Source organism: Thamnophis elegans, chromosome 4 (genome assembly GCF_009769535.1).
Source record: "Thamnophis elegans isolate rThaEle1 chromosome 4, rThaEle1.pri, whole genome shotgun sequence".
Classification (NCBI taxonomy): domain Eukaryota; kingdom Metazoa; phylum Chordata; class Lepidosauria; order Squamata; family Colubridae; genus Thamnophis; species Thamnophis elegans.
Window position 1 is genome coordinate 121197781 of NC_045544.1, and position 222381 is coordinate 121420161.

General features: G+C 41.7%; 6 protein-coding genes across 8 annotated transcripts; 4 read left to right on the forward strand and 2 right to left on the reverse strand.

Moving 5' to 3' along the window:
- The first annotated feature begins 6398 nt into the window (after positions 1-6398).
- On the forward strand, positions 6399-6815 carry LOC116507783 (ribonuclease pancreatic-like). Its single transcript, XM_032216112.1, has one exon. It carries the CDS (start codon positions 6399-6401, stop codon positions 6813-6815), a length of 417 nt encoding a protein of 138 aa, XP_032072003.1.
- Positions 6816-11415: 4600 nt separating this feature from the next.
- Positions 11416-19224, forward strand: RHBDD2 (rhomboid domain containing 2). Of its 2 annotated transcripts, XM_032216898.1 has the most exons (5): positions 11490-11652; positions 11842-11965; positions 14421-14822; positions 15840-15990; positions 17999-19224. In XM_032216898.1, exons 1-5 carry the CDS (start codon positions 11587-11589, stop codon positions 18339-18341), a joined length of 1086 nt encoding a protein of 361 aa, XP_032072789.1. In that variant the 5' UTR covers positions 11490-11586; the 3' UTR covers positions 18342-19224. The 2 variants fall into 2 exon arrangements, with proteins under 2 accessions (XP_032072791.1, XP_032072789.1); XM_032216900.1 differs by lacking the exon at positions 11842-11965 and having other exon boundaries at positions 11416-11652.
- A 54662-nt stretch (positions 19225-73886) lies between these two features.
- On the forward strand, positions 73887-139813 carry LOC116508529 (NADPH--cytochrome P450 reductase). The gene is made up of 16 exons (XM_032217180.1): positions 73887-73989; positions 95166-95367; positions 109260-109308; positions 114787-114915; positions 116617-116766; positions 120644-120768; positions 122613-122702; positions 123675-123773; positions 125980-126096; positions 126975-127093; positions 129640-129821; positions 130845-130994; positions 133309-133576; positions 136198-136343; positions 137627-137712; positions 138603-139813. The coding sequence occupies exons 2-16, from the start codon at positions 95177-95179 to the stop codon at positions 138658-138660; spliced, it is 1959 nt and encodes a 652-aa protein (XP_032073071.1). The 5' UTR covers positions 73887-73989; positions 95166-95176; the 3' UTR covers positions 138661-139813.
- Positions 139814-143383: 3570 nt separating this feature from the next.
- Positions 143384-169948, reverse strand: TMEM120A (transmembrane protein 120A). The gene is made up of 12 exons (XM_032216402.1): positions 169874-169948; positions 162306-162424; positions 159115-159234; positions 157323-157382; positions 155094-155189; positions 152446-152535; positions 151737-151802; positions 151467-151528; positions 150282-150374; positions 148393-148457; positions 146648-146716; positions 143384-143874 (listed from the first exon to the last, which is right to left on the reverse strand). Exons 1-12 carry the CDS (start codon positions 169946-169948, stop codon positions 143770-143772), a joined length of 1020 nt encoding a protein of 339 aa, XP_032072293.1. The 3' UTR covers positions 143384-143769.
- A 4048-nt stretch (positions 169949-173996) lies between these two features.
- STYXL1 (serine/threonine/tyrosine interacting like 1) lies at positions 173997-187906 on the reverse strand. Of its 2 annotated transcripts, none has more exons than XM_032215624.1 (10): positions 187661-187906; positions 185473-185724; positions 184589-184650; positions 182048-182192; positions 181628-181684; positions 180893-181038; positions 179160-179305; positions 177965-178062; positions 175587-175696; positions 173997-174370 (listed from the first exon to the last, which is right to left on the reverse strand). In XM_032215624.1, the coding sequence occupies exons 2-10, from the start codon at positions 185573-185575 to the stop codon at positions 174239-174241; spliced, it is 999 nt and encodes a 332-aa protein (XP_032071515.1). In that variant the 5' UTR covers positions 185576-185724; positions 187661-187906; the 3' UTR covers positions 173997-174238. The 2 variants fall into 2 exon arrangements, with proteins under 2 accessions (XP_032071515.1, XP_032071514.1); XM_032215623.1 differs by having other exon boundaries at positions 187590-187906.
- A 1034-nt stretch (positions 187907-188940) lies between these two features.
- MDH2 (malate dehydrogenase 2) lies at positions 188941-202237 on the forward strand. Its single transcript, XM_032215622.1, has 9 exons — positions 188941-189138; positions 192244-192412; positions 193442-193525; positions 194808-194917; positions 195585-195710; positions 198539-198616; positions 199715-199814; positions 200869-201020; positions 201924-202237. The coding sequence occupies exons 1-9, from the start codon at positions 189073-189075 to the stop codon at positions 202053-202055; spliced, it is 1017 nt and encodes a 338-aa protein (XP_032071513.1). The 5' UTR covers positions 188941-189072; the 3' UTR covers positions 202056-202237.
- Positions 202238-222381: the final 20144 nt, after the last annotated feature.

The following is a 222381-nucleotide window of genomic DNA, read 5'->3' on the forward strand; positions in this document are numbered from 1 at the left end:
TGTCAGGTGCTTAGAAGTGGGGATGATAACCTTTTCCAGATTTTGCAGGGAAATTCGTGGGATTTCTTTCCAGAAACTTCAGTTACAAAATCCAAGATTTTATTATGAAAGGAACTTAAGGTTCAAGGTGAAAGCTGTTTTTAAAGCTATTGATTGATATAATTTATGACTTCCCCTGGGAACTCTGGGCATCTAATCACAGCAATACAACCATAAAAATAGAAGACATTTAGATATGATTGTATATTTTTTTTCTTTTTATCCAATTTTAGGCAAATGTATTGAGTTCTGAATCAGTGTCTGGACCCATAAATAAGAAAGATTAAGATTAAGAAATAAAGATGGTGAATTATGATAAGAATATCTCCCCAGGGCAGAGTTCAATAACAAGTTGCCTGAAGTTCCTAGTGTGATTACAGCTCTTTGATTCTTGCCGAACTTTCCAACATTTCTTTATTTAATATAAAGTTTATTAACTGTAAGTATGAAATGAAAACACAGGAACAAGTGGAGAAGTAAGAAAAAAAGAAAAGTACAAAGAAAATGGAAAAAAATAATGACTTTCAACTTTTTTCAGTAAAGTACAAAAGAATTACAACCTCAATCTTCTCCTTTACATTTTGCAACATTTCAAGCTATTTCTATAATAACAAAACCAGGCTAATCATCAAAATCTAAAACCAAAATTTCATTTTTATGAGTTTTGAGGGAAAAGTCCAGAAGCAGTTTCCAAATAGAAACAAAGATAATTCTCTTTGGTTAAAGCCGTTTCGCCATCTCTGTTGGACCATCCACGGTTCCAAAATTAGTGTTTCTTTCCATATTTGTACATATACCAGTGGTGGAATACAACCTGTACGCCCCGGTACAGGCGTACCGGTGCCTGCTGGGAGCACCAGGTACCATTCCGGTATGGTGCTCCAGAGGGCCCACCCACCCACCCGCTCTCCTTACCACTATTTGACCCGATCAGGGCATTTGCGCACCCGCAGGGAGCGTATGGCACCTGCACAACGCTCGGCCAAGCAGCTGGAGCGTCGCAGGCAGTGGGTATGCATGCACATGCTGTGCGCGTGCACGTGGTGGGCACCCTGCCCCCTTGCACTGTACCGGTTGCAATGGGATCCGGAACCCACCACTGATATATACCGTAATATTCTCACTTCTGTCAACGCATGTGATAACAAAGCCCTAAATTTTCTGTCAAATTTTTGGCCTCACAAATCTAAAAGAAAAACTTTTGGTTTCAATTTTATATTTATTTAAAAAAATCTACTGATTAAAGTAAATATCTGATCCCAGTATTTCTTTACTTTATCATAAGTCCACCAGAGATAATATATATTTTAAAAAATACCCTTGGAATTGCAGCTGCATTTCCAACACACATCTAAAACTCCTTTATATATTTTTGACAATGCCTGTGAGACATATTATAATTTTTTTCTTTCAAATTATTTCAATGCAAATTTTAATCAATTAATCCACATATTAAAACTTTTCAACATTCCAAAACGCTCTGGTTTTGCACACCAATCAATTATATCTGCTTATTTTGATTGTTTTGCATTTTTTACTCTTGCCGTAATCAGGATATTAGACCTATTGATTACATCCATAGTGGGCAAAAGGTTTTCAAAGATGAGAGATTTTAACATTACTGTGTTTCCCCAAAGACAGGGTCTTATTTTCTTTTGACTCCTGAAATAAACACTTGGCTTTATTTTCAGGGAGGTCTTATTTTTGAGGTGCAGGAGGCCCCTTAACCTCTGTCCATGGCCTGCAGATCAGCTGATCCAGAGAGGGCCGGAAGTTCTGTCTCTATTTCTGGCACACTCTTGCCAGCCCTAGCATGGTTGGGCCTGTCGCTTTTTTTGTGGCTACCACTAAGAGAAGGGGCAGGGTAGCCAGGGTTTGTGGGAGCAGCCTCCGCAAGGCCATTCCTCGCGGATCACAGGTGTATGTAGAGTGCATTTCTCCTCCCAGGAAATGGCAGGAACCAACTACACATGCATTTAAATATTTTAGGGGAGGGCTTATTTTCAGGGGAGGATTATTTTAGCACATGCACTCAAAAGCCTGATTGGGCTTATTATCCGGGGAGGTCTTATTTTGGGGGAAACAAGGTAGTAAAGGTGGCCCTCAATTTAAGATCATAACTGAGAATTATAATTGTAAGTTATTGTGGTCGTAAGTTTAAGGATCATCTGACTAGACCTGATTTTTCATCATTTTTTGTGGTGGTCGTTAATTGAGCTGTGCGATCAATAAGAAAAATCAATTTTCTCCAATGAGCATTTTATGCTGGAAACGGAAAGTAAATGCCAGAAACAGGCAAAAAACCACAGTCATGTGACTGCAAGATGCTACAAACAGCTATAAAGGCCAGCCAGTTGCCAAACACCCAACATGCAATTGTGGGGGATGCGGGGCAGTCATTGTAACTTCAAAATCAAGTTGTAAGTGGAATTAAGGGGGGGGGGATCATTGTAACTTTGGTCATTGGTCATTAAATCATAGATTGAGGACTACCTGATATATGGGGGAGAGAAAAAGAGAGAGGGGGGGGGAATATATCATATTAAAAACCTGTTATAATTGAAATCTCCATCCTCTACCACCTTTATAAAAATGCCTTTGAGCATCACAAAGGATCCATAGACAATCTTAGAATATAAAATGATGGATGATTCATCTGACCTGGAAAAAATAATAGTAATCAATGGAATTGTGGAAGGGAATTTAAATCATTATTTTGTTACTGAACGTAGATGACCAAGTGGAGCCTGAGGGCGGGGTCAAACCAGTGATGGGATTCAAAAATTTTTACTACCTGTTCTACGGCTTTGTGGTCATGGCAGGGGAAGGATACTGCAAAATCCCCATTCCCTCCCAACTCCTGGGGGAAGGTTACTGCAAAATCCCTCCCCATCCCACTAACCTGCTTTCCAGTTCAATTCTCCTTTTCAGGGCAACAAAAGAAGCTGGGAGGCAGTGTGGGAAGGGTCAGCCTATTTGTTAGTTCTCCGAACTACTCAAAATTTCCGCTACCGGTTCTCCAGAACCTGTCAGAACTGGCTGAATACCAGCTTTGGGTCAAACACATCAATTTGGAGTATTTACATCCTTGTAAGAGACCCAAGTCCAACCCCGCCTCTTGAAGTCCATTGATTCTTATCTGGTGCCAATTTGCCTTGACCATTAGTAGTTCAGATTTTTGTCTATAGGTAGAATGAAATAAACTTGTAGTACAGGTAATCCTCGACTTATAGACCAAATTGAGCCTAACATTTCTGTCGCTAAGCAAAACAATTGATAAGTGAGTTTTTACCCATTTTACGACCCTTCTTGCTACAGAAGTTAAGTGAATCACTGTAGTTGTTAAGGTAGTAACACGGTTGTTAAGTGAATCTGGTTTATCTATTGACTTTGCTTTGTCAGAAGGTCACAAGATGTGATCACATGACTCTGGGACACTGCAGTTGTCATAAATGTGAGACAGTTGCCAACAGTCTGAATTTTGATCACATGACCAGGGCGATGCTGCAATGGTTCTATGTATGAAAAATGGTCATAGTCACTTTTTATGATTTATTAACAGGCACTAAATGAACTGGTGTAAGTTGAGGACTACCTGTACTTTTGAATTCTATACTGGCTCCTGACTGACTATATCCATGTGGCAGCCATTTTCTAGTGAAGAAAATTAGCACCCACTCTCCTAGAAGAATGAAATGTTTTGTGAAATATTAAGAAGGCAGAATATTGTATTACACTGGATGAGAAAAGATGAAACATGCTTTTAAAGATAAAGCAGCTTTCTGCAGCTCCCTGCTCCCTTCAACTCCAGGGTGACGGGATTAAGACATAGCCCTCAGGTGAATTGAAAATATGAATGCTTTATTATAAACCAATGGGAATTCTTTGTCCCAATCTCCGCTTTTTCTCTTTAGAGATGGGTGATACTATAAAAGTTCAAAGATTGTTATTTGATAGATAATTATGAATTTAAGGAAATAAGGATTGTTACAAATGAAATAATATTAATGTAATCTGAATGTATAATGCTCAATGACAGCGAAACATTTAGCTATGTTTAATGTAAACCAGTGATGTTAATCCTAAATTTAAGAATTGATGCACAAAAACTTGTAACCAAATGACATGCTTGATGAAATGGAGGAAAGTTGTTCTTTTTTTCCCCCTCTCTTGCTTTGTTTTGTATGTGTTGTTTTGTTTAAAAAGAATAAAAATATATTTAAAAAGAAACATAGCCCTCAGGTCATGATAGGATTAGCCCTCTACCCACCTAACAGTAGGGCTCACTGCATTGCAAAATCACCTGGGGACATTACATCAGCCCACAATTCAACCAGACCTATCTTGGACAAATTGCTAGGATTTGCACATGACTCCTACAGCAGCCAATGTGATACCTGCCCTTGCACAGGAACAGGAAGCTCTAAGGCAGGACCGAAGAGAGGGTATATATATATATATCATGTGCTTGGTGGTTCTTCTTCACCATTAAACCATCCTTCCAAGCAGTCTCCATGTTTCCAGTGTCTTTCTCCCCACTTGGAACTGTATGCAGATGGACATTTTTTCCAACACTAGACTGGCATTGTTAGCTGTAAACATTAGCACTGAAACCATTAATTAAAGAGATCCCTCCTCTGCTGCTGCCATCAGCACTCTTCTTATTCCCTCTTAGGAGAGGCCATAATTGACTTCCAGGATTCCCAACATGCCTCTTACTGGGGAGATCAGAGTTTAAGAAATGCTTTTATTTTTCAAGTCCAAACAAATCCCTTGACTCAGAGATCAATTTTAAGCTTACATATTTTGTACAGTCCCAGATTCGATGGATTCTAGAAACAAAACAAATCCCATCAACCTGAAATCTACCCATCCCTGCCAAAAAGAATCTAATGATCTTGCTACACCTCCTTCCCAGAAATAAACTTTTTTTTTAATCCATGAGATTTATCTCCTCAAAAGCAAAGGGGTTGGCTGCTGCCTCTATAAAAAGGTGCAATCAGGTGTCCTTCAGAAATTACAGAACAGCCTAAATGTTCAAGTTTGAAAAGAAGGCATGTTTCAACAAAGAAAAAAAATGCCAGTTGGGAGAAAAACAAATCTAATCTTGGGCGTAGCTATCCTCTCTTTTGTCAGCAGCCTATTCTGGATCAGCAGTCCAAGAGACAGTGAAAGTTGGTGCTAAGACAGGCTCATCCACCGGAGAAGGTAAAATTGTAAGTACAATTTTATTCGGAATTAAATGGTAAACAGCTGATAGAGTCAAAATAGGATGAATTAATCTTGTCTAACAGGCAGAGCAACCAATCAGCAAAGTAAAAAAAACAGTAAAATGTTTCCTCAAAATGCAGTGGGACCAGTTTTTCTTTTTCTGTGAGTGGCGTTTTCTTCTTCCATTTCCTGAAACAAAGTCCTCAAAGCTGACAACTCTCATTCTATTAGAACAAGAAGATTCTGCAATACAAATGCTGATGTGTATCCCAACCTCCTAGAGTCATTCCGGATCTTCTAGCCAATATGTTTTTTTTATTTTCTGATGCGCAACATGCCATGACTACTGAACCCTTTCAAATACCAGAAGCATTTCATTTATTGGTGGGGGCACAATTACAATACTACATTGCTCTAGTCTTTTGATTATACTATTATACTATAAAGTTAAGGTTGCCCTAATTAGCTATTTGAGGGCATAATTATGAGGAAATTTTGAGTAGTTCGGAGAACTGACAAATGCCTCCACTGGCTGGCCCCAGAGAGGGGTGGGAATGAAGATTTTGCAGTATCCTTCCCCTGCCACCAAGCCATGCCACAACCACCAAGCCACACCACAGAAACCGGTAGTAAAAAAATAATAATTTCACCACTGGAGTAATTCTACCATTTTTTCATATTACGTAAATGGGACAATTGATTATGATCAATTTGGAGGACTCTCTTCATTGACTGTAAATTACTGATTTGAGAATGCCTGACAATAAATCTGATCTGCTTGAACCTTTGCGTAAAGTTTATCTGTCTGAGAAGAGCGATCTTATGCTTGGACCAGAATAGTAAATTTAATTCAAATGCTGAATAAGTTCTAAATTTGAACAAGAGTTTATGCAGAACCAAAGAGCCACTTCTGAAGTTAAAGAATTGTATGTGATATGTGTGTTCATATTCAAGTAATTTAACGTATTGTGTGAACTTCAGTAAAGCTTAGTATGAAATGTAATTCCTTCCTGTGACTTTTCCTGCAAATTTACGGAACTCTAAATGATAACTCTCTGGAAAATTGGAATAAGTACATAATCAGTGTTTTTTTTTAATACTTTAGGTCCTAACAACCAAAGAAAATGGCTTCAAACGGAATATCGATAATGATTCTGTTCTTTATCTCCATCTCTGTTATTAATATTGCTTGGTCTCAAAACCCACAAGCCTTTCAAAGGAAACATATGACATTTCTGGATAACATAGATCATAACAGATGCAACAGTGAGATGAAAAACAGAAGGATTGCTTTGACTAGGAGTGGATGCAAACGGCTCAACACATTCATCCATGCCCCTGAGAAGCTTATTGACCAAACCTGTGTGGCAGGGAAACCATACGTGATCCAAAATTTGGAATATAAGAAGAGTAGCATGAAATTTCGTGTGACAAGTTGCAGACTTTCTCAGGAATATGGAAAAGATTGCAAGTACAAGGCAGAAGAGAGCAGATGGAAATACATTGTGGTTTCGTGCAACCAAAATAACCGTCCAGTTCATCTGGCAGGGATACTCACCTGGTAAAGCAAGATGATGATGAGCGCATTTGTTTCTCAAGTATTCGCTTTATTTTATGAGTACAGTAATGTGTTTTTTTTCTGTGGATTCTAGGGAGAAAAGCTTATTCTGTTGTGCCAATATATATTTTTTAAACCCTCTGATTTAGTTTTGGTGTCTTGAAAGAAAACTAAATTGAGTTTTTTCCCCCTGAAATTCTACATATCAAACAGGTGCTGAAAAATATGGGGCCAGGGCCTATTTTTGCTGTCCTTTAGAAGTGCATCTCCATCCCTTATAAACAGCTGGGGTATAAAATTGTCCTTCAACACTCTGAAGGAGAACCTAAGAAATACAAATCAACTGCATGGATGATTTTCTTTTCTAGTAAATTACAAGACATTTGAGGAAATGAAATAACTTCCCAGATAATCTCTGAGTTTGTGCTGTTTTTTCCCCCTTGTCTGAAACGAATTCTTGTGCAAGGGCAGAATCCAATTAGATATTTCTAATTACCTATCAAGTCATCCACAATTTCTACATTCAGTCCCAAGTGCTGCGCAATGGAGTGAGCTCCCATCTTTGCCCAGCTGGCCACCTAACATTTTGACAGCATGCAAATGAAGTAAATAAGTAGGTACCACTTTGGTAGGAAGGTAACAGTGTTTTGTGCACCTCGGCGTATAATCATGCTGACCACATGACCATGGAAATATCTTTGGACAATGCTGGCTCCCTCGCTAAGAAACGGAATAAGCACGGCCTAAAGTCTTCTGTTGTGAATGCTTTTCCTACTGTTGGAAGAAATGTCCTTCTGGGTTCGGCTCCAAGTAGGGAAAAAGACACTGGAGATATGGAGGCTGCTTGGAAAGATGGTTTAGTGGTGGACAGGACCACATGGCTTGAGCTCCTGAACAGAAAAGGTGATCACATGCTTCAAGGTTGGGTGCAGAAGAAGAGAAGGGCTGAGGAGGGGCTTGCTGGGCTTTTTATAATCTGTTCGCCCCACCTCTCTGTTTCCTGTTCCTGTGTAAGAAATGTATTCTGATTGATTGTCAGACTCCCATGGGGCCATGCAGGGGCAACTCTCTAGGCTGTGTTTTGAATCCAGGTTTGGTTGAGTTATCAGATGCCATGTGGTGATTTGGGTAAATGCCTTAATCCCATCACCCTGGAGCTGAAGGGGAGAACTCTTTATTACGTAAAGGGACAGACTTGGGCATCTTAAAGGCCCATTGACAAAGGGGGTGGGCAAGAAGTTGCAGGGAGCTACTCTGTCTTTAAAACATGTTTCTTCCTTTTCCCATTCAGGAAAATGTAATATTCTGCCTTTTCAATATTTCCTAGAATATTTCATTTTTCTGGGAGAGGGCTGGATGATAACTTTCTACACTACTTTGCAATATTTAGTCTATCAAAGCTATCGTTGCTGTTTTCATATCATGTAGACAATTGTTAAAACATAGTTTGTAACAGGGGTGGGTTCCTGCCAGTTCTAACCTCTTCTATAGAAGAGGTTCCACAAATCGACAGTGCCGTTTAGAACCGGTTCCAGCTCCTTCCCCCCACCCATCCACACATCATGATGAAGAGCGAGAGGAGGAATTCTGGGAGTTGAAGTCCAGAAGTCTTAAAGCTGTCAAGTTTGAACACACCTGGGGTTTTTTTTCTAAAGGGTTAGAGGTGCAAGGGTCTTGTAACTTGACAGCTTTAAGACTTGCATGCTTCAAATGCCAGAGTTTCTGAGCCAACTTTTTGGTTGCTAAGCAAGAGCATTGTTAAGTGAGTTTCGCCACATTTTACAAATTGGCCACGTCCACCAAGTCACATGGCTGGCAAGCCACTCCCACAAAGCAGGCCACACCTACAGAAGAGGGTCTAAAAAGTTTGGAAACCCACCACTGGTTTGTAAGTATAAATGTTGTATAGCTTAGCAATTTAAATGTTTACAGGTCATTCTCTAAATAGTTTTTAAATCTATTTCTGTTCTTGAGCATTTTTAAAAAATTAACATTTCCAACATATTAGACACAATTCAAGAGATTGAATAGCCATAGTTGATGCCACTTCTGGAGAAATAGAACATATCTTTATATCCAATGGCTCTTAGAAAAGCTGAAAATCACTGGGAAGCTTTGGCTCTGCTTAGATGTATATGCAGCTACAACCTGCCAGCCCTATACACAATCAATAAATTATTTTAAGCAACAGCCCAAGTTTTGAGATATATTTTGTTCATGTATAACATTAAATCATGACATTTAATTACCATATTTTTCAGAAAATAAGATGCACCTTTTTTCCTCAAAAAAGAGGGTGAAAATCTGGGTGTGTCTTATACACTGAATGCAGCATTTTTAGCCTCCTGAAACTCTGCCGCCTTCACCAAAACGGCCCTGCATAGCCTTTAGGAGGCTTATAGAGTGCTCCTGGGGGCTGGGGGGGGGGGAAATATGAGAAAAACAGGTTGATTTTTGCCCTCCCAGCCCCCAGGAGCACTCTATAAGCCTCCTAAAAGCTATGCATGCCCTTTTTTTTGACAAAAAGGGCTGTTTTTGGGAGGTCTGTGCAGATCTGTTTTTTTTGCAGAGTGCAAAAACTTTTTTAAAAAAATTTGTCTCTTCAAAATCTTGGTGCCTCTTATACTCCTGTGCGTGTTATACTCTGAAAAATAGGGTAGTTGTATAGATTTATTCACCAATACACTAAGTCAGAGTCAATCAAATCTCAACATGGCTCGACCAGTTTGTGAATCTATACGGTTCCAGTGTTCAGCTCTGGTAAGTCAGTTCTGAAAAGCCCAGCCAACTCACATATGAATCACAGCGTCAGACCTGGAAGCCATCTTTTACATTGGGCCTTCAGGCCCGCCACATTTTCTAGTGTGGGAAAATGGCAGAGAGGATTATATGGAGTATGGGAGATACATAGTCTAAATAACATCCCTTTCTCAGAGAATCAATGTCATCTTGCCCTGCACCTGGAATGGTGTGACTGGGAGGCATCTCTAGTTGGGAGTGTGATGGATATGTGGTGCTGGGCAGGGACTTGAACTTTCACTTGGGTGGGGAAAACCTGGAAACAGCCAACAATTGCAGAACTTCTCTGCTGTAGGTTCTGGAATTGTCGGCTGTTTGCCAGTATCTTGAACTGTTGGGAGAAATATCCTTCTGGGTTCGGCTCCAAGTGGGGGAAAAGAAACAAGACATTGTGGCTGCTTGGAAAGATGGCTTAATGGTGAACAGGACCACATGGCTTGAGTCCTGAACAGAAAAGGTGATCACATGCTTCAATGTTGGATGGAGAAGGGAAGAGAAAGGAAGAAGGGGCTAGCTGGGTTTTTTATAATCTGTTCAGCCCCACCTCTCTGTTTCCTGTTCCTGTGTAAGAAATGTATTCTGATTGGTTATTAGACTTCCATAGGGCCAAGTCTGAGTTTCCAGATGCCATGTGGTGAGTTTCTCTGGAAGGCTAATCCTTCTTTTATTATGTAAAGTACATTAGCTCAGGCTTTAATGGCTCATTGACAGAGTGGGGTGGGCAGAAGCTGCAGGGAGCTACTTTGTCTTTAAAACATGTTTCTCCCTTTTCACATTCAGGGAAATATAATATTCTGCCTTTTCAATATTTCCAGGAATATTTCATTTTTCTAGGATGGGAGTAGAGTGCTAATTTCCTACAGAACTATAATACAGGTACTCCTTGACTTGTGACTTCAATAGAGCCCAACATTCCTGTTCTTAAGTGAGACATTCGTTATGTGAGTTTTGCCCCATTTTACGATGTTTCTTGCCACAGTTAAGTGAATCTGGCTTCTCCATTGGCTTTGTTGTCAAAAGGTTGCAAAAGATGATCACATGACCTTGGAACACAGCAATGGTCATAAGTATGAATCGGTGGCCAAGCATCTGAATTTTGATCACGGTTGGAACTGTGAAAAATGGTCCTGTCACTTTTTTCAGTGCCGTTGCAACTTTGAACAGTCACTAATAGACAATACAATAGCAGAGTTGGAAGGGACCTTGGAGATCTTCTAGTCCAACCCCCTGCTTAGGCAGGAAACCCTACACCACTTCAGACAAATGATTGTCCAGTCTCTTCTTAAAAACGTCCAGTGCTGGGGCATTCACAACTTCTGGAGGCAAGCTGTTCCACTGATTAATTGTTCTAACTGTCAGGAAATTTCTCCTTAGTTCTAAGTTGCTTCTCTCCTTGATTAGTTTCTACCCATTGCTTCCTGTTCTACCCTCAGGTGCTTTGGAGAATAGCTTGGCTCCCTCTTTTTTGTGGCAAAATGGACTGTTGTAAGTCGAGGTCTCCTTACGGAACCCCGTTCACAGGTTGAAGGCAGCACAAATAGGCAGGACCGCTGCAGCCGCCCTATCAGTGCTTCGGAGCCTTAGTCGGCTCCGCCTCTTTTCTGCAGCTGTTGTTATTTGAAGGCACATTTCAGGGCTGGGGTAATCCATGGTGTTCGGTTACCACGGCAACGGAGAACTGCTTTGCTTTTCCGGACAGGAGGTTGGGGGGGGGGAATACACCCACATCCGCCCAAGCCCCGCAAGAGTTCATTCAGCGGAAAGGCGGGACTTCCCGTCTATTAGAGTTCTTAGCGCTATTAATCGTGACCTAACCCGGAAATAGAATGTGGGGAAGCATGGTAACCCGGACGCTCTGAAAGTCGGTTGTGGAGAGTGAAGGCGGGAAAACATGGAAAAGTTTCCCGTGGCAACTGGCCTCACGATTTTGCTTTCGTTGCTGGTCTCCGGGCCGGGCTTGCTGCAGCGGAGCAGGAGTAATGGCCTGCCCGACGACTCTCTGTCGGCGTTTTTGCTGCGGCCGGCAGCAGTGCGGGATGGACAGGGTGAGCTCGAGGGATGATCCCTCTTTTTTTTTTCCTTCCTTCCTTCCTTCCTTCCTTCCTTCCTTCCTTCCTTCCTTCCCTCCCTCCCTCCCTCCCTCCCTCCCTCCCTCCCACCCACCCACCCACCCACCCACCCACCCATCTACCCATCTACCTATCTACCTACCCATGGAGTATTTTCCTTTTCAGAAACGGGAGGATGATGAAAGCCAAGAGAGATGGAAATGGATCTTCCATTGGAAGGAGCATAACAGTTACGATAAAGACGACTTGAAGGCTCTGTTCTTCATGCTTCATGAAGGACATCTGACAGGTCTTTGTTGGAAAGGACTTTAAGAGGTCCTGGGGCAGTTACATGAGTCGTTCTATTATTTTTCAGCATTTATTTAATTTAAGCATTTAAACTGCCCAGTTACCTCGAGGGAACATGGGCAGCCTATTAAATTATTTATTTATAAATTATTATTATTATTATACAATTGTATCACAGCGGCCAGTTGTTTCGCCGGATTTGGCATTGGTTACTAGTCGGGCCCCACCCATGGGCCTAGGACGTCGTAACGTTGTTGTTGTTGTTGTTGTTATTAAATAAAATATTTCCTAACTTTTGGCAAATCTAAGCAAATATTCCTAGCAAAGACTGATTTCTTCAAGGCTGCCATAGAAGATAATTCTATTAACCTCTGCTAGACCATCCTCGTAGTTAATTTCCACAGTCTTTTGTGGCTTCTTCCTGGGAGCGAATACAATTCATCTAGGCAGCTAGCCCCCTTCCTGAGGAATCTTACATAGCAGACTTCTTCCTTTTGTTACATTTTGAGTTTAGGCTTCTTGATGATTGACAAACAGGAGTGAATGAAAGGTAGGTCTGGATTATTTGCAGGCAATCTGTAAAAGGTTAGGCTCCCAATATTTTAAAGAATGTGACAGAAAGCTTCTCCTGCTCCCCAAAAAACATGCTGTTGATATTTGCTTAGATTTGCCAAAAGCAGTATTGAAACCTCATTTTTAGATCCTTCAATATTTTCATAATGCCTGACTAAGGTTGCCTAACTCAGGATCTCTTCTGTTCAGAAACATTCTACTTATAACAGCCTGCATTCAGCCATGCACACTATTCAAGTTTGGTTTTTTTAGCTGCTCTCTCCCCTACTTATGCATTGATTTTGAATCTAAGGAACTTACCAGATAAAGCTGCATGTTATTGATGGATGGAAACATACTTCAGGTTATTTTTCCCAGTGATTTGTCATACATGCTGAAATGCAGGAGACAATATTAAAGCACATTTACTGATTTTTGTTGCTTTTGTCTATTATATTTATAGATTACAACTGCATACATCTTTATGTGATGCCCTAAATTGTTAAAAGAATAGGCAGTATATAAATTTGCTGAATAAATTGGAATGCTGTTGTAAGCAATAGGCAAACTACTGAATATATAATTTTAGGAAGAACTAGAGATATCACAGAGTAAATACTGCCCCCCCCCAAATTTATTCTATCTAGGCAATTCAAAAGACTATCATGGGTAATTTTGTCTAATATTAAAAATTCCAGAAGAACAAAAAAAGTATGTGTTTCTTTAGACTGACCAAACGAATATGCCTGCATCTCCTCCTTCCAAACTTGCAAAACCAGGCATGTTCAGTCTGTTATAAAATGGCCAGATCACAAGCCTTGTAAGGTATACTTTAGAGCAGGGGTAGTCAATCTTTTTATACCTACCACCCACTTTTATATCTCTGTTAGTAATAAAATTTTCCAACCGCTCACCGGTTCCACAGTAATGGTGATTTATAAAGTAGGGAAGTAACTTTGGGGTTGCGGGGGGGGATGCCGGCTACCAGCTCTGCTTGTCTGTTACAGCTGGGTGATGGTGGGGGAGATGTGCGAGCTATTCTGGGATGAGGCTCTTTTATTTGAGGTCGCACTATAGCGCCATTTAGTTTCACTTATGTAACGTGAACTAAACTTATGTGCGGACGATACAAATAGTATATTTTCAGAAATTTAAATTGTCATGGGGAATTTTATGAAAACCTAATGAAAATGTTTTTAAATAATGCTATGAATTTTTTTTTTAAGTCAAATTAAAAAAAAGGAAAGTGCTTCAGTATCGCACGAAAGCCCATGAAAGCTGGAATGCCCACTAGTGGGCAGTAGGGACCAGGTTGACTACCACTGCTTTAGAGGTACTGCCAGCTAAGAAGACCCTATGTAATGGGCCTTTTCTGTGGCACCTACATTGTGGAATCTTCTCCCACCTGAGGTGAGTTTGGTCTCACTTACAAGCTGTTGAGAATCCCTTAAGATCTGGTAATGTCAGAAAGCCTAAGGGCCCCAGGAGCTGAGTGAACTCTATTATTATTAGAGTTCTATTATTAACATCCCTCGATCTGTTATTTCTTTTTTGATTTATTTTTAGAGTTTTAAAAATGTTTTTATAATTAACTGGTAAGTAGTTTTTAGTATTTATAAACTGTTTTAGCTTGTTGTTCGTTGCCCAAAGTAGTTTTTGGTGAAATAGGTGGCTATGTAAATTAGATTAAAAAATACTTCACTTGTGTCTTACTAAGCCCGACACTTCTGGACTTTTGATTTAATGTAGCTCTCCATCCTGCTTTAACCCTATTCCAGCCTTTCAATTCAGCTTGTCTTTGGAGTTGGCACCATTCCCCCAAAATTATGAATAGATTTGGAATGATTTCACTGTGTCAGATTCTTGTCTGTCATTTATTTGCCAACTTGGCTCTTTTTGCACAGTTTATAGGTTGGTGACCTACATCTTTGTTTATGAGGATGTGATCTCCTTGGTATGCAGTGCTGTTATCATCTGGTACTTTGCTGGCAGCTTTGAGAAGATGGTGGGGACTGTGAAGCACTCCTTCCTCACTCTGGCATTTGCAGTTTCCTTAGCTTTACTCTACCTTGTACTCAGGACTATGGCATCCAGCCTGTTGAAGATGATGGATGCTGAAGGATTCACTCCTGTGGCTTTTGCCATGCTGGCTGCATCAATTGCTCGCTCTCAGATGAGGAAAACAGTGCTCCTTGGAGTGAACTTCCACATGTCATTTGTGCCCTGGTTGCTGCTCTGCATGGCCTGGATGATCCCAAGTTCTTCTTTCGTAGCAAACCTCTGCGGCCTCTTAATTGGGAACATATGTATCTTTTTATAATGAACTTCATAACCTACCTCTTTATCTTATCAAGTTGCATCTTCCCTATCTAAAAAATACTTGTAACACATTTTAGGCTAGATTAGCATCTGCATTACAAATGGCACAGATACATTTGAAGCTTATTTTCTTTAATGATTTATTATATTAGCCCATCAACAATATTTTCCATTTGGGGGTTTTCCATATATAACAGTGATGGCTAACCTTTTTGTTGTTGGGTGTCAAAAATACAAGGGCGTGCGCATGGTAGCATGCCCGCGTGCTGGCACCCATAATGCAAAGTGCCCCCCATGTGCATGTGCGCACAACCAACACCCCCCCCCCCACATGCACTGCACTACTCGTCTCCAAGCTGAGTTTGGTATTGCCTCCAGGGGACCGGGGGAAGCCATTTTCGCCCTCCCCAGGCTCCAGGAAAGCTCCAGAGCCTGAGGAGGGCAAACAACAGGCCAACCAGAAGTTCCGTTGGCCTGTGGGGGGTGTTTTTCATCCTCCCCAGGCTCCGGAGGCTTTCCTGAAGCTGGGGAGGGCGAAAACGGCCTCTCCCGGCCCTCCGGAAGGCGGAAAAACAGCTAGCTGGTGTGCACATGCGTGCTGGAGCTGACAGCTCATGTGCAGCAGATATGGCTCCACGTGCCACCTGTGGCACCCATGCCATAGGTTCGACATCATGGATATATAACAAGTCTGTTTTAATGATTGCTTGAATGGACTAAGTAGATTGCCCCCTACCCAAAATTGCAAAGGTAGCAAATTACATTAAGAGCAAGTGGAAAGTCATCCACTTTGCATTCTTGAGTCCTTCCTTTCTTGTTAGTGCGGTTCAAAATATGCAGGGAAGTAAAGAAAATATAATATTGGTGTTTTGTGGTTATTAGAACTCTCAGAGTTTCAATTGAGTTTTCTGAACACATCTGGGAAAAATATATTCAGAAGACCAGGCTTAAAAATGTTTTCTTTCACATCCTTTTTCTGGCTCTCCTTATCTGCTGAATTTTAGATGGTTATGGTTACTGTTTTGCTTTGGATTTCTCCGAATCAACAGCCTCTTGTTTAGATCGGAAGTTTCCTTTCCGGCTATTGAAAAGGATTCCTGGGATGAAATATGTCCCCGGATCCCTGGCAGAAAGAAGGGCTTCCCAGAACAGAAAGTAAGTCTGCTAGCCACATCATAATGTTTGTTATTTAATTTTCTGCTGATAACAGCATTTCTCAAAGTTTCCATATCTTCGCAGAATTTAAAATTTAATGACTTGGTTAATTGATGCATCTCAAAAATAATTCTGTTTTTAATCCTATATTTAAATATCAGTATTATCTTTCATGCCAGCTTGTAAATAAGAGTTGTAACATCACAATTTAAAAGATGTATATTTGAGATGAAGATGCATTCTGTTGAATGTATTAATGTTAAGTATTGGCAGTTTTAATCTTAACACATAGTTTTGACATATGCTTTCCCCTTAGATACAAAGCTTTGTTGTAAATTTGTGTTATGTGTCTAAGAATTACAAAAACGTAAGTTCTACTAAAAGTGTATAGGTCCAGATACATTACATAAAATTTCAGAAAGGTGGAAAAATGGTGTAGATCTATTGAACATTAATCATCTTTAAGTAAGAATATCACGGCTAATAGTAGCTCTGATTTTAGTTGTTCTGTAGCTAAGCTAGATACAGGCAGTTCTCAACTCAACCACAATTGAGCCCAAAATTTAAGTTGCTAAGTGAGACATTTATTGAGTTTTGCCCCTTTTTTCAACCTTTGTTGCCACAATTGTTAAGTGACTCCCTGCAGTTGTTAAATTAGTAACAGGGTTGTTAAGTGAATCTGGTTTCTCCATTGACTTTGCTTGTCTGAAGGTTGCAAAAGGTGATCACATAACCCCGGGGACACTACAACCGTCATAAATGTGAGTCAGTTGTCAAGCATCCATATGTAAATCATATGATCATGGGGATGCTGCAGTGGTCATCAGTGTGAAAACTGGTCAGAAGTCTTCTTTTTTTCAGTGCTGTTACAGCTTTGAATAGTCACTAAGCGAACTGTTGTAAGTCGAGGACTCCCTGTAGTGGAAATGTTACCTATACAAATTCAGGCTAGGAATGTTATTGACAGAATATGATTGGTGATCATCTTTAGTCAATAACATATGAGACTAGAAAAAAAATATTATTTATTTATTAATTAATTAGACATATATACCGCTTCATAGAGCTTTCAGCCCTCTCTAAGTGGTTTACAGATTTTTAGCAAATTGAGTCAGCAAATTGCCCCCACAGTCTGGGTCCTCATTTCACCCACCTCGGAAGGATGGAAGGCTGAGTCAACCTTGAGCCGGTGAGATTTGAACCGCTGAACTGCAGATAACAGTCAGCTGAAGTGGCCTGCAGTACTGCACCCTAACCACTGCGCCACCTCTGCTCCTATAAATAATAATAAAATAAAAAATAAAGGTAAACTATAAGTCTTTTAGTTTAGGATGATTGCTTTATATAGCATAAGTGAAAATACACAAGAGGAATGTAGAATTACAAAGATTACAAGGATGTATTATTTTGAATAGCAAGCTTGATTTATGCCTGTGCCTTTATCATGAAGGCTTATTCCCTGCTGCTTCTTTCATGTCGTTAATTTATTAATATCTGTTAATAAATATGATTAGGGGCAAAGAAGGAGGGTAAATCTTCAACTACAGGAATCACGTAAGCCATAAATTGGCACTTAAGTGGTTAGGTTGATTTTGATAGCTTTCTTCTGTAAAGAGCAGTTGATGATTTCCCTTCTCCCTGGAGGATAAAGAAAGTAGACATGCTTTCCTCAGGTCTCCAGGTCCAGATGAGTATTCACTTCTCAATTTGTTCCCAGAATAGGAACAAAGAGTAGCCTGGCTAATGCATCATTTGTTCTTTACATATTAGAAAGGCTGAAATTTCTTAAATTAATCTCGGAGGATTGTTGGTGGGAAAATAGGAAGTAGGATTATTAGATATGTTTGCCATCTTTAATTATTTATTAAAAGATGGGATAACAACAAATAAAAAGATATAATTCCCCTGGGACCTGTGTAACGTCTGCCTTCCTTGGTTGAGTGTGTCATTTTGCATGTGTTCCTCATGCATTTAATCTGTTAACACATCTCTCTTTGGTCTTTTTCAGGTTAAATCCAGTGCCAGGTTCTTATCCCACTCAGAACTATCACAGCCCCCCTCCTCCGTTGCTTGCCGTGCACATGCAGCATCCTAACGCACAAATTCCAGCACCTGGATCACCATGCTTTCAGATTCCCACACCACATCACACTGCTGGTGCTATGGGAGAGCTGTGCATCCAGAACCATTCCCACTCACCAGCAGGACTGCCATCAGCTTCTCGTCTTGTTGGTGCTAATTCATGGGTGCCTGAAAAGGCAGGTGATTTGGGTGCCCACCAAGCGCCAGGGCTTCTGACTGTGGGAGCTGCCTCAAAATCAGAAGATGATTGTCAAGTTCATATAGGTTGAGTCTAGCAGGTAACTGCAAATGTTGGACTCTGCTATAGTAACAGTGGTTTCCCTGAGAAGGAAGTCTCTTCCAAATGATAAAAAGTTTTGGAGATCCTGAGAAGGTTGAATCTAATTGAAGAAAGGGACCATTCTCTGTCTTGTGGCAGCCTGGTGGGATCAAGTGACAACAATATCTCGGCTGTTTAATTCTGAAATTTAATTTATGCATTAACTTTGGGTGATGATAGTGTGGCCTTCACAGCTTTGGGTTGTATCTCCAATTTTGTAATAGGTGGTGGAAATTTTCCATTTATTGAGGTACTGGACAGTTTAGGATTGGTTTTTCGGTGCTTCTGATAAAACTGTTCTTTCCTTAACATTTGACTGGCGGGAAAACTGTTTAGGATCTTTTTTTAAAAAAAAGTATTGGCCATGGATGATATGTGCCTGTTGAATTGAGACACTTATTGTCATCTGAGCACCTTAGCTTAAACCTCTGATTATTTTATAAAATGGCTTGTTATTGATTTTCAAAATCTACATTAGATAAATTTGGTATAGATCACATATGAGGAAGTGTAGCCAGCTGGTTCTGGTAAGGACGATATTCATGAAAGTCATGCTCTACATACAGAAGATCCCAGTTTCAATCTATGATGTTTCTACTTTTTAAAAAAAAAAGCTAAACAGCATGAAGCTCTGAAAGGTTTCTTGTGAAACCATGAGAATTTTCTCCCAGTCACGGTCATGGGTATTATTTTGTTTAACAGATCTGGCATCTTTCTACCATGTTCTCTTGGCTAGCATAACCTTGGCAAATGTATGATATTACTGGAAAGTGGGATGAGCTGCAACTGTGGTAATAGAAAAATCTACTTTGAATAAAAGAATAATTTTGTGAGGAGTGTATCATTGTATTTGTATGGAAATGAGAGATATGCTGCAGAGAGGAACAAAGAAAATATTTATACTGGTTAAGGTTGATCCTTGGAAGAGCTTATATTTTTCGCTGTACAGTGGTACCTCGGTATTTGTTAATTGGTTCTGGGAAGCATGATGAGGTGCGTACCAAAAATGATGAATTTTTCCCATAACAAATGTGAGTCAGAAGGCAGCTGACATCGACAGGTTCTAGCTTGTGCATTAAGTACCAAACAAACGATGAGTACCAGCACAAAATTTTCATGTAAAAATGCATTGAGTACCTAATTTGATAAGTTTCAAAGCAGTTGAGTACCAAGGTACCACTGTACAAAGAAGCAATGTTGAATATGAAAGTTATAGGTGGATTCCATAAGGAAGTGGTCAGATTCATTAATTGCTAAAAGCTCAGGTACAGAAATCTTCTCAACCAACTGTTGATACCTTCTTAGATAAGGGTCAACATCGCTCAAGGAGGGTTGGACATAGTTCCCTTGTGTCGACGTAGAGATTCTATGCTGATTCCTCTTTAAACCCCATCCCTAAGTTCTGTCATCACTTCTCTTACAGAAGGTGATTTAATAATTGTGTGCAGTGGAAGAACTGGCTATTATTACCCAAAAACGTCTGTCACTTTTGGTTTATTGAGGAATAGTTTCAATGATGGTTTGGATTTTGCATTTTCTCCAGTTCGCCTTTTGGGAAGCAATAGCTAATTTTTGTTACTTTCAATTGCTAACATCACCTTTCAGAGATGAAGTCCCTCAGTACAATCTTTAAAAGTTAATTCTCAGATGGGAAGTCCCTCTGGCCCAAAGTGTAATTTTCTGGGATTTTAGTTCAAAGGAACTGTCCTCCTCTTCATAATGGTGTGAGACATCTAACAAATATTTGTAATTTAATTCTGAAATATGTTTTTACCATTTCAAAATTGCACATCAGGTTTGCTCATTTAAAAAAAAATATTGTAGCAGTGCAGGCACCTGGCATCTTTAATGTCAGTGCCCCATTTATGATGTATTGTCCCTTTTATCAGCTGTTCTGCCCCTAGGAAGAACAAAGGTCCCTGTTTCTCAAAATACAAAGCCTAGTTTCTTTCTTCAAAGGCCAAAGTCTTCCTCTTAGAACATTGCTTCTTCTGCTCTAATACTATTTGTGGATGGCTCCAGGAAGTCTCATAAAATATGAACAGCGTTGTAAACATGTATTTAGAAATGAATTTCCCTAAATACCTGAAATTGCTACTGTTTCACCTATATTTATTTCCTCTTTGTAGTGAGATGGATATATCCCCTTCCCCCTCTCCTCTCCATGCTTTGAATCGTGCATACGTCTTCCTTGGCATGTAAGTGCTGGCAGGTCAGATGGTGCACTGCACAGTCAGAAAGTCATCCACTCTACAACTAGGGCAATACACTGCAAATTAATAGAATTCTATTTTTTCGTGAGACTGAAATATCTTTGTTTTGTTAACCTGAGATTTAAAAAGGATATCCAGGCATGACTATAGAAGCCCATGGCAAAGAATAGCAAAAATAATTAATGGTTGAAGATAATTTTCTCTATTTTCATTGAGTTAAAAACAACTTGATGGCAGTCAATTATTTAATTGATCAATCAATCAGTTCTTGGAGGTCAGATGTCTAACCCAGGGTTATGTAGAAGAAGAGAGAAGGCATGATCTCTTTGAAGGATATTGAGGTTACATGCTAAGAAGAAATACCTTGCCAACAATTTTGTAGCAAAGTTTGCCAAAAAATTGTTTGCACAGCTGCCAGAAAATTTGTCCTTACCATGATTCTAATTTATTGCTACAGTTTTTATGCTCCTTCAATCAAGCAGATCTAAATGTTTTACAAAATATATATTATGTACCTTTTTATCTCTACTTCTATCTTACAGAAGTAGATGTTGAATACAGATTCAACATCATTGATAGCAATAAGTATGTAGACTGTAAAATACTATAATTTTGATTGTGGTGAGCTACAAATATAAATTCAATCTATCAGTTATCAATAACACTCATTACACATCCTTAGATAACACAATTCATTAATTATTCAGAACCTGAAAGCCTACTTAAACAACCAGGTCTTTAACTTTCTGAATATTAAAAAGTATGATGTTCTTATCTCTTAGATCAGAGGTGTCAAACTTGTGTCATCACGGCGTTATCACATGACGTATCATGACTCCCCCCCTTTGCTAAACTGAGTGTGGGTGTGGCCAGCACATGACGCATCTGCCCCATGGGCCGCGAGTTTGACAGCCCTAAGATGATACAAGTCACAGGAGTGTTGCTCCAGTAGAAATCTTTGCTTCTGGATTTTCTACCACTCTAGCTGGTAATTACCCTGTTTCCCTGAAAATAAGACCTCCCTGGATAATAAGCCTAATCGGGCTTTTGAGTGCATGCGCTAAAGTAAGCCCTCCCCTGAAAATAAGCCCTTCCCTAAAACATTTAAGCACATGCGCAGCCGGTCCCTGCCATTTCCTGGGGAGGGGGAGAACATGCCCCACGCACCCCCTGCCATCCATGTAGAATGGCCTTGTGGAGGCCACTCTCGCAAATCCTGGCTACCGTGCCCCTTCTCTTAGCGGTAGCTGCAAAAAGAACGGCAGGCCTAGTACCAAAAACAGACAGAACTTCCACCCCTTTGTAGATAAGCTGATCTGCAGATCCACCTCCTGCACCTCAAAAATAATAAGGCCCCTGAAAATAAGGCCAAGCGCTTAAAAAATGAAAAATGAAATGAAACCCTGTCACCCCCAGCTAAATTTTCACTGAAGTTTCTGGATGGTCTTTAAGGGAGCAAGATGCAAGCAAGTCGTTCAACCAAAGGGACAAATGACCTGGCGATTAGGCATGCTGTACATTGAATTAAATAAATACTATGCACTATGTTTCCTGTTCCTAGAAGGTCACTGCTTCTACCTACTGATCCAGCAGGAAGTGTGAGTCCAAGAAAACCTGAGATTATAAATCAGCTCCTTTCTGGTCTTTTTTTACCTGGAGATTTTCCCTTGGAAGGTCTCCACCCACCCACCCACCCACCCTGTCAAAATATTGTTTCCCTTTTCTCCCCTGCTTTTATGATCTACATTTTGCCTTTTTTCAAGAGATCTAATACGGAGATCTTTTTATAAATGAACAGCTACTGTCCTGTGAAATAATTGAGAATAATATCTGAGAGAGAGCAAGTGTCCCAAAATTACTCAGTATCTGTGGCTGTCAGTGGACTTAAATCTGCGTTTCCTGTCCTAGTCCAACACATTAACAGAATTTCACACAGGTGGCTTATGTTTGGAATCGCCTTCTCAAAGCCATAATGACTTTGTTTAACCCCAATTTTTTCCCCTGGCTGCTCCTTGACCTATAATTTCCTTTCATGCCCCACATAATTCTTTTCATGCTATCCCCAAGTGTATTCTGAAACAAAAAGGCACAGTGCATTAACAATCCACTTGTAGGAGCCAGAGAGTTAGAAATGCCCATTTCTTTCTTCAGACAGTGGCCAGTGTGTCCTGAATATTGTTTTAAATATAATTCTTTTCCAAAAGGCAACTGGACTTTCTTGTTTTTTCCTTGAAAACACTTCACTTTTCATCCAAGAAGCTTCTTCTATTTTTGGATGAGAAGCTAAATGTTTTCGCAGTAACGTTTTTATTGAGTTATAAAATATTGTAAAATACAAAAGTAAATAGAAAAGCAGTTGCGAGGAAAAGGGGGAAGAGAAGTGAGGAAGGATACGAAAAAGAAAAAAAAAAGCATTTCCTCCCAATTCTCTCTGTTGCACTAAAATAAGGCATTAGCATCAAATCACAACTTTTTGCCTTTTCATAATAAAAAGAACAAGCCATTTCTGTAAAGTTCTATCAATCTACTGGGTAAAACCCAAAATTAAAATTTTATTCTTTTCCACTTCAAGCATGAAGTTCAGAAGCGGTCTCCAGGTGAAAACAAAAGTACTTATGTTCTTTTCTTTAATCAAAATAGTCAATTTTGCCATTTTGGCCAACTCCCATCAACTTCTGCAACCTTACATCCATAGTAGCAGGGGTTAAATGCTACCAGTTCGGACCAGTTCACCCGAACCAGTAGTAAAAAAATGCTACCAGTTCGGGCAAACCAGTATTTCCTATGATCAGCTGGGCGACGATCAGCTGTGACGCACAATTTATATTAGCTAGAATCGTCAGATTTCCTGCTTTCTAACTAATCTAAATCATGTGGCTAAGCAGATCCACCCCCCGCTCTTCCACTTACCTTTGCAGACACAAAAGGCTTCAAAATGTTCCTTTTTCAACGCTATGCAGAAAGTTCAAAAATTTTCTCCAGTTCTTTTTCCATTAGGCCCAAAGGGAAAAGTTCTGGTTTCATTTTTATCTCCATTTTCAAAAGAGAAGCGAAACATTTTCAAGGTAAAAACCAAGAAAATCCCGTTCCCTTTTGGAAAAGCATTTTTGGGACATCGATAAGCTGGATGATTGAGAATGTCTTCACAGACATCTGGCCAATACTGTGGAGGCCAATAATATTTTGTGATCCCAAACAAGAGCAATATGATCTGAAGGCTGACCACATAAGGCCTCCTCCAATCCTTAAGTACAGATACATAGTCCTTGACTTCCAACAGTTCGTTTAGTGACTTTTTGAAGTTACAACAGCATTGAAAAAAGTGACTTATGACTGTTTATCCCACTTTACGACCATTGCAGCATTCCTGTGGTCATGGGATCAAAATTCAGATGCTTAGCGACTGACTCATGATGGTTGCAGTGTCCTGGGGTCATGTGGTCACCTTTCGCGAATTGCTGACAAGCAAAGTCAATTGGGAAGTCAGATTCATGTAACAACTGTATTACTAACTTAGCAACTGCAGTGATTCACCTAACAATTGTGGCAAGAAAGATGGTAAATGAGGCAAAATTCACCTAGCAACTGTCTTACTTAGCAACATAAATTTTGGACACAATTGTGGTCGTAAGTTGACGACTATGTATTATATTCAGAATCTTTCTCTCCTTGGGAAATTTTTATGTGATAAATGGGAAGCAGTCCTATTATGTTTAATTATGTCAACTCTTAATATAAATGATAAATCATAATATAAATTGAATTAAATCCAGTTCAACCTTAGCCTTAGCTCATGCATTTCTTTAGTCTTAGCCTCATGCATTTCTTTAACCTATTATTTAGACTGTGATGCATGGCACAGCTATGGGAAACCCATAAAATCTGCATACTTCAATTTTACAGGTCCTCAACTGGCTTATCAAGTTCCTGAGATGAGAATATTAAATATTTTCCAATATTTTCCAATCTGCTAATCTATAAATGGGTGGAATGGGAAAGTTGGTCATCCCTGATACAGCCTGGTCACTTCAGCAGCTGAAGGCAGGACAAGAAGCAATGGATGCAAACTGATGAAGGAGAGAAGCAATCTAAAACTAAGGAGAAATTTCCTGACAGAACAGTTAATCAGTAGAATGAGTTTCCTCCTGAGGTGTGGGTGCCCCAACACCTTTGTTGTTGGAGGCTTTAAAGAAGAGATTGAACAGTCATTTGTCTAAAATGGATAGGGCCATGATGGCGAACAGATGGCACACAGAGCCCTCTCTGCAGGCACGCCAGCTGTCACCCCAGTCCAGCTCCACCACGCATGTGCACATTCCTCCCGCCGGCCAGCTGGTCTTCGGATTAATGCCACGCATGTGGGGGGGAATGCATGCAGGGGATACACATGCACATGCACGGGTGGCACATGTATGTGTGTGGGGCATTCACATTGCATTTCAGGGCCTCATGCAGCACCCCATGCCTCGTTTTGGTTTCTAGGTTGGTGCAGGAGGCCTTCCAAGCTCAAAATGGGGTGCGGGGGAACACGCTTCTCCCTTGCACCCCATTTTGGGCCTGGAAGGCCTCCTGCATCAACCTGGAAGCCAAAACAGGGTGGGGGGGTGCATGCTCAGGGGGACTGGGGTGCGCATGCTTTTGGCACATGAAAACAAAAAGGTTAGCCATCACTAGTATAGGGTTTCCTGCCTGAACAGGGTTGGACTAGAAGACCTCCAAGATCCCTTCCAAGTCTGTTATTCTATTATGTAGTAATAAAATAAAATAATAAAATAAATTTGTTTGACTTCCCCAAAATGGATAGTCAACGTGTTTGTCTTGTATCCTTCTGGCCAGGATATTCCCAACCAAACGCACTGGGAATGAAAACAGAACGCAAAGCATATTCTTTCAGACCAACATGATTTTGGTTGGAGCTCCCTATCAACTGAACCATATCAGTTCTCCAAGGGTTTAAATGGTTTCTCATCTCTTGTGAATAGTTCTTCAGGTTCAGGATCAAAATCAGAAGTTTCGGCACACCCATTAGCCTTAATACGCTCCGCATTATGGCATGACCTACATAATCAAAGGCCTGGGTTTAAGGAAAACAGCCGATGTACCTGACTTACAGTCTCTAGTTCGCTGATCTATCCATTTCTTAGCACTTCATTGACTCTTAAACAGTTCAGTAGCCGTGTCATCTGGGGGTGACGCTTTCCTGTTTGACAATTGCTCTCTTGCCTGTTGTATCTCACTGCACGGCTGTCAAACTCGCCACGTCATGTTGCCGTCACGTTTTTTCCCTTCACAGAGCTGTTTTGGGTGTGACCTACATGTGACGCATCTGGGCCCGCGGGCCACCAGTTTGACACCCCTGGAGACTAATAGAACCAGTTCCCTAGAAAACAAAAATATTTGTTTGTAGATGGGCCTGTTATTCTCTTATTACATATTGTCAAGGGTTTGCTAGGAAGCTGAGAGGAAGTAGAGAATGCAGAACAGGGAGACTGATGAAATGCCACCCTGAAATATCAGCTGTGGATGCACAGAGAGGAAAAGAAGGGAAGTGTTAGGCCTGCAGCCATCTTTTCTTTTGAACCTTTGGCCTGCTACACTTTCTATTATTCCGCTATGCATTTTCTATTGTGGGAAAATGGGAGGGGGGATTGTAAGGAGTTGCATACTATGTAGCCATAACAAAATTCTTTCTAGAAAGCCAAGGTCATCCTTTGTCTCTGCACCTGACCAGAACTGGAGGGGTGGAACCCTGACAGGAAGGAGGTTAGCAGGGCTTGTTAAGGTGGTGGGATATTTTATTTGTTTATCAAATTGATTTAGCTGCCCATCTCATCAGAAGTGAAACTGGATGGCACACAACACACCTCATTTTCCTGTTTGCAATATCTCCTGGGACTTGGCATCCCAGGAGTTGTTGTAGAGAAGAGGTTATGCAAACCAGACTATAAAATCAATTGCACCTTTAAATCAACCACACCTTTATTCATTAGAAATCTGGAGGAACCAAAATGTTTCTGGCTTTGTTTCTGTTGGGCCATAGCCAATTCAAATCTATTCAGCAGCAGATGTTCCAGAACATGATGGTTTGTTTTGGATTTGAAAGAAACCAGAATGTCTTGACATCTAGTGATTATAAGTAACCTTGGCTAGTATCCCTGTCTCAGCTAAAAAGGTTTGTGATCATGCTGTTCTTAAAAACATTTGTTTTCTCAATTTGTTGGGCTGGGATCTTTTTCCTCATTCTCTTTGATAGTGACAGTCTTGGTTCAATCATCACATGTCCCTTTTGTTGCCATGGCTTTCAACTTTTGTATCTGATAATATTTTAAATTTCAAATGTATTTATTGTTTATTTATTATCCTGCCTTTATTATTTATACAAATAACTCAAGACAGTGAACATATCCAACACATCTTCCTATTTTCAAAATGTTATCTATTATAAACATATATGTTACTTTTATATCAATATTAAATGTATCCTTTCCCCTTCATTTTTATTTTTGAGTTTCTTTTCATCCTTGTGTAAAATCACTGTAATGTAAGCTTCTATTGTACTATTGTTGGATGTATTATTCTGTTTTGATTTTTTTGTAATAAAAAATGATAGCAGTGTTCCTATATCTCAGGGGTTGCCACAAAGAAGAGGGAGTCAAGCTATTCTCCAAAGCACCTGAGGCAATGGTGGGATTCAAATAATTTAACAACCGGTTCTCTCTCCTAATGATTTCTTCCAACAACCAGTTCACCAAACTGCTCAGAAAGTTAACAACCGGTTCTCCTGAAGTGGTGCGAACTGGCTGAACCCCACCACTGAGGGTAGGACAAGAAGCAACGGGTGGAAACTAATCCAAGAGAGAAGCAACCTAGAACTAAGAAGAAATTTCCTGGCAGAACAATTAACCAGTGGAACAAGTTGCCTCCAGAAGTTGTGGGTGCTTCAACATTGGAAATTGGACAACCATTTATCTGCAGTGGTATAGGGTTTCCTGCTTGAGCAGACGTTTGATACAAACCTATAGGCCATATCAACGTACAGGTTCCAACACATATTACCAACAAAATTCTAAACAAACAATTTAAAATGAGAATAGGGTAAAATACAGTAGTTATAAACTTTTAATAATATTTAACTTTTAATACAGATACATATATTTTTATTTCATAGTTGTATTTATGTGTTTTATCTGATTGCTATACACCATTCAGAATCATTTTTCAGGAGATGGGTGGGCATATAAATTTGATGAGTAAATAAAATACTTGCCATTACCAAAAAGACAGTTCATGCAATACAGGCAGTCATTATGGCCACAACTGAGCCCAAAATTTCGGTTGTTAAGTGAGACAGTTGTGTGAATTTTGCATCATTTTACAACTTTTCTTGCCACAGTTGTTAAGTGAATCACTGCACTTGGTAAGTTGTAACCTGGTTAAGTGAACCTGGCTTTCCCATTGACTTTCCTTGTCAGAAGGCTGCAAAAAGTGATCACGCGCTCCCAGGACACTGTATCCGTCATAAATATGACCCAGTTGTCAAGCGTCTGAATATAAATCATATGAACATGGAGATGCTGCAGCAGTCATAAGTGTGAATAATGGTGAATAATGCTCGTAAGCCACTTTTTTCACTGCCGTTGTAACTTTGAACGGTCACTAAATGAACTAAATGAAAGTTGTAAGTCGAGGACTATCTGTAGTTCTTACTGGTTCTTAATCACTTCTTTATGTTTCCAACTCCCTGCCAGAACTTACTGCAACTGTGTTAGGGCTGTGTTCTGACCCCGCTCGTTCCACACCAAAACACTCTAACCAAAAGATATTTTACGGAATTTATTAATAGACAGGTCCTTGGCAGCAAACCGGCACAGATAAACCTTGGCAGCAATCCAGCCTGCCAAGATCACAATACTGTTCTCCAACATTAGTTAATGCGTTGACTTCTGCAAAAGGGGCGTATGCACAAGCATTCCTTTTATAGTCTGGAGAGGAGCCTAATTACCACCAGCTGAGCGCAGTTACCTCCTGTAACTGCGTAATTGTTCCTTACACCTATTAGCTCTCTGATGCTGGGGATCTAGGTACAACTCCCTTGTCTCCTCCCCACTGGTCCAAGGCTCAGGCGCCTCCTGGTGGCCAACCAGCCTCTCTGCACCCTGCTCGGAGTCGGAACCCTCTCCAGGGTTCTTCACATCCTCCAAAGCCGACTCATAGGGCCCCTGGCTGTCGGAGTCTGGTGGCAGCTCCAACAGCTCCTGCTGGGCCACAACAGGGCTGTATGAGGAACTTTGTGATGCCAAATATACAGTAGTCTGACAAGCTTCTGGACAACCTCAAAGTGTTATACCAGTGATGGCTAACCTTTTTGTCCTCATGTGCTGAAATTGTGTGCACGTGCCCACACACATGATACAATGAGCCTCACCCCTGCGTATGTGTGCATGACCCCCCCACCTCCCACACATACAGGTGACACACACCTGTGCTTTCCCCGCACATGCGTGTATCCCTGTGCCCTGCTTTGGGCCTAGCAGGCCTCCCTGAAACCTCCTGAAACCAAAAATGGGGTGCGGGGGTAGTGCTGCCCCCCGCTCCATGTGCATGAACAGATTAACCCCTCCCACACATGCATGTGCGTCTCCTGCATGTGTGGCAGAGACCTGAAAATCAGTTGGCTGGGGGGAGGCATGCGCGCATGTGTGGTGGAGCTGAGCTGGGCGACAGTTCATATGCCCGCAGAAAGGGCTCCGTGTGGCACGCGTCATAGGTTCGCCATCCCGGTGTTATACCCTACCTTTAATGTTTGGCAGGCCCTCATCCCTGGTGTTTCATGGGTCACCTATGCCTCCACCAAGCATAGGCACAAAGTTAGAGTACCTTGAACTTTTCACAGTTAATATTTGATTTCCATGAACCAAGAAAATTGAAAATATAGTACAATTAACCAAGGCTGAATGCATTGCGTGACCATGTCTGTTGTGACTCTCTTAGTCACCCAATGAACTTTCCTCTGGTTTTGTCTTCCCTTCAATGCAGTTTGTTGTGGGTTTCTCTCTGTTTGTGTCTATCTTGGTGATTTTACAGCAGGCGCCAAGATCTGTCTGTCTGTCTGTCTGTCTGTCTGTCTGGCCATCAAGTCTAACTGCATAAGAGAGCTTCAAGAAATACCAAGGCTTAGATCAGATTAGGAAGCATATACATATATGCATATATACATATATGCATATATACATATATGCATATATACATATATGCATATGCATATATGCATATATACATATATACATATATACACAGAGAGACAGAGACAGAGAGACAGAGATCTATCACATCTGATTTTGTGGCCAAAAACTACATGGATGAGTCCATGAAGTGACCAGTAATTCAGCTAGTCTGGAAGGAAACCTTATAGCATCTCCTCTATTGCAAATGCTGTTTCTTTATAATGATTTTTTAAAATAAGTGTAATTCAGTTGTGTTTTAATGGACCGGAGTGGAAAAATTCTAAGCAATGTATATAAGAAAGGAAGGAAAAATATAGTTTCTTTTTCCTTCTTTAATGATGATTACCTATTCAAGTGCCAATATACTGTTGCTGTTCTAAGGCACTTTTTACAATGGCACTGTGCCATAAGGAGAGAAGTTCAGTGGTAATTTATTTATTTTATTTATTTATTTATTTATTTATAAAATTTATATGCCACCCAATCCCGAAGGACTTGTTAATTTGGTTAACAAATGTTTTATTGGTTAATGTTGCAATATTATAAACACTACCAGGAAATCAGTCCCATTGAATTGAAGGAAATGTATATGTTTAACCATAATACTCTGCCAAATGCCAAGTTAATATAATATTCATTACCGCAAGGAAGAGCCATGAAGAATGACAGAGTTAGAATAATATTTGTCCTAACAAAATTAAGGAAAAGCATCCTCATTACAGCAGTTAAAATCAGTGGTGGGATTCAGCCAGTTCGCACCTATTCCCGAGAACCAATGCTTAAATTTGAAAGCATTTCAGAGAACCGGTTGGTGGAAGAAATCTCATTTTGTTTTTTCCCCCCACTTTACAGGGCTAATCCTGTAAGGAAGGCAGGAAGGAAACATTCCTGTAAGGAAGGAAACTGCCTCTCCAGTTAACCCTTATTACATTGTAACAGCTAACCATCGACCGGAGTGAGGTTGAGTTGGCCATGCCCACCCAGTCACATGCCCACCGAGCCTTGCCTGCCTACCCAGCTGGTCATTAGGGCAGAGAACCGTTGTTAAATTATTTGAATACCACCACTGGTTAAAATGTATTTTCTTGTCTAAGAGTCCCGTAAGGCAATATTGTCTTAAATAATATTGAATTGATTTGTTTGCAGTATAATATATAGTTCATAAATGTATGTATGTATCGTCATCATCAATAAATAAATATAATATATTAATATTATATATATTATATTAATATATCTGCTGTCGCTGAGGCAGGAAGTGGGGCCGATTTTATTATATTAATTTATTGGAGTCTTTTTATTAGTTTTCCTGTTTTTGTACTTTGTAAGCTGCCTTGAGTCACCACAGGTGAATAGGTGGCAATATAAATTCAATTATAAATAAATAAATAAATAAATAAATAAATAAATAAATAAATAAATAAATGAATGAATGAATGAATGAATGAATGAATGAATGAATGAATGAATAAATAAATAAATATAAAGATAAATATAGGATTTTGCTTTTATCAACATACAGATGCAACTTTCTCTCCAAAATGAGATTGTTGGAGTAATTTACTCTGTACAGTATTTGTTAGAAAGAGTTACTAACAAACTCTTTACTGATTCAAACAATAATCCAATCAAGGAAAGGTTTAATACATTTCACAAAATTACAACATGCCAAAATTAAAAATGAATGAAAAAAATGAGAAAGCTGCTATTATAACTTGGAAGGTGTTCTCTTATTTATGAAATAGTGGACCATATTTTAGATAGGACCTCTTCTGCATGCAATTGCTCTCTTGGCCCTCTTATATATAGATTGACAAATGGGAATTTAAAAGCCCTATACAGATTTCTAAAACTTGGTACCTATTGAATGTATTGGGGCTAAAAATCCCAGAATCCATGCAAAGTGGACATGGTAAATAATATATGAGTTTTTGGTGTTCTCTGACCTTGCTTTTCTTCAAGTTTCATATTATTAAGCTAGATAATGTAATCAGTTCCCTAAAACCAAGGTCCATCATGGAAATTGCTGTCTTTTAGCAGGACATCTGAACAATCCTTGGTAGCTGATGAATTAGAACTTGGGGGTGGGGTCGTCCTTGCAGCTCCTTTTCCTCAAGGAGCAGGTAGCAGCCATAGCTAGGAAAGCTTTTGCACACATTCATCTTCTTCACTAAAGAAGCCCATCCGTGGACCAGAAAGTGCTGATAATGGTCACTTACGTTCTAGCCACTTTCTGTTTGGACTACTGCAAGGTGCTCTACATGGAACTGCCCTAGCTGACTACCTAGAAACTACAAGTGTGTACAGCTTTGGTAAGATGAGATGGGATAAGATGAGATAAGAGAAGATGCAAGTTGACTGGTGAGTTGGCCATGGCGAGTTGGCCATGTAAGGCACAGGGACAAGTTATTTGAAAGGCTGCTGTTCCATGAGAACATCTAACCATCCCTCTCTGTTGGGTAAGGTATGCTCACATCAGTGGTAGGTTTCAAATTTTTTTAGAACCTCTTCTGTAGGAGTGGCCTGCTTTGTGGGAGTGGCTTGCCAGCCATGTGACCAGGTGGAGTAGCTTGGCAGCCATGTGACCAAGTGGGAGCAGCTTGGCAGTCATGTGACTGGGGGCGTGGCCAACTTGTAAAATGTGGTGAAACTCACTTAACAACGCTCTTGTTTAGCAACCAAAATGTTGGCTCAGAAACTCTGGCATTTGAAACACGCAAGTTTAAGTTACTAGACCCTAGCGCCCTGGGAGTTGAAGTCCGGACATCTTCAAGTTGCCAAGGTTGAGAAACACTGGTTTAAAGGGTGTCCTCAGTTCCTACTCAGTTGTCCCCACGTCACCGCCATTGTAGAGTCACTTATCCACTAACTAAAGTCACACAATAAACTTTCAGTGGGAGGTTAAACCTGCTCCAAGCCAGCCTTTTAAGAACTGCATTTGGTGTGTTAAGCCTCTTGCAAGCGGAAAATGTCTACAGCGGGGGTGTCAAACTCAAGGCTCAGAGGCCCGCAGGGTACTTAGATCCAGCCCACAGGGCCACCCTGGAAAGAGCAAAGGATTGGCCTGTGCAGAGCCTCTGCTGGAGAAAACGGGCTCCCGAGCTCTGTTTTCAGCTGGGACAGCCCTCTGCAACCCTCTGCCAATGAAACCTGAGCTCTGATTTCACTGGCAGAGGGTTGCAGGAAGCCGTCTCAGCCGAAAACAGTGCTCAGGAGCCCATTTTCTCTGGCAGAGGCACCACCGGCTGCCACAGGTGCCCCTGACACAAGTGACGTCAAGCAGGCCATGCCCACCCTGGCCACACTTACCTTGGCCCCCTGAGGTCAAACACAACTCTGCTGTAGCCCTCAATGAAATTGACTTTGACACCCCTGGCCTAGAGCAAAAAAAAAGCCGAGGTGGCGCAGTGGTTAGGGTGCAGTACTGCAGGCCACTTCAGCTGACTGTTATCTGCAGTTCAGCGGTTCATATCTCACCAGCTCAAGGTTGACTCAGCCTTCCATCCTTCCAAGGTGGGTGAAATGAGGACCCAGACTGTGGGGGCGATATGCTGACTCTGTAAACCGCTTAGAGAGGGCTGAAAGCCCTATAAAGCGGTATATAAGTCTAACTGCTATTGCTATTGCTACTGCTATAAAACAAAAAGAGAGAGGAAAGAATATTTACCTTCTGGGGTAAAATCATATTTTGTTTCTTTAAATACAGATCTCTCTTCCGAACAGGAAAGGATTGGGGAAAGAGCAGTTGAAACACTACAGGTAGTCCTCAACTTACAACAGTTCATTTAGTGACTGTTCAAAGTTGCAATGCCACTGAAAAAAGTGACTTATGACCATTTTTCACACTTAGGACCATTGCAGCAGCCCCATGATCCCTGAGATTTACATTTGGAAGCTTGACAACTGGTTCATATTTATGACTCCTGCAGTGTCCCTGGATCACATGATGGCCTTTTGCGACCTTCTGACAAGCAAAGTCAAAGGGAAAGTCAGATTCAGGTTACTAATTTAAGAACTGCAGTGATTCACTTAACAAATCCGGCAAGAAAAGCCCTGAAATGGGGCAAAACTCACTTAACAAATGTCTCACTTAGCAACATAAATGTTGGGCTCAATTGAGATCGTAAGTTGAGGACTACCATACCCAATGGTGGGTTTCAAATTTTTTTAGAACCTCTTCTGTAGGTGTGGCCTGCTTTGTGGGAGTGGCTTGCCAGCCATGTGATTGGGTGGGAGTGGCTTGCCAGCCATGTGACTGGGTGAGAGTGGCTTGCCAGCCATGTGACTGGGTGGGCGTGGCCAACTTGTAAAATGTGGTGAAACTCACTTAACAATGCTCTTGCTTAGCAACCAAAATGTTGGCTCAGAAACTCTGGCATTTGAAACACGCAAGTTTAAGTTACTAGACCCTAGCGCCCTAACCCTTTAGGAAAAAAAAACCCAGGGTGTTCAAACTTGAAAGCTTTAAGACTTGTGGACTTCAACTCCCAGAATTCCTCCTCTCACTCTTCATCTTGATGATGTGCAGGTGGGTGGGGGGAAGGGAGCTGGAACCGGTTCTAAATGGCACTGTAGATTTGTGGAACCTCTTAGCAGTTAGACTTATATACCGCTTCATAGGGCTTTCAGCCCTCTCTAAGCGGTTTACAGAGTCAGCATATCGCCCCCCCCACAGTCTGGGTCCTCATTTCACCCACCTCGGAAGGATGGAAGGCTGAGTCAACCTTGAGCCGGTGAGATTAGAACCGCTGAACTGGAGATAACAGTCAGCTGAAGTGGCCTGCAGTACTGCACTCTAACCACTGTGCCACCTCGGCTCTTCTATAGAAGAGGATAGAACTGGCAGGAACCCACCCCTGGCTCAGGTCCTCTCTATGAAAAATTGTTCATCTACAGTAGTGGTGTCTAGAAAACAAGGTTTTTCCTTAGCTGTGCCTGCCCAATAGAACAACCTCCCTTTTTAGATATGGAGAATCCACTTTGCCTTCTGGAAAGTCATTAAGACCTGACTTTTCCCTTAGACGTTGGACTGGGATGGGAAGTGCTTTTTCAATACTCATACGGCACTAGTAATGTGTTGAGTTTTCATTTGTTCTTATTATATGGCTTAAGGGACGCAGTGGCTCAAGTGGCTCAACATGCTGAGCTTGGCGATCAGAAAAGTTGGCGGTGCGGCAGTTTGAATCCCTAGCGTCGCATAACGGAATGAGCTCTCGTTACTTGTCCCAGCTTCTGCCAACCTAGCAGTTTGAAAGCATGTAAAAATGCAAGTAGAAAAATAGGAACCACTTTTGGTGGAAAGGTAATGGCGTTCTGTGCACCTTCGGCATTTAGTCATGCCGGCCATATGATGACGGAGATGTTCTCGGACAGCGCTAGCTCTTCGGCTTTGAAACAGAGATGAGCACCGCCCCCTAGAGTCAAGAACAACTAGCACATATGTGCGAGGGGAACCGTTACCTTTTTATTATATGGCTATTCGTTGTAAGCATTTTATTGTTTGTTTTCCATAATGAAGGCTACTATATAGATTTTTCAAACAAACAAATACATAAACAAATAGATTGGTTTCCAGGAAGTTTCCAGGAAGTTGCAGGAACTCAAATGAACCTTTGGCACAAACACCTTTGTGCAGTTGCTGAGATAATATCTTTTTCTAGATAATACAAGGAGTCCTCAAATTACAATAGTTCAGTACTTAACAACCATGTTACTAAATTAACCACTGCAGTGATTCGCTTAACAACTGTGTCAAGAAAGGGGCAAAATTCATTTAAAATGGGGCAAAGTTCACTTAACAACTGTGTCACTTAGCAACAGAAATTTGGGGCTCAACTGTGGTCGTAAACGAAGGCCTACCTTTTCAGTGGTGGGATTCAAATTTTTTTACTACTGGGTCTGTGGGCGTGGCTTGTGGGCGTGGCAAGGGAAGGATACTGTAAAATCCTCATTCCCTCCCCACCCCACTAACCTGCTTTCCAGCTCTGTTCTCCTGTGCAGGGCAACAGAAGACGATTCAGCCGCTCAGCTGGGATGCTGATCAGCTGGGACTCGGGAATCAGCAAAAAGATGGGGGCGAAACCAGCCAGAGGTAGTATTTGCGAACTACACAAAATCTATGCTACTGGTTCTCCAGAACTGGTCAGAACTGGCTGAACACTACCTCTGCCTTTAGTCTTATGGCACTGGTGGTGTGGCCAAGTTTTTATTTTGTGTTTCTATTATTTGTCTATTTGCTATAAGCATTTTGTGGCTTGTTTTATATAATATAGGCAGCTACATACATTTTTCAAACAAACAAACAAATAAATTTGTTTCAAAAAAATTTGCTCCTGGGCCCTACAAACTCCAATGAACCTTTGGCACAAAGACGTGCACTTGTCTAACTTGTTCTGTACAGAGAACTTTATCCCCAACTGATGTAATTCTGCTGCAAATGTCAAATGAGTTTAATACACTAGGGAGAAAAATACAGGAGTCTTTACTTTAGCCTCAAGGTTGAGGTTTCAAAGTAGGAGAGAAAGCAGAAGAATATGTAGGCTGGAATCCAAGAATTTAAAAAGGCTTATTTAACTTGGGCAGGCACACAATCAGCAGGACAAAATGATTAGAGGGCGGAATGAAGGAATCCCAACAGTGGGAGCTTTTTAAAATCCTTCTAACAAGATGCATTTTGGAAACACTTTTTCTATACAGCCATCACTTTCAGAAGGTCTTCTCTGTCTCCTATCATTCGATTTTAGGAGCAGAACAAAGTTGGGATTCAAATCTCAATTAAGAATTGGTGGGACTGGTTCTAATATGTGTTCCAATATCTCTGGGGTTTCCACAAAGAAGAGGGAGTCAAGCTATTCTCCAAAGCACCGGAGAGCAGGACAAGAAGCAATAGGTGGAAACTAATCAAGGAGAGAAGCAACTTAGAACTGAGGAGAAATTTCCTGAAGTTAGAACAATTACGGTAGTCAGTGGAACAGCTTGCCTCCAGAAGTTGTGAATGCCCCAACACTGGAAGTCTTTAAGAAGATGTTGGATAGCCATTTGTCTGAAACGATATAGGGTTTCCTGCCTAGGCAGGGGGTTGGACTAGAAGACCTCCAAGGTCCCTTCCAACTCTGCTATTCTCTTATTCTGTTAATATAAAGTTCTGAAAGAACAGCATTCTATACATGCTGAGATATATTAACTACATTTTTCCTAACGACAAACTGTATGATTCTCTTGCATTACAATCTCCCTTAGGAATATGGCCAGGATCTTTTTATTCTGGTGACCTTTTGCTCATGGCAAAATGGTTAGTCTGGTTTATTTCATTTCATTTTACTTATGAGTTTGCTTGTAAACATTTGTTTACGCATCTTCTTATCAACTCCCAATCAAACTTTGGCTGTAAGTGATGCATGAAACCAGCCGCTGTGATTAGTAAAGCATGATTTATGACTCACTGTGTTTGGCAAATTCAATCCATTATGGTTTTTGAAAAATCCTCCGAAGTTTTCAAAATCAGCCAACATTGGTTAGGTGCAGCTGTCTTCTAAGGAAGACCTGATCTGGAAGTGGGAACCAGCTGACCCTTTCATAAACATTACAGCTATTTTGAAATAAATACTCTTTAATTTTTGAAATTAGATTATAGTTGATTAACTGAAGAATAATAAACAGAGAGGCCATAAAGCCAAATCATTAGCAAAGTTGGGAGGAAAATAAAGTCCATTCTCCTTCACTTATGCAAACTGTGTAGTGTACATGTTTCTACCCCATTAGGTTTCTGGGATCCAACTTTGGCATTTCTTTCTTTTTAATTTATCTAATAAATGCTCATTGGGCAGATTATATTGCAGCTGCTGAATCCACACAAACTTAACTGATTTATATTTTCTGGACGTACGCAATACTTTTGATCTATATGTTAGGTAAATCTGTTGTTTCATCCAATGTGTTAGTATCTAAAGCAGCTAACCAAGCTTCCTGTGAAAATGGAACTGCTAGATATTTAACTAGACTAAGTTAAGTTTGGGTTGGGTAAACACAACCCAAATAGATAGAAATCTATTAAAACTGGAAGATGCAGCCATTAAATCCAGTCATCAACAAACTGGAAATCAAATTAAAACTTAAGCGTCTGTCTGTCTGTCTGTTCACCCACTCCCAAAACCTTGTCAAGGGAATTGTAAGGACTAATTTAGGTGGTTGGCAGGAGTCTGCATTGTCTCATATATATAAACATATACATACACATACAGATATACACATGCACACATAGACACACACATACAGAGTATATATGCATGGAAACATCTGTTCAAATATACCCTTGTGAGAGAACTGAGTCATTTTCATGTCAATTATTGAATGTACAAGTTGCTACTTGAAAATTCAATGAAGTAGATGGTTTCCTCAACTTTGAGCGATGGAGTAATTTAAAGAATGTTGGATCACCTAAGGTCTACACGTGTCTTGCTCACAGGTATGCCTTGCTAACTAATTAAGGGATTTCATAGTTATTCTCATATCCAATTATTATGTCCTGTAGTTTTAACGTGTCAGCTGAAAGATGATTCATGTGACTTTGAAATTCAGATATCAACTTGAGGCAGAGATATAAAGATAATGCAGTGTGTCCACTACAACGTGACATGTGAATAAAACCAAGGAATTAAACAATGTGCTAATGACTAGAATGGTTTTAATAGGTGACAAGTTAAGGGAGAATAAAATTGCTAATGGCTAGTAATGTAGATAGCTACACTGGCCTTCTATGTTCCATACAAAATTCAAAATACTAATCTGGATTAGTATGACATTGATTAGCATGCACTATGTCAAACTCAGAGACTGTGTGCCGGATTCGGTCCTGTGAAATGCTTAGATCTGCAGGGCTGACCTGGAAACAATAAAGGACAGGCACTTGATGCCTCTGTCAGCAAGAAAGGGGCGTGGGGGGCTGCATGTGCCCCCCCATCTCCATTTTCGCTGGCAGAGGCCTATCAAAACAAACTAAAAACAAAACAAAAGGAATAATGAACCTCCTTTTGCATTTGAGCATGCAAGAAGGGACAGGAAAGGAGAAAGGGAAAGAGGAAAGACAAAGAAAAAGAAGGGAAGATTGGAAGAGAGCAAGGAAGGAAAAATAAGGAAAGAGGGGAAGGGAGAAGGAAGGAGAAGGAAGAGGAAAGGAAAAAGAAGAAGAGGAAATAAGGAAGGAAGGAAGATAGGAAGGAAGGGATTATGAGAGTGAGGGAGAGTATCAGGGTAGTCTTGCCTTAGCGCTTGATCACTATTTTTTTTTTTCATTTTATTAAGATTTATAGGCCGCCCTTCTCCCTGAGGGGACTCAGGGCGGCTTACAATCACAGGGAAGGGGGTGCAATAATAAAAGACAAACAGTGGGTGAACAAAATAAAATAATAAAACACAACTTGCATTCAACAGTCAACACTCGGGCGGGTAATTTAAGAACTTATCCCCAGGCCTGCTGGGAGAGCCAGGTCTTAAGGGCCGTGCGGAAGGTCTGGATGGTGGTGAGGGTACGAATCTCAACGGGGAGATCGTTCCACAGGGTCGGAGCTGCAACAGAAAAGGCTCTCCTCCGTGTAGTCGCCAGTCGACATTGACTGGCAGATGGAATCCGGAGGAGGCCCAATCTGTGCGATCTAATCGGTCGAAGGGAGGTAATCGGCAGAAGGCGGTCTCTCAAGTACCCAGATCCACTACCATGGAGTGCTTTAAAGGTGGTCATCAATACCCTGAAGCGCACCCGGAGATCGACAGGTAGCCAGTGCAGCTCGCGGAGGATGGGTGTAATGTGGGCGAACCGCGGTGCGCCCACTATCACTCGCGCGGCTGCATTCTGGACTAACTGCAGTCGCCGGATGCACTTCAAGGGCAACCCCATGTAGAGCCCATTGCAGTATTCCAGCCTAGAGATCACAAGGGCTCGAGTGACTGTTGCGAGAGCCTCCCGGTTCAGGTAGGGCCGTAACTGACGGACCAGGCGAACCTGGGCAAATGCCCCCCTGGTCACAGCCGACAAGTGATGGTCAAAAGTCAGCTGTGGATCCAGGAGGACTCCTAGATTACGGACCCTATCTGAGGGGTATAAAATTTGACCCCCCAGCCTGAGTGTTGGAATATCGGCCAAATTGTTGGGAGGGAAACACAACAGCCACTCGGTCTTGTCCGGGTTGAGTACCAGTTTGTTAGCGCTCATCCAGGGTGCCCCCCCCGACCTGAGTCCTGTGTCACCATCCCCCCCAAACCTCCAAGGAAGGTCAAACACAACCTGATGTGGACCTCAATGGAATCGAGTTTGATGCTCCTGTGCTATGTAATAACAACAAAAAGATGGCCTTTAATTTCCTTTATGTCTTGTTTGAAGGGTTCACATAGGCCCCTGGCTATTGGGGGAAAGGATATGCCAAGGCAGGCCTAACTGAATTTAAAAACTCTCTAATTTCATTCCCAGTCCTGGATCAGATTACGGGCCGATATTATTTTCCTCAGTGGCCCAAGAAACATATCTCAGAAGTCCACTAACAGACATAGCAGAATTCACCTATGGCTGAAAAATGTAGCAATTGAAAGGTATGATTTATTTAAGGGCAATAGAAGCAATAAAAAACGGAGAAGCTACACTGTGAGTTAAAGTTACTTAAAGGAAATCCAAGTGAATGGACATGGTGTTTCTGTAGAGAAAAGATTGTTAAAATACGTGGAAGAGGGACAAATAAAAGCAGTGCTGTTGTTGGTGTCTATTATCACCCATCAGGTAGAAGATGTGGATGTATTTCCAAGCAAGAGGCATAAAATATCAGTTGTAGGAGACTTTAATTAGCTTTGGTCCTTCCAAGAAATGCCTAACTCATATTACTCTTAGTGTCACTTTTAGGGAAAGGAGGGGATATGGAAGGATCTTGAAACTCCAAACAGGTAAGACTTCACTGAGGTTTAGGTAGACATAAAAGCAAAGTATTTAGGTAATATAACATTGGAGTTTTTGATTTTAATTAAAGCGTCCTATACTGAGAAATAATAGTTAACTTTCCTTGGAGAAGAAACTAATGGGAAAAGTTGCTCCTAGGAATGGAGATATCAAAAACATAATTTCAAACACCTTGTGCCAAATGGAAGAAAATCTTGGGAGAGCTTAGGAAAGATCTGAAAGGATAAATGTAGGAGTTAAAAAGAGGGCCAAATCATCCAGGAATAGTTTAGGCAATTATCCAACAGTTTTAGGGAGTTTGTTTGGAAAATTAAGACTAAGCTGGAGAAGGATGCTAAGAACAATAACAAAAGAGTTCTTCTCTGTCCTTGCAATATGCAGTGCTGTGATTGGTGAATCTTTTTCCTACCAGCCAATGACATGCTGAAGAGGGCAGGCAGCAAAGCCAGAGGACTCAATCAATGACTTTGCTTATTGCAAACCTCACACACGTAGTCAAGAGAGCACTGCTCAATAGTGAATCAACAGAAGCAGGATGTGACTCTGCAATGGCAAACTTCCCAGCGCTATTATTTTCATACTTTAATTTGGCATTGACAAAAGGCTCATAAGACTTAGAAGGGGCTGATCTTTGCTCAGTATAAGAATCCATATGAAAGTATCCCTAGTGTGCCTATCCACCAACCTCCCACTGAAGGAAATCTACCTTCTCTCTAGGAAATTGATTTATTCCACTATCAGATCTCAACACGTGCCCTTCGGTTATTATTAAAGCATGTAATGTTTGTAAACATTTCCCCACAGTTTTTGAAAGAGAAGGAAGGAAAGGCAGGCAGGCAGGCAGGCAGGCAGGCAGGCAGGCAAAATTCATTGAAAGATAGGATCCAAAGCAGGTCTCTTTTGCTAGAGTGAGTGGGATGGGCCAATCAAATTGAAGTGAGATAGTTCCTCAGATACCCTTGACCCATGCAATTAAGGACTTTAAAGGTAATAACTATTTGAATTGGATCTAGAAGAAAACTGGCAGCAGTTTTACATATGCCACCCTAAGAGCCTCTAGAACCATCCATGCCATTGCATTCACATATCAATTGTAACTTATTCTTCAAGGGCAGCCTCATGTAAAGCACACTGCAGTAATCCAGCTGAGAGATGACGAAGGCATGAGTGATATATATTAAGCGATGGGGGACTTGCAGGAATCACATATCTTTACCTACTCCCTCTTCAGCATTGAACCATGCACTCAGCATTCCATGTAGTCTCATGCATCCTTTGCTTCTATCATATGCATCTCTTAAATGTCTCGTTTGTCTCTTTCCCCCTTTCCCTTGTCTTTTGTGAGCCACCCGGAGTCCTCCAGGAGTGGGCGGCATACAAGACAAATAAAATAAATAAATAAATAAAATAATAATAATAAAATCCTATGGTGGCACAGTGGTTAGAATGCAGTATTGCAGGCTAACTCTGCCCATAGCCAGGAGTTTGATCCTAATCAGCTCAAGGTTGATTCAGTCTTCCATCCTTCCAAGGTTGATAAAATGAGAATCCAGATTGTTGGGGGCAATATGCTATAAAGCACTATGGAGTGGTATATCAGTCTAAGTGCTATTGCTATTGTTGCATTCAGCAAACAATCGTCAATTCCATATTCATGTTAATTCTATAATTTCAGCCTATTCACTTTATTACTCATTTTCTCTGAATCTACAGATAATGAACTTTGTTTCAATATACTGTATAGTGGTACCCCACCATTACCGTAATTGATTCCGGGAGGTGGAACAAGTATTGAAAACAAGTGCAAAACAAACCATGTGACTTACCATGTGCCTTTCTGTTTCAGCCAGGAATGACTTTCTATCTGTCCCTTTCTTATGTCAGTGACCTTCCCAGCATGGCCAACTTTCTGTCCATCTGTCTCTGCAGCTATCCCCCTTTTCTTTTTGCAGCAAACTTCCTGGCATGATTCATTCCTGTCCATTCTCCCGGACCATCCTCCATTTCCTATCACAGTGCATCAATAACTAAACAAACAAGTACTGAGACATCATGTTTGTGTCAAAATGTGTCAAGTACCAAATTCGACAGGTTGTGAAGCAATTGAGTATCAGGCTACCAGCTTATGTTTTAACTGGTCCTTAGATATTTTCCGATGTAGAACTCTCTTAAGCCCTGAGTCCAACTGCCTATTTAGCACTCTTGATGTAAGTTCTAGAACACCTGTACTCATCCACTGCTTGCTCAATCATGTCTGCTGAATGCTTGTAACAGGCACATGTTTGTTCATGGACATATTTTAAATAGCAGCATCTGATTGCAGATGTTCTGCTGAGATAATAGTAACAAAGACACTTCACAGGTTAAAGTATTATTAACTAAATGTTGTCATCAATATAGGCCAAGGAGATACTATGGAAATTATATTCATTTGATTATAGCCTTGTTTTAGAGCTATTACACTGTATGTAACTTCATTTCAAAGAAACAAATTACATACATTATGGATGAAATAAGAAGTGGTCTTTTTATTTTAAAGATAAGGGTTTTATGAAAGTTTGGGTCACCACGATGTAGAAAAGATGTGGAGATCTCTAGAAAGAGTGCAGAGAAGAGCAACACAGAGTAAGTAAGTAAGTAAATCTTTATTACGGTCAAAGACCAGCAATACACATTAGTTTTTACAATATGTTAAAAAGTACTGACATTAAGATATAATTAAAAAGTATTGATGTTAAAAGTGGAAAATAACATACATGTTCTCGGATTGTTCAGGTCACTCCCTGGTTTACCTGGGTGCAACGCTGTTAAGTATAGGAGTAAATACAGTGGTCCAAAGATTGTTAGAGATATGTCCAGATAATTGCTACCAGATGACAACTATACTTCTGTAGCCAAGAGCAACAAAGATGATTAGGGGACTGGAGACTAAAACATATGAAGAATGGTTGCAGGAACTGGGTATGTCTAGTTTAATGAAAAGAAGGACTAGGGGAGACATGATAGCAGTCTTCCAATATCTCAGGGGCTGCCACAAAGAAGAGGGAGTCAAACTATTCTCCAAAGCACCTGAGGGTAGAACAAGAAGCAATGGGTGGAAACTAATCAAGGAGAGAAGCAACTTAGAACTGAGGAGAAATTTCCTACAGTTAGAACAATTAATCAGTGGAACAGCTTGCCTCCAGAAGTTGTGAATGCCCCAACACTGGAAGTCTTTAAGAAGATGTTGGATAGCCATTTGTCTGAAACGGTATAGGGTTTCCTGCCTAGGCAGGAGTTGGACTAGAAGACCTCCAAGGTCCCTTCCAACTCTGCTATTGTATTGTATTGTAAAGTGTAACACAGAGTGTCATGGGCATTAACTTCCTTTTTCTAATTTAGGGATATTTGCATAGGCCTTCTGGCTTCATCCTCTGAAACCAGACTTATATTGCTGCACATCTGTACTCCTGTTCTTATACTTAATAGCAAAGAATCTTTTTGAGCTGATCAGCACCAGGGATGGGTGGCTGCCGGCGTTACTGCTGGTTCAGTGCACAGTTGCCTGTAAATAGGTCTGTGCATGCACAGAACATTAAAAATGACAAAAAAACATGCTACGTGACTGGGGGAGTGGTTCTGGGGTGTGGAGAGCCTGCCGTCCCTACCGGTTTGGCGACCCAGTTGTATTTTCCACTACCAGTTTGCAACCCACCTCTGATCAGCACTCTTCCAGTCAAGGAAGGAAAAGGGAAAAATAATGAAATTTGGCTAAGGTCAACTGTGAAAAAGATGGCAGCACGAAAGAAACAGGCAATGACATGTATGACAAAGAAAAAATTTCACGGGAATAGACACACGTTTTTCAAAAGCTCCTTGTACTATTAGGTAAAAGATAGTCTTTTAGTAATGGTCATAATAGAGCCTACCCATTACCCTGTTTCCCTGAAAATAAGACCTCCTCGGATAATAATCCCAATTAGGCTTTTGAGTGCATGCGCCAAAATAAGACCTCCCCCGAAAGTAAGACCTCCCCCAAAAATATTGCAACACAGCAGAAGTCATAAGGTGACCACACTCGCTGCACCTCAAAAATAAGATCTCTCCAAAAATAAGGCCAAGCTCTTATTTTCGGGGAAACATAGTATAGCCATAAGTTGTAATAGTTGTAAAAAAAGATCATATGACTAGCCTGGTTTGACAACTTTTTTGTGGCCGTTAAACAAACAATTGGTGGCAAGTACAAATGCCATTATCATTAAGCAAATGTCCTGCTCACTAAGCAAACCCATTGTTTGCTATAGCACTGTTTTGCTGAAAATGAGAAGTAAGTGCTAATTTTCTCAAAATCATTGTAGAACACAATCACCTGACTCTGGGATGCTGCAAATGGCTCTAAATGTGGCTGTGTTATGGAGCACCCAAATTGTGGTCACATGACTGCAGGCTGGATGGCATAGTTGCAACTTCAGATGTGGATCATAAGTTCCCTTTTCCACATAGGTCATAAGTTGAGAACTACACCTATCTCTATCATGGAAAAATTGAATAGCCTAGATCAGTGTTTCTCGACCTTAGTGACTTTAAGTCCTATGGACTTCAACTCCCAGAATTCCCCAGCCAGCTCTGCTGATGTTGCTGATGTTATTGTGAATGCAAAGACTGCTTCTCTGAAAATATGAAGACGGCTTGATAAAGCATCAAGCCATGGCTGTTTATTTCAACTCCTGCAGTAGCTACCTCTACTCTCTGAGTATTCTCTGAGTTTTTGATGACACAGATCCTTAACAGGATATGCTAAGGGACTTCCTTAAGAGAAACCATGCCCTGAACTTCAAATCTCAATGGGGATCTGATTCTCCCTTTGCATATGAAGTGGCTCTCTATATGGGCATTTCACTAATCAGAATTTGCAACAATAGCCATGCTTGTGGGAGAGTGGTGGGAGTTGAAATCCACATACATTTGAAAGTTGTCAAGTTTCAAATGAGATTTGGTACATTCGTATGACAATAACTCTCTTATGCTACCAAATCGCTCTAGTAAATGGCTAGGGTAGATCAGGGATCGTCTGTTGAAAAAACAGGTGTTTACCCACTGAATTACCCCTCCGCTCCCAAATTAGGAACAAGAGCCTAGGAATAAAATGGCATATTCTTTTCTTAATGTTCTTAGGTCTCTTTCCATTCATAATGGAATGAAAGCATCTTTTGTTAGCTTTTATGTAATATACCACACACGTATGGCATTTCATAGCAAGGCACAAAATAATCCACTTTAATTACATGGGCTGCCCACATTCAGAGAAAGGTGGTGCTTCGTGAATTATGGATTAAGCAGCAGGAGCTGCTCTGAATGCAGTTGCTGCTGTGAAGATTAAATGCAGGTTCCTTCCTCATTCCTAGGTAGAATCATTCTGGATGATAGATTCCATCCCTATGTTTTTTGTTCAGAAACTGTGGCTTGCCTTTTTGATTCCCTTGTGCAGTATTATTAATGAGAATGCCAATCTGGTGAAAAATCCTCCAACTCAACATCCAATTTCAAACAAGAGCAACCTGATGATTCTTTGGAGTCAACGGTACAACGGCAATAGGATGCACATTTCCAGTATTGTTTCTGAACTTAAAGGCTTTCATTGAGCCATTTTGGTCAATATGTTACCAACATTAATTCTTTATATATAAATTAATTATGTCTTCCTACATTCTGGGCTCAATCTTGATGGTTTTTATGTTTAGTTTAATGAAAAGAAGGACTAGGGGAGACATGATAGCAGTGTTCCAATATCTCAGGGGCTGCCACAAAGAACAGGGAGTCAAGCTATTCTCCAAAGCACCTGAGGGTAGGACAAGAAGCAATGGGTGGAAACTAATCAAGGAGAGAAGCAACCTAGAGCTAAGGAGAAACTTCCTGAGGGTCCGTAGAACAACTTGCCTCCAGAAGTTGTGAATTCTCCAATACTGGAGGTTTTAAAGAAGAGATTAGACAACCATTTGTCTGAAATGGTTTACGGTTTCCTATCCTATCCTATCCTATCCTATCCTATCCTATCCTATCCTATCCTATCCTATCCTATCCTATCCTATCCTATCCTATCCTTCTTATGATTGCAAAGATTCTAACTGAATGGCTGTAAAGTATAAATAGTCCTCAACTTATAACCATTTGTTTAGTACTGTTTGAAGTTACAACAGCACTGAAAAAAGTGATATATGACTGTATTTTATACTTACGACTTTGCAGTATTCCCACGATCACATGACCAAAATTTGGACGTTTGGCAACTGACATGTATTTATTATGACGATTGCAGTATCTTGGGGCCATGGGATCACCTTTTGTTACCTTCAAGCAAAGTCAGCGAGGAACCCACACTCACTTAACAACTGTGGGAAGAAAGGTCATAAAATGGGGCAAAACTCACTTAGTAACAGTCTTGCATAGTAATAGAAAATGTGGGCTGAATTATAAGTCGAGAGCTACCTGTTACCACATCTCCATGGCTTGTGGGCCAGGCCCATTTTGTAAAATTTGACTTCTTTTGAATGACCAGATCTAAGGAAACTAGAAGCAAATTTTAGGATTTGTATCCCTTCAGGGCTTGTGTCATATTAGGCTCTGACGTTAACAGTAACATTTTCAATAGAAAGTCAGGCCTGAAGCCAGAAGAGCTGAAAAGCAGATAGAGCAATAGTAATGATTGGAAATCAATGTCATTTCAGTCAGTAAAATAAAACCTGGCTATACTGGTTACCCTGCTTATACCTCCAGTTTGTTCTGACATTTATGACATTGTATTTGATGTAAATATAGTTTAAATTGTATTTAACATAACATTAATCATAGATCTTAAATTCCTACTAGCTAAGAAACTCGGCTGTAGCAAAACTAAGTACCTGAGAGTTTAGAAATCAAATAATTTTTGGATTATACAAGTAGTTCTCGATTTACAATAGTTCATTTAGTGACCATTTGAAGTTACTATGGCACTGAAAAAAGTGACTTACGACTGTTTTTCAAACATAAGACCATTGAAGCATCTCCATGGTCATGTGATTAATTCATATGCTTGGCAACTGACTCATAAGTGATTCACTTAACAACTGTGGCAAGAAGATCGTAAAACGGGGCAAAACTCACTTAACAACTATCTCACTTAATAACAAAAATTTTGGGCTTAAATGTGGTCACAAATTGAGGATTACCTGTATCGACTTTGGGTTGTGCTCCCTCAGAAAGTCTTGTCTTGTCTTTGGCTTCTGGAGGAAGATGACCAACTGGAGGCAGCTCCACGGAAAAGAGGAGGCAATTTAAAGATTAAAATTTGGAAAGGAAATAAAAATGACAGATGACAATTGAAATTATTTACTTTTGTAGGCTTCACAAAGGAGACTGTTTAAAGACTTTTGGAACAAAAACCAACAATCATCTGAGTGGATTAGAGAGATTACTCTTTACTCTGTAGAGAATATTCTGTACTCTGAAGAAAAAAAAGGAATACAAAGTCGGCTTATTTGATTAGAGATAAAAGGGGAACATGCTCTTTTTGGAAAAATGTGGTATACTGGACATGCTTATATCCAAGAAGTTGTTAAAGTACTTTCCCATATATCTACCCTTATAGTATTTAAACTGGGTTTATATTTAAGTTTGTGAAATTCTTACTCTCTGAGGTTGGTTGGTTGGTTGCTTATAGATTATCATTTTGTTATCTGACTTAGTAATATCATCAATGATTGTGAGGTTTACTCCCTGTTATATACAATAGCTTGCTCTACCAATGTTATTGTGGGTATGTTTTTTTCCTTGACAGCTCCTTGATTAAGGTACTGTTTTTTGCTTGATTGTCTGATGTTAACCCTGGCTGCAGGAGAGGATATGTGCTGATCTTTCCTTCTTAGCTTTCTTATTGAATCTTTTAAATAGTGTATAAATGTAGTTTATCTTGGTAGATAATGAAAGCTATATTGTAAACTTAGTGTAGGAGTAAAGTAAATTTATCCCCATATCTTCTGTAAAGGAAATTTGGAAGTCAATTCTTTGTATTTCTTTTTCTTTCTGCATTTCAAAAATAAATCAGAATGATTTTCAATTTCTTTTACTTTGGTTTGCAAATCTATGTTAATTTAATGATCAGAAAAAATATATAAAAAATAATTACTGGTAACAACATTGTGCTCTTGCCTGAAGCTTCCAAACTGGCCAGTAACAAAAAAAATCAGTTCAAACTCTCATCCAAAATGAAACAGAATGAAATCACCTGCTAGGCTGCACCCATTAGCAGTCTAATGTTTGCCATTTATTTTATGGATAATAAAGCTGCAAAATGAGGGAAATTTCCTATTTGCAAAGACCTTCATCAACATGAGGATTTAGTGACAATTTCCAAGAAAGAAAAGTACATGGTTCAGTTATGTTATAGTAAGCACTTTAAAACCCTTTTTTGAAAGGCTTGGATTGTATGTTGCTAAACCAGTGATGTAGGAAATAAAGTCAGTCCCAAACTGTTCACACACAGGACATTGGAAATGCTCACAGCTGCTACAGAGGCCCTAATTCATCCTTAAGTAATTTAAAGCAAGGCTTTTCTCCAGTGGAAAACAAGATACCTTCATTAGGAGTAAAGCTATAGCTGTTGACTTGGATTGTTGCAATGCTAAGCAATGGAGCCAAAAGCAAAGTTAAGAATACAATTTATTCCTTTGTGGAAATGATAGAATGGAAGTGCATACCTATTACTTCACTTTTGGGATGGCTGTTGGCATTGTGAGAATAAATAGTTGGTATGCTCAGCTGGTAGACTTATGCAACTGTATGAAAGTGCCAGAGGTTTACATAACCATGACGCCTGACAGCATTCCAGGAGTCAACTACATTCTCTTGATTAAGACTCTTTTGGGGCAATGATACAGTTTACCACACAGAGTGCTGTACAGCCCTCTCTAAGTGGTTTTACAGAGTCAGCATATTGCCTCCAACAATCTGGGTCCTCATTTTACTGACCTCAGAAGGATGGAAGGATGAGTCAACCTTGAGCTGGTGAGAATCGAACTGCCAAATTGTAGGCAGTTGGCAGACAGCAGAAGTAGCCTGCAGTACTCCATTCTAAGCACTGCGTCACCACGGTAATCGGTTTGATGAAGTGATTTGAATGCCTGGAAGGATGAGTCAACCTTGAGCTGGTGAGAATCGAACTGCCAAATTGTAGGCAGTTGGCAGACAGCAGTGTTGTAGATGGGTGTGAAGGGATCACAGGAGCCATGGATAGCCAGTAAGATGGACTTTATTATACATAAGTAAGGTGACAGCGATTCAAATAGGAACAGATCGCGCCCCAGTATTTATAAGAAATGTAACAACCCAAATAACCAATCAGGGGCCAGGTACTGCACAGCAACTGCTGCTGCAGTACCTTGGCCAATCAGAGGAGATTAGATGTCTCTTGGAGGCTAGCAACAGCCTCTAATGCCTCTAAGCCAATTAGGGCTCAGCAGGAAGGTTGCTGGCCCTTTTCACGTAACTGAATACACAACAAGCAGAAGTAGCCTGCAGTACTCCATTCTAAGCACTGCATCACCACGGTAATCAGTTTGATGAAGTGATTTGAATGCCTATACCAGGGCTGCCCCAGTGGCCAGATCTGTCCTGTGGAGTGCTTAGATCTGGCCCACAGGGCCACCCTGGAAACAGCAAAGGACCGGCCCGCAGTGCCTCTGCCAGTGAAAATGGAGCTCGGCCCTCCCGAGCTCCATTTTCGCTGAGAGGGTTGCAGGAGGCCGTTGCAGCCAAAAACGGAGCTTGGGAGCCCATTTATGCTGGCAATGTGCTCAGGCTTCTACTGGCACCCCCCAAAACGAGTGATATCAAGCTGGCTATACCCACTCTGCCATGCCTATGCCAGCCTCCTGAGGTCAAACACAACCCTGATGTGCGGTGAATGAAATCGAGTTTGACACCCCTGGCCTAGACTCAGACCTACAAATTCGGAAATAACATTTCATGCTAAATTCTTATCATTGCTGCATGTTTTGTATTACATCATAGTCCATGTCTCAAGAGAAAGTGGGTAGCTGGGCCTCTTGAATACCTAGACCTACTTCCCCCAATCTGAGGCTGTCTCAGTACTTTAAGACTTCCACTCCTATAATTCGGAAGCAATATTGCTTTTCTCTTTAAAGATAATCCTCAACTCATAACTGTTCATTTAGTGACTGTTGGAAGTAACAACAGCACTGAAAAACCCCTTTTCACATTTACAGCTATTTCAGCATCCCCACAGTCATGTGACCAAAATTCAGACACTTGGCAACTGGCATATATTTATGATAGTTGCAGTCAGGTGATCAACTTTTGCGGCCTAGTAGAATCAATGGGGAATTCACTTAACAACCTTGTTACTAACTTAATAACTGCAGTGAATCGCTTAACAACTGGGGCAAGCAAGGTTGTAAAATGGGGCAAAATTCACTTAACTGCCTTGCTTGGCAACAGAAATATTGAGTTCAGTTGTGGTAAGTTGGTAATTTTTTTTTTTTTATTTTTAGTTCAAAAGTTTTATTTCTTTTAAAACAAACATTTCATCATTCCTCAATCAGTAAGACATCGAAGTACAATTTTTTGTGTGTCAAAATAGTTCTAGTTTCTAGCCTAATATTCCGTCCCTCCACCCTCCCCCCAACCCCCCTCCTCCTCCCCCCCCCGACTTCCCAGAACCCGTACACGGTATGGATTTTTAACAAACACAGTCTAAAATCTATTGAGAAAAAAGAAATAAAGAAATTAAGGACATTCTACATTGACTTTAGCTTCTTCTTGCTAAGCTAACTTTAAACAATTTAAGTCATTTCCGATCTTAAGCATAGGCTAACTGGAATTTCTTGGTCCTGTATTTATTTTGTATATAGTCAAGTAAGTTGGTAATTTTTCATGCACTAATTAATACCGTAGCAATTCTGAACCTTCGCTTTCTTCCTTTCTTTACCTCATACAAGGGACAAGCATTGAAGGTATCTGTCGCTCTGTGCATCTCAGTATATTAGAATTCAAAAAATGTAAAGAAAGATGGTCGCATTCATTCATGCAAAATTATGCATGAATGTCATAGCACATAAAAATTCTTTCTATGTAAAATTTGGGCTTTAAAATGCCCCACCCCAGTACTCCTTTACCTCAAATACTTGTTATCTATTGTCATTTAACAAAAATATGGTGACAAGCTTCATTATGGTTGAAATAGGTAGGATTTTCTTAGCCCAGCAGAGTTACCTATCTGGCAACATCACAGATGTTGATTGAGAATTGGGGTAAGTACTTCTTATGATGGAGAAAATACTTTCAGCTGCATTTCATGGTTGGAAGGCAGACAATAAAGGACTGCTTTTTCATGTGCCAAAATGAATAGGGAGAGGTTGTTTGTTTATTTATTCTGTGCAGGCATAATTGCAAGCATGAAATAACTTCAATTGCTCACTCCTTTGATTTCAAATGGATGAAAATGCTATGAAAAGACTAGTTATTCAAGCAGGAAAGCACATGTGCGTGAAATACATAATTATACCAATTTGGATCATCCTGCTGCAAAACCCAAAAAGGTGGGTCTGGGGAAAACAAGAGATATCTATTAGGAGGACTTGTTTTCAACAATGAAGATAACTCAGTGCTGTCATCAAATTCACCTTAATGGTAGGGGATCCTAACGATCGATTTCCTAATCACAGTCTTTTGATCTCTGTCTTTGCTGTGCTAAGGCTGGATATTATGTAATTTGAAGCTTTTAAAAAGGGATAATTGGGCAGTCCCATACATTCTGATATTTTACAGGTGGAAAAAGGTAAAGATAAAGGATGTGCTTGTGACCATGCATGACTACATGCTGAGGCGCATGGAATGCTTTTACCTTCCCATTGAAGTGGTACCTATTTATCTACTCACATTTGCATGCTTTTGAATTGTTACATGACCTACAAGGTCCCTTCCAACTCTGTTAATCTAATCTATATGTATTTCCTTAAGATTCTTGAAGTGAGAGAGTCTCAAAAGAAGAAATTTCAGACGTAGTCTGATTTAATTCAGATTCTCTCAGTCATATATTCCTAGAGTGCTTGAGTTTGGAAAAATTAAATTAGCTCCTCAAAGAAATTGTATGAGCTGAGTATATGTATTTTTATTCAACTCACCAACTCAGCATGTTATCAGTTAAAAAAAGCCATAGCTTTTCTTTAAAATTGGAACATGGATTGTCAACTAGAAAAAGCTTTTGCAACAAGGCTATTATATGCATGAAGATGGAAAAGTACAGAAATACTATTGGTTTTATAAGAGGAAATTTGATATAAATTGCAAATGGTGACTACGAAAAGAGGTTTAGAAACTCTGTTATTAAATATAACCAATTTTTATTTAGAACATGTTATAAAGATGTAATGTTACTGGATGATATTGGGAAGAGCTAATGGAATGCCATTATGTGGTTTTGCTTTAAATCTGGAATATTTTATATAAAAGGACGTAAAAACAATTATAGTCAAATGAAGGTTGAGATATGATAGTAATATATATAAAAATATATTTGATTTAAAATATATGATTCAATATGAATTGTAGGTGATGACTGTGGAAGGGATGCACAGAAGTTTTTGTAACCAATCGACACACCTTCTACAACTTGCAATGGAAGATGGTTTTGTGTTTTTGTGTCTGTGTGTGTTTTGTCTGTTTGTGTTTATTCAAAAATAAAAAAAATCTTTATAAAAAAAATAAAAGTACAGAAATACCCACAATGGAAGAGTTGATTGTGAAGATGACAGCGGTTGCTGAAATGGCTAAATTGATCTGGTTGGGAAGAAGCAATAAGTATTGGACTATAAAAGACTGGAAACCTTAATGGAATTTTTGCCGAAAATTGACAAAAATAAGTTGATGATCTTGGGATTTACTGATTAAAAAGGTTCTTTATAGGAAGAAGTGAAGCATGGGAGGAAAGAAAGGGTAATAATTTTGCCTGTAACTACTACAAAGGAGTCACTTCTTTAGATATTTTTCCGTTTTTCCGTTTTTCTTTTTTTCCGTTTACTATTTTTCACTTTTTCATATCTTTTTCTTTCTTCTAATTTTTTCTTTATAGTTTGGTACTTTTTAATCTAGTATAAGTCTCTTTTTCAATACATATATAGAAGCAAATTATAAAAAATATTTAAAATGATATTTAATCATTTCAAAAACATAAGTCTTCAATCATCTCTATCTATCTTCTATACTAAGCTAATATATAATATATAATAAATATATTATAATGTATAATGTATAATGTATAATGTATAATGTATAATGTATAATGTATAGTGTATAGTGTATAGTGTATAGTGTATAGTGTATAGTGTATAAAGTATAATGTATAATATATAATATATAATATAATATAGAAATGTCAACCCCCCCAAGATGGTTAAATGTCATTTTTATACTTTGCTCTAGAATTATCCCAAGTTTGTGAGATTTGATTGGTGTCTAATTTGCTTTATTTTCGCCCCCACCATCCACCCCCCATCCTGAAAATAGTAGTAAAATGCCAGATATTAGAAAACCTTTTTATCTCTGCAAGCAGACTCCGGTTATCTCCTCCTATTTGCTCACTCAGGGATTAAATAAATTTGGGATTACAGATAGTCCTTGATTTACAACCATTTGTTTAACGACTGTTCAAAATTACAATAGCATGGGGGGAAAGTGACTTGCGACCAGTCCTCACACTTACGACTGTCTCTGCATTCCCCCCCAATCACATGATTAAAATTTGGTTGCTAGTAACCAGTCTGTATTTCTGATGGCTGCAGGCAGCATTCCGTAGTCATGTGATCACCATTTGCGACCTTCCCAGCTGGCTTCTGACGAGCAAAGGCAATAGGGCAAGTTAGGTTTGCTTAACAACCATGTGATTCACTTAACGACTGCAGTGATCTGCTTAACAACTGTGGCAAAAGAAGTTGTAGAATCGGGGGCAACTCATTTAACAATCTTCCTCACTTAGGAATGGAAATTCTGGTCACAATTGCGGTCATAAGTTGAGGACTAACTATATATGCAAAGCAACTATTTATAGTTGGAGCTACCCTGTTTCCCTGAAAATAAGACCTCCATGGACAATCAACCCAATTGGACTTTTGAGCGCATGTGCTAAAATAAGTCCTCTCCCGAAAATATTGCAACACAGCAGCAACCATGAGGTGACCATGCTTGCTGCCTCCTGCAGCTCAAAACTAATTAAGACCTCCATGAAAATAAGGCCAAGTGCTTATTTCAGGGGTCAAAAGAAAATAAGACCCTGTTTTATTTTGGGGGAAACACGGTTTATCCTGATCCTAGTTCTTTTTTAGGAGGAAAAGAACAGACTTCCTCTCCATTCTGTAATACCTAACAGTGAAACTAAGGTAAATCATATCATGCAATTTCCCCATTACCTGACGATTGTGGCAGGTATGGAAACAGGCTAATGAAGAACACTATGTCATCACTGCCATATTATTAAATTTGAGATGTGAAGAAAAGTAAAAGAAATAATGTGCTTCTTGGTGATAATAACAGCTGGGCTCAGACTAGAAAATATGTCATTTTGACGATTCTATCTTTATAAAAACACTTGCAAGACAGAACTTGAAAATGGAAAATGGAAAAAGTTCTATTGTTATAAAAGATGTTAGAAATTCAACTCATCAAAGAATCTGTAAAGATGGTCTTTGAACTGTCCAATTAAAAAAAGTTTCCTGAAGGCCAAATGGAAATGTTTTAACAGCTTGTCTACTTATTACACTCCTCGCTTGAGAATGCTCTCCACTCCATGAAAACTTTGCCCAAGAAGAACTAAAATACTCGCTTACAAACCATCATCAGACAACGAAAACTGGGGGAGGAAGAGCTGTTAAGTTCTTTTTGCTGCATCAATCTATTCGTTATCAGAGGGTTACAATTTCTGTCAGTTCAAGGACCTTACAAGGTTTTTACTTAGCATGTTGTGGGTGGAACTTTTAAAGTAAGCCTGATATTGTTGGTGGATTGCGGGGTGGGGAGAGCTTTAAGGGGTGAAATGAGTACCTTAAAGCCTCCCACTCCCCCCAAAATACTGTTTTTTGTTTGGTACTCCAAATTCTGGACAGATTGTAATGATCATAGAAAGTGTGTGTCAAGCTTCAAAGTTTATTCAGGCTGCTTTCACTTTCACTGCTTCTCAGCTTGCCAATGAAGGGGGGCGGGGAGGGGGAGGGAGAGATTGGAAAGTTCGTTCCAGACAATGACAAGAAACTGTCCCATGTGAACCAAGGACATTTCAGCAGGTGTTTACCAGAGTCATGGATATTTTCCCATAACAACACTTGGACACCTAATTGGACAACTTGCCCGGCACTGATTTGGGGGAGGGAGGATTCTATACTTTAGCTCATGGGTGTCAAACTCACAGCATCACGTTACCATCATGGGATGTACTGTGACGGTTTTTTGCTTCGCGGAGCTGGAGTGGGTGTGGTGTCCATGTGACACATTCGGTCCATGGGCCACCAGTTTGACACCACTGCTTTAACTATGTTGAATCGCCCAGGAACTCGCCAGAGCTGGTTTTGCTTTCTTTCTGTGCTGAAATTATGTACTCAATAAAGTTTTGCATTAAGAGATTGGATCGTCTCAACAATGCTTGCTTGGTTGGGTTTGTCAGTGGGAACCTTGAGAGTGCAATGACATATGATTAAAATAATGCAAAACCACAAGAGAAGTCCAGCACAGTCTTTCCAACATAGCTTAAAGGACCCAATGCAGAGAGCATTTCAAACAGAATCCCCATTCTTTTAGAATTGTCCCTCATTAGAAATTTAGTATCTGCCATCTCTCTCTTTAGTCTGATGGAGAATTTACTCTCTTTATAACATAACCAAACAATCCTAATATTCATTTATTTATTTCAAAATTGTTTATGAATGTCATTCCTAGCTGGCTTGTTTTCTTTTGTAATGCAAGTATGGTCAGGGGTGGGTTCCTGCCAGTTCTAACATCTTCTATAGAAGAGGTTCCACAAATCTATAGTGCCATTTAGAACCGGTTCCAGTTCCATCCCCCCGCCTGTCCGCACATCATCAAGATGAAGAGTGAGAGGAGGAATTCTGGGAGTTGAAGTCCACAAGTCTTAAAGCTGTCAAGTTTGAACACCCCTGGGTTTTTTTTCTAAAGGGTTAGGGGTGCAAGGGTCTTGTAACTTGACAGCTTTAAGACGTGTGTGCTTCAAATGCCAGAGTTTCTGAGCCAACATTTTGGTTGCTAAGCAAGAGCGTTGTTAAGTGAGTTTCACCACATTTTACAAGTTGGCCACGCCCACCCAGTCACATGGCTGGCAAGCCACTCTCACCCAGTCACATGGCTGGCAAGCCACTCCCACCCAATCACATGGCTGGCAAGCCACTCCCACAAAGCAGGCCACACCTACAGAAGAGGTTCTAAAAAAATTTGAAACCCACCATTGGGTATGGTAGTCCTCAACTTACAATCTCAATTGAGCCCAACATTTATGTTGCTAAGTGAGACATTTGTTAAGTGAGTTTTGCCCCATTTCAGGGCTTTTCTTGCCGGATTTGTTAAGTGAATCACTGCAGTTCTTAAATTAGTAACCTGAATCTGACTTTCCCTTTGACTTTGCTTGTCAGAAGGTCGCAAAAGGCCATCATGTGATCCAGGGACACTGCAGGAGTCATAAATATGAACCAGTTGTCAAGCTTCCAAATGTAAATCTCAGGGATCATGGGGCTGCTGCAATGGTCCTAAGTGTGAAAAATGGTCATAAGTCACTTTTTTCAGTGGCATTGCAACTTTGAACAGTCACTAAATGAACTGTTGTAAGTTGAGGACTACCTGTAGTGTTTCAACTGCTCTTTCCCCAATCCTTTCCTGTTCGGAAGAGAGATCTGTATTTAAAGAAACAAAATATGATTTTACCCCAGAAGGTAAATATTCTTTCCTCTCTCTTTTTGTTTTTATAGCAGTAGCAATAGCAATAGCAGTTAGACTTATATACCGCTTTATAGGGCTTTCAGCCCTCTCTAAGCGGTTTACAGAGTCAGCATATCGCCCCCACAGTCTGGGTCCTCATTTCACCCACCTCGGAAGGATGGAAGGCTGAGTCAACCTTGAGCTGGTGAGATATGAACCGCTGAACTGCAGATAACAGTCAGCTGAAGTGGCCTGCAGTACTGCACCCTAACCACTGCGCCACCTCGGCTTTTTTTTTGCTCTAGGCCAGGGGTGTCAAAGTCAATTTCATTGAGGGCTACAGCAGAGTTGTGTTTGACCTCAGGGGGCCAAGGTAAGTGTGGCCAGGGTGGGCATGGCCTGCTTGACGTCACTTGTGTCAGGGGCACCTGTGGCAGCCGGTGGTGCCTCTGCCAGAGAAAATGGGCTCCTGAGCACTGTTTTCGGCTGAGACGGCTTCCTGCAACCCTCTGCCAGTGAAATCAGAGCTCAGGTTTCATTGGCAGAGGGTTGCAGAGGGCTGTCCCAGCTGAAAACAGAGCTCGGGAGCCCGTTTTCTCCAGCAGAGGCTCTGCACAGGCCAATCCTTTGCTCTTTCCAGGGTGGCCCCGTGGGCTGGATCTAAGTACCCTGCGGGCCTCTGAGCCTTGAGTTTGACACCCCCGCTGTAGACATTTTCCGCTTGCAAGAGGCTTAACACACCAAATGCAGTTCTTAAAAGGCTGGCTTGGAGCAGGTTTAACCTCCCACTGAAAGTTTATTGTGTGACTTTAGTTAGTGGATAAGTGACTCTACAATGGCGGTGACGTGGGGACAACTGAGTAGGAACTGAGGACACCCTTTAAACCAGTGTTTCTCAACCTTGGCAACTTGAAGATGTCCGGACTTCAACTCCCAGAATTCCCCAGCCAGCATTGGGGAATTCAGGGAGTTGAAGTCCGGACATCTTCAAGTTGCCAAGGTCGAGAAACACTGCTTTAAACTTTCAGGGTAAAGGCCATCTATAAAATGCCTTCTTGACCTCTAAAATGTGATTATTCTAGTAAAAATGGCCCCAGGCTTCTTTGCTCTGAATGGCATTGCCTGTCTTTTGTGAGCACTTAAAATGATAAGCCTTTAAAAAAAGGGGGAGGGGAATCAGAATTCATCCTCGTTTCTACCCAGGCTGGTATATCAGCCTCTTGTAATTGATCTGCTGTCTGACTGGTTGGAGAGGTTTCTGCTGCCTTGAATGGTTATTGCAGTGAAGGATAATGTCCTGCCATTGGGAAATGTTACCGTGAATGGCACCCACCATTTTATCACAGGTGCTTCCGGTGTATGTCTTTGGAATAACAACAAAAGTTTAGTAGATGGAAAAAAGGCAAATAATGAAACTAGAACATACAATGTATATTTTTCATCACTTATCTCTTGCTTGCTCACTCCTCCCCCAGATGCCTCAGAAAATCTGCTAGATCAAATAAACGCACTTGGGAATGTCAGATAGAACTGTCAATCCATCTAAATCCCATAAACAGTCTGTGTGGTTAATTAATCTGTTGGACTAACTTCAAAATTTAATGCTAACCATTGTTCAGTCCAGCAACTGTGTTTAAGTGCTTTAAGTGCAATAGACCAGAGCAGGAAGTTGGTCCTTTTTTCTTTCTTTCCCCTGCTCCCTCATTTGAAAAAAATTGTTTTTAAAATTTCTGCTATCTAACATGAGGACGATAGAATTCACTCTCCCAAATCTAGATTGGTATAATTAGGAAGTTCACTACTGGGGAGCAGGGCCGGATTTAGAGGAAAAGAGGCCCTAGGCTATTCCACTTATGAGGCCCTTTCACCTCTCATTTTTAAGTTTGTAAATTACATTAGAGGCAATAAAATACATCATTACTGTGATATATATCAATATATATCAATATATATAGCTGGCCTCCCGACGGAGGGCGGCTCTGCTCTGCGGCAAAGGCAGCGAGGCCAGCCGCCTCCCCTGCTGCGCTCAGCTGCCCGGCTCGGCCCTCTCGCCCTCACCTGCCTGGCCGCTGGTGGGCTCCGCGTCGACAGGGTGGCTACTGGGAGTGGCCACGCCTCTCTCCCAACCGCCGGTGCCGGGAAAGTGGGTGGGCTCCCAAACTGCCGCGGCGCTGGAACGATCTTAACCAATACATTTTTATGTTTGTTTATTGGTCATAGGCGTAGAATTTCTCCTTATTTTTGGTTCAGTGTTTTAGTGTTCACTGTTTTTAGAATAGTGTAATTTTAATTTTGCTAACAATTTGAAAGTAGGCCCCTCTTGATCTTGAGGCCCTAGGCTGAAGCCTAGTTAGCCTATAGGAAAATGCGACCCTGCTGGGGAGTTTTATGTATAGTTATATATATGGTTTCTTTTTGTTCCTGGACAGATCTAAATTTTCTCTTTATAGGCCTGGGTTTTGAAAAGCCATTTGGCATTTAAAGATATCTGGCCTTCTGGCAGACCTTAATCCAATGGCAAAATAACACCAAAGAGCCATTGAATAGTGCTGGGTGCTAGTAAGTGTCTAAAACAAATCACAAAGATAAAAGGATGATAGAACATGAGATGTCATGATGCAACCTACGACCTTTTGTATTTGCATCCAGATGTCAGATGCAAGGACATTGTTGATGTGAACAATGCTGTAGGAAGTGAGCACCCCCTCTCCTAGAGAAATTAAATATTTTAAAGATATAAAGTTACCCTCACACATATGTGCTAATCATTCCCGACTTTGAATCTCCGTTTCAAAGCCAAAGAGCCAGTGCTGTCCAAAGACGTCTCCGTGGTCATATGGCCAGCATGACTAAACGCCAAAGGCGCACAAACGCTGTTACCTTCCCACCAAAGGTGGTCTCTGTCTTTCTACTTGCATTTTTACATGCTTTCGAACTGCTAGGTTGGCAGAAGCTGGGACAAGTAACGGGAGCTCACTCCATTACGCGGCGCTAGGGATTCGAACAGCTGAACTGCGGACCATTCTGATCGACAAGCTCAGCGTCTTAGCCATTGAGCCAACCCGTCCCCTATGTGTATATATTTATATATTATATATTTCGTATATAAAATATATGAAATATTTTAGGAAATATTAAAAAGGCAGAATATTATGTTACCCTGGATGAGAAAAGGAGAAATATGTTTTAAAGACAAAGCAGCTCCCTGCAGCTCCCCCCATCCTCCCCGCGTGCTTCAGCTCCAGGGAGATGGAATTAAGACATGGCCCTCTGGACATGATAGGACTAGGTTTCTACCCATCTAGCAACAGAACTCACCACATGGCACCTGGGGAGATTACATCAAGATTCATCCAGGCCTGTGACACAGACAGCCTACAAAGTTAGCTAAGACCCCCGCCCCCTGGGAGTCTGACAGCCAATGGGATAAATTTCTTACACAGGAACAAGAAGCTCTAAGGTGGGGCCCAACAGATGGTATAAATCTATCCCTCTCTCCACTCCATGTGCTTTTTTGCCCAGGAGTTCAAGCCATGTGGTCCTGTCCACCATTAAAACCATCTTTCCAAACAGCCTCCCTGTTTCCAGTGTCTTTCTCCCCACTTGGAGCTGAACCCAGATGGACATTTTTTTCCAACAATGCCTGCTTCATCTGTTGCCCCCTTTGGTCTTCTCCAAGCATTCATCAAGGCTCTGTGTTATGTCTGTCCATATAGTGGAGAAATTGGGCTGTCAGCAGCCAAAGTACCGCAGCCTAGCCTGCCAACCTATGCACTATTCATGGAGATCAGCCAGGAATCACTTCCTGTCACAAACTCTCTCTCCTACCCAGAGTGGTAAGATAATAAAAGAGCAGTGACGCCAGCTAAAAGTCAATGAATCAAGGTCTGTAAATTGTGGCTGAGAATACCGTAGGTACCTCCTCCTTCTGTCAGTGCTGTTGCCTGACATTTTCAGCTGAGAATAACTTTATAGCCAGCCTCCTCCTGCCATTGCCTTGGTGATGGCAGGCTGCCAGAGGTAGCTCATTATCTGGCTATGGTTTAGTAACAAATGTCTTATTTTGCTGAATGTATGAGAATGCTTGAATGCTTGAGAAGCAGAAAGTGTGTTAGGAAAGGGAGGAGAAGGGGAGAGAGAGGTCATTTGTGACTTTTCTTGTAATATACAGGTAAGTCCTTGATGTACAACAATTCATTTAGTTACTGCTGAAGTTGTAATGGCACTGAAAAAAGTGACTTATGACCGTTTTTCATAGGGCCATTGGATCATTCCTATGGATGGTCACACAATCAAAATTCAGAGACTTGGCAACCGATTCATATGAATGACGGTTCCAGTACGATCATACAATCACCTTTTGCGACAAGCAAAGTCAATAGGGAAGCTAGGTTCACTTAACAACCGTATTACTAACTTAACTGCAGAGATTCACCTAACAACTATAGTAAGAAAGGTCATACAATGTGGCAAAATTCACTTAACAATTCTCTTGCCATGGAAATTCTGGGCTCAATTGTGGTCATAAGTCGAGGACTGCCAGTAGAGTGCTTCCTAGCATCACTCAGCCATCCCCAAAATGATGTAAACCATGTCACATTTATATTATTTGGGTATAATGGTGGCTGGATGATAATAGGTAGTGATTAAGTTACTAGGCTAGAAAGTCGAAGTCCCACCTTAGCCTTGAAAGCCAGCTGGGTGATTTTGGGCCACTCATTCTCTCTCAGCTCAACGCACCTCACAAAGTTCTTGTGGGTAAAATAGGAAGAGATAGGTATGTAGAATGTAATCATTGCCTTGAATTATTTGTAAAAATAATGAAGGTGGGATACAAAATAAATCAATGAATAAATGGCAGGTGAACTAGGGTTCATGGTGAAATTTAAATTTTTTTACTACCAGTTCTGTGTGCGTGGTTTGGTGGGCATGGTTTTGTGGGTGTGGCAAGGGAAGGATACTGCAAAATCTCCATTCTCACCCCACTCTGGGGCCAGCCAGAGATGGCATTTGCTGGTTCTCCGAACTACTCAAAATTTCCAGTACCAGTTCTCTGAATTACTCAAAATTTCCGCTACTGGTTCTTCAAATTACTCAAAATTTCTGCTACCGGTTCTCTACAACTTGTCAGAACCTGATGGATTTCACCCCTGCTTAGCATGTTGTTTAAATAAATGTTTTTGTGTGATCAGGACTATTGTAGGACTAATATTGCCCATGAATATCCTTGAAGAAGTATGCGAAAGTGCATTGTGATACAAATTCTGCCCCTTATATACTTCTATGTAAGATGGTGACACAAGTAAAAAAGATGAAAATTGCATCGTAGTGTCATACTGCAGATTTTATTATTTTAGCACCACTATGGCTAGCTGTGGATACCAGTGATGGTATCCTACTTTAACAAGTTTCATACGATGCACTCTCATAATACAGTTGGTCTATAGAAGCTTCAATGTTGTATGAATACATGATTTGTATATGATTAGAATGCAGTATTGTAGGCTAATTCTGCCCACTGCCAGGAGTTTGATCCTCACCGGCTCAAGGTTGATTCAGTCTTCCGTCTTTCCAAGGTTGGTAAAATGAGGGGGCAGATTGTTAGGGACAATATGCTGATTCTATAAACTACTTGGAGAAGGCTGTAAAGCACTGAAGCGGTATATAAGTCTAAATGCTATTGTTATTTGCATATCTTGGTTTATGATCTCATATGGGCTCAACTATTCATGCTTTATTCAAACAATTAAGGTAAAATATAACATGAACATAATGACACTTGGGAAGATGAAATTAAATAGTCCTTTTCCTGTCATTGTCAAAGGAAAGGTGAAAGTCAGAACTAGCACAAACTTGGGGAGGGGCATAGATTGCACATGCACATCCAAACTGAGTGTCATGCTCACTTTTAATGAGTACTTAGGACCATACTTAATAAGGTAGTGGGTGGAGCCAAGACATCAATAATGTGAATCATCACTAATCAATATATAGTTATTTGCCAGTCATATTTTTAACCATTTTCGCCTTCAGTTAAATTAAAAATCAGAATTGGACAACATCTTTTAGAGTCCATAGGCTGAAGCTTTAGGGGCAGTTTGAGTTAGATCAAGGCGACTTTTGCTTCCCCACTGAATTTTCCTTGTTCCTGGAGAGTCTTTGCCTCAGGAAACCCTATGATGTCAGGCTTGTCCTGGCTTGGGCATTTAGGAAAGAAAGACCCTCGACTCCATTTGTAGTGAAAGGTATGCTTTAAGCCAAGTGGTTACAGGGTAAGCAAAGTCAGATCTGTATATTCCTATGTAAACCCAGTAATTTTCCCTCCCCCTCCCTTGGTCATCTTGTTAATGTCCAGTGATATTCAAACTAGGTGTTTTGGTAGCAGTTCTACAAAGAATGGCTAAGATTGTGAGGTATTTACTCTCCTCCAACCATTTTTTCTTGGAAAGAAAAATCAAAAGCTCATTTCAGCTCATTTTCTTAAAAACAAAACAAAACACCCTCAATGACTTTATTACCGTAATGTTGTGTTGTTTCACTTATTCAATGAAATAATCCTCTATATTTTATAACATTCCTTTATTTCTTATCATTGGATGATATTTTGCTAGTGTAATCTGTTGCCTATCAGTATAAGTGGGATTAGTTTCTTCCATGGATAAATTGTTTCCCCTTCACCAAATACTAGAACCAGAGGTCCTAAAAAAACCGAATCCTGAAAAAATCAGAACAGACAAAAATATACACAATACATAATATCTCTATTGAATTAATTACCATTTGGTGTTGTGATGGTTACCAGCTTGGCTGGCTTCAAAAAAGAGCTGGATCAACTCATGAAGGTCATGGGGATCAACGGCTATTAACTTTGGGGACATTTTCATTCATTTCATTCATTTCCTTTATTTGTATGCCGCCCTTTTCCCTGGGGGGACTCAGGGCGGCTCACAATTCAAAAAGGGAGGGGGGGAAAGACAAACAGTATTCCAACATGGAAACAATACAACATATTAAAAGAGAGCACAACAGTCACACAATTCAAGTGGGGTTGGAATCTTAACCCCAGGCCAGCCGGGACAGCCAGATCTTCAAAGCGGCCCGGAAGGATTGGAGGGTGGTGAGGGTCCGAATCTCCACGGGGAGTTCGTTCCAGAGGGTCAGAGCAGCCACCGAGAAGGCTCTCCTCCGGGTAGTTGCCAGTTTGCACTGGCTAGTAGATGGAATTCGGAGGAGGCCTAATCGATGCGATCATATCGGTCTAGTGGAGGTAATTGGCAGTAGGGACAGTGTCAACTACTTCTGACGCCCATATGCCAGGAGACTGGTGGGCTTCCTTGTGCACTTGGTTGGTTGCTGCAACTTTTTGAGATCAACCATAATAGGTCTGGTCCACAGAGAAGGCAATGGTTGAAGTTCCATAACATAGTCCACAAACTACCCAACTTCCTTGGGACCAATTGAACATAATTGTGATAGTAAAGAAAGAAGTTACATTTATGGAGCAGTGAAACTGGTTTAACTACAATCCAAATTTCTCTCCTCATAAGTTCCTAATATTAAATCTCTCTATTTTTGGAAAGGTCATTTTGAAGAAGGAATTGTTGACTTAACATTGTATACATAGGCTAGTATCTATAGCAATTCTTCTGATTATAGATCCTTTTTTTCCTAGCAATATTTTGAGTGTTTATGTTTTCCAGTTTAAGGGAGCAAAGAAGGATATGCAAATAAATTTATATATGTTACTGCTGTTACTATCAAAGTAACCCAACCAATGTGGGTGTCTAATTAGTTGATATAATGTATAATCATAATGCAAGGTCAAAACCCGGGTTGACACAAGGGGCTAATAACTTAAGCTCTTGTCATCCATTAATATGGCAAGGTAATGAATGAGTACTGAAGTATGGTATTTTAAGAACAACCTATCTTATTATGATGTCTACACACACGTGAGCTCTTTAAAGGTATTAGAATTAATTTGAAATCATCCTTCCTGTTTCTCCCAGAAGTTAATGAGTTGCTTCTGAATGTGATTTTGGGAAGCTGACAACAGTGAAAAATACAATAGTGGAACAATATTACCATAAATACATATTGGTAGTGGAGATTAAGAAAAACTCCCACAATCGTCAGCAGAACCACCCCGTAAATATGTGAAATAATCTCTTCTGCTTTTGGTTTTGAAGGATAAAGGTTATGGAGATGGGCCAAGTCTAAGGTTCAATATAACTTATCTGATTCTGTCCAAGAATGAGTTAAGAACTTTGCCATTAGAGTTAGCAAACTTCAGTTAACAGCTTGATCTTATGTGTGATCCAGGCTATAGTAGTTTGTTCAACAAACTATGCGGAGTGTGAATTTTGAACCCAACCAACCTATTTATAATTCATTATATTGTTAGATTTAGGTTAGTAGTTCAGAGTTGTTATTGCAAGATGGATTTGCCACATAAATTGAATGAATGCATGAATGAATGAATAAAGGCTAGATGGCTTGATATCCTGTTCAGGGGTGGGTTCCGGCAGAGACTACTGCCAGTTCGCTCAGGGACATGCCGTGTGTGTGCTTGATGCGCGCTGTGCGTACTTGCACAGTACAACTAAAATTGCTTTGCACATGCACAGAAGCAAAAAAGAAGATGGCGGCACCTATGGGAGAACCGGTTTGGGGGCGTATCAGGCCTGGGTCGCTGCCAGTTTGAGCGACCCTGGCTGCCAAGGTACTACCGATTTGGCTGAACCGGTCCAAACCGGTAGGGACCCACCACTGATCCTGTTACACTGCAGATTTGCTCCTAAAGAGTCCATATAGGAATTCCTAGCTTAAATGTATTCTCTACTTACTCTTGTTTGAACCACCTTTTGAGTTACCTAAATTAATGGCTGTCACATTCTAGGATAATGAATCATTACCAATCCAAAAATATGGTATGGAAATAACCTAAAGTGGTGAACTTATCTAATATTCCTTCCTCTTCCTGAGAGACTGTCTCCTGCCAGTCACCTCCCAAAGACCTATTAGATCCCACAGACTAGGCTTCCTCCGGATTCCATCTGCCGGCCAATGTTGGCTGGCGACTCCCCGGGGGAGGGCCTTCTCTGTGGCTGCTCCGGTCCTATGGAACGATCTCCCCATTGAGATCCGGACCCTTACTACCCTTCCGGCCTTCCGCAAAGCAACTAAGACCTGGCTGTTCCGGCAGGCCTGGGGCTGTTGAATTATCCAGCCCCATCCGATGTTATGACTGTTGCTGAATTTTTAATTGTTGTTTTTTATTTTTGTACCCCCTTCCCTTTCTTATTGTTAGCCACCCTGAGTCTCTCGGGAGTAGGGCGGCATACAAGCCAAATAAACCTAACCTAACCTAACCTAACTTTCCTATTTTCCCCACAACCACTATCCTGTAAAATGGGTTGGGCTGAGAGAGTGCCTGGCTCAAAATCACCCAGCTGGCTTTCCTGCCTAAGGTGGAACTAGGGCCCATGGTCTCCTGCTTTCTAGATTTTCTAGATTTCTACATCAAAGATTTGTGGAACCTCTTCTATAGAAGAGGTTAGAACTGGCAGGAACCCACCCCTGCTACTTGCCCACTTCTGCTTGATCGTGGCCGCAATGGAACAGAAGGCTGAATAGTGTATTAGTGCTGCAGCCGCAAGGCAAGGCAGGTGTTGGGGTGTGGATGGCCCTGAGATAAGCTAGTGAGGGGCGCGTGGGGAAAGTCCACCCTTCCCTGCCTTGCAGTAGAGATATTGGCACACCATGTGGCCTCCTGCCCCACCACGAGCAAGCAGAAGAAGTGGGCCTCCCCTACATGGGGAAAAAAAGACACACACCCCCAAAATAAGCCCCAATGCTTATTTTGGGACCCAAAAGAAAGTAAGACCCCGTCTTATTTTCAGGGAAACACAGTAGTAGTGATATTTAGGGGTCATGGAGTAGGAATTGAATCCTGGTAATATCATGAACAAATGTTTGTTCCCTTGACTTCTTTCCAGTAGTACCTCAGAGCTCTTCCAAGGAGAGTCCTCCAGTTTTTTAAATCCTGTCCATTCACCTTATTTGTTGTCCTCCCTTTCTTCTTTCCTCTTCCTTGTAACACATAGTTCTTCCTTGTCTCATAACCATTTGTAGCACGGGCCCCCCTGTAAGGTAAGTAACAATTAAAACATCACAATAATGCTACAAATTACCCTTTGGGTTTCTATATGAAGCTTTGTAAAAGGACTCCCCTTTGCTTTACTACTGGAAATCTTCCACCTTTTGTTCTAAAATAATTGTTCATAAAATCTTTTTTTTAAACCCTCACTTCTGAAACAGTGAAATCAAAAAGTTGATTGACCTTTTAAAAAAAAAACACAGGTTCTTGTAGCTGATTGCATAATGTACATTGCCCAATGAAGAGGTCAGCTTAGTTTATGGCTGTGACAGCCTTTGTGACTGTCATCTTTGTAATTACCGAGAGCTCTTTCCTTGGTACAATTCCAGCAGTTCTGCCTTCTCCTCCTTTCTTTCTCCACCCCTTTGAACACTTGACATGTGGCACGGGTGAACTCAACAGGCTTAAGTCTTATAATAAATAGGAAGCTCCGGGGTGAAGTTGCAATTCAACTGGATTTTCACCGAGTGTCCCCTTGTTTGTGGAGTGGGGAATAGTACCTGAAAAATATATTCAACCAGTGTTGCTTTCACTGTGAATTTTGCCATCTTGCATCACACTCAAGACTGCAAAAGAAAAAGCAATTAATTGGGATTGACTGAAATAATTTTTGCAACTTCTGAGCAGGTGAGTAGTAGAACAGCTAGCTCCATTTGAGTCCTATAGCTTTGCTTCTCTTACCTAAGCTGGGTAATTTGAATAGAACTGTTCTGCATTTCTGGGGGTCTTTTTTTTCTTGGGGCCATGAGGATGCTTCCAGATGGGCTTCTTCTTGTATTATCATGGAAAAGTCTTGGCAACATAGTCAGTTTCAACATAATATATAGACAACCCAACTAAATGGGGTTTACAAATGGAAGAGGGTCACATTCTCCAGATAACTCCATGACAAAAAGCCATATGGACTTATATTGTCCAAACTTCCATCTATTGTTACAAAACTAGTTCCTTTTTTGTAAAGATCTGAATCCACCGAATTTGCAATACTCCAATTTCGACCTTGCATGTCTTGTATGTTATCCTCATTTGTTTCTGTAATGCTTTTATTATTTTGGTAATTCCAAACTAGCCTCTGTAAAAACTTCATTCCATAGTTTAAAACCTGAGAGTTTCAGAGAATGTTTCAGAGAAGGCAGAATGCGGAGCATAACAAATGTTTTGATGGAAAAAAATGGAACTAATATTAAATATAAAGAAGACCAAACTAATAAAAACAGGTACAATAACCAGTCTTAGATTTGACAATGAAGGTATCAGTGTGGTAGATAGCACTTGCCTTTTAGGATAAATGATCAAAGTTAAGGAACAAGCAGTCAAAAAATATGCCAAAACTACGCCACAGATGGGTTTCTACCGGCATTGGTACCAGTTTACTTAACACGCGCTTTGCGCGCACGCCAGACACATGCACCAGACACGTGCTATGCATGCAGTTCACTGTAAATTGTTCTGTGCATGCACAAAGACCATGAAAAACTAATAAAAAACATGCCGGCAATGGAAGTGGAGCCTGGGGAACCGGTTCGGGGAGATGGCAAGCCTGGGTCACTGCCGGTTCTGTGACCCAGGCCGAATTACCACTATCGGTTCACCAGAACCGGTGCGAAACAGTAGAAACCCACCTCTGAACTAGGCTTTGTAAAATTCCAGCAGTTCTGCCTTCTGCCCCCCCCCCCTCTTTTGAACTGTGAGCTGCCCTGAGTCCCCTCAGGGAAAAGGGCGGCATACAAATAAAGTAAATTGAAATAAAGTAAATTAAATTGAAATTCAGATGTTGGGATGTGTGTTTACCTCCAAAGATCAAAATCAGGTAAGCCATGGTTTTCCCTATAACACTCTATGGAGGTGAAAATTGGACTTGGAAGAAATGGGATAGAAAGAGTATTGACACTTTTGAAGATGATTCCTGGGAATACTGCGGACAGCGAAGAAAACAAACAAATGGATCATTAATAAATCAATCCAAGGTTCTTACTTGAGATATAGTGACTATGCTGCCTTTTGCTATACCATACAAAATAAACTTGAGACAAAAATGATCAGGCTCAAATTATCTGACTTTGGACACATTATGCAAAGACCTGTTAGTAGAACAGTGAAAGGAAACTTTTCATTTGTGGGCTAGTCTATGCTCCACCTAGTTGCTTCAGGCCTGGTGGTCCATGAAGAAGACCTCCTAAATCTGGGGAGATGTGTTAGAACACTATTCGCCCATCATCAACTTCTCCCTTCTGGAGAAGTAGAGAGAGTGAAACTGGAAAGACACAGAGGCTGTAATACTAGAGATAAATGTAAAGAAGAATAAAGTCAACCCCCTTCAAAAAAAAGTGAAAGATTGTAGTTCAATGTGGAATGACCTGGAGGGAAAGGGAATGGTGATGTCATAATGTTCTCATCCAGAAAGGGAATAGCTCAAGGATTGCAGTTTTCAGGAAACTTTACTGCACATTTTGATACAAAATATAATAGATAGCGAGGTTGGTGCAATGGTTAAGGCATTAGGCTAGAAACCGGGAGAATGTGAATTCTAGTCTTATCTTAGGCACAAAGCCAGATGGGTGACTTTAATTCTAGGAGGTAGATAACAGAATAAATAAAATAATCTAATCTAATAAATAACAGAATAACAGAGTTGGCAGGGACCTTGTAAATCAGCTAGTCCACCCTACCCCAAGCAGGAGACCTTACACCATTTTTGACAGATGGTAGTCCAGTCTCTTCTTGATGAAGCTCCCACAATTTCTGGCAGCTGTTCCTTGGTTGATTGTTTTCACTGTCAGAACATTTTTCCTTATTTCTGAAACCTTTCCAAAAAAACTGCAGGGATCTGTCTAAGCAGGGACCAGGAATCAACACAGATGCAAAAGTATAAATGATAGAGTGGATTTTTTTCATTGTTGGGAACATTTTCCTTTTGAGATGTGGTGACCTGAGTAACTTGCTTTAATTAGAAAAATTCAGGGATGTGCGGATAGCTTGCCTATAAGTATTGTATGGTGTTTTGTTGTGCTGGAATTCATGTATCTCTGAATAGCATTGGATGAAAAACAGAGAATGTTTTCTCAAAGGTGTTTGGCTGGCTAATATTAGTCTCAAAATCTTGGCTTAGATACCATTCAGGTAAGTTTCATGGAATACATAAAGTTGTTTAAGCTCTTGACTAAGGTGTTGTATTTTGCTCCCAGAATTTAGAGCCAATAATCCTGATGACAATAGACATGAAACACGTGTTCTCTCCTTTTTTCCTTCCTGTTTACAAGGTTGGGGAATTAGGTGATATAATTTTAATAACCGCAAAAGGAAAAAAAACTAAATATGTATGTATGTATGCATGTATGTATGTATGTATTTATGTATGTATGTATGTGTATACACACACCCACACCCACACACCATATATATATTATATGTATACATATCTCCATTATAACATTGTGCCCCAGAGCACAGCAAACATTGATTATGAAATAAGGAAATTATATATGTATAAAATGTGTTCTGCAAATATTCTCCAAGGTGAGCTTTCACACCTTTTAAACAAACAAAAAAGGAATCCTTATGTAATTGGCTAGGTCCAGCATTTCTTAAAGGATCCTCGCTTCTCTCGTGATCTGCTTGTCTGCTTCCTGCTAGCAGGATAGGATAAATTTTTATTTCAAGTTTTTATTATTAAAACATCAAACTCTTAAAGCCTGAGGAGTCTTCTTTGGAATACTAAATCAGTCCCATCAACACTGTCTGGGGCAGGCAGGATTAAGAAGTAATAATAGGACACAAAATAGGAATTATAAATCACCATGACTAGATTAACTCATCATTAAGACTGCAAAATTCTAGCAAGGAAATACATTAGGCTAATATTTTGTTTCTCAGATTTTGGCAGCTTGTACAGGTAGTCCTTGATTTACAACAGTTTATTTAATGACTGTTCAAAGTTTCATTGGCTCTGAAAAAAGGGACTTATGACAATTTTTCACCCTTAGAACCACTGTGGCATCCCCATGGTCACATGATCAAATTTCTGACACTTGGCAACAGTCTCATATTTATGACAGTTCCATAAACGGGCCATGTGATCATCTTTTGCGACTTTCTGATAAGCAAATTCAATTGCGGAAACCAGATTCATTTAAGAACCATTTTACTAACTTAACTGAATTGATTCACTTAATAACTGTGGCAAGAAATGTCGTAAAATGGGGCAATTCGCTTAACAACTGCTTCACTTAGTAACAGAAATTGGGGCTCAGTTGTGGTTATAAGTCGAAGACTACTTGTAGGTGGTGGTTTTAAGGAAACACTTTCACTGGACTGGCTATTAATCAAGGTGATCCAAATATTTTCATTTGGGTCTTTTGAAATGTTATTTTTAATTGAAAAAAATTCTAATGAAGTAAAAATCATAAAAATAAAGAAAAACAGTAAATAGTGAAAAGAAAGAAAATAGGAAAAAGGGGGAAAAGATAAAGAATAAAGGATAAGGAAACTGCTTCCAATCTTTTTAACAAGCAGTTATAAATGTGCTTTATTTTACCCTCTCTAAGACCCTCATAATGCCCTTCCTTCCATAAATCATCCTTTCTAATTTTCCAACCCGTACCCCATGTTCATTTTTCTACCTTTTTCAGTAAAAAATCCATAGTTTCCAGTAACTGCTAAATGTAGTTGTTGAACTTTCTCTAGGCACACAAATTAATTTTGCTATCTCTGTCATCTCCATCAATCATTCCTCTATTGTTGGTGTTATAGTTTTCCCATTCTTAGACACATCATCTCCCAGTAATAATGATATTTTTATATACAGGTATGTGTGTGTGTGTGTGTGTGTGTAATCTTTGTCATCCAAGGTTCTTTTCTAATTGGCTGTCCATTAATCCCAACAAAAAAAGTTCTGGTTGACCTTTAGAGTCATTCAGCCCTTCATAGAGCTGCCATATTGCAGTTTTGCAACAGCCAGTAAACTGAGGAAATCCACAGCTTTCTCATCCCAGCCTGAAGATATCTTAATTTACCATTTCCCAACTCTGCATGTCTCCACCTGTATTTTGGTGTTCTCCCACAGGCTAGCAACTCTGGGGCACCTTAAAGTAGTCCCGTCTAGAAACAATGTTTTTCCCAAGATGTATTTGGCAATTACCATTGTACTAAGGTCACAGTGGCCAAAATCTTGTGGCACCTTAAAGACTCACATATGTAAAAATCTTGGGACCATTTTTAATGGATTCTGTTATCAAAACATTGTTCATTAATGCAAGAAGTATATTAATGCCTTTTTAATTCTTTTATCTCCTCCTCCGGCAGTCCTCTTTTCAGTAACAGTTGTTATTGTATATTGTCAATACTAAATCCATCTCATAGATTTAATGAAATATACTGTAATCTAGGATGTCTATATTAATATTAATATAATTAAATTTTAGGTTTCATAAGGGATATCTAATCTGATTACATGTGATTATACACTGTACCATACTAACCAGACTGAGCTCATACACCCGGTATTATAAACCAGGGAAAAACAGGCTTAACTTCAAAAAAGCTTATTGTGAGATCGCGATCCAGCCCTTGCCTGATTAATTAAGCATCTTCTGAGAACACACTGTTCCTGCCCACTGAACTGAGGCTTTATTTGAGAGAGACGTGAAACAACAATTCAACTGAAAATTCAATCCTAGTTTAATCCAGGGTTTCTCTTTGAAGTCCATACCAGTTGCGAAGCAACGCTAGTCTAACCCAACCCTTAATCTTGATCCTGCCTTGGACCTTTAACATACGCGTCTTCCATTCAGCTTGGAGCCGGGAAGGCCCTACCATTCCTCGCCTGCGTGGGGAGGTTAACTGAGAGGCGCTGGGAAGATTAGTCTTCCCGGGAACGGAAGCAGAATGGAACCGCTGGGTTGGATCTGGCGCAGGATATATTAAAAAGCCAGCCTTTGGAGAGGGAGGAGTTTGGCCGGGATACGTTCTTAGTCCTTCCTCCCCCCCCTACGTTGCTAAGTGGTAGAGTCCATTCTCCACCCCTTCTTTCTGTCTGGGCTTTCGGGAGGAGAGCTGCCGCTCCTGCTGTCGCCGCTGCAATTGGCCATCGTTTTCCTTCCACTTGGGGCCGTTGGTGGGTGAGTAAGTTTGGGGCGATAGATTGCAGGCTGGGGTGGGGGAATCCCCCAATGCCCAATGTCGAAGGGAAGAACTGGGGCTGGGATTCTCCTGGGTTCCTTTGGCTTGCTTTAAACGGAGGGCAATGCAGAGGCCAGATTTCTGGGTTCTTGCTTTAAGAAGAGGAAGGGACCGGTCTTAGGAGAGGGAAGTTGGAAAAAGTTGAGAGTCTTAGATCCTACGATAACGAGAGGTTGCAAAATAAGCAAGGTGGCATCGTGTGTGGCATCCCGGGTTCTTCTGGGCCTAGGGAATACTGAGGTTTCCTATGCGAGAAAGGTTCAGTTCTTGCCTTTCAGCCAGGCGCTTGCTTGGCACCCTTGGATGGGTTCTTTAAAAAGTCAAATTCTACAATTTTATTTATTAAAAGAGATGGTGTTAGGAGAGCTATAAAAACAAAGCATCATGTTTCATTGGGAAAGAGTGGATGGGGTCCATGCTGGTTCCTTGTCATGATAAGTAAAAAGAAGATGAACTCAAAGTCTTTTATCCATAATATTGACGTAAACATCTCTTTTGGATGCTTTAGTTTTTTCTTCCTTTAAAACGTTTTGTGGTTCAGAATGAACTCTGAATGCCAGCCAGGCTGAGACCTTTCCATTTTTTTCAGATGGAATTAGAACTTTTGTTTAAGGGGAATGTATTCAGCTGAGAAAATCTGAATTGTGATATTGTGTCTCACAATTTTGGTGCCTTGTAAATCAGTTTCTGTTGAGTTTTTTAAATGCAGCAGAAGGAGGCTTAATTTGAAAAGAGTCTTCTGTTGACTTGCTAATGGAAGCCGGCAGGAAATGTTTTGTTTTGTTTAGCAAGTGAAGGAATTAGAATCAGGATACTGGAGGTGGCCCTTGAATATACATTGATAGTTGAATTGTCATAGGTGTTGGACTTCTGATGCCTTTTGAGTAAGCCTGAGGTATGTGTGTCAAGAATACCTTACAGTGGCAATTTTTAACAGATTAACTTCTTAGAAATTAATATGTAGCAAGTGCTCTGTTTTAATTATTGTCAGTTAAATACCTGAAAGGGATACATTTTTTTTCCAGAAATTAAAGACTAACCCTGTCATTTAGTAGGAATATAGACTGAACTGAATTCCATAACATGATTTGAAAAAAAAAATGAAATGGAAGGTGGGTATGCACACATAGCTTTTGTTGGCAAGTTCTTAAATGTGTCTTAAAAAGAGTTGCTGGGTTTTACAAGATCCCTTTTTGTCTTCAAATCTCGATCTTTGCACATCTTTAAAATATATAGCTGGGCCGATTCAGAGTGTAGATGCGCTGTTAGCTGACATTTGTAATCCTTATACCCCTTTTTCCATGTTCTGACCCGCCTTCTAAAAATAGTATTCGGGTTCAAAAAGATCTTGGGTTTTCCTTGGGTGGGAATAGTCTTCAGGTGTAATATAGAACCTGTTTCCATTTGTTCTTCCCCCCCGAATACACCTGGTCTTTAGTTTGGCAAATCTGGTTCTATCTTTCACTCATGCAATATTAAGAAATTTGATATATAAATAATAGATATGACTGTCAGCCCTAGGAGATAGATCTGATTAAGAAACTGACTCCCCAGGAAGACTAGATATATATTTTACAGGCCACAGTAATAGAGTCTGAGTATGCATCTCTCCTCCCTCATATATTCAGCCCCACTGAATCAGGGATGAGCCAGCCTCAGTATTTTCCTAATGTTAACTCCTTTCCCAGGCCTTAAACACCAGTTAAAACATACTTCTTCTCTTGTTGTTTCCGTAACGGCTTCTGGATATTCCCTTCAAGTCCTTCTCCAAGGTTTTCTTCAATGATAGACACATTTTTCTGGATTAATGAACCCCACTGAATAATTATCTCTTCAAAATATTTTGTTCATCTTCTCCAAAGTTGTCTTTGAGCTTCAATATATCCTAGTCTTTGATTGTGACAGGTGGAAAATTAAAATGACCTTTCATGATACTTGGCAGCAGTTTCCCTTGTTATGTAATGCATGACTTTAAAATGTTTTTAAGTGCAGTACAGAACAAAATACAACCTCAAGTATATACTTAGAGATTGGCTCCTTGTTATGGTATTGCTTAGAGATTGAGTAGTGCCTCCTACTGACTTTGGGGGCATTATTGGTTGTGTTAAATTAGAAACCACTCCCTTATAATAGTTTTTCTTGTCATGATGGCAAAGCTGGCCTGCTCATTTAGGCCAGAGAAGGCAAAAAAGTAATTCAGAAAATCTTGATGGAGATTTGAAATTTATAGCAATAATTCAGAGGGGTTGGACTAGGTGAACTTTAAGGCATCTTCTAACTGCTCTGAGTTTTTGACCAACAGAGATTTAATCATGTCAAATGTCCCACAATACTAAAATGAATAAATATATTCATTTCTCTCTGTCTCTTTGAGATTTCTGTGTAAAATGCTTATTATTTCCTTTAGTTCAGATACATAAAACATATTCCTGACCTTACGTTAAAAATATCTCCTGTCTTTTTGCCTGAAAGTGGTTCCTCTTAGGACTTTTCCTAAAGAGTGGATCCCACATGTTTGAACTGTACCCACACTTGAATCAAATATATACTCCTATTGATATGGGCTGTGAGCGTTAGTGTAACTTTTCTAGGCCAAAAAGTGACTCTTCACTGTTTGCAGTTAAAATTGGCTTCTGTCCCAGAATTTGTTGAATTTGTCCCTGGAATGAGGAGTTGAAAGAATCTCTGACATCTGGTTGGCTAGGTGTCTTAAAAAAAAAGAGGATAGAAACACTTGTTTGCCTTCTGAAATCGAATAGTGTGCTATGTTCTTTCTCTGTCTCTTTCTCCCCTCATTACCTCCTCTTTTTGGGACAAAAGTTCAGCTAATGACGTGATGAAGTGAAATCCTGCCACAAGTGCAAGGTGGCAGGATTTCATTAGATTCCTTTTAGAAAGAGCTTGGAGAGATCCAGGATGATAATGAGGGAGCGAGAGAGACTCCTGTCATGCTAAGTCAGGCTTTTTCTAGTAGGCTTAGAATAGTGGTCGGCAAACTCATTAGTCAACAGAGCCAAATATCAACAGTACAACGATTGAAATTTCTTTTGAGAGCCAAATTTTTTAAACTTAAACTATATAGGTAGGTACATTGTTATTAACTTAATTAGGGTATTCTTAAACTGGCCTTTGCTAAAAATGTCCTCAATCTGATTGAGGTACGTCCGCGGAGGTTGATCCCTTCCAACTCTCCCATACACACTTGTCTTGTATACTTGTTTCGTCTATCTCCTTTCGTTCATCCTCTCTATATGTCCAAACCATCTCAACATACCTTTCTCAATCCGCGACACTACATCTTCTTTCACTCCACAATGTTCCCTAAAATTAACTTAATAAACTTTACTTAAAGTTTTAAGTCTTAAACTATAGGTACGTTGAATAAAACTTGATATCATACTTAATAATGATATTATTTATTGATAAAATTAAATTACTTACAATTTACCTTACAATATTCATAAAATTAAATCATGACAATGACTGACAAACACTAATGTGAACAATGGCCTTGTATCTCCTTGGAAAGTTTGGGTAAGTCAGTATGTTGTTGTTTTTAATTTTAGGCACGATTCCAGGTTCTCATCAATAAGACGTCTTCTCAATTTACTCTTGATAAGGTTCATGCTTGAAAATGATTGCTCGCATAAATATGTAGACCTGAATAAGGAAAGAACAGCAAACACTAATTTTTTGAGTTGATTATATGAGTCAGGAATACTATTACAGGTGTTAAAAATCAACATATCTTCCTTCTCCAGGTCTTTCAAAGCAGACCACTTGTGCTGTGAACTAAGTTCACATTTGTTTTTCTCCAGTATTTGAGCACAAAGACGTTCAAATTTCGAGCTCCACAATTCTTTGTTTTTTAAATTCAGCAATTGCATTTCAAAGTTGCCAATGTCAATATTAAAGGGAGAAAAATTAATTCTGTTACAGTAGCACTAAGAGGTTTTTAAACAAAGGCTAACGTCGCTTTGCTGTTTCTGAATTCCTGAAACCTGTTGAGAAAAGCTTCCCTCATATTTAAAAGTGTTGTTTTGAAATATAACAAATGATCTCTTCTTCACATATCCTGTGTCTCATCTATAAATAAATCCATAAAGCCTTGTCATTTCAGTCTTGATGTCAACAAAAGTTGATTTAGGGTTTCCAAAGATAATATATCTATTTTAACTTTGATCAAATACGCTAACATTATATTCTTTCTGCGTTTTAAAAGACCCTGAGTTTGAGAAACACTGCTCTAGAGGATTGGTTCCACTGTCAGATTACATTTACTGGTAGGATCTTTCTTTAGATGTTCAAGAGTCTCTTTACTTGTAACTTAAATCCATTTTTCCCCTCTTGCACTCTGGAAGGAAAGACAATAAGTTTTAATTTTTCCTTTGTGGCATTCTTTCAGTATTTGAAGAGTGCTGTCATTTCTCTCCTTTGATAGCTTTTCTCAAGGCCCATCTCTCTTCATAAAGTTTGCTTTTCTAGTGCCTTGATCATCTTTGCTCTGATCATTGAACTTGCTATGATTTTTCTGAATTTCAGGGCAGCAGCATTATGCAACACGCACGACTTAGCCAAATACCGGTAGTCTTCTACTTACAACCACAATTGAGCCCAACATTTCTGTTGTTAGGTGGGACATTTGTTAAGGGCATTTTGCCCCATTTTACGACCTTTCTTGCCACAGTCGTTGATAAGTTAGTAATCCAGTTGTTAAGGGAATCTGAATTCTCCATTGATTTTGTTTGATTTTGATTGGAAGGTCACAAAAGGTGATCACATGACCTTGGGACACAGCAATGGTCATGAACCAGTTGCCAAGCATCTGAATTTTGATTACATGACTATGTGGATGCTGCAGAGCTCATAACTGTGAAAAATGGTCATGAATCTCATCTTTCGATTTTGTTCTAACTGTTGTAGGTCAAGAACTACATGTACACAAAGATTGAAATACCCAGAATTATGGACTTCATGAACCCTGCCTCACTACCGTGTTTCCCCAAAAATAAGACAGGATCTTATTTTCTTTTGACGCCTGAAATAAGCCCTTGGCGATATTTTTGGGGAGGTCTTTTTATTTTTGAGGTGCAGGGGGCAGCCAGCGTGGTCACCTCATGGCTGCTGCTGTGTTGCCATATTTTCAGAGGGGGCTTATTTTCGGGGGAGGGCTTATTTTAGTGCATGCGCTCAAAAGCATGATTGGGCTTATTATCCAGGGAGGTCTTATTTTCAGTGAAACAGGGTTGTTATTTTCAGTCTACGAGCAAATCAGAAGAACACCCATGGGATCACTACGGGATTAACAGCAGAGATTTAATGCTGCATCTAGAAATTATAGCATCACCATACATACAACCAAAAATATGGATCTGGTATGTAGATGACACCATCATAATAAAAAACAAGAGATGACACATGAAATGATCAACATCTTCAAAGGAATATAATTCACAAGGAAAGACGAAAACAACATATTACCCTTCCTGGATATCCTCATCAGCAGAGGAAACTGCATATAAATAGGGAGCAAACCCCATACTTGCTCCACTGATGATATTACTTAATTGGATAATGAAATAACTCACCCACTCAGAGTACCAAAGATTCCATTTGATAAAGTCCCTCTTCTAGTGATCTGTGGTAGATGACAGTGGCAGAATTTTCCTGGCAAATAAATTTGTCCATTTTTCTCTTTAGATATGGACAATGTTCATGTGGCATGAGCCTGTAAACTGGAAATATTGGCTAAGTTAGCAGGACTACTGTCAGTTTGCTTAAGTTATTTTATCCCAGACTGATATAATTGACATTGATCCTCGTGGGACCAAGTTCCAGAATAATGTCCCAGGAATTGAATTTTAAGGCTCAACTGATGCTCACTTTAAATTAGCATGGGAGCAGTTGCTTTGCATATGATGCAGTGAATCAGCAAAATCTCCCTCCACCTTTGTTGCTGACTTTAAATATCCCAATCATTTTTCGAGTAGCTTGTTTTCCATTCTTTGTCTTTAACTATTAAGCAATTCAGACATAGAATGGTGACCTAATTGGAGCCACCATTGCAGGGTAAAAGATAGTTGGGTCTTCTGTGCCTCCATTCCTTTTGGAGGTGAAAAAATGACGAATGAGTGAACAGTTTATCTAATTCGAATAGCCTAGCAGATTATGGCTACACAATTCAAGGCCAATATCTGAGGGTTGAACTAGGGAGCTCTTGGTGCTCTCCAAGCTTGGTTGTTCTTAGCCATATGAATTTGAGATGTGAATCATGTCTTTGGCAACGGATAAGTATGCCATAACATTATTTGCTTGGGTTTGATTTAGTGTGTCATATGAAACTAGCCACTATTAGATAATCTGACAGTCTGAATTTCCCTGCTCAGGTTAATTCCAAAGTAGTCTGCAAATTACCAGTATTGTTTTTCTGCTGTATTAAGTCATTATTTTTCTCAGGTTTATGCTTAGCTTCCCAAGGTATTATTTTTACAAAAGTGTTGCCTTTTGGAGAAGCTCTGTTTCATGTAGATCCTTCCAAGATGAATTTACATAAGATTATTTTTTTTCCTTCTGTCCCATTCTGGCCCTAGGAATGAGTTTCCAGCTGATCTAAATCGAAGCTGATTTTGAGGCTCCTTGCTTATAATCAAATTGTCAAGATTACTTTTAGGCAGCTGTAATTGATTGCGGCTTTGGTGAAATGAGGGACACGGTGGCTCAGTGGCTAAGACGCTGAGCTTGTCGATCAGAAAGGTTAGTAGTTCTGTGGTTTGAATCCCTAGCGCCGCATAATGGAGTGAGCTCCCGTTACTTGTCCCAGCTTCTGCCAACCTAGCAGTTCGAAAGCATGTAAAAATACAAGTAGAAAAATAGGAACACCTTCGGTGGGAAGGTAACAGCATTCCGTGCGCATTCGGCGTTTAGTCATGCCGGCCACATGACCACGGAGACGTCTTTGGACAGTGATGGCTCTTCGGCTTTGAAATGGAGATGAGCACTGACCCCTAAAGTCAGGAATGGTTAGCACATATGTGCGAGGGGAACCTTTACCTTTACCTTGGTGGAATGATATTTAGAGTATTTATTCTTTCCCCCCAGATGATGTTCACTTACGCCCTGCTTAGTCAGCAATATGAATATGTTGTGATTTGCAGTGTGCAGTGCAGTGCGATTTGCAGTGACCCTATTGAATATTGGGAATGGGCTGTGGAATTCCACCTGTCTCTTTGTTTCCAAGCATTCCTGAGCTTGAACCCTTGGGAGTGTATGCATTGGAATTGCTTCCTAGAGTGGAAGTCTGGGAAGACTTTAGTGCTTTATGATTTTGCTTATGAAATACTCTAGCTCCCTGGCTGGTCAGGCTCATGGAGATGATTGGCCTCTTTAGGGACGTCAACGTCAACCCGAGTTTTGTTAACAGAGCACTAAATTTATTAATATAATACACCCTATGTTAACTGGATAAGTTCCATAGCATCGATGAATCACAAACAATCCGACACAGTTTTGACTACTCTGATTCCTTGTGCAGACCAGAAAGTGAGTAGTTAAGATCATCTAGTATTTTGTTTCAAACTTTATACTGATGAGAGCTGTTTGGGTGATAGTGTTGTATTGAACTCAAATAATTGTGACTGGTTTGCTGTTTGATTGAGCAAATTCTGCCTTATTAAACTACCCTGATATCTATATCTTTGTAGGCTGTAACTGTTGGTAGATGCAACAGGTTGGAAAAAGCCTGCATTAGTGCAGAATAAAGGATTTAGGGAATCCTTTATTCCCATTTCTACAAGAAAATGAGAATTTGAGCAAGATGATAACTGCTCATTATAAAGAATGAAACCCATGGCTGCACCATGTCCTTCACAGTTTCTGTTCTGATTTAAGAGCTCTGGAGTAATGTTATAGGTAGTCCTTGACTTACTACTCACAACAGTTACCCCCACCCCAAAACAATATTTACAACCCTGTTCCAAAGTTACAGTGCCCCGTCCCCCACCCTCTTGTGTTGTGACTGTATTTCAAGGGCTCAGCTACCAGCCTGCATTTACGGCTGTTTGTAGTTTTCAACAATCATGTATGCATGATTATGGTTTTGCCCAAAAGACCCTATAGTGACCAGCAAACCTCCTTAATAACTGCAAATTCACTTAATGACCATAATGATTTGCTTAATGACTGTTGCAATAAAGGTAGTAAAGTCAGGTCTGTTATATGATGATCCACTTTGTCACAACTTGTAATGGGCAGACTCTGTTATGATTGTAAGTTGAGGATAACCTGTATTTCAACAACTTGCATCAGGTCTTAACGTCAACTTTATTTCTGAGTGACAGTAAGCCTTGGTTTGTAAAATATGCTTAAATTGGTTGAATAAAGGCCTAGTGTCTGAGTTTTGTGCAATGTTGCCAAGCTTGGTTAGAGGGAACTTTAGTTTTATATTTGTTTTTGTAGCTATGTATGTACGTATTTTAGGGGCTCAGTGGCTAAGACGCTGGGCTTGTCGATCAGAAAGGTTGGCAGTTCGGCGGTTTGGATCCCTAGTGCCATGTAATGGAGTGAGCTCCCGTTACTTGTACCAGCTTCTGCCAACCTAGCAGTTTGAAAGCCTGTAAAAATGCAAGTAGAAAAATAGGAACCACTTCCCACTTTGGTGGGAAGGTAACAGTGCTCTGTGTGCTTTTGGCGTTTAGTCATGCCGGCCACATGACCATGGAGACGTCTTTGGGCAGGATGGCTCTTCGGCTTTGAAACGGAGATGAGCACTGCCCCCTAGAGTTGGGAATGACTAGCACCTATGTGCAAGGGGAACCTTTACCTTTACCTATGTGTATCTTATTTTCTTTTGATCCCCGAAATAAGCACTTGGCCTTTTGGGTTCTATGTACTTTGCCCCTCCCCCCCAAAAAGTGCTCTCATTAATTAAATTAGGTGTGTGGTGCAAATGAAGATCTTAGTGCTGTGATGGCAAACCTATAGCACGCATGCCAGAGGTGGCACACAGAGCTCTCTCTGTGGGCACGTGCACTGGTTTCTGGCATGTGCACCAGCCACCTGGTCTTTGGGTTTCTGGCACTCCAGCTCGTGGAAAGACCAACTGGCTGATACGCATGCGTGTGTGTTATGGTTTGGGCACTTGGTGCCAAAAAGATTCACCATCTCTGTCTTAGTGTAATCATAGCATGTCTTGATAATCCTTCAGCTGGCATGTCGGACCTTACCTAACTATTGTATCATTTTCATTTCACTAAACTGTAGGCAAATAGGCTCTTCAGTTAATTAAAGTACAGTCTCCAACATTCCCTGGTGAGGAATTTCCCACACTTGCACTAAGAAATAATTGCAGAGATCAGTAGTACTCATTTTAAAAAGGGGTTACTTGAGTTTGTTCCCTCCTTCTTTTTTTTTTTTTTTAATTACTGCTTACAAAGAAGCTAAGGAAAGTCTACAGACATTATCCAGGGACCCTTGGGCAAAGGTCTTATCTATGGCAGTGTGTTAAATGTCACTAGAATTAGAGACAACGTGAGCCCTTCTTCCTGTCAAGTCAGCTTGCTGGAGACCATTGCACCATGTTTTCCTCATTGCTCATCATTTTTAAAACCAAAATTACTCCCCCCCCCCTACAACTCCACTGTTTGCTGTGCAAATAGGCAGAAGAGCCAGCATTTAATCCTGTTGTGTAAGGTACTTGGCCCAGAAAGTCATTTGAAGTGGGAACTAAGCTTAATCTTCAAAGAAAAGACAATGTTGTAAGAGGGAGGGTTCCTTGCATGCTGTATTAAAAACTGCCTTCCTCCAAATAACAGTATGGGAAGGATTTCCTTACTGTAGCACTCAGTCTTGCCATGTGACTAGCACAGGATATTGTGATTTCTGTTGGCCAGCTGGTTGGCAAAACTGATTCCTTCAGACGATGAATTGGATCACGGCACCCGTCTTGGAGAAAGTAGCTGAACAAAGAAACCAGATTCACACAATTCGCTAAGCTGTAAGTTGATTTTTTAGGAGGGACGCGGTGGCTCAGTAGCTAAGACTCTGAGCTTGTTGATCAGAAAGGTCGGCAGTTTGGCGGTTCGAATCCCTAGCGTTGTGTAACAGAGTGAGCTCCCGTTACTTGTCCCAGCTTCTGCCAACCCAGCAGTTCGAAAGCATGTAAAAAATGCAAGTAGAAAAATAGGAACCACCTTTGGTGGAAAGGTAGCAGCGTTCTGTGCATCTTCGGCATTTAGTCATGCTGGCCACATGACCATGGAGACATCTTTGGACAGCGCTGGCTCTTCGGCTTTGAAATGGGGATGAGCACTGACCCCTAGAGTCAGGAATGGCTAGCACATATGTGTGAGAGGAACCTTTGCTTTTTCCTTTAACTTGATTTTGGCTTCCTTATTTACATCCTATTTACCACCACATATCACAAGTACCTGGCGGTGTATAATTTGAATAAATACAACATAACTCCAGTAAATCAACAAACTGTACAAAAATTAATAGCCAAGAAAATCAAACTTCAGCCCAAAGGTTGAAATGTTGTTAAAAGGCATTCCACAACTATCAAATGTCCTTCCGAATAGCTCTCTTTTCAAGGCTTTCCTTAAAACCACAAACTAAGGTCATCTCTGAATCTGCAGAGAGAGGCTGTTCCAACGGATAGAAACTATCAATGAGAAACATTGACTTTTTTACCAAAATCTCTGATTGGCGAAGGACCATCAGCATAGTGATAAATGATAGGTAGGAACCACTTGATAGAGGTGGTCTTACAGGTAGGTACCCACTGCCATGCCATGCAGTGCTTTATAGGACACATTTTTTTAATACTATTGTTAGCCATCTATTTGTTTTTTTTTTAAAAAATATTAAATTTATTTGCTACCCATCTCACCTCAAGGTGACTCTGGGATAAATGGCCATGTACCGTATTTTTTGGAGTATAAGACATACCTTCCCCCCCCCCCCCAAAAGAGGGTGAAAATTTGGGTGCGTCTTATACACTGGATACAGCATTTTTGGTCTCCTGAAACTCTGTCCTGAAACTCCGTCCCCTTCACAAAAAAGGACGTACAGAGGATTTGGGAGGCCTGCAAAGTGCTCCTGGCGGCTGGGGAGGACAAAATAAAGCAAAAAACGGACTGTTTTTTCATGAAAAAGAGGGCATTTTTTGGTCTCCCCGCCCCCGCCCCTCAGGAGCACTCTACAATCCTCCTAAAGGCTACGCATGCCCCTTTTTTTGGCAAAACACAGGTCTGTTTTTGTGAAAAACGGGCCGATTTTTGCTCATTTCTGCCCTCCCCTCCCCATCCCCCAGGAGCACTTTGCAGGCCTCTCAAACTCTCTGCATGCACCGTTTTTCACAACAAATGAGGTGTGCAGACGTTTGGGAGGTCTGCAGAATGCAAAACCTTTTTAAAAAAAATTATCTCTTCAAAATCTTAGTGCGTCTTGTAGTCTGAAAAATACGGCAAGTCTTTTAAATAAATAAGTAAAATCAACATTTTGAGTTTTCTCCAGAATATTATTTATGTACAGGTAGCAATAGCAATAGCAGTTAGACTTATATACTGCTTCATAGGGCTTTCAGCCCTCTCTAAGTGGTTTACAGAGTCAGCATATCGCCCCCACAGTCTGGGTCCTCATTTCACCCACCTCGGAAGGATGGAAGGCTGAGTCAACCCTGAGCCGGTGAGATTAGAACCGCTGAACTGCAGATAACAGTCAGCTGAAGTGGCCTGCAGTACTGCACCCTAACTACTGCGCCACCTCGGCTCAAGGGGTGGCGCAGTGGTTAGGGTGCAGTACCTCAGTAGTCTTCAACTTACGACCACAATTGAACCCAGAATTTATGTCATAGTGAGAATTTTTTTAAGTGAGTTTTTGCCCCATTTTATGACTTTTCTTGCTCTATTGGTTAAGTAAATCAGTGCAGTTGTTAAATGAGTAGCACAGTTGTTAAGTGAATCTGATTTCCCCATGACTTTGCTTGTCAGAAGGTCTCAAAAGATGATCACATAACTCTGGGATTTAAAGAAGAAAGAAGAAAGAATAAATAAATGTAGGAATGCTGGTGTAGGAATAAGACGATAGAAATAGGGAAAATCATAGATAAGATTAGAAATAGAATAGTGATCTTAAAGGAGTTTACCTTTGTACAATAAACAATGACAACAAACAGCTTGTGTATCTGTCCTGCACCATATTAAGAAAAACCCTAACAAGTTGGTAACCAGCTCCTTAAATTTTACATGGAAAATAATGCATAGATTAGCATCCAGTACAGGGCTTCCCAGTTGCAATGTATGGTTGTGAAAGTTGGACCATAAGAAAGGCTGAGCACCAAAGAATTGAGGCCTTTGAACTATGGTGCTGGAGAAGACTCCTGTGAGTCTCTTGGACAGCAAGGCGATCAAACCGGTCAGTCCTAGAGGAGATCAACCCTGACTGCTCTTTAGAAGGCCAGATCCTGAAGAGGAAATTCAAATATTTTGGCCACCTAATGTGAAGGAAGGACTCACTGGAGAAGAGCCTAAAGTTGGGAACGATTGAGGACAAAAGAAGAAGGGGACAACAGAGAATGAGGTGGCTGGATGGAGTCACCGAAGCTGTAGCATGAGCTTAAATGGACTCCAGAAGATGGCAGAGGACAGGAAGGCCAGGAGGAATGTTATCCATGGGGTCAGGATGGGTCGGACATGACTTCATAACTAACAACAACAACAACAGGGCCTCCACTCAGGTGTTATGCATGTGTAATGGTGTAATAGAGAGTAAGGAGGATGATTTGATGGACATATGTAGGGAGGGGGCAAAATAGGCTGAAGCATTTTTAAAGTCCCAAACTGCAATATAACATTTGGAGGCAGCAATAATTGTAGCTTCTGAGTAAGTCTTGAAAGGCAACTCCATATAGACTGTGTACAGAAGACACCTCACTCTCAATTGACAGACGGCCAATAGGGGAGAGAAGAACCGTGCAGTATCCACATAGGAGTAGCTGAGAAGAAAGAAGGCAAAATGATGCCCCAGTCACCATTAAAGACTCTGTTCGCATTGCACTGAATCGCAGAATTTTATCAAAATGTTGTGCAAACTGAACACAACAGCTGGGGCTTTACGGGATTGTTTCCTTCCCAACAGGGCTACTGGACAATAGATATCGCATACAGTATGCACACTTTGCCTCTCCTACTGTCACATGTAGACTAAACATAGGCAAATACATGAGCTCAGTCAGGTTTGCTGCTAGACTTCCTCCACTGATGCTCCATTGTTGTTTCTGGCACGTCAGCTCCTGAAGGGTTTTAGAAAGCCACGGTGCCCTCTGGGATGGGCTCCAGAAAGAGTCCCGCTTTGGAGCAGCAGTAGGCTTGGCTGGCTTCCAGCTACCGGCTGCTTATTGGCTGCTGAACAGAACCTTCTGTCAAGAGAGCTGGGAAGATCCCCACATACCCTCTGAAAGTCCATTAGGGGCTTGAGAGAGACTGCCTGAATTGTTTCCATTGCCTTACAGAGGTCCTGGGAGGCCATTGTCATAAATCAGTCTAGGGTATGATCTGACTATGGCAAAGGAACCAGGGAAATTCCTCCATCTCCAAGCTCATTCAATAACTGCTCAGACCGAAATGAGAGGGTGCCTTGGAAATGTGCATCAGAACCGAGATAATCTTAAGACAAGCCACTGTCATCATAGAGGACATGAGCTCCCACCAAGCCCTCTGGAGGCTTGCAAATTGAAGTCGCCCAAAGAGTGTGGGCGCTCCACCACCAAAGCTGATATGTATCAGTCACTGTAATTACATCTTACAAGCTTTGTAATCTCTATTTATGTATTTGTAATTCCAATGGTTTATTTGTTCCTGAGCCTTGGCGGTGCAGTAGTTGGAATGCAGTATTGCAGGCAAACTCTGCCCACAGCCAAGAGTTCAATCCTGACCGGCTCAAGATTGACTCAGCCTTCCGAGGTCGGTAAAATAAGAACTCAGATTGTTGGGGGCAATATGGTGACTCTGTAAACCACTTAGGGAGAGCTGCGAAGCACTATGAAGCAGTATATAAGTAAGCGCCAGTGTTATTGCTATTTGTTCTGTACCACACCTTGTTAAAGTGAAAATGAGATAGTGATAAAAATGAATTTGGGTAATCTTTATAACTTGCTGATTCATCTATACATAGATAGGTAGTGTATAGAAACACTCAGTCTCCTCTATATCAGGGGTGTCAAACTGGATTTCTTCGAGGGCCGGATGAGCATTGTAGTTTTCTGTGGGCCGGCCGGTGGGAGTGGGGGGAGAGGGAATGGACACTTACCATGCTGACCAAAATATGCCCCATTTTCGGCCTGGACAGCCTCCTGCAGCACTTTGCCGAGTGCAGAGGGGCCACGTGATGCCCCCGTAAACAGCCTCCTGCAGCACTTTGCTGGCCAAAACCGGGCATGGAGGGGCATGTGATCCCCCACCCCTTCACCCCATTTTCAGCCTGGACAGCCTCCTGCATTTTGGCTGCCGGAGACCCTGCGGGCTGGTTCCAGGTCAGCCCCGCGGGCCAGATTTAAGCATCCCATGGACCAGATCCGGCCCACAGATCTTGAGTTTGACACCCCTGCTCTATATACTAGATAGATGACTTGTACTGGAAGATGATAACAGTAGTATTTAGGAACTCAACTACTGGTAGGTATAATTTTCAAGGTTAAAACCAGTCCTTTGAATTGTACTCAGAAGCTCTTTGGAAATAAGTATAGCACCCACAGTATAGGTTTTTATGTCTGTAATTGCTTCTTTCATCAATCCATGGACCAATGAAGTGCCCAATTATAGTTTCCAAATGGTAACTCTGCCCAGAGCTCATTACAGTAGTCTATCTGGTGGTGATGAGAAGGATGCGGTGGAATTACTGGCTAAAGGGGAGGGGAGTTAAGAGGCATTCCAATATGGAGTGCCTCTAGGGAATAAAACATCACAGAGCAGATTAATTAAGCCTTATCTGTTGGTTCCCAAGGGAAAGTAGCTGGTCTGCCAGGATTCTTATATTATAGGTGATCAACAATAAAGATATATTTTGGTCTATAGGCTGAGTTCTATTTCCTTGCCCCAGCATTGCATATAGGTTACCAATGGACACTCATTCTTTCCACATTCTTAATAGATAAGTAGACCAGAGTTAGACCCCTTAATATATAATGCTGAATTTTTTTAAATTAAAGTAAAAATAATCCTCTTTTGAAGAACTCCCAACAGGTTGGATTTGATTTAAATCAAGTCGATTTAAATCATGATTTAAACCACTAGTAAAAAGGCTTGATTTAAATCAACTCGATTTCAATCATAATTTTGAGAGAGCAACTGTCATCTCTGTCCCGCAGTTCCTCCTCCTCTGACCTGCTGTTGAGGTCCCAATATTGCACAATATACAGCCTCATGCTACATAACTAGGCTTCATTTCATGCTGAATAAACCAAATTATTATATGTATCTTAAATAGAAAGCTATCTTTAGATTTTTACTCCAAAAGCATTTTATTAAAATAAATTTGATAAAAATAAAAAAAAATCTGATTTAAATCTATCCATCCTGACTCCCATTCATTTTTTTTTCTGTTTGTACTTGCATAGTTTAGATCATTAAACATGCTACCAGAGATGTCTTGTTTATATTGCCAGTGTTTAAGTCATGTACAGGGAGGAGTGGGCTGCTGGGCGTTCTCAGGGGTTCGGGAGAACCTCTAGCTAAGATTCTGTGCAGCTCGGAGAATCCCCAAATCCCACTCCTGGCTGGCCCCACCCACCCCACACCTCCCAGGAGTCCCCATGCAGCCTGTTTTGGATGCAGTAAGTGCAGGGCACGCGGTGGCTCGGGAAGAGTGGAAAATGGGCCTACCGGAAATTTGTGAAGGCTGGAAATGAGCTTGTTTCTGGCCTCCAGAGGGCCTCGAGCCTGGAGCGGGCAAAAGTGTCTCCCCACCACCATGGCAACACACCCCCAGGAACCGGGCAAAGAACCCATTGCTAAAATTTTTGAAGCCCACCTCTGCGTACAGGAAGTCTTTTTGGCTAAAGAATGGGCAATATCTTTTAAGTGGACGGGGCCTTTAGTTTTTCAGAGTTGCCAAGCAGAGGTTATAATCAGGAGGTTAAAAAAAACAGCCTTGTAGAAGCCCGCTTCCCTATTCTTTCCTGGAACCAATACTGTTTTTTTTTTTTTTTTTAGTAGTGCTTATACATTCAGCTTAATCCGAGTGCTGTATAAATCCATGTTGAAGGTTTGCACAACTAACTATGGTCTCAATTTACACTAAGCATTAAGCTAAGGAGGGGGACCGATACCAGATTCAAACAAGGCCAACTTGCTATGGTTTCAAATGGGCTTGTCGGCCCTTTGATTGATGTGATTTGGAGTGTTGCGTGAATATTGCTTTTGTGAAACAGCAAATGGTTAACTTGATTTGGATATTAAAATCACCCTAGCAATCAAAATGCCTTAGCAAAGTAGGTCAGGATTTGAACTGGTAGAGCTACTCGTGTTGTTGGTTGAACTAGATTGCTCTGTCCTCAACACTTGGAAAACATCTTCCACACCCCTAAAACTCCCTGGACATTGTTTGAGTGGTAAGAAGCTGGACATTTTTGATAAACATCTAACCAAAGGTTGGGTGATATTTTTGTGACCAAGAGCTATGCTTTTTTAATATTATTTGGGCTCAATTAAAATAATCCCTTCTTTCCAAAATGAATTTGCCACCAAGAATTGCACTGCCAGTATACTTTGCTTTACTGCCATATTTTCTCAGAATGAACTTGGGGAATTTCAAGACTAAGAAAATGCTATTTGTTAATCTATAATCTAGCCCAGTACAATATTCTTTGTAACCCTAACCCTAACTGGCCTAACAGAATTGCTGGATCACTCCTCAGCCAGCTGGCAGATAACAAGAAACCTAGGAGTTGTAGTCCATCAATTCCTGACTAAACGTTCACTGTCCCTGCTTGGCTTTCCCTGCGTTTCCTCCAATATCTCAGAAAAATCTTTTAATTAGTTCTCAAGGATTTTTGGCTGGAAATGCCAGATCCATCCTTGAATCACCTGCCGTAAAAGCAAGTGGGTGGGTTATTATTTTTTTTGGGGGGGGGAGGGCAACTAAAGAGCCGAGGTGGTGTAGTGGTTAGGATGCAGTACTGCAGGCCACTTCAGCTGACTGTTATCTGCAGTTCAGCGGTTCTAATCTCACCGGCTCAAGGTTGACTCAGCCTTCCATCCTTCCGAGGTGGGTGAAATGAGGGCCCAGACTGTGGGGGCGATATGGTGACTCTGTAAACTGCTTAGAGAGGGCTGAAAGCCCTATGAAGTGGTATATAAGTCTAACTGCTATTGCTATTGCTACTGCTATGTTTTTTCTCCTTTCAAAAGGTTGATGAACAATAAATTCTTGGCAACCAGTCAGGGATCAGAAATGTTTGTTTTCATTTGTATTACTTATTCCTAATGTTTGAGGTGCTCTGCTGGTTGTCCAATGACACCCAAGAGCCTTTGCTGCTGCTTTTCATATGTCATGGATACTTTTGGCTACTGTCCAGACAACAGTATATTCTCTCATTCTGCCACCTAGCTTGATGCTTGCTCCAGAGCTTTGCTGGCTGGGGATTACTGGGAGTTGAAGTCTTAAAAGTTGTCAAGGTTGGAGACCCCTGCTCCAGAGGAATGTAAATGCTAGTATTCTCACCCTTAACCTTAGCAAAGGGCAGTTAATTCCTGCAGTTACCTTGCTCAATGGTTGCATAATAAGGTATATGTAATACTGGTAGATAATAATTTAAAGATAGCATTTATTTACAGAGAACTAAGTACGGAACTTGCTGTTATCAGATATGAGCATGATTCCCTATTGAGATTCTCATTTTGTCACAAGCTCAGACCACAGAAGAGAAAGAAGGCCATAGATTTATGCCAGCAGGTGGTTTACTGTCATGGAGTAGGGTTGGTAGAGGCTGCAGATGGTTAAAAAGCTGGCATGGTTTCCTACTTCAAGGTAGTGTTAACCAATCTAGTAGCTTAGCTCTCGGGTTTCAAAATCCGGATAGGGTTTCTTTCTCCTTTTATCCTCCTTTAAAGGCAAAATACAGTATATTGCAGCTTCTTACTATCAGAGGTGATTTGCTAGATTTTCTTTCAAGGTTGTCATGGGGACCCTGGTGACTATTGTCAACCATGTGTTGTTATGGTTACCATGTTGTAGGCTTCACTGAAGGATTTGGAGATCATGCTGGAGAAATATAATGTTCTATTCCCCAGTTTTCTTGACTTGATCATTGTTGACAAAGAAACTGGTCAGCAACAGAGTGAAGTCATGGAGATATTTTTTGCAGAGGGAGGTTGAAATGGCTGAAAGTGAAGTTGTTAATATTTGTTTGCATTATCTATGTGGCCTGAAAATGAGGTCCTGTGTTATAAATATGTTTATTGTCCCTGGAAATATGTCAAGTGGCATAATCAATATGGGCGTGTTTTAAGACAGAGATGGAGCTCTTCAGGTGACTCATCTGCCAAAATTTCTCATCTCACATCTTTCGCATCGCCTACAACTTGAGTTTCGTCATTCATCTTTCCCAGTGATGGCTTAACCTTTTCCAGACCAAGTGTCCAAAGCGCCCCACTGCTCATGTGCCACGCCCCCTCATGCACCCATGACACCCATACATGCATGCATGATTCCCCACATGACCCCGTGCATGCATGTGCCCCCTGTGCATGTGCATGTGACATCCCCCACATGCTCCACCTTCCACTTGCATGTGTGACCCCCACACACCCTGCCCCTACGCATGCACACACCCCATGCCCCTGCCCCCCGCTCATGCATGGCAGAGACCTGAATACCAGCTGGCCTGTGCGAGGCGCATGCACATGCGTGACAGAGCTGAACTGGGGTGACGACTCGTGTGCCATTAGAGAGGGTGCACATGTGCCATAGGTTCACCATCACGGATCTATCCATTCCACTGGGTCTGTACCTGGTTGGTGTATATAACACACTACACAAAGTCAAGTGTTATCTTGGGCCCTCCAACCATAAATTGATGCAATACTGGAGAATATACTGTATGTAAGTAAAGGCTGAACTGTTGGGTGCTTGATTTTCTTCTTCCTATTAGATTAGATTAGATTTATTACATTTATATGCCGCCCTTTTCCCCAAAGGGGACTCAGGGCGGCTCACAATTCAATCAGGGAAGGGGGTACAGACAGGGGGATAAAAAGACGAACATAACAGTACAAAATTTAAAAAACACACAACAACCATAACATTCGAGAAGGGGGGCAAAGCTCTTTAGCCCCAGGCCTGTCGGAACAGCCAGGTTTTAAGGGCTTTGTGGAAGGCCTGGAGGGTGGTGAGGGTTCGAATCTCCACGGGGAGCTCGTTCCAGAGGGTCGGAACAGCCACAGAGAAGGCCCTCCTCTGGGTAATCGCCAGTCGGCATTGGCCGGCGGATGGAATTCGGAGGAGGCCTAATCTGTGGGATCTAATCGGTCTATTGGAGGTAATTGGCAGCAGGCGGTCTCTCAAGTACCCAGGTCCAATACCATGAAGGGCTTTATAAGTAACGACTACATTAACTAATCTGCTGATAAAATGTCTGCAAATGTCTCCCCCTCCGCTTCCTTCTCCTTCCCTCCTTCCTTCTTCTCCCCTCCCCTTTCCTTCCCCCTCTCCTTCTCTCCCTTCCCTACTTCCCTTTCCTTCCTTTCCTCTCCTTCTCTCTCCTCTCTTCTCCACTTAATCATGGTTATTAATCACTGTGACTGAGTTCACACACTTGCAAAGCTATAAATCAATCACATTTTGCTATGTTGCAATTGGTACTAGCCGATAACTAGTTAGGAGTTACATGTGGCAGAAGACTATAACCTAAGACAAAAACCCTGGTTTTCGATATATCTAATTACAACTCTTGAAATTTGTAAACATTCATTTCACTCATTCTAAACTGCAAAAACAAACAACATTGTTTCTTCTATTCAGAAGCCACAATGTTTTGCCATCGCCATATATCACATTATATAAAACTCTTAAAATTATATTATGCGATTTAAGTAGACAGCAGAACCTGGCCAATTTCCTTTGATCTTGGAAGCTAAGAAGGAATGGACATGGCAGCAGGCTCAACTGACAAATCAAATCTGGAAGAGCAATGCTTTCTTTATGGTTGCCAAAAATACGTTTACAGGTGTGTGCTTGCCAGGATCTCACCTTAAGGATACTTTAAAAATTCAGGAAGAGGTTGAACTCAAAGTAACTGTATTGAACGTGAAACAGCAGCTTCTGATTGTTGGATCTTATTATTTGTTGGATTTAGGTCTCACCTTTTCTTCAGAGATTCAAATGGTGTACATATTACCCGTCCTTCCAGATATTCTTTGCAGTAAAAATCCTGCAAGGCAGGTTTTGCTCAGAGAAAGCAACAGGTCCCAAATCTCCAGTGAATGTAATTGCGGGTGGATTTGAATGTCAGCCTGAATTGATGCCACATATTGGTTTTCCATCTTTTGCATCACCTCTGGCATGCTTAGTCTTTCCAAAAGGAGCTAAGAAGAACATAAGCTTTTTGCCTTAGGGAAGTGGCAGGGTTTAAAGTATGTTGTATCACTTTTATTAGTTGCACACTTGGACTGGTCTATAAGGAAGGCAGGTGAAAAATAATTTAAGTTAATATGACTTTGCTTCCAGTACTGCTAGAGAGAGAGGGGGGGGGGGGATATACCAGTATGCAATATTTATCTTCCTTCTGGGTTAGAGATCATTTTGCTGGCAAGCTCCTTTTATAGGAACGTTATGAAACTTATAGGAGTGATCAGGCTGATGGTTCCTATCAAATTTCAAGCCAGCACTGGGTGCAAAATGAAATATATTTTTGTGGTTTCCGGGTATGCAGCTACGACTGCTTTATTCAAGAAATCGTCTCTGGTTTATTCCACATAATCTGGGATAATCTCCTGGCATTCTCAGACTGAACCCCTCCTTCTTTTATCTTGGTCTTTTTTTTTGGCTCCAGAAGATTCCAGATTGCCGATATTCAAAGCTGTAGCAATGTATTTGACACGTTCTTTTTTTTATTTCCATTTAGTTTTCATCTCCATGGGGACAGCAGCATCTAAAGACGAACCCTCTTCTGCACAGAGTCCAGAGGCTTCAACTGCCTTCAGCATGATGGACATCTTCCTCTTCTCCATTGTCATTGGTCTCCTGACCTACTGGTTTTTCTTTCGTAAGAAGAAAGAGGAGATCCCAGAGTTTTCAAAAATCCAGACACCAGGAGCAGGAACAACGTAAGTGGTTGTACAATCAGGAGTATTTAAGGAGACCTGGCTTTCTGGGGTGGTGGATGAAGTATGATTCTCTCACATTTGTTTAGCTTCTGAGAATTGAGTGCTGGATTTGAGCATCTTGAATTCATTAAAGATTTAGCCTGCAATGAAAATATAGTCTGTTTATGGTGTATAAAACATAAGAGTATTTTTTGGCATTATCTTAGTGTGCTATTTATGGTATTTGTATGCTGCAGTTACTTATTGCCCATCCCTGTCCTAGAAAAATGATCTGATTGGCTAGGAAGTATATTGTCCAAGTAATCCTTTGGGCTCATCAAGTTGAAGAAGACTGCCATAGTTTTATTTGAACTATCTCTTCCATTTTGGTGTCATTGAGATTAGGAACAAAGGCCTGTGCTGATGAGGCTGTTTGATCCACAATGAACAAAAGATAATAGCCTTAAAAATAGATGGGAAAAAAATATTGGGTGTCTGATTTCTCCAAATCTGAGTCCTTCTGTAGGACATTATATTAATACTCCCTGCATTGTTTTAATGTGCAAGTAATTACTCCAAAGTTGGAATCAACAAGCGATTGGAACCTTTTGAGGAAAAAAGTTTTGTTGTTAGTTGTGAAGTCGTGTCTAACCCATCGCGACCCCATGGACAACATTCCTCCAGGACTTCTTGTTCTCTATCATCTACCAGAGTCCATTTAAGCTCATGGCTACTGCTTCGGTGATTCCATCCAGCCACCTCATCCTCTGTCGTCCCCTTCTTCTTTTGCCCTCAATCTTTCCCAGCATTAGGCTCTTCTCCAGTGAGTCCTTCCTTCTCATTAGATGGGTTTGAGTTTCATCTTCAGGATCTGGCCTTCTAAAGAGCAGTTGGCGTTGATCTCTTCTAGGACTGACCAGTTTGATCACCTTTGCAGTCCAAGGTTCCTTGCAGAAGTCTTCTCCAGCACCATAATTCAAAGGCCTCAATTTTTTGGTGCTCAGCCTTTCTTGTGGTCCAACTTTCACAGCCATACATTGCAGATGGGAAAACCATATAACCTTGACTATATGCACTTTTGTTGTCAGGATGATATTTCTTCTTTTTAGTATGCTGTCTAGATTTGCTATAAATTTCCTCCCCAGGAGCAAGCATCTTTTAATTTCTTGGCTGCAGTCCCCATCTGCGGTGATTTTGGAGCCCAGGAAAATAAAATCTGTCATTACCTCCCAAAAAGTTAATTTCATCTAATAGACATGTACTGTCTATTGGCTGGATCAGCTTGTGTTTCACTGTATTGAAAAAAACTAATTAAAAAGCATATTCTTAATAACAGAAGCTTAACTAGGTTAATTGTTTGAAAGAGAGAGAGATTGAGATTGAGGCTGAGATTGTTTGAAAGCACAGAGATTACCACAACCTTGGCAGCAGAAGCTTTGGTGTAAAGCAACCAGTTAAATGTAATGTTTTTTTTTAATCAATTGTAGGAGAGTTTGTTACGGCATTTAAAAAAAATAAATCTCTGTTTCCTACCTTTCCTTTTATTGTAATTTTAATACAGATTGTCTTCCACCTGTATCAAAACTGCCATGATGATTATTAGCCATACTTCCAAAATATTCTGCATTCTTTGGAATCCTTCCCAAATATTGTTTCAGCTTTGGACATCACATTCTGATGATTCCAACTAGAATAGTTCCTAGGAGGAAAAAAATGAGGGAACCATGAATGTTTAGCCTTAAGAAAATATGACTGAGGGAACATATTATATAACAATAGAATTGAAAGGGCCTTAGAGACCCTTAAGCCAAACTCCTGTTCAGTGCAAATCTGCTGAAGCCCTTCTAAGAGTCTGAGAGATTGATTGGCCTCTGTATCAAGACCTTGTGCAAAGAACTCTTGACTTCATGTATAGCCTGTTCCTCAGGTTGACAACTCATAGAAACGAGATTTTTTTCTTGATGTCTAGCCTAAATTTACTTCCTTGTATTTGCAACTTGTAGCCTGGAGCAATAGGGAATAAATTTTGTCCCTCTTCTCTAACAACCTTTCAGATATTTGAAAGCTCTATTCTATCTCAACTCCTGCAGGCTAAACACTCTCAGATCCTTTAACCGCTTCTTAATAAAACTTAAGGGACGTGGTGGCTAAGATACTGAGCTTGTCGATCAGAAAGGTCGGCAGTTTGGCGGTTTGAATCCCCTAGCACCATGTAATGGAGTGAGCACCCATTACTTGTCCCAGCTTCTGCCAACCTAGCAGTTCGAAAGCAGATAACAATGCAAGTAGACAATTAGGGACCACCTTTGGTGGGAAGGTAACAGTGTTCTGTGCACCTTTGGCATTTAGTCATGCCGGCCACATGACCATGGAGACATCTTTTGAGAGCACCCACTCTTCGGCTTTGAAACGAAGATGAGCACTGCCCCCTAGAGTTGGGAGTGACTAGCACATATGTAAGAGGAGAACATTTACCTTTACCTAATAGAACTTAGTTTCCAGACTTTTCACCGTTGTAAAGTCTTGCAAAACTTGCTTCAGTTTGCTTCAAACTATGTCAGATTGAAAGCTGCCCAGAGTTGGATACAGGATTTCATTGGGTCTGACCAAGGGAGGGCGGAATTGGAAACATTACATTTTATGATCTATGTTTCTGTGAATGCATCCAAGGCAGCCTTAGGTTTTTAAGCCCTGTGTGACACTGAAACATTGCATTACGCACAGAATCGCATTTTTCAAATATTTGGAGCTGTGTCTCCAGGAAGAAGGCTATGTAATCTGTTCATTATTATCCCCAAGCAAAAGATACGGAACAGTGGTTTTTAGGAAGCCATTTTTTTTTTGCTGAATAATAGAAATAATTTCCTCATTGTCAGGATGCTTTTGTAATGGAACCTGTTATTAAGCTTGATAGCTGGAGCTCAGTGGTTTAAATGGCATTTCCAGTGTTCTGATCTAGGCATTGGGCTAAAGATATTATTATTCCCAGTCGTCTCCGAGGTTATAGAATTAAATTCCCAGTCTTGAATGGGTTTTTCCTCTTCTATGAGTCTACAAATGCTGGGATATTGTGCTTCTAAAGATTGGTGGTGCTGTAGGGAGTGAGATGTCTCTGAGTACCTGGGACAGTGCTTTGAGATGATATGTGCCTGAAAACATGCACCATTGTCTTGGCACAGTGACTGAGAACAAAATCTATGGGTCCTGAAGACACGAGTTCCTAAACGCGACTGCCCCCAAATAAATTGATCCTATAAACCTCCTGTATTGCCATCCAACAAATCTGAAGGGCACAAGTTTGGGAAACAATGGGAGCTTTTCTTCTAACACATCTAGAGGGCATCAAGCTTCCTGTAAGGAAAAGGGCGTTGGTACTTACCTGATACGCCTCTTCTCATAGTGGGGGGAGGAGTATCCAGAATGGGTTGACCTTATCCTCTCGTGATTGGTTTGAGTCAGATAAGCTCTTTGGGCTCCGCCCCCTGGAATTGAGCCTGCCCAGTTTTATGACGAAGAGCTCTCTCCGACTCGTTGCATCATTCACTCCAGACTCTTGATTCAGTTTTTTTGCTTTTATTGTCTTCAACATCAATAATTAAATAACAATATAAACAAAGAACATAACACTTAGTTGTACAAACATAGTCAGGGAGGGACTGGATACTCCTCCCCCCACTATGAGAAGAGGCGTATCAGGTAAGTACCAACGCCCTTTCTCCATAGTGAGGGGGGAGGAGTATCCAGAATGGGACGTACCAAAGCCTGCACGTCCCTAGGGAGGGAGATCCCTGAGGCCCTATGTCCCCCACTCAGGCCTGTTGAGGCACGGGTCCTGCCCTGTGAACCGCCTGCAACACCCTGCGGCCGAACGAGGCCTCTGCCGAGGCAAAGGAGTCCAACTTATAGTTCCTAACAAAGGGAGAGGGGGAAGCCCATGTGGCTGCCCTGCAGATTTCGGCCAGGGATGCTTGTGAGGCCCAGGCCGTGGATGTGGCTGCACTCCGTGTGGAGTGGGCTGTGATATGATTTGGTGTCTGTAACCCCTGCGATTGGTAAGCAGTGGCAATGCAGGTTCGCAGCCACCTGCCGATAGTGGTGTAAGTTACCTTATTACCCAGGGATCCTGGTTGGAAGGAGACAAACAGGGCTTCGGATTTCCTGTTTGGCCTGGTTCTCCTGAGGTAAATCCTCAGAGCCCTCCTAACGTCCAGAGTGTGCCACTTCCTCTCCAATGGGTGAGAAGGGTCTGGACAGAAGTTGGGCCAAATCAGTTCCTGGGCTCGATGGAAGCAGGAGCACACCTTGGGAATGAAGGATGGATCCAGCCGTAACACCACCCTATCTTGGTGGAAGACACAGAGATCCTCCCTGGTGGACAGCGCCTGCAGTTCGGATATCCGCCTGGCGGAAGTGATGGCCACCAGGAAAGCCACCTTCAGGGTCAGGAACTTAAGGGAAACTGTTTGTAATGGCTCAAATGGGGCGCCCGTTAGAGCGTCCAATACCCTGTGTAAATCCCAGGAAGGGTACCTGTGTACCGTAGGTGGTCTGAGGTTGGAGGCCCCCTTAAGGAATTGCCTGACCATGGGGTGGTGTGTCAGGCTCTGATTTCTGCCACACAGGAGAACTGATGAGATGGCTGAGACCTGTCTCCTAATTGTGTTAGGAGCTAACCCTCTATCCAGGCCCGCCTGGAGGAAGTCCAGAACCTGAGGCACCGTAGCCTGGATGGGGTTGAACCCCCGGGAGTTGCACCAAGAGTCAAAGGCCCGTCACGTGGAGCCATAGATGCGCTCTGTGGAGGGCCTGCGGGCGGCCTGGATAGTCCTTATCACCCTGGGGGAGAAGTGGTCTTTCCTCAGGATGCTCCGCTCCACCGCCAAGCGGTCAACTGGCTGCAGCTTCCGCTCCAAGTTGTCCCCTTGGTCCGGTTGAGCCAGCCGGCTCTGATGAACCCACCCCTGCTGTATGTTCTGCCCTCAGCGAATGTTGTCTAAATTCATAGGCTATCTGAGGTGCTTCTGCGAACTCTCATAGTCGGGCATCCTATTCTGAGTTTGTGGTGGGTTCTGGCATGGGGACCAGCCTGTCTGACCCTTTTTTCCCCCCGGCCATAAGGGTGCTATGATTCTATGGCTAGGATTAGCGCAGAGATATTCAGAATGTAAACACAGACGGAGTTTAATGGGCGGCCACTAGAGTGTGTGTAAAGATGGAGTGAGGGGAGCTAAGGCTCACAATAAAGGCCTGCCGCAAAGGTAAATTAATAATAATAACAACAAGAACCACAACCACAATAATAATAATGAACTAGAATAAAATACAAAAGGGGGCATCTTCCCGCCTGATAAAACCAAGAAAGATTAAGGAAACGATTGGTCCCTTGCTGGGAGAAGTGGCCCGAAGGTGGCAAGCAGCAGGGGTAAGCCGAACTATTTAACTCGTGCTTGGCATCTGTCTTTACCCGAAGGGATAAACAATCCAACCTATCAAGAACCGCATCCCAAATTCAGATTAGGAACCCAAGATGAGATAGGGAAGAAATGGTAGCCTGTCTATCTTAGGCAAGGTCCAATTCCCAGGACCGGGTGGGTTACACCCAGGGGTCTGAAGGAGCTGGCAGACAAAATCTCCAAACAACTGAAACTATATCTATCAGAGATCCTGGAGTACTGGAGAACCACTATAGAATTGCTGATGTGATTCCCCCCCTTCAGAAAGGAAGAAAAACCGTCTCGAGAGCCCAAGGCCAACATAGGTTTGTCAAAAACACATCATACCAGACTGGCCATATTAGATTACGGTGACAACCCTAGTGGACCATAGGAATGCCATTGATATAGTTAACTTGGACTTCAGCAAGTCCTGATAAGGTAGACCATAACCTACTATTAGATAAAGTAGAAGAATGTGGGTTAGACCTAGTCACCCCAGGTGCCTTGGTAACTGGTGCACCCACCTGTACTCCTCAATGGAACTGCCTCTTCATGGAGGGAAGAGTGCAGGGGGTCTCCCAAGGTTCAGTGTTGAGCCCAGTACTCTTCAACATCTTCATCAGTGATTTGAATGAGGGTGTTAGGTGTGTAAGCTAACATTTGGGATAGCAAAATATATGCCATGATAGTAGTACTGTTTCTTTAAGAACTGCTGTTATCTCAAGCGGTCATAAGAAGGAGCCGGAATGACTGTTAGCTCTCTGTTTGTTAACGGCTGATGGGGGGGGGGGGGGTCATCAGGTTAGCAGATGACCCCCGGCTGGCCGGAATAGCCAACACTTCAGAATACAGGCTAAAGCTACAGAAGGATCTTGATACCCTTGAACATTGGGCACTACCTAGGGAAAATGGGGTTCAAGGAAGTAAGGTTCTACCTTTAGGCAATGAAGGTGAAGTGCACAGGTACAGGATACCTTGCTCCACAGTAGTAACTGTGAAGGGGATCTTGGGAGTCCTAGTGGACAACAGCTGCCAGAAGAGCAACACAGTTTTTGGCATCATAAACAGAGGAATAGAATCAAGCTCCCATGAAGTGTTAATCCCACTTTTTGAGGTCTTGGGAGGCCACACTTGGAATTCTGCGCTCAGTTCGGTCCCCATGATGTAGAAGAGATGTGGAGACTCTTAAGGAGAGTGCAGAGAAGGCAACAGGGGATCAGGGTACTGGAGACTAAAGCCTATGAAGAACGGTTGCAGGAACTGGGTAGGTCTAGTCTACTGGAAGGAAGGACTAGGGGAGACGTGATAGCAGTGTTCCAATATCTCTGGGGTTGCCACAGAGAAGAGGCTGCCTGACTATCCTCTAAGGCACTTGAGTGCAGAACAAGAAGCAATGGGTGGAAACTAAACAAGGAGAGAAGCAACTTAGAGCTGAGGAGAAATTTCATGACAGTTAGAACAATTAATCAGTGGAACAGCCTGCCTCCAGACATTGTGAGAGCCCCAACAGTTTTTAAGAAGCTGTTGGGTGGCAATGACAATAGCAATAGCAGTTAGATTTATATACCGCTTCATAGGGCTTTCAGCCCTCTCTAGGTGGTTTACAGAGTCAGCCTAATCAAACATAGGAAGCCATTTGTCTGAGATGGTATAGGATATCCTGCCTGGGCAGGGGATTGAGCTAGAAAGCCTGCAGGTTCCTTCCCATTCTGCTATTGTATGCATAGTATTGTATTGTATTGCATTAGCCGTTTGCCTAGTCACCCCCACCCTTGGAAGGTCTTCAGTAACCTGCTTGGGGGCTCCATTGGGAGCTGCACTTTAGCAGCTGGGCTGAATATTCTCCCCCCCCCCCCCCTGCGTTTTTCCAGGCTGCAGGGGGCTGCCGGCTTGGGATTAACAAAACAAAACACAGTTTTTGCTACTGGGGCCAGTAGGCCTCTCGCCTCTCCCGTTCTGTCTCCTAATTAAAGGAGAGTTTTCTTAAGGGGGAATCAAGAACTAACCACGACAACACAGCTTGCTACTGATGCCCATCAGTCTCTTGCCCCTCCCGCTCTGTCTCCTAATTAAAGGAGAGCTTTCTTAAGGGGGAATCAAGAATTAGTCATGGCAAACACAACTTGCTACTGAGCCCATCAGTCTCTTGCCCCTCCCGCTCTGTCTCCTAATTAAAGGAGAGTTTTCTTAAGGGGGAATCAAGAGTTAGCCATGAAAAACACAGCTTGCTACGGATGCCCATCAGTCTCTTGCCCCTCCCGCTCTGTCTCCTAATTAAAGGAGAGCTTTCTTAAGGGGGAATCAAGAATTAGTCATGGCCAACACAACTTGCTACTGATGCCCATCAGTCTCTTGCCCCTCCCGCTCTGTCTCCTAATTAAAGGAGAGTTTTCTTAAGGGGGAATCAAGAGTTAGCCATGAAAAACACAGCTTGCTACTGAGCCCATCAGTCTCTTGCCCCTCCCGCTCTGTCTCCTAATTAAAGGAGAGCTTTCTTAAGGGGGAATCAAGAATTAGTCATGGCCAACACAACTTGCTACTGATGCCCATCAGTCTCTTGCCCCTCCCGCTCTGTCTCCTAATTAAGGGAGAGTTTTCTTAAGGGGGAATCAAGAGTTAGCCATGAAAAACACAGCTTGCTACGGATGCCGGTCAGCCTCTCGCCCCTCCCGCTCTGTCTCCTAATTAAAGGAGAATGTTCTTATGGAGGAAGCCTTCTCCTGTTACTTGGCAGCCAGAAAGGTAGGGGGGGGGGTGGTTCTTCCTGCAAGCCTTGTGGCAGCTGCCTTTGTGATTCAACAAGGAAGTAGGCTTGGGGGGGGGGTTGATCCACCACCTGCCTCTTTAACTCCTTGATAGGCCTCCTTTTGGCCCTTTGCTGCCTCCCTCGCTCTTGGCTAATGCCTCTGCGATCGTCTCTCACCTTTGTAGGTCTCCTCAAGTGGTGGTTGTTGTCCTGCCGGCCTCCTGAGCTGCTGGGGGCCGCCATCTTGGACCACGTGGCTTCAAGATGGCCCCCGGCTCCAAATTCAAAAGGCTCCTCTTTGCTGGAGCACATGGAAATGGCTTTTGCCTTTGCAGGCTTGCCATGCGGCTGCCGCTCATCTCCCGCAGCTGTTTTAGAGCCTTTCCGGCTCTCACCTTGTCCACTGGTGATAGCTGCCAGCACAGGTTTTCCTTTTTTTAAAACCCTCGTGGCTGAGGGGAGCGGAGGAGCGCTTCTGCTCCTGAGAAGCCTCTCATCAAGGGCTGCCTCTAGGAGGCATGTGTGCCCGGTTCTCCTGCTTGCCCGGCAACGGTCCTCACAGAGTGACTCCACCTCACTCAATGGCCAGGGCAGCGTGCCGCCCCAGAGGGCTTGTGGCAATCCGGTCGTTGCAGGAGGAGGCTGTGTGCGATGAAGGGAGGCAGGATTCGCCGGGTCCAAGTTTATTTTCTTTAATCCTTTGTAAATTACTGGAGGTCTGGAGAGGTGCAACCTTTCCCTTGATTGGGGTGAGTCAAATCTCCAGCTCTTACAAGCCTCAGCTGTTAGGGCTGCCTGCTAGAGGCTTTTGCCCGACCTCCTGGTTAGGGCTGCCTGCTAGAGGCTTTGCCCTTCCTTCTGCTGCCCGGCCAAGCTCCTCACTGAGAGTCTTCGGATGTCCTCAGTGTCCAGGGCAGCCTGCCGCCCCAGGGGGCTAGTGGCAGTCCCAATCCTGCAGGAGGAGTGAAGCAGGGAGGCAAAACTCGACGGGTCCAAATGAATTTTCCTTTAGATCCTAGTAAATTCCTGGAGCTCTCGAATGAGCAACCTCTCACGATCGATTTGAGTCAGAAAACTGGGCAGGCTCAATTCCAGGGGGCGGAGCCCAAAGAGCTTATCTGACTCAAACCAATCACGAGAGGATAAGGTCAACCCATTCTGGATACTCCTCCCCCCTCACTATGGAGAAAAGAAGACAATGCTAATGGATGGTGCTAAACTCTCATTCCTTCTTTCAATTAGTTGTGTTACTTTCCAGAATGAGTGCCAGGGATGGGCTGCTGGTGGTTCGCAAGGGTTTGGGAGAACCTCTAGCTAAGATTCTGTACAGTTTGGAGGATCCCCAAATCTCACTCCTGGCTGACCCCGCCCTCCCCTCTCCGCCCCTCCCAGGAGTCCCCACGCGGCCTGTTTTGCATGCAGGTAAGTGCAAGGACGAAAAACGGTCCTACTGGAAGTTCAGGGAGGCTGGAAATGAGTCTGTTTCCAGCCTCCAGAGGGCCCCCGGAGCCTGGGGAAGCCATTCTTGCCCTCCTGGAGGCTCAAGGAAAACCTCTGGAGGCTGGGGAGAGAAAAACGCCGGCCCCACCATGTTGCAGGAGGCCGATTAGGCCAGGCCCACCATGCCCATGGCTACCCAGCAACCAGGCAGAGAATCCCTTGCTAAAATGTCCCCCCCGGGTTCCACCACAAAACCGCGTTCGACTAAAGTGCGCTCGACGAAACCGCGTAGCTGACGTCATCACAGGGCGACAACAGCGCGGAGACAGAAGCACGCTGTAAACGCTAAACCTAAAATTAACCCTAAACCTAAACCTAACCCCCCTAAACCTAATCCTAAATCTAACCCTAAACCTAAACCTAACCCTTAACCTAACCCTAAACCTAACCCTAATCCTAACCCTTAACCTAACCCTAAACCTAATCCTAATCCTAACCCTAAACCTAACCCTAACCCTTAACCTAACCCTAACCCTTAACCTAACCCTAAACCTAACCCTAAACCTAACCCTTACCTTAACTTGAATTGGCTTGCTTTCAAAGCGCTATTTAAAGCGCCCTTCTTTCTCCGCGCTCGCTGTTGTCGCTCTGTTGATGACGTCAGCGACGCGGTTTAATTGGGCGCGCTTTAGTCGAGCGCGGTTTTGTCGTGCCACGCCCCCTGTGTTCCCCCCCCCCCCCCCCGGAATGAGTCCTGTGGGAAATAACAGGCAGTGGGAAAACTGCTTTATTATCTTGAAGAGGGCTTTGAATTCAATAGACAAGTGTTTAGACTCCGACTGATTATACTGACCTTGTTTCCCACTCCTAACGAAAACAATTTGGACACAGTCTTTTTTTTTTTTTAGAAAACTCTTCGTTTTCGGAACTTCCGTATAGCCTTCCGAAGGGGTTCTGTAGTGAAGGGCCCTTCTCAACATTAAAAGAAAGCGGCTTCCGTTTATTTTTTTTAAAAAAAGGCCTATGATGTAAAACAGTTGCTAAGGCGATGGAGGTCTCTTGCTGTGAAGCTCCCCCCCCCTACTCACTCTGGAACGGGTAAAAGTAGGGAGTGAGGGTGCATAGTGTCCTTGGGAATTTTCATTCTTCAGCCTTTCTCTCTCTCATTCCTTTCTGCTTGCTGCCAGATGTTGACATTCTTGGGTTTGTGCCGGGGCCCTCTGGGTAATTCTGAAAGCAGCCGACACGAATCCCAGCGGATCAGGCTGCTGGTGCCGTCTGACTCGAAGGGTTGGTATGCAGGGCTGTAACAAAAGGAGGCCGCCCGCTGACTTGAAGACCCAAGAAAAGGGGTAGTCTGAAGAACTCTGGGGACGCTTTGCTTCAGAGTGAAGTTTAGCTGTCTGCAGCCAGTATGAAATTGCAGGGTTGTGAAACACTGTGTACTTTCTCCGCTGCTTCCAATTCACTATGGGTTGCGCATATTCAGCACGGCCTGAAGAGGCTTTTCCTGGGAGGTAAGTTTAACCTGGGAGCCTTCCATGGATTTGGGGTGGGGTCTGCAAAATTGGGGGGCAGGGTCAGAGCAAGCCTTTTAAATGCAAAAACTGGTTTGGCAGCAGCTTTGATTCAGGAAAACTGACACAAACATGGATGTTGCCATGAGCGGCCACTATTTTTTGGGGGGGAGGGAGGGGTGATGCTTGGGAAGTTTCTCTTACTCTCCTCCCCACTCTGCACTAGCTTTTGTAAAGCCGAGCTCTTGCTACTAAAGAGATGTAATGAAGCAGAAATTTTTATTTGGCAGGGAAAGTTATTTTTCAACGGAAGGCAACTCTTTAAGATAACCTGCCTTGTCCAGGAAGGAATGGTGGCTCAGAAATACAGGACATTAAGAACAGAAAGAGTTCTTAATGGATGGAAGGATCCATCTTTTCATCTCGTAACATCTGCGAGTGCCACAAGCAAGAGTTAAACACATAATACCCTCTTGTTGTATTAAAAACGAGAGGAATACTTGTTTTGGTACAGTGGTGGGATTCAATGTTTTTTACTACCGGTTCTGTGGACGTGGCTTGGTAGGCATGGCAGAGGAAGGATACTGTAAAATCTCCATTCCCTCCCCACTCCAGGGGAAGGATACTGCAAAATCCCCATTCCCTCCCGATCATCTGGAACTCGGGAGGCAGAGAATAGATGGAGGCGGGGCCAGTCAGAGGTGGTATTTACCGGTTCTCCGAACCACTCAAAATTTCCGTTACGGTTCTCCAAAACTGGTCAGAACCTACTGAATACTTCCTCTGCTTTGGTAGAAGAGTTAACCAATAAGAGTAATGACTAGACAGCTCTTCTCTATTTGTTATCTGGTTACCGCCAAAGTGAATAGCTGCATTATGCTTTGTTTGGGGTTGCTGCTTTGAAAAGCGTTCACAATCTTCTGCTGGCTAGCTACTGTGTATGTGTGTGTGTTGTATATATATATATATAGGAGAGCCTTATTAGTCTATACAGGTAATCCTTGACTTACGACCACAATTGAGTGCCAAGTGTCTTTTGTTAAGTGGAGTTTTCCCCATTTTACGACCTTTTGTGCCACCGTTGTTAGGTGAATCACTGCAGTTGTTAAGTCAGAATCCTGGTTGTTAAGTGAATCGGGCTTCCTCATTGACTTTGTTTGTCAAAAGGTTGCAGAAGGGGATCACATGAATTTTGATCACATGATCATAGGGCTGCTAAAAAAGTTGTAAGTGTGAAAAATAGTGTAAGTCACTTTTTTCAGTGCCGTTGTAACTTGGAACAGTCACTAAATGAACTGTTGTAAGTCAAGGACTACCTGCAGTGGCAAAAACCCAGCCTGGTAGTAACTAACAAGTAACCTGGTAAACATTTTATTAAACTCTTGGAAGTTAAAGGCCTTTTAATAAAACACACTAGTTGGAAATGATGCTTGAGATACGTAACGTTACGCTGCCATGTCGTCATGAGTTTGACACCCCTGCTCTAGGCCAATGTTTCTCAACCTTATGGTTGCCTAGTAACGATCAGTATGCTGGCTGGGGGATTCTGGGAGTTGAAGTCCACATACACTATATTGCCAAAAGTATTCACTCACCTGCCTTTACTCGCATATGAACTTACAGTATTTAACCTGTGATTATGTCTTCCCGACTGAATTGCTGTTAGTATTTTTTTCCCCTTTGGATTCATTGTTGAATCACTGACACTGCATTAGTGCCCATAATGTGGCTAGATATTTCCTTAGTCTACTCCATGCTTCATTCATTTTTATTATCCTACAGATGCATATCAGTTATAACGTGACTTCTCCAAATTAATGACTTTTTTCATTCTTTGTGCTAATTATAGTTAGTCTGGATTTTATCAGACTGGTTTTCATTCATCTGTTCTGTATTAATGTGAGTATTGGGTAGAGAATTTGTAACAACATCCATTAGACATCAGTGAGCAGAGATCTGGAGCAGGCGTCATGTCCATATGGGAATGCAGGGGGCAGGCAGAGGTTGTGGGGAGCAGGTACTCCTGCAAGTAGCTCAGTTCTATGGTATTTAAAGCTTTAAAGGCAATAACCAGGAAATTTGAATTGCACCTGAACATCTATTGGGAGCCAATATAAGTCCATATGCGAGTAAAGGCAGGTGAGCGAATACTTTTGGCAATATAGTGTATCTTAAGGCTGCCAAGGTTGAGAAACCCTGCCCAAGACTTTCTGACTTCAGCAAATGTTGGTTGTGATGCAGCTGACAGAGACTATTGACCTTGGTCTGGTGGAAAAATAGCATTATTGTTCATGATGCAGCTGCCAGTTCAGTCTTGTAGAACTTGAGGCCTGCTAATTAAGATGGCTTATCATAATACCAAAATATTATTTGTGCCATTTGTGAAATAGCAATAGCAATAGCAGTTAGACTTATATACCACTTCATAGGGCTTTCAGCCCTCTCTAAGCGGTTTACAGAGAGTCAGCATATTGCCCCCAACAACAATCCGGGTCCTCATTTCACCCACCTCGGAAGGATGGAAGGCTGAGTCAACCTTGAGCCTGGTGAGATTAGAACCGCTGAACTGCAGATAACAGTCAGCTGAAGTGGCAATACTGCACCCTAACCACTGCGCCACCTCGGCTCTTGATAGGAGCTTGACGGACGCTTGATGATAGGAGCTTGACGGACGTTGATAAGTAGCAGATTGGAGAATCTGCTGAGCCATTGTTTGGTAACATAGCTGCAACTGTGAACGTTTCAAAACCAATCCTTCCCTTCTCTCTTTTTTAGTGAGCAGTCAGCAAATGAAAACAGTTTTATTGAAAAAATGAAAAAGACGGTAAGTTTCACTTCATTATTTCCATGGTTAATAGTTACTGAAACAGGCTTGTTGTTACCCAAGCTTTTCCAGCTACTTCAGCCTCTCTTCTGTATGTGAGAGCCAGCTGGCAGCAGAACATAGATTTTTTTTGGGGGGGGGGGGAAATATTTTTCAGTCTTGGATTCCCATATGTAGCTGGAGTACAGTGTCTACTGTTCTTAATCATGTAGCTGGGAATGATAAATATTAGAGAAAGCCTTCAGTAAAGAATATCTTCACGTCACACTGGGAGAAGGCATGTTTGGGTAAAATATATATTTGGCGTATAATATTCCTAAGAAATTAATTATTTGTTCATCAAAGTTTTGGATTGCCCCAAAATTACAATTTCTTGGGTGACATAAAAATCCAGTGGTGATATTACAAGTAGTCCTCGTTTTACAACAGTTCATTTAGTGACCATTTGAAGTTACAACGGCACTGAAAAAGTGACTTATAATCGTTTTTCACACTTGTGACCGTTGCAGCATTCCCATGGTCACAAGATCAAAATTTGGACGCTTGGCCACTAACTCCTATTTCTTTTTTTCCCTTTTTTTAAAAAAAACGTTTTTTTAAAATAATTCACTAACTCATATTTCTGACGGTTGCAAATGTCCCCGGGGTCATGTCATCCCCTTTTGAGACCTGACAAAGTCAATCGAGAACCCAGATTCACTTAACAACTATATTAACTTAACTGCAGCGATTCATTTAACAACTGTGGCTGCAAAGATCATAAAATGGGGCAAAATTCACTTAACTGTCATGCTTAGCAACATAAATTTTGGGCTCAACTGTGGTAATAAGTCGAGGACAACCTGTACTGCTAATAATAATTACTTTATTAATAAGGGACAGTGCTCTGAGACTTTAGAACTCAAGGCACTTGCCACATAAGACCTCAGACTGAACAATTGTCGAAAAGAAAGTCCAACTAGCCTAAATAGGGGACGTGGCAGTAGCTGAAGACAGCAGAATAGAAGAGAAAGAATGGAAGAAAATCACAAAACACAAAAACCTGCAAATACAAATGGAACAAGTTTGGGAAAAGAAAGCATAGATAGTACCAGTACAGGTAGTCCTCAACTTACAACAGTTCATTTAGTGACCGTTAAAAGTTACAACGGGACTGAAAAATGTGACTTATTTTCATTTTTCACACGACCGTTGCAGCATCCCCATGGTCACATGATCAAAATCCAGATGCTTGGCAACTGACTCACATTTATGAAGGTTGTGGTGTCCTGAGGTCACGTGATTCCCCTTTTGCGACCTCCTGACAAGCAAAGTCAAGGGGGAATCCGGATTCACTTAACAACCGTGTTACTAGCTCAACAACTGCAGCGATTCACTTAACGAATGTGACAGGAAAAGTTGTAAAATGTGGGACAAACTCACTTAACAAATGTTTCGCTTAGCAACAAAAGGTCAATTGTGGTCATAACCTGAGAACTACCTGTAGTAATAGGTGCCCTTAGTGGAATCTAGATCAGGGGTTTCCAACCTTGGCAACTTTAAGACCTATGGACCAGATTTGCTGGCTGAGGAATTCTGGGAGTTGAAGTCCACCGTGACCCGTCAAAACCGCGGTCCACAAAAGCGCGCTCGATGAAAGCGCGCATTTGATGTCATCACAGCGCGACGAAAAAAATTAAAAATTGAAATAAAAATAAAATTAAAGCAAGCCGATTCACTTAAAGGTAAGGGTTAGGTTTAGGTTTAGGTTTAGGGTTAGGGTTAGGTTAAGGGTTAGGGTTAGGTTTAGAGCGTTAGGGTTACGTTTAGCGTTAGGTTAAGGGTTAGTGTTAGGTTTAGCGTTAGGTTAAGGGTTAGGTTTAGGGTTAGATTTAGGGTTAGGTTAAGGGTTAGGGTTAGGTTTAGGGTTAGGTTTGGGGGGGTTAGGGTAAGGTTTTCGCTTTATTTTTACATTTATCGATCACAGCGCGATGTTTTCGTCACGCTGTGATGACGTCACGTACGCGCTTTCGTCGAGCACGCTTTTGTCTACCGCGGTTTTGTGGTGGAACCGAAGTCCACAGGTCTTAAAGTTGCCAAGGTTGGAGACCTCTGATCTAGAGCACTGCTTGAACACCAAGTCAGCATTGACAAAATCACCATTGGGCAATTGCAAAAGTCAGCTCTATTTGGAACAGCTTATGTACTGCAATGATAAATACCATCAAACAAGAACATCTGATTATCCCAGGTCCTTGACAATGGTGCGATAAGTGCATAAAAATGCCAAATCTAGCCTAAACATCGGACTGACATTGAGACGAATCATAATAATAATAATAATAAATGCCAAATCCCGTCTAAAAACGCTGGCTGCAAGAAGTCATAATAATGATAATGTGATTGCTATATTTTTGTTTCTTTTCTCTTGTAGATAATTTTGTAATTAAAATAATGTCCTGTAAGAGATAACTTGGTTAGCAAGAACAACAATAAAACTCATATAAAATAAATGCATAAAACCAGTAGCAAAACAATATCCAAGAATTTACTTGGTTTTTTTTTTTTTAAGATCCTGGTAACAGATAGGAATGGTATTTTAAAAAGGAGATACTACTCATAAAAATCCCCACCCCCTTTTTTCTCTTGCCTGCCTTATAAAAGGATCTTGGATAAAGGATTGGCTGGATTGGGTTCCAAGCCATTTGCTACTCTGTTTCCCCCAAAATAAGACCTCCCTGGATAATAAGCCCAATTGGGCTTTTGAATACATGTGCTAAAATAAGTCCTCCCCTGAAAATAAGCCCTCCCCGAAAATATTGCAACACAGCGGGAGCTGCCTCCTGCACCTCAAAAATAATAAGACCTCCCCAAAAATAAGGCCAAACACTTATTTCGGGTGTCAAAAGAAAATAAGACTGTCTTATTTTTGGGGAAACACGGTAGAAAACTCACATTTTATATTGGGCATAGAAATAAAGTAGCAGCCAGGACATAAGGCAAGTCATTAGCTTAGCAGGATTGTCTTAGCATCTCCCAATTAGCAACACTTCGATTTCACTATTTTAAAACTGACATTTCTGGGCTATTTGAAATAGCAATAGCAATAGCAGTTAGACTTATATACCGCTTCATAGGGCTTTCAGCCCTCGCTAAACGGTTTACAGAGTCAGCATATCGCCCCCACAGTCTGGGTCCTCATTTCACCCACCTCGGAAGGATGGAAGGCTGAGTCAACCTTGAGCCGGTGAGATTAGAACTGCTGAACTGCAGATAACAGTCAGCTGAAGTGGCCTGCAGTACTGCACCCTAACCACTGCGCTACCTCGGCTCTTGAAAGAGTTCCCATGCATCCTGTACAACGATCCAGACAATATTACAATGCTGTCTCTGTCCAACTAGGATAATAGTCAGTTTGACAATTGAGTCCAATATTTACATTGCTAAGTGAGAAATTTGTTAAGTGAGATTTGCCCCATTTTACGACCTTTGTTGCCACACTTGTTAAGTCAATCACTGCAGTTGTTAATTTAGTAACACCGTGGTTAAGTGAATCTGGCTTTCCCATTGACTTCGCTGGCCAGAAGGTCGCAAAAGGAGATTACGTGACCCCGGGACAATGCAAGTGTCATAAATATGTTAGTTGCCAAGCATCTGAATTGTGATCACATGGCATTGGGCATGCTGCTGTGGTTGTAAGGGTGGAAAAGGGTCATCAGTCCCTTTTTTCAGTATCATTGTAACTTTGAATGGTCACTAAATGAATAGTTGTAAGTCGAGGACTACCTGTTTAGGCAAACCAAAATAAACTCACAATGGTTTACAGCTTAGGCATGCTTGGAGGTACTTTATGGACAAGTGATATACCTCAGGCTCTTTGCTTGATCCTTTAGCATAAGATTAACAATTTTTTCTCTTGCAATTTCCTCAGATAGTTTTTGTGCAACTTCCAGGGTGATTTTGGCCATTTTAAACTCCCCCTTCTGTTTACTTGCTCTGAATTTGGCCATACCAGCAGCAGAAGACTTGCCCTTAAACAATGCACCCCATCCAAAGCAGAGTGCCCATCTAGGATGCCATTTGCTGTATAGCAAAGCAGCTGTTAAAAGGTCCAAGAGAACCTCCAAGCTAGTAGTCCCAAAGGTGCTTTTGCAAAAGGCAACTGGGCTTTCAGTTCTGACTGGATGGTGGGGAATGGGGAACTGAAGAAGCTTCTTGGATAAGAAGCGAAACATCTTAAAAGAAAAAACAGAAAGTCCAGTTGCCTCTTGAAAAAAAGCATCTTTGGGACAATCATGGATGACCGAGAATCTCCATAGACTCCAAGCTGATATCCCTATCCCTTTGCTGGTCATCCAGTAAAAAACTGCTCTAAGTTTGGATTTCAGTGAATCTAGAGAATGGTTTTGAGTTGATCAACTTCCACTCATCGGAGCCACTGTTGGTGAAAATAATCTACAATTATTTTCATCCTCCATATGCAGAATAGATTTATTTAGGAGTGGACAGATAAGTTTGTTTATTGGATGCCACCTTCTCAAGGAGGAATTAATAAATTTTTGGATAAGTCAGTAGTATACATTTCCATTAGTTTATTTATAATTTAAAACAAAGGAGGCACAAGGAACAGTTAACATAACAATTTTAGCATTCCCCCAAAAGTTGCAAAGGTTTATTGAATATGCATTTGCATTTTCCTGGAAAAGCCACATGTAAAATATTAGCTGCCACTTGGACTTGTTCAATTTATTCTCTATGTGTTCTGTTACTAATTAGCCTTACAAAACATTGCATGTTTAAACTTGATCTAGAGTTGTGTGCAACTGAATGTAGGTATTGCCGCATACTTACAATGCAGAGAGGTTGATAGGCAAACGTGGGTTTCAGGTGGTTGTAGATGGACCAAACTCCCAAATCCCAACCGTTGTGTGGCAGTGTGTATCTTTCCTGCTCTGTGCTTTGCTGTTTGCCCCCTAACCAGAATGTTACATTTGAAGAAGTATAAACGGAACATCTATACAACTCTCCTGAACAATGTGTTCCCTGACGTTCAGTGCCAGAGAAGTCTGCTTGAACCTTTAGAACTGAAAATATTTACTTAGGAAATTTCATAATAACAAATGGGCTACAATTCCCTTTACACATTTTAAAGGGAAAAATACTTAAATCCCGAATAATACTTAGTTTTGTCCCAAGAGAGAACATGTGATATCACGTGCATTCTGATGTTGTTGCACATGGATGCAAATTAACACCTGTAATCGAGGTCATGTCTTCAAGAGATGCCTACTTTTTGGCTTGCCTGAAAGCTGTGCAAAAAGTAAATATGTTTCCTTCTGATAAACTTTAGGAGAATACATGAATTTCTGTTTTGATTTCAGATCTGGTTGTAGTGATGGAGGTAGAAATTATGATCTGGCAATAAGTAACCTTATTGACTTTGAGCAGTTCCAAAGTCTTTGCTAAATTGTCGTTCTCCCATTTTGATTTCCTTTCCAGGGAAGAAACATAGTGGTATTCTATGGATCTCAAACAGGCACCGCCGAAGAATTTGCCAACCGCCTTGCAAAAGATGCTCAACGTTACGGGATGCGGGGCATGTCTGCTGATCCAGAAGAATATGACTTGGTATGTCCTCAGCAGTCTTGCCACCCCTTTCAATCCTTGCTGGTATCACCTGAATTTGAGGTTACGTTGTCCTATCACATCTGCTGAGATTTCAATTTACTAAATATCAGAAGATTGCTGTCAAAGAAGTGCCCATGAAAAAACTCTTATCATACATGAGTAATAATTTAGTCTTTCTCAACCTGGTGCTATCCCTATGTGATAGGACTTCAGCTTGCTGAATTTCCAGCCAGTGTGGTTTGATAAAATAGGAATTCTATATAAATTTTAGTTCCCTCCTCATTAGGCAAACGAATGGAGGAGGATTGCATAAGAGGAGCAAGAGCAATAGCACGTAGACATATATACTACTTCATAGTGTTTTACAGCCCTCTCTAAGCGGTTTACAGAGTCTGCATATTGCCCCCAACAATCTGGGTCCTCATTTTACCCATCTTAGAAGGATGGAAGGCTGAGTCAACCCTGAGCCAGTCAGGACTGAACTGTTGGCAGTCGGCAGATTTAGCCTGCAATACGGCATTCTGACCACTGCGCCACCAGTGCTCTCTGCTAGCTAGAGTCTACTAGCTTTTTCTTCCTGATGCCTCTCCAATTTCTCCAGGAGAAGGCAAGCAGTATTGTAGCTGCGCTGGGCTGCCAGGATCTAAAGAACGATAAAAGGTTTTAATTTTCTTTCTTCTTTAGGCAGCAGGGATTGAATATATAACTTCATGCCTCTAAGAGCTCTACTGTTATCCTCAACCTGAAGAGAAAAATTACAATCAACACATCCAATAGCTTCAGGTTGGGGAAAACTGCACTCAGTTATAATTTTGTGTAATTACCACTTGCTCTTTTAGTAAAGCATGCCTTGTACACTATATGTCTTGTCATCTGCATGACATCACCAGGTCTCGCTGCTTTAGCAAAGTAAGGAAGATACTCGGAGATGATTCACGCCCTCGTCAGTGTCTCTTTGCACTTTTACCATCGGGCAGAAGACATCAAAGTATAGCCAACCAAACAAATAAGTTTAAAATAGTTTCTATCCTTGGGCTGTCAGACTTTAATATAACTACAATCACTCCACACACACGCGGAAACGTATGACTAGTTTTTTCTTTTTCTTTCTTTTTTCATTTCCGTTATAATTTTGCACCAGAGAGGCTAAAACCAATTGCATTGTATTTATTTTGTGCAATGACAATAAAGACTATACTCAAAAGCCTTTGACAAACAGTCAGAATTAAGACTGTAATAAAGACAACCTTAACAAAAGAATGGCTGGAATTGTATGACATTTAGATGATTTCTGTGAGAAGAAAGGGTGAAGCTAGTCTTGCTCAGGACCTGAAAAACTTAAGTGAATCTCATAGTATCTCCAGTCTTTTTGTGAAATTGTCAGCATGGTGGACAGCGATTTCCCCTGGATAGAAAGAAAAACTGGTGTTTATAGCACTATAGCACTTAGACTTATATACCGCTTCATACTGCTTTACAGCCCCCTCTAAGCGGTTTACAGAGTGTGCATATTGCCCCCAACAATTTTGGGTCCTCATTTTACCCACCTTGGAAGGATGGAAGGCTGAGTCAACTTTGAGCCTGGTGAGATTTGATCTCTCAAACTGCAGGCAGCCGGTGATCAGCAGAAGTAGCCAGCAGGACTGCACTTTAACCACTGCGCCACCGTATTCCTTATTTGTTGTACTCTCTCTCATACAGTCGGACCTGAGTCATTTAGCGGAAATTGATAAGTCTCTGGCAGTCTTCTGCATGGCCACCTATGGAGAAGGGGATCCCACCGATAATGCCCAAGATTTCTACGACTGGTTGCAAGACACAGATTCCAAACTGTCTGGTATAAAATACGCGGTGAGCTTTGATTATCTCTTCAGGGCTACTTTTGTGATGGGAGACAGTGGGTATAGGATGCTTGAGTAAACTAAAAGTTGCTGCCCAGAAGCTGAGATCATTTCATTGAAATGTGGATATGAATTCTGAATATACAAAACCCATCCGAATGCAACCCTTATGCACTCAGTGAAAGCTGGGGTGGGGGTGGGGGGTAGTCCCAGAAAATTATTATGACCAAGTGTTATGGTTATCCCTATTTCCTGACAAAAATGCTCATTTTGCAGATTCTAATCAGAGAAGAATCAGAGTCCTATTAGAGAGGGAACTCCAAAGGGTAAAGGAGAAAAGTTATCTTTTGTACAAGCACATACTTGCAAGATTGTTAAATTGTAGAGCTGGAAGATATCTTAAGATAAAGCTAGAGGTTCCCCTTGCACATATGTGCTAGTCGTTCCCGACTCTAGGGGGCAGTGCTCATCTCTGTTTCAAAGCCGAAGAGCCAGCGTTATCCAAAGACTCTCTGGTCATGTGGCCAGCATGGCTAAACGCCAAAGGTGCACGGAACGCTGTTACCTCCCCACCAAAGGTGGTTCCTATTTTTCCACTTGCATTTTCACATGCTTTCGAACTGCTAGGTTGGCAGAAGCTGGGACAAGTAACAGAAGCTCACTATTACATGGCACTAGGGATTTTAACCGCCGAACTGCTAACCTTTCGATCAACAAACTCAGCGTCTTTGTCACTGAGCAACCACATCCCTTGGAAGGTATCCTAGACCTTGCATAATCTAACTCCCTGCTCAGTGTGGATCCACTGGAGCAATTCTGATGTCTTCATTTGAAGGTCTCCCTTCTTTCCCATTCTCATTCTGTTGAATGCTCAGAATTACCAATTCTCCTTTATTCTCATTTTTTACAGCAATTTTGTTTAACTGAGAGTGGTTGGGTATACTGTAGGAAAGGTGGTGATCACACCCAACTCCCTTCACCCAAGCAATCCGTTACATCCCTAGCTTTCTTCAATGATCACTGCCTATCCTCTCTAGCATAACTTGCTCGGCATGCACATTGTGGCCTTTAATCTTATCTCAAATGGAGCTTTGGGACTATAAAGTCTGCTCTGCTGCCAGTTTTCTTATTTGTTCTATGAAAGTTGTTTTGAAAACTGTATAATGAAAGCGGAGCTCTCCATTTTTGTTTTTGTTTTACCCAGTTACGTTGCAGTTAAACTCAAGGGGTTCTCGGTGCTCTCTTGGTTGTTTTCCTGCAAACATTTCATTACCCAAACTAAGTAGTATTAGTGCTGATAATGTTATCTAGCTTGGGTAATGAAATGTCTGCAAGAAAACAGCCAAGCTCAGAGAGCACCACAGACTCCTCATTTCAATCCTGTGCTACAGATATTCTCCTTTATTGGCAGTTCAACTTGTCCATTGGTCGGGTGAAAGGAACAATATTCTTCAGGCTGTCAGCATAGCTGCATCCCTTAGGTTAGTCTCAGTTCAGACAAGGAGAGAAGAAAGTCATGACTGTTACATTCTAGAGCTGATGGGCACAGTTCCTGTGCGGGCCAAGTTGGTGCCTGTGCCCTCTGTATCCACGTCTGAGAGTTGGGGAAGCAAATGAAGCCACAAATATAATTCCTCTGAGGATTGTTCTTGAATTTTGGAGCATTTTGTGGATGATTGAGCTCCAGGGATCAAACTACTACTCTTAGCTCTTGTTCCTCTCTTTTCAGTCTATTCAAATGCATCATTAACTCTTGGTGCTGAGGTGTATTGCCAGAAGAGAGGCAATGAGGGAAGGAATCAACGTTGACAATTTTTCCTTGGCAACTGAAAAGCTAACAAAGAGCTCTTAAGCCTCTCTCTCATTATTTTACCTTCCTAGCTACTTCCTTAGCTTTATTTTCCTAGGGCTGCTTCCATGAAAATGGGCATTTTCCTCTCTTCTCTCCAGTCATAAATAGTGTTTTTCAAGTCTTTTGAGATGCTCTTGTCCATTTCTATGCTTGAAAATCCAGCTCTCCCAAATTAGTTGCTCTTTCTAATGCTTCCATCTAATGGTCAGTAATAAATGTAGCAAGTAACTATAGCATGTTTCTAGCCTCTACAGTTGATATCCAGAGGTGCATGACATCAATCACAGCTCAGTTTCTGTGGCTACAGTCATTTTCTCTTTCCCATTCTAATAAGAGGAGAGACATGAAAATAATGTTATTTCCTCTGGGTTACAACTGGCTTTTTTTTTTTTGCTTTGACCACTGCGGTTTCTTCTTTTTATTGCTACCCTTCCAAAATTCATTTTGTGCTTTTTTAATAGTATGATACATTACATCTCTATATGACAGACTTTTCTGCTTTGGATCTAACAGCAAGTTTTATTCTTGCTCTCTTCCTCAGTTCTAATACACATTTTCTTCTTTCCCCCATGGATTTTGATTCCCCAATTACATTACTATCTTTAATTCAAAAGGTCATCTAATTTCTATCCAATGATTCTGTCCTTTCATCCCGGTTGCCTGTAATGCTGGATAAAGCCTGTTCCGTCCAGATCCTTTTCCTTTGTCTTGCTGGAGTCTTTGATTCAACCATCTCCAGCCCAAAGTAGCCAAGTTTAAATCCACACCCTTAAAATAATTGTACATTTTCTCCATTTTTCCTCCTCTTTCTGCCTCTTACATCAGAAACATTTTAGAGTAGAGAACTCTGCACGCTATGACCGGCACAAAAAAGATTATAAAATTGCTTTATGATTGTCATGACTTACAATTGTAATGGGAAAGTTCCATTATAGTTGTAACTCTCATTGTAACTACCTGTATCAGGAGGGCCATTAATAGTTTTAAGAACATGGGCTCCCTTTTGTTTTTTTGTTTTGTTTTTTTAAATAGTCTTTGAAAGCTAAAAAAAGTAAGCCCAGTGTCACCGTAATACCACAGAAAAGGGAAGAGGCTAAATAGGAAACAGGTTTAGTGTATCTCTTTAGTTTATTTATTTATTGAATTTATATTGCCGCCTATTCGCACATGGCGACTCAAGGCAGTTTACAGAATATAAAACCTCATTTAAAACAATAAAACTATTTTAAAAAATCAAATAAATTAATATAAAATGATAAAATCACCCCCAGCAACAGCAGATCACATGAACCATTTAATGGGCTCCATCCCACTCTGGGTTCCCCAGGCCCGCTGGCAGAACCAGGTGTTCAGCGCCTTCCGAAAGAGTATTAGAGTGGGGGCCATTCTAATCTCTGGGAGAATGATTTTCCAGAGAGAGGGAGCCACCACAGAGAAGGCCCTTGTTCTGGCTCCCACCAGGTGTATCTCCCTGGGGGATGGGACCTACAACATTCCCTGACTCCCCTTTCTTTAACAATTTAACAATGGTAGTGATTCACTTAACAACTGTGGCAAGAAAGGTCATAAAACGGAGCAAGACTCACTTAACAAGTGTTTTGCTTAGCAACAGAAAGGTTGGGCCCAATTGTGGTTGTAAGTCGAGGACTACCTGTATGTGAAGAAGATTCCAGAGGAGTTGTGCTGCTCCAGTGGCAATAAACACAACACTGAAACATTTGTTTTATGCCACCCAAAGTAATTTCTCATGAGATGGGTGGGTAGCCATATAAATTTGATAAATGAATACATCTTATATCGCCTGAAAGATGGATATCCTAAACATTTATGAATCCACGAAAATGTATTCCATGTCCAATTTAGAAGGAGTAAGAAAGCCTCGGGTCCAGCATTGTTTAACAGACATTTAGGATAGAATCCTCATCTAAACGAGAGGAAAGCCTTGTGAAACTCAAAAGTACCTGATGTCCAAGGAGATATTCCTTGGATTCTTCTGATTGCCTCTGAACTGAACCAATCTTTTTCTGCTTTCCAGGTGTTTGGACTTGGGAACAAAACTTACGAGCATTTTAACGCCATGGGGAAATTTGTAGATAAGAAGCTGGAGGAACTCGGAGCTCAGCGGATATATGAACTTGGCATGGGAGATGATGATGGAAAGTGAGTAGCTGTTGGAATCTCTGCTCCAGTTGGTTGTTTGGCTGGGATAGAGGACAGCAGTCTGATTCTTAGCCATGGCCAATCCTAAGGGGAGTTGGTTGCCTTTTGAGTCACTTGGAGCCCTAAGATTGCTTGCATGTGGCACTGCAGAGTTCTTCTGAAGTTACCGTTCAATTATAATTTTTAATATTACAACAAAGAAAAAATGCTTCCATTTATGATATTATTGTTGTTATTGCTGTCACATAGCTGCTTATCTCAGTCCTTGGGAAGGTGATTAAAAAGTCTAAATGCATTCTAAACCATGGGCTGAGTGATCAACCATCGTAATATCTTATTATACACATTATACATTAAGCTATGCATATATACTTTATTGAAAGCTTGGACATGGCCCCTCAGAGCCCTCCTGAAGTTACAATTATAGATTTTAATATAAAGAAGAAGAAAAAATGGCTTACGTTTATGATATCAACATCATTTCTATTATTATTGTTGTTGTTGCTATATCTCTATGTTATTTGACTCCCAGCAGCTCTGGGAGATTTACAGATTTTCATTTAAGCATGAAAAGCACAACAATAACATCAAGAAACCAAAAAGAGTAGTTAAGAGCAGGTAGAATAACAAATCAGGTGAAAACAAAAGAGAACAATCTAGGTCAGGGGTGTCAAACTCGATTTCATTGAGGGCCACATCAGGGCTGTGTTTGACCTCAGAGGGCCAGAGTGGGAGTGGCATGTCAGGAGTGCCTGTGGTGGCCCAAATGTTCTTCCAGAGAAAATGGGCTCCTGAGGTCCGTTTTCGGCTGCAGTGGCCTCCTGCAACCCTCTGCCAGTGAAAATGTTTTTCCTGGCAGAGACACCGCAGGCCAGTCCCTCACTCTTTCCAGGGTAGCCCTGTGGGTCAGATCTAAGCACCCTGCAGGCCGGATCCAGCCCGTAGGCCTTGAGTTTGACACCCCTGATTTAGATGAACAGGAGACTTCAATCAGCTTCACCAAAGGTCTGAGTAAAGAGCCAGGCTTTCAGGCCTCTTTGTAACCCCAGTAAGATGTGTGTGTGTTCAGATCTTGGGAGAACCTCATTCCAGAAGGCAGACATTACTATAGAGAAGGCACACTTCTGGGGTCTCAATAAATGGCATTGTTTAATTAAATGAACCCAGAATTGGCTGGTGGATACTATGGGAGATAGGCAAACCCTGAAGGAACCAGGCCCTTAATTCACTTCACTTCACAAAATACATTTGCAATTGCATTAAAATGGAATCAAATATAATTTTAGCTGGGCTTACTTTTTTGGAATGCAGTTTTAATTTCGCTGCTCAAAAGGTCAGGTACTGCCTACTAGCTTGAAAAATTAGTACCTCTTCCAAACCCTTCTGTATAAAGCTTATTTGTTGTGTAAACTGCCAGAGGCAGCTGAACAAGTGAAGCAGTGCATTTAAGCAAGAGTAGCACTAGTTGAGCTCCCTCCTGACTGTGCAGTTTTTAAAGCCCCAGGACTGTCTTTTGAATTGGGCCTCCCATATAAATGCCAATATGATCGATGTCCCGTATAAATGCCAAGAAAACTGATGTTGCCGTTTCTGCAACTGATTGAATCAGCTCTTCCTTATGGCTTGGACGTATATAAAGTCAGAAGGGATGATAAGGGTGAAGGATCTGGATCAGAGTTGCTCAGCTTTAGCTACTTTAAAATACCTTAAAATTCCACAGCTAATGAGAAGTTGGAATCCACACATCTTAAAGTTGCTGAGGTTGAGAATCTTCAATCTGTATATTGGATATTGAATAAGATGCCTTTGGTTTTTCCCATCTCCCCCTTCACTGTTTCCAACAGCTTGGAAGAAGATTTCATCACTTGGCGTGAACAGTTTTGGCCAGCTGTGTGTGAACATTTTGGCGTGGAAGCCACAGGCGATGAATCCAGGTGAGTGTGGAATAGCAATTCGTAAGAGAAGAGGGCTTGTGAACCCCTGATACACCTTCTGAGAAGAGTAGGTTGGGGCACTGGTGGTTTTCAGCTTCGTTTCCAAAATAGCCTTCAAGGAAGCAGTTCTGAGCTCTAGCAAGGCAATTTTGTATGGTGGCAGTAGAGGAAAGTGGAGGCCCTATCCCCGTGATCTCCTTTCGGTGGGCATGCGAGCCGTCGCCCCAGTTCAGCTCCATTGTGCATGTGCACGTGCCTCCCACCGGCCAGCCAATTTTTGGGTCTTGCCGCATATACGTGGGGGGAGGAGGACACATGCGGGAGATGCGTGTACATGTGTTGGGGGTCAGAGGCAGCGTGAATGGGGGCATGGGGATCGTGGGTTTGCACGCCCATGCACAGGAGGGACAGGGTGCGTGGAGTGCGTGTCATGTGCACATTACACTATGGGTGTGGGCACGCGCATGTGCGCTTTCGGCATGCGGTGACAAGGTTAGCCATCACTGCCCTATCCATTCGCTTCATGTAACCTATGATAACTGCTCTTAGAAAAATATGGCATGTAGAAGGAGGAGAGAGGAACTCCCAGCTCCATGGCTCTGCTGTGATCATGGGGGAGTCCCTCAATGTCTGCCTCCAGGTTCGCCATGTGGCAGTACGAGCTCCATCCCACCCCGGCCCCTGAAATTGAAAGTCCAGCATCCATTTATTTATTTGCACCCTGCCTTTATTATTTTTACAAATAACGCAAGACAGAGAACATACCCAACGTACCCTTCTCCTCCTATTTCCCCCCACAACGACAACCCTGTGAGGTGGGTTGGACTGAGAGAGGGCGACTGGCCCAACTTCCCTCAGCTGGCTTTCATGGCTAAGGTGGGCCTTGACCTCATGGTCTTCTAGCCTGGTGCCTCAACCACTTGACCAAGCTGACTTTGTACACAAGCTTTATTTCCCTTTTTTTTTCTCTAGTATTCGGCAATACGAGCTGGTGGTTCACAAAGACATCTCCCCAAGCAAAGTTTACAAGGGTGAAATGGGACGCCTCAAGAGCTATGAGAACCAGAAACCGTAAGTTATCAAAAGGGAGGCTGAGAGAGACAAACAAGAGTCAAACCCTCCCCTCATTAACTAGTGGCAGGCCTCCCCAAACCAGGAAAGACATGGGGAATTCCTTCCGAGCAGTTTCCTTTATTGTATCTCACCTCTAGACAGAAGTCTTGCCAAACTAATGCAACTGTTTGCATCACCATAGATATACTTTGAGAATTGTTAGGAAGGAGCCTTCTTAATTCTTTCTTTTGGCCAAACTATGTAAGGTTGGCTGCCTCTTTGCCCTCTGGAATGCAGCCCCTCCCTTTTGGGAAACCAGACTACATTCCACGCCACAGGTAGGGGCTGAATTGGCTGTAAGCATTTCCCAAACGGCGACAATAAAATCTTGGCTGTTTTGAAATGTTTGAATTGCCCTTGCAAGGAAATCTCAAAATATATCTTCGTTATCACAGTAATAGTTTTTCTTCTGTTGTACTTTCTTCTCCTCTTCCTGCTTCCATTTAAAACTATTACTATTTCTTCCTCCTCTTCCTTTTATTACTGTTATTACTCTACAGCTGCTCCTTCTCTTTCTACTTAATTATTATTCATTTTTAAAAATTATTACTCCTAAAGGGACAAAGAGTGATATATGAAATCAGCAGGGCACACACACACAATAGAAACGGTAAAATTCAAGAAGCAATCCCTCCTCTTTAAAATCCCATTTAAAGAAATCCCTAGGAAAAGGGCTCTACGGTAGTCCTTAGCAGCAGGAAGTCCTCGTCCAGTTGTGAATAAGAATGTCCATTTGTGTGAACCATTGTACATCAAAGAGATATTAAGAAATTGCACGCAGTCTTGGTGAGCTGAGTTGTGGCACTGCTGCTGTGAGTGGCAGCCATGCAGTCTTTGGGAACTGCTTCCTATAATAAGGGTAGGCGAAAAAGTAGAACCACGAGATGTTCACAGTTTTTCTGAAACTTCCTTTAAGAAAGAATGAGGGGGAGAGTCTCCCTGGGAAAGAGCTACCTGGGAGAGACAGCTAACTGTTGCCAGCCTGTGGGAGTCCCACGTTGTTCCTACTTTAATTAGTGACTTCCTCATCAGATGTGCCACCAGAGCAGTGAATATAATGGGCGGGTAGGAAGCTTCAGCCAAAAAATAAAAAATAAAAATCATTCAGTCAAAAGCAAATGAATGTTCATGAAGACACCAGGATCTCCTTTTTAAAATTCTGGAGAACGGTTGATGCCATATAGAGCTATGGGGAAGCAAACTTGGTATATTTGCTCAGGCGACTCTTGGTGATTTACAAAATAGAAAAACAAAAATGATATCAAAAGGTATAGCATGAATTGCTTTTTGGAAATCCACTAGAGACTGTGCCCGGGCTACTCTGTGTGTGTACACGTATGTGCGTGCATGCGTGTGCCGAGGGCCATTGCAAATAATTGCTTTTGTGGCCCTATCTTATTAAGGACCTCCTTGAGTATGTGCTTAGAAGATCCAATGGCAGTGCTATACAGTGACTAAGACACTGAGCTTATCATAACAACAACAACAACAACAACTGCAGCTTCCTGCAATAACACCAGTGGAACTGCAAAAAACCTGCGCTACTAGGAACATCATATATTTTAAGAAGATACTTGGTTGATACCTAAGATCCTGGCAGCAACTGGTATCAACCATTAGCACCGGTCAATGGTATTTGTGACACATCTTTAAATGTTCAGTTGACTGAATTTCATGTTTCATGAATAAAAGAAAAAATAATACTAATAATACAATACTTTATTTGTCAGTGCACAACATGTGTACAATGAGATTGGTTAACCTCCCTGCACACACACACTGACAATACAACTCACATTGTTTTCACATTGTTGATCAGAAAGGTCAGCACTTTGGCGGTTCGAATCCCTAGTGCTGCATAACGGAGCGAGCTTGTCCCAGCTTCTGCCAACCTAGCAGTTCGAAAGCACGTAAAAAATGCAAGTAGAAAAATAGGGGCTACTTTGGTGGGAAGGTAACAGTGTTCTGTGCACCTTCGGCATTTAGTCATGTCAGCCACATGACCATGGAGATGTCTTCAGACAGCGCTGGTTCTTCGGTTTGAAACAGAGATGAGAACTGCCCCCCTAGAGTTGAGAACGACTAGCACATATATGTGAGGGGAACCTTTACCTTTAAACCTTTCAAGTCATTAACCAGATATGTGTCTCGGGGTTTCTTTTAGACCATTTGATGCCAAGAATCCCTTTTTGGCTCCAGTTTCTTTGAACCGGAAGCTCAACCAAGGTGGCGAGAGGCACCTCATGCATCATGAACTGGACATCACTGGCTCCAAAATTAGGTAAATGGGGAATTTTGGAGATTCCGGAATCAGCAAAGCTGCAGGGCGCTGGAATGAAGAGGCGTGCTTTAATTACACGCTTGATGGCTGCTTTGACAAAACACAGTTAACCAGATCAATTAAAAAAGTTAGAGGTTGTGTTTATACAACATGCTAAACTTGTTTATGGATAACCTAAATTATTTCCCTGAGTGTGGATTAGCAAGTTGTATTCATTAGCACAATTGATTAATTAATAGTTCATTGCATCGCACAAAGTCTGAATACAGGTAGACCTTGGTTAATGTCCTGTTTAGCAACCATTCAAAGTGAACATCAGCGCTGAAAAAAGTAACTTAACCACTAGTCCTTGCATTTATGACTGTTGTAGTGCTTCTGTGATTAAGTGATCAACATTTGGGCACTTCGCAACCGGCAGGTGTTTGTGACCTTTGCAGTGAGTGTCCTGCGGTTATGATCAATATTTCACAGCCAGCTGCCAACAAGCAGTTGATGGAAAAACTAGCAGTAAAACCTCAAGTCGCAGTCATGTGGTGTTGACTGCAACCATGTCACTTGGCGAAGGAGTTACTGGCTCCAATTATGGTCCTTAAGTGAGGACTATCTTTTATGGATACATTCAATAACCAGCTGAAACACATTGTGTGAATGTCGCCTTAAATCCATGTCAAAGGATTTGCCTGCTCTTGCTTTAAAAAGTGTGACTCCAATGTAATAGAGATGAAATGCTAATACGCCTAGCTTTAAGAGTATTGGATTAATAGTATTGATGAGGAATTCCTAGCCTTAATGGGGACCCTTAATAAGAACTGTGAATCCAGAGGTGTACTTCAGTGATGTGGGTCAGACTAAACTCCATCTCTTGATTTCTTCCCCAGGTATGAGTCTGGAGACCATATTGCTGTGTATCCAGCCAATGATACTTCACTGGTGAATCAACTTGGTGAAATACTTGGTGCTGATTTGGATACAGTGATCTCCTTAAATAATTTAGATGGTGAGTATATAAAGATGAATGGGCTCAGTGGCTAAGATGCTGAGCTTGTCGATCAAAAGGTTGGTAGTTTGGTGTTTTGAATCCCTAGCGCCTCGTAACGGAGTGAGCTCCCGTTACTTGTCCCAGCTTCTGCCAACCTAGCAGTTTGAAAGCACATAAAAATGCAAGTAGAAAAATAGGAATAATCTTTGGTGGGAAGGTAACAGCATTCCGTGCACCTTTGGCGTTAGTCGTGCCGGCCACATGACCACGGAGACATCTGCAGACAGTGCTGGCTTTTCAGCTTTGAAACGGAAATGAGTACCACCCCCTAGAGTCGGGAACGACTAGCACATATGTGCGAGGGGATCCTTTACCTTATATAAAGATTCCTTCTTTGCATAAGTTACATGCTTTTTTGTTATGAAAACGGATGGTGCCAAATATTTCTCCCTATTTTATCAGATCTCTTGAGCAACCATTCCCATTCTTTACCCTACAATCTGTGGCTGATGGGACATGCTGTTCCTAATAACTATAAGGTGGTGTTTCTGAACCTCGGTCACTTGAAGGTGTGTGGACCTCAACTCTCAGAATTCCCCAGCCAGCAATGCATGTCCGCACATCTTCCAATGGCCGACGTTGAGAAACACTGCCTTACAATTATTAGGAAAAGCATGATCCTCCCATCTGAAGAGATGCTCATAGCTAATAGTGTACTTTGCTTTTCACCGACAGTTCTCATTCTTTGACACTTTGTTTGACAGTTGCCGCAGCAAAAAATTGCGTGCTGGCATCATTTCCAGTCTCTGCCATAGCAACTATTTGAATCTGGAATTCACTTCTGGCAGAACTAGTTTCCACACCTGATTTCAGGGGTGTTTACATCCAGTTGCCCAATCAGGTTGCTCAATTAAGATACTCTGCAGTTTTCTTTAAACCTCTTTATAAACCCAAGACTTCAACATTTGAAGTGGGGAGACCTGCCAAACTTGCTAGGTCTGTTGAGGATGTGTATTGGTTGATGGGGACAGACATGCTCCACTTGCGTTTTGAGGGATATTGAATGAATGTTCCAACTGAATCTCCAACAGATTCTGAGCTCAGCAGTTGGAAGCTTTTAGCGCTGCCGCCGCCTAAGCTGTTAACAGAGCTCTTGCTATTGTATCTTTGTTACAGTGTGGACGGCGAAGGAGGTGGTAAAAACACTGAATTGAACGCTCCTTCTTTGTTTCATATTTCAGCTTAGTGAACTATTTGTTCTCTTGCATTGTGTGCTCTTTTGCAATTATTTCTCAGATTTCAAGTGTGCTGGTCTCTTTCGCACGAGAGCTTTCTTTCCCCTCGCAAGGTGACCTTATCTCACATGAAGGCTTTGGAAATTGGATACTTTAATGAAATCATTTTGTCCTGTTTTTATCCAGCTGTCCAGCCTGCATTGTCCACTGGGACACATGGTTCTGGTCTCCATAACTACAAAAGCAGTAGAACAATGTTGGTACAGCAACATTGTCCAGTTAACAGCAGAGTTAAGAATTGGGTAGATTACCTTCCCTGCATGAATGCCATCCAGATATATGAACTTCAACTGCTATAATTCTTTGCTGGAGCCTGCTAGGTTGGGGAAGGTTAGAATATGACTTTGGGTCCCTGTGTTGTGTTGTGGCCTGCCAGCAGAGCTGGCAGCAGATTCACACAGAGAGGAGGTTGGGGAGGAACATGGGCCAGTCCTGGAGTCTAGGGAAAGTTCTGATGAAGGCTCTGTGTCGGATGCAGAGAGGGCGCCAGAGCTGTGTGCCAGTTACCAGCTGCCTTCAGAGTCAGACATCAGTGAGGCAGATGAACAGCTGGAACCTGTTCCCAGTGTGCATGCACAGAGTTGCCAGGACAAAGCTAAAGAACAAGGGTCAACTTGGGAGTAAGGCCACACGTGGACAATGAATGGCCCCTCCCAGAGGAACTAAAAGAGGAGCGAAAGGGGAGTGGAGTTTGCAGGAGACAATTAGTTCACTTAATTGGTTCAGACTCTCCGAGACTCCTTGCTAAGTTTTTCTGATATTGGCCTGTCAGTTCTCCAAGCCAGATAAAGTCTGTGACTGTAAATCCTCCCTTGAAAAACGTTGCTGGGTGTGAATGAGCAGAATTCACAGTAAATTAATAAAAGGGTTTTTTGTCAGGACAAGGAGTTTGCTGCATGTTCTTGGGAAGCCTAGGTCATTACAATTACAAACTTTATGAATTTTAGGATTGTTGGGCTCTTTATGCAGGATTTGGAGGCTTATTTAGTGGTACCTTGGTACTCATCCTGAATTGATTCCAGGAGGCGTGATGAGTACCAAAAATGATGAGTACCAAACACATTTTTTCCCATAACGAATAATTTAATGAGACACAAGGCAGTAACATAAACAAGTTCTAGCTTCTGTGTTGCATACCAAACAAACAATGTGTACTGGGACAAAATGATCACATCAGAATTGTTGAGTACCAAATTTAATGAGTTTCAAAGCAGTTGAGTACCATTGCATTTGAATTTCTGAACTCTTCCTCTCTCCTCCTCTTTGCAGAGGAATCCAACAAGAAGCACCCATTCCCTTGCCCAACTTCATACCGCACAGCCCTGACCTACTATTTGGATATCACTAATCCACCACGTACAAATGTTCTCTATGAGTTGGCACAATATGCCACAAATGCCAGTGAGCAGGAGCACCTGCGCAAGATGGCTTCCTCCTCTGCTGAAGGCAAGGTGGGTACTGATCTACATTTGCTGCTCCCCTTAATGTTATATTTGTGGTCAGTGACACCAAATTTGTACTGCAGCAATCCAGGTCACCAGTAGGTGGTGGCAAAGATAAAAGCAAAAACTCAGTACGCTGCCATCTGGTGGTCCTCGGTATTTTTTTTGCAGCCGAGCTCTGAAAATCCTACTGAATTTCCCTGAAAATGAGGCCAGGTCTTATATTTACTTTTGCTCCAAAAGATGCATTAGATCTTATTTTCCAGTTAGGTCTTATTTTTGGGGAAATATGGTACTAACTGTGTCTGGCTGACAATCTTAACTGGGGCTTATTTGGGGGGTAGGGCTTACATTACGAGCATCCTGAAAAATCAAGCTAGAGCTTATTTTCCAGTTGGTTTTAGGGAAATACGGTACCATTGATCCTTGGAAGGAGAATTTGTTGGAATTGGTAGTCATAGGAGATTTCCAATTTTCTTTGAATCAGACGAGCAAAATAATACAGAATCTGTTTTCAGCAGTGAAATGCTAAAACAGGACGATAGACATGCATGGTCCATATCTCTCAAAGCTTCTCCCAGTCTGTTCTTCTGGTAAGGGAGAAATGGAATAAGGATGGACAGTGTCTGGGTGGTCAGGATTGCTGTTTTAGCCCATGATAAACCCATCCTGAATGGCAACTCAAAAGTTAAAAAAAAAAAAACAGGACCGGGAATCTCCTCGTGGTGATGCTTACATATCAGATTTGGTAGAATAGGAAATAGCCAGTTGTCTTTGCTAAGGCAGCCTTGCAGTCTTTCTTCCTCAGTTAACTTAGAGCACTCTTCCATTATTTCCCACCCTCCCAATACACTGGATGTAACTATTATGCCATGCAAACCAGGGAAGTTGCAGCCCAAAGCCCCTCTTGAGTAGATCAAGTAAGGAAAGAACTTAAGCCCAGGGTTTGATTTGTCTAGAACGGACCTTTTTTGAAAATAAATCCACATTGATTTCCTCTTCTCCCCTAACATAAATGTTTGCTTAATCTAGACTTTGTATCTCAGCTGGGTTGTTGAGTCCCGGAGGAATATCCTGGCTATCCTGCAGGACACACCTTCTCTGCGGCCTCCTATTGACCACCTTTGTGAACTGCTTCCCCGTCTTCAAGCTCGCTATTACTCCATCGCTTCTACATCCAAGGTGAGCACACTGGCAAGGCATGCCAGGAGCTCTCCTGGTTGACAATCTAATGTATTTTTCTGCCGTCTTTTTTTTTTTTACTACAATATGTGTTCTTTAGTTCTCCTACCCACCCAGGCCCCCAGTCCTTGCGTTTTTGCCTTAGTGGAAAATAACCTTTCGCTTTTCCTACGCTAGCTGCAATGACGGTTGATATTTTGTGCGAGTCTTCCTTCCTCTCACTTCAGCAACAATGAATCTCCTGCTGCAAATGTCACAGCCTGAACAGCCATTCATGAGACATTTAAAGATGTTAGGAGTTGGGTTACAGCTCTTACAAATGCATTATTGGAAAGAAATGATTTATGAAAGCAGGGGGTGAAATTAATGATTTCACAAGAGGAGAGGGAATAAGGCACGGAAAATGCTGATGCCCCTGCTTCCTTCTGATCTTTTTCAGCAAAACTCTAATGTAAAGAAGGTTCTTCTCATTTTAGGCTATGTGAATTCCACCAAAGGAAGCAATGGCACACTAGTTAGACCAGCAATAGAAAAAGATTGAGGCGCAAACTAAAATGGGTTCAAATAAAGGCAATAAATGGTCCTGGGCATAGAGAGCAGGTGGAGAGAGAAGAAAAAATCAAGGAGATGCTTTTCAGAACCCAAAGAGTTGCCTGATGTTGAAAGGAAAATGTAATTTTCAGGGTCTTCACATATAGGAAGTTTCATGTCAGCTGAATATTAGAAGGCTTCTTTAATATTCAGTCTCCTGGATGTAAACAGTCAGGATCTGACTATTTGAGAGACCGCCTTCTGCCAATAACCTCCCTGCGTCCCATCAGATCGCATAGAGCGGGCCTCCTCCGTATTCCATCCGCCAGTCAGTGCCGACTGGCGACTACCCGGAGGAGAGCCTTCTCAGTTGCTGCTCCGACGCTATGGAACAATCTCCCCGTGGAGATTCGTACCCTGACCACAGTCCAGGCCTTCCGTACAGCCCTCAAGATCTGGCTAGCCCGTCAGGCCTGGGGATAAACTCTTCCGCCCCTCCCGAATGCTGAGAGAATGTTGTGTTTTTAGTATTTTTCAGTTATTGCACATTTCTTTTTATGTTTTGTCTTCACTCCCCTTCCTTGTTATTGTAAGCCGCCCTGAGTCCCCTCAGGGAAAAGGGCGGCCTATAAATGCTATTAAAATCTAAAATCTAAAATCTAAATCTCCAGTAGAAACAATCCAAAAATTGGAACCAATTAGGAACAGATCATCATGGATAAAAATCTATCTATATGGCTGCCAAGAATTGATACCAACTTGATGGCACCTAATCAAGCAATCAGTTTGAAAACTTGAGGACTCTGTACCACCGTATTAGAGAGAGGCCTTCAAGGAGAGACAGGACAACGCCCTGGATGTGTTGCAATTTTGGATTTCCTGCATCAAGCAAGGGTTTGGACTGGATGACCTACAAGGCTGCCCATCTTCCTTAACTAGTCCCTTTTTTTTGATGCCTGAGAATCCACGGAGACATTGCCTAAATACTGAGCATATATTTGTGGCCATATTTCACTAGACGCTTGTATCTGAACCTCAGTATCTTTCCGTGTTGAAGTCGGAATCCAGTCCTCAGTTCTGGGCTTCTCTGTCTCCTTGTACTCTAAAGAAACCCAAGTCACGGTTCTTGTCTAAACATTTTATAGAAGAGATTGGACAACCATTTTGTCTGAAATGCTATAGAGCAGGGGTCCCCAACCCTCGGGCCGTGGCCCACTACCAGGCCTTGGGCCAGGCTGCGGAAGTGGCAGATGAGTGCACAAATGCATCCCCGCTTGTGCAAGCATATATATAGGTTGGGGTTGGACTATAGAAGGTCTAAGGCTCCTTCCAACTACTTTGTTATTTATTTTAACCTTGGTTAGGTAGTCTATATAGGTCAATATATACGATACGATACTTTTATTTGTATGCCGCCCTTTTCCCTGGGGGGACTCAGGGCGGCTCACAGTTCAGGGGGAGGGGAGGACAGACCAAGTTACATATAAGACAATACATCGTTAAAAGCACAACATTCATACTATTCGGGTAGGGTTAAGGTCTTTAGCCCCAGGCCTGTCGGGACAGCCAGGTTTTGAGGGCTATGCGGAAGGTCTGGAGGGTGGTGAGGGTACGAATCTCCATGCCCTCAGTTCGTTTGGTTTGTTTATGATTCAGTCTGAACCCCGGGCAGAGATTAATTCTGTCCCCAAGTGAAGTGTGCAATGTAGATCCAATTGGAGACTTCACTGTTGTCCCTAAAAGCTCCTGATGGCTCTTTCTTGCATTCCAACCCCCTCTCCAGGTAAACCCAAATTCCATCCATATCTGTTCTGTTGTTGTGGAGTACACCACCAAAACGGACCGAGTAAACAAAGGAGTGGCTACTAACTGGCTGAAGAACAAGCAACCCAATGAGAATGGGCACAAATCCACAGTGCCCTTGTATGTCCGGAAATCCCAGTTCCGGCTGCCCTTCAAACCGAACACTCCTATCATCATGATTGGGCCAGGCACAGGGATTGCTCCCTTCATCGGTTTCATCCAGGAGCGGGGTTGGCTCAAACAACAAGGTGAGTGCTGAGCTCAGATTGGCCCCCTGGGCAACAATGGAGTCCTCAGGTTAAATTCCTTGTAAAGGAAGCCAGGGAAATCCCCGATGGTTTGCTGTGGTGGCGAAATAGAGCATCCGCTGGCAGAAGCAGTAGGCTGTTTATTTTAGTCGTTGCATTCCTTTCCCGCCTTTTCTCTGAGAGTTCAAGACAGCATATCTGAGTTATCTTGTCTCATCTTCCAAACAACCACCCTGTGAAGCAGTTTGGGCTGATAAGAGTGATGACAGTGACGGATTTAGAGCCAAGCCTGGTGAGCCATCTGGTTAAGTGGAGGCTTGAATTAAGAGTCTCCTTGCACCGAATTGAATATCTTGACCACTTCATTACTCCGGCCCTAAATGCATGTGCCCAATGGCTTTTGTGTCTTGCTTTAAGGCTTCCCTAAAACAGTTGTTTGATGGCTGACTTTTTGGGTTGAGAACCTAGGATCCCTTGCTAGGTGAAGCTTCAGTCCGTTCTTGCTTGTATCTCCTTGTATAATTGCTGTAAATCATCATAGTCATCGGGTTATGGCCACCCACTCCAGCAGACCTTGAGCAGCTTACAAAACCCATATTTGATTTATCTGTGAATGACTTTTTGCAAACCATTTCATGTTGATCTCTTTTGTAATCAAAAACATGTCTAACATTGTAATCTATTGCCGTTGCCAATGGGTCATAATGGAACTGTAGTTCCTTTGTCAACATCTTGATAGGGTGACCAAGGGCATCTGATTTGAATAGTTTGGCTGACTCTCCTTTTAACAGATTAACTCAGAATCAATCCGTGCCTCATATAAAAGCCCTTGGTGAGGAAGAAAAATAACTTTTCAAAGGACAGAATCTAACCATGCTGCCGATGCAACCTCAAATAATCTTTTCACTCATAGCCAGATTGGAGTAAAAGTCTTCTGCATTGTCCTGGCTTTGGCATGCTTCCATTTAAGTGTATTGATTTAAGCAGGAACCTGAATAAAGTGAACTTCTCCATCTAAATACAGGTAGTCCTCGACTTGCAACCATTTGTTTAGAAACTCTTCAGAAGTACAACAGCACTGAAAAATATCTTACACACTTTACGACCATTACAACATCCCCAGAGTTATGTGAGGAGCCCCGGTAGCGCAGTGGTTAGAATGCAGTATTGCAGGCTAACTCTGTCCACAATATAGAGCTTGATCTTGTTAGGGCTTCATCCTTCCAAGGTTGGTAAAACAAGGACCCAGATTGTTGGGGGCAATATGCTGGCATTGTAAAAGGCTCAGAGAGTGCTCTAAAGCACAATGGAACAGTATATAAGTCTTAAGTGCAACAAAGATGATTAGGGGACCAGAGGCTTAACACATAAAGAACAGTGCTGAATTGGGTATGACTAGTTTAATGAAAAGGAGGACCAGGGGGTGACATGATAGCACAGTGATGGTGAACCTTTTTCACCTTGGGTGCCAAAACCACTAGTGTGTGCTATTGCGCATGAAGTTCCTGAACTTCCTTTTCGCGCGTTGGGCAGTTTTTCATCCTCCGGAGGCAAAAAACAGCCCAATGCGCAAACCGGAAGTTTATTCCCGAACTTTCGGTTGGCAGGTTGGCCAGTTTTTCACCCTCTGGAGGCTTCAGGGAAGCTTCCGGAAAGTGAAAATGGCCGAAAATCAAGGCTGAAAATCAGCTGGTGTGCAACACTTCGCCTGCCCTTAGGATTAGGATTAGGATTAGGATTTATTCATTTATATGCCGCCCTTTTCCCCGAAGGGGACTCAGGGCAGCTCACAACTCAGTCAGGGAAAGGAGATACAAACGGGGGATAAAAGACAAACAAACAATACACAATTTAAAAAACACACAACAACCATACCATTCGAGAAGGGGGGCAGAAGCTCTTTAGCCCCAGGCCTGCCGGAATAGCCAGGTTTTAAGGCTTTGCGGCAGGCCTGGAGGGTGGTAAGGGTTCGAATCTCCACGGGGAGTTCGTTCCAGAGGGTCGGAGCAGCCACAGAGAAGGCTCTCCTCCGTGTAGTCGCCAGTCGGCATTGGCCGGTGGATGGAATTCGGAGGAGGCCTAATCTGTGGGATCTGATCCGTCTATTGGAGGTGATTGGCAGCAGGCGGAAATGGTTCCATGTGCCACCTGCGGTACGTGTGCCATAGGTTCACCATCACGGTGATAGATTGTTCCAATATATTGGGCTGCCACAAAGAAGAGGGAGTCAAGCTATTCTCCAAAGCACCTGAGGGCAAGAAGATGCGATGGATGGAAACTGATTAAGGAGAGAAGCAACTTAGAACTGAGGAGAAATTTCCTGACAGTTAGAACAATTAATTAATTAAACAATTAATCATTGCCTCCAGAAGTTGTGAATGCTCCAACACTGGAGGTTCTTAAGAAGAGGTTGGACAATCATTTGTCTGAAGTGGTGTAGGGTTTCCTGCCTGAGCAGGGGGTTGAACTAAAGGACCTCCAAGGTCCCTTCCAACTCTGTTATTCTATTATTCTGAACTAAAGATCAGATCTGAAGCAACACGTTCAGGCTGCTATTTGTTGCAAGAATACACAAGGTCACTCAGCAGCTCTGGACTGAGGAATGTGTCCTTGTGTTTTAGGCAAGGAGGTTGGGGAGACTGTGCTGTATTTTGGCTGCCGGCACGAGAAGGAGGACTACATCTATAAGGACGAACTTGCCAAATTTGTCAAAGAAGGAGCCCTTACTCAACTCAATGTCGCTTTCTCAAGGGACCAGCCAGAAAAGGTAAGCCTGCTCCACTCTAAAACGTTTCCATAATCCATGGGCATTTTCATTCACTTGTCCTGTTGGTTTGGGTCTGCTTAAAAAATGGACCGTTTGCATGTTTTGTGCTGAGAAAATCTTCTGTTGAGGAAAAAAAAAGCAAATAATGCCTGAGTTTTTCATAATTCTAGAAAATGTTGGTAAAGGCATTTTTTTAACCCCTTCCCTGCTATCTGTCTGGTTCACCTGATTTCTGGACCAGGCATTTTTTTTATTTTTTCAAAAACACTTTTGTAGTCCTCATACTGTGTTTCCATGAAAATACAACCTACTCAGAAAATAAGTCAGAAAATAAATAAACCAATTTCGTTGTATTTAAGTACAATGACAATAAAGATTATACTTAAGTCCTAGCTTGATTTTTACATATGCTCCCAATATAAGCCCTACCCTGAAAATAAGCCCTAATTAAGACCCCACCCACTCCAGGTACACAAGTAAAAATTATGCTAGGGTGGGGAAAGTGGTGGTGGAGTTGTCCTACTACTTACTTTTGGACAGTTGCAGCCAGGCCTCGCACACCTTGGCCCATTTTTTCTACCAGAAAGCTTTCCTGAAAGCCTCTGTAGCCGAAAACAGAGCTCTGGATCAATCCGGAGCTCTGTTATCACTACAGAGCAGAGGTGGGTTGCTGCCGGTTTGATCCGGTTTGGCTGAACCGGTAGTGGAATTCAGGCCTGGATCACAGATCCGGCAGCGCCCCAGGCCTGACATGCCCCCGAACCGGTTCCCTCACTGCCACTTGGGTGCCGCCATTTTGAATTTTAGTGACTGCGCATTTGCAGTTCACTGTAAATTTTTCTGTGCATAGAATAATTTACATTGTACAGTGCATGCACACAGTGTGCATCTGGCGTGCGCATGTTGTGCACGGGTTGTGAACCAGCAGTAAACGCCAGCAGCAACCCACCCTTGCTACAGAGGCCTTCAGGAAAGCCTTGCCGGCAGGAGCCTGCTGGCTTGCCCAATGGAGAAGTTCCTGAAGGCCTCTGAATGCGGAAAAGAGCCCAGGTGTGACACGCGCAAGTATGTGAGTGGGACATCCCCCTCCCCCCCGAAAACAAGACCTGGTGCCTTTTTTGGTGGGAAAAAAATAAGACAGGGTCTTATTTTCGGGTAAACAAGGGTATCTGTATCTACCTTTAAAAATAAGTAGATGCCAGTTTTTATGGTGAAGGAGACATAATCAGAGAATATACACCAGCTGTTAAGACCCCTTTGATACCCAATTTTGTATCTTTCAGATTTATGTGCAGCATTTGCTCAAAAAGAACAAGGAGCACGTCTGGAAGTTGATCAGTGAAGGAAATGGTCACATCTATGTGTGCGGGTAAGGATGGCAAGGCTCTTTTCATTCACAGGTTATCTTGCAGCAGTGAGCAGTCAGAAATTGACTTGAAAACAAGCAATAGCAATTTTGCCCTGGGGCAGAACAGTTGGAAAGAAACAGAAGATGCAATGCTAACTGGAAATTCTGGTATTAATAATGATATCTGAGGGTACCATGAAAGGTTAAGTAGCTTGCAAAGTATGTAAATTATCAATATGAATTTGCAGAATTGCTGAAGAATTTGCCCAAAGCATAAAAATATTCAAAATAATTCAAGTGAAGTGAAGTGGATGACTTCCCTGGATATCTTGACTGAATGTCAATCAATCTCATAACAATATGGCACTCATCTGTCCTTCCCACAAACTTCAGTTTTTAACTTCATCAAGAGAACCCTTGATTCTGTTTCAGAGATAGCCATCTGAGAAGCTTTCTTATGCCGTTCCAACCCAGTAGCTGTCCTAGCATCTATCCATGGAGACTGCAGATCCTATCAAAGGGCTCAGTGAAGGAATTCTATTTCCATGCCCCAGTCAGAGGACAAATGGCACAATTTGAGGTGGGGGGAGAGCGGCTCAGTTGGGAGTATTTCCTAGCTCTGCCTGGAAATAAGTAGGACTGAAATGGGACTCTCTGCTGGCAATTGGGCGATTAGAGTCCTTTCGTCCCTTAGATCTGTATAATACCGCTGTCCTAATCTTGTCAATGCCCATCTTTAGATCCTGTTTTCTTCCACAATGTTGAGAGGCAGAATTTCTGTCTGCACCCGAGTCCTCCGAAATTAGCAACATGCCACTTCCCAAAGCTTGCTTGTTGAGTTTTTTTTCCTACCTGGAGCTCTAGCCACTGTTCTTCACTGTCTGACTTTACTCTTTTCTTCTTCCTTCCAGTGATGCACGCAACATGGCTCGGGATGTGCAGAATGCCTTTTACCGAGATTGTAGCTGAATATGGGCAAGATGGACCACCAGCAGGCTGTGGACTATGTCAAGAAACTGATGACCAAGGGCCGCTACTCCTTGGATGTCTGGAGTTAGGGGGCACTTACTGCAGCAAAGAGGGGTGACTGTAGGTGGCTGATGAAGAGCAGGGCAAGGACTCATCATTCTGCCTCCAGGGAACTGTGCATACCTTGACTTTCTCTAGCTCCTACCCATTCCCTGACTGTTCGGCAGGGTGAATTTAGTGGGCTTTGGTTTCCTGTGGCAAGATCTAATCGCATTGAGCTAGACTCTCAGAGCAGTGGAGAAGCACCAGCATGCCTGTCTCTCTCTCTCTCTCTTTCTTTGGTTGGTTGGTAGCTGCTACAGAACATAATCTGAGGGTGGGTTTCCCACCCCTTCCTTACCCAACACACCTTTTTTTTTTTTTAAAGGGAACTCCCTTTTTGTTTCATCTCACAGGCATCTGTGCTCTGGTGGAAATGGTGCTTAGATGACCTTGGTCCTTCAAACCTGTCTCTTTTAGCCTTATCATCAACAGGCTGGGGTCCTTCCTGGGCTGTACTGAAGAATACAGTGGCAACGGTTTTCATTTGGTCAGCAGCTGGTTGTTGGGATTCACGTGGGATGGGCGCCAGGAAAATGTCTGAAGAGGCGGCAGAAGGAATCATTTGGAAGGCAAGTGATAGCAGCAGTGGGTTTACACGAAGAAACCAGTAAAAATGAAGCTCTCATCTTCCTGTGTGGAAGGCATGCTTGGAGGGCGATGGTGGAACTAGATGCTATGCCTCAGCATGGACCAGAGAGGAACCTGCTTGTGATATTTCACTTCCTTTGTTCTTCCCCTCTTGGGGGAAAAACTCATTTTACATGAATCTGAGCTCTCTCCAAACCACCCCTTCTATTTCTCCCTTGCTTTGTTCCTAACTGAACGAGATCCTACCTAGACTGAGGCTGATCCCATTTCTGATGCCTTCAGTCCCGTGCTCCTCTTCTGGACACAAATTTGCCTCCCGTCGTTTGACTCACCCTGTTGAAGCTGCATTCTGGTGCCTAATGACATGTGTTTGGAAACTGGCCAGGCAGCCTGAATACTGATTGTACATAATTTTAGGGCGACTCGTTCTTGAAATAAAATAACCTGATTCTTTTGTTCTGCCTCTTCTGCCTCTTTGTGGACTTTTTTTGGGGAAGGGAAGCTGGAGGTTTTGCAGCTGAAACCATGCTGTTAAAACAGAAGGTGAGGAAGCTTTGCTTCATAGGAACCAAGCTTATTTATGTAGCCTTCGATTGTAATTTAAGACTCTAGAGCCATGCATGAGACAATGTGTACCTTTTTCCTCGGTAGTATATTTATTTTTGCAATTTGCTTATTGTCTAGTGAACTCAGATGAAAGTGGGAAATGAAATGAAGAAAGGAAGGATCTGAAAAGTTCCATTACTCTCGTAGTTTGTCTGGGACTTTTTTTAAAAAAAGGGTATATCCCTCCAGAAGGCAAGCATCTGCTGGTTAGAAGGTAGTGTTTCTAGCCTTAGTCACAATAGTGTGATATTTGGAGAAATGAACACCCTCCACTTGGAATTATATTTTGCCTTTCTGGTGAACATCTGTGAGTAGACTGCCTTTGCCATGTTGCCTTCCTCTTAAAAAAGACATCTAAAGCTCATCGTTGCAGATTCCACAAATACCCTGTTCTTCATATTCCTGTTTCAGGACTCCCGTCTCATGCTCATCACAAATATATTTTTCTTCAGTACTCTTTGGCCTTTCTTGCTACTTTAAGGTGTTTATAACTACCTAGTTCTAGAGGACTCACAGTGAAGAAATTACCACCACCAACCTCACCATAAATAAGCAAATCCAATGAAGACCAACGGGGATAATGAAGAAAAGCCAAGGTAAAATCCCAAATAAAAGCCAATATAAGCACTCCCTCTTTGGACTGAAATAGCAATAGCAAATAATAAGACTCATATGTACCACTCCATAATGCTTTGCAGTTGTCCACCTTTCCAGCTTTATCAACCGGTGGGGGAAGGACTGGGAATAGTTTCTGTGTGAGTGACAGGCAAACACGCTTATGTGGCCAGTTCAATGCCCATTGCCCACTTCTCGGACTGGTTCCAAAAGGCTCAAGGCCTGGTAGTGAGTCACAGCTTCAAGGTCGGGGACCCGTTTACAGCCCTCTCTAAGCAGTTTGCCGAGTCAGCATATTGCCCCCCCAACAATCTGGGTCCTCATTTTACCAACCTTGGAAAGCTGGAAGGCTGAGTCAATGAACCAAGCATGTTTTTTACCTCATGAATCAAATCGCATTAAGGTGGGGGCTTATGCTCTGCAAGGTGGAGATCCTTTCAGAGTTCTCTTGATGGCTGGAGCAGCTAGGCAGAATCAATCCCAACAGTGACTTTTGAGGCATCCCAGAGCAGCACTTTTTTTAAAAAAAAGTTTATTTATATCCCGCCTTTATTATTTTTTACAAATAAGGTGGCAACAAATCCAACATACCTTCCTCCTATTTTCCCGTAACCCTGTGAGGTAAGATGGCTAGAGTGTGACCTGCCTAGAGTCACGCAGCCAGCTTCATGCCTACACTGGGACCGGAGCTCATGGTCTCCAGCTCTCTAGTTTGATGCCTTAACCATGAGACCAAACTGGCTTTCTGGTATTTAAATAGGACTTCTTCCAATCATTTGTAGTCTCCCCCACCCCCACCCAACCAATATCATGCACCATTATTTGGAAATGTGATGATCAGTGACTAAAATGCCTAAGGAATTTGGAAAGGGAATTCTGTATTCGTTTTCCATATAGTATTCTTTAAAGCAGTGTTTCTCAACCTTGGTAATTCTGGGAGTTGAAGTCCGGACATCTTCAAGTTGCCAAGGTTGAGAAACACTGCTTTAAATATCAAAATAAATTTTTCCTCCCATTGCTTTTGTAACTTTCATTGCAGCGCAACTTCTACTTAAGCTTTACCTAACTATCTGTCTCTGCATGATGTAGGCTAAAATGACAGTCATCTTCAGCCCATGTGCCCAATGGCCTTGTTTAGTGTTGATGGCAGCTGCAAACCAGCACATCTGGAAATCAACCCAAGAGAAAGACTGCAGTAGCAACCTTCCCTGTGTCTTCTCCGTCATGGCACTTGTTTTATGGAACAGCTTCACCCCAGATGTATGGCTGCCCCCAACTCTGTTGGCCATTAGAAAGCAGCTAATGGTTGAGGGATGCAAGTTTAATCAGGACCTCAATGTTATTTTAAATGTTTTAATTATATTGTGGTTTTGATTGTCTGCTGCCCATAATTCCTTTTGGTAGATGGGCAGCCAAGTAAGTTTAATGAAGAGTAAAACTACCTCAAAGACAATCTGTGTGCGCTTAAATATTGTCTTGTATCACATTTCTCTTGGAGAGGAGAGAGGGACCAACCAGCAAAACTGGGAATAATGGGATTTGTAACATCTGTTTTAAAGGAGAGGAGAAAATCAAAACATTGCTTAAAAACATCCAAACAAAACTGCTGAAAGAAATTCTGCTTCTTTGAACAATATTTGCATTGATAGGTGATAGGTTGGTGATATACAGCTCTTCCATTTCTCCAGAATCTCAAGAGAGCTCACAACTCCTAGGTAACCGCTGTAGCAACCAATCAGGCCATGCACGCTTTGGATTCACACCATTTTCAGATGTGTTTTGAATGTAATGGGTTACAGTGAATCTATAAAGTTCCCTTGAAAAAGGGTGTGATCCCTCGTAATGCTGAGGCCCACAATTGGCCTACTTGTAGGATCTGGTTGCTCATTCTAGCAGCAGAATGCCTAAGCTAAGATTTTAGTGTGATTCAGCATCATTCCTAAAAAATGGGATTGTAGTCTGAGGTACATGATGGTGTATGGTTCCCTCCTTGAAGAACCCGGAGCTGTATGAAGTATCTATGCATTAAAGTTAAGAATCAACGGTTACGTTCTTGAGATTCTGGAGTTTTGCATCCTTAACATAATACTATCTCCCTTGCCTACAAGTGCCAAGGGACCCAGGCTACTCCACGTTATCTTCCAGCCTCCCGCCCACCCCTTAATATGATAAGATACATAAAGACAACAATGCATGTTTGGATGCAGGCCAGCTTTTTCCAATTTTAGAACCACTATAACACTTAAGACACACAAATGATAATGTGGACTGAGATCGGAGGAGGCCAAATGCCACCACGGCTGCTTCTTGCTCGGCCAACTATTGTTAAATAAAGGTTATTTTCAACTTCTCTGGCAAGATGCATCCTAGTTGCTTGTGAATCCATCTTCCCCCCAAAAGAGCACAGGGGTAGAAGCAGCGCTCGGTCTTTGGCCCCTCAAGAGCTGAGAAGGCAACTCCAGGAAAACTGCGACGAGGGGGCTGAAAATAATCTTACCAGCCACTGGTTATCATCTCAGATTTGTCATAAAATATACACCGAGGAGGGAAAAGCAGGCTCTGTATTGAAAGTGCAGATGAGAAACTCTCCCCTCCGCTCACACATCACGTAGTAATGAAGAAAACTAGGCTAGGGGAACATTTCTGAAGATGGGGAGGAAAGAATCAACCCAGCAGAAATAGTGAGGACACTCTTTGCCCATATAATCTGCTTCCAATAATAGTTAAAGTCCTCAGCATTAAACATTAGATGGCATAGGTTGAACCTGCTCCATTCCTTTTTTGCATTTTGCTAACTCTCTAGTTCTTCTTGCTATTCAGTTTGGGACAGACAGGCTCTGGGAATTATCAGCCCCCTGCTTTGGAGGAAGGGTACCAAAACCGTGCAGGTGTCAGCTGGGAATTGTATCCACAAGTCACTTGAGTTCTTCATACAGTACTTTACCCTAATCCTTGAATCTCAACACCTGATTTAAATGCAGAGTTCCTTTTGGCAGCAGGCAGGCCTCAAGGCCTCATGTTGGTGGCAGAAGCACTATTTGGACGTGGCTTCATTGACATCTGTATGCAAGAGAATCACAGGGAGGGAGAGGAGGAGGAGGAGGAGAACGCCCAGCGTACTGTGGATCCTTCCGTCAGCAGAGTAGCAGTGCTCCCACCAACAGTGATAGCCAGGAAGGGGGACAGGCACTTGAAGGCTCATTCCTTCTTGGTCTTATTCTGGAATTTCTGATGAACAACTCGCAATGTGGTGAAGAAGTTGCCAGTAAAGAGAGTGAGGAAGGGGAGGGCACACATCAGGACCTGCCAATGAAATTTACATGGTCAGTGCTTACTGCTTTAAGAGGAAGAGAGGAAAGAGAGAGAGAGAGGGAGGGAGGGAGGGAGGAGAGGGAGAGAGAGTTTTCAAAAGGACTGGATTGCTGAAGAGATAAATTTAACAAAACTGTCAGGAATTCTAGAGTAGAACAGGGAGAGCAGTGCAAAGCGTAAGAAGAGAGTGTTGTCCCGTGGATTTAGTTCAAAGTGTTAAAGCATCTATGTCTTTCGTGAGGCTTGTATAGTTATTTACAAGGCTGTCTTTATGTGTGGATGTACAGCCACTTAGATGGTGTTTTTTTAAAGAAAGAGTTTTTTACCCACAAAATTGACTGGGAACAGCCTTGGAAGCAAGTGAATAAGTCTCACAAAAGGAGATAGCTGCTTTAATGCTTCAAGATGGGAATTTTGCCCCTACAAATATTCTTTGTGAAATATCTTTTTTGAATGCTTTGCACAAGCCCAAATCTGGCTTTTTACAAATTTCCACTTTCAAATCTCACTTGTTAATCGCGGGTCACAAATGAAAGCCAACTGACTGACCATGCTTTGGGAAGAATGGTGAATCCGAATGCAAATACCGTAGTCCTTGTTTTGTGATGTCTAAATCTGCTGGGGATGTAGCAATAATTGGAGGGTCCCAGGTTCTCCATCCCAACACATAGCATCATCTGAATGCGGTAGCCCAATGGCATTTGCTTACACATTGTTTCTGTACCTTCCTTTACTTATTCACATCCCAGAGAGGCAGAACAATGGATTCACAGGCACTTTTTTTTTAGCAGAACATGTTGAATGGACAATACTGGAGCCTCTTTTCAAGGCACCTTGTTGGCATAGTTTCAGGTTACATGACATTTCCAGTTCTGAAATCCATTATGTGTTCCTTATTTGCTTTGTTAATCTTCTGAAAGCTCCTCCTCCTGCCTTTCAGTCTTGTGTTAAATTAAGATCAGTTCATACATGTTGATGAAGATTCTCCATCATCCATTCCAGAGTTGTCTGGAAGAAGAGTCATGGCAACTGGAGTTCTTTTCTTTTTGGTTTGAAATATTTTGCTGCTTATCCAAGAACCATATTTTTCAGCGTATAAGACACACCTTACCCTTCCCCCCAAAAAGAGTGTGGAAATATTGGTGTGTCTTATACACTGAATATAGCCATTTTTTGCCTCCCGAAGCTCCACCCCCGCATCCCATTTTTGCAAAAAACGGGCTGTTTTTCACAAAAACGGAGGCGTTTTTGCCTTACTCAAGCCCTGCTGAAGCCTGCAGAGTGCTGCTGTGGGCTGAGGGAAGGCAAAAACTTTCTTACCTCTTCGAAATCTTGTTGCGTCTTATACACTGGTGCGTCTTTTAGTCCAAGAAATACGGTAGCTTCTTCAGTCTGAGCAAAACTGAAGCAGGTTCAGACTGAAGAAGCTACTTGGTTAAGCTGCGAAATATTTCAAAATAAAAAGGAAAGAAGTCCAGTTGCCATGACTCAACTTCCAGATTAGGTCACACATGTTGGCAGAGCCAACATTTTATTCCCACAGAGCAGCTCAACTGACCTTATTTAGCAATGGCTAAGTAAGAATCAGCTGTACAATCAAACTCTTGGAACACACCTTTTACTCTAATGATGTTGGCAGAGACAGGGATTTCCCAGCCATGCTGCCTTTTGCACAATATTTTAATTTATTCATGTGATTTAATCTGGAAGAATTCGATGATTGGAAAAGCTCATGCTCTTATCATTGAACCATTCCCCAAATCTACATTACTCTGAATCTTAAAATAACATGAACTTATGCAATCCCTTCTCCCCATTATATTAAACCAATTAGTGTAATACTAAAATCTGAAAATGCTATAATGAAAATGAATTTGATCACTTTGTATTTCATCTTGAGGAGACCCACTTTCATTTGTTCAAGTCAAACATATAAGAAAAGGCGGCCGGGGGGGGGGGTGTTGCCTGAAATCAACATCTTTTAAAATGCTATAAGCAGGCAAAATACAGGTAGTCCTCAACTTATGATCACAACTGAGCCTAAAATTTATGTTGTTAAGTGAGAAATTTGTTAAGGGAGTTCTGCCCTATTTTCTTGCCACATTTGTTAACCTTGCCACGACTTTACTTGATACATTTGTTAAGTGAATCACTGCAGCTGTAAAATTAGTAACTTGGTTGTTAAGTGAATCTGGCTTCCTCATTGACTTTGCTTGTCAGCAGGTCGCAAAAGGCGATCACATGACTCCAGGACACTGAAACCGTCATAAATGAGAGTCAGTTGTCAAGCATCCAAATGTAAAACACATGACCATGGGGATGATACAACAGTCGTAAGTGTGAAAAATGGTCATAAGTCACTTTTTCAGTGATGTTGTAACTTGGAACAGTCACTAAATGTTGTAAGTCGAGAACTACCTGTACCAGAAGCTGTAAATTGTATTGGTATGCACTCCTAGTCAGCCATGCTGAGATAACAGTCAATCTCTCTCCATTATCTGATAACCTTCCATCCACTGCAAGTAATCCCTTTAAAGGCTGTTATCCACACTATGAGAAAAGCTGATCTAATGGGCATTGGGAGGATTACTGAGATAACTACATGTATTTTACCATGAGTATCATGCTGGCTGCACTTTGAAGGTGTTTGGATATTTTAAAAGCATTGACAAAGCTTGTAATCTCCTCAGCCGGGAAGTGAGTTTGAAAGGGTGGGAAAGGAACAGAGAATTTCCGCTTCCCATGCCTACGGATTCACTCTTACCTGCCATTCTTTGCATTCTGGATGCCTGGCCAATTGGAAGAGTGTGATGGCATTGAACAGTTGCCAGAACTAGAAAAAGAACATAATTGTTTTATTTGCAACATGTCCGACTCCCACCCTCAAAGGTATCACTGTGAGGTCAGACCACTGGTTTTTGGCAGCAGAAGTTTTAGGATTTTTAACCAAACTATCTGAGAATTCTTTGCTCCGATAAACATGCCTGTCCCTCCTCCCACCACCCGCTGGGATTTCAACATAAAACACGGGCTTTTTTGGCAGTTTAATTATCACAGTAAGGGGACAAGAGTTTCTTTGGGGTACAAAATGCATCTCAAATCCAGATTATTCGCATGAGTTAATCAGTAGGTACATCCCATCTAGGAGAAAGGAGACACATGGAACACACTAATTGATACATTAAATTATTAGGTGTAAATGACGAAAAGCATTCCAGGACTGTGTGTCTCAATTACTGTTCCCACTTCAATTGTTTCTGGACCTTTCCCCAGAGCCCTCTTTGGTGGACTCTGTGAGGAAATTTGGCAGTTTTCTCCCTAAAAATTGGCTTTTGAGATGGGGGGGGGGGAAACACAATATCTCTTTAAGGAGTGCAATAGGTTTAAAACAAAACAAAACAAAACCAGAACGAACCGGACAAATCAGATGAATTTTCTCAATCTTCACAAATTATGCCAGAATCCCCTGTACCTGCCAGTTTCTATGGTGATTTGGCATCACTGCCCTGCCCACGCTGGTCATAAGAATATTACGGTACCTTGTAACAAATTCTCATTTTCTAAATAGGTTTGGAGGAAAGGGGTCTTGTTCCTTTAAGCATCTCAGTTGTCTTCATAACATGATGAACATTTATAACATTATTATTATTAGGAAGTAAAAGCTCAATTTTCTAATTTATTTTATAATTTATAACATGAAATAAATAAAATATTGTTATTATTACTACAAAACAGTGTTTCATTGTCTTTCATCTGGTAGTTGTTTATAAACAGAGTATGTATTTCTCCTGAAAAAACTAATAAGAGAAAAGATAAAATATATGTAAGAACTCTTACATGAGTCTAGTCTAGTGGTTAGTCTAAAATCTGGGAGACAGGGAATTCTAGTCCTGCCTTATGCATGAAAGCAGGCTGAGTGACTTATGGCCAGTGACTCACTCTCAGCCCAACCCATCTTACAGAATTCTTGTTGTAAGGAAAATAGGAGGCAGAAGGAATATTAAGCATACTTGCCACATTGAGTTATTTCTAAAAAAAAAAAAAGATGCGATAAAAGGTAAAGGTTCCCCTTGCACATATGTGCTAGTTGTTCCCGACTTTAGGGGCGGTGCTCATCTCCGTTTCAAAGCCGAAGAGCCAGCGCTGTCCAAAGAGGTCTTCGTGGTTATTTGGCCGGTGTGAGTAAACACTGTTACCTTCCCAACCCTAACCCCCCCACTTGCATTTTTACATGCTTTTGAACTGCTAGGTTAGCAGAAGCTGGGACAAGTAACAGGAGCTCACTCCATTACGTGGTGCTAGGGATTCGAACTGCTGAACTTTCTGATCGACAAGCTCAGCATCTTAGCCACTGAGCCACCACGTTCCTTTAAAAGATGAGATATAAATTGCTAATTAAATAATCCCCACAAAAAACTCAGAAGATATTCTGCCCCTTCAGATTCAATAAACCTGGTTTTGCCTTGCCTAGACTAAAGATAATCCCTGAAGAAGTGATGACACACTTACTTGGCCAAAGAAGAGGAATGGAAGCAGGAAAGTGAGGCCTCTCCACATCCAAGACTGGAAACCTTCTGCAAGGAAAAACACACAGCCAAAGAATCAGGCCAGGGTTCAGCAGTCCCAACGGGCTCTTCAGACTGACTGGAGATGGCAATCTTTGGGAGATTTGACAACTAACATGGACCACTCTCACTTCTGCTAGGCTAGCATTACCAGAAAAGGAAATAGAGAAGCTTAGAGACAGGCCAAACATTCTTAAAATCTGCCTCCCTAAGAATAAAAGGCTCATCTCTTTGAGAAGGGCAGGATGAGCTGGTTTGAAAAGCAGAATTATCTCCTGGTCAGATTCAGGATGTTTTTTTTTTTTTTTTTTAAACACATGTATTTTGCAAATACATGGATGGCTATTTGCAATTCTCTGTTTTTTAACAGCTACATCTAGAAGAGGACTGTAAAAATGTTATTATTTCTAAAGCCAGAAAGATCATATGAAACATGATGAAAAAAGTCCTTTCATATTAATCTCTCCTGGTGACTTCAGGGAGATTTCGATGTAATTTTCTTGGTTATGACCTAAAATAGTCATTCCCTTATTCTGGGGTGTTTTTTTTGTTTTTCCTTGCTAATAAAGTTTACAGCCCTGGGATTCCCTTGAGATCTCCCATACAAATATGAACTACGCCTGATCTAAATTGTTGGAGCAAGTCAAAGATCTAATTCCTGTACCCAAAGCTAGGGGGAAGCTGCAGTTTGGAGGAATTATGGACAAGCATCTTTGCAAGATGAGAATTGACGAAGCAAGCCTAGGGACAACTTTTGCTGTCCACCAGGCTGTTGCGGCCCAGCAGGAGCCGTTGCAGCTGCCACCAGACTCTGACAGCGAGGGGCCTTATGAGTCGGCTCTGGAAGATGTGGAGGACCCTGGACAGAGTTCCGACTCCGAGCAGGGGACAGAGAGGCTGGTTGGCACCAGGAGGCGCCTGAGGCCTGGAGCAGCGGTGAGAGCCAAAGGGAGTGTGCTCCTGAAGTCAAGCCTTGGAGCAGTGTGGAGGAGACAAGGGAGTGTGATCCTGACGTCATGCATTGGAGCAGTGGGGAGGAGACAAGGGAGTTGGTCCTGAATGCCCAGCAACGGAGGGCTAATAGGCGTAAAGAACAGTTACGCAATTACAGGAGATAATTGAACTCAGCTGGTGGTAATTAGGCTCCTCTCAAGACTATAAAAGGAATGGCTTTCCACAAGCTCGTCGCAGGAATCAACGTATTTACTAGAGCTGGAGAAGCTTTCGTGGCTATCTTGGCAGGCTGGATTGCTGCCAAGATTAGTCTGTGCTGGATTGCTGCCAAGGTCTGGTCTGTGCTGGATTGCTGCCAAGGTCTAGCCTGTGTGTTAATAAATCCTTGAAGTATCTTTGTCTCGATGTGCTTTGGTGTAGGAAGAGGGGGGTCAGAACACCAGGCATTGGCCTGCTGTGGCTTCCCAGCCCTAGTATTTCACAATCATCCCATCTTTATAGCCACTTCTTTCTCCTTTCTAAACCAGTGACCAGAAGAGCATCTTCTGTAGGGATAGCAATAGCACTTAAGACTTCTATACAGCTTCACAGTGCTTTACAGCTCTCTCTAAGCTGTTTACAGAGTCAGCCTATGGCCCCCCCAACAATCTGGCTCCTCATTTTACCAACCTTGGAAAGATGGAAGGCTGAGTCAACCTTGAACCGGCGAGAATCGAACTGCCAAACGGGCAGAAGCCGGCAGTCAGCAGAAGCAGCCTGCAGTACTGCATTCTGACCACTGCGCCACCACGGCCTGTGACCTCACAGCCGTTAGTGAATCTCTCAGACAGGAGAGTTTGCCTCAGCAAAGGAAAAAGTGAAAGCAGAAATGCTACCTACCTACAGTGAGATCCATGGTGTGTCGTTCACCCAGAGCCCTCAAACGGTACAGGCAACCACTCTGGTAATAATATTGAAGAAACTGGACAAAGCCTGTCAAATTTCAGCAAAAGGTCGAAATTCAGGGAGTAGCAGACACGCTGCGATACTTAAATCACCCATCCCTCATTGTTACTACAGTGTCCCTTAAAAGCAAAGCTCTAGTTTTAAACCCTTCCATCCATCACCTTTGGTGGTAGTGTGGTTTTTCCTTCCTTAAACACAAAAACAATATTTACAATATTGGGGGGAAAAAACTCCAATACATTTGAGTTGCTTCAGCTACAATAATTTGCCCTTTGCCTCACCGCCAGCTCCTATGCCACTGCCCTTTCATCTCAATTTCATCATCATCTTCTTTTAACGACCATATAATCCCTTGTGGGGTGGAGTCTGGGCAACCGAATGGAGCTGTTTACTGGCCGGACGCCCTTCCTGTCGCCAGTGCGGAGTTTTGTTTAGCAGATATAGTATTCTCAGTGTGCCCAGAGAGAAAATATCTGCCTCTACCTAGGATCGAACTCATAGCCTCAGGATCTCAATTTCATCTCAATTTCACCCCATGAGGAAATCCTTACGTAGTGTAGTTTCGTGGCACGACAAAACCGCGCTCGACTAAGCCGCGCCCGATTAAACCGCGTCGCTGACGTCATCAACAGGGCAACAACAGCGAGCGCAGAGAAAGAAGGGCGCTTTAAATAGCGCTTTGAAAGCAAGCCGATTCAACTAATAGGGTTAGGTAAGGGTTAGGTATTAGGGTTAGGTTTAGGTTTAGGGTTAGGTTTAGGGGGGGTTAGGTTTAGGTGTTAATTTTAGGTTTAGCGTTTACAGCATGCTTCTGTCTCCGTGCTGTTGTCGCGCTGTTGATGACGTCAGCTACGCGGTTTAGTCGAGCGCGGTTTAGTCGAACGCGGTTTTGTGGTGGAACCGTGTAGTTTGACTGCCCCTTACTCTCATTCAAACGTTCAGGCAGTAACAACAGAAGCCTCCCTCAGAAAATAGGGCATCCTACGTTCCGTGTTGCAGAATTTTGGCAACGTAGCTATGAAAATAAAGGCTGGGGTTCATTATTTTACTGACTTCCCCGATACTTGTGGGCCTCCAACCGCTTCCCTCCTCCCTCTTCTTTAATGCAGTCCCACTTACTCTGATACATGGAGAATGTGAGGAACTGGTTCCTGAACTTCTGGTACATAAGGCCATCTGGCCTGCAAAGACAGAGGGAATGCAGAAGCGCACATGTAATCAGAATCCACTGACCTGGGGATGGAACAACTTGCTATTCTCCTAGAAGGCTCCAGAAAGGAATTAATCAAACTCACAGGCTATTAATTAAAACCACTGAAATCGCAAGCATTATGCTTATTTGTTTTTATTTTTTTGAAATCGCCAAGGCACCTGAGATTTAGGACTCACCAAGTCAGCATGACACCCGAGAGGAAGGTGGAAATGTAGTGATGAAAAACCCACCAGCCTTTAATCCTGGAAGGGCAGAGGTAAGCAGTTTCATTAGTATTTGTCTTTTAAGCATGAGACAGCCCAATATAGTAAGGCAGTGGTTCCCAAACTTGGCAACTTTAAGACTTGTGGACTTCAACTCCCAGAATTCTCCAGCCAGCGGAGAATTCTGGGAGTTGAAGTCCACAAGTCTTAAAGTTGCCAAGTTTGGGAACCACTGTAGTAAGGCAATGCTTGGGAGCTCTGTTTGAAAGGTTCAAGGGCAATAGCAACTGGAATTCCTTGCACTGAACACCACACACAGCGCCAATGGCCATATGTTTAGGGAAAACACCCGAGCTGCCTCTTGAGGAACGTCTCCCCCGCCCCTCCCCACCTTCTATTTTTATTTAAGATTGCAAGGAACACCCAGGATTGATTTTCTCCACAAAAATGCAGAAGAATCTCTGCGGTCAGAACAGGAAGTGCTATGCTAGATAGACTCACCCCCCTGAATGCATTATGTGCAAGCCAAGATTCCTAAGGAGATGCTCCCATATTCAATCCCAGAATTTTAAAGCTGCACTAGGAATGATTTTGCAGAGAGCATTCAGGGAGTCCCGGCTAAATGTGTATGTGACCGTCTTAGCTTAACGAAGGAGACATGCTGGACAGAAGCACTACTTACTTAGAACCATTGTTGATCAAGATGCTCTCTCGAATTGTCAGCGTGCAGTAATACCAGACCAGGAGAAAATTGAAGACAGCATCAGTTACCCTGACATAAAAAGTGAGAAAGTGATGGACTCACTTTTGTTGCAGGCAGTTTAGACATTAATGGCTGTGTGTTGTGTTATTTTGAGGGGACAGCACATTTACACTGTGCTTGTTTATACAAGCTGCATATTCACTAATTTACATTGTAGCCAAGTGTCATTTCTTCAGTGTTGTCACATGAAAAATATTTACAAAATGGGAGGGGGTGTACTCACTTCTGTGATATACTGTAATTGTCTGGTGGTTGCTTGCCAGTTTCTATCTCTGGGATAGAGAACACAGAATAGGATTGGAAGGGACCTTGGAGGTCTTTTAATCCAACTCTTGCACATGGCAAGAGAGCCTATACCAGCGATGGCAAACCTTTTTTTGGCTCACATGCCATAAGTGGGGGGAGTGCAGGGGGGTCGTGCGCGGGTGCTGCACCCATAATGCAATGTGTGACCCCCCAAGTGCGCATGCGCGCATGAGAGGCGCAACTCCCCATTTTTTGCATGCTTTTTTCGCCCTTCCCAGGCTCCAGAGGCTTTATAGGAGCCTGGGGAGGGCAAAAACAGCCTCCCTTGCCCCCTCGGAGGGCCTCCGGAGGCTTCAGGGACAGTAAAAAAACGACCCTATGAGCAAACCGGAAGTCACTTCTGGTTTGCTCATAGGGCCGTTTTTAGACCTCCGGAGGCTTCAGGGAAACCTCCTGAAGGTCCCTGAAGCCTCCGGAGGGCTTAAACCGACCATACGAGCAAACCGGAACTCCGCTCCCGAACTTCCAGTTTGCCCATAGGGCCATTTTTTTGCGCTCCGGAGGCTTCAGGGAAGCTCCTGAAGTCTCCGGAGGGCCTCAGGGGAGGGGGCTCTTTTCACCCTCCCCAGGCTCCAGAGGCTTTATAGGAGGGCGAAAAGTGGCTTTAAAAAAGGCTGAACTCAGCTGGCCAGCGCGTGCCCTGACAAATGGCTCCGCCTGCCGCCTATGGCACGCGTGCCATAGGTTCGCCATCCTGGTCCTATAACATTCTAGAATAATGGCTATCCAATCTCTTCTTAAGAACCTTCAGTGCTGAAGCACCCAAAACCTGTGGAGGCAAACCGGTTTTACTAATTAAATGTTCTCACTGACAGGAAATTTCTCCTTAATTGTAGGTTGGATCTTTCTTCATAAGTGTGAAGAATGGCCATAAGTCACCTTTTCAGTGCCATTATAACTTTGAACGGTCACTAAATGAATATTAACTATGGGCAGTAATTTTTTTAAAAAACATAGGACACTAAAAAACAAATGACCATTTGTAACATTAATGCACGATAATATCAATTAGCCATCTCGTGCCAGCTCCATCATCAACATTTCTTCCATTGTCAAGGGGAAAAAGAATCTTCATTACTTTCCTAAACTGTTAGTCATATTAGCTATTGTATTCCATCAATGGTGTGACAATCCCTGTTTTAAGAGGTCCCTCGCCACACATGTAAAAAAAAGACGTGAGGAAAACTCCTCTCCCTCCATTACGGTATTTGTGGTGAATCTAAGTCTGTGATAGCTAATCTATGGCACGCGTGCCAAAGGTGGCATGCAGGGCATGTGTGCTGTTGCCAGCTGCTTTTCTGGTTTCTGGTGTGCGCATGCGCCCTGGCCAGCTGGTCTTTGGGTTTCTGGTGCTCTAGTGCACGTGTGCGTTGCAGTTTTGGCACTCGGTGCTGAAAAGGTTCACCATCACTGATTTAAGTCATCTTTCACATCCCAGAATAAGGGACATTCCCTGTATGCTTCCCTCCCTCCAAGAAATGGCCCCAGTCTGTTCACCTCTGCTCCAGTTACAGGAAGATTCTGCAACCTAAACAATTCTCCCTTTTGGAAGTTTTGTTGGCTTTCCAAAATCTTTCTCATTGCACAGGATTAAGATTAAGATTTAGTTTATTTGTATGCCGCCCTTCTCCGGGAGGGACTCAGGGCGGCGAACAACTCAAAAGGGGAAAAAGGGGATACAAACACAATACACGTAATTAAAATACACAAGAGTCATACAGCCATACAAGTCGAGAGGGGAGGGAAACTCATCAACCCCAGGCCTGCCGGCACAGCCAGGTTTTGACGGCTTTCCGGAAGGCCTGGAGAGAGGTGAGGGTCCGAATCTCGCGGGGAGTTCATTCCAAAGGGCCGGAGCTGCTACAGAGAAGGCCCTCCCCTGGGTGGTAGCCAGATGGCATTGGCTGGTAGACGGAACCCGGAACCCGGAGGAGGCCGACCCTGTGCGATCTAACGGGTCTATGGGAGGTAATTGGCAGGTAATTGGCAGGAGACAGCAAGGCAGAGCTGGGTGCAAGAAAGGGAGGAGAGCTCCTACCTCTCATCACTTTCAAGAATTAAAGTTGGCGGCTTACAATTTTTAGAGTTTTTTATATTTGGATGTCCATTAAAATTAATCTCACGGTCCTGAAATTGCTGCTTCCTCCAATACCTGGATTGCCTTTCCAAAAAGGAAGCGTCCTCCAAGGATTGGAGGTAGCCCCTTCTCCTGGCTGAAAGGAAGGGGAGAGGTTGTCCATCTTTCAGGATTGTGGACTCACCTGGAGTTAAGGAGGAAGCGGCAGGTGAAGGAGATGATGAGCAAAATGATGGTGAGGTAAAGCTTGAACTTCTCGTACTCATCCTTATATGCAAACCTAAAAGGGGAGGGAGAGGGAGAATGAGCCAGTTCTGACAGCCACTTGTGATCCTGGCTCCGTCTTTCCAAACCTGCTATCTTCCAAGTATCTTGTGACTGTAACTCCCCAAATCCCAACCAGAGGTGGTATTCAGCAGATCCTGACCAGTTCTGGAGTGGAAATTTTGAGTAGTTCAAAGAACCGGTAAATACCACCTCTGACTGGCCTCGTCCCCATCTATTCTCTGCCTCCCGAGTCCCAGCTGATTGGGAGGAAATTGGGATTTTGTAATGTCCTTCCCCTGCCATGCCCACCAAGCCACACCCACAGAACCAGTAGTAAAAAATTTTGAATCCCACCACTGATCCCAACCCTAAGAAGTGGAGTTTCAACATAATCTGAAGGATGGAGAACAACTTCTCAAGCTCTTTATCTACAGGGAGTCCTCAACATATGCCTGCAACGGAGTCCAGAATTACAGACAAAAGTCACTATGGTTGTAAATCGAGGCACCCAAGTGAAAGTAATTTTCCAGCCTTTTTTTTTTTTTTTTGCAGTGGTTAAGTGAATGGTTCAGTCAAGCAAATGCCATGGTTGTTAAGCAAACCCATTCATTTAAATGGGAGGTTTTTTTGGCTGGAAACCAGCAAAAATATTACGAATCACAGTCGTGTGATAGCAGAATGCCAGGAATCATAAAGCTGGCTTGCAGTTGTGTGACCACAATTCATGTTCTTTGTTGGGGCAGTCATAGCTGGAGATGCTTTACGAGCAGCAAAGAGCCTATTCCGTGGCCATCATAACTTTGAACAGCTGTGAAATACCTGTTCGTTAAATGCAGACTACCTGTATGGCAATCTATGACTATAATAAATATTGATTTGATTTGAAAGCTCTTTGGAGCTTGGGACGCTGATGTTTTAAGGAACACTTTACTCTTATGTGAGCCTAGCCAGCAACGAGCATCAAAAAGACTTCTCTTATGTGGCGTCTGGCTTCATTAAGGAAAAGCAGGAACAAGAGTTGTCCCAAAGGTGCTTTTTTCAAGAGGCAACAGGACTTTCTGGTTTTTCCTTGAAGAAGTTTTGTTTCTCATCCAAGAAGCTTCTTCAGCTCTTGCTGGATGATGGGGAATGGACCACTGAGCCAGAGCTGAAGAAGCTTCTTGGATGAGAAACGAAACGTCTTCAAAGAAAAAACAGAAAGTTTAGTTGCCTCTTGAAAAAAGCACCTTTGGGACAACCATGGCTTGGATGACTGAGAATCTCCATAGTCAGGAATAAGAGTTGTTAGAATCAAATGGAATGAAATACCCTCTCTGGAGGATTAATTAAATCAATTAAATTATACTTAGGATAGTTGTTTTTTATTTCAAGAATGTACCTGTGTTTCGTCAAGCATTGTTTTGTGCCTCTGTTTATGATTAATCTGATTCTGTATAGACCTCGGTTTACAACGGCGTTGAACAAATGGTATTTACAATGGGTCCTCACAGTTCTGACTGTTGCAGCATCCTCCCAATTGAACGATTGAGACTTACAATGTTCCCTGCCGACTTCTCCGAAGCAAAGGCACTGGGGGGGCTGGCAGGAAGTGACGGACACATGAAGACTTCACTTAATGACCCATACAGTCCTCACTTAATGACAGCAACAGCTGATCATCACTAAACAACGGGGTCATGTAATGTTCTGATTTACAACTGTGTCACTTAGTGATAGCAGTCCCAGTCCCAACTGCTGTTGTAAGTTGAGTCAAATACATATAACGTACAACACTCAGTTTCATACCAATAAGCATTTAGACTTATATACCACTTCACAGTGCTTTACAACCCTCTCTAAGCAGTTTACAAAGTCAGCCTATTGCTCCCAACCATCTGGGTCCTCATTTAACGACCTTGGAAGGATGGAAGGCTGAGTCAACCTTGAGCCAGTAAGAATCGAACTGATGACAGTTGGCAGTCAGAAAATAGCCTTCAGTACTGCATTCCAACCACTACACCATCATGGCTCATTAATCTTGGGTTGTTTGATTGTTTGTGGCCTAGCACACTGAGAAACTTCATCTGCATATTCTGAAATTTAAGAGAGGATTCCTAACCTGTAAACATCTCAGCAAGGAGATAAACTATAATCAATTAGCACCTACTTGGCATGCTTGCTCAGCAGAGTGACATTCACATTTCCCAGCACGAGACTCAGGTACAACCTGAAACACAACAGAAAGAGGGAAAAAGTACACCTCCATAACAATAACCTGAGTCACACAAGTCTCACATTCCGGGCGTACTCAATATCTCAAATTGATCTGCAAGGAGTCATAATAAGGTATAGTGATCAGCTGCCTGGCTCCTTTTGACAGCCACTGTGAAATCACTGCATTAAGAGGGTGTATAACATGTGATTTTGCTATAATTAACTGTAATTAGCACACAACTGACAGCTGTTCCCAGAGTTACCAAGAGCTGGTGGCACCATACTAATTACAAACACCTTTAGCTATAGAATCACACTGGAAATCTGTCAAATGAAATATTTTAATTTTAATATTTTAATTTTAACGTATGCCAAGAAGTGTACATTCAAAGTGACAATAAAGCTATTATGTCTTCTAGGTCTGCCTATGTTTGAACAGCCATCTAAGTAGCTAAATCAGTGTTTCTCAACCTTGTCAACTTGAAGATGTCTGGACTTCAACTCCCAGAATTCCCCAGCCAGCTGGCTGGGGAATTCTGGGAATTGAAGTCCAGACATCTTCAAGTTGACAAGGTTGAGAAACTGAGCTAAATGGAATCTCTCCTTATATTTTATTACACTTATTTGCTGCCCAATCTCTCTGTGATGTGGCTCTGGGTGGCTTACTATCAGATAAGATTATAGTATAAAAACAGTAAGACAATAAACTCATTAAAATTAAGAAAACAAATAGCTGAGAAACAGGGTCGATGGGAGATCTACAATAGAATGGAAGTGTGATCTTCTACAGGTAATCCTTTATTTACCACAGTTCGCGTAGTTATAACGGCACTGAAAAAGGTGAGTTATGACCATTTTTCACATATGACCATTACAGCATCCCCATAGTCATGTGATTTACAGTCCAGTGCTTGACAACTGACTCATATTTATGACGGTTGCAATGTCCCACGGACATGTGATTGTCTTGTGCAAACTCCTGACCAGAAAAGTCAATGGGGAAACCAGATTCACTTAGCATCCATCTTACTAATTTAACAACTGCAGTGATTCTCACTGCAAAACTCACCTAACAATTTTCTCAACGCAACGATCATGAATATGAGTCAGTTGCCCAGCGTCTGAATTTTGATTACGTGACCATAGGGATTCTGCAATGGTCATAAGTGTGAACATTGATTGTAAGTCACTTTTTTCTGGTGCTGTTGTTACTTTGCGGGATGTGGTGGCTCAGTGGCTAAGATGCTGAGCTTCTTGATCAGAAAGGTCAGCAGTTCAGCGGCTTGACTCCCTAGTGCCACATAATGGCGTGAGCTCCCGTTACTTGTCCCAGCTTCTGCTAGCCTAGCAGTTCAAAAACACTTAAAAAAGGCAAGTAGAAAAATAAGGGCCACTTTGGGGGGAAGGCTCCATGTACCTTTGGGGTTTAGTCATGCCAGCCACATGACCACGGAGACGTCTTTGGACAGCGCTGGCTCTTCAGCTTTGAAACGAAGATAAGCACCACTCCCTAGATTTGGGAACGACTAGCACATATGTGCGAGGGGAACCTTTACCTGTTACTTTGAACAGTCACTAAACAAACTATTCCCAAACTAAATCGAGGACTAGCTATGTTTTATCTATTTCATTGTAAGCTGCTTAGAGTTGCATACGAAATATAGGTGACTATATAAGCCAAATAAATAATCAAGCAAACTATTAAGAACAGAATCCTTATTTCCGTGTTAATTCAACCCCCTTACCCGTTCTTCTTTGGCAAGTATGATTCCATTTCAAAAAAGACATCCTGTCTCTCTTTGATCATGTTTTGGAGTTCTTCAAGAGCATCTTCATCCTGCTCCTTGTCAGGAAGAGATTTGCACCTTTACAGCACCAGGAAGAAGGAACACATTTCAAAGAAGACAGAAAATGATTGATAAGCAGCAGAATCTCCCCTAAAACTTCCAAATCCAGCATCCCAAGCTTTCAGATCCTGTTTCAAACCTTCTAAGCCTCAGCCTTCAGATGGTATACGCAGGGTGACAAACTGGCTGCCCGTAGGCCGGACTCGTCACGCGCAGGCCATGCCCACCCCATCACCGCGAAAAGAAAAAAATTGTCGTAATACATCATGTCATGATGGCAACATGACACAGCGAGTTTGACACCTGGGCTCTAGAATTTCACAAAGGGTTTCCCAACCCCTCCAGCTGCATGCAGAGGAGATGGAAACAAGTGAGGATCATGGCTGGAGTCCCAAAGGTGCTTTTTCAAAAAATGCCTTTTGAAAAAGCCTAAATAACAAGCCATCTCCTGTTCCCATTTTAAGTGAACCATTGGGGTAAGTCACAAAGGAAACCTGCCTTATCCAAGCAGTAATGAGAAACCTTTCCAAATAAACACTAATCTCAAAACTAATATTTGGCAATAGAAGGGTAATGAATGCCCACTCAGCCTGCTTCTTCCTTTTGAAAGGCAAAAAAATGCAGGTGGAAAGCTATTGGAGCCTACAATGAGCGTTTCCTTTCAAAGTCTTTTCTAACATCAAATAGCAAAACAATTTATATAAAAACTACTACTAACACTCTGGCTGAAAACCTAATTATTACTATAATTCACGCAAGACTTATTTACAAACCAGCATGGTTTTAGCAGATAAGCAAATATAATGTTGCAGAAATAAGTATATAGCTTAGTGCAATTATTATTAATTTAATTTTAATAATAATTAACACTGCTGCTTCAACAATCAGCCATTTTATCTTTCTTTTTCCTGGTTCCCATAAGGAGATTAACTCTTCTGCCTCAAAGGTTCAGCCTTTTATAATCTTATTTCATTTAAAAGTTTTCTGCCAGCTGATGTGTGGATTTATTCAGAAGAAACACATAAAACTTCTGGCTTAAACACTGACTGGCTGCATTGGAAAACGTAATGTAAACCAGGAGTCTCCAAAGTTGGCAACTTTAAAACTTGTGGATTGCAACTCCCAGAATTTCTCAAGACAGCTGATTGAAGTCCACAAGTCTTAAAGTTGCTACCTTTGGAGACCCCTGGTGTAAATCATATGGTAAACTCAATGGTACAAACTTATTTAAATTAGCTCTGAAAGAAAACCAAATTTTAGTTCCGCTTCCCCATAACTGTTAGTAAAAGGAACGTGATTAGACATGCCTAAACATTTATTAAATAGCATTTATCCAAACAAAGTTTAAAATCATATTAGCAGGAAAATCTCAGAATGTAATAAGTGGGTCATACATAGCACAATTCTTACCTGAACTCAAGCAAAGGTGTAAAGTGAAAGATTTCTCAACCAAGCTGGTTCCCCACCCCAATGGAGCTTACATTACCAGCACATGGAACCAACAAGCAGAAGTTTGAAAAACCTAACCCAGCAACCCTCCCACCCTTGCATTAAATTCTTGAATAAAATTGAAACAAACTCTTAAGCTTTCAATGTTCTCACATGAAATCTCCCAAAATGCGAGGCAAAAATGCTAAAATCTGACCTTTTGTTGTTGTTGGTCAGTCGCTAAACTGTGCCCCATTCGTTGCAACCCCATGGGCCCTAGCTTGCCAGGTCTCCCTGCCCTCCACTGTTTCCCAGAGTTTGCCCAAAGTCATGTTCATTGCGTCAGTGGCCACTATCTAACCACCTCATCCTCTGCCGTCCCCTTCTTCGGCTTTCCATCTTTCTCAATATCAGGGTCTTTTCCAACAAGCCCAGAGGTCGGATTCAGCCGGTTTGGGGGAACAGGATGTTAATTTTACATCCGGTTCGGTGAACCGGTAGTTCCGATGACCAGCTGACCTTGCCCTATTCCATGCCTCCCCGCCCAGGAGTTCCCATACGGTCCGTTTTGCATCCCAGGGGGCGCATGGAGACTGGGGAGGTGGAAAACGGGCCTCACAGAGGCCTATGGAGTGTGAATATGGGCCTATTCCACCCTCCAGAGAGCCTCTAGAGCCCAGCGAGGTCGAAAACGGATTTTTGCTCCCAGGAGGCTGCAGGGATGCCTACTAGGCCCAAAATGGGATGTGGGGGGGAGCCCCCCCCCCCGTGGCCCCTTTTTGCTCCCAGGAGGGTGCAGGAGAAGTGTTGCCTGTCAGACCCCCTGGCCACGCCCAGCCAGCCAGTAATTAGGGCAGAGAACCGGTTGTTAATTTATTTGAATCCCACCACTGAACAAGCCCTGTCTTTCTCATTTGGGGGCCAAAGTATGTGACCTTCGGCTTCAGTGTCTAAAACAGGGGTAGTCAACCTATTTACACCTACCACCCACTTTTGTATCTCTGTTAGTAGTAAAATTTTCTAACCACCCACCAGTTCCACAGTAATGGTGATTTTATGAAAACCTAATGAAAATGTTTTTAAATAATGCTATGATTTTTTTAAAAAAGTCAATTAAATTTTAAAACAGGAAAGTGCTTCAGTATCGGACAAAACCCCTACCGCCCACCATGAAAGCTGGAACGCCCACCAGTGGGTGGTAGGGACCAGGTTGACTACCACTGGTCTAAAATTAATATAAATTAATTTTCACCTTCCCTTCCCGCCTATCACTATTCGCGGACAGCTGCTGGCTTAATTGCTGTTCCTACCCGCTTCTCCCAACTCTTGTGCTGAGACAGTAAATGCCCAGACAGAAGCAAAGTGAGCAAGATTTTGCAACAGACCTATTTTCACTTTTAAGATGGACTTAAGAGAGGGAGAACATAAACTATTAAACCATTTTTCAACTCCTGGTTGCTGTCTAGTCTCCTTTAAAAGAAGGGAGGGGGGGAAAGGAGCAGGCGAAGGAGCTGACACACTTGAACAAAAGAAGCGCCAACCGTAATTCAAATTTTGTCATTAAAGACAAAAACAAAAGTATCTGCTTGCTCAGTTGTTAATACGCATGACCTGTCCAAGCATGCACTGCAAACAATAGGGGAGAGTGACCATAAACATACTTCCTGAGAGTCAGAGAGAGCTCTTTCAGTTGCTTTTTCTGTCGTGAAATGGAGCTGGAGATGCTGCCTTGCAGCTTTGTCAGTTCTTCCAGCTTCTGTTGTATTGCTTGTGAGTTTGCCTAAGGAAAACAAGAACAGAGCTTCTTAGGACGAAACTTGACATTGTTCTACAATGCAGGTTAGTACATGACAGGTAAATAAAATGTTGGAGAGCTTCATCATTAATAACCATCGACCTGGCTTGTCAGGAGGTCACAAAAGGGGATCACGTGACCCCGGGACACTTCAACCATCACAAATATGAACAGTTCAGTGTGCCACACATCTGAATTTTGATCACATAATAACCATGGGGATGCTGCAATGGTCGTGTGAAAAACGGTCATAAGTCACTTTTTTTCAATGATGGTTGTTCTGACCCCCCCTCTGTATGGTGAGTCATGCGAAACAAGATTACTGGTAGCCACGCTTTATTCACAGTAATTACTCACAGATAAGACTTTGGCAGTTACCCAGACCCCCACAGATAAGAGATACACACAAGAGCTTCTCCAGCTTAGTAAAACGGCTGTGTCCTGCAAAAAGTCTCCTCCCAAAGTCTCTTCTTATATACTCTCTTGGGAGGAGCCTAATCATAACCACCTGGCCCTGATTATCTTCTATGTCTCCGTAATTGCTGCCTGCGCTTCTTCGCCCTTCTTTGCCTGGCGTCCAGGACCAACTTCCTTTGCTCTTCCCCACTCCTCTAGGGCCTGACATCTTCACCACTATTTCAGTGCCTGACATCAGGGACAAACTCCCTTTGGCTTTCAATGCTGCTCCATGCCTCAGGCGCCTCCTGGTGTCCAACCAGCCTCTCTGGTCCCTGCTCGGAGTCTGAACCCTGCCCAGGGTCCTCCACCTCTTCCAGAACCGACTCATAGGGTCCCTCGCTATCGGAGTCTATCGGCAGCTCCAATGGCTCCTGCTGGGCCACAACAGGTGGTGTAACTTTGAATGGTCACTAATCGAACTGTTGTAAGTCGGAGACAAACCCTACAATAGCTTTATAAGGTGCACAAATCCAGCAGGTATCAAGTACCATATTTTTTCGGAGTAAGACACACCTTTTTTCCCATCCAAAAGAGGGTGAAAATCTGGGTGCATCTTATACATTGAATACAGGACTTTTGGCCTCCTGAAACCCCGACCCCTTTGCAAAAATGGCTGTGCATAGGCTTTGTGAAAGCCTGAAAAGTGCTCCTGGGGGCTGTGGAAGACAAACATGAATGAAAAACGGGCTGTTTTTTTCCCGTTTTTGCCCCCACCCCCACCCCTAGGAGCACTTTGCAGGCCTCTCAAACTCTCAGCATGCCCCATTTTTCACAAAAAAAATAAGGCATGAGGAGGTTTGGGAGGCCTGCAGAGTGCAAAAACTTTTTCCCCCATTATACCTCTTCAAAATCTTGGTGCATCTTGTACTTCGGTGTGTCTTATAGTCCAAAAAATACGGTAGCTTATGAGCCAAAAATTGTTGACCAGAAAACTTCTAAGGTTTCTTTGCATGTGGAAAAGGGGGGAAAGTGAAATCCAGGAACTGGACTTTTCTGAAAGGCCCTGTACACTGATGATGTAATACCACTCAGCTAGAATGTACTTTGGTCTCAAGGCAAAGATGCCTGTGCTTGCTTGGCAGAGCTGCAAGTGCAGCCCTGTTGCACAATCCATTGTACTTCACAAGGGCGAGGAGCCACCTTTCAACCAGGATACATGATGCAAATACAAGTCAGAAGGATGACAGGTGAACTCCCTCACTATTCAAGTTTCTGTGCCATCTGAAAAGGCGTCTCATAATTATTATTAGCGAGTAACATTGGTGCTTTGTATGCAGATGTAGAACACATCTATACATAAAGGTCAGTAGATGTGCCAAAAGTCTAGGTGCAGCAGTGATACAAGATCAGATCATTCCCTTACTTTCAACTGTTGTCCTTTAATGGTCAAAACTTTCTAAGTATCTATCAAATTGCAATCTGGTACATTAAAACTAAGCGATACAATGGCTAAGACACTGAGCTTGCTGATCAGAAAGGTTGGCAGGTTGAATCCCTAGCACTGCGTAATGGAGTGAGCTCCTGTTACTTGTTCCAGCTTCTGCCAATCTCGCAGTTCGAAAGCATGTAAAAATGAAAGTAGAAAAATAGAGATCACCTTTGTGAAAAGGTAACAGCGTTCTGTGCGCCTTCGGTGTTTAGTCATGCCGGCCACATGACCACGGAGACGTCCTTCAGACAGCACTGGCTCTTCAGCTTTGAAACGTAGATGACATTGCCCCCTAGAGTCGGGAATGACTAGCACATATATGCGAGGGGAATCTTATCTTATATTAAAACTTCTAGAAAAGGACAGAGATTCCCTCCATTCTTGTTATTCTGTTCTACTATTTTGTTATTCCCATCCTTGGGAATCAGAATATTATTTTGATAAGATGCGTTATCAACAGGAGGAAGAATCACCACCTACACAGTCAAATATCATTGCAAAGTTCCTCCCTGTATCTTTGCTATTTCTGCACGCATAGACCTCCTTCTCTTTAATTAAGTTGTTCTTGAATTAAGACTCCCTCACGTCAAGCTTGACTTCCACCATCAATCTTGGCAATAACACAGAAGTGATTTCTTACTGCTTTTTCTAGGATATTGTTTTTCTACTTTGGTGGTCTCTCGTCCAAGCTGATGAGATGAACTCTGATCTTGCCTAGATTTTTAAGAGGCAGCCAAGGTCAACTGGTGACATCTGGACTAGGATCAGGGAGATCCTGTTTCAAGTCCATCATTAATCCATTGTAATTCACTGGGTAATTGGGATCAATCATTTTTCTCAACCCAACCAATTTAATAGGGTTAAAATTCCTGTATAAACTGCTTTGAGCTCTTGATGAAAGTTGTATAACTATATATATATATAAAAGCCAAATACCACTGTATACAGCATAATGAAATCTCCAGAACTGTAAAGCCACAAACTTGAAATTTGGCATGTATGTTCCTCTTGGCTTCTAGGGCTCGCTAAGAAAGGATTTTTCAAAATGACCATCAGATCATTAGTATTTTTATATGATTAATATGCTCTGATGCTAAGGAGTTAGACATTCTACTCCCCCTCCCCATCTGAAAAAAACCTCTGTTCCAACTGCCACTTGGGTGTGGCCGTGGCCAGGGTGGGACTCATCCAGCCTGTAGACTGGCAGTTTACACATTTTAGTCCCCTCCACACCTGAAAAATGCTCTGATGCTAAGGAGTTAGACTGAGGTAGAGAAGGGGATAGGAGAGGATCAATGGGGCCAGCCTGAGGGAGAGAAAGGGAGAGAAGCTGGAGTATCCAGCTAGTCCAGTAAATAAATAAATCCACCAGAAGCTATGTTAGTACAACCAGATCTATTAATGTCTACAAATGCATCATCTACCAGATTGATTAATCTTTTCTATGTTTCATTCTTGATCAGTTTCATTCCTATTAAGTGTTTTTTTCTGTGTGCAGGTAGACCTCAATTGCAACAGTTTGTTTGGTGACTGTTGAAAATTACAGTGGCACTGAAAAATTGACTTATGACAATTTTCACACTTACAACCTTTGCAGCATCCCTCTGGTCATGTGATCAAATTCAGATGCTTAGCAACTGACTCATATTTATGACAGCTATAGTGTCCCTGGTCATGTGATCACTTTTTGTGACTTTCTGACAAGCAAAGTCAATGAGAAAACCAGATTCACTTAACAACCATCTTACTTTCTTATCAACTACAGTGCTTCCCTTAACACCCATGGCAAGAAAAGCCATAAAATGTGGCAAAACTCTCTTTTATTTGGCTAACGTGAATTCCTAGCATTCACATACAGAAAAGTCCTGGCAAGCCGTCTTTCAAAGGTGAATTGCAAACACAGACCTTATCAATCCTTGGATAGTTGCGCAACACTGTACAATGAAATATTTGGCAAGGAGTCTGTGTGAGGCACAGATTCAGATAAGCAAATCTTCACACTAATCACAAAATATTGTCTCCTGCAAATACTGCTCCACTTTTGCTCCTATTTATTACCCATGGGAGGGGCCATTCAGTGTACTCCCGAGTTGACTTGTTCCCTAATTGTTCCCTTCTCCTGGCAGCTCTGCACATGTGCACATTGGGAACAGGCTTCAGCTGTTCTTCTGCCCCACCTATCTCCAACTCCGAAGGTAGCTGATAACTGTCAGATGGCCTTGGCCCCCTCTCTGCTCCGATGCAGAGCACTCATCACAGCCTTCCCAGACGCCAAGACTGGCCCATGTTCCTCCCCAACCTCCTCACTGTCTGGCGGGCCACAACACAAACAAAGCCTCAGCCACGGGATTCAGGCAGCATGCGAAACCACGCCGCCTCCAGTCCACGGAAAAACCAATTCTTAATGACCCAAAGATTGGGGGACACTGATCTAGACACATCTCCAGATTGCTGGGACCCCAGGCCTGGTGCCATAACCACGTCTTGAGGGACTTCAACAAGGACAGAGCTAATCTATTTTCAACCAGAAGAATATCCCATAAGGCAGATGCCACAGAGAGAAGACCTGCTGCCTGGGTTCCACCAAATGTACATTATGTTCCTAACTGATGGTACTTGCATGTGCCAGGTCTAATGGGGTGGGGGCTGATGTAATTGGGGAGGGCCGGTCCCACTCTGAGCTGATTGAGAAGGACACTATGGTCAATTGTTGTATTTTAGACAGTCATATAATCTATAAACTGAATAAATACACTGATATTCTACTTTTGCTCCAGGATAACTCCAAGCACAGAAAACATCTAGAACAGATGCCGCTTTCATTTCTTAATATCTTCCCCCAAATTCTTTACCTTCTTCCTCAGTAACTCCAGTACCAATAGATCAACAATTCAAACTTCTCAGAAAACAACTGGAGGATCAGGGGATAATGCTTTCCCATGTTCCATGTCATACCTTTTAGGACCCCGTAATCAAATGTAGCTTCATCCACATCAGAGGTGGTATTCTACCGGTTCTGACCGGATCACCCAAACGGGTAGAGGAATTGCGGGTGGCTCTGCCCACCCACGCCTGGCTCAATGACATCCCATTTAGGCCATTTTTTTTCACCAAAAGTGCATGTGTAGATGGATCTGCGCATGTGCGGAGGTGGCCCCTGCGCTCACATTTGTGAACTGGTATGGTGAGTGTGGAAGGTAAGTGTATGCCATCCCTGATCCACACCTGCAGAGTTTTGGATTTTATCACAGCACCTGGAACTCATGCACAAGACTTTCAGTTTTCTCCTCACGAATAATATATGAAAAAAAGAAGGGCTGGAAGCCAGTCTGGTTGAAAAACAGAAGATCCAGTTATTCCAGATCATCAGAGATACCTGAAAATTCAGCATCCTATTTTTAAGGGGTCAGTTAGATACTCCAGGAAACTTAACAGCCAGATTCCGCAAAAGAAGATTTCAACTATCAAGATCTGCCTAGGATTGCCACATATTTATTTAATCAGCTTTTCAAAACTTTTCAGCTTTTCAGAACCACGAAGCACAATAATTTGATAGGGTTCTGTGAGACACTAAAGGGAAAAAAAAACATAGATTTCTTTCTTGATCAGGATTTAAATTAGATAATCACACTCTACAACATGAAAAGTTTGAAACCAAACCATGGTTTGTTGAATAAACACAGCTGGCTGGGTCTGCATACACACAATGCCATATACCAGCAACCCACGATGGTTTAGTATGTTCTGTGATCTGGCCAGTATACAGAATTATATCCCTCTAAATAGTGGAAAAGTCTACTAAGAAAAGTTTTCAATTTTTTAGCATGCTTTCAAACAGAGGCTGGATAAGGAACTGAAAGGTCAACTGCAGTTGTAATGATTTAAAAAAAAACCATTCATAGCAGATATCTTAGATATCCTTTGATTTTGCAATTTATAGTAGAGCAAAATCCATCTATGGTAATAATTGGCACTATGCAACTGGTACCAGAAGTACAGAGCCCTTGATATTGATAATGTGATAACCCTTTGGACTTATAACTAGGATAGCCACATCTTCTGTATACCATATCTACCACTGGATACAAGGCTGCTCCAGCCGAAACGTGGCTATTGGGGCTATTTTGCAGAAGGCAGACTCTCCTTTTCCACTTCGGAATAAAGTCAGATCATTTGGTCTGCAGAGGCCCCCTTTAAGATACAGAAAGCGAAGCAGCATACTCGGAAAAGCTAAGCTTGTTGATCAGAAGGTTGGCAGTTCAGCAGTTCAAACCCCTAGTATAGGTCTCCTGTGGGAGCAGGGGGTTGGACTAGATGACCTCCAACATCCCTTCCAACTCTGTTACTATTAAATTTGTCCCTTCCAATCCTGTTACTGTTAAATTAATTACATTGGGGGAAGGCACTTTTCATATGCCCAGCAATGCTTTTCTTATGCATGCAGTAGAGTAGAGGATATAAACACACACACACACTCTCCTCTCTCTCTTCTGCTTAATACAGAGGTTGGACTAGATGACCTTCAAGGTCCCCTCCACACCCTGTTACTGTTAAATTAATTACACTGGGGGAAGGCACTCGTCATATGCTCAGCAATGCTTTTCTTATGCATGCAGTAGAGTATATAAACACACACCACACACACACACACTCTTCTGCTTTAAGAGTTGGACTAGATGACCTCCAAGGTTCCTTCCAAATCTGTTAGTTTAAATTAGTTACAGGGGGGAGGGACTCTTCATATGCTCAGCAATGCTTTTCTCATGCATGCCTAGACTAGAAGATATAAACACTTTCTCTCTCTCCCCTGCTTTAATACAGAGGTTGGACTAAATGACCTCTAAGGTCCGTTTCAACCCAGTTACTGTTAAATTAATTACACCGGAGGAAGGCACTCTTCATGATGCTCAGCAATGCTTTTCTCATGCATGCACTAGACTAGAAGATATAAACTCTCTCTCTTCTGTCTTAATACAGAGGTTGGACTAGATGGCCTCCAAGGTCCCTTCCAACTCTGTTACTGTTAAATTAATTACACCCGGAGAAGGCACTCTTCATATGCTCAGCAATGCTTTCTCATGCATGCACTGGACTAAAAGATATAAACAATACACCACCCACCAACCCCTCTCCTGCTTTAATACAGAGGTTGGCTTCTACCGGTCACCTAAAGGAACCCGAGGTTGTGCCCACCCGCCCCCAGGCAATCTGCACATGCTTCGAATACTCTTCTTCTTCTTCACCCAAGCGGGAGGAGCGCAAACGGTTTGTTGACCCAGTCCGAGAGGTATTAGTTTTTTCACCCCCCCCTGTCCGATGTCATCTCCCGGGCTGAGAACGGAGCAGGCAGCAGCCCCCATTCCTCCAGATGACAACCCGGTTTGCGGATCGCTGCCGGCCCCATCCGCTGGAGGCGGCCGCGGGATTCATCCCAGCTTCCTCCCGCTCGGCCTCCGCCGCCCGCCGGACCCTCCTTCCGCCCGACTCCCTCGGTCCCCGCTCCCCATGACGTGGCGTTTGCAACCCCCCGCGCCTTCGAGGAGCACCTGCACGAGCTGGAAGCCGTCCTGCAGCTCCCCCCAGTCCCGGAGGCAGTCGGCGACCGAGGGCCAGCGGTCCATGGCGAACTGTGTCGGAGACCGGCGGCAGGCAACCCATTTTTTTCCGACGCGCCTTCCCCGCAGAGCGGGGCGGAGTGGAGAAAGAGGCGGGAGCGACGCTTCCCGAAGGACGCTCCGGCCAATCCGACGGGGATCTCGGGGAGCCGCCCGCTGAGGGTCCGGCCAATGAGCGCCGAGGCGAAGCCGGCGGGGCGGGCGGAGTGTGAAGGACGGCTGGGAGGGCAGGAGGTCGAGGAGGGAAAAGAGAGCAAGGCTGGCTCCCCTCCCCCCGCAAAAGAACACAGAATATAATAAGAGTTGATAGGGACCCTGGAGGTCTTCTAGTCCAACCCCCTGCTCGAGCAGAGACTCTAGAGCAGTGTTTCCCAACCTTTGGCAACTTGAAGATGTCCGGACTTCAACTCCCAGAATTCCCCAGCCAGACTGGCTGGGGAATTCTGGGAGTCGACTGTCCGGACATCTTCAACGTTGCCAAAGGTGGGAAGCGCTGCTCCTATGCCATTTTCAGACAAATGGCTGTCCGATATGTTTTATTCTGTCTTTAATGTCTCTCAGAGAGATGTAAGGAAAGAAGAGAGGGAGAGTGAGAGAGGGCAAGGGGGGGGGAGAGAGGAGGAGAGAAAGGCGGAGTGGAAAGGGGAGAGAGGAGAAGGAGAGGAAGGGAAGTAAAGAAGGACGACAGAGGAAGAAAGGAGTAGGGAGGAGGAGGAGAGAGGGAGAAGAAAGTGCAGGAATAGGTATAAATACGGTCGTATGGAGAGCAGAAGAGCCAATAATCATCTTTGGAGTTGATGGTAAGACGAATTGATGTAAACATTTAACAATGTAATATAATGTTGGTTTATGTAATAGTGTACATTGTGGTTATTTGCTATGAAAATTGAAAAATAAAAAACTTTTATTTAAAAAAAGTCTCTCGGGAACTGACCGCTGATCTTCCGAGTGCTAACACCAGATGACTGCAACAATCCTTCCATTCCTCCCACCTGTCGGTTAGAACTGAAGAAGCTCTTGGATGAGAAGCAAAACATTTTCAAAGTAAAACAAAAACAAGTCAATCATATTTTCCATGCACCTGGAAACAAACAAGAAGCAAGGATGGAATCTAAACAAGGAAGAGAGACATCCAGAACTAACAGTGACAACAATTCATCAGAGTTGGCTCCAGAAGTTGTGGGTGCTCCATAAGAGAGGCTTTTACAAGAGGAGATTGGATAACCATTTGTTCTTAAATGGTATATTGTCTCCTACCTGAGCAGGGTTGGACTAGAAGACCTCCAAGGTCCCTCCAACTCGGTAATTCTGTTTAAAAAATGTCTTCTTGAAAGCCTCCTGTGATGGAGCACCATAATTTCTGAAGGCAAGTCGTTCTTATTGGTTCATTTCCTCTCACCCTTTGAAATTTTTTAGTTCTAGGCTGCTTTCTCCCTGATTTGCTTCAACTATTCTTGTGGCTTTTTGGGCTTTGGAAAATAGTTTGAGCACCTCATCTTTGTAGAAGCCCTCAATATTGGAACACTAATCATGCCTTCTGTGAGACTAAACATATCCAATTCCTGTCACCATTCGTGGTATGATTTAGCTTCCAGTCCTATAATCATTTTTGTTGCTCTTCTCTGCACTCTTTCCAGAGATTGTGTGTCAAGCAGTAGGATGTCAGATACCGGTGAAGTCGTACCGACATGGTGGCCTAACTATCCTGCTAAGCCAAGATTTATGTAGGTATGATTGTCACATAAGCCCCATTGGCTGGGTCTGTATAAAGATACTCTCACCAGATCTAGCTCAGTTACCAGAGAGTTCACGGACTGCCTGCTTGGCAATAAGAGTTTTGCTCCTTCTTTTTTTCCGGAATCTTTTTGACTTCCAAATTTGGATCTCTGTGATTTTTACACTTGTCTCCCATTCAATTGTAACCTGATCTGACCCTTTCCAGATCAGGCAAGCAACAAACCAGACGATTATTATCTATGTCACCAGAGTTTGAAGTCACGTTAAGTGTTTACATTATTGGCAGAAACTGTGGCGAGAACTCTCTGCAAACAACTACCTCTTATTCTTTAATTTTTTTTTAACAACCATTTTTTTAATGGTCCAGGGTGATTTGCTTCTTGCCACAGCTGTTTTTTTTGCTGCAACGTTTGTAACTTGTCTTTCGTTCCCTTCGGATGTAAACAAGAAGTTTCCATCACAACAGGGCGAGAGCTGCTGGAGCAGGTGGCATAATTGCAGGAGGCATTTTGAGTTTTGTGCAATTTGCTGCGTAATTCTTTGGGTGGAATGGGGGGAGATTCTAAGGGCCAAAAACAAGTTTGAGAGCCCTGTGCAATCTGCAGACTGTCAGTTATTGCTTAGGAAATTGCCAGTCTATTTCCTCTAGCCAAGTTCTTCATAATAAAACAGTAATGCAGCACATGATTATGTCCTTGATATGTTATTAGATCCATGTGGGTCATTACCCCTGCTGCCTGCTGACTGGCAAGCTTCATCGGCATCACGCTATTGGCTGATGGTTCCATACATGCATTTTGCTTTTTCTGAACGCTAATCCTGATTGTTGCTGAGCTGAGATCATGACTTTGCTTAGTTCTTTGGCACTAAGAACTAGATAAGTCTTTCAACTACCATTGTCCCAAGGCACATACAGGACTATTAAGATGTTACTGGTGTGTCAGGCAAAGGAAAATATGACCTGCTTGCTCAGAGCTTGGGTCACGTGGATTGTCAGGGATTATTCAAGTAGTTTGCTTATGTAGGATTCCCCTTCATTTTCTAATATATCTGTGTGAGATTTCTGGCTTTTCTCCTGAGGCAATCATATTCTACAAGACTCCCCTGTAGGCTAAGGGTGTCAAACTCAAGGCCTGCGGGCCCACAGGGTGCTTAGATCTGGCCCATGGGGCCGTCCTGGAAACAATGAAGGACCGGCCCGCGGTGTCTTTGCCAGGGAAAATGGAGCTTGGGAGGACTGCGTGCGGCCCTCCTGAGCTCTGTTTTTGCTGGCAGAGCACTTGGACCATCACAGGCACCCACAACAGAAGGGACGTTGAGCTGGCCACACTCACCCGGCTCCCAAGGTCAGACACAACTCTGATGCGGCCCTCAATAAAATCGAGTTTGACACCTCTGCTGTAAGGGATTACTCTATTATGACTCCTAATGGAACCCAAATAACCCTAGTAGAGCTCAGGGAATATTTAACTGGCACCTGAATACATATTATTATATCTCATAATATTGACTTCTTGTGACGTTGCCCTGAATGGTACTGTGTAGAACCTTTGTAAAGTTGGAGTGACCACCCACTCCTTGTATTACTCCCTCGTCTGCCTATGGTGCAGAGGTGGGTTGCTCCTGGTTCGGCCTGGATTAGGCAAACCGGTAGTAACTGCAGTGGGAGGCTCCACCCACCTGCCTGGATGCTTCTGCACATGCGAACGCACAAGCGAATGGAAACCCACCACTGCTATGGTGTAATGGCTAAGAACCAAAATATCAAAAATAAGGCTGGAGCTTTTACTTCTCATTCCCTCTGGTAGGGCTTAATGCACATTGCCTGTTTTCTAACCCTACGCGCTGATGGGTGTGCTTATAGCTTGTTTGTTTTTCTATCTCACCCTTCTCCCCTGAAAGGTGACTTTCGGCAGCCTACAGGTTTAAAACAAATAGAAAAATAATTAAAATATAATCAAACTAACAGGGATTAATATTTTAAAAGCTACAAAGAAACCAGAACTAAGAGATGGGATGGAAACAGAAGTGGTATTCTGCCGGTTCGCCCCAGTTCCGCGCATGTGCAGAAGCGCAACGCACATGCGCTCCCGGTTCTGAATCAGTAGCAAAGGTAAGAGGATTTCATGCCTGGGTGGGAACTGAGCAATGAGAGCCTCCCTCGGGGTCTCATACCAAGTGGCAAAGCCAAGTTTTAATATTCTTCTGGAAGGCCAAGCATTTCTCACCTCTGGTGATACAGTGTTCCATAGGGATCGGCTACAGCTTTTCTTGATCTGTAGCTGCAAACAGAGATTTTTAGTGGAAGCATCTTGATTGAGGAATAGCATTTTGGATGCCTGAAAGTTTATTCTATATAATACATTTCTGACCTCGACAAACAAGCTCATGAAAAGTAAAAACATAATGAAGTGTCTGTTAGAGTGTGAGACAGACAACAAAGTCAGCAATAGTGCAACAATGGAAGGTAACGTTTTCCTTCAACAGTTTCTGAAAAATAAATGTGGGTTTCCTTCTCCTTTTTCCGCCCCACTAACTCACAATAAACAGCGCTACTGATCAGTAATTTGGTTCTGAAATGTCAGTGATGGCAGTTATATAGAATCTTTGTTCCCAATCTGACAGCTGCTGCACAAATGCTCGATTGGGCCGTATGTTATTTTTACATTTCTGGACATGCTTCCAGGCGTTCTGTGAAGAAAGGTATAAAATGCAAAGGTCAGAAGGAGGGAAAATATTTGAAAAAAGCCTCAAGTATCTTGGCGGAACAGAAGACTTGCATTGAATTCTGTGTTCCTAGAGCAGGGGTCCCCAAACGTGGCAACTTTAAGACTTGTGGACTTCAGTTCCCAGAATTCTCCAGCTATGCTGGCTGGAGAATCTGAGAGTTGAAGTTCACAAGTCTTAAAGTTGCCAAGTTTGAAGACCTCTATCCTAGAGTCCCAGCCATCTAAACCATAATCAGGGAAGGGATCTCTGTGACTTCATGGAGGAATACATGCTTCATGTGCCAAAACCCTAAGTTCAGTTCTTGATACATGAGTTGAAACTTCAGCGCTTTTTATGCATATACAGTAACACAACAGTCTGGTCACCTAACAAAAAGAATTGATGGCAGGTGGACCAAGGCAGTCATAGAATGAATCCCACTTGATAAAAAGGGTCCATGAAAGAGACTGATTGACAACACCACCAAATATTGCAGGCCCAATTGGCAAAAGAAAGCTCAGGACAGTATTGGTTGGAAATATAGAGAAGAGGCCTTCATCCTGCAGCAGATTGACAATGGCTTAAAAGGATGATGATGATGATGACAGTATACATTAAAATATGCAGGGCTTCAGCCATGTGCACCATATTGTTTTTGTTGACTGCTCCTGAAGATACCCTTGGAATAGTGGTGGGTTGCAGGCAGTACACCCTGGTATGGGTGTATCGGAGCCTGCCTGGAACACCGGATACCATTCCAGTACAGTGCTCCGGAGGGCCCACCCATCCACCCTTTACCCATCTTTTAAGTCTTATAGATGAAAAGCTGACACATACAAACAAAACAATGGAGAATGGGAGAGAAATTTGGACAAAAAGATATCTGAGAATAAAATATGAGTGCAGCTACATGAATGCTCAGCATAATGGCAAAATTCGTTGGGGGTAGGAAGAGCTAACATTAGTGTATGATAGCCTCTCCCTACTTGTGTCCTCTTGAGAAGCTACAATCCTAATGTATCTAGAAAGCACAGGGCTGTCAAACTCCCAGCCCACGGGCCAGATACTGGCTAGGCCCATGTCTGGTTTAGCGAAGGGGAGAAAAGTCCCGATAAGTCACATGGCGCAGCCGTGACGACGTGAGTTTGACACCCCTGACTAGTAGGAAAGGTTGTCACAGATTGTTAATTACACTCACCTTCAAGTAAAGCCTGCAAGAATGGATAAGGTAAGCCATCACTGCTGTGCTACACCTGCTTATTCCCAAAGTGGAGAAGACCAGGACTGCTCCTTTATGTAGGTTACCATCTAAACAATTTTTTCATTAATTTAATTTTTTTCATTAAGAGTTTGAAGGCAATAAATTCTACATTAAAAAACAGTCAATATTTCTTTTTTACAGTTTTAATCTTGGTGCCAGTTTATGTGGGAAAATTATGAGACATGATTGGGCCAAATGTGAATTCTTCAAGTTTTAAGCTCATACATTTAAATCCAGTAGATATCCCATTGATGTCAGTCATATTTATTTCTGTGTCAAGGTACGTAAGAGTTAAGGGAAGGCGTGAGATTATGTCCCCAGAGGACATGAGGGCCTATTTGCCAATGCGTAGTTTACACATTTCAATGGGAAATGAAGTCTGTTATCTAGAGAACTAAAAGTTTTGAATTGACACCATGAGTTCTCTAAACAAAAGGGATTTAAAAAACACTACTGTATAAATATAGTTGGAAAACCAGTTTGCTGTTCTATAGTGGTTAAAACACCAGGCTAGAAACCAGAAAACCGAGTTCTAATCCCACCTCTGGCATTGAGTCAGTTTGGTCTCTCCCAGCCGAAGGAAGGGGGCAGTGGCAAACTACGGTACTTCCCAAACACTTTACCATAAACACTAGCACACAATACGATTATGATTTCTATAGATGTTCTCTAAATGGACTTATGTCTGTATATTTATGCCTGGATATTTCAATAAAAGTGCAGGCATAAATCACACACTGCAAATCAATAGGCAAAAGGATCAAATTTGCATTGATCTGCACATACACTATATTGCCAAAAGTATTTGCTCACCTGCCTTTACTTGCATATGAACTTACTGTAAGTGACATCCCATTCCTAATCCATATGACGTTGGTCCACTCTTTGCAGCTGTAACAGTTTCAACTCTTCTGAGAAGGCTGTCCACAAGGTTTAGGAGTGTGTTTATGGGAATTTTTGACCATTCTTCCAGAAGTGCATTTGTGAGGTCACACACTGATGTTGGATGAGTTTACGTGGCCTACCACTTCGTGGCTGAGTTGCTGTTGTTCCCAAACACTTCCATGTTCTTATAATACAGTTGACTGTGGAATATTTAGGAGCGATGAAATTTCACGGCTGGATTTGTTGCACAGGTGGCATCCTATCAACAGTTCCACGCTGGAATTCACTGAGCTCCTGAGAGTGACCCATTCTTTCACCAATGTTTGTAAAAAGAGTCTGCATGCCTAGGTACTTGATTTTATACACCTATGGCTATGGAAGTGATTGGAACCCCTGATTCTGATTATTTGGATGGGTGAGTGAATACTTTTGGCAATATAGTGTATCTATTCAGAAGCCACCTTGCCTCAGTAAGTGGTCCATCCTCATATATCCCTCTGTTCTCCTTAGAGAAGATGACTCAAGTAGTTGCTCTTTTCCTGATCCTGGAAAAAGATGCAGCTGCTTCAAGGAGTTGCAGATAGGAGCTAAGCTGTGCTATAGCATCTGTTTGCTTTTTTTTGTCCCCATTACCTCTCAGCCTACTCTATCCTCCCCACTTTAGGTGATCCCCAAATGTTCTTCTGGCACCAGAAATCTATAGATTCTCTATTACAGGGTTTTGATCGTGACAGAATGAACAGCAGTCTAAACACAGCTAAACCACTTTTTAAAAATTTTTTACTGTTCTTACTTCGACAATCTGGAATTTAGTACCAGAAATTTGGGACTATATTAATCAGCATTAATTCATGCCATTCCATGATTTCTGTTTATAGCCCAAATCAGTGTTTTTCAACTTCAGCAACTTTGAGTAGACTTCAATTCCCAGAATTCCCTAGCTAGTATGGTTGGCTTGAGAATTCTGGTACTTGAAATCCACCCCTGGATTTCCCTCAATAAGTTCAATATGAAAGCTTGTAACTTACAGATGTACTGAGAATGCAGATGACAATCCTGTCTCTTTAGCAGGGGTGAGATGAGGTGAAATGATGGAAAGATTGGATATTTGGAATAAACAGGTAAAAAAATGAGTTTGGGGCTACACACTTGCCCTCTGGACTGGGGAAGGAGAATATCACTAGTCTACTTTAAGAGCCAAGGTGGCGCAGTGGTTAAATGCAGCACTGCAGGCTACTGCTAGATCAGCAGGTCAGCGGTTCAAATCCCACCGGCTCAGGGTTGACTCAGCCTTCCATCCTTCCGAGGTGGGTAAAATGAAGACCCAGATTGTTGGGGGCAATATGCTGACTCTCTGTAAACCGCTTAGAGAGGCCTGAAAGGCCTATGAAGCGGTATATAAGTCTACTGCTATTGCTATTGCTACTTACCAATAAAGTGACAAATGTGGCGAAAGTGAGAAAACAAATCTGCCTCTAGAGAATCAGGAATAGGAATATGAAGTAGTTTTTCTGTGTCTTCAAGGAAGCTGGGGAAAAAGAGACGATCTGTTTAGAAGCATGCAAAACTGAATCAGCCCAGTCAATATCATCATATAATAACTGATTAGAATTGGAGTAGTTCAAACTTTTCTTTAGCTATAAAGCTCATAATGATCTTTATCAATCATTCTCAAACTGGCTTAAATCATTGAGTTGTTTGGTGGTGGGAATTATATATACTGTAAGCTATTTAGAGGATAGGTCATTTTAAAAATACAACAGTGTGTGAAAAATGGGCAAGGAATCATAGATAATCTGAGTTTATATTTTTGTACATCTATTTTCTTTCCTCCGGGTATTTTTTGGGTGGAAATAGGGGAAGGATTTTAAAAATAATATTATTAAGGCCACTCTAGGTCTTTCATTTATAAATTCCATGTCTGCCACTGCACATTGATAAGAAATTGCACTAAAAAAAATCAAGTGCTAAAATTCAGTGGCATGATTGGAAATGGCCTTATAAAACCCAGGATTAAAATAATGCATGGGAAGTTGTTGTGGCCCAGCAGGAGCCGTTGGAGCTGCCACCAGACTCCGACAGCGAGGGGCCCTATGAGTCGGCTCTGGAGGATCCTGGACAAGGTTCCGACTCCGAGCAGAGCGCAGAGAGGCTGGGTGGCCACCAGGGGGCGTCTGAGCCTTGGAGCAGTAGGGAGAAGACAAGGGAGTTAGTCCTGGATGCCCAGCAAAGGAGGGCTAATAGGCGTAAGAAACAGTTACGCAGTTACAGGAGATAATTGAACTCAGCTGGTGATAATTAGGCTCCTCTCAAGACTATAAAAGGAATGACTTTCCACGCGCTCGTCGGAGGAATCAACGTATTCACTAGATCTGGAGAAGCTAACGTGGCTAGCTTGGCAGGCTGGATTGCTGCCAAGGTCAGTCTGTGCTGCATTGCTGCCAAGGTTTAGTCTGTGTGTTAATAAATCCTTGAAATATCTTTGTCTCAGCGTGCTTTGCTGTATGAAGAGGGGGTGGGGTGTCAGAACAGGAAGGTATCTATTGCAATTTCTCTTACAAGACTGGAAAAGCGGGGAATGCTGAATCATCTTCAGTAAATTGTTACTGGGGGCTGCATACTCACAATATGCCAGCTTCCTCAGAGATATTAATGTGAGCCTTGATTTTCAGATCCTTCTGAATCTGGCTGTCGCAGGCTTGCGCGTAGTTTCCCATGTACAGCTTAGCAGGCATGATTTCTACTGGATAAGTTTTAAAGGCTTCCAATTCCTGTTGGGAAGAGGGACAGATCACCCAATGAAAGCACAGTACTTGTTCAAAGTCAGGGAGCGGAAATCAATACAGGCATTTTCAAGATCCTCTTGATTTCAAGAAGAGTCATTGAGATGTGTAGCTTCAAATCTCAAATCCAATAAAGTGTAGAACCTTGCAGGCTGCAGACCACTGAGATTGAGTCCCACTGAACTCCATGATACCTACGTACTTCTCATTAGACAAACGGAAAGCAGGAAACATGAGTTTGGCTAGAAGGGAACTCTCAAAGAAGTATATCAAGGTTTAAAATTCACAAGAGAACATTGCAGGTATAGTTCTTAAATGAAATAAAATACAAGAATCCTTTAAAAATATCCAACAGGAAAAAACTGATGCCCCAGACCTCCCTAAGGAGGAAGGATTCTAGTTGTCTGCCTCAAATGCCTGCTGAATCTGGGAAGTTTTTGCTACTTGAGGAAAAGAGAAGGAATGCAGAGTTCAAACACCTCTTTTGGATAATAAAAATCTAGTCTCTACTGAGAGGTCTCAGTTTATACTCAACTTACTGTGCCTACACTTGAGCAGAACCCTCAGTTTTAATCAGCCCCGTAAAAACAATAGGAATAATAGAGGTACAAAGAGTGTTTTGTAAGAATTATGCTAAACATAATTCTTACAAAATTTTAGGGTGTAATCTACCTACTTAGGAGACTCTTTTGAACAATACTTGCTTTTCAGCCACTGCTACATGAACATGAACCAACCAATCATTGCTTTATTCAATATTGTTAAGCCTTAGAGAATGCAGTCTACTTTACAGAAGAACAAGAGTTCCCAACCAAAATTCTGAGCTTATTTTTATGTATGCTAATCTCCCATCCGTAGCTACTTTTCTTGACATTAACATTTTTTGCAAGTTGTAATGTACACATTTTGCATACATCTTTCCCTAATATTTACATCCTGATATACGTTTGGATTGTAAGATGCATCATAAAGTTCTGAACAATATGGCTGATTACCTATGCAAGAACTTTGTCCAACCTTCACACAGTTATAAAGCGAAAATTGAATATGATTACATATACTATTGAACATTTCCATAACAATGTTTAGCAAAAAAAAAAAAAAAAAGGAAATTTTGTCAGCCATCTGACCACTTGACCCGGGAAAGAATTTTCCCCAAATTGCTGAACACGCCCCCCAATTAGCCATGACATCAAGCCAATTCCAAATCAAGTTGGTGTGAGTCTGGAAGCCACTAGGCCGTTCTAGAAGGGATAGAAAGAAAGAGCAGCTAAGAAACAAGCCGTTTCCAAGACTCTCAGCATTAGCACAGAGAAGAACAAACAAAAAACCACAAGGGACTATTAACTTTTGCTCCTTCTGAGGCTTTCAACAACTAATTGGAGCATCAAAAAAGAGAATTTAAGTTTCCCACCACAAAGAGGGCCATATGTGTGAGCGTGCATATATACCTGAGGTTTCCCACTGCCAATTTATTAATAAAAAAATAATACTCCTCTGAATTGAAGGGAAAAAAGGGGAAATCTTGAAGTATAAGCAGAAAGCCTGGTCTTTCCTCTATGACGTTTGTCATACTTGAAGCATCCAAAAGATCTTTTGCGTCCTGAGGTAGTGGTAGGAGGCTGTAAAGCGTTCATAACCGCCTCTTAAGACCATGACTGGAAAGCGGGTGAGCCGCTGCATAATTCTTGCACAGCGTGCCGCAGAGCCTTCTTTAGCATCTACAAGCAGATCATTTAGAGAGTAAAGTGTTGATGCAAAATATTTATTGATTTGTGGCATGGGCTTCTTTAAGTCCATCCCATTTGTTATTACATCTCCGTATTACATGTATATTCCCATGCTCATTACAATAGGATCCAAGTTCTGTTTCTTAAAAGCAATACCTCTTTCTATATATCTGACACCCCATTGTTTTCCCCCCTAGTATTAATTTATTTAAATGACTTATAGCACTAGCAATAGCACTTAAGACATATACTGCTTCATAGTGCTTTACAGCCCTCTCTAAGCAGTTTACAGTGTCAGCATATTGCCCTCAACAATCTGAGTCCTCGTTTTACCGACCTCAGAAGGATAGAAGGCTGAGTCAACCATGAGCCGGTCAAGATCGAACTTCTGGTGGTTGTCAGAATTAGCCTGCAATACTGCATTCTCTAAGGCCACACAGCAAAATCCCCCCTCCCTTTTGCTGGAAAGGAAGGTACTTCTAAGGCAGACACATTCAAGGAGTAGTGGATTTCTCTACATCCTTAAGTCCCATTTACACTAACAAGTGATTTGCCACTATAATGATAACATAACACATACTATATTCAGAGGATGTCTTCTTTCTTAATTCCCTTATGTCCAATCCTGTGTCAAATGCTAGATGGAGAAAAGAAGAAACAAAAGGATTTAACACAGGGTTCTAAAGCCTTTCTTACAAGATGTAGAAGCATTTCCCCCATTTAAAATGTTCCTATACTATGCGCATCATTTGCTACAGTAGACTGACTCATTTAGCAGCTTCATGTGGAATAAGGCAACTGCTTGATGTAATTAAGCCTTTGATGGGCTGATCTCAGATTGTCAGGAGCCCAACAGTGGGAGTTCTAGATACTGATTCCAGTACATCTCATCACCACCAAATTCAATAAGAATGAGACATTTTGGAGCATCACTCTAGAGTGAGCCAAGCCTTAGCAAACTACCCTCCCTTTTTAGTTTTGAGAAAAAGAGGGATGATACGTGTTAGTTCTTTATCCACGTCAAGTAGATCATAATCCATATCAAAAGCCGCATCCACAGTTTCTGTTTTGCCATCATATATTACACAGTATCGAACACACTCCAGGCTGACGGATTGAGGCACCAAATATTTGCCCAATGGATTCTTTAAAACAAACAAAGAAAGGTAAATTGAGTAGCATGAAATACAGATACTAAAGAATGGAGTGTGGCATTTCTGTGGTGGATCCTAAGGACGTTAAACTAATCCTAACCCTAAAATAGAAACATCCAAGATCTGGTTCCATTCTTATAAAGTAAAACTGATTTTGAAACCTTCAGCTATGAAATAGCTCTTTTCCTTATAAATTGTGACATTGGAATGTCCAATTGTGTGTCGGGGAAGATAGGAGACCAATTTTAGGATAGAAATAATGGCGCCCAAAGAGTCTACTAGGGTATGGATTAGTTAAAAATATTTGAGGAAAATGTGCAACCTGTTTTAAGATTCCTCATTTCAATTCCTCATTTTGAGTATTATCCTATATCACAAGAAAGATAGCCCTCAGGACTTTTTTATTCCCTCAACCCCACCCCTTAGGGCAGTGTTTCTCAACATTGGCGACTTTAAGTCCTGTGGACTTCAACTCCCAGAATTCTCCAGCCAGCTGCTGGCTGGAGAATTCTGGGAGTTGAAGTCCACAGGACTTAAAGTCGCCAAGGTTGAGAAACACTGCCTTAGGGTATTGAGCCCAGGTGACGCAGTGGTTAAAATGCAGTAGTGCAGGGAGAGGTGGGTTCCTACCAGTTCGCACCTATTTGGTACCGAACCGGTTAGAAGAGGTTCCACCAGTGGACCCGGAAAGCAGGCCACACCTACAGAAGAGGTTCCAAAAAATTTTGAAACCCACCACTGGTCCTTGGAGATGATTATTCTACACTATCATGCTCATATTTATAAAACTCAGTGCCTCTGTGAAAGGTAAGGATGACTACTGCGTTTGTGGTGCAATCAGAACATTGCGTGTGTTGAAGTTGTTTTAACGCAAGCCAAAGATGCCTTTTAAAAAACAAGTTTACATCATATTCTTATGCATGCCAGTGCTGTGTGTGAGGTAATTTAAGGTGGTTCTGACAAATGTCGTTGGCATCTTCATATCCGGTCACATGGGCGGCAAGCCACTCCCATCCAGTCACATGGGAGGCAAGCCACTCCCACAAAGGAGGCCACATCCACAGAGTAGGTTCGAACAATTTTTGAAACCCAACACTGAGTGCAGGCTATCTGCCCAGCCTGGAGTTTGATCCTGACAAGCCTCAAGGTTAATTCAGCCTTCCATCCTTCAGAGGTCGGTAAAATGAAGACATAGACTGTTGGGGGCAATATGCTGATATTGTAAACTGCTCAGAGAGTGCTATAAAAGGACCATGGAGAAGTATATAAGTCTAAGTGCTACTGCTATTTTGAAGAAAATTGATATTACTAATGTTTAAGATTATTACTATAGTGTTTGTGTATTTCTTGTCTCAATATGCCACTATAGCACTGTCACATATGCATATTGGTGTGGGCAGATGATATAGCTACCTCAAAACTGTGATCCCCAAATATTCAATGCTACTTTATGGAAACTGCTATACAACAATAGGTTCCCGAAGAACCATTGATTGCTGTATTCAAAACAAACAAATCTCTAGTCTAGTATGAATCTGCCTGGCCAATTAAGAACAGTTTTAGAACTATTCTGAATCCTGACTCTAATCTTTTATTCAAAAACAAGCCATCAGGCTACTTCAGCTGACTGCTAGCTGCAGTTTGGCAGTTCAAATCTCACCGGCTAAAGGTTGACTCAGCCTTCCATCCTTCCGTGGTGGGTAAAATGAGGAGCCAGATTGTTGGAGGCAATAGGCTGACTCTGTAAACTGCTTAGAGAGGGCTCTAAAAGCACTATGAAGAGGTTTATAAGTCTAAGTGCAGTTATTTTCCCTAAATTAAAATTTTTCACTTTCAAAATTCAAAGGAAGCGTTTCCAACTTGAAACACTTCAGAATGGTTTCAGATTATTAATGGAACAGTACTGGTAATGCTGGGAAGTACATTCAAGCACAAAACAAGGCTTTTCAATGTTGTGTTTGTTTTAATTTCAAAACATTTTTCACATCAGTAGTTAAAATGTCGGAACACATTAATCATACAGGAACCTGGTTTCTTCCTTCTTTCTTTCTAGGCAACAAGCCAAATCTATTCTATTTTCTTCCATTTATCTCAACAAATCAAGGAATGAGATTGTTTCAGTTATGTTTTTGCTCTTTTATTATTGTGTCATGCAATGTATATTTACAAAGCAACAAGCCCTATTTTGTCTGATAGAGCTATATCAGGATAAATGTGCATAGGCTGATAGATAGGTAGAGTATGACCATAAAAGCAATAGCTAATTTCATTCCATAAATGTTAGCAAAGAAAATTAAGAGTTTCTAGCCATTAAAAAAATCTCGGTATGGCATTTCGGGTATATGAGGATATTAAAAATCGTAGACTTCTCCAGAAATAAAACTCACTGTTTTGACTCTTAGTGCTGTCATCAAGTGGCTTTCATTATATTCCCTCTTGGTACGAGCATCTGAAAATAAAGCAACAAGAAAAAAGAAAATATATTTATATGAAATCTACAAGTACAAATCTATACTGAAATCTATATGAAAAGGGCAGTGAAAAGTAGTGGTAAAGATGCTGAACTAGGAATCGCTCAGGAAACCAGCAGGGTTACCTTGGAATGGTTATTGTATATGTGCTAATGGCTGCAATGTTCTAAAGAGATAGTTCACCAACTTGCCAATTTTTAAATCTCCCCATCCCTATGCTAGACATTTGTGGGTGCTGAAGAAATCAGTAGAGACTCAAGTTCTAAGAGAAGTTTATTAGGTGACTTTGAACAAACCATTCTCTCTCAGCCACTTTATTTCTCAGGGTTAGTTTGGTGGGAAAAAATAGGAGGACAGAAGATACAAATGCTCATGAATGAAAGTCAGGACATAAAGGTAATAAATAAAATAAATATGGTCTCTGTGGGTAAGAACCTCAAGTGCAGCTGATCAGCTTTTACCCCAATGCTAAAGCAGGGTCCTCAAGGATTTGCTAAAGGATCAAGGGATGATAGCTTTGTACACAACTGGCTCATAGTCCTAGCAACACTCAAACAGTAATATACAGGATTTATACAAAACAGTTTCAAAAATAGAAAAAAAATAACAGCAATGGCATCTGCAACAAGCCATGTTAATATTCTATATGTATCCTGATTTCATCAGATCAAGGATGGAATTTAGTACATAAATGGTAATATTTGCATCATAATGTCTCATCATTTGCCCTCTTTCACATGGATTCCTATGTCCAACTGCACTGTGTATTAATGTAACTATCTTTGATAACTTTCACTTACCCAATAAACAGAGATAGTTTGGCTCTGCTAATCTAGAGATCTTTGTAGACTGATTCAACAAATTATACAGTTCTGTTGGTTCACACAAGGTCACTCCTGCCATCACGCTGGGGAAAAAATATTCAGTGCCACAAATCCAATTGCATTATCTAAAGATTAATTCTTGTAGGCTAATTCAGAGTCATGTGGCTCCTTCATTAAAAAATAGTTCATATTTAAACTGAAATCCAAGGTACCAAGATGCTGTTCACTCTAAAAGCAGAAAAAAATGGGATCGTTATATAGAAGCAACACTCAATATAGGAAATCTTGTTAACTCAATTGTAAAATGGCTTGCAAAAATCAACTAAAAACCAGTTGGTTAGGTGTATACTCTTATATATTAAAATCTGAGGTGGCACAGTGGTTAGAGTGCAGTACCTGCAGGTTACTTCAGCTGACTCCTAGCTGCAGTTTAGCAGTTCAAATCTCACTGGCTGAAGGTCGACTCAGCCTTCCATCCTTCTGAGGTGGGTAAAATGAGGACCCAGATTGTTGGGGGCAATAGGCTGACTCTGTAAACCGCTTAGAGACGGATGTAAAAGCACTATGAAGCAGTATATGTCTAAGTGCTATTGCTATTAGAAAGAAAATGCCTGATATAAAAGGAAAAGAGATTATAATATTTTTTATTGATTCAATGTTTGCTAAACATCGTTTGCCTTATGCTTCAAGTGGAATGGCTCTCAGTAGGATTAACTATGTCAGGTATGATATAACAGGAAAACAGACGGGATGAGTAAAGGAAAATAAGAATATTCAGGCATTACTTCTTAGTATTAGAAGGGATTTACACAGTGATGAAATTCAAATTGTTTTACTACCGGCTCTGTGAGTGTGGCTTGGCAGGCATGGCAGGGGAAGGACACTGCAAAATCTCCATTCCCACCTCAGTCTGGGGCCAGCCAGAGGTGGTATTTACAGGTTCACTGAACTACTCAAAATTTCCACTCCTGGTTCTTCAGAACCTGTCAGAACCTGCTGAATTTCACCCCTGGATTTACAGTAGACTTTAGGACAGGAATTGAGGGAGAGGCCGTGTTCAGTAAAACTGATTTTATTGATACAATGAAGATGGCACTACTTTTCCCCCCCCTCTACTGCTAATAAATAGGAGCTTCCCCATTCAGGGGTGAATTAGCTATGTACTTAGTAATATAGTTTCCCTTGTGTCAATTTCATGATTAGCAATACCGTACTATATAGCAAGTGTGGTACAGACCATCAAACTTAACAGGATAATCACTAACTCTCTCTCTCTCTCTCTCTCTCTCTCTCTGCATGGGTTCCAGGTAGAACTGCTGTCTGTCTGGATAAATAAGCTGAAATGGAATGGTTACTGCTTCCTTACAGAAGTCTCAGTGGCAGAGCTTATGTGTTGCAAGCCAAAATTCCAGGTTCCACCCTGTATATTTCTATTAAGAACATAGGAGGAATTCTGAAATATCACTGTGGACAATAGAAAACAAAATATAGGCATTAATCCTCCATGGAAGGATTCTTTCCAGGAAGGGCAAGATGAGAACATAATTGTAACATTATTTATGCTTTGGAAACATAGCCTTGCTTTTTGGGGTTATCTTTTATATCTCTAGTAAATTTAGGTTTAAGACCTCTATGTTCTCCTTCACGTAGCTGATGAAATTAAACCACATTTATTTTATCTATCAAATTAATTTATATAAGATAAAATTGAAAAAAAAGTTGTACGTTTAACTTTTAAGTTATAACTTTACCCTTAAACTGTCTACTGTTGACCTCATCCCATTCCTAAGAGGTCAGTAGGGGTGTGCATGAGTGCACCAGCGTGCCTAACGTCCCTGTCCTAATGTCCCCATTTATTTGTACCCATTTCCTGTGTTCTTATTCATGTTTATTCGTATTCCTATTATCTTGCACATGAGTGATGAACTAATTAAATAAATAAAAATACATAAAAATACTGATCAACTCAGTTCAGAACCTAGGAGGCGTTATTAAAAAAGAGAAACCCACCACATGCAGTTCGTGATATCTATTGTCAGGGCAATTGTGGTTCCTGTTACCAGGGTAACCATAGAATCTATTTTTCATATTACCGAGTTTAATGGTGTTACAGTTGCTATAGTTGCATCCACTCTTCCGCCCTCGGTCTTCAGCAGGTCCTTACCGTCCAGGGTGGCGTCGGCAACTTCAAGGGAGAAAAGCATCGCTGCGCCTAGGGTGAAACTCCTTCGCGTCCCCATCGCCATCTCTTGCGATAGACCCACCGAGTCTACGAAACTCCCGCTCCTATGGAGAGACGCTTTATGCGTAACTAGGAGAGGAGGACGTCACTTTCGCTTCCTCTCGCGATACACGACGCTAACCACAACTCCGAGAGGCTGAGGACGAGAAATCATTTTTTTTGGCCAAGCTATTAAGTTGTCGCGAGAATTCCAGTCACCGGTTATAAAATGGATCGAATTCTCGCGGGAGTTGGGATTTTTCTCCCTTTTTACCTTGAAAGCTGGAGTGTAGAGTAGTGTAGAAATAGTACAGTATAGGAATAGAATAGGAATAGAAATAGAATAGAATAACAGAGTTGGAAGGGACCTTAGAGGTCTTCTAGTCCAACTCTCTGCTTAGGCAGGAAACTCTACACCATTTTAGAGAAATGGTCGTCCAGTCTCCTTAAAAACTTCAGTGTTGGAGCATTCACAACTTCTGGAGGCAAGTCGTTCCACTGATTAATTGTTCTGTCAGGAAAATATGTTAAAAGTACCTTTCGCTTAACTTCACTTTGAGGCGCTAGAGTTCCCCAGGAGCGAAATGACTGTTTCATTCCTAGGGGCCTAGGCAAACTAGAATAAATTGACAAGCTGGTGACAGCCAAAGGAAATGAATAAAACGGGGCTCCCCAGAGTTTGGGGGAAAGAAAGCATAGCGAGAACTGGGTACAGCTTTATATCATGAACCCGGCAGGTTCATTCACAATTCTTTCAGCGTTATTTCGTTGCAAAGCCAGACGTTAGCTTCATGAGAAGGCAATTCTATTTAGCGTTTAAAAGCCTGCTTTCCATTCTCATTTTGAAACACGGGAGCGTGAAGGGAGAAACTTTTCTGCCGCTGTGAGAAACGTCTAAATCGGAATTACAACACAAAGACCTGCCTTCTCACGCGAGCGCTAAAATCGGCGAAATAATTCGTTTTCTTTGTTCCATATGTATTACTGAAATATTCGTTAAATTTTTTATCGTCCCCCATCCCAACCTGATGTGTCTCTGGGCGGCTTCCCTAATTAAAAGCAGCAAGAATGAGATGAAAATAAAATAAAAGTCCTTTGGAAACCGAATCCTCCCCCCCCCCAATTAAAAAAAAACGGCGACAGCAGATTTCGCGATGTGACAGGTCTCGCGAGACCGGGTGAGATTTTAAAAAGCAAGGCTTTGGAGCGCGAGCTGCCAAATTGTCGCGAGAGCTCGGGGTGTCTGCGTGTGAAGTCTCGCGCTGCCCTCCCGCTGCCTGGAGGTCGTCGAGGATAAGAGGCAAAAAAAAAAAGCCCGCCGAGTCCTTCCCTCATTCCTGCCGACGTCTCCCGCCATGTTCTCCCGCCTCACACGATCTGCCTGCGCTGGGCTTCGCAGAGGATTCGGCACCACCTCGCAGGTAGCCAGGAGCGTGGGGATTGCGGAGCCAGACAGGAGAGCTAGACTCCTTTCCGTTGGGTCTGGAGGGCGGCCCTGTGGCCGGCCTGGTTGAAGGGATTTCGGGGCTAGACGGTGCCCCACAGGGCAGCCCCAGCAATCTGTACTCCCCTTGCTGGCGTTCTCGATTTAGGCCTTAGGATGGATTGACTGGGACTTTTTTTCCATTTAGAAAAGCCTAGAACAGATGCCTTCAAATTTATCAACTTTTAAGACTTGTGGACTTCAACTCCCAGAATTCTATGGGAGTTGAAGTCCACAAGTCTTAAAGTTGCCAAGTTTGGGGACCCCTGGCCTAGAACAAGGACTTCAGCTCCCAGAATTCCCCAGGCAGCCTAGAGCTCCCTTACATGTACAGTAGGCTGGCTGGGGAATTCTGGGCATTGAAATCCATGCACCTCAAAGTCTCTGGAGATTCTTGGTCATCCATGTCATGGTTGTCCCAGAGCTGAAGAAGCTTCTTGGAGGAGAAGTGAAATGTCTTCAAAGAAAAACCAGACAGTCCAATTGCCTCTTGGGGGAAAAAAAGCACCTTTGGGACACACCTCAAAGTTGCTACGTTTGTAAAACACAGAGACAACGGGAGAGAAACAAAGATTGATAAGGGGAAAAAATACATTTGGTCATGATAGGAATTTTAATTTCATTTAAGAGGTGGAGGCTGCCCTGCAGAGGAGAACTGAGACATTTACCTGGAGTGGGAGAGAGATCCCTCATTAAATTTTGTTCCTGCCTAAGTTAAAAGGATTTCTGGAATTGGAGCTAAGGTCTTGATAAGGTAGTTCTGGCCAATGGTTCACGTGGATTTTAATTTGTGGTTCATCTGTGTAAATAGCCAATCAGAAAATGTGAAAGGTGCCTTCATATTTAATAATGGAAATAAAATTATTTTGTGAAATTGAACTCCATTAGCATCCCACAAATCTATCAGTAGACCAAATCACAATGTAAAAAAGCAAAGCTGAAGAATGTATAATAATTCAATGAAACTGTATAAATTCAATGAAACTGTAGATCAGAAATCTTTTCCTGATTCTTTTCACACATGCAAGTTTTTTTCTTTTTAATATTTCATTTCACTTTAGAAGGCCAGGATTGATTGGTTTTTAGTTGACTTCGTATAGGTCTTAGGGCAAGAACTTTTTATATCTGTTACTAGACATGATGAATTGCAGTTCATAGCTTAATATTTTATTTGGTTTATGCAAATGTTGGAAATATATATCTTTCCTCTGAAGTTATTCCGTAAATCAATGCCCTATTTTCTATTGTTGCTGGATTTGAGTTAGGTGCTAGAATCACAACTGAATAACATCTAGAGGGCTGTACAGTTCCAGGTTTTTATCAAGATTATCTTGCCTGATCTCTTAATGCTGAAGTTAAAGAATTTAACTTGCTCTGCAGTTTCCCAGCTCAGTGATGCATCCACATTTGGCATGCAGTTATTGTTGAATATATTCCTTGCATTCTCTCATTACTTGTTTAATAGATGTGATATACTGTATAAGGAATAAGGAAGCAAGAATATACTGTACAAATACTATGTCTGGTACATAGATAACTGACCATTTTTAAACCTCTATTCCTCATCTTCAGATGTAACTATGAATTAGTACAAACCCTGTGAGGAAACTTGGATAAAATATTTGAATAGAGATTTAGCTTTATTATTTCCCAATTGGGAAATTGGGTGGGAAAGGATGCCCAGAAAGGATCACAAATAAGTTGATTTGGTTTAAGTCTAACACTTGGTGTGGTTAGGTTAATGAATGCCTTTTATTTTCTTCATGTTCCTCAGCTCATATCTTAAAATCTTTGTAAAATTTAATTTATCTATTCAGGGATTTGGAACTAGCTTTTCATGGAGAGGTGAATAAAATTTTAAGTACCGAAACTTTAAATCCAGATATGACGTCACTGCAGGCAGAAGAACACAGAGTTATCTTGGAAATCTTCTATCAACCTTTAGTTCATTCCATTAGCCAATTGCAACACAAGGTTTCATTCACCTTTGCAATTGTAACAGAAATGCATTATCAGCAGTGTACCTTTAAAAAACTCAAATGTCAAAATCTGAACTTTCTTCCTTGGTCACAGGATGGAAATCTGTCTCAACATATTTCTCATGATTTCTGATACATTCTTGCAACCCAATCTTTTTAGTAGCCTGATACAGAATTGTATTGTTATGGTTTTTTGAAATTCTTAGAACAGCAGCTTAGAGTAAGCAATTTTAACAGAATAACAGAGTGGAAGGGGCCTTGGAAATTTTCTAGTCCAACCCCCTGCTCTGGCAGGAAACACTATACTGTACCATTTCAGATAATTGGTTGTCCAATCTCTTAAAAATTTCCAGTGTTGGAGCATTCACAACTTCTGGGGGCAAGTTGTTCCACTGATTAATTGTTCTGTCAGGAAATTTCTCCTTAGTTCTAGATTGCTTCTCTCCTTGATTTTAAATGGAGATAAAAATTTATTGCTCAATTCCAACAAGCATTTAGACTACCTAAAAATGCTGATGTTCTCTTGTTTGTGCTTGGATTTATAAAGTTAATGTTACCAAATTATATTGTTTCAGAAAACAATCTATTTCTACATTTAGGAAATCACAAACGTTAAGCATTTAATTGTTCATTCCTAATTCAATACACACAAAGATGAATATAGGCATAAAATATTTTTTTGAAGGTGAAGATTGAGATATTTTATATTTTATCCCCCAAATAACTATTTCTTCAATACTTGAGGTGGGAGCTGAGGCAACAAGCTGGCTTCGGTCAGGCCAGCTGCTTCTTTCCACCACAGTGGAAAACCACTGTTATATGCTGCTCTGCTTGAGTTACCAGTTCTGTGCCTAGAACTGCAGCCAGAGATTTTTACTATTGCCATATTTCACTTTGTCTTCTGAGATTTGATATCTAATGAATTAAAATGTTAAAACACTTTACCATCCTTCCAAAGCTACGCCTATAAGGGATAATGACATTTTAAAAATGGAGAAGCTTCTTACAAACAATTCTAGGATGCACATTTGGTTATTTGTGGGTTTTTTTCTTGCCCTATCCAGAATCATGCTAAAGTGGCTGTACTTGGCGCTTCTGGTGGAATTGGCCAGCCTCTCTCCCTCTTGCTGAAGAACAGCCCCTTAGTCAGTCAACTCAATCTCTATGATATCGCACACACGCCTGGTGTTGCAGCTGACCTCAGCCACATCGAAACAAGAGCTGAAGTGAAAGGTAAGAGATATCTGCTCACTTCAGATATCTTGCTTTATTTTTATAATTTCATTGTGCACCACTAATTAAGGGAACCTATTAAATGGATACTGTTGCTATAGTAAAAGCTACAACTGATAGATTTCAATCCCAGAACTAGTTATGGATGACAGTAGTCAGAATCACAATTATGAATTGACTAGTTTTTTCAGTTTGCCTGATCTCATCATATATGCTTTTAAAACAATATATCCTTCTTGGCTACCCACGAGCAGCGAGGAAAAGAGATTGATCCTGGCATGCAACTACTGGCAGGAAAAAGATTCCTCACCTGTTAATCTAAAATGAGTTTCCCCTGTATCCTACAATTCAGGATAGGAGGATATCTGCTCTTTCATGAAAACTGCATCTTAGATTATCTGTTTTGGATCTTAAGTCCTATTAAATTTGGTTCTGAACAAGCACAGATTGATCAGAATCCAAGTTTCTAAAGCAGAAAAAATTGTCTTTAATTGTGTGAGAACTAAGACCAGGCTATATAAAAATAGAATATTTGGTTTTAAAGCTAAATTTATGATTTGTATTACAAGAATGAGATGCTTCATGCATTTGAGGCATTTCCATGACCTCAAGAAATTGAAATATTTTTACTTTGTTTTATCTATGACTTCTGTTTATCATAGAATCTATTTTATTGGTGCAATCTGAGCCTGTCGTATTCAGTTGGAAATCTATTTTTATCTCTTGGAAGTGAATCAATTTAAGTTTATGCTTGCTTTACATGTATACTTCTTTTACTGGTCTTTTACTGGTTTATCTCCTATTCTACAAAAATCCTAATCTGGCTATATTTGTGTTCTCTGAGCAATAGGTTATTTCAATATTATTGAAACTGATTAGGGAAATCCGTATCCAGATTCTTAGGTAGTGACAGAAAATTTTGTATCCCAGGTACAAATCTTTCTAAACAAAACAATTATTCACTACATTAATGTTTTCAATGAATTCCCAACCATGTTGTAAATATGGTTGCTCATTTCATTGCTTTAGGTTTCCTAGGACCGGAGCAGTTGCCAGATTGCCTAAAGGGCAGTGAAGTTGTAGTAATCCCAGCTGGAGTCCCTAGAAAGCCTGGTAAGTTGTAGTCTGAGCAAAGCGATCTAGGTCACATGGAGTCATTGCAAAGAGCATCTAGCCATAATGGATGTTAAGATTTGCCCTTGTTCTGCAAATTGGAGAAAAAAGAGCTTGTATCTATTTATGCTTCGGTCTTCCTTGTATGCTGGGCTGTTGTGTCTGTTATAAAAGTATTCGGTGAAGTTAGAGGAAATCTTAATATGTGCTGCCCTATAACTTAAAGCTTGCAGTATTTTGTCAATTGCTTCCTTATTCTTCAAAACACTACTTTATTTAATACATTTGAAAGATTTAAAATCTTGTAGAAGATTTCTCCTTAATTTGTTCCTTTGTCCAACTCCTGGCACTAAATTATTTCCTGTGAATTCTTAGTACTTCCTGTCTATAGAATAGCTCCATAAGGATTGTAAATCAGCTAGAGTCATTTAAGGAGGTGTTAGTCTTAGTTTCCTTGGAATTTTTGTCCGGTAGTGATCGTAGCTCTGTTGCTTTGCTTTTTACTGGCTCCCTATGACTCCTGAGAACATTGTATGTAGGGTCAATTTTTTGCAATGTTAAACAGGTTGATCCTTCATGAAATTTTTGATATCAACTTCAAATCTCCTAAAATATATTTAACAATTTGCTGCTGCCAAATGGGGCTCCCTAACACCCTGAAAGCCCTCACCCTGCCTTTTAATTAATTTTAACATTGATTTTTTAAATCATGATTGTCTTTTAACATTTTATATGTTATTTTTATGTTTTAATATTTATTTGTACACCACCCAAAATCCCTCTCTGCGGGAAATGGGTAATTTCAAAATTGAGAAATATCAAAAAAGTTCTGATGAGATTACCAGTCCTTCAAAATCTGGGGAAACGTCAGTCTAAAGTCTGAGACCTCTTTTCTAGTAATGAAGGAGATTTCTGACCTTCCACTTGAACTTAGAACTGACACTCATCTGAATGTGGAGATGGAAGAATGATGGTTTATTCTGCTGTTATAAGAGTATAAATTCTGCCTGCCTCCAAAGGGATATTTGTTAGGAATCTTTTATCAGTCCTGTAAAGCGTTTCTTATACCTGCAATTCAGATGGCTGCTGGAGACCAGAATATCTTGAAGGATATTCTTGAAATAGAAGAAAGAGTTTTTGGGTGGGGGAAGCAATTCTAACTGTACACTGCAGTATATAAGGAGTTGGGGGCACTGGTAGTAAATTATGTTGACATAGCTGTCAAGTATGATCTGGATGGGATGCAGAACACTGTTAACAGATTATTTATGCTAATATACAGGGATGTCTCGTGATGACCTGTTCAACACAAATGCTACCATCGTTGCTAACTTGTCAGCTGCTTGTGCCCAGCATTGCCCTAAAGCTCTTATCTGTATTATTGCAAATCCGGTAAGTACATTCCACCCATGTTGTTTGAGAAATATCATGCAAATATGTTGTGGTTGGCTGCAATGGCTTCATATAAACCAAAAAAAGGAAAATGTAGACACATTGCTGCCATTTGAAGCACATCTCTGTTTTTACTATAACTGGTGGAAACCAAATGGCCTACTGAGCATTAACCACAGACTCCCCATGTTTCCAAGAGAGCCGTATACAAAGATTTTCATCACTTCCGTGTTCATTCAGATTAGAATCGCAGACTACCACATTCCCTGCCACAGAATAGAGAATAGCCAATTACTGAAGTGGTTGTTGAGACGTAATAGATACTAAGGGTAAAACTGTTTATGTAAAACTGTTACTTAGGATATATGCAAGGAATACCGTATGCATGTGCTGTGCTACTAAAACAGTTGGGGATCTATTCCTTTATATTTTTCTTGTGGTTTCTACTGTAAAGGAAAAGGTGCTGGAATTCACATACTGTTTTATGATTGTTTTATCATCTTACCTTCAAGATAATATTAAATATATAAACTTGAAATTCTGTTTTAAAACATTTTGGGTGAGAGCTGCTTCACGGGAAGTTTAAAATATTAGAAAATTGCTAAAAAAAAACAAAAAGGATGTAGTATGTTTAAAATTGAGCCAATGAACTATTTTCATTTTTCAGGTCAATTCCACCATCCCAATTACTTCTGAGATTTTTAAGAAACATGGTGTATATAATCCTAATACAATTTTTGGTGTCACAACTTTGGACATTGTGAGAGCAAATACTTTTGTAGCTGAGTTGAAGGTATGTTAAGGTTACAATCAATGGTGTCATTTTCACACAGCAAAGCATTTTCCATTGAAATGGATTCTTCTTTCTATCCTCCTATCAGCTTCAACAAAACTTATTTTTCCAAGCATGACTGTTACAGTATTCTCTTGCTAAAATAAAGTTGAGAAGAGGCATAGACATAGAAAAATTCCAGCAACTAAACTTTTTCTTCTTTAGAGATAATTTATCCCTGTGTAAATTAGGGCACCAATTTTCTGATTTATATACTTCCGACCGATGATATGATAAGGAGGTGGGTCTGCACTGATATTATAATGGAAAGTCTTGCAGCTGGCTGTTACATAAAGATTCAGGAGACTATTATCCGTTTGGGAACCAATTAGTACATTTCTATGTGATTTCCTGGATCTGTTCTGGAGGAACCAGGAATTATCCAGATCAGATTAGGGGTATATCAGTTATGGGACCACAGTAAATTTTCTCTCATTAATAAGGTTTTTTTTTTTGGTATATTTTAGTTTCTCTCATTGATTGGTTGACCAAACAGGCATGGTCAAGGAATGTGATCATGAAACAGAGTTCATTATCATTCTGGCATATTTTTAAAGATTTTTTTTTTAATCCTGCCTTTATTATGGTTATAAATAACTGAAGGTTGAGAGCATTTCTAAAACTCCTTCCTCCTCCTGTTTTCCTACAACTACAAACCCTGTGAGGTGTTTGGGGCTGAGAGAGAGAGCTTGATTGACCCAAAGTCACCCAGCTGTCTTTAATGCCTAAGGTGGGACTAGAACTCACTATCACCTGGTTTCTAGCCTGATGCCTTAACCATTAGACCAATTTGCATATGAGCTAAGTCAAAGAATAAACTTTTCATTCTTTGATCTTGAGGGGTCATTGCTCATGCTCAGAAGTTTGTCCCTGTAGCTTCAAGGAGGGACTAAATTTTACATACTAATAAAAAATAAATGCTAGCAATCTCAGCAAGTCAAGGACACTGCTTGTTTATGCCTTAGTATTTCATGCTGTGAATGGGTGGTACATACCTTTACCAGTGGGTGCGATTTGATGTGGTTTCCCAACCTTCAACACCCTACCCCATAATGGAATGTATAAGTCAGGAATATCTTCAGATAGTGGATACCATCTAAAATTATTGCTGATTTCTGATACAAGCTTAATCTTTCAGTTTCAACAGCATTGGTGTTATTCCCTGACTAACAAATTATGAAGGAGGTCAATAGTTGTCCCAAAGGTGCTTTTTCAAGAGGCAGCTGGACTTTCTAGTTTTTCTTTAAAGACGTTTCGCTTCTCATCGAAAAGCTGAAGAAGCTCCTTGGATGAGAAGCGAAACATCTACAAAGAAAAATAAGAAAGTCCAGTTGCCTCTTGAAAAAGCATCTTTGGGACGACTGTGACCTGGATAACAGAATCTCCATAGACATTGAGGCCAACAGTTGTTCCTCTGGGATTTCTGGGATCTTGCTAACTAAAAAGGCTTAGTGAGCAGTAGAAAACTTGTTCTTTGCAAAGCCAAGCCGTGAAAAACGGATTCCTGGCCAACTGCAAACCATACCTGTCCGTTTGTACAGGACAGTATGTCCTCTTGTCACCTTGGCATTAGGCTTGCTAGGATCATAAACAGCCTTCTCATGACATGGTTCAGATTTACTCCTTTTAGTTTGGCTGCATGACAACAATCATTTCCAGAATTAACCTGCATTATTAGTCTGCTGTCAGGACATAAAGAGGAAAACTGCCAAAGAACCTCTGTTATCTGAGCACATTTGCACCAACCACACATTGATAAATTGTTGCAAAGATGTCCAGCTACCAAACAGCAGTTCAACTCTCTTGGTATTACATGGCTAGAATACCTCTAAAATATCCTAAGCAGTATGCAAATACGTCTTCCTGTTGCAGATCATAGAAATAGCCTGACTGACGGCAGCCTGTCTGGATTTTTCAGTAACTCAGAGTAGAGGGGCAAGAAGCATCACCTTTAGGAGGCCCACCAGCATCTCATTTGTGTTCCTAAAGCTCCCCAATGGGACTAAAAATGTTAGCTATTTTTGTTTAGTTTGGGTATATTTGAAGTTTACAATGAACAAAAAGGCTTAATGTTCCCATTTTACTATTAAGGCTTAAATGAAGCGCATCTCTCAGCATGACATGCAAAGCTCTGGTATAGCCCTTGAGATAATAAGCTGCATGTTTTTAAATTGAGAAAAAAAAAATCCAGGTCAGAACACAGCTGGAACTGAGATTTATAAACTACCATATTTTTCAGACTATAAGAGTTACCAGAGTATAAAACGCACCATGATTTTGAAGGTAAATTTTTTAAAAAGTTTTTGCATGCTGCAGGCCTCCCAAGCACTCTGCAGGCCTCGTCCCCCCCCCCCCCAAAAAAGGGCATGCAGAGGCTTTAGAAGGCTTGTAGAGTGCTCCTGGGGGCTGGGGGGGGGGCAAAAATGGCTCATTTTTTGCTCTTTTTTTCCCCTCCCCAGCCCCCAGGAGCACTTTGCAAGTCTCCCAAACCCTCTGCATGTCCATTTTTGCAAAGGGGGTGGGGTTTTGGTAGGCCAAAAATGCGGTATTCAGTGTATAAGATGCACCCAGATTTTCACCCTCTTTGGGGGGTGGGGGGGGGAAAGGTGTGTCTTATACTCTGGAAAATACAGTATACATTTCATTCTCACATTTTTCATTTTCCATTTTTTTCTGTGAGGAGTGGGAGGTTTTACTGTTGAATTATGCACATTGCGCTTACCTGTGATCCAGCCAGCTTGGGGCAGAACTGACTTCCAAATATATCTTGAAAATTGCTGTTTCTACAGGGCTTGGATCCAGCTCGTGTCAATGTTCCTGTGATCGGTGGCCATGCAGGGAAGACCATCATCCCCCTAATCTCACAGGTGTGTGATCCAATTACATTTCTCTGAGGAGCTCTGGCTGATAAGGGGGCATTCAAAATTCATATCACTATGTAGAACTGCAGGATGTCAGCATTCCAAGTAATGCTCCCATAGAAATCCCTTGACACAGGACCCAGGAAAATAATTTGAATTTGGGAAGAAGCTGGTCCAAATGCAACTCTCTTCGAACATATGAAAGTAGCCTAATATTGAGGTTTTAAATATAATTATATCTTTAAACTCTGGACTAGCCAACTGAAGCTTTCAAGGTTCTGTTCCAGTGCCTGGAAACTGCGGGTTTGGACAAGGAGGAAGCATCTCCGGGTCAAGCTTACCAAAATTGAATGGCTGTGATTATTTGGATTGCCCAGGTCTGGGCTATTCCAGCTTTGAGTTTGAGTGGATTTGCACTTTGCCATTCCAAGAAGATGCACAATTTGGGGGTCCTTCTGGAGTCATAGCTCCTGCTGAATGAGCAGATGGCATCTGTGGCTATGAAGGCTCACATGATGTGCCAGTTGCACCCTTTCTTAGATTGGAGACTCCTTCAGTCACTTGGCCCGATGACCTCATGGCTGCACTATTCCTTTGTGCTCTACATGAGGTTGCTCTTGAAGAACCATTCGGAAAGCTTCAACTGATCCAGAATGTAACAGTACAGGCAGTCATGAATGAGCCTTCTTATTTTAAAGGGCTACTTTTCTCTTTTGGAAAACTAAATGCTGAACCCCTTCCTCAGGTCTTTGCCCCACTGATCAGCTCATCCAGGTTGTTTTCATTTAGAATGAATCTGTCATGAATCTGCTTTATTCTGGAAAATTGGAAGGGAAGATAGTTGAGAAATGGTGGAATAGACAATTTGGGCTCCACATTCCTTTTCCTGACAGAATTCACTGCTCTTGGAACACAAATATACGAATGTTGACTTGAAGGCTGGGTCTGCAATATGATCTAATGCAGATCTGATTCTTGATTGGTGTATCACTGAGGGATAGAGAAAGAAGCTTCAGTTCTGCTGTTGAAAGTTCCTGTTCAAAACCCAATAATATAAGTATATGCTAGAAATGAGATAAATCCTGTGTTCCTTTCCTGTTGCAGTGCACACCAAAAGTAGATTTTCCTGAAACTCAGCTGGTGACCCTCACCGAAAGGATTCAGGAAGCTGGAACTGAAGTTGTCAAAGCAAAAGCAGGCGCAGGTTAGTTTGTGGAATATTTTCCCTCTACCTGGATTGTTTGTAGTACAGGTGAGCTATTCTGATATGTGACTGCAAGAAACCACACCAGACCTTAATAATGAGAAATTGGGTGTCTGAGTGTGTGTGTTAGATTCCATAGCTACAGTTTCTTCTTGCACTTTTCCATCTTCCTCTCATAAGGGTTGTCCACACAATGGATTGGTCTTCATGTGTGATCTCCTGGATCAGCCTCATCTGAAGGCTCCCCCTGGCTTTCTTGTGACCACCTTCTTTGGAGTAATTGGTTTGGCTGGTAATGGAAGGAGTTTATCCAATAGCTCCTGTTGCTGGGCCTGGGGATTTGAGTGAACTTGTAAGCCCCTGCAATGGTTGTACCTCAGGATTATGTTTTTTACCCTGGCTGCATTTTTTCCATGTGTATGTTTTAGTGTTTTATATTTTGATGGCATGCGGAGCCATTTGTCAGGGCACGTGAAACGATGCCCTGTCAGTTGGCCAGCGCACATGCACGCACTGGCCAGCTGACTTCAGCCTTCCTTTGAGGCCATTTTTCGCCCCACAGGCAAACTGGAAGTTGGGAACAGACTTCTGGTTTGCTCGTAGGACTGTTTTTTGGGCTCTGGGGCCTTCAGGGAAGCCTCCTGAAGGCCCCCGAAGGCTCCAGAGGTCGAAAATTGGCCAACATGGCAAACACAATCTTGTTAGCCAATCCTCTACCAAAAAAAACCCCAACAACAAATAAGGAAGCAGAAAACAATTCACAGTGTTGAGATCTCAAGTAGTTCTCTAGGATGGATTAACTTAATTGTCTCCATTATATAGATGGACAACTGAGACTAGTGGAACAGGCTAATAAGTGTTATCATTTACTCTTATATAGGCTACATTGATTCATAGGCAAATTAGTAAGAGCATTATACATAATATATTATACCTAAATGTATTTCGATGATTTAAATGAAACAATTACTATTAGATTTCTATTGGGAAAATCTATGGGAAATTCCATAGAAGCATTTCTTTATCTTTGAATCCTCCCCTTTTATTCCAACAGGGTCAGCTACGTTGTCCATGGCCTATGCTGGTGCCCGGTTTGTTTTCTCAGTCCTGGATGCTGTGAATGGGAAAGAAGGGGTCATTGAATGTGCCTTCGTCCGATCGGAGGAGACAGAATGTCCTTACTTTTCAACACCTCTGCTACTCGGGGTACATAATCTGGACAGCTCTTAATTTAATTTGCTTTACCTTTGAGTGTCTTCTAGTGATGCAATTGTTAACCACTTTGTTTTAGGGGAAAAAAACTCCCAGTGGTAGGTACATAATTAATGAAAGCAATCTTCTCTAAAAACATATACTAAAACAAATGAACTGTTAAAAGCCTGTCAAAAAAGAGAAGTGCAGAGAGTTGGACTGCCAACACTTCCAAGATGATGAATTTGATAACCTGAGATCAGTGTAGGAGGAAGCCTTTCTGTGTGGCAGGAAGATGAGCTTTTGACCAGGTTGGGTCTTGACTGTGACTGATGGGATTTAAGATATCAAGCCCTACTAATAAGGTCCTATAACAATGGCCAGTAACAAATTATCTTGATAATGTTTGAGGTGATGACCTTTAAAAGTAGGTCGTTTGATTTAGAGAGGCAGTTTTCTGTCAATCAGGCCCTTGGCTAATCAAACTTCCAAAGTCCATGTTAAAAATTATTAAATGAAATCAGCATTCTAATTGGTAGCCTATGTAGGGTAAATACTGGATGAGTTGGAGCTATAATAGCTCTGAGGCAGTTATCCAGTGGACAATTATAGTGTAAGAATCTAGTCAAATAAAAGTAATAGTAGTACAGATCAGGCCAGAGTATTAGTTAACAACAGTGCATTTGTAGACTACTAGTATACATCATTGACCTAAGTTTTTATCAAGAGCCTTCTCTCAAATATGGCTCAGCTAATTTGACCCATTTCGAAACTTGGAAATAGCTTATGTGTTTTCCGGCTCCCATGTGCCTATTTTATGTTTTAAAGGAGTTAATGATTTTCCAGTGAAAAGTTGTTCTTGCTGCTAATGTCTTACTGTAGTGTGCTAATTTTCAGTCTTCCTTTCCCTGCTCTCAGAAAAACGGTATTGAGAAAAACTTGGGTATTGGCAAGATCACTCCTTTTGAAGAGAAGATGGTGGCCGGGGCCATTGCAGAGCTGAAAGCTTCCATCAAGAAAGGTGAAGAGTTTGCCAAGAGCATGAAGTGAAGCATCAATGATGAAAGAGAACTGCTGTCCCCTTAATTTATTTAAGGTGCATCATGTCACTTTAAAGGCTTCTGGAGGCAAAAGTAATAATTTTTGCCCGAAGGCCCGATATTGACTTGCCCTCTAATCTATCATTTGGAATTCTGTTCTTCAATTAAAAAAACTTATTTTTTTCCAGGGTATTCCCTGAGTATTTTGTGTTTTGGTCATAATTTATGTCTATGTCTCTTAATTATGGTTAACCTGAACTGCCTGTCAGCGATTGGAGGAAAGGGACTTATAGACGGATGACTATTTAGATAAAATTAGCTAACACATATCATGCTGTATCTTTGTTGTCATGATCCCATGTACAATGTTCCTCCAGGCCTTCCTGTCCTCTACCATCTTCTGGAGTCCCTTTAAGCTCATGCCAACTGCTTCAGTGACTCCATGCAGCTCATTCTCTGTCTTCCCCTTCTTCTATTGCCCTCAGTCTTTCCCAGCATTAGGCTCTTCTCCAGTGACTCCTTCCTTCTCATTAGGTGGCCAAAGTATTTGAGTTTCATCTTCAGGATCTGGCCTCCTAAAGAAGCTTCAGATGAGATCTGAAGCTTTTTCTGGGCAGTTATAATTCCAGATTATGGGAAAATGAGCTGTATTTTTAAAATGCTCATGTGGCCATAAGGAAACATGTCACAAAGGTGAAAATGAATAGCAGTAGCTGAGGACCCAGTGAAGCATATTATTACTCTCAGTTATTTATAATCAATCTGTACTGGCATCCTAACACCCAGATCTTGGGGAAAATTCATCCTTACAATCCTGAATTTCCTATGAAATGTTCATATTGAACCACAATTGAAGTAACATTTTATAAATAATTTACTCTTGTGCAGGAGTTAGGACAGCTCATGATTAGTCAAGCTCCCCGGCTGTTGAGATGCAAATTGATTAGTGTCCAACCTCGGCAACTTTAAGATTTGTGTACTTCAATTCCCAGAATTCCCCAGTCAGCCATGAACTGGATGGATTAGATGGAATCTAGAGTATATAAACTACTCAGAATCACTTGTGAGTGAGTTAGGTGGCTATAAGCATTTGTTTAATAAATATTCTTGGAGAAGAAGTTAAAAACTAAGATGCAGTGCCAAATTAGTCATCTTTCCTTAATTGTTGGCAGACTTGCAACATCTTTTATTTCCTTAAAAACTAGGCAGCTGCCCTCCAGAAATTCCTCCTCTTCAGGTTCTGATTGATTCTCCACTTCCTCAGATTAATTTTTTCCCCAGGATTGGATCTCCTTGAAGCCTGTTTCTGGGAACTTAATTCAAGGGAACTCCATTTAGAAATGACATCAGTGCAGGTCCTGTGACAGTCTTACAGATTCCTTGGCTTTGTTTACCTTCCACTGAGCATCCTCTTTAGCCTGCCTCTCTATAATGTATTAGGGTTTGAGGGAATGGTAAAAGTTCAGAGAGAAAGAAAATAGTGACTCCCAGCAAACGTAAATGATTACATTGCACACCTACCAGAAAAGGGGGATTCTGCTTAATGCAATATTGCTACCATTGCCACAAATAAGTATACCTCAATATACTTACTGTATATCTTCATAGTTCAGTGTTTATAGAAACAATATGTCATTTTGCTATTGACCAGGCCTGCAAGTGTCCTTATGCAGGCATTGTTCCAACAAGAGGTGGATATTTTTCACAACTGCAAGTAAGATCTCTGCAACCTTAAATTACTTGACTTAACCCGCTACTTAAAAACTTGTTGGGTGACCTACCTCAGCCTCCGTCTGTAATTTGGAAGGGGTGATATTTTTCTGTCTTGCAGCTTGAGTCTTAATTTTCTAGCCTGCCTTTCTTAGCTGCCTCTTTGATTTAGTAGATCAAAGCGTTGATGTTGCAATTCTGGGGAACCTCTGCCCTGAGAAATAAATCATATGGTACTATCAAAGGCTACACTGGTAATCCACATTCATTTGATTTCCCCCTCTTCAAATTCCAAAAGGTAAGTATAAAAAACCCCTAAAGCAATACAGTTATTGTGATTAGAGTTGAACAGGGTATGTAATACTTAACATGTTCAGTATATATGAAATTAGAGATGGCAGAAAGAGACAATTTCCAAGGTTCGGACACTGAGCCAGAGGTCTGAGTATTGTATATACACTGATAATTCAAACTGCACACAATAGATATATAGGTTTTGCTTAAAGAAGCACATAAATTGTCATTTAAATTCCCAAGCAAGGAGGAAAAATGAACAATATAATCTTTTGTCACTATCTACTTAAGTGTGCAGTATCAACACAAGCAACAAGCAACAACTCTAGAATACATTTGCATCCATAAGGATTTGAACATTTTTGTTTAAAAACAAAGTCTAAATTGGCTGAATTCTATGAAGTGCAGCAGGGAAGTGCATCTTCAACCTGGATGATTATCTCCCTACATCTATCCAACTCAATACAAAGACTCCTGCACATCAAACAACTGGTAGCCTGAGCAAATCAATATAAATAAAATTTTATACAGGCACGCTATTAAACTCACTTTCCTCTGACCTTGAAATGGTGCATATACGGCAAAACATTTTCAATGAAGTCCCAAAGCTGCTTTTTTCAAAAGGCAACTGGACTTCCTTGGTATTTTCTTTGAAAATGTTTTTCTTCTCAGTCAAGAAGGTTCTTCAGTTCTTGGATGAGAAGTGAAGGATTTTCAAAGAAAAAAAAAACCCAAATCCAATTGCCTTTCAGAAAAAGTACTTTTAGGTCAATCATGACCTAGATCAGGGGTGTCAAACTCAAGGCCGTGGACCAGATCTGGCCGTGGGGTGCTTAGATCTGGCCCACAGGGCCACTCTGGAAACCGTGAAGGAATGATCCAAGGGATTGTTGGAAGGAAAATCCATCTGATTCAGTTCCAAGCTTGGAGAGAAAGGCTGGAAGCAACATGGAGGCTGATTGGAAAGAAAGTTTTATGAAGCAGAACCACCAATCACATGTGATTTTAAGACAGCTGACAAAATGGAATTGAGAATAAGTGGGTTTTTACACCTTTAGGCTTTGTATTTGAGCTTCCTGTTCCTGTGCAAGAACATGTCCTTTAATATTCTATTGGCTGTTGTCAGATTCTTATGGGGGTCATGTAGGGATTATGTAGGGCAGGGGTAGTCAACCTTTTTATACCTACCACTCACTTTTGTATCTTTGTTAGTAGTAAAATTTTCTAACCGCCCACTGGTTCCACAGTAATGGTGATTTATAAAGTAGGGAAGTAACTTTACTTTATAAAATTTATAAAGCAGAGTTACAGCAAACCCCTACCGCCCACCATGAAAGCTGGAACACCCAGTAGTGGACAGTAGGGGCCAGGTTGACTACCACTGATGTAGGGGGTCACAGCTGGCTCTATAGGCAAAAGAGGAATTTCAAGTTGTAGGTGTTTGTCTGAGCTAATTTGGTCAACCATTTGTTGCTTATCTAAGTTTCTGTCTTGACCCAGTATTTCTGAATGGACTATCAAATCTGCATTTCTAATAATTGGCCGCCTCAGTTTCTGCTTGGAGGCAGGGGAACTGGTGCTGGTTTCTGCCTCAAGATTTTTTCCCCATTTCTCCTTTAGGGAAAATATTCTTTCCCACCCCACTCGGGGGTCAGCCAGAGGTGGCATTTGCTGGTTTTCAGAACTACTCAAAATTTCCGCTACCGGTTCTCCAGAACCTGTCAGAACCTGCTGGACTTCACCCCTGATTCTTTCCTGCCTTTTAAAAAAATATTTCCCAAACTATATCATTCTTCTGGGGTGGGGTGGGGCTTCCCACAGGACCATGGGCTATCTAGTAAATAATAATAACAACAGAATTGAAATCCTAGAAGCCTTTCCCCATCTTTCTTATATCAGAGGGAGTTTCATCTGAATATTAAATTCCTCATGCTATTTTGTCTTGGAAGACTGAGCTCACACTTTGCTAATGGTCGGCATCTACCTTATCCGAGGTCATCTCTGCTTCTCTGTGACAAAGGAACCTTAGCTGCCTTTATACATAGTAATTGATGGAGAACTCCCTCAGTGTCCTTACACTTTCTCAAAGTGATTTAAGTTAGTGACCATCATTGCATTTTGGGATAGTGAAGTCAATTAATTATGTTCTTGTTGAAGATACAGTTTTTAACAATCTATTATCCATCAATGTCACTGGATGACAAAATCCTTGCACTATAAATAGAGGGCTTCCATCCTTATGCTCTGATATTATCAAACTCATCATCCCCTTGTCTTTTCTAACTCAAGAAACCCAAAACCATTAAGTCTAACTGCATCTCAAATCCATTGATAATTTTGATCAGCCTTCTCTATACCTTTATATTTACAGTGCCATGTTTTTCCAGAAAAAAAGACAGTGTCTTCTTATTTTCTTTTGACCCCTGAAATAAGGACTTGGCCTTATTTTTGGGGAGATCTTATTATTTTTGAGGTGCAGGAGGTGGCGAGCGTGGTCACCTCATGGCTGCTGCCGTGTTGCAATATTTTCATGGAAGGCTTATTTTCAGGGGAGGTCTTATTTTAGCGCATGCACTCAAAAGCCTGATTGAGCTTATTATCCAGGGAGGTCTTATTTTGGGGAAAACAGTAGTAGAATAGCCTTTAGAGAAGTGTTTTTCAACCTTGGCAGTTTTAAGATGTATGAACTTTAACTCCTAGAATTCTCCACCCAGCACACTGCCTGGGGAATTCTGGGAGTTGAAGTGCACAAATCTTAAAGTTGTTAAGGTTGAAAAATGCTACTTTAGACATAGAGCAACTAAGGCAATGCAGAACTGAGCAGTTGCACCAACAATTTGTATTTTTATAAAAGGCTTTGTCTTAATTTCCATGGTGTACTCAATTATGAATGTCAGAATTAAGCATTCCAAAAGTGCAATTACAAACTTTAGTTATTTTTAATGTTATATGCAATTCTAATTATTATCCAGTTCCACTTACAATGTAAATTATCTGCACTACATTTTTGAATCAGTTCCTGTAGAGTCCAAGAGATGGTGCCAGAGAATTACCTTATTTTATTTTTCTGCCTTCCAAGAAGGCCCGGACACACCCAAGGTATACCTTCTACCTTTCAATGATTTAAAGAAGGTGGCATTTTTTTTTAAAAAATCATTTTTTGTTTACTTCATTTCATATATTTCAATGAGGCATTTAATTGCATTTTTTTTTTTTGAAATAGTTGGAGGAAACTAGGGCGATGTTACCTTTGTGTTTCCTTACAGTTTTACAGCTATAACGTCTGATTTTCATTTGCACATTGCAGACTGGAACAAGTGGGGAACAAAGCAAAAGAGACAAAAACGTGAGAATGCTCTATCTTGTGCCAGTGAATAAATGTAGTTATTTATACATTTTATACTGCCTTTATTTTTATTTTTAAAATAAATAATTAAAGGCCGCAAACATACCTAATACTTCTTCCTCCTCCTATTTTTCCCATAAGGACAATCCTGTGAGGAGGGTTTTGGCTGAGAAGGAATGACTGTCCCAGAATCACCCAGCTGGAACTGGGTAGAACGAGAATTCAGTTGTTTCCTAGTTTCTAGTCTGGTGCACAATTTCTAGCCGAATTCTCATTCTTGCAGGCTTGCACTGTATGGTCCAATTAATCCTATCATAACTGGTAGCCCTACTCTTTACATGAATCAAGGATTCAAAGCTCAGGATGTTATTAATCATTCAGTATTGTTTGTAATCTGAATCGGATCCAGTTAAATCTTGGCTCTAAATAAGGAATCTTGCCTGCTGTTAAAGTAAGGGAGACAAAGCTTATAAAACGCCTGCTAATGTTTCTTGGTGGTGTAGTTCTTGATTTTAGAAGGGGTAGAAAAATAAGTTTATGATGGAGATGCAAATCTTGATCTCTTGTTTTTCAGCAGGACCATGTCCTGATAGAACATATCAAATTGAGGATCAGATGTAGTGCTGGATTGTTCCCATCCGCCCGGATGCTTCTGCGCATGCGCAGAAGCGTTGCGCAGGAGCGCGCAGGAGGGCATGAGCAAACCGGTAGTAAACAAAATTGAAACCAACCATTGATCAGATGACTATAAAGTTGACTCTCTGTTTACCAGCCCCCTTGCCCCCTTCTATTTTATTATTTATGTAGATGTTTTTAATTAAAATGAATAGGAAACTGCCAGGCTGCAATATACAGCACTGGCTTCTAACGTTTTGTTCATTTATAATACAGCCTCTGGGGACTGCATAAATCTCGGAATATAAAATGGTGAAGGACTGTCAGCCAGGATCTTGTTAGTAATATACTACTCTGGCCTGAAGAGGAAAAAAAAACCCCAACAATGATAAACTGTAATGGTTTGGAGCACTCTGAAGGCTTAAAAAAAGCGGTGAGGAATAATCTCTCCCCTCCGTCACCACTTTTGCTGACTGGAAACAATTTGTAGAACCCAGCATGGCTGCCATTTTGTGATCCTCAGGATAGCTGCTATTTTGTGAAAAATACTAGGGCTTCTTACATTGATAGAGGAGAAATGTGTAATTGAGGATTGAAATGAGGGGCCCTTGGTGCTCCCTCTGAGCTTAGTTGCTTTCTTGCAGACATTTCATTACCAAACTAGGTAACATCATCAGAGCACCAAGGACCCCCTCACTTCCTACGTTCTATTTCTATTTTACTGTTCTGCTTTCGGGCAAAATGACTGTATGCAAACCACTCACAAAGACACAGCTGCTGTGATTGGATTATATGTTATGTATTTATTAACCAACCCAATTATGGCATGATAATATCTTAGCCTGATTCCCCTCAAAGGTTAAGGCAAAGGGTGTGTGTTCCCACAACAAACTAAACACAAACTGTTCCACCCAGTTTTAACTTGTTTGTCTTGGGTATATTTAATTTAAAAAGTATCTTTTGTGGCTTATTGTTAGAGGTGAAACACACAAATATGTAACTTTGGATCTTTTTAGTAATTGTGTCAGGGATTTAGGTGTCCTGGTGCAGTGGTCTCCAACCTTGGCAACTTTAAGACTTGTGGACTTCAACTTCCAGAGTTCCTCAGCCAGCGGAGACCACTGCCCTAGTGGACCACCAGTATGAGCCAACAGTCTTCTGCAGCTGCCTAAAAAGCCAACACAGAGGGATAGTATCAAGATCACATGAAGTGTTAATATTGCTTTATACAGTAATGGTAACACTACAGTTGGGGTACTGCATCCAGATGTGGTCACCATGATACAAACAAGATGTTGATATTCTAGAAAGAGTGCAGAGAAGAGAAAGATGACTAGGAACTGGAAGCTAAAGCATACAATGAATGGTTGCAGAACTGGTTATGTCTAATCTAAGATAAGAACTAGGGGTGACATGATACCAGTCTTCAAGTATTTGAGGGGCTGTCACAGAGAAGATGGGTTGACCTATTTTCCAAAGCACCCGAGGATAGAACAAGATGTAACTGGTGGAAGCTTATCAAAGAGAAAGCCAACATAGAATTAAGGAGAAATTTTCTTTCGTTGAGAACAAGTAATCAGTGGAACAACTTGACTTCAGAAGTTGTGGGTGCTCCCCCACTGGAGGTGTTTAAGTAGAGATTAGGTAGCCATTTGTTTGACATGGGACTACTGTGTCAGGCCTGCATTTATATTCCTTTTAGAATTTTGGCCTGCCACACTTTCTATTATTTCATTATGCTGTTTCTTTAAGTATAGTCAATGGGAGGGGGGATTAGAAGGAGTAGAATTGTAGAATGTATTGTTTTAATTCTTTGCTAGAAGTCAAGGTCATCCTTTGTCTCTGCACTTTCACACCTGACCGGAAGAAGCTAGGCATGGACGCCAGCATGGAAGGAGAAGATTGGACCATGTGATGGACTGTGGGTGTGGGGACAAGATCATGAAGTTTTAACTGGGTGGAATTCTGATGTCATTTCCAGTATTGGGATTAGCACAGATGTGCCTAAGATGTCTGTCTTATTAAATTGGAACAAAAAGGATCGTTTTACCTTGGACTCTGATTTAATTCTGCATGATACTCTGATTTAATTCTGCCTGATACTGGACTGGAAGTCCTCTAAGGTCCCTTCCAACTCTGTTATTCTGTATTGTGTATTTTCCTCAATAAATAAAGAAGTATAATGTTTTTGACTCATTTATTTAATTGGGTTCTCTTTATCTAATTTTCAGATTTATATGGATAACACATATTTTAGATCATATTTATGCAGGAATATTGAAAATTTAAAGGTGTTCACAAGCTTCTAAGGATCACTGTATGTATATATCACTCTTATTTCCTTCCTCTCCCTGCTAATTAACATGTTCTGTATTCTGTACAGATGTTTCCCTGTATGTGAGACTCAACTGCCTCTGGTGACTGGCAAGTCTTAAATCTAGACTTAAAAATGAGTCCACACATCTAATGAACAATAACTGAAGCAAACCAGACTTCAAATTATGTATCCCCCCTGGAAAACAACAACAACAACAACAGAAGGAAGATGGAGTAATCTATTTGAAACAAGGACTAGAAATTCAGGACAATCTTTGATAAGCAGACATGATTAAAATTGCATTTTTTAAAAACGCCCTTGACTCATCCAAGATGCAGTAGGCCTGGGTCAGTAATGATTTGTTGCCAAATCTCTGGGCCCAACTGAACTGATATCTAAAATATTCTCAGAAAATATTTGTATTTGATCGTGACACACAGAAAGAATGGCAAACCAAATTCCCCCAAAGGAATAATTAAAAAGCAGAGTGATTCTAAATAATAATCCTGAGTCTTGTGCCCAAGGCGGATGCTCTGTGAGTACATGTAAAACACAGAGAGAAACAATAAAATGGGATGGAAGCACATCTTAAATTCACTGGGATGATTTATCTTTTTATCTAGGATGATCTGTCCCTAATCTGGCTTTTACCCTTATTACTGGTCATCCTCTTCTTCTCTTTCCTTTCACCTTTCCCAGCATCAGAGCTTTCTCCAGAGAGTTGGCTATTTGTATAATGCATCTAAAGTAGGATAATTTAAGATAGACCATTTAATCCTCAAATCAAATGTAAATGCACTACCTGACTGTTGTTACATCTTCAAATCCCTGTTTTTTAAGACGTACTGCCTCTTTTCAATTTAATTTAAATCCAACAAAGATCTAGCGGACTGCCCACACTTAGCAGATGACAATTAACTCATGTTGCCTGTCCTATGAAGCTTGGATGGCACTCTTGTATTTCTAAGACTAAGTGTGGCCACTTTTTGGAGGAAGGGTGCTAGAAAGTCATCCATCAAATTCTCATCAGATGAAGCAAAGCAAGACAGAAATTGTTAGGATGAGCTTAATAGCAATAGCAGTTAGACTTTTATACCGCTTCATAGGGCTTTCAGCCCTCTCTAAGCGGTTTACAGAGTCAGCATATTGCCCCCACAGTCTGAGTCCTCATTTCACCCACCTCGGAAGGATGGAAGGCTGAGTCAACCTTGAGCTGGTGAGATTTGAACCGCTGAACTGCAGATAGCAGTCAGCTGAAGTGGCCTACAGTACTGCACCCTAACCACTGCGCCACCTTGGCTTAACCATGTTGTCATGATGTAAAAAATATGTTGAGGCTCTAGAAAGAGTGCAGAGAAGAGCAACAAAGATGATTAGGGGACTGGAGGCTAAAACATATGAAGGACGGTTGCTGGAATTGTGTACATCTTAGTCTGATGAAAAGAGGACTAGAGGAGGCAATAACAGGGGTTAAAATAGAATGGAAACCTGAAGTTTTTTTTATTAGGAATTATGTCTGTGAAATACAAAAAAGAAATCCAGTATTTAATATTACATATAATTACGGCAGCAAGGATTGCCTTTGCCCAGAAATGGAAAAACAAATTAATCCCAAGTGAAGATGAAATAATAAGAAAGGTCATGGATTGTGCCGAAATGGATAAACTAACTAAAGAAATCCAGGGAAAGGAAGAATCAGAATTCTACCAGATATGGGATAAATGGTATAGGTGGATGGAGGAAAGAAACAAAAATCAATGAAGAAATTTAACAAAACTCAAAAATAATAGTTATGAGTAAAATAAGAGGGTTAAGAATGGTGAAATCCAAATGAAATACAATAGAAGGGGAAATAATATAAGGTGAGCAGTATCAATTGATGATTGCTATTATAAAGAACAGGAAGTTCCTGTTGGTATTGTACTGTATAAATGTGGTGTACGTCTAATTTTTGTGTGTGTGTATTTTACATGTTTGTTAATAAAAATCTTTTAAAAATTAAAAAAAGAAAAAAGAAAAGAAGGACTAGGGGAGACATGATAGCAGTGTTCCAATATCTCAGGGGTTGCCACAAAGAAGAGGGAGTCAAGCTATTCTCCAGAGCACCTAAAGGCAAGATAAGAAGCAATGGGTGGAAACTAATCAAGGAGAGAAGCAACTTAGAACTGAGGAGAAATTTTCTGACAGTTAGAACAATTAATCAATGGGACAACTTGCCTTGAGAAATGTTCCAACACTGGAAGTTTTTAAGAAGAGATTGGATAACCATTTGTCTGAAGTGATGTAGGGTTTCCTGCCTAAGCAGGGGGTTGGACTAAAAGACCTCCAAGGTCTCTTCCAACTCTGCTATTCTATTCTATTCTATTCTATTCTATTCTATTCTATTCTACTCTACTCTACTCTACTCTACTCTACTCTACTCTACTCTGTGTCCTTTTTCTTGGAGATGCAGGAAATGGATTGTTAGCCTTTCCTCATTATGCAGAGAGAGTCAAAAGATGCTCTGCTCCCATTGATCACAGCCACCTTGGCTGACAATGGTAAATCTCTCTGAGACTCAGAAAAAATATATCTGAAAACTATGAAACAAATGGGGAGAATAGGATCAGAAGAACTTTCTGCATATTGTTATTCAGAAAGAAGCAAGGAGATAAGGCAGAATTCAAGGTGAAAGGAAGCATTTTATGCTGTCAGGACAGTTACTAATATATACAGATGAGCAGGTCATACTTCCCAAGAACTCCGAAGCCACAACAATTTGAGGAGAATCAAGTGTTAAAAGATTGTTCTAGTATGTACGGATTCTGAGAAACTCTGCTGCTTGGATACAGCACAATTTGGTAACAATCAAACTCTTCTTTAATTTTGGCTCCCTTCTATACTACTGATTTCTTCTCATTTTTTTAATATCACAAGAATGAATGAGGTGAGATGGGTGGCCAACCAATCTAATGAATAAGTAAAATAAATAAATACTTTTTGTCTTCTTGAGCCCACTATTACATTTGGATCTGCTGTTCTGACCTAGGCTTTCCTAGCAGCACGAAGCAAGTCCTTGTCCAGATAAACTCCTTTTATTTAATTTACGGTGAATTCCTCTCCAGCACAGTCTTTCCTCTCCCACAGTCTTTCAAGGTAGTACACAATTACCAACCTTTATCAGGCCACTTAGAGATTGCCCGGCTGATATCTTTCAGACACCACAATATTTGGCAAGAATTCAGGAATGAACTAATTGTCTCCTGCAAACACCCCTCCCCTTTCGTTCCTCTTTTATTCACTATGTGAGGGGCCATTCTCCATCCCTCTGTGGCCTTACTCCCAATTGACCCTTGTTCTTTAGCTGTTCCCTTTGTCTGGCAACTCTGTGCATGTGCACACTGGGAACAGGCTCCAGCTGTTCGTCTGCTTCACTGATGTCTGACTCTGAAGCAGGGGTGGGTTTCTCGCCCCGTTCCAACCGGTTCGGTTGGAACGAGGCCGGTGGCATCCTCGCGCACGTGTGCGGCGTCCTCGCGCGCGTGCGGTGCACGCATGCACACTAGCGTCTGTGCGATGCTCCAGCTGCTCCTGGAGGATCGTGCAGGCGCTGTATGTATCCTGCGCATGCGTGGAAGCGCAGAATTTGTCAAAACCGGGAAAGGAGTGGGCGCGGGCGCACGGGTGCGCACGGGCGCGGGGGGGGCTTCGCCGTTCCCGGAAGTTACTTACTTCCGGGTTCGGCGACCAACCGGTTCGCAGGGACCGCCGCGAACCGGTTGAAACCCACCCCTGCTCTGAAGGCAGCTGATAATGTCAGACAGCCCCTGGCCCCCCCTCTGCCTCTGACGCAGAGCACTCATCAGAGCCTTCCTCAGACTCCAGGACTGGCCCATGTTTCTCCCCAAACTCCTTAGTGTCCAAATCTGCTGCCAGCTCCACTGGCCGCTGGCAGGCCACAACACCTGCTATACAGGTACTCCTCAACTTACAACAATTGATTTAGTGGCCGTTCAACATTACAACAGCACAGAAAAAATTGACATTGTTTTCCAACACTTACAACCATTGCAGCATCCCCATGGTCCCATGATCAAATTCAGATGCTTGGTGACTGGCTCCGATTTATGACGGTTGGAGTGTCCCGGGGTCATGTGATCACCTTTTGCGACCTTCTGATAAGCAAAGTCAATGGGGAAGCCAGATTCCACCTAACAACCATTTTATTAACTTAACAAATGCAGTGATTCACTTAACCACTGTGGCAAGAAAGTTTTAAAAAAATCTGGCAAAACTCAACTGGATATTACGGGAAAACTGAAGATACCTGGCGCTTGAGATGCTGTTACCATAAATAAAAAGAGAATAGCAGTATTATATCCTAAATTATAATTATAGGATATAAATATAGGTTTTTATAGACCTTACTACTTTATAGACCTAGTTTTTATAGACCTCCAAGACTTGAATGTGATTATCAAGTCATTTTAATTGTGTATATGCAGACAGGGGATTGATTAGTTTGTCAGCTAACATTGTACGTTAAAGACAATTTTAATTAAGCTTTAGTCTATAATTCAAGTTTCTAATTTATTTTAGAATGTGGCCCTCACTCACTATTCAAATGCTATCAGCCTGAGCAAGGTTTCTCCTTAAAGTAAGCAAAGAGGGAGATGTATCGGTAAAGAGTATAAAAAGATATCTGCTGATGAACTATAGGCAAGAGAGATGGAATTTTCTGCAGTCACCATGAAGACCCAGGGAATTGGGAATAATAATTTCACAGGCCTCTCACAGCAGTGATCAAGGAAGAATTAAGTGTTGGTTCTGATTACAAGGAAAAAATGGGAGAAGATGAATGAAGCTCACTGTGTGAAGCATGCTCCCTGTGGCCAACCCACCATGGCCAACTCAGTCACACTAATATCGAAGAAATGGTAGAATAGAATCATTAAAGATGAAAGGATGTCAAGGGAGAGACAAAATGAAATGTGAATATACAAACATTAAAATATGTTTAAAATTAGTTTAAATAATTAAACCGAATTGTTGAATTGTCCCATAAGCGATTTGTGCCGCAGTGAGTTGTCCCATTCTGGGCTGGGGAATTGTGGCATTGAAGTCTACGCCTTTTAAAGTTGTTTATAGTTCAGAAACCCCACGGGATCATTGTCAGCCCTGGAGGCCCTCTTCTTCTTTGGATCTTCAGGGCTGCCACACTTAGGGAGAGGGGATTTCATGGAGTGGTAGAGATATATAACAATAACAACATTCTTTTCTCTGGGAGTCAAGAACGTTCAGTCTGCACCTGGAGTGGCGTGACTGGGAGGCATCTCCAGTTGGGATGGTGAAGTGATTGGCCCATGTGATGGACATGTGGGTGGAGGGGAAGGGACTTGGTCTTTCTTTTGGGTGGGAAAAACTTGGAAGCTTCCAGATTCGGGTTTTCCCAGACATGCCAATATGACATCTTTTATATATATATAAAATACGGCTGCCTGTGTGTATGTTCCAGCATAACTCTGGAACGGCTTGAGCAATTTCAACCAAACTTGGTACACAATGACTTACTCTCTGGAAAAAAATACTGTGTGGGTAAGACACCCTTAACACTCCTCACACCCCTCGGGGTGTGTGTTTTGTTAAGATACAGCCTGTTGTGCCTTAAAATGGTTTCTGCTGTACTGCCGTAAAATGGCTTCTACTGTACAGTGCAGTGGAGTTTCCATGGTAATGGTTTCACAGTACTCCACAAGGAGGCTCCTTCTGGTAAGGGAGAAAATCCAACATTAAAAATTATGTTTGGTCCAGATATTTCCCCCCTATAAATAAATACCTGGGCTACGCGGGTTATCGCCTAGTCTCTAATAAAATGGAACTTTGAGGAACTTCAAGCCTCAGAGTCTTCTTTTGTTGGGTTTGTTACTTCAGAGATGGGCTTCCAAAGATACAATCTGTCTCTTTTAGCACCGCAAACGTTGTTCTTGACACGGGAGGGGCTGCAACATTGCTTTGACACATTTTTAAAACATGTTTCATTTTTGCTATAATTCCCAAGGTTGGAAAATACTGTACTAGATGAATTTATATTCTTAACTAAGTAATTGCTATCTAGCAATAATTGCAGATTTTTGCAATTCTTGTTATTTTGACAGGTCCATTTCCAACACCTAGTTTAGCTTTCAAAACCATGTTCTTAATTTAGGCTGCTGTCTTTTCTGCAGGGCGACCCGTTCCTGGTATCTGCCTATCTTGCCTACGCAAATGGCAAGTGGATTTGCACATCAAAAACCCGATGTAGCACTGAAGCTGGAAGAAGACATAAAACATAACACGGCCTGCCCTTGTTATACGGCCGAAAATAGTCTGGATTACAACACAAGCAGCAAGTGGTTAATGAAATGTGGGTTCTCAGCAAATGGAAGAAAATTGGCCGAGGGCAGTGACCTTTAGTCTTTAATTTAATGTGCCAGCTTCAAGACGGCTTGACACATCAGTGACAACTTACAATAAAGTAAAAGTAAAAGTTACCATATATCAAAGGAAAGAAGAGATGGCTGACTGAAGACCAATCACTCAAGTGGGAGCAACATAGATCCTCGGGGAGATCTCATGCCAGGCTCATGGTCTGTGACAGATTCCAGGTGAAAACGGGTCTTTACAATCAAGCACAGTTGAGGAGATGGTAGGAACTGTTATCCTAGCATTTTGCAGCCTATTGTTGTTAAATTGTCATGAATCATAGAATTGTAAGGCTTGAAAGGACCTTGGAGGTTTTCTAATCCAGGGGTCTCCAATGGTGGCAACTTTAAGACTTGTGGACTTCAATTCTGGGAGTTGAAGGCCACAAGTCTTAAAGTTGTTAAGATTGGAGATGCCCTGGAGTTGAATATGCTACACTACAAGTATTGTATACTCTATGGATGATTAATATTAGCGGTAACTTGAACACATAATGCTCAATGATAAGGATGAATTTAGTTATGTTTGATGGATAACCAGTGATCTTATTTTTAATTGTAAAAACTGATGCACAAAAGTTTGTAACCAAACGACATGCTTGATGAAATTTTTATATATGTTGTTTTGTTTTTGTTAGTTTTAAAAATAAAAAATATGTATTAAAAAAAAAGATTGGAGACCCCTGTCTAGTCCAACCTCCTGGACAAATGGTTGCCTTAAACCTCCATCGAAGTGGCACCCGCTTCTCTGGGAAGCAAGCTGTTCCACTGATAAATTGTTCACATTGTCAGGAAATTTCTCCTTAGTTTCTAGGTTGAATCTTATTTTAATCTAGATTGGATTTATTTTAACCCAAGTGGCTTTATAAAGTTAAAATGAGATACTTCATCCAGTGGAATCATTTGCACTTTCTTTTATTTTTTTTATTATATTTCTTTGCAAACTTCCACACGTAATTATCTAAGGAGAAATTTTCTGATAGAACAGTTGAAGGACTTGCCTCCAGAAATTGTGGGTGTCCAACACTGGAGACTTTTAAGAAGAGATTGGACAGTGGTTTTCTGAAATGGTACAGGGTCTCCTGCTTGAGCAGGGAGTTGGACTAGAAGACCTCCAAGGTCCCTTCCAACTCTGTTATTCTGTTCTGTTATCTGTATTTTGTAATTTCTATGTATCTTTATTTAGACACAGAGTTGGAAGGGACCTTGTGGGTCATCTAGTCCAACCCTCCGCCCAAGCAGGAGACCCTACAGCATTTCTGACAAATGGCAGTCCAATCTCTTCTTGAAAGTCTCATGTGATGAGGCTCTCACAACTTCGGAAGGCAACTTCTGTTCCATTGGATGATTGTTCTCACTGCCAGAAAATTTCTCCTTATTTCCAGGTTGAATCTCTCCTTGTTGAGTTTCCATCCATTATTCCTTGTCTGGCCTTCGGGTGCCTTGGAAAATAGCTTGAACCTGCTGAATACCACCTCTGGCCTCTACTAAGTCTTACCTGCTACCACATAGTCAATTGTCTTTCAGTTTAAATGCTAACTACCTTTTCAACACTTGCCCAGAACCCACCACTGGAGTGAAACATTTCCTTTCTTTTGGAAAGGCATTGGTTAATAGCTGCAGAGACATGAGGCTTCCTTGCTGAATTTGTCTCATGTTTAAACAAAGACATGGGCTGGCAGCACGTACCTCTTCCCAGGCCATCTTCCCAGCCTGCAGCAGTTTACATTTAAATGTATTAAGTGTCACTTCATTGTACCCCAGCCTGGCTTTTCATTCTGTCAAAAGCTCTTTGGTTGTTTGCTATAGAAGCTCGGCTGACAGCTCTCTAGCACTAGAAGATGATTCAGCCTCCTTTATACAGGTAAACAAAGGAAAAGTGGCCTTTAATAACACAAAGGGACGAAGCCATAAAATAAGCAGGTAGGATGGGAACTGCATTCATTGGCTGTCCTTGATGGAGAAACACCCTGGAGATTCAAACGCTGCCAAGAAGCAGAGGATGGTTTTTCTCAATGCAAATAAACTTTCCCATTGTATTGTCTATGGCACATGGAATGCAGGCAGTCCTTGACGTACGACCACAATTGAGCTCTAAATATATGTTGTTAAGTGAAACAATTAAGTGAGGCTTTGCCCCATTTTACAAACTTTGTTTAGTTTGGTTTTTAACTGAATCTGGCTTTCCCGTTGACTTGGCTTGTCTGAAGGTTGCAAAAGCAGACCACATGACCCCGGGACACTGCAACCGCCATAAATATGAACCATCTGAATTTTGATCATGTGACTATGGGGATGCTGTAATGGTTGTAAGTGTGAAAAATGAATAAGTCCTTTTTTCAGTGCTGTTTTTAACTTTGAACAGTCACTAATTGAATTGTTAGAAGTCAAGGACAAGGACTCCCTGTAACTCTTGCTTCTTAAAGGCATGGAAGGGATGAGATTGAGTAGCTGATCTCATGCTGTGCACACTAAACCGCATCCAGTTTTGGTCATCACACTATAAAAAAGATGTTGAGACTCTAGAAAGAGTGCAGAGGAGAGGAACCAGGATGATTAAGGGACTGGAGACTAAAACATGAAGAATGGTTGCAGGAACTGGGCATGGCTAGTCTAGTGAAGAGAAGGACCAGGGGTGACATAATAGCAGTGTTCCAGAGGTGGATTGCTGCTGGTTCGGCTCAGTTCGGCCGAAAAGCTAAGGGCGGTGAAAGCAGGAGGCTCCGCCCACCCGCTTGGAGGCTTCTGCGCATACGCATAAGTGTTGCATGAGCAAACCGGTAGTAAACTGGTTAGCAATCTACCACTGAGTATTTCAATATTTGAGGAGCTGCCACAGAGAGGAGGAGGTCAAGCTATTTTCCAAAGCACCTGAAAGGCCAGACAAGGAATAATGGATGGAAACTGACCAAGGGAGAGATTCAACCTAGAAACAAGGAGCAACTTTCTGACAGTGAGAACAATCAACAAAGGGAACAGAAGTTCCATTGGGGAAAATTCCACTTAGGGTTAGGGTTAGCTCTCCATGAATTCGCAGAGCAAAATGGACGTCGCCATTGGATTTGGAGCCCATCAGTATGGTTAGGAGGGACCACAACTTTTTAACAAGACTTATGTATATTTCCTAATAAAATACATGGGGAATGCCATTGGGGAAAATTCCAGATAGGGTTAGGGTTAGCTCTCCATGAATTTGCAGAGGAAAATGGATATCGCCATTGGATTTGGAGCCCATCAGTATAGTTAGGAGGGAGCACAACTTTTTAGCTGGCCTTATATACATTTCCTGGCAAAATACATGGGGAAATACCTTTGGGGAAAATTCCACTTAGGGTTAGGATTAGCTCTCCATGAATTCGCAGAGCAAAACGGACATCGCTATTGGATTTGGAGCCCATCAGTATGGTTAGGAGGGAGCACGACTTTTTAACCAGACTTATGTATATTTCCTTGTAAAATACATGGGGAATGCCATTGGGGAAAATTCCACTTAGGGTTAGGGTTAGCTCTCCATGAATTCGCAGAGCAAAATGGACGTCGCCATTGGATTTGGAGCCCATCAGTATGGTTAGGAGGGAGCACGACTTTTTAACCAGACTTATGTATATTTCCTAGTAAAATACATGGGGAATGCCATTGGGGAAAATTCCACTTAGGGTTAGGGTTACCTCTCCATGAATTCGCAGAGCAAAATGGATGTCGTCATTGGATTTGGAGCCCCTCAGTATGGTTAGGAGGGAGCACGACTTTTTAACCAGACTTATATACATTTCCTGGCAAAATCCATGGGGAAATCCCTTTGGGGAAAATTCCACTTAGGGTTAGGGTTAGCTCTCCATGAATTCGCAGAGCAAAATGGACGTCGCCATTGGATTTGGCGCCCATCAGTATGGTTAGGAGGGAGCACGACTTCTTAACCAGACTTATGTATATTTCCTAATAAAATACATGGGGAATGCCATTGGGGAAAAATCCACTTAGGGTTAGGTTTAGCTCTCCATGAATTCGCAGAGGAAAATGGATATTGCCATTGGATTTGGAGCCCATCAGTATGGTTAGGAGGGAGCACGACTTTTTAACCAGACTTATGTACATTTCCTAATAAAATACATGGGGAATGCCATTGGGGAAAATTCCACTTAGGGTTAGGGTTAGCTCTCCATGAATTCGCAGAGGAAAATGGATATCGCCATTGGATTTGGAGCCCATCAGTATGGTTAGGAGGGAGCACAACTTTTTAGCCGGCCTTATATACATTTCCTGGCAAAATCCATGGGGAAATGCCATTGGGGAAAATTCCACTTAGGGTTAGGGTTAGCTCTCCATGAATTCACAGAGCAAAATGGACATCGCCATTGGATTTGGAGCCCATCAGTATGGTTAGGAGGGAGCACGACTTTTTAACCAGACTTATGTATATTTCCTAATAAAATACATGGGGAATGCCATTGGGGAAAAATCCACTTAGGGTTAGGTTTAGCTCTCCATGAATTCGCAGAGCAAAACGGACATCGCTATTGGATTTGGAGCCCATCAGTATGGTTAGGAGGGAGCACGACTTTTTAACCAGACTTATATTTATAACCAGACTGTATATTTCCTTGTAAAATACATGGGGAATGCCATTGGGGAAAATTCCACTAAGGGTTACGGTTAGCTCTCCATGAATTCGCAGAGTAAAATGGACGTCGCCATTCGATTTGGAGCCCATCAGTATGGTTAGGAGGGAGCACGACTTTTTAACCAGACTTATGTATATTTCCTAGTAAAATACATGGGTTATGCCATTGGCGAAAATTCCACTTAGAGTTAGGGTTAGCTCTCCATGAATTCGCAGAGCAAAATGGACGTCGCCATTGGATTTAGAGCCCCTCAGTATGGTTAGGAGGGAGCACGACTTTTTAACCAGACTTATGTATATTTCCTAATAAAAAACATGGGGAATGCCATTGGGGAAAATTCCACTTTGGGTTAGGGTTAGCTCTCCATGAATTCGCAGAGGAAAATGGATATCGCCATTGGATTTGGAGCCGTTCAGTATGGTTAGGAGGGAGCACAACTTTTTAACCAGACGTATGTAAATTTCCTAATAAAATACATAGGGAATGCCATTGGGGAAAATTCCAGTTAGGGTTAGGGTTAGCTCTCCATGAATTCGCAGAGGAAAATGGATATCGCCATCGGATTTGGAGCCCATCAGTATGGTTAGGAGGGAGCATGACTTTTTTGCCGGCCTTATATACATTTCCTGGCAAAATCCATGGAGAAATGCCTTTGGGGAAAATTCCACTTAGGGTTAGGGTTAGCTCTCCATGAATTCGCAGAGCAAAACGGACATCGCTATTGGATTTGGAGCCCATCAGTATGGTTAGGAGGGAGCACAACTTTTTAACCAGACTTATGTATATTTCCTTGTAAAATACATGGGGAATGCCATTGGGGAAAATTCCACTTAGGGTTAGGGTTAGCTCTCCATGAATTCGCAGAGCAAAATGGACGTCGCCATTGGATTTAGAGCCCCTCAGTATGGTTAGGAGGGAGCACGACTTTTTAACCAGACTTATATATATTTCCTAGTAAAATACATGGGTTATGCCATTGGCGAAAATTCCCT

Bases quoted from the DNA above. Each gene is read 5' to 3' on its own strand.
- LOC116507783 (XM_032216112.1), top strand. From the start codon at position 6,399: ATGATTCTGTTCTTTATCTCCATCTCTGTTATTAATATTGCTTGGTCT.
- STYXL1 (XM_032215624.1), bottom strand. From the start codon at position 185,575: ATGGCAGGAGTGACCTTGTGTGAACCAACAGAACTGTATAATTTGTTG. The intron at 184,651-185,472 runs GTAAGTGAAAGT...CTTTATTTTCAG, and splicing joins AAACTATCTCTGTTTATTGG to ATGCTCGTACCAAGAGGGAA. The intron at 174,371-175,586 runs GTGAGTGTAATT...CTTTCTTCACAG, and splicing joins CTTGCAGGCTTTACTTGAAG to AACGCCTGGAAGCATGTCCA.
- RHBDD2 (XM_032216898.1), top strand. From the start codon at position 11,587: ATGGCCTGCCCGACGACTCTCTGTCGGCGTTTTTGCTGCGGCCGGCAG. The intron at 11,966-14,420 runs GTCTTTGTTGGA...CTTTTTGCACAG, and splicing joins TCATGAAGGACATCTGACAG to TTTATAGGTTGGTGACCTAC. The intron at 15,991-17,998 runs GTAAGTCTGCTA...GGTCTTTTTCAG, and splicing joins AGGGCTTCCCAGAACAGAAA to GTTAAATCCAGTGCCAGGTT.
- TMEM120A (XM_032216402.1), bottom strand. From the start codon at position 169,948: ATGGACCGCTGGCCCTCGGTCGCCGACTGCCTCCGGGACTGGGGGGAG. The intron at 162,425-169,873 runs GTGCTCCTCGAA...TGTTTTCCTTAG, and splicing joins ACGGCTTCCAGCTCGTGCAG to GCAAACTCACAAGCAATACA. The intron at 152,536-155,093 runs GTGAGTCCACAA...TTTTTATGTCAG, and splicing joins CGCTTCCTCCTTAACTCCAG to GGTAACTGATGCTGTCTTCA.
- LOC116508529 (XM_032217180.1), top strand. From the start codon at position 95,177: ATGGGGACAGCAGCATCTAAAGACGAACCCTCTTCTGCACAGAGTCCA. The intron at 114,916-116,616 runs GTATGTCCTCAG...TCTCTCATACAG, and splicing joins ATCCAGAAGAATATGACTTG to TCGGACCTGAGTCATTTAGC. The intron at 116,767-120,643 runs GTGAGCTTTGAT...TCTGCTTTCCAG, and splicing joins TGTCTGGTATAAAATACGCG to GTGTTTGGACTTGGGAACAA.
- MDH2 (XM_032215622.1), top strand. From the start codon at position 189,073: ATGTTCTCCCGCCTCACACGATCTGCCTGCGCTGGGCTTCGCAGAGGA. The intron at 192,413-193,441 runs GTAAGAGATATC...TCATTGCTTTAG, and splicing joins AACAAGAGCTGAAGTGAAAG to GTTTCCTAGGACCGGAGCAG. The intron at 195,711-198,538 runs GTATGTTAAGGT...CTGTTTCTACAG, and splicing joins CTTTTGTAGCTGAGTTGAAG to GGCTTGGATCCAGCTCGTGT.